Source organism: Cetorhinus maximus, chromosome 1 (genome assembly GCF_964194155.1).
Source record: "Cetorhinus maximus chromosome 1, sCetMax3.hap1.1, whole genome shotgun sequence".
In the NCBI taxonomy this organism is placed as follows: Eukaryota; Metazoa; Chordata; class Chondrichthyes; order Lamniformes; family Cetorhinidae; genus Cetorhinus; species Cetorhinus maximus.
In genome coordinates, this window is record NC_135879.1 from 35,957,336 (window position 1) to 36,245,693 (window position 288,358).

General features: G+C 44.2%; 1 protein-coding gene across 1 annotated transcript; it reads left to right on the forward strand.

Moving 5' to 3' along the window:
* The first annotated feature begins 51,570 nt into the window (after positions 1-51,570).
* On the forward strand, positions 51,571-235,652 carry ankrd50 (ankyrin repeat domain 50). The gene is made up of 4 exons (XM_078539723.1): positions 51,571-53,041; positions 132,350-132,579; positions 221,657-225,225; positions 233,882-235,652. The coding sequence occupies exons 1-3, from the start codon at positions 52,581-52,583 to the stop codon at positions 225,220-225,222; spliced, it is 4,257 nt and encodes a 1,418-aa protein (XP_078395849.1). The 5' UTR covers positions 51,571-52,580; the 3' UTR covers positions 225,223-225,225; positions 233,882-235,652.
* Positions 235,653-288,358: the final 52,706 nt, after the last annotated feature.

Sequence of the window (288,358 nt, forward strand, 5' to 3'; positions counted from 1 at the left end):
CTGGGGGTTACTGGAGTGTGCCCCCTGAGCGGTCCAGGCATCGGAAGCGCATCTTGAGAAGACCAATGGCTCTCTCCACCTCAGCTCTTGTGGAGGCGTGTCTCCTATTGTGCCACTGCTCAGCTCCTGTTCTTGGATGGTAGAGAGGCGTCATGAGCCACCTTCTGAGGGGACAGCCCTTGTCACCCAGCAGGCATCCATCCAGCCGGGCTGGAGTATTGAAGAGCCCCAACACCTGGGAGTGTCTGAAGATGTAGGCTTCGTGGGAGCTGCCTGGGTACCTTGCACCACAGACTTATAGAACCAGTATCCTGTGATCACACACTATCTGGTAAGCGTTCATGGAGTAGAAGCCCTTCCTGTTGATGAAGGCACTGAGCTCACCTGCTGGCATATGTGCAGTCTATTGCACCCTGGACGCGGGGGAAGCCAGCAATTGCCGCGAAGCCTCCAGCTCGCTGTGTCTGGCTTGCCTGGTCCCATTGGTAATGGATGAAAGTCAATACATACCTGAACAGAGCGTCTGTAACCTGCTTGACACAAGTGTGGACAGCTGATTGGGAGACACCGCAAAGATCACCCACCAACCCTTGGAAGGAGCCAGACGTATAGAGGTTGAGGGCAGCTGTGATCTTTAGAGCTACTGGCATGGGGTGTCCATCCACACAGTTTGCAGAGATCTCAAGCCCAATCATCTGACAGATATAGTTGATTGCCTACCTTGAGAGATGGAGCCTCCTTCGCCACTGCACCTCAGAAATATTGAGGTAGTTGCTTCGCCTCCTGTATATTCTGGCAGCAAGATAGTGGCGTCTTCTGCAGCCCCTTCTGCCTTGGACTACCTCTTGGCCCTGCACCCCTTGTACCTGCGCCTGACCTCCCAAAGGTGGCTCCCCTGGTGGCTGAATGTGCACTCTCGGCCTCCTCCTTCTTCTAGCCTTCCCATCCTCCTCAGAGGAGGTGCCTCCAGTGGAGAATTCAGCTCCCATTCCCAGGCTAAGGGAAGGCTTCCTGAAACATGCAGGCCCAAAAAAGATTCCTCACTGCAGAATGCTGACCTGAAAGTTGTGAGTCCAGACCAAGCAGCTGGTATGCGTTTTGAAGTATTGCAGATCACACAGATGAGTATCAGTAACTTTGAAAAATCAATATTTGACAGAGCACACTCATGACCCCAGTGAGCCCTCTTATCCCACCCATGGATGAGGTTCATACAAATGTGTCCTACCCGCCTGCCCATTGCACCCGTGCGCCGACCTGAAGATTGCATGGGTGCTGACAAATTGCCATCGATTGGCGCCTCAAGGGCCTTAAGTGGCCAGTTAATTAAAGGCGGGTGCACATCGGAGATCAGCGCACGCCCGCCCAACGAAATGTCGCAATGGCGCGCAGAGACATCGGGACACTCGCCCGACGTCACCTCGTGTCATTTTACGTGTGTGCATGCGTTGCCGCCTCCGCACACCAATGAGAAAATTCTGCTCCAAGAGTCCAGGTGGCTGGTCACTTGCCGGGTGCCAGGGTTTAAGACATCTGCTCAGGGCTGGAGGGGAACCTACAGTGGGAAGGGGAGGATCCAGTTGTCATGTTCCATGTAGGTATCAATGACATAGGCAGGACAAGGAAGGAGGTTCTGCATAGTCAGTATGAGGAGCTAGGCAGAAAATTAAGAAGCAGTACCTCAAGGATAATAATCTCTGGATTATTACCCGAACCACGTGCACATTGGCACAGGGACAATAAGATTAGAGAAATTAATGCGTGGCTGAAAGCTAGTGTGGGAGAAGTGGGTTCTGGTTCGTGGGGCTCTGACATCAGCACTGGGGAAGGTGAGGGCTGTTCTCTTGGCATGGTCTACACCTGATCCATGCTGGGGCTGTTGTTCTAGCGAGCTACATAACTAGGGAAGTAGAGAGGGTTTTAAACTACATAGCGAGGGCATAGGATCAAATTTGGGAAGATGTGGTAGATCAAAGAATAGAGAGAAGGCAAGAGAGAAAGGTACTGATGTGGGAAATGATAAACACACATGACAGAATGAGGAAGGGACAGAGAATGCAAATCTAAGAGTAAATCAGCAGATAAGGCTAGAGGTTACAAAAATAAGAAAAGGACAAAACTAAAGGTTTGTATCTGAATGCATGTAGTATTCAAAACAAAACAGATGAACTGATAGCGCAAATAGAAATAAACATGATCTGAAAGCCATTACAGAGATGTAGCTGCAGCATGACATAAATTGGGACCTGTGTATTGAAGGGTACATGATATTTAGGAAGGATAGAAAGCTAGGATAAGATAGAGTTCATAGAATGTTTTCGGGATAGTTTCTGAAAACAGCATGTTCTGGAGCCAACCAGAAAACAAATTATACTAGACCTGGTATTGTGCAACGAACTAGGATTAATTGATGACCTCATAGTGAAGGCACCCTTGGTAGCAGCAATCATGATATGATTGGATTTTACATTCACTTTGAGGGAGAGAAGAGTGGGCCCAAGACTAGTATTTTAAACTTAAATAAGGGCAGTTATGAAGGCACGAAAGCAGGGGTAGCTAAAGTGAATTGGCAAAATAGGTTAAGGGATAGGTCAATAAAGATGCAGCAGCAGACATTTAAGGGGATATTTCAGAATACACAGAATAGATACATTCCAACAAGAAAGAAAAATTCCAAGGGGAGGACCTACCATCCATGGTTAATGAGGAAAACTAAAGATAGTGGCTGAGATTTTCTGGCCCTGTCATGACAGGACCTGCCTGGGGAGATTTGGCAGCCCAGCCAAAAGTCCGTTGACTTTTGGTGGGACCAGACAATCCCCAAAGCGGGCAGGGCTGGAAAATCCCGCCTAGTATCAAATTTAAAGCAAAAGCATATAATTGTGCAAAGATAGGTGGCAGGTCAGAAGGTTGGATAGAATATAAAAAGCAGCAAAGAATAATGAAAAGGTTGATAAGGAGGGAAAATTCAGAGTACAAGAGAAAGCGAGATAGAAGTATAAATTCAGTAAGAGTTTCTATAGATATTTAATAAAGAAAAGAGTTAACAAAGTGAGCATTGATCCTATAGAAAGCGAGATGGGGAAATAAGGAGATGGCAGATGAACTGAACAGGTATTTTGCATCGGTCTTCATTATAGAGGATACAAATAACATCCCAGGAATGGCTGTAAATCAGGAAATGGGTGGGAGAGAGGAACTCAAGAAAATGACTATCATCAGAGAAGTGGCACTGAGCAAATTGTTGGAGCTGCGGGCTGACAAGTTCCCAGGTCCTGATGGACTTCATCCTAGGGCCTTAAAAGAAGTGGCTAGTGTGATGAAACTCAAGAGAAAAAAAAACTTAATCGAGCGTTTAGAGTTTGAGAACTCCAGTTCCCAGTGGGCAATGGGAATTCTGCACATGCATGGTCAGGAAGTGAGGAACAGTGCGAGACTGCAGGTCAGGTGACTGCGGGAAGTGGAGTGCCATTGCAGAGAAGGTGTCCCAGGGAGCAGGACATCGGAGGGGGACAGGGAGAAGGTTTCAAACCAAGAAGAAGGTCCCAAACAAGGGAGTGCAACAGAAACAGATCCCAGAAGACAGTCCTAGGTAAAGGACAAGTTCGGAGATCAGAAATAAATCCCGTTAAACAAATTTGAGAGAAAGGAGCAGAGCAATTGACTCTGAATTAAAGAGAGAGTAGCAGGGCACAGACTTGAAGCAAAGAGAAGCTTTGAAGATCCTAGAGGGCAGCTAAAGGTGGTGACTCTGTGCTGCGGGTTGTATGGGCAAAGGTACCCTTTGGAGCAGTGATGTTCCCTGAAGGTCTGAAATTGTGCTTGGAAGGTGAAGCTTGAGGGTACAGGGAAATCAAGGCAAAAGGAATCTCAGAAGGCGAGATTGAAACTCTGTAGGTGGATTTTTATTGGAGCTGTTCGAGTGACATTTGGCAGAGAATTCCAAGGTGAGTTCATAAAACGTGGAGATTAGAAACACTCGTGAAATAGCCAGAGAGCTGAATAATATGTGGGGGTGGACGGCACACCCCCCTGCCCCCGGAAACCACATCGGCATGAAGCCGACCTACTCCACACAGAGCAGCCCTGCAGCACCTGGACGTCAAGATCATGTGGACAATGACGGTGGCCCAAGGTCCCCACGTTAAAATCATGCACAAACTTCTACCAGGGTCCACTTGCCAAATCCTGTAGTAATGGAGAATTAAATTGGTGAAAGGGACAGGGCTGCAAACCTGGGGGCCCCTAATTAAGTATCTGCACAAGGGTGACATATGCATGAAAGTCAGTAGATACCTGTGTTGGGGCAGATGTGCCTTTGGATAGCAGCATCTGTGATTGAGCAGCCATCTTCAAAATACCCTCTGCTCACTAGAAATAGTGGAGGGGGGGCTACAAAATAGGCTGTTCCACTTCCTCCTGGCTGGGGAACCACACCCTGCAGGATCAACAGCTTCATCATCTAAGGAAGAAAACTTTAAATTTTGCAACTTGGAACGTTAGAACACTCATGGATAATCTCAAGAGTGACTGTCCAGAAAGAAGAATTGCAATCGTATCACATGAGCTATCAAGACTCTAAATTGACATTGCTGTCCTCAGTGAGACCTGCCTTCCTGGGGAGGGGCAGCTGAAGGAACAAGAGTGACACTTTCCACTGGAAAGGAAAGACTGACAGTGACCCTCATGTCTGCGGAGTTGGTTTTGGCATCCGGAATAAGATCTTGGATGCGCTGCCAGAACTCCCCAGTTGCAGAAGTGAAAGCTTCATGACACTTCACCTACAGCTCAGCCGTAATCAACACGTTATCACCATCAGTGCTTATGCTGCGACCCTTGACTCCAATGAAGATCTTTAGGAAAAGTTCTATTCTGACCTTGATGAAGTCCTCACTGCCATTCTAAAAGAAGAAAAGATCAATCTTCTGGGGGACTTTAATGCCAGGGTTGACCATGTCTCCAATGTCTGGAAGGGAACCACTGGAAAAAACAGGGTGGGAAAAGCCAAAGCAAATAATTCCCTCCTGCTGACAAAGTGTGCTCAGCATGGCCTCATTATAACAAAACACCCTCTTCCAACAGAAGGACAAATACAAAACCACATCAAAGCACTGGCACACCCTGGATTATGTCATTGTCCTAGTCAGAGATCAAAGTGATATCTGTATTTCATGCGGGGGACTGATGCCTGTTCGACAGATCATCAACATGTTCAGTTGATGATTAACATCCACCTAACACTATGATATCGCAAGACAAAAAAATCCAAGAGGGAGAAGATCACTGTCTCAACCCTAAAGCAACATGATTGAAAGGAGAAATTCCAACTGTAGCTCACAACCATTCTGGAAAATCTTCACACATCTGATGAATACAATGATGAAATATATAACCTTCTGGAACAAAACCAAGCTGCCTTCATTCCCTGGCAGAACAACCTGAGGTCGCAAATCAGAAAGGTAGCATTCCAACAGCTCAAGGCTGACAACCAAATACAAATCCAGAAGATAAAGGCTATGTGGTGGGAAGAGAAAGTCGAAGGGATCCAACAATATGCTGATCATCATGACATGCAAAACTTTTTTGAAGGCCAACTATAGAACAAGGTCACATGGACAAAATCCCCTTTGCTCACAGGATGATGTTTCTCTTCTTAATGGTGACAATGCCAGCTATCAACGTTGGAAAGAACATTTTCAACAAGTCCTCAATAATGAATCCACAGTGGCAGCTGGTACACTCCAGGCTACCCCCCAGTAACCTGTGGTAGAATTCATAGATGAACTACCATTGATGGGAGAGCCGCAACAAGCAATCAAACAGACGAGAAACAACAAAGCCTGGGGCCCCGATGATATTCCAGCTGAGGTCTTCAAAACTGGTGGACCTCTGCTCACAATGAACTCCATGCTCTTATCTTATGGACTTGGGAGGAAAAATAATTTCCCCCATCCATGAACTACAGGAATGCACCGATTGTAACTATCTTCAAGAAGGGAGATAAATCATGTTGTGGAAACTATTGAGGTATCTCCCTCTTGTCCATAGGAGGTAAAAATCTGACATGCATTCTCCTGAATCGCCTACTTCCTTTGGCTGAGGAAATCCTCCTAGAGACAGTGTGGCTTTAGACTTTCCAAAGGAACCTCCAGCATGGTTTCTGTTACCAGACAAAGCCAAGAAAAAGGTTGAGAAGAATACCAGGGGCTCTTCATTGCATTCTTCAACCTGACCAAAGCATCTGGGTGGAATGGCCCCAGATTTGCACTAATTGCGCCAGCAGGCAGGAAAAACAGCGTTTTACTCGCCAGCTGCAATGGTAGCTTCTCACATAGTATTGTCCCAAACCTGCTGCATTAATTATGCATTCCCGGGAAACACACCATTTCGATGGCAGATGGGCTCTCATTTGCCCACCACGCCATCACCTCACCACTTCATCACGCCGGGCGCCACATTTAAAGTGCAGCCACATGCACACCTCTCAGTGTTTCCAGTCCAGGACTGCTGCACTGAAGACAGGACGGCCCCGAAAGGCAAAAAGACTGCAGCCCACCCCACCAGATTATTGGAGTATCCCTCTAGCGTCCTTTGGACGCCATGATGTCCTTCACACCTGCCCTGGCTTGAAGATGGGCAGCAGAATCACCAATCCATTATGGGAGGCAGTGGTCAGTGCCAATGCCCTGCAAAAGAGAACAGCCACCCAGTGCCGCAACAGGATCAATGGTCTCATCCGTTCCGCCAGGGTAAGTCGCTCTTCTCATCACTCAACTCATACACTCACAAACCCATCACACATCCACAGGGATCTCACACATCAAGGGACAACACCACTAACTCTCACACACACCCTCACATCTCCATCAGGCTCATATCGTCTCGAGCTCGCGTCCTCATCCCGTCCAAGTCTCCGCTTGCCACACAAACATTCCATGCAGTGCCATCTGTCCTGTTCACACTCTCTTAATCTGGTTTCATGCAGTAGAAGCCTGCTCACATCAGCAGGGAGATGTCCCAGACCAGGGGTGGAGTGGCCCACATTAGGCCTCTCACTCACATTGAGGAGTGTGCCATCGTGCTAAGCACATGGACTGTGCCTGCAGTGAGGGTGAGGTTGGCGGCAAACGCCCTCGTGAGCTCCTGCACTACACCATTCCTCCCTCAACACAAATCTGTACGTTGTCCCTCTTGCTTTTGACTCTGCTGCCATACACTAATTATCTCTACTTTGGTTCACAGGGAGCACTGCCAGGCGACCGACACCCTCAGCCAGCCAGTCCCTCAGCTCCATCCAGGCCCTCACCTCCTCCATTGAAGAGCTGGAAATAGGCAGCCTGGAAGACCCATCACAGTGCTTACTCACACCCTCCACAGCGCAGAGACACACACTTCAGTGGGACCTAGATCTAGAGCAGGCTCGGGTTCACAATCTGGTGGTTACCACATGAACACATGCCCATAGCAGGAGGAGGCAGTTGCAGCTGAGCTCCTAGCACTCTGAGGACTGCTGGCGAAGAGGCATTTTTGAAGTCCGAGTCAGATGACGAACCTCTGGATTTGGCATTTCAACTCATCCAGGTGAGTCAGCAGAAGGCAGGGGAACATCACTGCAGAGCTGTTGGAAGCCCTCAACAGAGTGGCATGTGAGTTGGAAGAGTGTATCTGCTTTCTGAGCTGACCTGCATCTCCACCCACCCACTGATCACATTCCCATGCAGCCCCTGATCTCACCCACCACGACTCTCGTTTCACTTTTGATTTAGACAGCATGGTGGTGATACAGTATTTCATTCGCTGCCTCGTCCTTCCCCCTTCCCAAGTCAGCCATTTCCTTTCCCCCATCATTGTTGACACCCCTGGCATCACCTTCCACCTCCCCTCCATGACCTACCAGCCACAACCCTTTTCTTCCCAGGGTGTCCAGAAAAACATGCACGTTACCCTTCCTTCCCAAAGCTTCCACCCCAACCCACATTAACCTCTCTGACCTCTTCCTTCCCACCCCCAGGTGGGACCAAACACCCTCGCTGTGCCTTCTATCGAGACTGTCGAACCCTCACCCTCCCACCTTACTGCCTCACTCTGCCCTCGGTCATTCTCACCACTCCCTCACACCACACCCACCTTCAGGTCGCTCCCCAGGAGGCAGTCATGGACTCATCAGAGCCCTCCCTTGCATGTTCACCTGTACATTCCCCCATTGGAACTCCTTCCCCCCTTTGGAATCCCTTCTGCCCCTTGGAACTCCTTCCCCCTCTCTGGAACTCCACCCGCTGGAACTCATTCCTCCCCCCACCCCCAAAACCTCTTTCCTCCCTTGGAACTCCTTCATCCCTTGGAACCCAATTTACCCCTTGGAACTCCTTCCACACCCCCCACCCCCAGAACCCCTTCCCTCCCTGGAACCCCTTTCCCTATTGGAACACCTTATTCTCCCTTGAACCCCATTCTTCCTTGGAACCCCTTACCCCCTTGGAACACCTTCCAACTGTGGAACCCATTTCCCCCTTGGAACCCTTTCCCCCCAGGACCCCATCCCTCCTTTGGAACCCCTTTGCCCCCCGGAACTGCTTCCCCACATGGAACCCCTTCCCCCTTGGAACTGCTTTCCCCCCGGAACTCCTTCCCTCCCTGGAACCCTCTCCGCCCTCTGGAACCTCTTCCCTCCCAGGAATTCCTTCCCCCCCAGACTCCTTCCTGCCTTGGAATCCCTTCCCCCTAGAAGCCCCTTCCCCACTGGAATTCCTTCCTGTCCAGAACTCCTTCTCCCCCAGAACCCCTTCCCCCCTTGGACCCCTTTCCCCCACCTCCCCTTAGTCCTTCCCCCCAACCAAAACCCATCCCCCCGCTTATTCCTTCCCTCTTCCTGACTCCTTCAGACACCCTTACTTCTTCCGCCACCCTTAGTTATTCCCCCCTCCTGACTCCTTCCTCCAGCCTTACTTCTTCCTCCAGCTTTACTCTTCCCCCTTCCTGACTCCTTTCTCCACCCTGACTTCTTGTTCCACCCTTACTCCCTCTCCTCTCTGCACTCCTTCCTCATCCTGGACTCCCTCCCCTGTCTGCACTCCTTCCTCCCCCTGGACTCCCTCCCCTCTCCACATTCCTTCCTCACCCTGGACTCCCTCCCATGTCTGCACTCCTTCCTCACCCGGGACTCCCTCCCCTCTCCGCACTCCTTCCTCCCCTCTGAACTCCTTTCCTTACACTTTACACCCACTTTACACCTACCTCCCCAGTTGCCATCTTCTCCCCCGTTACCCCCTACCCGTCCCATACTCCATACCCTCTCCCAATCTCCTGCCCGACACCTTTGTTCCCCTCCCAACCTTACCCATCCATGACACCTTCGTTCCACCCCCCCCAACCTCACCCCCACCCCCAACGTCACTTCCTCACCCAGACAATCCTAGACCTTCCTCTCCCACCCCCCAGTACATCTTCCGTTCCCAAACACAGCTGGATCCTCCTCTCCTCCCCCTCAACCATCGTCCATTGTGAGCAGACCCTCAACAGTAACTTTCCAACTTTTGTGAGCTGCTTCGCAGCAGAGCCATGTCCAAGAGAATCCATCCAGTATGCCATGTACATTCCTCCTGTGTGCTATTGCTGCCAGGCCCCAGCATCTTCTACTCCTCAGATGATGGTGATGTGAGCAAGAGCCTGGTGGTAAGTCCCAAATTCTGCACATCACACTTGTCAAGGCATGTTCTGCACCTTCGTTGTTTCCTGCCAGTGTGGGCTGATGATCCAGAGAGGGGTGGGGGTGTGGGTGCGGGGGACACAGCTGATTCCGGCGGGCTGGCCTTGTAATGGTATGCAGATGTAGTACTCTGAAGTTCCCGACATCCAATCACATGGAACACAGCCCGGCATCACCGGGCTGAGCGGATGATCAGAAACTGGCTTCACGACATCATGAATCCGATTTTTGGCCTTCTCTCCATATTGTTCGCTCACACTGCTGAACACACCTGACACCAGTGTGCACAGAAAATTCCACCTCTGGTTCAGTAAATTGCGAGGCTCTGTAGATTGTGCTCCAAAGATTTAGATATCGAAGAAACTTCATCACAATCCTACAATTGCTTCATAATGACATGACTGAAGCTGTATTGAGTGGGAGCTCTGAAATAGGCACCTTCAACATCTGGGCTGTGTGACAGTCCCCATACTATTTACAATCTATTTGACAGTGGCTACTCACCTTATCGAAGATCAACTACCCTCTGGTGTGAGGATTAAATACCACCTAGATGGAAAACTCTTCAACCTCAGTCACCTCTGTGCCAAAACTAAACTGACCGCAATAGACACACATGATCTACAGTTTGTGGATAACTGCATGGTTGTTGCCCACTCTGCACCAGATTTGCAAACCACTCTTGCTCTCTTCAATTCAGCATACAAGAGAATTGGCCTGTGCTTAAATAAGGCCAAAACAAAACTCATATATCGACCCACATCGGGCCAGCCAAAAATTCTTTCTCCCATATATGTTGAAGGAGGGACTCTGGAATATGTTGAGCATGTCCCATACCTCGGCAGTTACCTCTCTCAAAAACCCACTGGATCAGCTGCTCCAGCTCAGCGTTTTACAAACTATGGCAGCAAGTATTTGACAACAAAGCCTCCACAATTCAACATATGTCCTACTGTACAGGTCAGTTATCATCACCACATTTCTGTACAGTAGTGAGACCTGAACTGTGTATCAGCGACGCATAAAAGTGCTAGAGAAATTCTACCAGCAATGCCTTCACCACGTTCTCTGGATTCAATGGGAGGACCATCAAATAAACACTAGTGTCCTTCTTAAAGCTCCACAAGCATTCAGGCAAAACCCCTGTAAAATGAATTTCAATGGACCGGATACTGTGTCCGATAGCCAAAAAGCATCTTCCCTGTCAGGTCTTTTTTCTCAACTCTCAAATGGCCAGCGTTCCAGAGGAGGACAAAGAAGGTGCTTCAAGATAATCTAAAGCTCCTCTTGAAGTGTGTCAGCATTGATATCAATGACTGGGAGGAGCTTGCTATCAATTGTTCAAAATGGCAAAAACTTGTCCATCACGCATTGAGTCCAAACAAGTTGATGATGAGGCAGAGCAGTGCCAGAGGAAAGAAAAGGAAGCAAATCCTGCATTCCAGATCCCACTACCTTGTGGCATGTCCTGCCGCATGTGCCCAACGATCTGTGGATTAAGAATTAGCCTGTTCAGTCACATGAAAACCCATGGCAGAAATTTATGACCCTGAGTATGCTTCGTCCTCAAATTGAGGGACAGCCGACCTTGATGAAACATAGGAGGCAACACCAAAGAGGAGAAAAGAATGACCAATAATAAAAACAGAAAATGCTAGAAATACTCATGGGTCACTGACCTGAAACAGTAACTCTGTTTCTCTCCTGTCCTGCTGAGTATTTCCAGCATTTTCTGTTTTTATTTCAGATTTCCAGCATCTGTAGTATTTTGCTTTTGTAAAGGAATTGTCAATTCTCCATTAGGCCAAAAATGATGAGATGCCACTCCACAATGTATAATAAGGGCCTATTTAGCGAAGACAGAAATTTAAAGGGCCACGTAAGGAGAACAAAGGCTCAGTTTATTTTTCTTGCTGCAGTGTATTTTTCCTTTAATTGTATTTTATGGAAATTTTTAAATATAAATTTCACATGGGTGCCATTTTTCCTTTCTATGTCTACGAAAGCTTTTTCCCACTGCTTTTGCATTATTTACCTTTTATTTTTCCTCCTTCCACTTCTCAATGTTTCCTGAACCTTTCCTTGTTCATCCACAAGGGCTGATTTTTTTCTTCAGACATTGAATTAGCAGAGTCCAAAGTTGAACCTGACTTCCATACGTCTTATGGTAAAACACTGAAATCCTGTTGGTTTTCCATCATGAAATATTGTGCTTCATATCAGGACTCACTTCCTTGCTACATAATCACTCTTTGCAGCACTGAAGTACCTAAATTGCAGCCAAGCAGACAATTCTAGATCAATCTGAAATTTACATTGGTCCCTCAGCCAAACAGCAGGCTGATTAAATGGCCCTGTCAATAACATGTGGTTCCTCGAAGCTAAACTAGAAGCTGAAGTCAGTCAACAGCCTCCTGTTGATTTCCTTTGCAGCAATCTCGTTCCTTATGAGTTGCACAAGTAATGACAAAGCATTGTGATTGCAATTGACTCGTCCCATGGAGTCACTAGACATATCAAAATTTAGCTCCAATCACAAACATGATATATTTTGCATATATATTATATATACATATATATACACATACATAAATGACAACAATTTTAAAATTACAAAAGTACAATAAATATTTTAACAAACAGCTGTTGGTTTTTCAATAATCTCTTTAGGATGAGCTTAATAGAGGCCAATGGTTTCTTCCCAGTTCTGTATATTCCCATGTTTCTAATTGTTATTGGCTGAGTTGATTATTTTTTAAAAACATGGTTGACGTGATGCCACCAGAAAATCATGCCTCACAAGCATTTTGTAACATAATGAACAATGCAGACTACAGATAGGAAATAACTTGGGAGTCAACAGTAAATGTGATTACTTATGAAGTGGTTGTACAATTCATGTTGGAGCAAGTATCAGAAGAGTCTCAGGTGTGCTTTTACCCACCACAGTCTAAGAAACCAATTAGATCATCAAAAACATCCAATACAAATTTCTGTCTGGGAGTCTTTTTGTATGAAAACAGCTGAAAGCAGCACTGTGGAAGGAGCTTGAAGGTGAATTCTACAGCCTGTTTTATCTGCAATTTTGCCTGCAATAATCATTTCAATTCAGTCTTTGCATGTTTGTATTTCTTCTGTGTGTGTTTTATGTCCAAGGATTCACTGATTGTTGATTTATGAGCAACCATATGTTAGAGTTTTATTTTTCAAAAGGTTAGTTTTATATTTATCTTTACGTTCAACTTCCCACGCTTTACATTATTCCTTGGTTGAAAAGTTGGCTGGAAACTTATTCCCAGCCTTTGTCAATACTGTTCAATAGGGACGCCAAGTGATACACATCAACCTTTCATGACTCATGATCTTCCAAGACACTGATTCGCATCTTTCCTGATTGATAGATTGATACAACACAGAAGTGGCGGGGTTGGGGGGGGTAACTCGACCTACAGTGCCTGTGGTAGCTCTTTGAAATAACTATACAATTTGTCTCACACCACTGCTCTCTCTCCTTAAAGCCTTGAAAACTTTCCCCCTTCAAGTATGTATCTAACTTCCTTTTGAAAGTTACTACTGAACTAGCTTCCACCGCCTTTTCAGGCAATGAATTCCAGATCAAAACAACTCGCTGCAGAAAAAGAAGTTCCCTCAGATCTCCTTTGGTCCTTTCACCAATCACATTCAATCTGTGTCCTTTGCTTACCAACCCTTCTGCCACGAGAAACAGATTCTCCTTATTTACTCCATCAAAATCCTTCATGATTTTGAATACCTCAGATACATCTGATAAATCTCCCTTTGGCCTTATCTGTTCTAAGAAGAACAATCCTAGTTTTTCTAGTGTCTCCACATAACTGAATTCTTCCATTCTTGGTACCATTCTCTTTTAACACCCTCTCTAAAGTATGTTAAATCCTTCCTAACGTGTTGTGCCCAGAGTTCCAGAGTTGGACACAAAACTCCAACTGGGGTCTAACCAGTATTTTATAATAGTTCAGCATAACTTCCTCGCTTTTGTACTCTATGCTTCAATTCCCTAGCCTTGGACCAGGTATGCCTTTTAAACAGTCTCTCAGCTTGTCTTGTCACCTTCAGAATGAACAAGTCAGCAGGCCATTTTACGTATCTTCCGACATGATTTCCACTGAAGTCACTTTATACTATTACATAAAGTCAAAGTCTGTTCCAGTGAGGCTATCCAAGGTGCAGTGAACATACTGATCAGAAGATCTCAGCTTTAATTCTTGATCTGTGCTAAGTTGGCTGATCTCAGCTGGGATAGTAATAAGTGAACTGCAACTCAGTGCCTGAGCCAGGAAGTGAAAAGTCACTAAGAGTTCGTGATTGTTTCCTGTGTGATTTTCTGGGAAGTCCTGGGGCATTAGGTAAAGAAAAGATCAGGCTTTTATGCCTTCCCAGTCAAATAGTCACTATTAACTGTCAAGTTCATGCTCGAGCTTGGCATGTAAATTGAGCCATACCATAACATGCAAAACTTGAGGATAGATAGATGATTGCAAACCTGTAAGGATAGGAAAGAACAGGAAATTTGAAAATAAATTGATAAGAAATTAAAACTCAGGCACAACAACTCATATAGAACAGCATTTTTTGTCTCACATTTTTCATTGTAACTGGAGTGATAGCAAGATGAAAATAATAAAAACCAACTTTGCATCCAACCTGATTTTCAGGTGAACCCCAATTTAGGCTTTCAGCACTCATGCTGGAAACAGATGGGTTATAATTCAGTGCAATCTGTGGGAACCCATTGTCATTTTCCTCACCAGAGAGATGCCCACTCAGTGGTACAACAATGGACAGTAGAGTAGAAAGTGGCCTTCCCAATGTAAGTTAAAGGGATTTCTTGAAAAATGTGTATCAATACATATAATTTATTGATTTTGCAGTTTTGAACGTTCAAGATTATCTCAATTGCCCTCCATGTCCCTTCAGCCCTTTAAATTATGCCCTCTGTCACCACTTCTCAGGTTCAAATACCCCACAACCTAGCTATGCTATATTCACTAAAATAACATGATGTACCGCAACAATAAAATATTCCATTTAAAGCTTTGTAATCATCTAGTTTAGAAGTGTTAGCATCACAACACAAAACAACTTCACGTATTACATAATATTGTACTAAATTAAAATCACAATGCATGTATTAAAATAATATTTTCTCACCTGATACAATCATCAGGTTATCTTACAATTGAGCCTTTGGGCAGAATCGCCCCAGATTTGCACTAAGTGCGGTAGCGCATGTTAAGACCAATATTTTATTGCTGGCCACAATGGTGGGTTTTCGTGCCGTATCATCCACTTCCCTCCTCCTTAATTATGCAGCCACAGGAAACATGCCATCTCGCTGGCGGGCGGCCTCTGAATTTCTTCACTCCAGGTGCCATATCTAGACTGCAGCCACATACACAATTCTCAATGCTTGCAGCCCAGGACTGCACCAGTGAAGAAATGTCCCTGAAAGCTAAGAAGTTCAGTGACCCATCACTGGAATGCCTTTTGGAGGCCCGACATGATGTGCTCCATCCCGCACTGGCTGCAGGAGGTTCAGCAATCTCAGCATTTCGGCTTGGGAGGTGGTGGCAGTGATGGTCAGTGCCAATGCTGCACAGAAAAGGTTGGCCATCCAGTGCAGAAAGAAGATGAGTGATCTCATTCGTGCTGCCAGGGTAAGGCAACCATTTCATCATTCTAAACAACACACACTCACAAGGTCATCACACATTCATTGGCATCTTACTCACTGCCAGGGACATCACCACTCACTCCCTCACACAAACCCTCACATCTCCATTGGCCTCATCTCCTCTGAGGACTGCCTCTTCAGCCCTCATCATCTTGAGGCCACTTGCACAGATCAACATGTGCCCCAGCATGCTCTGGGATACACCCAGTCCCCAGTATAGCCCTCATCTTGCAACCTCTTCCCTTGCCTGTGGCCTCTTCTCCCCCTTCCCCAAACAAGCCCTAGCCCTGCAGCCATTGAAAAGCCTTACGGCTGGTCTGGTAGGTAGAGGCCTGCCCATGAGCCCCATAAAAGTGGTGCTGCCTGCGAAGCTTGGCGCAGATGAACATGAGTGCTGCCCGAAGCAAGATAGGCAAACAAACCTCAAAGTCCCGAGTGAAGTGCAGTTTGCCAGGTGCATGTTGCTTATGTACAGTTGCGAAATGCTGACATGCCTAGATGATCCAGCATGGGGGGGATGATTCTGCCGAGCAGGGCTTATAATGAGATGCTAAAGTGTTGAAGTTAGGTCCCCAACGTATGGCGGTGGGAAACGAGGTCCGCCATTTACGGATGGAATGGATGATCGTAAGCTGATTTCGTGACAGCCGATTTTTAGTCTTCTCGCCATATTATCCGCTCGCACTGGCGAACATGCCTGATACCAATGGGAGTGGAAAACTCCACCCTTTGACAAATTTCTGTTTATCTGTCTTCCTTAAATGGGACACAGTTTGTAGATTTAACTAAAGCTGAGCTTACAAAATATTAATCTTGGAACCAATGACAATATTGCCCTTTGATCAAATGGGGCTACGCTGTGTCAAATGAAGAGGTAACTATAATGATATCAGCAGTTTTTTGTATCCTTTCATGGGATGTGGGTGTCACTCCTAGGCCAGCATTTATTGCCCATCCCTGCTTGCCCTTGAGGTAGTGATGGTAAGCTGTCTTCTTAAACAGCCTCCAGTTCATATGGTATAGGTACATCCATGGTGTTGTTAGGAAGGGAGTTCCAGGGTTTGACCCAGCAACAGTGAAGGAATGGTGATATAGTTCCAAGCCAGAATGGAATATGGCTTGGAGGGGAACTTCCATGTGCTGGTGTCCCCGTATATCTGCTGCCCTTGTCCTTCCAGGTGGCAGAGAAGGTGCTGTCAAACAACCCTTGGTGATTTGCTGTAGTGCATATTGTATACACACTGTGAGTCAGTAATGAAAGGATTGAATATTTAAGATGGTGGATGGGGTACTATTCAAGGGGGCTGCATTGACCTGTTTGGTGTCGAACTTCTAAAGTGTTGCTGGAACTGCACTTGCGCAGGCAAGTGGAGAATATTTCATCACACACCTAACTTGTGCCTTGTCAATGTACGGCAGGCTTTGGGGAGTCAAGACATCATATGAAGTAGGAGCAGGAGCAGGCCATTCAGCCCCTCAAGCCTGCTCCGCTATTCAATAAGTTCATGGCTGATCCGATTATGGCCTTAACTCCACTTTCCTGTCTGCCCTCATAACCCTTGACTCCCTTTGGTGATCAAAAATCTGTCAAACTCAGTCTTGAGTATATTCAATGACCTAACCTCCAATGTTCTCTGGAGAAGAGAAATTCAAAGTCTAACGATCCTCAGAGAGAAAAATTCCTGCTCATCCCTGTCTTAATTTGGGACACGCTTATTTTTAAATTGTGCCCCCTAGTTCTGAACTTCCTCAGAGGGAAACATCTATTCAGCATTCACCCTGTCAAGTCTCTTTAGGATTTTATATATTTCAATAAGACCACCTTCCATTCTTCTAAACTCCAATGAGTATAGGCCCAACCTGCTCAACCTTTCCTCATAAGACAACTCCTTCAACCCAGGAATCAGCCTAGTGAACCTTCTCTGAATTGCTCCCAATGCATGTATATCCCTCCTTAAGTAAGGAGACTAAACTGTACACAGTATTCCAGATGTTAGTGTCACTAAGCTCTTGTACAGTTGTAGCAATACTTCCCTGCTTTTATACTCTGTTCCCCTGCAATAAAGGTCAACATTCCATTTTGCCTTCCTAATCACTTGCTGTAACTTCACCCTAGTTTTTTGTGAATCATGTACCAGATCACCCAGATCCCTCTGTACCACAGATTTTTGCAGTCTCTCTCCATTTAAATAATATTCCGCTTTTCAATTCTTCCTGACAATATGGATGAGCTCACATTTTCCCATATTATACTCTATTTGCCAAATGTTTGCCCATTCACTTCACTCAACAGGACCTTTCCCAGGTTCCTGTCCTTCCTTTGACTGGAAGGTCTTCTTGGGACTTTCCCCTGTTTCTGTCTCACTACTTAGGCCTTGGGACCTTTTGGCTCTTTTGGCAAATCTGCAGCTCCCTCTCCCAGTGTCCAGTCTCTCTGGGGTCCTGGATTCAAACTGAAACTTAAAACTACTGTTTCTCTTCTTCTGTTCTGTGGGAGGGATCTGCCCCTCTGGTCCCCTGTTGGCAACAGCCCAATTCTTTTATTCTTGTTTGTTTAACCTATCTGCAACAGTCATAAAAAAACCTCATTAGAAATGCAGGCACCTTTTAAAGTAAACTAAAACTCCATTTGACCTTTCTTACCACACAGATACAGAAATACAAATCAAACTTAAACATTAAAGTTAAAACTCATTCTTAACACCTACAAATACCAATATACCTTACTTAAACTATATCTATTTTGTAACGCCCATGGGTGTGACTAATGTCCAGCAGACTCAGCACAGTGTTTTAATTGTAACCACATTGGACACTTCGGAAGGCAATGCAAAGCTAACACAATAGGATGCACTGATGATCCCAAGATGATTAATGAGGCCAAGGTACTGCACCAAGAGAAAACACAAACTTGCTTCTTAGCTGAGGTCAAAGAAAAGGGATTTTCGCTGTGGAATGCAGACATCTTGGTTAATGGTCATCTCATAAACTTTAAATGGGACACGGGAGCCAGTGTTGCAGTCCTCTCAGACAATGAACTGGGGCTGGGAGACCTCTGGCTATGAACGACAGACACACCACTCTACGGGCCCAGAAGAATCTGACTTCCGGTTATAGGCATGATTCTGGAACCATTAAAGTATGGCGATAAACAAGTCTTTGAAGTCATGAATGTCATCCATAACCAGTCTTTTTCTCTTCTGAGCAGAGATGCCTATGTTGCTCTGACCTTCTTGAAATGGCAGAAGATGCCAAATCAAAGTCTGTCATCTATTAAACAGAACTTCAAGTTCTCGAGAGCCCCAACAGAAAAGATACACTGAACCGGGACTTCAGCTCTAAATTATCTTCATTCTGTACAGAGCCAGTTTGTCAATTTTCTTTGCAGGTGCCAGAAGCTCCTCATTGGTCAGACCAGCCAATCACTCAGGTGGTTACCATTATGCCTCGAGTGGAAGACAGCCAAGAAATGAACCAGCAGCAAGAAGAGCTCCAACCTCCAGCTCCAGCAGCTATTAATAGGATACCTCAAGACACCACGACACAGATGCTGCAAACTCCAGCCAGTACAACCATTAATTAGCCAGACGTGCTGGAACAGAGAAGCAGACATCAACCAACCGCAGCACACCTCAGTGAGACAAGGAAGCAAATCAATGAGAAGGTCATTACACAGAAAGCTAAACTGCAAGGTGAGCCTGTTGATATGTCACACCCACACAACAGGAAGAGACATCATCCATCCCAATGTGCATCAAGGCAAATCACATGTAGGAAGAAAAACGGAATGAGCATTATAGGCGAGCTGCGAGTTTGTTCTCCCTGTAAGGAATGGGATAAACCAATGACTATTGATAACACCAGATGAGGAGTTGAGAAGGAGCAGTTCAACTCCAAAGAATGAAAAAAGAGATTTAAGATAAACCAACAAAACACCAGAATGGTCAAATCCAAAACAACCTCCTAAGGTTTACCCAGTGCAAAAGAGCTTACTACTCCTCTAACTGTTGTAAGGACAAGATCTGGAAGAATTATATACCTCCAGGCTGCCTGAACCTGTAAACACAGAGACTTGAGCAGGGGAGAGGGGGTAGTAAAAGTAATATGAATATATTGGGTAAACAGGAATGCATTGTAAATACACTGGATAAAGACTTGGGGGAGATGTAGTATAAGGGTCTGGCATAGAAAGGGTTAATGTGGCAGTGAGTACAATACCGCTCACAGTGTGATGTAAAGGAAGGCATGACCCAAGTCTAGAGGGCAGTCTTGTATTGGACAGAGGTGTGTTTAGAGGCAAGCATAGAGACAGCTCCTAACTTATACTGTATATATGTATATAGTTACAAGTAGATAATAAACACTAACTGTTAAACTATACAAGACTCAGAACCTCTTCATGAGACCTACTCAACTATACACAACATCTTACAACATAAATGTCCTGCTATTACTTCCTTAATAATGGATTCAAGCATTTTACCAAGGAGGTGAGTTACTCACCGCAGGGTTCCCAGCCTCTGACCTTCTCTTGTTGCCACAGTATTTATATGGCTGGTACAGCTAAGTTTCTGGTCAATGGTAACCCTCAGGATGTTGATGGTGGGGGAATTCAAGAATGATAATGCCTTTCAATGTCAAAGGGAGATAGTTAGATTCTCTCTTTTTGGAGATGATCATATTCTGGTACATGCATAGTGCAAATGGTATCGGCAACTTATCAGCCCTAGCCTGAATGTTGTCCAGGTCTTATTACCCGCAGGCACGGAATGCTTCAATATTTAGGAGTCACCAATGGTGTTGAACAGTGTGCAATCATCAGCAATCATCCTCACTTCTGACCTTAAGGCGTAGGGAAGGTCACTGATGAAGCAGCTGAAGATGATTAGGCCTAGGGTCCTACCCTGAGGAACTCCTGCAGCAATGTCCTGGGACTGCGATGATTGACCTCCAACAACCACGACCCTCGTCCTTTGTGCTAGGTATGACTTCAACCAATGGAGTTTCCCCCCGATTCCCATTGACTTCACTTTTGCTCAGGCTCCTTGATGCCACACTCAGTAAAATGCTGCCTTGATATCAAGGGCAGTCACCCTCACCTAACATTGAAACATAAGCAATTTTACTCAGGCATTGGTTTAAACTGAGACCTACTTTGCTAAAACCATTTGCCTTATTCAGGAATAGACTTTTTACCTATCATCAAATTACCTGAAACAACTGCAGCAGTTTCAATTAATAAATGTTCATCTTTTATAGTTTAAAACAGCAGATCATTACAATCATAACAAATCATAGCAGAAAAGCATAAGCAAAAACTGGAAGACTCCCTAACAACATTGTGGGTGTACCTACAGCACATGGATTGTATTAGTTCAAAAAGGTGGCCCACAACCACCTTCTCAAGGGCAATTAGGAATAGGCAATAAATACTGGCCTTGCCAGCAATGCACACATTTGAAGGTCAAATAAAATAAATCTAACCAAGGAGTTCAGAAGACATAAAAAACTGTGTGAGTGAAGCTTGAGACTGAATAATTGTCAGCTAATACATTGACATTTATTTAGGACTATCTGAATTATATGAAGAATAGCAAAATTTGCATATATTTTTCTCCAGTTTCTTCCCTTCTCCTGCCCCTGCCCAATCATACAATGACACATGCTGGGCTACAGTGCCGTGAAACTTCTTGTCCTCTGGTACCTCACTCAACTAATATGTAACTCAACAAAGGTGAGGGATCAAACCTGAGACTTTCCTAGTCTGCAATAAATTACTAGCATATTATACAGTGCAGTTGCACACTTAACCCCTGGGGGAGCTGAATTTGGATTCTTAAAATGCCTTTTCAGTGGTGATAACAGGTATTTTGTTGACTTCAATGGACCTTACAATAACCCACTAAAAATTGGATCATGTACCTAACCTTAACCAAATAATCTGGTACTGCAAATGTATTATTACATTCCCTGCTGCTCTCCATTACCCAAAAAGACTTTCACATTTCCAGGTCAAGTACAGTTTGGATCTATTGCTCAAAACCAAATTTGATCTTACAGCCTGTTTACACTGCAGCACGTCCCTGAAGTAAGGAGATTGTTGGACGGCATCAGGTTGCTGCAAGACACCTGCCCTGTATTGTATATGGAAGTAAAAGAATCTCAGAATGGATTCCAATCAGATTGGATTCAGATCTATGTGATCTGCAGCTGCTTTAAAAACCCTTCCTCCTCGCAACTTCCATTTGGAACATTTTTTTAAAAAGTAAATCATAGAGCAACCTAGACCATTACTAATGGCAACAGTATCATTTGATCTACAGCACTGTGTTTTTCAAAACTTGGCTGATGCATGTGTCCAGAAACTCAGGCAATGCTATCAAAACTCGTAGGTGATGTGATCTCCCTGATGTTTACGAAACCAATCATGCAGATTTATAGTTGGGAACAGAATGACAGGGGCTTAAAACTGATCTCAGGAAGTGTGCATTTTTGGTCTGTAGTGACAGATAATGGATTAACTGATTACAGATAATTCACCATGGAATTTTCTGAATATCATATCTGGCATTCACAAGAGCAGAAAAAAGTAGGAAAGAAAAAGCCCCTTATCCAAACCAGTTCACTCCATTTTAAGCCTCCATACATTCCATTTTTATCTCCTGTCAATTTTGCTGCCATACTCTTATCAAGATTTTGCATATTTCTCTTTTTATTTTTCAAATTTGGAATTGTTGATGAATTTTTACACTGGTCAAACGGTTTGGTACTGGAACAAATTTTAATTGTTGGCACCCAATATCAACATCAAGCATGCCCAAAGCATGATTCTTTGTACAGCTGTGATAAACAAGATCCCCTACTCTGCTGTGTTGAGCCTCAGTATATCACCACTTACCGCACGACTGTATTTTTTTCCACTTATCCTACAACAGTTCTGTGGCTTCCAAGTAAGGTTGCCAGCCTGTACTAAACTATAACCAGTATTTTGATGTTGACTTTTTTTTAATTAATTCATGGAGACTGGGCATCACTGGCTAGGCCAGCATTTATTGCCCATCACTAATTGCCCTTGAGAAGGTGTTGGTGAGCTGCTGTCTTAAACTGCTACAGTCTATGTGATGTAGGCATACTCACAGTGCTGTTAGGGAGGGAGTCCCAGCAACAATGAAGGAACAGCAATACAGTTCCAAGTCAGGATGGTGAGGGGCTTGGAGGGGAACTTCCAGGCAGACAGCAGATGTATGGGATTACCTTGTCCTTCTAGATGGTAGCAGTTGTGGGTTTATGTTGAAGGAGCCTTGCTGAGTTCCTGCAGTGCATCTTGTAGATGGTACACACTGCTGTCACTGTGTGTCGGTGGTGGTAGGAATGAATGTTTGTGGATGGGGTGCCAATCAAGCAGGATGCTTTGTCTTGAATGGTGTCAAGCTTCTTGAGTGCTGCTGGAGTAGCACTCATCCAGGCAAGTGGACAGTATTCCATCACACTCCTAATTTGTAGATGGTAGGCAGGCTTTGTGGAGCCATGAGGTGAGTTACTTGCTGCAGGATTCCTACCCGCTGACCTGTTCTTGTAGCCACAGTATTTATATGACTAGTCCAGTTCAGTTTCCGGTTAACAGTAACCCTCAGGATGTTGATAGTGGGGATTCAGTAATGGTAATGTCATTGAATGTCAAGGGGGCGGGGTGGCTAGATTCTCTCTTGTTGGAAGTGGTCATTGGCTCGCACTTGTGTAGCTCGAATGTTACGTGCCACTTGTCAGCCCAAGCCTGGATATTTAGCAGCAGAAATTGTGGCTGTTCAGCTTTATTTTCATGAAAAGCTCTTATATCTAGCAGAGATTATAGTCAACTGATCAGTTTGGTCTCAATTTAACTCAGGCTATAGAGTCTACAAACTAATATGACAGCTAGTGTTCAGTCTTTTTCTCTTTTAAAGTTTCCCTGAATCTCCACATAATTTTAGGAACTTTTAGTTAATTTCTCCATCTTTTTTTTCAAAAAGATCAGTCTGATTTCCTTCATCAAATGATATGATCTATTACCTGGAACCACTTTAGTTGGCTTTCTTTGAATCTTTTCAAGTGTATCTACATTGTTCAGTTAAAAACTGGATGTGATATCCCATATATTATGTGTATTTAAACTAATGCTTAATGGAGTGCCTGTATACCCAATATACACCATATGATGTAACCATACACCTTTGTATTTTATTTAACTTGACAATTGCATCCATCCAAAATGACAACATTTTCAGTAGCTGTTCTGCTAGCACACCGAATCCCTTTGTCCAACTTATTCAACAACATATCTCCATTGTGCAATCAATGAGCTTTTACAACTAACCTCAACAATAAATAATGCATTCTATTCAACTAACCAGTTATTAAATCTTTGTAGAGCTCTTTGAATTGTGTTTCTTTCCTCAAAACATTGACACTAACAAAGTTAAATAATCTTCTTGCTCTTGTAAAGGTTATTCATAAAAAGTAACAAAATCATGATTGATCCATGGTTATTCCATTGATAAATAATTATAACAGAAAGGGTGTCATATGTAATATTAAAAATGGAAAAAATATCAATATAATATAGGTAACATTCTCAGTTTAAAGACATTATAGATTTAATAATATGTGCATCATGAGAACATAAGAACTAGGAGCAGGAATAGGCAATTCAGCCCCTCAAGCCTGCCCCGCCATTCAATACGATCATGGCTGATCTCATTTCAGCCTCAACTCCAATTTCTCGCCCTCTCCCCATAACCTTTCAACCTGTTACTAATTAAAAACCTGTCTATCTCCTCCTTAAATTTATTCAGCATCCCGCATTCACTGCACTCTGAGGTAGTGAATTCCATAGATTCACGACCCTTTGAGAAAAGTAATTCCTCCTCATCCCTGATTTAAATCTACCGCCCCTTAGCCTAAAACTATGGCCTCTCATTCTAGAATGTCCCACAAGGGGAAACATCTGCTCCACGTCTACTTTTTCTATCCCCTTTAGCATCTTATATATCTCAATTAGATCTCCTCTCATCCTTCTAAACTCCAGCGGAAAGAGGCCTAAACAGCTCAATCTCTCCTCATAAGACAAGCCCCGCATCTCTGGAATCAATTTAGTGAACTTCCTCTGAACCACCTCCAATGCAACTACATCCTTCCTCAAGTAAGGGGATCAAAACTGTGCACAGTGCTCCAGGTTTGGTCTCACCAATGCCTTGTACAGTTGCAACAACACTTCCCTATTTTTATACTCTATTCCTTTAGCAATAAATGCCAAAATTCTATTTGCCTTCCTTATTACCTGCTTTAACTGCATACTAGCTTTCAGCAATTCATGCACGAGGATACCCAGATCCCTCTGCACTGAAGCATTCTGAAGTTTCTCTCCATTTAAATAATAAGTCGCCTTTTTATTCTTCCGGCCAAAATGGATAACCTCACACTTAACCACGTTAAACTCCATCTGCCAAATTCTGGCCCATTCACCTAACCTGTCCATATCCATTTGTAAATTTCTTATTTTTTCATTGCAACTTACTTTCCCACCTATTTTGGTGTCATCTGCAAATTTAGCTATCGTTCCTTCTATCCCTGAATCCAAGTCATTAATATAGATTGTAAATAGTTGGGGCCCAAGGACCGAACCCTGTGGCACCCCACTAGTTACAGCTTGCCATTCAGAAAAATACCCATTTATCCCGACTCTCTGCTTTCTGTTGGTTAGCCAATCATCTATCCAAGCTAATATATTACCCCTAACTCTGTATGATCTTATCTTGTGTATTAATCTTTTGTGCGGCACCTTATCAAAGGCCTTCTGGAAGTCCAGATATACATCTACAGGATCCCCATTATCCAATTTGCTTGTCACATCTTCAAAGAACTCTAGCAAATTAGTCAAACACAACTTACTCTTCATAAAACCATGCTGACTCTGATGGATTGCATTTTGACTTTCCAAGTGCCCCATTACTACTTCCTTAATAATGGATTCCAACAATTTCCCAATGACAGACGTTAAAATAACTGGTCTATAGTTTCCTACTTTCTGCCTCCCCCACTTTTTGAATAAGGGCGTTATATTGGCATTTTTCCAATCCACTGGAACCTTTCCAGAATCCAGGGAATTTTGGAATACTATAGCCAATGCATCCACTATTTCCATTGCCACTTCCTTTAAGACCCTGGGAAGTAGGCCATCAGGTCCTGGGGACTTGTCACCCTTTAGTTTGCTCAGTACTTTTTCTCTGGTGATGGTGATTGTTCTAAGTTCCTCCTTCGCTATACCCTCTGCACTACCTGTTACTATTGGGGTGGTACTAGTGTCCTCCACTGTGAAAACTGAGGCAAAATATTGATTACGCGTCTGCCATTTCTGCGTTCCCCACTATTAACTCCCCAGTCTCATCCTCCAAGGGACCAACATTCACTTTAGCTACTCTCCTTTTATATACTTGTAGAAGATTTTGCTATCAGTTTTTACATTTTGCGCTAGTTTTCTTTCATAATTTACCTTTGCTCTTTTTATTATTTTTTTAGTAACCCTTTGTTGATCTTTAAAAGTCTCCCAATCTTCCAGCCTGCCACTGACCTTTGCAATTTGGTATACCTTAGTTTTTGCCTTTATGTTATCTTTAACTTCCTTGCTTAGCCATGGATGCTTTTCCCCCCTCTTACCATCTTTCTTCCTCTTTGGAATATATTTTGCTTGGGAGGAATTGAATAACTTCTTAAACATTTGCCACTGTTCATCAACTGTTCTACCTTATAGTTTTCCTGCCCAGTCCATTAGGGCCAAATCTGCCCTCATGCCTATGTAGTTGCCTTTGTTTAACTCCAGAACTAGTGTGGGACTCAAGTTTCTCGCTCTCAGACCGAACTTGAAACTCTAGCATGCTCTTCCCTAGAGGATCCTTTACTATGAGATCATTAAGCAATCCCCTCTCATTACACAAAATCAAATCCAGAATAGCCTGCTCCCTGGTTGGTTCCACAACATATTGCTCCAAGAAACAATCTCTAATACACTGTCTGATCTCTCCCTCGAGGCCACCCTTGCCAATTTGATTAGTCCAGTCTATATGCATATTAAAATCACCCAAGATTATTGCTGTGCCTTTCTTACATGCTCCCCATATTTTCTGGTTTATACTGTGCCCTACTGCTGAACGATTGTTTGGGGACCTATAGATTAAACCCACCAGGGACTTCTATCCCTTGCTATTTCTTATTTCTACCCAGGCTGACTCTACGTCTTGCTCTCCGGTGCCTATGGGCAGGAATTTACCGTCGGCGAGCGGGGGCAGGCCCCGCATGCCGACATGTAAAATGACATGACATGAACTCCCGACGTCACCCCGCCCGATTTAAATTTTCAGGGGGGTGGGGGCGCAGCAAAATCAGCTGCGCACCTGCCGACCTGTCAATGGCCAATTGAGGCCATTGACTGGGTCAGTTAAGCAATTAAAGGACCTGCCCGTCCAACCTTAAGGCTGGCGGGTAGGCCAGGAGCCTCGGCGGCAATGAGAAAAAGCATGAAACCTCATCCACTGTTGGGATGAGGTTTCATGTAGCATTTTAAAAATTTTAATAAAGTTGTTATGGAAATTATGAATGTGTCCCAACTCATGTGACATTATCACATGAGGGGACATGTTAGGGAAATTTTATTTTTCTATTTTTAGGTTTTGTACACTTTGAACCGATCTCCCTGAGGCAGCACTTAACCTCAGAGAGATGAGTGTGCTCTTCCGTGCACAGATGCACAAAAGAGCGTACTCTCGATTTTAGGGATTCCCCCCGCCCACACAGGGAGCGCATAGCGCTTCCGTGCGGACGTCATGCTGGGCGGGCCTTAATTGGCCCGCCCACGTAAAATGGCGGCACGGCCCGCGATTGGGTCAGCTCCGCCCGCCCAATGAACGGAAAATTCAGCCCTCTATCATTCTTCACTGATCTCTTCCTTTACTAACAAAGCTACACCACCTCCTTTTCCTTCCTGCCTATCCTTCCGAAACACTGAGTACCCTTGGATATTCGACTCCCAAACCTGTTCTCCCTGTAACCACGTCTCAGTAATCGCCACGAAATCATACCTATTTATCTCTATTTGCGTTGTTAACTCATTAGTTTTATTCCGAATGCTACGCGCATTCAGATACAAAGCCTTTAAGTTTGCCCTACTGTCAATTTTCCCTACTCTTATATGATGCTTTAGTGCAATATGGCATTCACACACTCTGTCCCTTCCTTTCACTTTTTGGTAACAATCAGCCTCATCACTAACCTGCACTCTTACCCTCTCCTTAAACTTTGATTTTTTATATTTCCATGCAACTGAACACTCCCCCCGGCTATTTAGTTTAAAGCTCTACCTACAACCCTAGTTATACGATTCGCAAGGACACTGGTCCCACCATGATTCAAGTAAAGCCCACCTGAATGGAATAGTTCCCTCTTTCCCCAGTACTGGAGCCAATGTCCCATGAATTCAAACCCATTTCTCCCACACCAATCTTTGAGCCACGCATTTACCTCTTTAATCTTATTCACCCTGTGCCAATTAGCTCGTGCCTCAGGTAGTAATCCGGAGATTATTACCTCTTTGGTTCTGCTTTTTAGTTTAGCCCCCAGCTGCTCGTATTCCCTCAGCAGAACCTCTTTCCTCGTTCTACCTATATCATTGGTACTTACATGGACCATGACAACTGGATCTTTCCCCTCCCACACCAAGTTCCTCTGCAGCCCAGATGAGATATCCTTAACCTTGGCACCAGGTAGGCAACACAGCCTTCACAACTCTCGATCCTGGCTACAGAGTATCTATTCCCCTAACTATACTATCCCTGATTACAACTACATTTCTCTTTTCTCTCCCCACTTAAATGGCTCCCTGTACCACGGTGCTATGGTCAGTTTGCTCATCCTGCCTACAGTCCCCGCTCTCATCCACACAGGGAGCAAGAATCTCGAACCTGTTGGATAAGGGCAAGGGCTGAGGCTCCTGCTGTGCTACTTCCTGGATCCCTCTACCTGCCTTACTCATAGTCACACCCTCCTGTCCCTGACCACTGACTGAATTTAAGGTAGTTAATCTAAGGGGTGTGACTGTCTCCTGAAACACAACGTCCAGGTAACTCTCCCCCTCCCTGATGTGTTGCAGTGTCTGAAGCTCAGACTCCAGCTCATCAACTCTGAGCCCAGAGTTCCTCGAGCAACCAACATTTGCTACAGATGCGGTCACGAGGAACCACAATGGAGTCCACCAGCTCCCACATCATGCAGCTGCAACACATCGCCTGGCCCTGCATCTCTATTTTATTTAATTAGTTTTTCAATTTGTTTTTAAATTTCCTACTGGTCTTTAGTTTATCAATCTGTAAAATATTTCTCCTATTTATCTTTAATCTGAAAGCAAGTTAGAATAGAGATTCAAAATACACTTTTTAAAATCAACTGGAACTTACTGTCTCTGCTGAGTTGAAGCTGAAATGTTACACCTCCGATCCTGGGCCCCAGTAGTCACTTTTAATCTGAAATCAACTTCGAATAGGTAGTTCAAACTAGCAGTTACTTACCAACCAATGAACTTATGGTTTTCCTGTGATGTCACTCTTTGTTTTTTTCATTTGACGACAGTGACTGCAGAGGACACTCTTCCCAGACTGCTTCATGGCGACGGTGACTGCAGAGGACACTCTTCCCAGACTGCTTCATGGCGACGGTGACTGCAGAGGACACTCTTCTCAGACTGCTTCCCGGCGACGGTGACTGCAGAGGACAGTCTTCCCAAACTGCTTCCCGGCGACGGTGACTGCAGAGGATACTCTTCCCAGACTGCTTCACGGCGACGGTGATTGCAGAGGACACTCTTCCCAGACTGCTTCACGGCGATGGTGACTGCAGGGGATACTCTTCCCAGACTGCTTCATGGCGACGGTGACTGCTGAGGATACTCTTCCCAGACTGGCATCACAGAATGTATTTCCAGGTTATAACTGCATAATATATACTAGAAAAACTTAGAGTGAGAAATTCTCTCACATATAGGCCTTCCTTGATTTCCTAGGGTAGGCAGTGCCACAGGTTGCTACATGCTCAGCATTCTTAATTGGTATGGGTGCTTTAGTTGTGTCTCCTACATGCGTCCAAACATATTGAATTGATGCTATTCTGACGTCACACAGTCAACCAGCTGGGAACATTGGCATAGCGATAATGTTACCAGACACGAAATCTAGAGACCATGACTAATGCTCTGGAGATACGAGTTCAAATCCTACCGCAGCAGCTGGGGGATGTTTAAATTCATATAAATAATAAATCTGGAATAAAGAGTGAGGGCGGAATCATCCTAGGAAGCGGCAAAGGCTGATATCAGGCAGGGGAAGTGGCATTTGACCCATTGACAGTGATGGCAGCTTTTTCTGCTATGTTGTGTAGCACTTTCTTTCAAAAATGCAGAGGCACAGGTTTCACGTTGGATTGCTGGTGGGACGATCTCTGATTCACCCGCCGTGACCTCAGGCCTTCAGTAGTCTGGGTGCCATATTAAAGGGCGCCCATGCACAGAGCTAGCATTCTTTAAGGGATTGGAAACTGCTCAAAAGTCATCGCTGCAAAAGGGAGGAAACATGCTGCCCAAAATTTAGCGATACCTCCCTTGAGCACCTGCTGGATGTAGTGGAGGCCCGCCATCCTGATGGCTCAAAGGAGATTTACTAGATTGATATCTGGAATGAGTGGGCTATCTTATGAGGAACGGTTGGACAGACTGGGCTTGTTTCCACTGGAGTTTAGAAGAGTGAGGGGCATTTGATTGAAGTATAGAAGATCCTGAACGGCTTTGATAAGGTGGACGTCAAAAGGATGTTTCCTCTTGTGGACGAGTCCAGAACTAGGGGGCACTGTTTTAAAATTATGGATCGCCCTTTTGGGACAGAGATGAGGGGAAATTTTTTCTTTCAGAAGGTTTTGCAACTTTGAATTCTCTGCCTCAGAAGGTGGAGGCAGGGTCATTGAATATTTTTAAGGCAGAGGTAGATAGATTCTTGTTAAGCAAGGGGATCAAAGATTATCAGGGTTAGATGGGAATGTGGAAATAGAAACACAAGAAGATCAGCCATGATCTTATTGAATGGCGGAGCAGGCTTGAGGGGCCGAATGGTCTACTCCTGTTCCTATTTCTTATGTTCTTATGTTCTAAACCCGCTCTGGGCAAAGACCAGCAAGCAAGGTTATCAATCCAGCTTAGGAGGTGTTGGCAGCGCTGGTCAGCGCTAATGACCTGCAAAATAGGACAGCCACCCAGTGTCCAAACAGGATGAATGATCTCCTCTATTCCACCAGAAAAAGTCACTCTTCTCATTGCTCTCAACTCACACACTCACAAACCCATCACACATCCACAGGAATCTCACTCACTGCCAGTTCAAGGGACATCTACATTCACTCTCTCATACACACCTTCATTGCCCTGCGGATCGTATCCTCATCATGTCCATGGCATGACTCAGCACCCACACATGCCAGGCATCCATCTCACCTGGCCTGGCAGGCATCCAGCTTGCGTCCTCTCCAACTGTATTAATGCAGGACAACCTGGCACACAACAAAAGAGAGAGGACGCAGACTGGTGGAGGAATGCCCAACATCAAGGTCCTCACAGACTTTGAAAATAGACTCATCCAGCTGGCTGACAACAATCTGGACCATCCTGTGCTGATGGTGAGGTCAGCAGTGCTCAACCAAGTGAGGATTCAGCAGTGCAACATCCATCAGACAACCATGCTGTGAGCGAGTTCCCCTATTCCATAGTCCCCTGCCATGCACTAATTATCTCTCCTTGCTTTCGCATGCATATCTGAGAAGCAGCCAAGAGAGCCCATGACACATGTCCTTGACTCCAGCCCCGAAGACACCTCGGAAGAGCAATCTGATGACACCCAAATTGAAGACCTGTCACAGCGCTCACCCACACTCTCCACCAGTGTACACTTACTTCAGTGGGATCTAGTTCTAGAGTAGCCTTGGGGTCACAATCTGGTGAGCACATCACACTATCTGAACCACAGCAGGTGGAGGCAGGGACTTCCCAGGTCCCCAGCACTCGGAGAACTGCTCGAGGCCAGAAATATGCTGAGTCCGAGTCAGATGAGCAACCCCTGGGCTTGGTCATACCTCAGTTACTGGAGCTGCAAAGGCAAGCTCGGGAACATCAGGGAGGGAAGTCTGCCACACTCCTCAGATTGCAAGGCACTATGGAAGAGTCCATCCATCTTCAGTCTGAGTGATAACGCCGGCATGTCAATGCATCAAGGTCTGCACTGGTAGGATGGCAGCCGCCATGGAGACCTTGGTCCAGGACATTGGTCCTGCACTGCTGCCGGAGCTGCACTCCATCACTGAGGCACTTGCCGGCATCCATCAGTAATAACGTGAGGAGGCAGGGCATCTCAATCTCAATCTAGCTGCCTCATCCTCTCAAGGAGTCAGCCAGGGGCCCTGAGGCACCCATAGGGAGGAGGATCAGCAGATGCACACCCCAGGACCATCCACCCAGGTGACTCGGGTAGTGTTCATCCCATCCGAATCCCCTCTTCCTGTGACCCAGCATCTCTAGCTTTACATGCCGAGGAGGGTGCCACAGCAGGACCCCAAAAGCAGGCTGGGGCCCTCCAGGTCTTGGCCCTCCAGGGGATGCCCACCAAGTTAATTACAGACAACAGGACATAGCAGTCAACAGACCACCTCCACCTCTGCTGTGGATGTCAGGGGAGAACCAAGACGTAGCAGCAGGGTTAGAAAGGTCAAGAAGATTTAATTGCATAACGTAGGCAAGGGTGGAAATCAATTGTACTTAATGTTGACCATTGTAAATACACTCCCAAGAATGTCTTCTTGTCTATGGCTCCTTGCTATGTTGAGCAGTGCTCGTGTCAATCAGATGTGATACCTTGCTTCCTGCACAAAATGAAGGCTAGTGCCACAATCCAGGGCCTCTCCCCTGTGCAGATTGTAACCTTTTGAGCACAGTGATTGTCTGGCTTCAAAGTCACTGTCCAAATTAGTGATGCATGCACCTCCATGTGGCTTGTGTTTGCTGCAAGAATCTTGTACCCAAGCATCACTGGGTTCTGTGATGTTCTCTGTGTGCTTATTATGACACAGCCAATGGTAAAGGTTGAGTTGTTCAAATCCAAAAGGGAAACTTGAAACAACTGTCATAACCCATTTTTGCAATTTGTATGTTTGGAGATGCAAGCTTTGAATTTAGTAGTAATAAGACCACCAAATCTCAAGAGGTTCTTCCTAAAATTAAATTAAACATTTATTAATACAAGAAAGGTTGTAAGCACACACATATGTCTACAAAACTGCTACTATGATAACTATAAAAATCCCCGAATTAATTTGACTCTCAGTTAGACCCCAGGTAAGGCAACAGTAAAACACAGATTTAAACAGACCCTTGGCAAAGCACACCCTGGACAGTCGCATTCAAAATGAGTTTCTTTCAGCTCTAGTCCTTGCAGACAGACTTGAGGCTTAAAGGCTGGAAGCTTTAGATCTTAGAATCCCTCCTACTTTTTCCAACAGCCTTCTCTTCCATTAAGCATACATTCCTCTTTGAATGCAAATTCTCATTGTCACTAGGTTTTTTTTAACTTTAAATCTTCTAACAATAAAACCCTTTCATAATACCCACTTTTCTAGTAATCTTTAAAAAAAGAAACACATTGGGTAGAATTTTCCCAAATTTGCAATAAGTGCGGTAGCGGGTGGGCAAAGTGGCATCCTACCTACCGACGACGATGGCGGGTTTTCACGCCATATCGTCCCAAGCCCACCACATTATTTATGCATTCCCGGGAAACATGCTATTTTCGTGGCGGGCGAGCTCTCATTCACCCTGCCGCTGTCACCCCGTCGTTGCATCATGCCGGCTGCCATGTTTAAAAGGCAGTCACCAACACACCACTAATCACTATCAGCACACCACCACTGCCTAGGAGACATGGTCAACAAAGGAAAAAAGACAATTCCCCCCCAGTATAATGATGGGTCCTTTGAGCGGCTGCTGGATGCCGTGGTGGACCACTGGGATGTCCTGTACCTCCGACTCTGGCTGCAGGATGGGCAGTAATGTAACCAATCCAGCTTGGGAGGTGGTGGCAGGGTGGTCAGCACCAAGGCCCTTCAGATGAGGACAGCCACCCAGTACTGCAAGAGAATGAATGATCTCCTCTGTTCCGCCAGGGTAAGTCACTCTTTTCATCACTTTCAACTCACACACTCACAAACCCAGCACACATCCACAGAGCCCTCACTCACTGCCAGTTCAAGGGACATCACCATTCACTCTCTCACACACACCTTCACTGTCCTCAACCTGTCCATGGGAACATTCACCACCCACTCAGGCCAGGCACATTCATCATCTGGCCTGTCAGGTGTCCTGCTTACACGTTCTCCATCTCTATCCATGCAGGACAAGCTGGCACACAACAAGAGAGAGAGGTTGCAGACTGGTGGTGAAATGCCCAAAATCAAGGTCCTCAGGGACTTTGAAAATGGAGCCACCCAGCTGGCCGGCAAGAATCTGGACTGGTCCTGTGCTGATGTTGAGGTTAGTGCTGCTCTACCAAGTGAGGACCCAAACGTGCAACATCCATCAGACAACCATGCCATGAGTGATATGTCTTCTTTCACAGGCCACTGCCATGCACTAATTATCTCTCCTTGCTTTCGCATGCACATCTGCCAAACAGCTGACAGAGTCCATGACCCAGGGCCTCCAATCAAGACCCAAAGAAATCTCCGAAAGGGAACCTGAGGGCACCCTCTTTGAGGTTCCATCACTGCGCTCACCCACACCCTTCACCAGCGTAGGGGCACACAGCTCACTGGAACCTAGCTTTAGAATAGACAGGGGATCACAATCTAGTGAGCACATCACACTGTCTGATCCACAGCAGGTGGCGGCAGGGACTTCCCAGGTGTCCAGCATTCGGAGAACTGCTGGAGGCCAGAAATTTGCTGAGTCCAAGTCAGGTGATGAACCTCTGGACTCAGTCACGTTACAGTTGTTGAAGCTGCAAAGGCAAGCTCAGGATCGCCAGGAAGGGATGTCCGCTGCACTCCTCAGATTGCAAGGCACGATGGAGGAGTCTGTCCACCTTCAGGCTGAAGTGATAGCGCCAGCATGCCAACACACTGAGGTCAACACTGGTAGGATGGCAGCCACAATGGAGACCTTGGTCCAGGACGTTGCTCTTGCATTGCTGCGTGGGCTCAACTCCATCGCTGGTGCCATATTTGACCTACAACAGTGTGTATGTGAGAGGGGTGCAGGGTAGCTTGGTCTCACTCCAGATACCCCTTCTCCTCACGGAGTCAGCCAGGAGTCCGCGGGCACCCAAAGGGAGGAGGATCAGCAGGTGCACACTCTGAGCCCATCCACCCAGGTGACTCCAGGAGTGACCAGTCCATCAGAATCCCCTCTTCCTGTGATCTCAGCAGCTCCAGTTTCACAGGCCGAGGAGGGTGTCACTGCCACACAGCAGGACCCCTAAAGCGGGCCGGGGCCCTCCAAGTCTCAGCCTTCCAGAGGATGCCCACCAAAGTCATCACAGGCAGGATGTCACAGTCAGCAGGATGCCTCCACCTCCGCTGTGGATGTCTGGGGAGCACCAAGATGTAGAGGCAGGGTTAGGAAAGTTAAGAAGAATTAGTTGTACAGCCTGTGCACGGGTGTTAATCACTTGTGCATACTGTTCACTATTGTCAATAAACTCTCAAGAATGTCTCCCTGCCTATGGCTCCTTGTTCTGAGAAGCAGTGTTCTTGTCACTCAAATGTGAAACCTTTCTGCACAAGATAAAGGCAGGTGTCTCAATCCAGGGCCTCTTCCCTGTGCTCTGTGCAGCCTTCAGACCAAAGTGATGGTCCGGCCGCACACTCCCTGGAAACATTACTGATGCCTGCACCTCAGCAGAGCTTGTCATTGCTGCCAGAATGTAGTGGGCAGGCGCCACAGAGTTCTCTCATTCTCTCAATGTGCTCTCAGCACTTTTAAAGAGGGGCTGGCCCCCATCCCTTCAGCATCTGTGACTACTGATGCTGTGCTCCAGCTCCTGAAGGGCTCAAACGCTGGAGGCGGACAAAGCAACGGATGCTTCTAAAGTTTCCTGGCTGTGTCTCTATGATGTGACCTTGATCACAGAGCGCAAACGAGCTGCCCTCGGCCAGGCAGGAGTCAGATGTTCTCAGAGGCTATGTGGTGATTTATGGAGTGTCCTCACTGCATGTCATATCATCCTCCTGCAATCGAGCAGCTATTAGGGATTCCACTGCATCACCATGACAGGAGCATTCTCACAGGGGGTAATCACACTGCCATAAGCTAGGCAAGAGTCAAACATTCACAAATGCGCTGTGAGGATCTATGGGGACACCTCATTGCATGTTGTCATCATCCTCCACAAATCTAGCAGCTATGAAGGCCTCCTAAGCACACCTGCCTTGTCTAGCCAGTGTGAGGGCCTCAACCCCGTCATTGTCACCTCTGAGGACCTCTTCACCCTCATCTCCATTGGCGTCCTCCTCATAGGAGGAGACATGCAACTCCATCTCCTCCTCAGCCAGCTCATCTCCCCATTGGAGCACCAGGTTGTAAAGGGCACAGCAGTCGACGACGATACGTGACACCCTCTGCAGACTGTATTGCAGGGCTCCACCAAACCGGTCCAGGCACTGGAACCTCATCTTCAGCATCCCAATGGTCTGCTCCACCAAGTTGCGAGCTGCAGCATGAGCCTGATTATACAGCTGCTCTGCTGCAGTCTGAGGCCGTCGCATGGGTGTCATCAACCACGGCCTTTGCGGGTAGCCCTTGTCCCTGAGGAGCCATTCTTGAAGCTTCTGTGGACCCTAGAAGACTCCAGGGATCTGTGACCGACTGAAGATGTAGGCGTCGTGCACAATCCCTGGAAACCATGTGCACACCTGCAGGATGTATTTCTGGTGGCCGCATACCAGCTGCACATTCAGTGAGTGGAATCCCTTGTGGTTGATGTAGTCCACCGTGTGCAGCGACGGAGGCCTGAGCGCCACACGGGTGCAGTTGATCGCACCCTGCACCTGTGGGAATCCCGAGATCTGGGCAAATCCAATGGCCCTTGCATCCTGGCAGTCCCGGTCCCGGGCGAAATGGGCAAAGCTGTGTGCCCTCAAGAAGATGGCATCTGTGACCTCATGTTTGCAGTCGTGGACGGTAGCTTGTGATATCCCACAGAGGTCACCTGTGGAGCCCTGAAAGGAGCAGCTGAGATTGCAAGGGGCTGTGAGCGCCTCCAGCAGTGACTACTACATGGCCAGCATTGTCAAGAAGATTGTACAATGTGCGCAGTCCAACCGCTTCGCGGTCTAGTAAAGTGGTCACGGACTCGCAGTCTGTGCCGGCGGGGGGGGTGTAGAGGGGCAGAGGGGCGGGGGTGGAAGGGTAAGGTCTGGAGTGCTTGGTTGCACTTTGGTGCCTCCGCATTGCTTGCTTGGGTGGGCAGTCTAAGAGCCTGACCCCAATCACACCTCAGTGGCTGCGCCTGAATTGTCTCAGTTGCAGAGGAGTGGTCAGTTTTTACAGGTGTCCCTACTGCGTGGTCGCTTCCCTTGCACTGCCCCCAACTCAATTTCTTGTGTGCGGGATCCAACGCCAGGGCAGCAGTTGCCCCCCCACCACCAATCCCCCCGCCCCGCCTCCACCCCCCCCCCCCCCCCCACTCCCCCAGCCCCCACCCACCCCCGCCCCACCACCACCGACAATAGCAACAGTCGCATCCAAGGCTGGGCAGCAGTTGCCCCCAGACACCACCCCTGCGAAAACAGTTGCTTCCGAGGCAGGGCCGCACTTCACCCAGGCCCCCCGGTGCCCCTGAAGCCTGCAAAGCAAAAGGTGACCCTGGCAAGCTGTGTAAAACGATGCTGTTCCCTCACCTCAGTTCCCCCAAAGTGAAGGCCACGAAGTGCACATAGCCTATGTGCTGTTGTGCTTTCCCACCGACGTGGACGGACGATCTGGTGGGGGTCCAAGAGCCTGGCGGGATGGCCTTTTAATGATATGCTGATGTATTACAATGAGCTCCCTGACAACCGTTGGCGGGAAATGCAGCCCGCCATTGGCAGGCTGAGCGGAAGAACTTGACCTGCCTTCCTGCCATTGTGAAACTGATCACGCCATATTGTCTGCGCCTGCTACCTATCACGCCCACTGCCAGTGAGCACATAAAATTCCGCCCATTGTTTCTAAGCTTCACCTGGTAAGGTGTAATTTTTCACCCGCTCTTTTGAATGGTCAATTTAAAAATGCAAATTTCCACCTTTACACCTCACCTTCTATTTCCCTATGTTTATCTAATTACCATTTCAAACCTACTTCTCTTCTGCACATCAAAGCCTCTAGACCAGCTGGCTTTAATCCAATTAAGACACACACACATAGACAGACACCACTATACACTATTTTAAAATAATTTCCAATAACATCATCGACATTATTATATCTTCTTGACAGTGCTCTCAGCACTTTAGAGGCAGAGCTGCCCCCATCTCTTCACCATTCCTGACAGGTGAAGGTGTGGTGCTGAAGGGAACAGGTGACGAAGCCTGCCAAAGGATCAAGTTGTCTTAAAGTCCATGTGGCCGCTGTTTCTCAGCAGCATCTCAATGACGAGCCTCTTCACAGAGCATATGTGTGCTGCCCTCAGCCAGACAGGTGTCAGACACTCCCAGATGCAATGTGAAGATCTCAAGAGTGTCCTCACTGCATCTGGTCATCATTTCCTGGAATCTTGTGGTAATGAGGACCTCACGGCAACGCCTGCCTCGTCTGGTAAGTGCAATGGCCTCATCACCTGCACTCTCGCCTCCCAGGACCTCATCACTCTCAACTCTTTTGACTTCCTCCTCATAGGAGGAGACTGCATCTCTATCATCTTCTAATCATCCAGGTCCTCCCCTCTTTGCATCGCCAGATTGACTAGCACGCAGTAAGCCACTATGATGCGCAACACCCTCTGGGGAGTGTACTGCAGTGCTCCATCAGATCTTTTTAGGTACTGGAACCTCATTTTCAGGATCTCTATGGTGTGCTCAGCCAAACTCCGGGTTGCGGCATGAGCCTCGTTGTGCCTTCTCTCATTAGGAGTCTGAGGCCGCTGCACGGGCATCATCAGCTATGTCCTTTGAGGGTGGCCCTTGTCCTAGAGGAGCCAACACTGCATCCTGTGTCATCCCTGGAAGATGTCAGGGATCTGAGACCTGCTGACCTTGCCCAGTCAAGTAATGGTTCCACAGCACCATAACACTCATTCGAGTTCGAAGTGTGCACACGAGGGGTTAACAGTAGAATAGCAATCATTGGTACTGTGAGGAATTAGTGTTGTTTGAGTGGGCACACCTGCTTGACTAGGCTTACTCGTAGCATGTCACTTGAGCTCAAGCTAAACGCTCTAAGCTGCGGTGGAGTGCTCATCTTTGACATATTTTGCCATTAGCCAAGCAGTTTTCTTCCCCTCTCCCCTCCCACCGCATGTGTTTGTGCTTAAACTTCAGTCAGTGCTGCCTTAATCCCCCTTTGTACTGTCGCCCTTGCCCCGAGCTTGCCTTCTCTCCCTTCTCCCTTTGTGCTGTCACCCTTACCCCGAGGTTCCTTTCTTCCCCTTCCCCCTTTGCACTGTCACCCTTGCTCCGGCACCACAAGCCAGCCACGAAGAAGAGGTCCAAACATACACAAAAGAGCTGAATTCAAGAGTGGGGTGAGAATGACTGCCCTTGGTCACATTTGGCTGAGTGTGGCACCAAGGTACCCTAATAAAATTGAAGCCAATGGGAATCAGGAGGAAAACTCACTACTCTCCATTAGTTGAAATCACACCTAGCACAAAGGAAAATAGTTGTGGTTGTAGGAAGCTGATTGTCTCAGCCCCAGGACATCGCTGCAGGAGTTCCTCAGGGTCCTTCACCATTTTCAGCTGCTCCATCAATTACTTTCCTGCCATCATAAGGTTAGAAGTAAGGGTATTTGCACTGTGTTCAGTACTATTTGCAACGGCTCAGATACTGAAGTGGTCCATGCTCGCCTGCAGCAAGATCTGGACAATGTTCAGGCTTGGGCTGTTAAGTAGCAAGTAACATTCGCACCACACAAATGCCAGGCAATTACCATCTTCCCTTGTCGTTCAATGGCATTACCATTGCTGAATTCTCCCACCATCAACATCCTGGGGGTTAGCACTGATCAGAAACTTAAATGGACTGGTATATAAATACTGTGACTACAAGAGCAAGCTGAAATCTGGGAATTCTGCCTTCTTGACTCCTCAAAGCTGATCCACAATCTATAATGCACAGGGATACTCTCCATCTGCTTGGATGTCTGCTCCAACATTGAGGAAACTCAACACCATCCAGGACAAAGCAGCCTGCATGATCTGCTCTCCATCTACCACTTTAAACATTCACACCCCTACTACTGTGGCAGTGGCGCAGGGTGTATAATCTATAAGATGCAATGCAGAAACTCACCAAGTCTCCTTCAAAAGCACATTCCAAGCTTGTGGCCTCAAGAACAAGGGCAGAAGTGCATGGGAACACCACCACCTGCGAGTTCCCCTCAAAGCCACACACTATCCTTACTTCAAAATATATTGCCATTCTTTCACTGTCGCTGGGCCAAAAATCTATAACTCCCTCCCTAACTGTGCTGTGAGTGTACCTACACTGCATGGACTGCAATGGTTCAAGAGCTTAGTTCCCACCAATTTCTCAGAGGCAATTAGGGATGGACAATAAATCACCTCACTAGCAATGCTCACATCCCATGAACAAATATATAAGCAGATTCCGAGTTTGGACAATGTAGGCCCTAATGCAGTGGGTAGATGTCACGTGATGGTGCATTTACTGATGTTGACCACCTGCATGAGGTCATAAGACCACTTGTGGCATGACTACCAGGTCCTTGGGTCCAGACTCCAGGAGCTGAACTTCCTGCGAACCTGCTCCCACTCCCTTCTGAGATTGATCCTTGAGTGTCTCCCTACCAGGCCACTGTCCACCTGCACCATGGATCCAGAGCCACCTCCATCAGTATGGATCCCTCTGTGTGCCATGGTGCTCAGACTGCAAACCTTTCCATTGTGGCAATTTTTTTTTTTTATTTACCTTCCCTTTAAGAGGCAGCCATTCTTTAGAAAAGAATCATGCTGCCTGCACCACATATACCACTGCATGGACAGGAACTTGCACCACAATCATTCAGATGAGGAGGATTATTGAGTTTTGTGTCTTACCCACCTCTTCCAAGTGGGTCTGAACACACTGTGAATTGTGGCCCTTACCCCCCATGCCCAAAAATCGGGACTAATGAACTTTGTGTCCCATGTATTCGTACAAAATCCCCCATATCTATCATGGTATTACAATGTTTTTACAGGGCAGAAGGAGGTCATTTGGCCCATTGAGTCTGCACTGGCTCTCTGAACGAGCATTCCAGCTAGTCCCACTCCCCTGACTTATCCCCAAAACCTTGCACATTCTCTCTTTTCAGGTAACAATTCAATTCCCTTTTGAATACGAAGAACAAAGAAAAGTACAGCACAGGAACAGGCCCTTCGGCCCTCCAAGCCTGCGCCGATCATATTGCCCATCAACTAAAACATTTTGCGCTTCTGGGGTCCGTATCCCTCTATTCCCATCCTATTCATGTATTTGTCAAGCTGCCTCTTAAACACCACTATCGTACCTGCTTCCACCACCTCCTCTGGCAGCAAATTCCAGACACTCACTATCCTCTGCGTAAAAAACTTGCCCCGCACATCTCCTCTAAAGTTTTCTCCTCTCACCTTAAATCTATGTCCCCTAGTAATTGACTCTTCCACCCTGGAAAAAAGCTTCAGACTATCTACTCTGTCCATGCCACTCATAATTTTGTAAACTTCTATCAAGTCGCCACTCAATCTCCGTCGCTCTAGTGAGAACAATCCGAGTTTCTCCAACCTCACCTCATAGCTAATAACCTCCAGACCAGGCAGCATCCTGGTAAACCTCCTCTGCACCCTCTCCAATGCCTCCATATCCTTCTGGTAATGTGGCGACCAGAATTGCATGCAATATTCCAAGTGTGGCCTAACCAAGGTTCTATACAGCTGCAGCATGACTTCCCAGCTTTTATACTCAATACCCCTGCCAATGAAGGCAAGCATGCCATATGCCTTCCTGACTACCTTATCCACCTGCGTTGCCACTTTCAGTGACCTGTGGACCTGTACACCCAGATCCCTCTGCCCGTCGATGTACTTAAAGGTTCTGCCATTTACTGTATAATTCCTGCCTGTATTAGACCTTCCAAAATGCATTATCACGCATTTGTCCGGATTAAACTCCATCTGCCATTTCTCCGCCCAAGTCTCCAACCAATCTATATCCCGTTATATCCTTTGACAATCCTCTTCACTATCTGCAACTCCTCCAACCTTAGTGTCGTCTGCAAACTTACTAATTAGCCCAGTTACATTTTCCTCCAAATCATTTATGTATACTACAAACAGCAAAGGTCCCAGCACTGATCCCTGCGGAACTCCATTAGTCACAACTCTCCATTCAGAAAAGCACCCTTCCACTGCTACCCTCTGTCTTCTATGACCAAGCCAATTCTGTATCCATCTTGCCAACTCACCTCTGATCCCGTGCGACTTTACCTTCTGTACCAGTCTGCCATGAGGGACCTTGTCAAAGGCCTTACTGAAATCCATGTATATAACAGAAGAAATGAGAGAGATACTAAATGAGTCCTTCTCATCAGTATTCACCAAAGAGAAGGACTTAGCGGTCGATTTGTCTAGAGAAGAGGGTATAAATAGCCTGGATCATGTTGAGATAAAAAAAGAGGTGTTAGGCGTCTTGAAGAATATTAAGGTGGATAAGTCCCCAAGGCCAGATGGGATCTACCCCAGAGTACTGAGGGAGGCAAGAGATTGCTGGGGCCTTGACAGAAATCTTTGTATCCTCACTGGCTACGGGTGAGGACCCAGAGGACTGGAGAATGGCCAATGTTGTTCCATTGTTTAAGAAGGGTAGCAGGGATAATCCAGGAAATTACAGGCTGTTGAGCCTTACGTCAATGGTAGGGAAATTATTGGAGAAGATTCTTCGTGACAGGATTTAGTACCATTTGGAAGCAAATGGGCGTATTAGTGAGAGACAGCATGGTTTTGTGGAGGTCGTGTCTCACTAGCTTGATCGAGTTTTTCGAGTAAGTGACAAAGATGATCAACGATGGAAGGGCAGTAGATGTTATCTACATGGATTTCTGTAAGGCCTTTGACAAGGTCTCTCATGGCAGACTGGTACAGAAGGTAAAGTCGCACGGGATCAGAGGTGAGCTGGCAAGATGGATACAGAATTGGCTTGGTCATAGAAGACAGAGGGTAGCAGTGGAAGGGTGCTTTTCTGAATGGAGAGTTGTGACTAGTGGAGTTCCGCAGGCATTAGTGCTGGGACCTTTGCTGTTTGTAGTATACATAAATGATTTGGAGGAAAATGTAACTGGGCTAATTAGTAAGTTTGCAGACGACACTAAGGTTGGAGGAGTTGCAGATAGTGAAGAGGATTGTCAAAGGATATAACGGGATATAGATTGGTTGGAGACTTGGGCGGAGAAATGGCAGATGGAGTTTAATCCGGACAAATGCAAGGTAATGCATTTTGGAAGGTCTAATACAGGTAGGAGTTATACAGTAAATGGCAGAACCCTTAAGTGCATCGATGGGCAGAGGGATCTGGGTGTACAGGTCCATAGGTCACTGAAAGTGGCAACGCAGGTGGATAAGGTAGTCAGGAAGGCATATGGCATGCTTGCCTTCATTGGCAGGGGTATTGAGTATAAAAGCTGGGAAGTCATGCTGCAGCTGTATAGAACCTTGGTTAGGCCACACTTGGAATATTGCATGCAATTCTGGTCGCCACATTACCAGAAGGATATGGAGGCATTGGAGAGGGTGCAGAGGAGGTTTACCAGGATGCTGCCTGGTCTGGAGGTTATTAGCTATGAGGTGAGGTTGGAGAAACTCGGATTGTTCTCACTAGAGCGACGGAGATTGAGTGGCGACTTGATAGAAGTTTACAAAATTATGAGTGGCATGGACAGAGTAGATAGTCTGAAGCTTTTTCCCAGGGTGGAAGAGTCAATTACTAGGGGGCTTAGATTTAAGGTAAGAGGAGAAAACTTTAGAGGAGATGTGCGGGGCAACTTTTTTATGCAGAGGGTAGCGAGTGTCTGGAATTCGCTGCCAGAGGAGGTGGTGGAAGCAGGTACGATAGTGGTGTTTAAGAGGTAGCTTGACATGAATAGGATGGGAATAGAGGGATATGGACCCCGGAAGTTCAAAATGCTTTAGTTTGACAGGCAATATGATCGGCGCAGGCTTGGAGGGCCAGAGGGCCTGTTCCTGTGCTGTACTTTTCTTTGTTCTTTGTTCAGAGTCGGTATGACCCTTCTTCAGAGCATACGGACTCCAAACGTTAACTTTGTTTCTCTCTCCACAGATGCTGCTCGGCCTGCTGAGTTTTCCCAGCATTTTCTGTTTTTGTTTCAGATTTCCAGCATCCACAGTATTTTGCTTTTATCTACAGGAATAACAACCTTCGTCTTCAGGCTTTGTGTCCTTTATATTAACTTCTATTGCTTGATATGAGAACTTTGTGACAGTGACTGTGACAAACATTTTGCAATTTGATCGCTTGAAGCGCAAAATAAATCCAGCCTCACTCAAGAGGGCTGTGAAATCTCGTCATTTTTCAGCTGCGGAAAATCATTGGGAGCCAGGTCAGGATAGGTTTGCTGAAATGCTGTCTGCTGATCGACGATTCAGTTACAGAGTGCAGCCAAGTGCAGCTTTTTTTCACAGAGGTAAGTATCCCACAGGGAAAAGACTAGAAACGTTAAGACAGGAGGGCTGGGGCTCAGCTCAATGGACCAGAGTTTGCTGAAGATTATGAACCGGGAGGAGGAGGGCAGAAGGCTCGTGTGCTTTTTTCTCAGGGCAGCACCTCCAAACTCCAATGCAGTTCTAGCTTCACTTTCAAGAGCTGCGTGTGCAGGCACTGAGCACTGGAACTACAGGCTGGGAGGGAGAGTGTCATCTCTTGCTCACACAAGTGCCCCTGTGACCAGGTGAGATGTTGGAGAAGTTTCAGAAAATCAGCCAGCTGGTAGCCCAGTGGGTGAAGTTTTTTTTTTAACATCTGGACCTATCGAAGCTGCAAGAGGCTGAAGGCCGTCCCCTCTATTAAGGCCCTGAAGTGTTTCCTATGCTTGTTTGCCTTTCTGGTAAGGGGGCTGTGGTGGGGGTGGGGGCTGTGGCGGGGGTAAGCGGTTGCGGTTTAGGGGACTGACCTGGCTACTAGGTCTGGCTGACTGCACTGCACGGGTGGCAGAATTCCAGGCCATGGCCCAACTTGATCTGAAAATGCCTGGGACATGTACAACAGTAGTCATCAGAACCTGCAGAATCAGATGCTTGTCACTGTGATTTACAGCTGAGCAACCACCTAGAGCAGCTCGCCAGAGCCGTAGATCTCAGGAAGTATTGCAATCATCTACTGGACGTGCTGGACTAATCAGATTGCAGTGAAACAAAGAATAAAAATTCAGGAGGGAAAGTTGTCCAAAATATCTCAGCGTTGGAAGATCTGAAGAAAATCTGGAGATTCCTCATTGAATAGCAATTAGCAATAATGATTACACTGATTATTGCAACTGATAACTGAAATCTTTACATTTTTGGGAGGGAGGTAAATATATATAGTGATAGACAAGGTATTGTAATTGTGTGGGACAGACTGGATGGAGCAGAGGGTCGTAGGCCATAATTATTATTCACACGTTTTTATTAACTTAAATGCCACTACCATATTTTAAATAACTCAAACCTGGAGGTGAAAATAATTACTTCTCTGTAGGTAAAGGTGTTTTTAATGTATTAATGCATCAAGCTGGGGCATGTGGTTTAGATTTCATCCTACATAGAAAGCAGCTGTTTCAGTGACCTTGGTGGGAGGGTCAATCCTTGTTTAACACATGTATAATAGGGAGGTTTTTAAAAATAATTTTTTAAGCTATTCTCTCTCTCTTCAGGTATCATGCCCTAAGTGGGCATTGAAGAGCATGGACCTCCATGTTAATCTCGCTCTAGAGGCTTGGAACATATTGGTTGGTGGTACATTCATCCAGTTTATGAGGCTCTTTAAAAAGATCGTTCTTTGCCCACCTCAATCTCTTTTACCATTGATCTTTCCTATCAGCATCAGACTATATAAATCATGATTTCTTATTGCATGTCCAAGAAATTCTAACTGTCCCCTCCAGATCTTGGTCAGCAGAGTTCTTTTGGTCTCTGATTTTACTAGCACCTAATTATTGGTAGTCTGACTTGTCCAGGATATCTTCATTATTCACCTCAAAAACCACAACTGTGCAGCCTCAGTTTTTCCCTGAATTGCTTCACTGATCATCCAACACTCACTTCCATATGCCAAAATTGGTGTGCTGTAGCGTTCCAGGATTCTCAGCTTTGTTTTCATGGCTAATTTTGAGTTGATCGTGATCTTTTTCATTTTTTACAATGAACTTTTAGGCCATTCCAATCCTTTGTCTTATATCTTGGTTGTACTTTCTGTCCAATGTTAACATACTTCCTGGGTAACAAATTTTGTCTATTTGTTTCATCGCTTCATTTGCCGCTGTGATCTTAACAGTCTGGTATGATTTTCTTTTTGAACACTATTAGATATTTAGTTTTCTTACAATTTATGCTCAGCCCTTTCTTCTCACTTTCGCTCACTACTCTATTCAAAATCTTTTGCAGTTTCTCTTCAGGATTGGCCATAAGAATGGTGTCATCGACGTATCTTATATTATTAAGGTTGTAACCTCCAACTAGTAATCCAGGAAGGTCTTCAATGACTCTAAGAATATTTTCACCATACAAGCTGAATAAATCTTTGGAGAAAGCACATCCCTGTCTGACTCCTGTTATAATCTTCACAAAATCACTTAGTTTGTTCTCAACTTTTATGGCTACAGTTTGTTCCCAATAAAGATTTCTGATCATTCAAAAATCTTTGCCATCAGCGTCAAGAGACATTAACATGCTCATCAGTTCTTTGTGTTTCACCTGATCAAACTCCTTACTATAATCTACAAAATGAATACAAATTTTTCATCTCTATGGCTCTTTCTGATAGCATGCATACCATAAAGATAGCTATTAATGAGGCCTATAAATTAACTGTCAATCTATATTGGGTTTATGTTTGAAAAAAAAGATTCATGATATAGAAACCAAATCTTTTGACTTTGAATAGTTTCCCCCATGATTTTTGAGATGGTGAGATTAGCATTAATTGGCATTACTGCTGTGACTTCCTGAATGACTTCTTGACAGTTCTTTTGCGCTACAGTTTAATAGTTCCATAGACCTCACTATCTGCAATACTTAAAAGAGATCACGTTCCTTTTCTGATAAGCATTTGGGAGTTCACAATTCATGTTGAGGAACTCACATTTTACTGTCAAATGCCCATTTAGCAAATCTTATCCGTTACCTGAAGAAAGAAGATTATTTTATTGTGTTTTCCTTAAGTCTGAAAAGATTTTCATGTACTTTTTTGGCAATATCATTATCACACGTATTGGTTAGACAGTCAAACATATTCTGTAATTCCTCCCCACTGTAATGAAAGGATATAATGCTTTATTGCTCATGTATGATCCCAATTACTGCCTCATGAAACCTCTTTTAGCCAATTTTGCATGGAATTACAAGTGAAGACAGATGAGAGCGTGCACCAAATGCAAGCAGGTAAAGTAACAATGTAGTCCTAACAGGCACACAGATCACATATTCAAATAGATTTATTTGCCTCAGCTGTTGTAGCTGCTGTTGCTGTAAGCCACATCACCAATGTTTTGTGCTGTGAATAAAACTGAAAATAAACTCTTTGTGTTGTATGACAATTACTATCTTTGACACCACACACATCACACCAGTGCCAAACTAAAGATAGCATTACCTCATTGACTCACTCCATCTACTGGATACATATTGAATTACATTATTAGTCTTAAATACTGCACCTCAACATCAAAACTCAGCCAGCCTTCCCTGCCTCCTGCAATTTTCAGGTTTTAAATCCCACCTTGGCATAATCATAGCTTTTTTATTGATCACATCTTTTCTCCTACTTGCTCTAATACTTTCCACTTCATCTCTTCTAACCCCTCTATTTCTGCTGTGTTAAATATTTTGAGCTGTTGTACGACATTACAGCTCTATGTAAGTACAAGCTGTTGTATTCTATTGCGTATTGGTGATGTAATCAGTAATGGGCTTTGCCTCAGATGGGTTTCTCAATAAAAAAAGACTGCATTTGGCCTCTGATGAACATTTATTTTCACCAAATACTTTAATAAAAAGTATTGTTGTGATTGTATAACACTGAAATTCATAGCTTACTTTGTTAATGCAGTTAAAAGGTCACCATTGTCATAGTAATATTATGTTGAATAATTCAAGTATAAATAATTCCCACTTTAATCAGTCCTTTGGATTTGTTATTTCTCCTGCGATTGGAGGTTAGGATCTATTTTAGCAAACATTAATAGGCCAGTGAAGTGAAGCATTTGTTCTAAAAATGATTGAACACATTAGCTGAGCAGCAATTTTTTTGCTTGCCAATTTACCTTAGATTTAGTCACACATCTAGAATGTAATGGGTGGTCGATATTCCAACAAGTTGAAATTTCTCATATAGTTTTCTAAACCAGTCTCTGCCTTATATAGGCTGGCCCATCAGCAGTAGCCCTATAACAAAATATGCTGATTGATAAAATTGATATATTTATTCTCACAGTTGAATACTTTTTGAGAATATCTAATTCAATAATTGGTGAGACTAAGAGACAATGACAGAAACAAAAAAGCAAGAAAGGTTGCTTTCCTGACCCTCCATTAACTTGAATTCATCTAAAACACTGTTAGCCCATATCCGAATCTGAACCCACTTATCCATCATCCATATGCTCACTGACCCATATTGGCTACAATCGAAAATATCTCTAATTTAAAATTCAGATTCTAATGTTCCAATCCTTTTACGACCCCACCTCTTCCTATCTCTGCAACCTCCTTCAGCCCAAGAACTCAGTGTTTTTCCAACTCTGATCTATTACACATCATCTATTTCCTTCACCCCAACATTGGAGGCCAGTTCTTCAGCTACCCAGGCTCCAAACTCTGGAATTCTCACTCTAAACCTGTCCACCTCACCACTCCCCTCCCTTAAGGGCCTTCTTAAAACCTACTTCTTTAACAAGGCATTTAGTCACCCATTTTCCTATCTCCTTTTTTGACTGAGTGCCAATCTTTGTCTAATTATGCCTCTGTGGAGAAACATGGTATGTTTTCCTACATTAATGGCACCACATAAATGTAAGTTGTTATTGATAAATTCCACAATAAACATGCCACAAATTAAATTTTAATTACTTTCTTAAATTAAAATTGAGGTAATCTTTATTTACATTCCCAACTTGATCTGATGCTCACTTTATATAACTGAGTGGAAAAGCCAAAATAACCTGCACTCAAACGCATGAAAGTCCCAATGAAAAAAGAAGCCCACATAGGACCCAAATAGTCATGTAAATAGTTCCAATCATATGTATTATGTTTCCATATCCCTTCAATCACATTTCCTTTATCCACCTATCCAATCTAATCCTAAATTCTGACATTGTTTCTACTTCAGCCACTAAAGCTGGAAGTGAAAACCACAGCCTCACAAATATCTATGTGAAAAGATTCATCCTGCTCTCCTAAATCTCTTACATTTAATCTTATACCTGTGGCCCCTCATTCCTGACTCCCTCAACCACTGGAAACAATCTGCTTCTCTTTATCCTGTCGCATCCTTTCATAATTTTTATTGTTATATTGAACTGTGTTATTCCAACTAACACTTGTTTCACAAATAAAAACAAAGCGCTGGAAAAACTCAGCAAATCTGGCAGCATATGTGGAGAAAGGACCAAAGTTAATGTTTCGAGTTACTTTTTTCATGTTTTCTTCACATTTGTTTTACTACATACCTAAATAAAAGCCTTGAACATAGCTATAGATTTGCGCAGGTGCCAGAAAGTGGGGCGGTGCACCCCGGGAGTTGTAGTTTGTTTCAGTGTCGCTTTCGTTCCATCCCCGTAGGAATTGTTCCCTGTCCTGTCGGCGCCGATTGGGTGGTACTGCGACTCCCATAAAACATCGCGCGTCCTATGCCGCCCAGAGCATGAGGGGCGTCGTTGCACTGGGAGGACAGTTGTGCTGAGATGTCCGTCCACCTGGGAAAGGTGTTGGCGGGTAAAGGACTGCAAGTCCCAGAGTGCAGAAGGGTGGGCGGGGTCTGGAGGCGGGGCCACTTGCTCGCGCAGCATTTACAGTTTGAGTGGAACGGCTGCTCTGCGAGGCGAGGCAGATGAGGGGAGCTCGACAGATGGAAGGTAGGAGCGCGAGCTGCAGGCAGAGTGAGCGCGAGCCACTGACTGGAGTTCAGTAACTGTCGCCGGCAGAGAGGGGGAGGGGAGGGTCTCCGGTCACAGACATACACCGATCCCCGGTCAGGGAGACACACGGACACACACCGATCCCCGGTCAGGGAGACACACACCGATCCCCGGTCAGGGAGACACACGGACACACACCGATCCCCGGTCAGGGAGACACACAGACACACACCGATCCCCGGTCAGGGAGACACACACCGATCCCCGGTCAGGGAGACACACGGACATACACCGATCCCCGGTCAGGGAGACACACACCGATCCCCGGTCAGGGAGACACACACCGATCCCCGGTCAGGGAGACACACGGACATACACCGATCCCCGGTCAGGGAGACACACAGACACACACCGATCCCCGGTCAGGGAGACACACACCGATCCCCGGTCAGGGAGACACACGGACACACACCGATCCCCGGTCAGGGAGACACACGGACATACACCGATCCCCGGTCAGGGAGACACACGGACACACACCGATTCCCGGTCAGGGAGACACACGGACATACACCGATTGCCGGTCAGGGAGACACACACCGATCCCCGGTCAGGGAGACACACGGACATACACCGATCCCCGGTCAGGGAGACACACACCGATCCCCGGTCAGGGAGACACACGGACACACACCGATCCCCGGTCAGGGAGACACACACCGATCCCCGGTCAGGGGGACACACGGACACACACCGATCCCCGGTCAGGGAGACACACGGACACACACCGATTCCCGGTCAGGGAGACACACACCGATCCCCGGTCAGGGAGACACACGGACACACACCGATCCCCGGTCAGGGAGACACACGGACACACACCGATCCCCGGTCAGGGAGACACACGGACACACACCGATTCCCGGTCAGGGAGACACACACCGATCCCCGGTCAGGGGGACACACGGACACACACCGATCCCCGGTCAGGGAGACACACACCGATTCCCGGTCAGGGGGACACACGGACACACACCGATCCCCGGTCAGGGAGACACACGGACACACACCGATTCCCGGTCAGGGAGACACACGGACACACACCGATCCCCGGTCAGGGAGACACCGAGCCCCACTCCGCCGATCTTGGGGTTTAAAGTGGACAGTTTGCCCAGGGACCTGTGTTGGTTTCGCTCCTGCGAGGAGAGACCGGGGAGGCGGTTAGAGAAGGAAAGAAACCCCGGGGTGTGAGAGCGGGGCAGGGAAACGGGGACAGCCCGGCTCGGGGACAGCCCGGGGCAGGGGATCGGGGACAGCCCCCGGGGATCGGGGACAGCCCGGGGATCGGAGACAGCCCGGGGATCGGAGACAGCCCGGGGCTGGGGATCGGGGACAGACCGGGGCTGGGGATCGGGGACAGCCCGGGGCAGGGGATCGGGGACAGCCCCCGGGGATCGGGGACAGCCCCCGGGGATCGGGGACAGCCCGGGGCAGGGGATCGGGGACAGCCCCCGGGGATCGGGGACAGCCCGGGGATCGGAGACAGCCCGGGGATCGGAGACAGCCCGGGGCTGGGGATCGGGGACAGACCGGGGCTGGGGATCGGGGACAGCCCGGGGATCGGAGATAGCCCGGGACGGGGGATCGAGGACAGCCCCCGGGGATCGGAGACAGCCCGGGACGGGGGATCGGGGACAGCCCGGGGATCGGGGACAGCCCGAGCGAGGTTAACTCAGGACAAGAGTCTGCCTAGCAGCTTTTATTTTAACTGTTGATGGATTCACTCCCCCGAGTGGTTTAAGTATTTATAGACAGGCTGCACCAAGACAACCCTCATCCCCAAACTCAGGATTTCAACCTGCCTGCCGGGTTGCTCACTGAACTCGTAGTAGGAGGAGATGGAGGGAAGCATTTGGTTTGGGATACTGCAGTTTGTTGCTGGGGTTTACCAATCATGTGAACCCTGAATGTAACACTTGGCGAGAGAGTGGGAAGGATACCAGTCCTGCACCATTGAAACCTCGTTTCTTCCTCTGTTGCGCTGGATTTACGATGTGTAGGGCTCCAGAAGATCATGGACAGCTGCAGTAGGCTTGCAGATTAAATAATCTGGATGGAGCTACGGTGAAGATATGGTAACAAGAAGGATGAGGTCGTTTTTGGATCTATGGAAAAATAACATCAAACGACCAGACAACGAGAAAATATCAAAAAAACAATGGATGGATATTGCATCCAACGATCACTCGGTACTATGCGACTAATATATAACAGTAAAAATACTAGTTAGATTTATCACTGTTTAACCAACAAAGGAGAAACAAAAACCGAAGAAAATGGCTCAGATTTCGCTGCAGGTGTTTTACTGCAGGGAATAGTAACGAGAAATTGTGGACTTTGTCAGCAGAATAGAACATTAATTCTTAGACAAGACTGCTTTTAATTTGACCTTTTTAAAATACATCTGTCAACTCTTCTCCCGTGCATATGCAATATCACGTCGCAGACAAAGAAAATCACTGCTCGCAAAAATGTCTCAGAGTTTATTGCAAGGAAAGAGATTTTTCTGCAGGGAGTGGGTTTTCCATAAACTCCAGCATTGCCTTCAAGAAAAGAACAGTGGTAAAACGTTTGGGATTTCGAATCCCAGTGGGAATGGTGGTCTCATTGGGAAAAACACGGGAGGTATCGGAGGTATCCTGATCGTTGGAGGCCCCGGCAGCGGTAAGACAGCACTGTGCACTGAACTGGTCTGGCCCACTTGCCCGCAGCTGGTGCAGCGGGGTTTACATCGTCAGGCACTTGCCTTTCACTTCTGTAAAGCCCAGGACGCAGACACACTCTGTGTTAGCAACTTCATACGAAACCTCATCTCCCAGATTCGCAATAGCAGCTTGGTCCAGGGATACGAAGAAAAATTGCGAGAACCAGCCGTTCACAGCGTGCTTCAGGCTGGCGAATGTGAGAGGAATCCCGGGGAAGCCTTTAAAAGGTACAGAATAGTCAACAATAAACAGCATCCTTTTGAAGGTGTATGTTTTTTTAAATCTGTGGCCTTTAGTGCTGTATATGTGTGGATGATTATTTTAATCCTGGGTAATAATTATTTACATATACAGTTACAGATACCCACGAGTTATGACATAATGGTTCGCAAGACGCATGTACCTCTGTAACTCTTAAATATTGTGCTGATTCTAAAGAGGTCAATTTAAAAGCAAAAAACTAAATAGATAAAGAGATTCTGGCTCTTTTTTCACTTCCGATACAGATTTAACACCGTTGAAATTCTGGTGTCGGATAGGTACTTACAATGACACACTGGCAGTGGAAGATGTGCTGCCAGCTCCTCATCATTCTCCAATCAGAACATAGGAACAGAAGGAGGCCATTCAACCCCTTGCATCTATTCTACCATTCAGTTAGATTGTGGCAGATCTGTCCCTCAACTCCATTTACCCAATTTTAGCCAATATCCTTTTATACCCTTATCTGACAATAATTTTAGCCGTCAACAAGCAAGTGCCCTGTTATCAATATCAAGATTCAAATTACATTTTAATACCACTGATTGTCAATGCTCTGCTATTCAGTTAAAAATTACATATTAAAAGTTTGATTTGTGTCACTTGTAAGTGTCCTGCAGCTAGTGTAAAGAAAAAGTGATGTCAGACAAAGTTTTTGAGGGTGGGTGGTGCTATATTTTAATATTTGATTTGGTGGACTTTACATGTAAATCTGCCACATTTTGAGCAATTGCAAAGGTGAGGCTGCTTCACATGGAGTCAAAAGGTAAAGTGTATCTGATCTACTGGACCGTGAATTCAGGTAGAATAGACATCCAATGTGATTGTTCTAAAACCAGTGGAAGTTCTTACTTGTTCACCTTGTTTAGCCTTTGGTCTTTTGGTTGGTCCTTTTCTATCAGTGTTGACACCAATGAAGAGGAGCATAGCAAAGGGACTGATTTTATTTCGGTGTTACTTATCAAATCTAGTGGAAGAAAAAGGTAACTTTCTGCTCGTGACATTTTGTTGTTCTTTCATTCTTGTGGAATCATAAGTTGCAGTGCTCATCAGCAGTTGATCCTTCACAAAAGAACAGCATCAGTTCACTGACACATTCTGTTCTATTGGCCTCCCCAGTAAACGTACTGGTAATGTTCTGATGTTGATTATTTAAAGCAATGAAGAGAACATTTACCATTTTTTCTCCCCAACCCTCCCAGAAAACTTGACAATTATTATTTTGTAAAGAACTTTGTGGTCCATATATGTGAAGTAACTAGAAGATTTTGCCGAATTGAGAAGAGGGGTAAGCACAAGTCCAAGACTCTTTTTGCATGGGAGATGACTGCCAAATCCATTACCTCAAAATTGTAGCATTTTGCACAGTTTCCCCCTCACCCTAGGTTTCTCTTTTCCTGTCTGTTATTGCCATTATTCCCGTATTTTAAATGACTATAAAACCATAATGATTTATTTTCATGAATTTAGATGTACTTTGTATAGCAAGTTATTGTAGAGGTTGGCGTTCAAATCTGATTTTATTGAGTGAGAGGACGGAACTAAAATCGATGGCATCCCTGACGTAATGATCCAGCTGGTAGCATTGGGTCATGATTAACCAGTTAAATGTGTTCTGGCAGCTTTAGAAGAATGATCTTCGCACTACCAGAAACATGATCAGGCAAAGTATAATAGAAGTGCAGAAATCAGGAGATTGTTAATTTTGAGTCCTATAAAAGGCTAAGTTACTGTTTCTTGGAAGAAGCCATAATCATTCTATTTACATCGCTTCTCTATCAAAAATGTTTCAAAAAACTTTTCAAATTTGCCACTTTTTAAAATATTTTAAAATTCTATGTTTTGCTAAATTGTAGCATTTGGAGTTTGATCTGCCATACCAGAAGGTGCTGTGCATGGATACTAGCACAGAAGCTGAGCATTATTCTGTCAGAAGTAACTGTCAGAAGGTGTAAGATTTAGCCTGAGTTGAAACAAGCTGTTATTGACTCCCATTTCATGCACTAACTGCAGAAGAAATGTCATTGTTAGAATTTGTTTTACAGAAGGTTCATTAAAGTTTAGCTTCCTTGGATAACATTACCATGTAACCTATAAAGTACTTACAGATAAATGCAGTTAGGATCTTGAATAGTTCCATATATTTTGGAAATATATGTTGACAGTTGGTGGGGCTAGTAAACTGCACGTTTCCCCAACCACTTTGCTGAAAAGAATGATGTAGTGGTGCTCTGGTTAAATGCCTTGTTAATAAGGAAACACTTGTTGAAACATTTTTTGTTTGAAATGGAAATTTTTAGTAGCATGCCAGAAAGCTGAGGCCACCATTATAGTACAATGCCAATGCAAGGTTATCGAAAGCCGTTAAAAAAAATCCCATTGGCAGCAATGTTAAATAGCTCCTGCCAGCAGCATTTGTCATCTGGTCTGGTATTTTGAGACTGGCTGCAGGCAGGGTGGACCAGCAATGCAGTTTCCATATTGCTGATGTGCAAACCTCTGCTCCAATGTCGGGGAAGGTCAGGATCAGATAAATAAGTCATAAGTGCAGCAATATAATTATTGCTGAAAAGAGAGATGTTGTTGAAAGTTTTTGTCTTGCACTCATCAGGACAAATGCAAGAATGCTAAATTTCAAATGATCACAATTTATTCTACAGGAGAAAAGGAGTGCTGATTTGTTGATTTCGTTTGAAATTTAGCAGTCCTGAGTTTGTCCTGATGAGTGCAAGATGAAAAGCTTCCCCAGCGAGCGGTGGAGGCAGGGTCATTAAGTATTTTTAAGGCAGAGGTAAATAGATTCTAGACAGATAGGGAGTTAAAGGTTATCTTGGAAAGGCGGAAAGTGGAGTTGAGGCCACAATCAGATGAGCCATGAACTTATTGAATGGAGGAGCAGGCTTGTGAGGCAAAATGGCCTACTGCTGCTTCTAATTCATATGTTAGCTTCAACAACATGTCTCTTTTTCAGCAATATTCTTGTCCTGTACAGCAATCAACTGCTTATACTTGATTATTTATCCAGAGGCCTAGGCTAATGAACTGAGGACTCAGGTTCAAATCCCACAACGTTAGCTGGTGGAATTTAAATTCATTTAATAAAATCTGGAATTGAAAGCTAGTTTCAGTATTTGGTGACCATGAAATTATCATTGATTGTCGTAAAAAAACAACCTGGTTCACTGATGTCCTTTAGGGAGGGAAATCTGCCAACTTTACCTGGTCTGGCCTAATGTGACTCCAGAACCACAGCAATGTGGTTCACTCGTAACTGCCCTCTGCAATGACCTAGCAAGCCCGCAGTTCAAGGGTAATTAGGGAAGGGCAACAAATGCTGGCCTTGCCAGAGATACCCACATCCCATGAAAGAATAAAAAAATTTATTTGTACATGCAGAATATTGGTCATAGAATCATTACAGAATCAGAATCGCTACACACAGTAGGCAGACACACAGTAGGCAGCCGTTCGGCCCATCATGTCTGTGCTGGCTCTCCTAAGGAACAATTCATGCACAGCCGCTCCCCTGCCTTCTCACCACACCCCTGCATATTCCTCCCCTTTAGTTACTTAGAAAATTCAGAAAATGTAGAATAATTGACAAATGAGCCACCCAGCCTAATCCCATTTTCTAGCACTTGCTTTATAGTCCTGGAGGTTACAGGACTTCAGGTGCATATCCAGACATCTTTTAAATGAGTTGAAGGTCTCTGCCTCTAATACCTTTTCAGGCAGTGAGTTCCAGACCCCTACCACTCTCTGAGTGAAAAATGCTTTCCTCATCTCTCCTCTAATCCTTTTACCAGTCACTTTAAACCTTTGTCCCCTGGTCACTGACCTCTGCTAAGGGAAATAGGTCCTTCCCATCCATTCTATCCTGGCCCCTCAACCTTGTACACCTCAATCAAACCTCCCTTCAGCCTCCTCTGTTCCAAGGAAAAGAACCCCAGCCTATCTACCTTTCCTCAGCTGCAATTTTCCAGTCCTGTCAACATTCTCATAAATCTCCTCTGTGCCTTCTCCAGTGCAATTACATCCTTTCTGCAATGAGGTGAACAGAACTGCACGCAGTGCTCACAGTGTGGTCTAACTAGTATTTTATGTAGCTTCAACATAACCTCCCTGTTCTTTTATTCTGTGCCCCAGCTAATAAATGAAAGTATTCCTTATGCCTTCTTAACCACCTTATCGACCTGCTCTGCTACTTACAGGGATCTGTGAACATACATTCCAAGGTCCCTCACTTCTTCTACACCTCTCAGTATCCTCCCATTTATTGTGTATTCCTATGCCTTGTTTGCTTTTCCCAAATGCGTCATCTCATAATTCTCCAAGTTGAATTCCATTTGCCAATTTTCTGCCCACCTGACCAGTTTATCGATATCTTCCTGCAGTTCTTAGATTCCCCCCTCACTATCAACTGTGCAGCCAATTTTTGTGTCATCTGCAAACTTCTTGATCATGCCTACAACATTTAAGTCAAAATCATTATATATATCACAAAAAGCAGGGGACCTGGTACAGAGCCCTGCAGAACCCCACTGGAAACATCTTTCCTGTTGCAAAAATGCTGGTCAACCAGTATTCCTGCCACTGAGCCAATTTTGAATCCAGCTTGCTACATTCCCCTGGATCCCATGTGTTTTTATTTTTTTAACCAGTCTGCCATGTGGGACTTTCTCAAAAGCCTTGCTAAAATCAACTGCAATACCCTCATCAATCCTCCTCATTACCTCCTCAAAAAATTCAATCAGGTTAGTCAGACATGATCTTCATTTAACAAATCCATGCTGACTGCCCTTGATTACCCTATATTTATTACATCCAATATTCCACACTCCTCCTCCTTAGCTACAATGTCTGCATTGTCCCCCTCTTTTGTGAAGACAGACACAAAGTATTCATTAAAAACTTACCCACATCTACTGTCTCTACACATAGGTTACCTTTTGTGGTCTTTTATAGACCATATTCTTTCCTCAGTTATCTTCTTGCTCTTAATTTTTTGAAAAAACATCTTTGGATCCTCCTGGACTTTACTTGCCCATATTCTTTCATGTCCTCTCTTTGTTTTCCTAATTTCCTTTTTGATTTCACCCCAGTACTTTCTGTATTCTTCTCGGTTTTCTGTAGTATTGAGTTCTTGGTGTCTGACATAAGCTTTCTTTATCTTACCCTGTATGCTCCTTGACATCCGTGGGCTTTAGATTTGGCCGTTCCACCCTTTTTCTTTGTGGGAACGTGTTTACTCTGAACCACTCGAATCTTCACTTTGCTCATCTTAGTAAAATTGGCCATACCCCAATTTAGGACTTTAGCTCCTGTTCTATCTTTGTCCTTTTCCATAATTATGTTAAAACTAACTGAATTATGATTACTACCACCAAAATGCCCTCCCATTGCCACTCCTTCCATCTGCCCAGCTTCATTTCCTAAGACTAAATCCAGAACTGCATTCTGTCTTGTTGGCCTTGCTACACACTGGCCAAAAAAAATTCTGAATGCACCTCAAGAATTCTGCCCCCTCCATTCCTTTCACACTAAAACTACCCTAGTTAATATTGGGGTAGTTTAAATGCCTTACTTTGCTGCCCTATTGTTTTGCACTTCTCAGAGATTTTCCTGGACATTCTATCTCCCTCTGATTGTTTGAAGGTCTATAGTACACTCCCAGTATTGTGATGACCCCTTTTTTGTTCTTTAGCTCAAAGTGTATGGCCTCATTTGATGATCCTTCTAACATATCATTCCCCCTCGCAGCTTTAATTGTTTCTTTGACAAAAATTACCACCATCCCCTCCTTTTTTATCCCCCCATCTCATCCGAAAACCCTATAACCAGGAACAGTGAGTTACCTTTTCTGTCCCCCTTAAAGCTATGTTTCTGTGATAGCTATGATATCATACTGCCCATTTCTATCTGGGCCCTCAACTCATCTGCTTTATTTTCTATACTCCTTGCATTGAAGTATATACCCTTGAGCACTACCAAACTCCATTTTATTTTCTAACCTTTGTTTCCTCTGCCGTCCAGATTCATTCACTAACCTTCCGCTTTCCATTTCTATTTATGATTTTTTTCTCCATTTCTGAATTTCCCCTCAGCTTCCCATTCCCCTGCCAAACTAGTTTAAACCCTACTCAACAGCACTAGCATACGTCCCCACAAGGATATTTGTCCTGGACCCCTTGAGGTGCAAACCACCTGGCTTATACAGGTCTCAACTCCCCCAGAGCCAGTCCCAACGCCCCAGGAATTTAAAGCCCTCCCTGCTGCAACACCTCTCCAGCTATGCATTCATCTGCCCTAACCTCCTATTTCTATGCTTACTGGCACGTGGCACTGGGGGCAGTCTAGAGATTATTACATTTGCTTGCTAATTCCCTATCTTGCTCCCTAAAATCTGATGGCAGGACCACATTCCTCTTTCTACCTGTGTCACTTCTACCAATGTGGACCACAACTGCTGGTTGGTCATCCTTACCCCCTCTGGGTGCTTTGTAGCGATCAGTGACACCTTAACACCTTTTTTTTAATTCATTCACGGGATGTGGGGTTCGCTGGTTGGGCCAGCATTTATTGCCCTTCCCTAGTTGCCCTTGAGAAGGTGGTGGTGAGTTGCCTTCTTGAACTGCTGCAGACCATGTGGTGTAGGTACATCCAATGTGCTGTTAGGAAGGGAGTTCCAGGATTTTGACTTGGACAGTGAAGGAACGGTGATATATTTCCAGATCCGGATGGTGAGCTACTTGGAGGGGAACTTCCAGGTGGTGGTGATCATATCTGTCTGCTGCCCTTGTTCTTCTGGATGGTAGTGGCTGTGGGTTTGAAAGGTCTTGTTGAATTCCCTCAGTGCATCTTGTAGATGGTACACATTGCTGCTAATGTGTGTTGGTGGTGGAGGGAGTGAAATTTTGTGGATGTGGCGCCAGTCAAGCGGGCTGATTTGTCCTGGGCAGTGTCAAGCTTATTGAGTGTTGTGGGAACTGCACTCATCTAGGCAAGTGGGGAGTATTCCATCACACTCCTGACTTGTTCCTTGTAGATGGTGGACAGGCTTTGGGGAGTAAAGAGGTGAGTTACTCGTCGCAGGATTCCTAGCCTCTGACCTGCTCTTGTAGCCACAATATTTATATGGCTAGTCCAGTTCAGTTTCTGGTCAATGATAACCCCCAGGATGTTGGTAGTGGGGGATTCAGTGATGGTGATGCCATTGAATGTCAAGGGGCGATGGTTATATTCTCTTTGTTGGAGATAGTCATTGCCTGGCACTTGTGTGTCATGAATGTTACTTGCCATGTCAGCCCAAGTTGGATATTGTGCAGGTCTTGCTGCATTTGGACATGGACTGCTTCAGTATCTGAGGAGTCACGAATTGTGCTGAACATTGTGCAATTGTTAGTGAACATCCCCACTTCTGACCTTATGATGGAAGTAAAGTTATTGATGAAGCAACTGAAGATGGTTGGGCTGAGGATACTACCTTGAGGAACTCCTGCAGTGATGTCCTGGAACTGAGATGACTGACTTCCAACAATCACAACCAACTTCCTATGTGCTAGGTATGACTCCAACCAGTGGAGAGTTTTCCCCCTGATTCCCATTGACTCCAGTTTTGCTAGGGCTCCTTGATACCACACTCGGTCAAATGCGGCCTTGATGTCAAGGGCAGTCACTCTCACCTCGGGAGTTCAGCTCTTACGTCCATGTTTGAACCAAGGTTGTAATGAGGTCAGGAGCTGAGTGGCCCTGGTGGAACCCAAACTGGGTATCAGTGAGCAGGTTATTGCTAAGCAAGTGCCACTTGACAGCACTGTTGATGACCCTTTCCATTACTTTACTGATGACTGAGAGTAGACTGATGGGGCAGTAATTGGCTGGGTTGCATCTGTCCTGCTTTTTGTGTACAGGATGTACCTGAGCAATTTTCCACATACTGGATAGATGCCAGTGTTGTAGCTGTACTGGAACAGCTTGGCTAGAGGCATGGCAAGTCCTGGAGCACAAGTCTTCAGTACTATTGCTGGGATATTGTCAGGGCCCATAGCCTTTGCAGTATCCATTGCCTTCAGCCGTTACTTGGTGTCGAGTGAATTGAATTGGCTAAAGATTGGCATCTGTGATGCTGGAGACCTTCAGAGGAGGCTGAGATGGAGCATCCACTTGGCACTTCTGGCTGAAGATTTTAGCAAATGCTTCAGCCTTATCTTTTGCCCTGATGTGCTGTGCTCCTCCATCATTGAGGATGGGGATATTTGTGGAGCCTCTTCTGCAGTGAGGTGTTTAATCGTCCACCACCCCACCATTCACGACTGGATGTGGTAGCACTGCAGAGCTTAGATCTGATCCGTGGGATCACTTAGCTCTATCTATCGCTTGCTGCTTATGCTGTTTGGCACGCAAATAGTCCTGTGCTATAGCTTCACCAGGTTGACACCTCATTTTTAGGTATGACTGGTGCTGCTCCTGGCATGCCCTCCTGCACTCTTCATTGAACCAGGGTTGATCCCCTGGCTTGATGGTAATGGTAAAGTTGGGGATATGCCGGGCCACGAGGTACAGATTGTGATCGAGTACAATTCTGCTGCTGCTGATGGCTCACAGCGCCTCATGGATGCCCAGTCTTGAGTTGCTGCATCTGTTCGAAATCTATCCCATTCAGCACGGTGGTAGTGCCACACAGCACAATGGAGGGTATCCTCAATATTAGGGCGGAACTTCATCTCCACGATGACTGTGCGGTGGTCACTCCTACCGATAATATCATGGACAGATGCATCTACGGCAGGCAGGTTGGTGAGGATGAGTCGGTTCCCTCACCATCTGCCACAGACCCAGTCTAGTAGATATGACGTTTAAGACTTGGCCAGCTTGGTCAGTAGTGGTGCTACTGAGCCACTCTTGGTGATGGACATTGAAGTCCTCCACCCAGAGTACATTCTGCACCCTTGCCACCCTCAGTGCTTCCTTCAAGTGGTGTTCAACATGGAGGAGCACTGATTCATCAGCTGAGGGAGGGCGGTATGTGATAATCAGCAGGAGGTTTCTTTGTCCATTTTTGACCTGATGCCATGAGGCTTCATGGGGTCTGGAGTCGATGTTGTGGACTCCCAGGCCAACTCCCTCCTGACTGTATACCACTGTGCCTCCACCTCTGCTGGATCTGTCCTGCCGGTGGGACAGGACATACCCAGGAATGGTGATAATGCTGCCTGGGACATTATCTGTAAGATATTCTGTGAGGATGAATATGTAAGACTGTTACTTGACTAGTCTGTGAGACAGCTCTCCCAATTTTTGCACTAGTCCCCAGATGTTAGTGAGGAGGATTTTGCAGGGACGACAGGGCTGAGTTTGCTGTTGTCATTTCCGGTGCCTAGGTTGATGCCGGGTGGTCCGTCCGGTTTCATTCCTTTTTTGAGACTTTATAGCAGTTGCCAGCAAGAAGGCATCACACCATTCTGTATTCACATCTGCGGCCACAGAAATGCCTATCTATTCCCCTAACTATCAAATCACCTATCACTATGGCTCTTCCATTCTTCCTTGTACTTCCCTGTGCAGCTGAGCCACCTGGCTCTGGCTGTACTCCCCAGATGAACCATCACTCTTATCAGCATTCAGAACTGAATACTAGCTGGAGAGAAGGATGCACTCGGGATTCCTGCACTACCTACCTGTTTCTTTTCAACTGTCTGGTAGTCACTCATTCCCCCTCTCTTTGCATACTGATAAGCTGCAGGGTGACCACATCTATAAACATGTTATCCACATAACTCTCAACCTCACGGATGCACTGCAGTGACGCCAGCTGCTGCTAAAGTCCCGAAACCCAGAGCTCAAGCTGCTGCAACTGATGAAACTTGTGCACAAATTGTTATTCAGGACATGGGAAGCCTCCAGGAGTTCCCACATCAGACAGAATGTGCACTCTCAAGTTTGGAGCAATCCTTCCATTTTTGTATTAAATAACTGCCATAGCAGGCTGTTGAGATTATATGTCGTGAAATAGTTTTGTGCTATTCTAGTTAATGTTTGTCAATTTTCCTTATTTGGCTTATTATTTAGACTGAAAGACTGGAACCTGTAGTAATTATTACAAAAATCAAACAAAGTGGCTTAGGATGAAATATATAACTTTAACAAATGCATGCCAAATTTATGAACAAAGCTTTTGTTACTGACTCAGACACTTAATGATTTTTTTCTGCTGTGCTGAAATGCAGCTTTCAGCAATAATCAATGGTTTTACAATGGTTATTCCAGTTTGAATCCGCTGTCTGAAAAATTTTGACATGTAAACTGGTTTGGAAAATACAAAAAAAAAATTTTAAAAGCAATAATCTCTTTTACAACCATGTTTCATGTGGGGTCATATAATTAATGTTTTCAGGTGAGGCATTAAACAAACACTATTTGCATGCCTGCTTGAATGTAAAGGGTCCTATGGCACTAATCACATAAGATAACCAGAATGCAATAGATGTGTGAAATCTGTTAACAAAATGGAAAGCCCTTAGTGTTCTAGTATGTAATTTTGTTGGTCTTCTAAGGTTAACTTGCAAATCCTGCCTGCCTTTACTCGTGTATTAATTGTGCCAATTAGATATTGACAAAACTTTAGAAAGTCTGTTTAAGGACTCGTCATGAGCTTTTATCCTAAAAGTAGTGAAATTTTTTCAACTCTTTGTACAGAATTGGCACTGAAGATTTTTTTCTTTTCATAATGTTCAGCTTCCTTGTACAGGTTAGCATTGTGATTGTCCTGTTGGTCAGCTTGTGGCAGTTAGAGTTATGGCATTTGTGGGGGTCACATTTGCTTGGCATTGCCGTGAAATCTGTCCTGCATTATAAATGAGGACGACCACAGCAAAAGGAGTTTCTCTTTGTACAACAAATAATGACAACTTGTACTTATATAGTGTCTTTAACATAGTAAAATGTCCCAAGGCACTTCACAGGAGCAACCATAATTTGATACTGAGCTACATAAGATATTAGGACAGATAATGTAAAGCTAGGTCAAAGAGGTAGGTTTTAAAGTGGTGAAAGAGGTGAAGAAATTTAAGGAGATAGTTCGGATTTTAGGGCCTAGGCCACCAGGCCTTGGCATGGCCACCAGTGATACAGCAATTAAAATTGTGAATGTGCTAGAGACCAGAATTTGGAGGAATGCAGCGACTTCAGAGGACTAGGTTACAGAGATTGGGAGCAGTGAGGCCATGGATTGACTTGAAAATAAGACTGATAATTTTAAAATTGAGGTATTGTCAAACCAGGAACCAATGGGTCAGTGGACAGCTGTGTTATGGATGAGCTGAACTTGGTGTGAGTTAGGATATGGACAGCAAAGTTTTCGATGAGCTCATGTTTATGGAGGGTGGGAGCTAAGAGACTGTTCAGGAAAACATTGGAATTAAAGAATGTAATATCTGTTGCAGCTGATGCAATTACCTCTTCCTACTCTGCTTAATATACTAACTGGTAAATTGCCTAGCCAAACAAATGAACAAGCTGCAAACTCTTCATTCAAAACTCTAACATAAAAGTGGATCTAAACCTACTAAATGTAACATTTAAATAATACTAAGTTTTGATCTTCAAGTTAATGTTTCAGAATTGAGTTTTGTATTTTGGTCATTTTTCTTCTTAGGCAATTTGTCAGTAAGTATATTATGCAGAGTACAAACATGTCATCATAGCCTACTACAATTATATTTGATATGATATATTTGATAAATTATATTACATTTTCTAATTGATTCCATAATATTTTCACTTCACTGATTTCACTGAGCTATATTCATTCGCTTAGTAATGCTTTTTCACTGCATGGTTGCATGATTTTTGTATCAAAGATTGGTTTACCTTTTCCCAGTGATTTTTAATAAATAAAAAGAAGTCCGTCATGGTAAGCCAGTGTTAGGATATTTGGGTTGTTAAGTCTGTGCCATAAGTAAGGCATTTTAGCACTTGCTGCAGTTGAGACTTCCTTCGGGTGGTCAAAATGGCATCATATATCGGCTGCATTCTTGGAACGGCTGTGTCTGGTCTGGTCTGAAAACTCATGGAGGCAACACGCCTTCAGTATTTAATTTGTGTTTTGGTGCTGTTTTTAATGATGCTTAAGGAAGTGCAATGTGATCTCTCACCTCCTGTCTACCACAAAAATAGTAAGAATTCAGAACAAAACATAACTTAATAAATAATCACTCAATCTGAGAGAACACCTATCCAGCATTAGAAACATGAAACTGGCCCATGTCTTGACATGTTTAAACTAAAATGCTAACTTGGGGTTCTAGTTAATTTGTGTTTGAATTTAAATGATATTTTGGTTTCTAGCTAATTTGAACTGGGTGCTTGTCTTTATGCCAGGGAAAGGAGTGCAGCTGTGTGCCTTTGGTCATGACACCTGCAAGTAATGTGATGTGTTTGAATTATTATCTCTGAATGTTTGATAAAGAAACAGTTTCCAGATACGTTTGGATCAAGGTTTTGCCCATTTAATAGTATGGTTTCAGTTGTTTCTGCATTTAGCAGGGAAATAGCACTCACTGCATACACTGTCTTGATGGCTTGCTGGCAACTCTACGTTGCTGAATGTTATGAATTGCTGTGTGGCGTGTTTATCCTTTGTCACGCTCTCAATGTATGGCAGATGTTGAATGAAATTACTGTACACTATAATCAGCTTTCATTTTTTGTATTTAATACTTTATCTATCCTTGAGTGATTTGTGCAGACTTGTCTACTAGTGTTACCAGTTCAGTTATGCCAAAAATCAGCTGTTTGGTGTGTTTACTCTCCTTTGATAAACACTCCAAAATGTTATGTATCTTTGTTTAAATGTACATTTTTATCTAATTATGAAAAATGAGTGTATAATTTTTACAGGCCTGCAGAGTGTTGTATTTTTTATTCCAGTTCATTAAAAAAGTATCACCTTATACTATGGTTCAGTTTAGAATATCATTAAATGAGAAAGAAATGTGGCTTGAATTTGTGTTTCCAGTCTAACCTATGAAGGACAATTAGGGTTACTAATTCTTTAACCCTTCCCCAAGAGAACGCATGGGACCCATGCCTTGGCATGTCCTGTAATGTTCAGCACTCGGCATAGGTTTTCCTTAGAACTGATTATATGAAGAAAAAAACAACCTTGTAATAAGTATGTTCTCGTGTTTGAATGTAAGAACATGGAAAGTTCAGCTGCATCATCCTGCTCTCTGGTACTGCCTAGAACCCTTCCATTTTGCTACTCTGTCCCCACCTTTAAAGTCTCTTCAAACCCCTTTTTTTTCAACCATGCATTCGATTATCTCTCCTTTTTTTACTTGACATCTATTTCTCCTGTGTAACATACCTGGCAAGATCATGGTTTGCAGCCCCAAAACTTCACTCATCCGCAATTTAGAAAGTTTAAACTTCTCACTTTTCCCATGTAGAAGGCACATGCACAGAGTGCGCTGTCTCTGCGCATGTGCGTGTTCACCATTCACGATTTCACCTTTTGCGAGATTTCGCGGGAACAGAACCCCTGTGAATAGCAGGACTCTACTTAGAATTACCCACAGATTATTTGTGGACTTTTGCACTGTGACTTGTAATAATTTGAAAGTCAAAACAGCATGACAACCTCTACAGGACATCTGGGACCTGTGTGAACAGGGCAAGCTACGGTGTGTCTGCTTAACCATTCAAATTGAAGAATCCTTACTGAAACATGTGGAATCTAAACCAGGAAGTCTAGGGTTAAATATTTCATTCAGTGCCTAATGTGTGCAAAAAGTAAAGAAAGAGAAAGAAAGATGGAATTAAAAGATGAAAGTGACAAAGTAAAACAGGATATTAATGTTTTAATTTTTAAAAATGTTCAATAGTTAATCTGAATGAAATTCCACTTTTATAGAACTAAATTTTCAGTGCAAGGTGGGTTGTTTGGCAGTAATTAAGACATGCAATGCTGTTGCAGATTCACTGATACTTGAATGGACAAGCTGTAACTTTTTCTGGCATGTTGGCATCTACTGGGTAAGCAATGCAACCTTCACATGTTTGAATACTAATCTTTTTGGCAAGGTACTGTTATCGTGCAATAAACTTCCTAATCGCCCTGTTTAACTCCACATATATGGATGCTGAAAGTCGCCCCTTAATCACGGTGAGCATTGACAGTCTCACTGTTCTTACCACAAAATCCAGTCACTGTGTTTACTGGAGAAACTCAAGGGACTAAAATCTGACAAATCCCCAGGACCTGATGGCCTACATCCTAGGGTTCTAAAAAAGATAGCTGCAGAGATAGTGGATGTGTTGCCAATGATTTTCCAAAATTCCCTAGATTCTGGAACGGTCCTAGCAGATTAGAAATTAGCAAATGTAACATCTGCTGTTCAAGAAAGGAGGGAGAGAGAAAACAGGGAACTACATGCCAGTTAACCTGACATCAGTCATCAGGAAAGTGTTGGAATCTATTATTAAGGAAGTCTTAACAATGCAGTTTGAAAAGCATTGTATGATTAGAATAAGTCAACATGGTTTTATGAAAGGGAAATCCTGTTTGACAAACTCATTAGAGTTGTTTGAGGAACCCATAGATGTAGTATATTTGGATTTCCAAAAGGCATTCAATAAGATGCCACACAAAAAGATTAATACACAAGACAAGGACTCAGAGTTAGAGGTGATATATAAGCATAAAATAGAGGATAAAGGATTGGTTAATGGATAGGGAGCAAAGAGTAGAGATAAATGGGGTATTTTCAAGTTCACTGGCTGCGACTAGTGGAGTGCCACAAGGATCGGTGCTGGGGCATCAGCCATTTCCGATCTATATTGATGACTTAGACAAAGAGACAGAATAATGTATCAAAGTTTTCGAATGATACAAAGCTGGGTGGGAATGCAAGCTGTGAGGAGGACACAAAGAGGCTGCAAACAGATTACAGCTGCAGACAGGTTACATGAGTGGGCGAGGAGGTGGAATATAATATGGGGAAGTGTGAGGTTATTCACTTTGGCCATCTCCTTGATTTCCATTATTAATTCCCCAGACTCACTTTCTATAAGACAAGTGCTCACTCAGTTAACTCTTTTCTTTTTAAAAACTATAGAAATTCTTACTATCTGTTTATATATTTCTAGTTAGTTTTCTCTGGTATTCTAATTTTTCCATCCTTATCAATCTTTTAGTCTTTGCTGTTTTTTATAATCTGTCCAATCTTCTGACCTACCACCCATCCCTGTGGCACATCACCCGTTATATCCTGCCAACCCAGAAAAAGACCCATTTATGCCTATATTCTGTTTCCTGTTAGCTAGCCAATCTTCTGTCCGGGCCAATATGTTACTCTGACACTATGAGCTTTTATTTTCCGCAATAACCTTGGATGTGGCACTTTATCACATGCCTTCTGGAAATCTAAGTACAGTACTTCCATTGACTCCCCTTTATCCACAGCACATGTGACTCCTTCAAAGAACTCCAATACATTGGTTAAACATGATTTCCCTTTCACAAACCCATGTTGACTCTGCCTGACTGCCTTGGATTTTTCAAAGTGCCCTGCCATAACTTCTTTAATAATAGGTTCTAGCATTTTCTCCATGCCAGATGTTAAGCTGTAGTGTTCTGCTTTCTAACTCCCCTTTTTGAATAAAGGAGTTACATTCGCTATTTTCCATCTAATGGAACCTTCCTTGAATCTAGGGTCTGAATTTTTCCCGCATCGGGCGGGCTCGGCTGGTGTGGGTGTAGGCGGTCATGGAGCCGACTGCCGCCCGCGATCGGCTCTGCACCGCCGTTTTTCGCGGGCGGACCAATTAAGGCCCACCCAGCGTAATACACGAACTGTAGAGCGCTACCTGTGTGGGCGGGGGGAGGAGGGAGAGTTGGGGCCAGCACTCTTTTGCGCATGCGCGTAAAAGATCGCTTCAATCTCCCTGAGGCAGCTCCGTGCCTCAGGGAGATTGAAGCGGTTTTTAAAATATTTTTTACGGGTATTAAAAATTTAATGAAAAATGTCCCCTCGTGGCTGTGTGACAAGAGTTTGGACATGTTTTTATTTTTCATATAAACTTTTTATTTAAGTAATAAAAGCTTTAGGAAACCTCATCCCACTCGTGGATGAGGTTTCCTAAAAAACGCAAAGGCCACTTACGGTTGGCGGGCAGCATAAACTTGACATTAATTACTTTGTTAATGTCCTTAATAGGCCTATGAATTATCAGCGGGCATGCAGCCGACTCTGGTGCGCGCCTGCCGAACAAAATAGCGCAATGATGTTGGGACGCACGTCCGATGTCATCACGCGTCATTTTATGTGCTGGCGTGTCGGGCCCGTCCCTGCACGCCGACTGAAAAATCCTGGCCTAGGGAATTCTGAAAAAGAAAACCCAATGCATCAACTATCTCACTAGCCACTTCTTTTAAGACTCTGGGATGAAGTCCATCAGGACCCGGGGACTTGTCAGCCCGCATCTCCAGCAATTTGCTCATACCACTTCCCTTGTGATTGTAATTTTCCCAAGTTCCTCCCTCCCTTCCATTTCCTGATTTGCAGCTATTTCTGGGATGTTACTTGTAACCTCTATCGTGAAGACCAATGCAAAATACCTATTCAATTCATCTGCCATCTCCTTATTTTCCATTATTAATTCCCCTGACACACTTTTATCAGACCAACACTCACTTTGTTCACTCTTTTTATTTTAATATCCATCTTTACATTTCTAGCTAGCTTTCTCTCATGCTGTAATATTTCCCTCCTTATTAGTCTTATTGTCATTCTTTGCTATTCTTTATATTATGTCCAATCTTCTGATCTGCTGTCTATCTTTGCATAATTATATGCTTTTTCTTTTAGTTTGATACTATCTTTAACATTTTTAGTTAGCCACAGATGGTGGGTTCTCCCCTTGGAAGTTTTCTTTCTCGTTAGAATGCATCTATTCTTTGTATTCTGAAATATCCCCTTAAATGTATGTCACTGCATCTCTATTGACCTATCCCTTATTGCCAGTTCAATTTAGCTAGCTCTGCTTTCATTCCCACATAATTGTCCTTATTTAAGTTTAAAATACTAGTCGTTAACCTACTTTTCCCTCTCTCAAACTGAATGTAAAATTCAATCATATTATGATTGCTGCTACCTAGGGGTGTCTTCACTAAGAGGTCTATTAATTCCATCTTGTTGCACAATACCAGATCTAGTATAGCTTGTTTTCTGGTTGGCTCCAGAACATGCTGTTCTAAGAAACTATCCCAGAAACATTCTATGAACTCCTCATCTATGCTACCTTTGCCCATCTGGCTTTTCCAGTCTAAATGTAGATTAAAATCTCCCATGATCATCAGCGTGTCTTTCTGACAAACTCCCTTTATTTCTTCCTTTATGTTCGTTACTCCATGTGGTTACTATTAGGGGGCCTGTACAAGGCTCCCATAAGTGACTTCTTGCCTTCACCACTTCTCCTCTCTACCTAAACAGTTTCCACATCCTGGTTTCCTGAACTTAGATCATTCCTTTCTATTGTGTTAAAAGCATCATTAACTAATAGAGCCACCCTTCCGCTTTTTCTTCGCTTTCTGTCTTTCCTAAATGCCCTATACCCTTTAATATTTGGGTCCCAATCCATAGCCTCCTGCAGCCATATCTCTGTAATGGCTATCAAATTGTACTTATTTATTTCTATGTGCACTCTCAGTTCATCTGTTTTGTTTTGAATGCTTCGGGCATTCAGATACAGAGCCTTTAGTTTAATTATTTTATTCTTTTTATAACCTCTAATCTCATCTGTTTTACTGTTAGATTTGTACTCTTTGATTTACCACATCTTCCCAAATTTTTACCCTTGCCCCACTACTTAGTGTAAAACCCTCTCTACTTCCCTAGTTATGCGACTCACAAGAACACCAGTACCAGCATGGTTCAGGTGTAGACCAATCCAACGGTACAGATCCAACTTTCCCCAGTATTGGTGCCAGTGCCCCATGAACCGAACCCTAGATTCTGCAAGTTTGTGCAAGATACCCAGGCAGCTCCCACGACGCCTACATCCTCAAACACTCCCAGGTGCAGGGGCTCTTCAGTGCTCTGGCTCGGCTGGATGGATGGCTGGTGGGTGACAAGGGCTATCCCCTCAGAAGGTGGCTCATGTCGCCTCTCCGCCGTCCAAGAACAGAAGCTGAGGAGCGCTACAATAGGAGTCATGACTCCACAAGGGCTGTGGTGGAGAGAGCCATCGGTCTTCTCAAGATGCGCTTCCGATGCCTGAACCGCTCAGGGGGCACACTCCAGTACCCCCCAGATCGCGTCTCTGTGATAGCGGTAACATGCTGCGCTCTGCACAATCTTGCGCTGGAAAGAGGGGACGCAGTTGACGATGAAGACCTTGACGCAGTGGATGCGGCTGCACACGATGAATCCAGCAGTGGCTCAGAGGATGAGGAAGCACAGGGCAATGATGAGGGGCAGCACACGGACCCGCAATTACACCAAAGAGGCAGGGACATCCGGGACACTTTAATCCAACAAGCCTTCAGCTAGCTCCACACAAATGAATCTGCAGGACCAGTATTGCCTGGCGCATCCATACGCGGCACTTAAGTGCTATGTCTTCCACTTCATCAGCTGCAACTAAGGGCTTATACATAAACATCAATGTCCACTCAAACACTCATGATATGTCTGTGAAACAGACAAATGCAGCACAAAGGAGACACCCTCAGCCATGGTAACAAATGTGGACTTTATTCCCATCCATCAGATGGTGCCACCAAAAACATAACAAAACGTTGCTCCGACGTTGACAAAAATAAATTCCCTAATCTAGGGGCAACAGGAAAGCACCAGTAAGAACCCGTGGAGTGCCTAATGTGCCTTATGCTTATGTTTGCCGGTGCCTCGTCTTGGTGCCGCCTCATCGCTTGGAGTGGCTTATGAGACAGCCTGCTAACTCTGCTGTCCTGTTGGCCTCGATGACCTTGGCGGACGCCCTCTGGCCCGTGGAGCCTGTGCTGGCCCCGCCTTGGAGGGAGTGGCCAGTTCCAGAACTGGCACCTCCCCAGTTGTCGCAGCCTCAACGGATGCAACAGTCACTGGCAGAGGGGCGGAGGAGCTGCTGCCCTCATCCGGAGCACACTGAGAGGAGTTCGCAGAGACAACAGGCAGCTGCTGCGCCGACTTTGGACCTCCCTGCTCACCGCAGATGGATGGGCACCGAGCTGGGACACTTGGTGCCCAGAACATCTCCCACATTGCCAATGACCACTTGTGGCTATTAGCACTGTGAGGGCTTGCAGGTCCGAGTGTAACCAAATCAGATGCTGATCAATCCGTTGGAAGCCCCTCTCCATGAGAGTCGCCAATCTCTCAATGGAGGAAGCCTGACGCTCTGACATGAGGTTCATGCCATCACTGACACTCTGCCTGGATTCCTCCACCACAGAGACCAAGTGAAGCACACTCTCATGCAACACTGCCAGATGCTCCTGCGCACCCGGCTGCTTGTCCTGCAGCTGCTGCATGGCGGACATCTCCGGAGGCACATCATCATGGCCTGATTCAGCATGTGCCTGGTCCCCTGCAGTCCTCCGGCTGCAGGCGCCATCGGCACACTCTGCCCGTGCCATCTCCTCCAGCAATTGTGAAGTGCCCCCTCCACTGTGCCCCGGGACACTAGCCGATGTTATATTCCACCCCCAATGTGGTAGTCGCTGGCTGGCTCGCTGAAATGATGTGACGTTCGTGCCAATTGATGCCCCTCAGGTGTGGAAGGGGGACTCTGGACGTCCTCCTGGCGGCCATGTGGTGGTGATGCTGAAATTAACAACAAGGACAGTGGATCAGTTAGCGTTCAGTCAGTAACACAATTCATCCCTTTCCACCCCCAGGCTCATAATGCGCTCAACCTTCAAGAACCTAAGGAGGCAAACATTGGTGGGGTGGTAAACAGTCAAGAGGAGGCCCAAACATTACACACGCATATAGACAGGCTGGTCAGATGGCCTAAGGAATGCCACATGGAATGTTATGTGGATAAGTGTGAGGTTATGCACTTGGGCAAGACAAACAAGGTACGGGAATACAGGAGAAATGGTAGGACCGTGGAAAGTAAGGACAATTACAGGGACCTTGCTGGGCAGACCCGTTAAGGTAGCAGAACAGGAACATAAGGCGTTTAACAAGGTAAAGGCCAGACTTGCCTTTATTAGCCGAGGAATAGAATGTAGGAAAAGGGAGGTCATGTTGCAAGTGCAGAAAACGCTGTCGAGGCCACAGCTACACTTCTGCGTTCAGTTGTGACCTGCGCTTCATGGGAGGGGTGGCATTGGAGTGGAGAGAGTGCAGAGGTTCCTGACCAGGACGCATGCTGGCCTGGAGAGTTGGAGTTATGAGGAAACATTACATACACTTGTGACATTTACCGTGGAGCACAGGAGATTGACAGGTCACATTATTGACCTTCATACCGTTATGAGGGGCATAAACCGGGTGGACAGAAGGCAACATTTCCCCTTGGTGGAGGGATGACTAACGTGGTGGCATTTATTTAAGTTGAGTGCCATGAGGTTGACAGGTGAGGTGCTGAGGACCTTTCGGACAGAGTAATGTGGGACGCACTGGCTGAAAGGGTGGTGCAGGTACAAACCCTCCTAAGATGCAATAAGTATTTGGATGTGCAGCAGCAATGCCATGGCATGTTAGGCCACAGGGATAGTGGTCAAAATGAGATAAGACGACTTTGGAAGGTGCTAGAGACGTGCATCCTCAAGGGGCTGAGGGACCTTTGTGTATGACCCACACGTCTGTATCAGTCTGTGAATGAGCAGTGTTGCCTCATTAACAACTGCAGCAATCGTCAGTGCTTTGGATGGTGTGAAGACAGAGTGGATGGGACTGTGGGCCTCAAATACCTGGCCGCTGCACCCCAGCCTCACCGACACCTGTCGACCTGGTCACTTGGCTCCTTTCTAGCTCCATGGCCTGTTTTTCGAAGTGGGTCAGTGTGTGCAGCATGGGCTGGCCACCACCAGTGCACAAACGCTCTTGGGTGTTGTGCTCAGTTTTTGCCTGCAGAACAGAGAACATTATTTATTGGGGCTGATCACTCATGTACCCTGCAAGCGCACGCCGCACCCCAACCACAGTGGCCCATCTGAGGCCTCCAGTGGCTCGTGTCCACACTACTGGTGATCAGTCACCAGAAGATAGTACGGCTGCTCCCAACCCCCTCCCCCAACGGACACCTGGACACATTTGGCGTCCATCACTTTCAATAATACACTGGTCTTAGCGCCCATGGCAAGGAGGCGCAACTAGATGCGGCGCCGAGGCCAGCAGATGGCTCTTGGCCACGACACCTTGAGGCTCCCCTTCCGCCATCTCATCACCATCAATAAGACATGTGTTGGAGTTCTGAGTATGTGCCTAGCTGCCTCTCCTGCAGGTTGCCCCCAAACTACTCAAATGCGACAAACACCAACATATGCTGCGGGGAGAACCCATCTTCTCATCAACCACTAAAGATGATGTAAGCATGGTCACGATCTGTTTGCCCACCCAGCGTGCGCCAAATGCCCAATGCAGTAACGACACTAAGACTGGGGGTGGGGTGCTCAAAGGCTAAGGCTACCTGCTGGGTCAAATGGCCAAGGCCAACATGGTACTCACCCTTCCAGAGCGCAACAAATCATTGAAGCGCTTGGGACACTGGGTCCCTGATCGACAGACAGCATCTAGGGAGCTGACCACCTCTGCCACCTCCTGCCAGGCCCGCTTCGTAACGTGGGGGGCCCTTCTCCCCACACCCTTGGGAAACAGGACTTCTCGTCGTGCGGCCACCTCAACGAGAAGGGCAGCAAGGCAGTCATCAGAGAAGCGAGGGGCACATTGGTGCCCCGCTGGCCTACCCTGCAGCCGGACCTCCTCCTCTGGCCTGCCCTCCTCCTCTGGCCTTCCCTCCACTGGAGCCTGCTGTGTAGACCCCCTGCACCTGTAGCTGGCCATAGTGATCAGCCGAAAGGAGACTGCCTGGCCTTTCTTTATGCATACTGCCGGTTCCCGATTGGAACCGGTGGCCTGTACATGCCCGCTGCAATTTAAAAATTCCCGCTCTCCACGGAAATGTGAAATGCACTGGGCGGGCCTCAATTGGCCCGCCCACGCAAAATGGCGGCGCAGCCTGGATCGCCGGCGACAATCAGCTCCGCGCCCGCCCACGATTGGGTCAGCTCCGCCCGCCCGACAAACGGAAAATTCAGCCCCAGGTACGTCTGGTCAGGCCTTTTCCTGATGGTCTGGAATTTCTGATGTTACGCCTCCTACTCTAATTGGTACGCACTTAAAATAGCCCTTTTTGCTGCCTCTTAGCTTGTTGCACTTTGCTCAGGCAGGAGGGAGTAAACCTTGTGAGCTTTTCCCATCAGCATACTCTGCAACAGCAGGCACCAGTGTTGGGCTGGTCACTTTAATTGCTGTGCTATCCTTTCGAAATAGATAAAGAAGGTGGCCACTTCTTCTTCATTAATCTTAAGGACTAAATGTGCAAACTTGAATACCTCGGCCCTTAAATCTAAGCTAGGGATGTCTTCAATGTACACAGTGGAATTCTCCCTTCTCAGCTTCAGCTTTTTTAATTTAAACCCCCTTTCCATTTCTCTTTCCCTTCCCTGGAATTCTCTCTCCCTTTCCTGGAATTCACTCCTTCTGTTCCTGCCTCTCTCTCTCTCTCTCTTCCTGTTCCTGTCTCTCTTTTTCCTCAAATTCCAGCTTTAATTTCCACTGCTTCAAAGTTAATTTTTCTGCTGCTAACTTATCTGTTTCAGTGTCCTAAATCTCCACCTCTAGATGTTTTGCCACCCATTTTAATATTTCAGTTTTTCTGGCTTTCAGGCAGAACTCAACATCTAGTTGCCGAGCTACGCCTTTTAATTCTTCCAAGGGCAATGCCCCTAACCTCTCACCAGTTATCTCATCCTTTTCTATGCAATAATTGACATCGAATATGGGCATTTTAGCAGTTCAGTATTAAAGTATCAAGAAAACCTTTCGAAGTTTTTAAAATTGCTTTTGAAGGAACAACTTACTTTCCCTGTTCCAATTCTTTTATCAGTCTGTGGGAACAACTCCCAGACAAGATCCAAATTTTGTTACAACCAAGCGAGAAGTGGTGAGTTGGCTCCCTTCTATTCAACCGCCTTGGTTGTTCACAGCAAAGATTAAGGTTTCTTCCTTATGAGGATATGCCTTTTCCAAATCACAATGTATTGAACTATTTAAGTTGTGAGCATTAAGGAGTCAATCAATCAATGTTTTTTTGAGTCAAAGAGCAAATTTATTGACCAATAAACCTGAGAAAAATAATAAAAATGTGACTTCAAGCATTCAGCCCTCATGCAGTCATTAGGGTACACACACACACACACACACATACACCAGAAATAAGGTGTCCAATAGAGAAAAAAATAAAAGAATATACGGTTAAGTGTCCTTTGGTTGTCCTTGAGGTGTAGCATTGCGGTCGATTTAGGTTAGCTGGTTTCTTGGATGCAGTCAGATTTAGAAGATGCTGCAATTATTACGAGATCTCAGTCCATTGGTAGGTTTCTGATAGATTTGTCTCCTCGAACCAGGTGACACGCTTATTCTAAAAGGGAGAGAGAGGGAAAAAGTGAGCAGCCCTCAGCTTGTTTCCTCTGCTAAACGCTTTCTGGACACCACTTGTGTCACTTGCAATCTCTTTCTAGCGTCTGGCAGCTTTGTCTTGAAATACTTTACTCGTTGGGTATTTCCAAGAAGTTTTGGGTGGGTCTGTCTATGGCAGCCATTGTTTCAATATCCACTACTTTGCATTTTTAATGTCTCTTCCTGAGACTGAGTTTGATGGGTGTCTGGGTTATAGGAAATGTCTCTCTCTTCAAACTCCCCTGAGGGTGATTTGTTGGTTTTGCATCTCCACCTTGGAATGTGGCCTTGGAATTTTAAGCAGTTTGCTGTGCCTCGGTTCAAGTTGCAAGTGTTCCAGTCAGTTGAAAGCTGAAAACTCAAATTTTCAAAAGTAAAGGGGCATAGCCTCATATCACAAGGAAAATACCTTTCAAAGCTTAGCTCGTGATTTCATGGCCAGAATTGTCGGGTAGGTGAGTGGGGGCGGGGCCCGCTCGCCGACGCGTAAAATGATGTGCGGTGACGTTGGGCGTGCATCCCGACGTCACCATGCATCATTCAGATTTTGAGTTCGACGGGTGTGCAGCCAACTTGGCTGCGCACCCGCCAAACTGTCAAAGGCCGATTAAGGCAATTTAATTATCAATTAAAATAATAAACTGAGCTGCCAGTCCAACCTTAAGGTTGGCGGGCAAGCGAAGAGCCCAGGCAGCTTTCGCATTTATCATGGAACCTCATCCATGGGCGGGATGAAGTTTCTTGAAGGTATTTAAAGTTTTATTAAAAAAATGTAATAACGTTCTTAGACATGTCCCAGCTCATGTGACACTTTCACATGAGGGGACATGTCTTAAATCTTTTTTCTTTATTAAAATTTTCAGAACTTAAACTAATCTCCCTGAGGCAGCTTTGTGCCTCAGGGAGATTTTTGTGCTCATGCGCGGCAGATTGTATTCCCTGACTCAGGCACCATCCCCCCCAACCCCACAGGTAGCACTCAGCGCTTCTGGGCACGCGTCACGTTGGGCGGGCCTTAATTGGCCCACCCACGTAAAATGACGGCGCCCAGCCAATTGTGGGCGGCGATCGGCTGCGCGCCTACCTGTTCCCGTCTCCCCCACCCAACGGGGAGAAATTTCTCCCCCATATGTTCTACCTTGCTATTTGTATTTTCATTAAATATGTTTTTGCTAATTTTAGATATGTTATTGTCTACTTTTATTAATGAAAATAAATCTTTGACATCCTTTCCCCTTTTCCTTTTCCATTCAGTATTTCAGTTAGCTTCTAAGATGTAAATGACACAGAATTATTCCTGAAGGGCAACCTTAAGCAACCATAAAAATAATATTAACGAGATAGAAAACATTTATCACGCAAAAAAACCTGTCAAAATGTTTCTTTTTGCTGTGTGAAACTAAGGATTTTCTTAAATTTTAATCCAGTAGTCCCCTCATTGGTTAAATTGGCTTGGTCTAGTAGGTAATGATACTATTAGGTGAAGTATTAAGCCAGAGTCTAGGAGACCCTAGGTTTGGGCTCCTGGTGTTAGCTAATTTCAATTGGGTTGCTTTAACCAGGGTATTCCTGGATGTAGGAGCATAAAAAGTAGATAGGATTCCTGTTCTTGGTGGCTGCTTGATGACCATTACAGGAAAATGCAAATACACAAATGTAGGGTGAGATCAGAATTGGAACAAACTATCTATGACTGAGCCATGCACTGACAGAATAATGACCACTTGGATGAGGTCTTGGAGACAGCTCCCAGATTTGATTTGCAGTTTTTACTGTTCATTTCAACTGATTCCCAGAGTCCTTGAGGTAGGGAGGAAGACAAATAAAGCAATATTTCACCTCCTGATTACCTGCCAAAGCTCTGGAATGCATATTTGTGTGGAAATGGTGTTTGGCCTTCTGATGTTCACTGTTTAGACTTACAACTGAAGTATAGTTAGGGTATTCAAGGAATGGTGATGCCTCAAACTTGAGAAGGTAGAAAATTGGCGAGGAACGAGTGATGAATCCTGGAAACAAAGAGAAATGTGCTTTAATGTGCTTTAAATCTCAACAGGTTTCTGAATTGATGGTAAGCATGTGCTGCAGTTTTTAACTAATTTTTGGAAGTACAAGAATACAATAGTAGAACAGTAAAGAGGTTAATTTTAATATGCAAATCAATGCATTTCCACAGTTGTACAGCTGCAACTGCCATTTGTTTTATTCTGTTCTTGGGTTACATTGTATCATTACTGAAACATTCATTAATCAAAAGGTTAATCAGTGCAGTCTGTAGCACACTAGACCATAGTATTTGCTGTGCTGTATGATGAGATAGCCTATTTTTATTTCTCCTAGTTGGGAAATATTGAATACAATTTTATACTCTTAATATATTCAGCAGCTCAATTTCTATTTTTGCAGTTAAGTTTGTTAGCTGCAATTATGACTCAACAGTGAATGCTCAAGATGGTAATCTCCTGGATACATTTCTGAAATTTATTTGTAGATTTTACTAGTAGGGAAATGTAATCCAGATGTATTGGAGCTCGCCCCAGCCCAGTTAAATGAGGAGGATCAGCAGCAGGAAGGTCATCCAGGTCCAAAACCATCCGCAAAATGCAAAAAATAATGGTTGATATGAAGGTATGATATGAACCAACGTTGTGGTGACCCCAGGTAACATAGGAAAAGCCGAAAGACAAACCAATTAACTGGCCAGATAAATTGTTGTTTGTTTTGGTGAAAGATAAAATATCCATATATGCAATTTAACGTTCCTCATGGTTTCTGCATTCATGTTCTACTTTTTCTAAAAAAAAGTTCCTGTGTTCTATATAAGATAACTGTCATAATTCATTATGGCCTTTTTGAAAGATTTAAACAACTCATGTTAACAGTTAAAATGTAGTTATTGACATTCCCTCTTTTTATGTGTTAAGAACAATTTAATTTTGTCCAAAGGTGCTGCTTTCCATGTAGTCTGTTCTAGCTGATATGATTGAGACAGAATCTGTTTCTTACTTCTAAGCTTGAAACTCTATGATTGAATGATGGATACTGCTTAAAATGCTGTGAGGTATCCAATGTTGTTCCACCTTTCAATGGAGTTTCATGCTATGCATAATGCAACTTGCATTTAGACCTGTTAAGATCTTTCATAAATTGATCCCAAATAACAGGTAGTTCTCAAGCATTAACCTGCAACTACCTGCATTTAGTAACCGAGAAATCCCTGAGTAATGAGTTGAAATCTCAACATGACAAGTTGTAAATTGAATTGAATAAATCTGGTAATTTGAGGGTGAGTACCAGAAAAAAAGGACTCTGAAAACTGCAGGGCCAGGATTTTACATTGGTCGGGTGGGCTCGGTGGGAGCGGGTGGGGGCAGCGTGGATTGCGAGCGGTAGCGCTGAGCGCTACCTGTGTGGGCAGGGGGAGGAGGGAGAGTTGGGTCCAGTGCTCTTCCGCACGTGCGTGTGAAAGAGCGCTTCAATCTCCCTGACACACAGGGCCACCTCAGGGGGATTGAAGCGTTTTTCAAAAAAAAATGAAAACATTAAAAATTTAATGAAACATGTCCGCTCATGTGATTGTGTCACATGAGATGGGACATGTTTTTATTTTCCAAAGAAACTTTTTATTTAATTTGCAAAAGCTTTTGGAAACCTCATCCTGCTCGTGGATGAAGTTTCCTAAAAACCGTAAAGGCTGCTTGGTCTTTTCGCCTGCCTGCCAACCGTAAGGTTGGATGGGCAGTGTAAAATTAAGGTTAATTAACTAGTTAATGGCCACAGTCGACTCCGGCACGCGCCTGCCGAACGAAAAATTGCGAGACAGAGCAATGACGTCGGGACACATGCCCGACGTCATTGTGCTTCATTTTACGTTCCGGCGTGTCTGGCCCGCTCCCGCACTCCGAATGTAAAATTCTGCCCCAGATTTTTGTAAAAGCCCAACACTTTTGCTGATGCCTTCCTTGGAACGGAACCTGCTAGGCCTCCCTGTTCTGGCCTATGTGTGGAACCATTTAGAAGAAAGAAAGAGCTTGTATTTATATGACACCTCTAATGACCTTAGGATGACCAAAGCACTTTACAGTCAGGTATGTACTTTCTGGAGTGAAGATCTTAAATGCAACTTGATTTGAGCCAACCTGTGCAAAGCAAGGCCTCATGAGCAGCAACGTGAAAATGACCAGATAATTTGTTTCAGTGATGTTGGTTGTTATCCAAGACATCAGGAAGAACACCCTTGCTCTTCAAAAAAGTGTCATGAAAATATCTACATCCAATTGAGTCAGCAGACAGTGCCTCGAGTCAATGTCTCATTTTCAAGGCAGCACTAATGTCCTTTAGGGAAGGAAATCTGCTCTCCTTATCTGGTCTGGCCTACATGTGACTCCAGACCCACAGCAATGTGGTTGACTCTTAAATACACTCTGAAATGGCCTAGCAAGCCACTCAGTTGTATCAAACCACAACAAAGTCTCAAAAAAGGAATGAAACCGGGCAGATCACCCAGCATTGACCTAGGCACCGGAAATGACAATGGCACACTCAGCCCAGTCAACCCTTTAAAGTCCTCCTTACTAACATCTGGGGGCTAGTGCCAAAATTGGGAGAGCTGTCTCACAGACTAGTCAAGCAATAGCCTGACATAGTCATCCTCACAGAATCATATCTTACAGGTAATATCCCAGACACCACCATCACCATCCCTGGATATATCCTGTCCCATCCGCAGGACCGATCCAGCAGAGGTGGCGGCACAGTGGTATACAGTCGGTGGGGGTAGTTGCCCTGGGAGTCCTCAACATCGATTCCGGACCCCATGAAGTCTCATGGCATCAGGTCAAACATGGACAAGGAAACTTCCTGCTAATTACCACGTTCCTTCCTCTCTCAGCTGATGAATCAGTGTTCCTCCAAGTCCATGTTGAACCCCACTTGGAGGAAGCACTGAAGGTGGCAAGGGCGCAGAATGTACTTCAATGTCCATCACCAAGAGTGGCTCTCTAGCACTACTACTGACCAAGCTGGCTGAGTCCTAATTGACATAGCTGCTAGAATGGGTCTGCGGCAGGTGGTGTGGGAACCACAAGAGGGAAAAACATACTTGACCTTATCCTCAGCAACCTGCTTGCCGCAGATGCATCTGTCCATGACAGTTTTGGTAGGAATGACCACCGTACAGTCATTGTGGAGTTGAAGTCCCATCTTCACATTGAGGATATCCTCCATTGTGTTGTGTGGTTGTACCCCTGTGCTAAATGGGATAGATTTTGAACAGATCTAGCAACTCAAGACATCCATGAGGCGCTGTGAGCCATCAGCAGCAGCAGAATTGAACTCGAACACAATCTGTAACCTCATGGCCCAGCATATCCCCCACTCTACCATTACCATCAAGCCAGGGGATCAACCCTAGTTCAATGAAGAGTGCAGGAGGGCATGCCAGGAGCAGCACCAGGCATACATAAAAATGAGGTGTCAACCTGGTGAAACAATAACACAGAGCTACTTGTGTGCCAAACGGCATAAGCAGCAAGTGATAGACAGAGCTAAGTGATCCCACAACTAACGGCTTAGATCTAAGCTCTGCAATCCTGCCACATCCTGTCGTGAATGGTGGTGGACAATTAAACAACTTACTGGAGGAGGAGGCTCACAAATATCCCCATCCTCAATGATGGAAGAGCCTAGCACATCAGTGCAAAATATAAGGCTGAAGCATTTGCTACAATCTTCAGCCAGAAGTGCTGAGTGGATGATCCATCTCGACCTCCTCCAGAGCCAGTCTTCAGCCAGTTCGAAGCACGCCACGTGATACCAAGAAACAGCTGAAGGCACTGGATAGTACAAAGGCTATGGGTCCTGACAATGTTCCAGCAACAGTACTGAAGGCTTGTGCTCCAGAACTTGCCGTGCCCCGAGCCAAGCTGTTCCAGTACAGCTGCAACACTGGCATGTACCTGGTATGTGGAAAATTGCCCAGATATGTACTCAAAAAGCAGGACAAATCCAACCTGACCAATTACTGCCCTGTCAGTCTACTCTCAAACATCAGTAAGGTAATGGAAGGGGTCATCAACGGTGCTATCAAATGGCACTTGTTTAGCAATAACCTGCTCACTGACGCCCAGTTTGGGTTCTGCTAGGGCCACTCAGCTCCTGAACTCATTATAGGTTTGGTTCAAACATGGACAAAAGAGCTGAACTCCCGAGCTGAGGTGAGAGTAACTGCCCTTGACATCAAGGCTGCAATTGACCGAGTGTGGCACCAAGAAGCCCTGACAATACTAGAGTCAATGGGAATCAGGGGGAAAACTCTCCACTGGTTGGAGCCATACCTAACACAAAGGAAGCCGGTTGTGGTTGTTGGAGATCAGCCATCTCAGCTCCAGGACATCACTGCAAGAGTTTCTCAGGGTAGTGTCCTCAGCCCAACCATCTTCAGCTGCTTCATCAATGAGCTTTCTTCCATCATAAGGTCAGAAGTAGTGATGTTCGCTGATGATTGCACAATGTTCAGCACCATTGGCATCTCTTCAGATACTGAAACAGCCCATTTCCAAATACAGCAAGACCTGGACAATATCCAGGCTTGGGCTGACAAGTGGCAAGTAACATTCGCGCCACAGAAGTGCCAGGCAATGACCATCTCCAACAAGAGAGAATCTAACCATTGCCCCATGACGTTCAATGGCATTACCATCACTGAATCCCCCACTATTAACATCTTGGGGATTACCATTGACCAGAAACTGAACTGGACTAGCCATGTAAATATTGTGGCTGCAAGAGCAGGTCAGAGGCTAGGAATCCTGCAACAAGTAACTCATGTCCTGACTCCCCAAAGCCTGTTGACCATTTACAAGGCAGAAGTCAGGAGTGTGATGGAATACTCCCCATTTGCCTGAATGAGTGCAGCTCTCACAACACTCAAGAAGCTTGACACTATCCAGGACAAAACAGCCTGCTTGATTGGCACCACATCCACAAACATTCACTCCCTCCACCACCAATGCACAGTAGCAGCAGTGTGTACCATCTACAAGATGCACTGCAGGAATTCATCAAGGCTCTTTAGACAGCACCTTCCAAACTCACAACCAATACCATCTAGAAGGATAAGGGCAGCAGATAGATGGGAACACCACCACCTGAAAGTTCTCCTTCAAGTCGTTCACCACCCTGGAATTCTCTTCCTAACAGCACTGTGGGTGTACCTACACCACAACATGGACTACAGCAGTTCAAGAAGGCAGCTCACCACCACCTTCTCAAGGGTAACTAAGGATGGGCAATAAATGCTGGCCCAGCTAGCAAAGCCCACATCCCATGAATGAATAATAAAAAAAACCTGACATGCAACACTCCCTCAGTCATTCACATGAGTGCCAGCTTAGATTTCATTCTTGTAGAGTGGGACTTGAGTCCATGACCTTCTGACTCAGGTGAGAGTGCAAATCACTGACAGTTGCAATGAAATAATGTCCTCCAGACCTTTGGAGCCATTTTGTAAGTGGATGATGATCATGCACACTTTAGAGAGACAAGCAAGTGAAGACACATTGATTCGGAACAAAATATTTTTTAAATTGTAGTGGAAGTTCTACCCTTATCTTAAGGACAGATACCGTTCGGCTTTTTGTATAAAAGGACAGTATTCTAACTTCCTATATGACGAAAGTCTATTGCTGCCTTCTCTTCTTTCAAATGGATTTTGCCTTTTTTGAATAATGATAAATAGAGTAGTTTTTATTTGTTTTATTGGTACCATAACGAACATGGCACAGGGAGGATGAATGCGATAGAAGAATTTTACTTGATTTTGAAAAACACATTTGTTGGGATTGAGGAGGTGATGGTTTTCTTTTCCTGTCTCCTGTGTTGCATAATGTTAGCATAGATGTTTTGCTAAAGAGTTAATGGAAGTTTGTAAAGCTTAGTGGTGCGATTTGATACTGAATGGAAACTGTCTGATTTGCTTTACAAGAGTGCAGTAAAAGAATGGATAATAATGAGACTACTGTAGTAATGCCTATAAATTTTTTAGTCAATGCATAAACTAATAAACAGCACCTGTGATCAATCGGTTTCTGTGTAACAAGAAGCATGTTCAAAAATCTTGGGTTTTAACTTGGTACAGAAATGGACTAAAAGGACATGGCATTGCTCAAATTAATTTAAAACCAATAAATGCACTTTTATATGGACAAAATGTCCCTATATTAATTAAAGGCAACTTAATTTGTTAAGTGGTTGTCATGGCTGGATGCATTGGAGATTCCTTTTTTAAATTTGTACTCAAACAATGTAGCCAAGATCATTGTATTATATTTTCAAAGAATTTAACAACAGAAACTGGCCTTTTGTCCTACTAGTCCTGACTACCTGTTTTTGCTACTCCTCTCACCCTCTTCATCTAACCCTATAAGCATAACCTTCCAATCCTTTCTCCCTCATGTGTTTATCTACATTTCCCTTAAATGCATTTGGTACTACCCTCAACTACCATTAATGGTAATGAGTTTCATATTCCAACTACTCCCTAGGTAAAGAAGGTCCTGCTGAATTTTCCAGTGGCTCTCTTATGATCCCTAGTTTTGGACTCCGCATAATTGGTAGCATTTTCTCTGCATTTACCTACTGAAACCATTTCATAATCTTCATCCTTTATCAGGTTGCACCTCAAGATAGAACCTCAGCCTCTTTGTTTTTGTTCTAGAAGATTTCATTCACCTATTCCCTTTTAAGATTATATGTTTTGGATTAAGAGAACAGTGGTGATGTGATAAACCCATATTGCATTCAAATTTAGAATGGATCTCTAAATTGAGGAAAAATCAAATACATTGTGTTTGGGGGTCGATTAGCTTTGTTGGTTAGATGGCTAGAGTGTGGTGAAGAATAACAGCAACAGCGCAAATTCAACCTTTGTACTGGCTGTGGTAGTTCATGGTGGCCTGCCTCCTTACTTTGCCCAAGCTTGGTGTGGAGTAGTGCTCCTCAAGCTTGCCTCTCTGTAATGGAGAGAGATGCCTGTGGTCCTTTGTGGACTATAGCTAATTATCAAATTACCTATTGCAGTGTGAATCAAGTCTGCTACTTAGACAGTAGTTTGTTTTTTGATGACTGAGAGACCTAATGGTACTTAGTCCCTGTTGGTTGCCATACATGGGAGGTAATTGATAACTGACAAGTGAAGGATCTTGCTTTATTAATTTATGTATGCCCTTGATAGTAAGGGGTTGCTCCAAAGATTTAATATGTGAAGACTCCTTATAATAATATCTATTAACACTATTACCAGTGCAGAACCCATGTCTTGAGTATATAGCCCCAGTCTCCTCAGGTGGCTTGACTGACAGCAATAAGTGACACAGGTATATAAAATAGGGTGTTGGCACACTGGTGATTGGCTTTGCTTAATGCTAAAATAGTCTATTAAAAAATTGTTACGAAAAGCCAAGCTACCTTGCCATTGAATCCTAAGCGGTGTGTCAGTATGATATGTTTGATTTCTTTTTATATGCATATTGATTTTTTTTTCCCCTTTACCCTTCCTTTCTGAAGGTCTTGCATTGCTTTCGACACTGAGAACAAGACAAAAATGAAACAATAAAGCCTAATACTGAGTTCAACTTCCCTTTAGCCAGGGTACAAAGCAATTCTGTAGTCAGTAAGTTTATTATTGGATGTGGCTATTTATGTGTGAGGCACATTAGTTCTAAAAAGCCCTTAGAAACAGACACCTTTTGAGTAGGGTCCTGTCTTCAGAGTAAATGCCCTGGCTAAAATGGGATATAAAAATGACAGACGCCCTCATTGAAGAGGTGCTTGGAATTCAAATTCAGTGAATGTGAAGATAAAGGGTTCTAGTGCTGTGAAAGCCAATCATAGTATTGCTACTGTTTCAATTTTAGGTAACAGCACATATCCACTGCTTATTGAATTCAAACAATTTTTTTGATCCTGGGTAGAAAAAGTAACACATGGTGGAAACGCCATGCACGAGGTATAAATTAGAGCAGACAATGGTAGAGTGTAGAGTGTTTTGATCATCTGACTGCATTGCTGCTGAATGTAAATATAAAGATACTTTGTCTTTAGTAGCGTTTGCCTTTTCTGAGGATACCCTGTACAACTATTGCTAGTGTTTGGCATGTTCCCAGAATGAAGAAGATCACCTCCTCCAGCTGCCCGCGTACAAAGACCGTGTATGTTGGGATGCTGTACATTGGAAAAAGATATAGATCAGTAAAAAGGTTAAGAAGCTTAGAGGCTCATGCAGATTTTCACAGCATTTGTCAAGCATATGACATGCAGCTTCCCAGCACTTGCAGTTTTTACTTTTCATCTGTCACCTAGCTTAACTCGTATTTTTCGGAAAAATAATGGAACACTATTCCTCTAGCAGTTTGCAAGGCTTTGATGTATGCGTAGTCACTGAAAACCATTGATAGCATTTGTGGATGTGCTACTAGTGCTTTACTTTTGACGAAGGGAGTTAAACAAAATTGTCTTCTGCAATTTTTCTGTTTGTGTTCGTGAAATCTTAATTGTTGCTGCTTTTTTTGGAATCTATCAGCAAAGAGCTTTTTAAAAAAGATGGTGGGATCAAAGGCTCAATGTAGCCTTCATCTGGTGCATAGCTGCTGAAGATGCATTCGACGTTTTCTGTCTTTAATTGATATCTCTAGGGAGGAGGAAGTAAAAGGAAAATTAAGAACTGATGTACGGAATGGTGTGGATAGCTGGCTTTTACTACCCCCTCTTTATTTCCCCTTAGTATTTTGTTGTACAGGATCTTTTTTGGGAGAAGGGAGAGGAAGAGAACAAAGTACGTGAGTACAGTGGGCACTGTGGATAAATGGTTGGTAGTGGATGGAAAGAATGGCATTTCACCCGTCAAAGTACACTAGCAAATAAAATGTCAGGAAGAATATTTTTAATCTTTTCTGGAGATGATTTTAAAAGAATGAACCAGAAGCTGCATAATGTTATGACTGCTTTATAACGTTAATGGGGTCTCTTTTAGCATTTAATATTTTATACTGCCGGTTCTGAGAAGCTGGGTGGCTATCTTGCCGTAAGGATAATATTCCATTTCTCGTTGGAGGGGAGGGGTGGTGGGGAGTGTGGTATGGTAAATACTCACCATTTTTAATTTGTGTTCTAAAGCACTCAGAATGGAGGATGTATCAGTTTGCGCACAGTTGTTTAATTGTGTGGTGACAGTTGTTGCACATTCATTTTTGACTTCTCATTGAAAATTGTGCAGCTTCATGGTACAACTTGTTTGGCAAACTCCATATTCCTCCAAGCACTAGTTGCTGTATGATGCTAACATAATTCAAATCATCCAACACACAGGTTTAACTGTAATTGGATAAATTCAATCTCAAGAAAGATAGCTAATTTAGAAATGTATGCTAGTTGAAAGGAAATGAAGTTGAAATAGTCTTGTGAATGAATATATCGGCCCAGGATTTCCTGGAGAAGATCTTTAATCTGCATGTGGTTATTAGTATGTAAATAACAGAGTAATTGGGCAAAAAAGAGATAACCTGGTGAGTTGCCAGTCACAAATTGCTTGAAAATTTGCACCACTCCATCTTTAGCCATGCAAAATCAGGATCTTGTCGGCAACCTGCCTGAGAGTGACAAAAAATTGTTACTCTTGCGCTGTTAAAATTAATTAAACTCACCACAGAAAGCTAGGATTGGTGCTTAACAATGTAGAGACCCTTGTAATGACAAGTTTTATGTTCCTATAATGTCATTCAACCTCCCCAGTCCAGAAAGGGAACAGTTGAAACAGTGGGGTCTTATTGCCATGGGCAGCCAATTACTCTTGGAAGATTTTAAAATTCTTACTTTTCCTTACTGACTCTCGCTCTCTTATTCCGAGTTTTCTTTCCCAACATTTATTTTTCTTTCTGTACTTAATTTGACTCATTTTCATCCTGTTTCCTCCTCTGTTGTTCCTCTGTTTCTTTCTCTATTAGTTAATCTCATTGTTTAAGGAAATAGACTATTGGTCCCACCATTTAATAAGGCTCCAGATGTCTTGTTGCCAATGTCAATTTGCACATCCAGCAATTTGTGGCACAATTAGAGCTGAAGGGTGAAAGGCAGGTTGCAAAATGCCTGTTCCATCAAATTCCGGTCCATTGTTAGTAAAAAGAGTTTATACTTACCATATCAACTTGAATTGAAAGCTGATCCCTGATTTTTTGTTGTGCAGTGACTGTTGTATCACGTGAGTTTGCACCTAATAATTCCCGAAACGTCCAACTCACAATTTCAGCCATACCATGGAAGTTAGATTCATTTGTGTTCCAACTAGGAGCGAAAAATTTACAGGCAAATTTTCCCTAGCATATCTACCATGCAACTAAAGTAGCGCAGGCTTTCAAACAGGTCTCAGGAGGGAGATTAAGCTTCGGTTGTACAGGGCACTAGTGAGAACACATTTGGAGTACAGTGTACAGTATTGGTCACCTTATTTACGGAAGAATGTAAATGCGTTGGAAGCAGTTCAGAGAAAATTTACCAGACTAACACCTGGAATGGGTGGGTTGTCTTATGAGGAAAGGTTGGAAAGGCCAAGCTTGCATACGCTGGAGTTTAGAAGAGTAAGAGGCGACTTGATTTAAACATATAATATCCTGAGGGGCCTTGATAGGGTGGATGTAGAGAGGATATTTCCTCTTGTAGAAAAATCTAGAACTAGGGGTCACTTTAAAAATAAAGGGTCACATATCTAAAACAGATGAGGTGAAATTATTTCACTCAGAGGGTCGTGAGTCTTTGGAACTCTCTCCCTGAAAAGGCGGTGGAAGCAGAGTCTTTGAATATTTTTAAGGCAGAGGTGGATAGATTCTTGGCAAGGGGCTGATAGGTTATCAGGTGTAGATGGGAATCAGATTTCAGGTTACTATTAGATCAGCCATGATCTTGTTAAATGACGGAGCAGGCTCAAGGGGCTGAATGGCCTACTCCTGCTCCTTGTTTGTATGTAGGTCTGTCATTTATAAGGATTAGTATTGTGTAGAACTGAAGGAAGGAGAAAGGAGTAATAGGGAGCAGTAAAATATAAGTAGTGTTTGTATATTGCCTAGGAAAAAATATGTACATTGTGTTTAAGAACTTGAGACTGACCACTCACAAAACACAAGTTTATTTAATGAAGGTAAATGCGAGGTACAGAATTAATGCAGCATGGAGCTGATGGAAGAGACTCAAATTATGTAAAAGAACGCAATGTTTCAAAGAAGAAATTTCTTAAGCATTATGGGTAATGTATTGTCACCAATTGCATTGTTTTTCTGCTAAAGGCACACTGATATTAGGGAGGTAACTTGTCTTCACAATGGCCCTGACTTTTGCAGAGTCATAGAGATTCCACAGACCTTCAAAAACACTGGGTGGGACCCAGATTTGGAAGTCCTACCCCCATTTCTACCAGATCCCATTTTTGATGGTAAGGGAAAAGGGCAGGGTGTGACTCACGCATGAGGGAAACTCAAACTCAGTAGGGCCATTTGAACTTAGTGCTAAGTTCAAACAGATCCCATTTTTGTTGCAGCGAGTGCCTTAACCCGCAGTGTGGGACTCACTAATTTTTAGAGTAGAGATAAATGCTTGTGGAGGGCAGATAAGGTCTGTGAAGTTGTTTAGATCCCTAGCCCTTTTTAAATTTAAAAAAAGCCTGCCTGTGTCAGTGAGGATTGGAAAATTCTGTTCTAGCTGTTACAATAGCTGTTTGTTGACATTTAGCCAAGGGCTATTATTCTCATTATTAATAATTTGCTGCTTTCCACAACCTATAATTTAACTCTGTGGGGGGTCTCCCAAGTTCACAATGTTATGATCCCAGCTGAGGTTACCCCTGGACGAGCCTGATTCCAGAGTGGAACCCAGCTTTATAGATCCGAACTTTTAATTTGTTTGTTTAGATACGTGGAGTGTAGCTACTGAACAGAGTCACAGAAGTCAGCCGATGAACTTTTTAACAAAAGAATAAAATGTTTATTTAACAAGAAAAGATGAACTATATTACAATATCTCTTCACCCACAACTATACCTTAACAGATATATATATATATACAGATTTGTAAGGATAATACAAGTTACAAAGCTATCTTATACTCTAATGTTCACAGTAAGTACACAGTCCATGTAAACCTATGGTGACCTGTGATCAGACATACCACACACTGAAACTAAGTGACAGGTGCCACCTCAACCAGATGTTACGGATCTCTCATCAATTCCCATAGACACTTATTGCACCATGAGCTAATCGGTCTCACTGAACTTTGTCTTTCACACAAGGGTTTCCAATCTCCACTCTCCAAGAACTTGCTTTGGAATCTTCTCCCAAACCGACGCTTTCTCTCAGACTCCTTCTGCAAGGATTCACCTCTAGGGATTCAAGCTCTCCTTCTGATGTTCCTCTCCGCTGGGTCACCACATACATTCAAGCTGTCTTCCACACGCTGTCTCTCACCAACTCAGCAATCAACAGCACCACTGCTTCAAATGTCCATAGCAAAGAGTTACAGACTTTCAGTTGTCTCTTTGGATCTTCTGGCCTCTTGCAAGCTGTTCTTGCTTTAAATCTGCTTCTGCAGCTTTTGCCTCTTTAAATCTGAATCTTGGAGCCTTTCTCTCTGCCCCTCACTCTTAACTTCACTTAACAGGACCTTTTCCAGGTTCTGTCCTTCCTTTGACTAGAAGGTCTGCTTGGGACTTTCTCTTGTTCCATTCCCCTGGATTTTGGGGTCTTTCTTTAGCTTGGGACTGGCTTTCTGTTCCCTTTGCTCCAGTCTCCCCTGGCAACTGCTTCCAAAACCAACTGAACTCGAAAACAGCTACCAAATTAAACTGCTGTTTCTAGCTTCTTCTGTGTGTGTCTGTGGGAGGGACCTGCCTCCTTGGACCCCTGTTGATAGGCAGCAGCCCGGTTTCTCTACTCTTGTTTCTTTTTAACCTAGCTACAACAGTCAAAAACTCTCATTAGAAATGCAGGCACCTTTTAAAGTGAAACTAAAACTCAATTTGATCTTTTCTTAACGTACAGATACAGAAATACAAATCAAACTTAAACATTAAAGCTAAAACTCATACCTAACACCCACAAATACAAATGTAACTTACTTAATCTATCTCCATTTTCCAACAACAGTTTTATTGATAGCTCAAAGAGGTTATTAACAGGTTAGCTGTCTTTGTGAGTTATGAATACAAGTCTGGTATTTTCCAAGGGATAAAGTACTTGAAGGGATTTAAAAGTTTTGAATGGGCTTTCATGAATGGGGATTTTTTTTTACTTTAGTAAAGGCTGTACTAGATATTTAGACCTTTATTGTATTTCATCTCAGCGTGACTCCTGAAGTCTGCCCATGGTGGACACTGGGTGAGTTGGCATGGAAGGTGTAAGAGCAAAGGGTGGTAGCTGGGGACATGGTTTGACTTGAGTTGACATGGGGGCATGGAGGTGACATGGAGAGTGGGTGGGGTTGTGAGGGCTAGAGAGTCTAAAATTTAAGGAAACAACAAGGACAAAATTCCAGAGAACTGAAGTGGGCCTTTTAAACAGCCTGCCTCAGGCACTTCACAGCCCTTGTGACCACCTCTGATCTGCGTCCAGGGGCGGCAGGCCCAACTCCATCCCGCACCCGCCCTTCTGGAGTGAATGTTGTATCTGACGGCGCACTTTCTCCCGAGGTGGGTGTGGCATGCCAGGAAATTTCCTGACTCGTGCTACCTGCCTTGAGAGCGAAGATCCGGTCTTATGTCTTTGTTTCAGTTGGTTTTAAAACATCACATTCGATAACAGCTAAGAAATCTAAAAACAGGCATTTTGGCTTAGGATACAAGGCCTCCACAGAAATTAATATACAAATACTTTGATTGCAGAGTTGCTAAGGGCAAGGTAGGTACTACAAGAATGGCTAGTGTAATCCAATCAAGGTGTCTGCTCTTGTTTTGATCCAGAGGATCAATTGAGTTAAAGGTACTTTGAACAAGATATCAATGGGGCATAAGATCATAAGACGTAGGAGAAGAAGTATGCCATTCGGCCCATCGGGCCTGCTCCACCATTCAATGAGATCATGGCTGATCTGATAATCCTTAACTCCACCTTCCTGCCTTTTCCCCATAACCCTTGATTGCCTTACTGATTAAAAATCTGTTTATTTCAGCCTTGAATATACTTAACCACCCAGCCTCTACAGCCCTCTGTGGTAAAGAATTCTACAGGTTCACTACCCTCTGAGAGAAGAAGTTTCTTCTCATCCCTGGTTTAATTGGGCGACCTCTTACTCTGAGATTATGCCCTCTGGTCCTAGACTCTCCCACAAGGGGAACAACCTCTCAGCATCTACCTGTCAAGCCCCCTAAGAATCTTATATGTTTCAATAAGGTCGCCTCTCATTCACCTAAATTCCAATGAGTACAGGGCCAACCTACTCAATTTTTCCTCATAAGAAAATCCCTCCATACCCGGGATCAACCTAGTGAACCTTCTCTGGACTCCATCCAATGCCAGTATATCTTTCCTTAGTTAAGGGGACCAAAACTGTTCACAGTATTCTAGATATATTCTAACTAGTGCCTTATATAGTTTTAGCAAGACTTCCCTATTTTTATACTCCATTCCCTTTGAAATAAAGGCTAACATTCCATTTTCCTTCCCAATTACCTGTGGAACTTGTATGCTAGCTTTTTGTGATTCATGCACGAGGACTCCCAAATCCCTCTGTGCTATAGCTTTCTGCAGTCTTTCTCCATTTAAATAATATTCAGCTCCTCTATTCTTCCTGCCAAAATGCATAACCTCACATTTTCCCACATTACATTCCTTCTGCCAATTTTTTCCCACTCACTTAACCTGACTATATCCCTCTGTAGATTCTTTGTGTCATCCTCACCACTTGCCTTCCCACCTATTTTTGTGTCATCCGCAAACTTGGCGATAGTACATTTACTCCCCTCATCTAAGTCATTAATATATATTGTAAATAATTGAGGCCCCAGCACTGATCCCTGTGGCACTCTACTAGTTACAGGTTGCCATCCTTAAAATAATGCCCTTATCCCAACTCTGTCTTCTTGTAGTTAGCCAATCCTCTATGCATGCTAATATTCTACCCTCAACACCATGGGCTTTTATCTTATTAAGTTGCCTTATGTGCGGTACCTTATCGAATGCCCTTTGGAAATCCAAATATATTACATCTACTGGCTCCCCTTTATCTATCCTGCTTGTTACCTCCTCAAAGAATTCTAATAAACTTGTCAGGCATAATTTCCCTTTCATGAAGCCATGTTGACTCTGCTTGATTATATTATGCATTTCTAAATGCCCTGCTATTATATCCTTTATAATAGACTCTAACATTTTCCCAATGACAGATGTTAAGCTAACTGGCCTATAGTTACCTGTTTTTGTCTCCCTTTTTGAATAAGGGCGTTACATTGGCAGTTTTCCAATCTTCTGGGACTTTTCCAGAATCTAAGGATTCTTGAAAGATTACTATCAGTGCATCCATTATTTGTGTAGCTACTTCCTTTAATATCCTAGGATGTAACCCATCGGGTCCAGGTGACTTATCAGCCTTTACCCCCATTAGTTCCCTTAGTACTTTTTCTCTATTGATTGTTGTTGTATTTATTTCTACCCCTCCTTTTGCCCCTTGATTATTTAGTATTTTTGGAATGCTATTAGTGTCCTCTACCGCGCAGACTGATGCAAAGTATTTATTCAACTCCTCTGCCAATTCCTGGTTCCCCATTATTATTTCCCCAGCCTCATTCTCTAAGGGGCCCTTGTTCACTTTGGCCTCTCTCTCCTTTTTATGTAATTAAAGAAGCTCTTACTGTCCATTTTTAAGTTACTTGCTAGTTTACCCTCAAAGTTTATTTTCTTCCTCTTTATTTTTGTTTGGTCATCTTTTGTTGGTTTTTAAATCTTTCCCAATTCTCTGGCTTACCACTAATCTTTGCCACATTGTATGTTTTTTCTTTCAATTTGATACTATCCTTAACTTCCTTGATTAACCATGGTTGGTTTATCCCCTTCCTCGAATCTTCCTGACTGGGATATATCTTTATTGAAAGTCATGAACTATTTTCTTAAACGTCTGCCATTGTCATCAATTGTCTTTTCTGCTAAACTCCTTTCCCAATCCACTCCAGCCAAAGCTGCCCTCATTCGTTTGTAATTGCAAAGGCATGCCTCAAACGGTCTCAAACGCTCAGTTTGCATTGATTGCTACAGGTTATCGTAGTCATGCCATTGTGTTTATAGCATGTGAAAATTGTTGACATTGTTCAAGTAGTTTTATTTGAACCTGTGATATCTGCTGCTGTGCAATGGAAAATGGATTTAGCAGTATAAATGTCAGGACTCTTGGCTTATAAATACTGAATTGCAGAATCCAAATGAACAGAACAATATGAGTATAGCTTCTGTCTCGTAAATTTGCCTCCAAAGTAGGGCCTGGTCTTCTAAAGAATTTTATTAATACACAATAAACACACTGGCTGGAAGTTGTATTTTATTTAGATGCGAGAAGAGAGGAGAGTACGCAGCTGCTTTGGCATGTATTGGTGTAAATCTTGAATTTTTTTTTCTCTGACACCAGTGCCTGGAATTCACACTGCACAATAAATGGAACAGCATCTTGAGCACTAAGATCCAACAGAATCATTCTAAGTAGAACCAGTTTGATATAATCCGACAAGAGGTAAAAATAATGAATGTGAAGCTTATATGACTTGTTTTAGCAGAAAACCCCTTCTGTTGTGGTAGACAGAAATTAGAGAATCCTGCTATTAGATACATTTTTCAAAAAAACGTTACGACCTGAATCTTGTGTTCCGAGGTTGGGCGCGTGCCCAACCCGAACACACGTAAAATTGCGTGCAAAGATGTCAGGCATGCGTCCCAATGTCATCGTGCACGTGTGCAATATTGAGGTCGGCGGGCGCGCGCAGGAGTTGGAGCAGCACCCGACGACAATTAAAGGGCCAATTAAGGTCATTAAAAGGTGTACTGACCACTATTTTACATTGCCCATGCGAGTTTTAGCTCGTCGCACGGGCAAAACGGGTGGGTGGAATTCACATTTTAATCATTTCCTCATCCACGGGCGGGATAAAAGGCCCCCGGAGCAGCAGCAGTTTCTCTGTCATTACCAGTTCTTTGCTGTGTGAGTACAGAGTTGTCCCAGAGTTTCTTGGCAACTCGTTTGATCATCAAACCTGCCTTTCAGCATCTCAGGTCCTCATCTTCCCTGGAAGGTTCCTCTGAGTATTGCAGCACAGTGCTCCTTTATTTTCAAGGCACTGCTCCTCTGCATCCCATCTAATGGGGATAGCGTATTCTGCCGGTGGAACCTCCTCTGAAGAGGAAGAGAGGGGCAAGAGGGAGAGGAGGCCAGGTGGGCGCGGGTAGCGTCCCAGGGACAGACCTTTAAGAGGGGAGGCATGGGCTCAGTTGGTGCAGGGCCAATAGGGAGGCCAAGGCGGGAGGGCACACGAAGGCTGCACTACCCAGTGTTTCGAGTGCTCAGGCAGCGCTCCAACTACCTCCAGATGTCCAAGGTCTAGTGCCGCAGTAGACTCCGCCTCTCCAGGGGCACAGTGACAGCAATATGTCACATGATAGGTCTGGAACTCACCTCCAACTGCATGCATACGCCCTATTCTGATGACTTTGAAGTACACAGTGACCCTCAACTTCTATGCCTCCGGTTCTTTTCAGGGTTCAGTGGGGGATCTGTGCGGCATTTCTCAATCAGCTACACGCAGTTGTGTCAAGCTTGTGACTAATGCTATCTTTAGACATGTCTGTTCGTTCATCCTCTTCTGGACAAACAAGGTGAGCCAGGCGGAGAGAGCACGAGGCTTTGTTATGATGGCTGGGTTCCCCCTTGTCCAAGGTGGACTAGATGGCACTCACGTGGCCATCAAGGTACCAGCAGGTGAGCCTAGAGCTTTCGTAAACAGAAAGGGGTTCCACTCAGTGAATGTTCAGATCATCTGTGATCACAGGACACAGATTCTCCAAGTTTGTGTCCATTACCCTGGTTCACATGATGCTTACATCTTGCGGCACTCACAGGTACCAAGGCTGTTTGTGGCTCCTGCATGAGTGGATGGATGGCTCCTGGGTGACAAGGGCTATCCTTTGAAGAGGTGGCTGATGACCCCACTCCGTCACCCAAGAACTGAGGCTGAGGAGAGATGCAGCAGGAGTCATGCCTCCACAAAGGCGGTAGTGGAGAGGACCATTGGGCTGCTGAAGATGCGCTTTAGATGCCTGGACCGGTCAGGGGGAGCATTGCAGTATCCTCCAGAGCGTGTCTCCCTCATAGTTGTCACATGCTGCGCCATGCACAACCTGGCTCTGGCAAGGGGGGAATCCACTGGAGGCTGAGAAAAGCGAGGCAGCTCCAGAGGCCATGCAGGTTGACTCAAGCGTTGGCTCAGAGGAAGAGCCTGGGGAGGTGCAGGGTGAAGACGTTGAGGCAGAGGACAGGAACCCTCATGGAGGCGGGGATGCTTTGATGCAGCGAACCTTCTGCTAGGCATCCAAGGCTTCATTGCCTCATCAAGCCAATGACACTGTCTCTTTTGCTAACAATCAATAAATGAGAACCCAACCCAGTACACCAGCATCACACACGGCATACTTTTACAAGCCTTTGCTGCATCAGGCACCTATTCGTACCATCCAGCCAACTCAGTCTATTTAAGTCAAATAAATGTTTATGTTACTTCACACGAACAAACAAAGAACAAACAAAGTGCCCATCCCTAACACAAGAGTCAAAATAATTAACGCAAAAAATGTCACCCGTGATGCGCCCCTGCTGTGCTCAAGGTGCCTTCAACTTACGTCTGTGGGTGCTGCATCTTGATGCCCCCCCTTGCTGCATTGGAGCTTCAGTGGGCCCTCTGGCTTTGACAGTTCATTTTCTGATGAGAGGAGCCCATTATATTTCCAGTACCCACTTCCGCTTCCGGCCGCACCGACTTTGGGTGCACTCCGAGGGTAAAATTCAGGCCTATATATAGATGATAACTTTATCATGTTAAAATTGCTGTATTTAAAACTAGTTTCCATGATGAATCATCAAAATCTGTGTAAACAAAGATGTTCACTGGATTATCTGAAGTAAACAAATGCCTTGATCAATAATGCCAAAGATGGTTTTATTACACATTGAAATTGAGAAAGGTAGACAGGAGGGGTGTTGTGGGATTTTTCTTTAACTTTTTTATACTCTTCAAGATGAGGGATGTAATCTGTACACCTGGAATAACAGATTACAGAATTGTGCTAGATTTTTAAGTTTCACTTTTCCCATGTCTAATGTCTAATTTCAAATGTCTAATCTGTACCCTACAAGGTCCATATCCTCCTGGAGAAATGCAAATTTGTCCATTTCACGTACCATATAGACAGACAGGTTTGTCTCTCTCTCAGAATGAGACTTGTTAATTTATGTTAAATTATGGGTGGTTTTGTTTTGTGCGTTGAAGATTAACGGGACCAGGATTGACAAAATCAAAATTCACCACATACTTGGTACTATTGGATAATTTGACTTTTTTTCTGGGCAAAAAGAGATTTCAGAATAAGAAGGATAGAGAAAATAGAGAAAGGAAGCTTTCTTCCATTAGCCTAAGCTTCATTTCAGTCACTGGTCTCGGAAGTGAAATATGTTACCCGACCACAGTACTCTTTCTTGTTGGCGATAGATGGTTGTGTTAAATTTTAATTAAGTTCATCCATTCCCACCAGTCATCTCTTTTCCGAAGGCACTGATTCTTTGCCGAACTGTTCAAGAGTCAAAGACCTTCCTCCAGGCCTTGCCAAAATTGTCATTGTTCCCATGTATATCTTGACAGCCATTGTCAGCAAGCTACTTTATGGCAGAGCCATGACAGCTGAGCTACCTGCCCCCTTTTTTTTGTTGGTTCATTGGATGTGGGCACTGCTGGCATAACCAATATTTATTGCCCATCCCTAATTGTCCTTGAACTGCTGCAGTTGTGTCATGTAGATACACCCACAGCGTCATTAGGTACAGAATTTCAGGATTTTGACCAGGTGACCATGAAAAAGTGGTGATATACTTCCAAGCCAGGGTGATGTTTGACTTGGAGGGGAACTTGCCATGGACTTGCTGCCCTTGTTCTTCTAGGTGGTCATGGTTACAGGTTTGAAAGTCGCTTGTAGTATCCACATGCATACTCCCAAAAGGAAAGATAATTAACGAGTATGCATCTGTTAGTTTTCGTCATCCCATCTTTCCTAACATGGGGCACTGTGACCAAGTTTATTGTACTTAGATTTGGCTAGTTTGAGCAAAGTTAGCATGAAGAAGATCAAACCTGGCACTTTACTGCTTGGCTCACTCACTGAATCATCAAGAACTATTAAACGTTTTAAGGGCATATTATCAGTTAATATATTTCACTGACCTGTGTTTAATTCAAAACATAAATCAACGTATGATTAATGCAGTTGATACGGAAAGGATGCAGTACTGAATGGGAATGTTTTGTTAATTTAGATGCTGGTTCATAGAATACTGCTTATATTACAGTGTACTGTTTTTCATTTGGAAAGGATCAAATAAGTCCTTGACAGCTGGATTGCATTGTAACATTGAGCCACTTGAGTGCCAGGCAATGGCCATCTCCAGCAAGAGAGAGAATCCAACCATCTCCCCATGACATTCAATGGCATTACCATTGATAAATTTCCCACTATCATCATCTGGGGGGTTATCATTGGCCAGAAGCATAACTGGGTCAGCTGTATATATACTGTAGCTACAAGAGCATGTCAGAGGCTGGGAATTCTATGGTGAGTAACTCACCTCCTGACTCCCCAAAGCCTGTCTACTATCTACAAGGCACAGGTCAGGAGTGTGATGGAATACCCCCCACTTGCCTGGGTGAGTGTGGATCCAACAACACTCAAGAAGCTCAACACCATCCAGGACAAAGCAGCCTGCTTGATCAGCACCCCATCCACCACCTTTAATATTCACTGCCTCCACCACCAATGCACAGTGGCAGTAGTGCATGTCATATACAAGATGCACTGCAGCAACCCAGCAAGTCTCCTTTGAATGCATCTTCCAAACCCATAATCTCTACCATCTAGAAGGAGAAGGGCAGCAGACACATGGAACACCATTACCTTCGAGCTCCCCTCCAAGCCGTACATCACCCTGACTTGGAACTATATCGATGTTCCTTCGCTGTCACTGGGTTGAAATCCTGGAATTCCCTTCCTAACAGCACCGTTGGTGTATCTACACTCCATGGACTACATGGTTCAAGAAGGTGGCTTACCACCATCATCTCAAGAGCAATTAGGGATGGGCAACAAATGCTGGCCTTGCCAATGATGCCCACATCCCATGAAAGAATAAAAACAATTACTTCAATGTTATCACAGAATCACACAGTGCAGAAGAGGCCCTTCGGCCCATCGAGTCTGTACCGATATATGTTAATTGTTCTGGAACAGAAATGGATTGTAGTGGAAGCCTAAATAAGTTGATCGTTTCATTTTTTAATTCTATGATGACAATGCTTTTATCACTGGAAAAACAAGAAATTAACGTTTCCTGGAATGGAAAAGCTTTTTGTCTCTGTGTAGGTTGGCTTCTTTTACAAAGTATATTTTCCTACACTGTCACCTCTTCTACCTCCCCATGTATTTTTTATAGTGGAATTCGACACACAAAACCATCAGTAATACAAGGCCTAGACATGTAAAGGCCAGAACAAAAACAAAACAGAAATACCTGGAAAAACTCAGCAGGTCTGGCAGCATCGGTGGAGAAGAGCAGTGAAGCTCAACGCAAACTGGAGGAACAGCACCTCATCTTCCAACTAGGCACTTTACAGCCTTCCGGACTGAATATTGAGTTCAACAATTTTAGATCATGAACTCTCTCCTCCATCCCCACCCCCTTTCCGATCCCCCTTTTTTCCAATAATTTAGATAGATTTTTCTTTTCCCACCTATTTCCATTATTTTTAAATGTATTTCCATCCATTGTTTTATCCCTACCTTTTAGCATTTTTAGTATTCCTTCACCCCACCCCACCCCCACTCGAGCTATCTGTACCTTGTTTGTCCTGCTTTCTACCCTTAATTAGCACATTCCTTCAGATAATATCACCACCTTCAACACCTCTTTGTCCTTTTGTCTGTAACATCTTTTGATTATCTCCACCTATCACTGGCCCTTTACCTAGCTCTTCTTGTCCCAACACCCCCCCCCCCCCTCCGCCTTTAAACCAGCTTATATTTCACCCCTTTCCTACTTTTACTTAGTTCTGTTGAAGGGTTATGAGGACTCGAAACGTCAACTGTGCTCTTCTCCACCAATACTGCCAGACCTGCTGAGTTTTTCCAGGGATTTCTGTTTTTGTTTTTGTTTTGGATTTCCAGCATCCACAGTTCTTTGCTTTTATCTCTATGTAAAGGCCAGATTTCTATTGTTTTCTATATAGGAACTTATTAATATTGCTGAAAAAAAAGACATATCAAAGCTTTTCATCTTGCATTCATCAGGACACTTTGCAAGAATACCAATATAAAGGGAAAACAATAATTTATACAATATGTGAAGAGAGTGCTGATTGGTTGGCAAGTGGATTCTGATTAGTAGAGGCATTGCCATGGAGAATGCACCAGTGATGGTGGCTGACAGTCAACTGCCAAGCATTGTTTGAGATTTAAACCAGGCAGCTTGACCCTGATTGTTTAAGACATTGTCCTGAGGAATGAGTCAGCGAATCAGTGCAATGTGTGTACCTGTCTCAGCTAAACAAAATAAGTGACAGCTTTGTAACATTGCCTGCCCAACCCCTTTTCCATTAAAATCTATATCCCACAAATTCAATTTCTGCAGTATCCTTGTTGGTTTCCCATAATCCACCTACCATAATACAATAAATTCCAACATGTCTTAAACTCAATAGCCTGTATCCTTTACTGCATTCACATCTGGTTACCCATCAAATTTGTAAATACCATCACCCATGTAGATTTCTACAATTGGTTTTCAGTTCCCCCATTGCAGTAAATTTAAATTACTTATTTTCTTTAAACCTCTCTATGGTCTAATGCATTCTACCTCCATAACCTCCACCAGTCCTGCAGGGTCTGAAACAAACAGGATGAACGTTGTATACTATTTGGTTCAGCGGAGGATGCAGCCAAAAGAATGAAGTCAGTGATAAGGAAGTGGAACAAGGCAGGGACTGAAAACAATAGATTAAATCTTAGCAATATTCAGGCTGCCAACATAAAGATAATGATGGGATTGAGAAAATAGGAAGCAAGGTGGAATTGGGTGTCATCAGTTAATTTTTCGAAGCTGACCCATGCCAGTGCCTGATATTACCACTGGACAGATGAGAAAAAGGATATATCCTTGTGGGGCTCTGCAGTTGACTGTTCTGTGCGAGGAGAACCATTGTTGGAGATACATAGGTTGCATTTTGAACTAGTAGGAATACAGCCAAATGTGGGCCACCCTAAAGGTTCTAGACCATAGAAGAGAGATGATGAGGTATCGTATTCAATACTGTCCAAGATAGTCAATTTTTTAAATCATAGAATTGTAGAACCTTACAGCACAGAACTCTGCACTCTTTGCCTCACCATTGGTAACAGAGATTTTGAGCCTACTCCCAACCTAAACCCTTCCACCTTTTTTCTACTCCCACTCAAAATGAGGGTTTTGAAAAGGTATTTAGCATTGGTCTTTCAATCACTAATACCTCCTTCCATGTTGCAACATCTGTTCTCGTTCTATCCCTGTTACATTTCCTTACAAAGTGCCTTGGGAAATTTTTTACTCCAGGAATATTCTATAAATGCAGGTTGGTTAAAAGCATCAGCAATGAATCATCCCAGATTTGCATAAAGTGCAATAGTGAGCGGGAAAAAGAACGTTTTACCGTCCGGCAGCTTTTCATGTTGTATCTTCCCAATCCTGCCTCATTAATCATGCATTCCCAGGAAACACGTTGTTTCGCTGGTGGGCGGCCTCCGATTTGCCCACCACGCTGTCACCTCATCGTTTCCTCACACCGGGCACCATATGTAAAGTGCAGCCGCGCGCACACACCTCAGTGCATCCAACCCAGGACCGCTACACAGAAGACATGGCTCCGAAAGGCAAGAAGACTGCAGCCCCCCCAATCCAGTGATGCATCCCTTGGAAGCCTTTTGGACACTGTTGGAGCCAGCCGCGATGTCCTCTACCCCAACTCTGGCTGCAGGAGGCCCATTAGTGTCACCACCCTGGCTTGGGAAGCAGTGGCAGAGGTTGTTAGTGCCAACACTGCACAGAAGAGATTGGCCATCCAGTACAGAAAATGGATGAATGATCTCATCCGTGCTGCCAGGGTAAGGCAACCATCTCATCACCCCAAACTCTCACACTCACAAGCCCATCACACATTCACTGGCATCTCACTTACTGCCAGCTCAAAGGACATCACCGCTCGCTCTCTCTCTCTCTCTTTCACACATCTTCACCTGACCTCGCCTCCTCTGGAGACTGCCTCCTCGGCTCTCCCCCTCTTAAGGCCATTTGCACAGATCAGCATGTGTCCCCACACAGATCTTGGGATACCCCCCTTCCCCAGTAATGCCCTAGCTCTGCATTCTCTCCCATTGCCTGAGGCTAATTCTCCTCCTTCCCCAAGCAAGCCATAGCCCTGCAGCCATTGAAAAGCCACCCTGTCATTACGGCTGGTCTCGTAGGTAGAGACCAGCACATGAGCCCCCCCTAAAAGTGATGTGGTGCTGCCTGCGAAGCCTGGCACTGATGACCGCAAGTGCTGCCCGAAGCAAGGTAGGCAAGCAAACCTGGAAGTCTCGAGTGAAGTGCAGCTCGCCAAGTGCACGTCACTTCTGTTCAATTGTGAAACATGTCAGCGTGGGCTTGGATGATCCATCGTGGGTGATGATTCCTCTAAGCTGTGCTTATAATGATATGCAGATGGATTACAATGAAGTTCCTGACGTGCGGCAGAGGGAAACGTGGCCTGCCATTGGCGGACAGAGCGGATGATTGCAAGTGTGTTTCACAATGGCTTGAAATCGATGTTTGGCCTTACCACCGTATTGTCCACTCGCGCCCACCATGACGCCCGCCACCAATGGGAGCAGACGATTTCGCCCAAAGCAATGAAATTGCTATCAATATTTTCTGAAGTTCATTTTGGCTGTAACCTTAAGTTTCTTGGCATTGTATCTAAAATTGAAATAACACTTAGATTTTATTAATATATGTATAAGAAAATGCTTATACTTATAGTAGTTGCATTTTTTATTTAAATTGTGCTTACAAAGTACTTACAGCACATAAACCAGGCCATTTGACCTAACAGGCCTACGTTGATGTTTATGCTTGACAAAAGCCTCCTTCATCTAATCCCATTGATATATCCTTCTATTCCCTTCTCCTTCATTTGGTTGTCTGGCTTCTCTTAAATGCAGCTGTGTTATTCAGCTCAACTACTCCTTGAAGTAGAGACCCTAACTACTTTCTGAGTAAAGAAGTGTCTCTTTAATCCATGTTGAATTTATTAATGACTTTATGATATTTATGACCATGAGTTCTGGTCTCACCATCAAGTGTAAATATCTTCTCTACATATACTTTATCCAATTATTTCATAAGCTTAAAAGCCTCTATCAGGTAACCCCTCAGTCTTCTCTATAGAGAAAAGAAAATCAGCCTGCTCAATCTTTCCTGATGGGCAAATTTCTCAGTTTTTGGATAATTTGAGTTTTTTTTTTCTCACTTTCTCGAGTGCCAATTGCTTAAAAATAATTTCCACCAGAGATGTGCATCACCCTGAACAACTTAGAGCTTGTCTAAGGTCTTCCAGGTGTAATCATGAACCTTATGAAGAGATTCAACCAGATAACCAACTAACTTTATCTGTGTTAATAACTCCCAGAAGATTTACAGATTGTAGCAGATTTGCTATTCACTGAACGTGCTAAAATGTGTGATTTCCTGAACCCCACCATTTTCTTCCAGCAGTGGAAACACGGTAATAGCACGATGGTCAAGTTGATAATCGTTGGAAAGACAGAAAATAGCCATAACTTAATTTTGTATAAAAGCATCAAAACAAAGGAAAAAGCATGAGCTTTACAACGTTGATGTCTCTCTGCTGAAAAAGCAATGTAAGGAGTTCAGTTAGCATATGGAGCATGCGCGACAAATAAGTCATTGTAATATTTTGTGACAAATGAAACCTTGCAATGTTGTAGCTATTGAATTGTTATATTTTGTAATATACTTTAAATGAATCGGAATAGCTGTTGAATGTAGCATTCAAGTTTGAAGGAGGTTCTGAATAAAACATGTTTCTTCAAGTGGGTGGCTGGAATATGACTAAATGTTATCATAAGACTAAGCACAGATATTTGGTAAAGAAATCAAATTAATTGAGTGTTTTCATAAACTTTAGATTTCAATATGTAATCCATCATGTGAACCTGAAGAAATGTTTGTGAATCAAAAGTCAGAGAGAACCATGGGGGAGAATTTTCTCCCCGTCGTGCGGGCTGGGCGGGAGCGAGCGCAGGCAGGCGTGCGCGATTGGCTGCGCGCTTCCATTTTACGTGGGCGGGCCAATTAAGGCCCGCCCAGCGTGACGCTCACCTGGAAGCACTGAGCACTCCCTGTGCGGGCGGGGGGAGGAGGGAGAATCGGGGCCTGTGCTCTTTTGCGCATGTGCGTGAAAGAGCGCAGAAATCTCCCTGAAGCACGGAGCTGCCTCAGGGAGTTTAATTTCATTGTGAAAACCTGAAAAAAAAATTTGAAAAAATTAATCGGACATGTCCCCTCATGTGACACTGTCACATGAGCTGAGACATGTCTATGAATTTTATTAAAAATTTCTATTAAAGTTATAAAACCTTCATGATACCTCATCCCGCCCATGGATGAGGTTCCATGAAAAATGTGAAGGCCGCCTGGGCTCTTAGCCTGCCTGCCAACCTTAAGGTTGGACGGGCAGCCCGGAGAATCAGTTTAATTAGTTAATTAATGGCCTTAATAGGCCTTTGATAGTTCGGCAGGCATGCAGCCGACTCCGCTGCGCGCCCGCCGAACTGAGGATTGGAATGACACGCGGTAACATCGGGATGCACGCCCGACATCACCGCGCATCATTTTACGTGTCGGTGAGCAGAACCCATCCCCGTATGCCGACCAGAAGATTCAGGTCTTGATATTTTATTGAAAGGTTTACTTAATTTCTCATGGATCAGATTAACAAATGTACCATATTCACTATATTAAAGCTGTGACTTCGGACCTTAACTGGTAGACAAGAGCCTATTGCATTACATTTCAAATGAATTGCACAATGCCTAATTTACGTTCATCTGGAAAATTGCATTCTATCAGCAAAGCTTTGCTTTGAGACAACTTACTGTGTTGTGATGGTATTTTCATCTCTTAAGTTATTAAATTATTCTTGCACTCATCTATTCACTGTGTGATTATGAGTGATTATTAATGTGCACATTGAAATGTAGGGGACAGAATCAGAAATTACTGAATTTTGTTCTGAAAAGGGGAACCACTGAAACAACCTTCTTTCTTCTCTGGATGCTGATTGGTCTGTATATTTGTTTTTCATATCACATCTCCAGCATTCACAGGTTTTTCTTATGTCTCTCATGGAAAATTTCCCATGCTGTTGTTGTTTGGCTATATGAAAGACTTACTTCCAGATTTGGGGAGAATGGCTCACGAGAATTTAATTCTAGAGTTTTGATACAATTCCTTGAGCCTGGGGTAGACTTTGTTACAGCATTACTCATGGATACAATGCACATGTTCATTATCGGGTGAAATTATAAATTTTATGTATTTCAAATTTATTTATTATATGGATTCCTTAAATTCAGCCAATAATTAAGTTAGCACATGAACAGAAATATCTTTGTTAGTAAATTCATTCAGTGACAATTCATTAAATTTAGTCAGCATGATTAATTATGGTTGCTTAATTATAAAATCCAATCAACGGTGCACAGAAAATAATAACCATGAACTGAAGTTTGGTCTGTCCACCGCAACCCACAATGATTCATGTCTCCACACTCCTAATCCACATTCAGTAACAACCACTTACATCCGTATGGTTCTTTTTAACCATTAAAATATCCCATGATGCTTTACAGATGGGTGTTGGGAAGAGACAACAAAGGGGAAATTAGATGACAATGTGGAAGACTTAGTTGAACAGAAGTTTTGAAAAAATAATTACTGGTGTTAAGAGAATTTAAGAAGAGGGGGCAGAATCGTCCCAGATTTACACTAAGTGTGATAGCGGGCGGGTAAAACGATGTTTTACCCGCCGGCCCCAATGGCGGCTTTTCACGCCATATCATCCCAAACCCGCCACGTTAGTTATGCATTCCTGGGAAACACGCTATTTCCATTCAGCTGTCACCCCATCACCTCACCGCTTCATCACGCCGGGTGCCACATTTAAACTGCAGCCGTGCGCGCACATCTCAGTGCTTCAAGGTTTAATGACACGTCACTGGAACGCCTTTTGGACGCCATGGAGGCCCGCCGTGGTTTCCTCTATCCCCGCTCTGTCCGCAGGACAGGTAGCGGCATCACCAATCCAGCATGGCAGATGGTGGCAGCGGTGGTCAGTGCCAATGTCCCGCGAAAGAGGACAGCCACCCAGTGCCACTACAGGATGAATGGTCTCATCCGTTCCTCCAGAGTAACTCACTCATCTCATCACTCTCAACTCTCACACTCACAAACCCATCACACACCCACAGAGATCTCACACTTCAAGGGACAACACCACTAACTCACACACATCCTCACATCTCCATCAGGCTCGTATCCTCTTGAACTCACGTCCTTATCCTGTCCATGGCTTTGCTCACCACACAAACATTCCATGCAGTGCCATGTGTCCTGCTCACACTCTCACCATTTGTTTCCCTGCAGAAGAAGCTGGCTCATATCAGCAGGGAGAGGTCCCAGACTGGGGGTGGAGTGGCCCACATTAGGCCCCTAACTCACTTTGAGGAGTGTGCCATCGGGCTGAATGGTGAGGGCATGGAACCAGCCTGCGCCGACGGTGAGGTCGGTGGTGAACGCCCACCTGAGGATCCTGGACCACATCACCTCTCCCTCAATGCAACTGTGAGTGCTCAGAGTTCTGCTTTTGACTCTGCTGCCATGCCCTATTAACTCTACTTTGGTTCACAGGGAGCTCTGCCAAGGGACTGACAACCTTGGCCAGCCAGTCCCTCAGCTCTATCCAGCACCTCATCTGCAGCCAAGAGGACACCTCCTCCAGTGAAGGAATGGAAATAAGCAGCCCGGCTGACCCGTCACAGTGCTTGCTCACACCCTCCACCAGTGCAGAGACACATGCCTCGGTGGGACCTAGATCTAGAGCAGGCTCGGGTTCACAATCTGGTGGTCACCGCATGGACACGTATCAGCAGCAGGAGGAGGCAGGTGCGACTGACCTCTCCGGCACTTGGAGGCCTGCCGGGGAGGAGGCATCTGCAAGGTTCGAGTCAGATGACGAGCCACTGGATTTGGCCTTCCAACTCATCCTAGAGAGTCAGCAGAAGGCGGGGGAACATCACGCAGAGTTGTTGGAAGCCTTTAACAGAGTGACACATGAGTCAGAGGAGTACATCCGCCTGCTCTCTAATGCAGTGGTGCCCACATGTGCATGTATGGAGGTCTCCATGGGGAGGATGGTGGACACCATGGAGACCCTGGTCCAGCAAAGTGCAAAGACCGTTACATCTTCCTCCAAGCTTTACTCCTTCCCCCTACCCGACTCCTTCCTCCACTCTTACTTCTTCCTCTACCCGTACTCTTGCTCTCCACACTCCTTCCTCCCCCCGGACTCCCTCCCCTCTCCACACTCCTCCCTCACCCTAGACTCCCTCCACTCTCCACACTCCTTCCTCCCCTAGAGCCTCTCCCTTCTCTGCACTCCTTCCTCCCCCTGGGATCCCTCCCCTCTCCGCATTCCATCCTCCCCCTGGGCTCCCTCCCCTCTCCACACTCCTTCCTCTCTCTGCACTCCGTCCATAACAGCTTCCTGCCTCCTTACACCTAGCTCCCCAGTTGCTGTCTTCACTCCTGTTACCCCCTTCTCCACTTGTACTCCCTCCCCCCACTCCCAACCTCACCCCCAACACCTTCATTCCCCAACTCCCAACCTCACCCCTTCTCAACATCTCTTCCTCTCCCAGCCAATCCTAACCTTCCTCACCCACCCCCTCAACCATCATCCGTTGTAAGATCAACGGTGACCATCCAACTTCCGTGAGCTGCTTCGCAGCAAAGCCATGTCCATGAGAACCCACACAGCATGCCATGGACGTTCCTCCAGTGCGTCGTTGCTGTCAGGCTCCAGCATCTTCCGCTCCTTGGAAATCCATGATGTGAGCAAGGCCCTAGCGAGTAAGACACGACTTCTGTACATCACACTTGTCAAGACGTGTTCTGCACCGATGTGTTTTCCTGCAGACGTGGACGGACGATCCAACAAGGTGGGGTCAGGGGAGTGCCGATTCCGGCGGGTTGGCCTTTTAATAATATGCTGTTGTATTACAATGAGGTTCCCAACGTCCGATGGCGGGGAACGTGGCCTACCATTGGTGGGCTGGGCGTATGATCGCAAACTGGTTTCACACCGTCGTGAAACTGATTGCGCCATACTTTCCGCTCAGGCTACCGAACACACCCAATGCTAGCGGATACAGAAAATCCCTATACAACTGAAAAGTGGAAAGAAGAACAAATATAAGACCAAAATTAGAGGACCAGTACAGCTGCAAGAGATTGTAGAACTGCAGGAGCATGAAGAGCAACAATGGTCAAAAGCATAGAGGGATATATGGTAAAAGATCTTAAATGTAATGCACTGGGAGAAAGGATGCGACATTGAGGATGAAGTAATAGAAACATGAGACTTTGTGCAGGACAGGACCTGGGCAGCTGATATTCAAGCCTATTGCTGTTTATAAAAGGTGAATGGGTAACCACTGAGATGGGCAGTGGAATAATTGCGTGGAAGGCATGTAGCAGGCTTTCATTGTGTGACCCTAAGAGCAGGTTTTTTTCCATGGCCTTCGAAACCCTGAAGTCAGGACTAAATGTGGACCCTGAGCCTGCGCTTGGTACCAGGCATAGCAGGGAAGCTAGTTTCTCTGAGGTGGCATCCTAGTTGGCTGGAGTGCGGTGTGGAAACACGGAGGGGTGGGATGGTGGTATATTTGAAATTGAGCCTGAGTGGCCAAACTGGTTGGCTCCTTTAATCAATCATAAGGGAAACCCTGCAGTGTTTAGGTTAAAAATAAGGGGTCTCCCATTTAAGATGGAGATGAGGAGAGATGGAGGGTCGTGAGTCTGTGGAATTCTGTTCTCCAGCAAGCGGTGGAGGCACAATCATTGAATATTTGTAAGGCTGAGTTAGATTCTTGATTGACAGAGGAGTCCAAGGGTATAGAGGGTAGGAAGGAAAGTGGAGTTCAGGCCACAATCAGATCAGCCATGATCTCATTGAATGGCAGAGCAGGCTTGAGGGGCCAAATGGCCCACTGCTACTCCTAATTCGTATGTTCATAAATGCTTTTGTTGCCGGTGGCACCTTTTCTGGGGAGCTTCCAGCTCCGTTGGCCCTGCTCCCATCTCCCCTCTCGCCCCTCATCCTGCTTCAGGGAGACAGCCTCCATCGAGATGATAACCTCCCCATATGGCGGGGGAGGGGGAAGCTGCTCCACTGCTGGCAAAATGCCAGTGAGTGCAAATAATTGACCCTAATTGTGGTCTTGATTACTTCAATTGTCTTCTCGCTTCCATTGAGCAAGCAGCCAACCGTCCCTGGAAGCTTTCGCCTCCAGCAAGAATACATCAGGGAGCTGTCTAGACCCGGCTCCCCACTATTTTTCCTGCTCTATCTCCTGCCTCCTAGCCCACCACTCAAGGGCTTGGAAAATTCTGCCCTAAGACTCATCAGCTGAAGGATCCAAATTCCTGGAGTTGTTGGGTAAGTTTGTACCTAAACTTGGTAGTATTTTTTTCATGCATTAAACAATTTATAGTTATTGTACATAGGGTACACAGGGTGGTTGACCAATATGTTCGCAAAGTCTTTGGAAGATATTAGGGATGTAATTGGATCCTTTTACTGCAAATGGAAATGTTTCACGTTTATGAAGCGCACTGTGTATGACAGTTGAATATTTTAAGTATTTGGCTCAAATTTCACACTCCCGTAACTAACCTTTCATGTTTTGTGGTATATGCACACACAACTCTTCGCCGTAAGCATTTTCTCATCAACTTTACAGATTAAAATGTTTAATATGGGGATATAACGTGGTTGATTTAATCCATACACAATGTTTTGGTTTCAGTCCCCCAAGCCTGAGACACCAAAGTTGGAAGTAACAATTCTGTTTGGCTTCTTTCCCACAGTGGTTTCAGTTTGTATCGTAGGCAGATTTAGAGACATGCAGTGGAGTAATTTTTCATCTGTCTGCCATTTTGGACATGTTTTCATTTGTGGAAATGTGAATACCTGAGATCCACTAATGAAGCACAGATTCCTGAACTATTTCCATAATGCGTGTTGCTGGTGAGCACTGAGTATTTAATCACACACAAGATGCTGCAACTGTTCCTTTTAAATTAGTGGATTTCTGATTTTTCCTAGTTAGGACTGGACAAACTATATGCAATGCGTGGGTTCACTTGAACGTGTAGATATAGAAAGTAAATGAATGTTCATGTTATCCTTAGCATTTAAGCTAGAAACAAGACTGGAGTGAGACTTGGATATATTTAATTTTTTTAAAATTAAATGCTCATTTATGAATAACGGATAGTATACATCTTCTCCTCCTGCAGACTTTGAAACTGACTGCAAGTAATGCTTTAATACACAGATACTCCACTCATACATGAATAAACTAATCGGTTCCTGATAAATAAAGTACATTTATACATGGATGAGATCAATTCATAAATGTATTCATTCAGTAAGTCTATATACTTAAGGAGGTAGCAATATGTCAATTGTATTTAAATGTATTTTTGTTATGGAAAAATGAATAAAACATCCTTGTGATGTTTCAGATACATCAGCAGTAATGTTTGAAAATATTTAGATTTTGCACATAAAATGATGGATGTCAGTGCTGGGGAATGGAGCACATGAATTGCACCCAGTATCAACATTCCACATTCCCATGTTGGATCCATCACCAGCAGATAAAGAGTAAAGCTCCCTCTGCTCTGCTCAAAAGAGGCCCAACCTCCATCTCAGTAAGACATCCTCATACAAATTGGTGACATTTTCATTTCCAACATGGCTTGCATCCGTTTAGAGGGAGGCAGTGGCATAGTGGTATTGTCACTGGACTAGTAATCCAGAGACCCAGGGTAATGATTTGGGGACCCAAGTTTGAATCCCACCATGGCAGATGGTGGAATTTGAATTCAATCAATAAAATTTGGAATTAAAGTCTAAGGATGATCATGAAACCATTGTTGATTGTCGTAACTAATGTCCTTTAGAGAAGGAGATTTGCTGTGTGCCTGCAGATCCACAGCAGTGTGGTTGACTCATAAATGCCCTCTGAAATGGTCTAGCAAGCCGTTCAGTTGTATCAAACCGCAACAAAATCAAACAGGAATGAAACCGGACAGATTACCTGGCATTGACCTAGACACTGGAAATGACATTGGCAAGCTCAACCCTGTTGACCCTGTGGTGCCCTCTTTACTAACATCTGGAGGCTTGTGTCAAAATTTGGAGAGCCATCTCATAGACTAGTCAAGCAACAGCCTGATATAGTTATCCTTACAGAATCATACCTTACAGATAAATTCCCAGACTCCTCCATCACCATCTCTAGTTACATCCTGTCCCACTGGCTGGGCAGACCCACCAGAAGTGCGGCACAATGGTATGCAGTCAGGAGGAAGTTGCCCTGGGAGTCCTTAGCATCGACTCCAGACCCCATGAAGTCTCATGGCATCAGGTCAAACATAGGTAAGGAAACCTCCTGCTAATTACCACATACCGCCCCCTCCCCCTGCCTCTCCTGCCCCATCCCAATCAACTGATGAATCAGTACTCTTCCATGTTGAACAGCATTGAGGGTGGCAAGGGTGCAGAATGGACTCTGGGTGGGGGATTTCAATGCCCCTCACCAAGAGTGGCTGGTTAGTACCACTACAGACCGAGCTGGCTGAATCCTAAAGGACATAGCTGCTAGATTGTGTCTGCGGCAGCTGGTGAGGAAACCAACATACTTGACCTCATCCTCACCAGATGCATCTGTCCATGACAGCATCGGCAAAAATGATCACTGCACAGTCCTTGTGGAGACAAAGTCCTTCCTTCATACTTTTCATCATGTTGTTTGGCACTTCCGCCATGTCCTGTACACAAAAAGCAGGACAAATCCAACCTGACCAATTACCACCCCATCAGTCTACTCTCAATCATCAGTAAAGTGATGGAAGGGGTCATCAACAGTGCTATCAAGCAGCACTTGCTTAATAACTGCTCAATGACGGTCAGTTTGGGTTCCACTGGTGTCACTCAGCTCTTGACCTTATCACAGACTTGGTTCAAAAATGGACAAAAGAGCTGAACTCCAGAGGTGAGGTGAGAGTGACTGCCCTTGACATCAAGGCTGCATTTGACCGAGTGTGGCATCAAGGAGCCCTAGCAAAACTGGTGTCATTGGGAATCAGGGGGAAAATTTTCCGCTAGGTGGAGCCATACTTAGCACAAAGGAAGATGGTCATGGTTGTTGGAGTCAATCATCTGAGTTCCAGGACATCACTGCAGGTGTTCCTCAGGATAGTGTCCTAGGCTCAACCATTTACAGCTGCTTCATCAATGTCCTTCCTTCCATTATAAGGTCAGATGTGGGGATGTTCACTGATCATTGCACAATGTTCAGCACCATTCATGACTTCCCAGATACTGAAGCAGTCTGTGACAAATGCAGCAGGAACTGGACAACATCCACGCGCGGGTTGACTAGTGGCAAGTAACATTCATGCCACACAAGTGCCAGGCAATGACCATCTCCGCCAAGAGAGAATCTAACCATTGCCCCTTGACGTTCAATGGAATTACCATTGTTGAATTCCTCACTATCAATACCCTGAGGATTACCATTGACCAGAAACTGGACTAGCTATATAAACACTGTGGCTACAAGGGCAGGTCAGCGGTTAGGAATCCCGCAGTGAATAATTCATGTCCTGACTTCCCAAAGCCTGTCCACCATCTACAAGGCACAAGTCAGGAGTGTGATGGAATACTCTCCACTTGCTTGGATGAGTGCAGCTCCAACAGCAGCCAAGAAGCTTGACACCATCCTCGACAAAGCAGCCTGCTTGATTGGCACACCATCAACAAACATTTATTCCTACCACCACCAACGCACAGTGGCAGTAGTTTGTACCATCTACAAGATGCACTGTAGGAATTCACCAGGGCTCCTTAGACAGCACCTTCCAAACCCATGACCACTACCATCTAGAAGGACAAGGGCAACAGACACTTGGGAACACCACCACCTGGAAGCCCCCCTCCAAGCCACACACCTTGATTTGGAACAATATCACCATTCCTTCACTGTTGTTGGGTCAAAATCCTGGAACTCCCTCCCTAACAGCACTGTGGGTGTACCTACACCACAGGGACTGCAGTGGTTCAAGAACGCAGCACACCACCGCCTTCTCAAGGGCAATTAGGGATGGTCGATAAATGCTGGCCTAGCCAGCGATGCCCACATCCCATGAATGAATAAAAAAATGTAGTTAAATTGAAAATAGAGAAGATCATTTTTTTTGTAGAACCAATACCAGCAGACTTATTTCGTCCCTTTAGTCTGGACTGAATTTGACACTGGTTCCAAAGACTAAAGCTCACCAACTGCACTGTCCTTTTGTTGTTTTCACATAATGTAACTCTTTCAGTTCAGTGTTCTTAATGGCTTGGGAAATACAGTTGTGCGGACTAATGACATTCTTTGTTCACAATAACTACTAACTACTGCACATACATAAATAGAAAAGCAATCATTTCATGTAAAATCACAATTTCTACTTAGAATTTTGTGTACCACAGGTACTGCTTGTGCAGAAAGAAGTTTCAAAGTAGTTTATAATTGAGGAGGGAATAACGCAGTGAATAAGTAGTAATGTCAATGTTAGAACAGGTATAATAAAGGATTTTAAGCTTTTTGGAAGTCAGGAGGGGATGGCAAAGCACAGTTCCAAAGACGAGCTCAATGAGCAGCCACCAGTGTTGGTACAGAGAAATAATGAGCTTTAAGTTTGCATTAAAGAAAGATTGGGGGCAATTTGCATTGCAACTCCTTTAATTTTATTTTCAGTTCTTCATGCCAACTCCAATTTTGTTACAATTGAATCTATGAATGAAACTCCATTTTTAATGCAGCTGAGTCTGGAATTTTGTGCAACTATTGCACAAAGTCAAATAAAATAATTTGTCTTGCACAAGTGGTTGTTTAAATCAGTTATACACACTTTAATAAAATGCTATTGTCTTGAAGTTGTGCTTGGCTAGTTTTAATGTCAACAGGTGATTTAGTTTGCCAGCTATAGATATGTAAGCCTAGAAAAGTAAAGAAAACTGCCTCACAGCTTGAAGAAAACTGATACAGCTCCCAAATAGCTGAAACCATAAGAACAACCCTAATTCTAAACATATTAGCCAAAAACAAGTAATGGTATTTATTTTCACCTTCAGTGAGGTGCATACAATATTGTTTCACTTGTATTGAAAGAAGATTTTTAAAAATCTGAAGAGGAACACCCAAATGCTGCAATCATAAAATTTCCTGTGCTTTTCTAGAGAAATAAGTTGCCATGCTTCCCCTTAAATGTTGTCTTTATATGAAATATAGCAATCAGTTATGGATGAGGAAGGCCATTTAGCCCATTTCCTTCCGAGCTTAAAAGCCCAAGTCTCTGTCATTTGTCCTCATGGATCAACTCTTTGATACAAGTCATCAGCTTCAAGCTCTTCTCTACACTGTTTCTATTGCTTCAATGTCAGCTTGTCTTTGTGACCAGAACTCGATGCAGTACTCAACTGCTTTATAAAATCAATTCTCTGACCAGGAATTAATCCTACCGCAGTGATGAGAGCACTGAATCCTAACCACTAGACCACCAGTGAACTTGTGGGTACTCCAGTTTGACTAGCACACCATATAGTTTAACCAGAGTTTTCTCTGAATCATATGTTATTTCTCTGGTTATGTAGTTCAGCATTTTATTGGCGTTGTTGATTACGGCTCTGCATTGAGTCGATGGGTTGAGTATCATAGTGCCAAGACTCCTGGATATCTTTTGGTTTTGTGCTTGGCTATTTTAAAACCATTTATAAAGTGCATGCATGACTTATTCATATGCACTACACATTTGTCTACATTGAATTTCATTTGCCACTGTTTTGCCAGCTTGCTTATTGCTTAAATCCAGTGTTTTCTGGGTTGACTCCCTAACGCACTTGCCCTCTTTTTACTCCAGTATCAAATTTGACCACTTTATATTGAATTTCTGAATCTTATCATGTCCGGAAATTGGAAACTGCAGCAGTCCCAACATTGAGACTTGCAGTATCGCCATTCTGACATACTGTTTTGGGATTTCTATCCTTCATCCAGCTTCTTATCCATTCCCAGGGTTCTCCCTGAATAACTATAGCTTTGTTTTTAACAAATAGTCTTTCCTGTTGAATATTGTCACATGCCTTTTAGAAGTCCAGGTACACCATATTGTAGTGATTATCATGACCACTTGGGTTATCGCTACTTTAATGTAAGATGGTTATGCAGGATCATCCCTCTCCTGAATCTATGTTGAGTATTATTTACTAGGTTATCAGTGTACCGATAATCCTCAGATTTACTTATGATAAATTCTATTGTCTTGCACAGAATGGAAGCGAGACTAATGGACTTGTAGTTGTGTATCTGTGTTGTCTCCCTCATTCTTGGTCAATTATAAACACCTCACAGTTAATAGATATTTAATCTTCAAAGATAATTTAAAAACAATGAGGTTTGAATTTTCAACAAACCAGCCAGTCTGTCCTTACAAAATGGCTCATCTACTTTCATCCCATTTAATATTAGTAGGGGCAGAATAGCTGAGTTGGGCTACAGCAGCTAGACTGGGTAAGACTAAGGGGAGCAGGTCACTGATTTTTTTTATGTCAATAAATAATAATGTACTAAGCAACCTCTCCAAAACTTTACATAGCAAGGCATTTGTATAAATAGCCAAGGTATCTCATCTGGCCTAATGGAAATTGTTTTAAGATTCCTGAGAAAAATTAAGGGCAATAATCTGATTGTGGGATCCAGACAACATTGTGACCAAAATGTCAAATGGTTTGCAGCAGTCACCTGAACTCCCTAGTTTAGCTTTTAATCCTGCCCGTAATTTAAAATTTTACTGAGTCACTTGTTTTGCTTTGTGCTAACACAGGCTGTCAGTGTGTTCATTGTCTTGATGCATAGCCATTTATCCAGAAAGAACAATAACAGCAACAGCTTTATATAGCTTCTTAACATAATAAAACATTACATGGTGCTGCACTGAGGCAGTGTAAAACAAAATATGACTCCAGGTCACATAAGGTGATGTTGGATCAGATGAACAAAAACTTGGTCAAAGAAGTAGATTTTAGGGAGTGTCTTAAAGGAGGAAAATGAAGTAGAACAGCAGAAAGGTTTAGGGTAGGAATTGAGATGGAGAAACTAGTTATGGGTGGAGAGCGATACTAAGTGATCAGAGATGACCTTGTCTGACATTATGAAGCATAGAACCATAGAACACCACAGCACAGAAAAACAGGCCATTCGGCCCTTCTAGTCTGGCCGAAATATTATTCCACTAGTCCCATTGACCTGCACCCAGTCCATAACCCTCCAGACCTCTCCCATCCATGTATCTATCCAATTTATTCTTAAAACTTAAGAGCGAGCCCGCATTTACCACGTCAGATGGCAGCTCGTTCTACACTCCCACCACTCTCTGAATGAAGAAGTTCCCCCTAATGTTCCCCCTAAACCTTTCCCCTTTCACCCTAAAGCCATGTCCTCTCGTGTTTATCTCTCCTAATCTAAGTGGAAAGAGCCTACTCTCATTTACTTTGTCTATACCCCTCATAATTTTGTAAACTTCTATCAAATCTCCCCTCATTCTTCTATGCTCCAAGGGATAAAGTCCTAACCTGTTTAATCTTTCCCTGTAACTCAACTCCTGAAGACCCGGCAACATCCTAGTAAATCTTCTCTGCACTCTTTCAATCTTACTGATATCCTTCCTGTAGTTAGGCGACCAGAACTGCACACAATACTCCAAAGTTGGCCTCACCAATGTCTTATACAACCTCACCATAACATCCCAACTCCTATATTCAATACTTTGGTTTATGAAGGCCAGTATGCCAAAAGCTTTCTTTACAACCCTGTCTACCTGTTTTGCCACTTTCAGGGAATTATGTATCTGAACTCCCAGATCCCTTTGTTCCTCCGCACTCCTCAGTGCCCTACCATTTACTGTGTATGTCCTACCTTGGTTTGTCCTTCCAAAATGCAACACCTCACACTTTTCTGCATTAAATTATATCTGCCATTTTCTGGCCCATTTTTCCAGTTGGTCCAGATCCCTCTGCAAGCTTTGAAAGCCTTCCTCGCTGTCCACAATGCCTCCAATCTTATGTCATCAGCAAACTTGCTGATCCAATTTACCACATTATCATCCAGATCATTGATATAGACAACAAACAACAATGGTCCCAGCACAGACACAAAAGCAGTGGGGCTACATGAGATAGCAAAGACAAGTGGGCTGGGGAGAAGCTGTAAATATGAGTTAGGGAGTTTACATGGAAGGAAAGGTTAAGGGAGCATAGGAGGGCAGTGAATCCAGAGAAGGGAGAACATGATGGGCAGAAATTTTCGCTCGGCAAGCAGGCGTGCGCCCAACCCGCTCGAGCGTGAAATGATGCGCGTTGACTTCGGCCAAGCATGCCAACGTCGACGTGCAGTCGTGCGATAGTTCAGTCGGCGGGCGGTGCCGGAGCCGGCAGCGCACCCGCTGACAATTAATAAGCCTGTTAAGGCCATTAAGTTATCAATTAACGTAAAGTTTTCACTGCCCGTCCAACCTAACAGTTGGTGGGCAGGCATTTTTTTTGGAAACCTCATCCGTGGCCGGGTTAAGGTTTCCAAAAGAAAATAAAACTCTTAATTTTTCATCAATAACATGTCCCTGTTTTACTATATTTTTATTTTAAAATATTTTTTATGTCTCTTCATTTCCCTGAGGCAGCTCCTTTGCATGCGCAAAGTTCGCGCTTGGCCGGCTCGCCCTCCCCCTGGCCCTCTCACATAGGCAACGCTTAGCACTGCCAGCGTGAAATTGCGGTGCGGTGCCAATCGCAGGCAGTCGGCTTCCCGATTGCCCCCACCGAACCCCCCAGCCAAGGGCAAAATTCTGCCCGATGACTTGATTGAACTCACCCAGAATCAGAAGTTTGTTGGTGTTGAGAGAGGAAAACGGTGAAGATAACTGTGAGAAAATTTGCATTTTACTTTCGTGGACGACAGAGTATTTTACTGTATAATAGAAAGAATTAAAATAAGAACTATCAACTTAACACTAAACCTTACAGGGAGGCATTGATGTAGTGGCATTGTTGCCAGACTAAAACCTAGCGTAATGTACTGGGGACCTGGGTTTAAATCCCGCCACGGCAGATGGTCGAATTTGAATTCAATAAAAATCTGGAATTAAAAGTTTAACAATGAGCATGAAACCATTGTTTTTTGTTGTAAAAGCCCATCCTTTCGGGAAGGAAATCTTGTCCTTACCTGGCCTACATGTGACTCCAGCAATGTGGTTGACTCTTAAATGCCCTCTGAAATGGCCTAGCAAGCCACTCAGTTGTATCAAACCGATACAAAGTCTCAAAAAAGGAATGAAACTGGACGGACCCCCTGGCATCGAACCAGGCACCAGAAATGGCAATGGCAAACTCAGCCCTGTTGATTCTGCAAAGAACTCTTTACTAACATCTGGGGGCTTGTGCCAAAATTGGGAAAGCTGTCTCACAGACCAGTCAAGCAACAGCCTGACATAGTCATCTTAACAGAATCATATCCTACAGATAATGTCCCAGACACCAGCATTACCATTCCTGGAGTTCCCTGGGAGTCCTCAGCATTGACTCCAGACTCCATGAAGCCTCATGGCATCAGGTCATAATAGGCAAGGAAACTTCCTGCTGATTAACACCTACCACCCTCCCTCAGCTGATGAATCAGTGCCCCTCCATGTTAAAAACCATTTGGAGGAAGCACTGAGGATGGCAAAGGTGCAGAATGTACTCTGATTGGGGGACTTCAGTGTCCATCAAAGGGCGGCTTGGTAGCACCGCTGAGCTGGCCGAGTCCTAAAGAGTCCTAGACTACTTCTGTGGCAGGTGGTGAGGGAACCAACTAGCGGGAAAAACATTCTTGACCTCATCTTCACCAACCTGCCTGCCACAGATGCATCTGTCCATGACAGTATCGGTAGGAGTGACCACCGCACAGTCGTTGCAGAGACAAAGTCCAGCTTTCACATTGAGGATACCCTCCATTGTGTTGTTTGGCACTACCACCGTGCTAAATGAGATAGATTTTGAACAGATCTAACAGGTCAAGACTGAGCATCCATGAGGTGCTGTGGGCCAACAGCAGCAGCAGAATTGTACCCGATCACAACCTGTAACCTAATGGCCCGGCATATCCCCCTCGCTACCATTACCATCAAGCCAGGGGATCACCCCTGGTTCAATGAAGATTGCAGGAGGGCATGCCAGGAGCAGCACCAGCATACCTAACAATGAGGTGTCAACCTGGTGAAGTATAACACAGGACTACTTGCATGCCAAACAGCAATTGGTAGACAGAGCTAAGTCACAACCAACTGATCTCACAGCCAACGGATCAGATCTAAGCTCTGCAGTCCTGCCACATCCAGCCATGAATGGTGGTGGATAGTTAAACAACTCACTGGAGGAGGAGGCTCCACAAATATCCCCATCCTCAATGATGCGGAAGCCCAGCACATCAGTGCAAAAGATAAGGCTGAAGCATTTGCTACAATTTTCAGCTAGAAGTGCTGAGTGGATGATCCATGTCAACCTCCTCCGGAAGTCCCCAGCATCACAGATGTCAGTCTTCAGCCAATTCAATTCACTGCACATGATATCAAGAAACGGAAGACAGTGGATACTGCAAAGGCTATGGGCCCTGACAATATTCTGGTAATGGTACTGAAGACTTGTGCTGCAGATCTTGCCGTGCCCCTAGCCAAGCTGTTCCAGTACAGCTACAACACTGGCTTCTACCCAGCTATGTGGAGAATTGCCCGGGTATGTCCTGTACACAAAAAGCAGGATAAATCCAACCCAACCAATTACCGCCCCATCAGTCTACTCTCAATCATCATTAAAGTAATGGAAGGGGTCATCAACAGTGCTTGCTTAGCAATAACCTACTCACTGACGCCCAGTTTGGGTTCCGCCAGGGTCACTCAGCACCCGATCTCATTACAGCCTTGGTCCAAACATGGACAAAAGAGCTGAACTCCCGAGCTGAGGTGAGGGTGACTGCCCTTGACATCATTCAGCATTTGACCCAGTGTGGCATCAAGGAGCCCTAGCAAAACTGGAGTCAATGGGAATCAGGGGGAAAACTCTTCACTAGTTGGAGTCATATGTAGCGCAAAGGAAGATGGTTGTGGTTCTTGGAGGTTAGTCATCTCAGCTCCAGGACATCACTGCAGGAGTTCCTCAGGGTAGTGTCCTCGGCACAACCATCTTCAGCTGCTTCATCAATGACAACCTTCCTTCCATCATAAGGTCAGAAGTGGGGATGTTCGCTGATGATTGCACAATGTTCAGCACCTTTCGTGACTCCTCAGATATTGAAGCAGTCCATGTCTAAATGCAGCAAGCACTGAACAATACCCAGCCTTGGACTGACAAGTGTCAAATAACATTCATGCCACACAAGTGCCAGGCAATGACCATCTCCAACAAGAGAGAATCTAAACATTGCCCCATGACGTTCAATGGCTTTACCATCACTGAATCCTCCACTATCAACAATGGGGGTTACCATTGACCAGAAACTGACCTGGACTAGCCATATAAATACTGCGGCTACAAGAGCAGGTCAGAGGCTAGGATCCTACGGCGAGTAACTCAACTCCTGACTCCCCAAAGTCTGTCTACCATATTCAAGGCACAAGTGAGGAGTGTGATGAATTACTCCCCATTTGCCTGGATGAGTGCAGCTCCAACAACACTCAAGAAGCTTGACACTGTCCGGGACAAAGCAGCCCGCTTGATTGTCACCCTGTCCACAAATATTCACTCCCTCCATCACCGACGCACAGTATCAGCAGTCTGCACTATTAACAAAATGCACTGCAGGAATTCACCAAGGCTCCTTGGACAGCACCTTCCAAACCCACGACCACTACCATCTAGAAGTACAAGGGCAGCAGATAGATGAGAACACCAGCACCTGGAAGTTCCCCTCCAAGTCACTCACCATCCTGACTTGGAAATATATCGCCATTCCTTCACTATCACTGGGTCAAAATCCTGAAACTCCGTTGCCAACAGTACTGTGGGTGTACCTACACCACATGGACCGCAGCAGTTCAAGAAAGCAGCTCACCACCACCCTCTCAAGGGCAACTAGGGATGGGCAATAAATGTTGGCCCAGCCAGCAATGCCCACGTCCCATGAATGAATAAAAAAAACTCAGTTCTACTTTTTACTTTTCCAACCACCACACCACCCCCCCGCTTCCTTATCTCTTATCTCTTATAGTTCTCTTATCTTATGTAATCTTAAAGGTTCATTCACTTTTCTTGGGAGAAACCCAAAGGTATGCCACAGCCCTCCATATCTCACTTTAATTCGCCCCAGTGTTCCAGCTATCATCCAAGATAAGACTCTATGGGGTCCTTCATTAGCTTTTTGGTGACATGACCCTGTACATTTTCTTTACAGACCTCACAGATATGGATTCTTCAGTTCACTTGTGGGCTTCACTGCCTTCTTGCTTAGAGATTTAAATATCAGGAACGCCCCCTGGTTCCTAATGGCCCTCTATGCTCCCATAGCTTCTGTACAGTTGCTGGTCCCACAGCTGATTATTCAAGCTGACTGCTTTCTGACACATGCTCTGTGAGGACCACTGTAGATTTCTTCCACTAACTGCAAGCTAGAGTAAATCTTATGAAAATGCAAGTTAGGGGCAGGACTCGGCCACTCAGCCCCTCGAGCCTGCTGCGCTATCAATATGCAATAAGATCACAGCTGATCTGATTTTAACCTCAACTCCACATTCTCACCACCCCCGATAACCTTTCACCCCCTCGCTTGCTCTGCTTTAAAAACATTCAAAGAGTCTGCTTCCACTGCTTTTTGAGGATGAGAGCTCCAAAGACTCACAATGCTGAGAGAAAAATTTCTGCTCATCCCTGTCTTAAATGAATGACCCCTTATTTTTAAACAGTGACCCCTAGTTCTGGATTCTCCCACAAGAGGAAACATCCTCTCCCCATCCATTCTGCCAAGACCCCTCAGGATCTTATAGGTTTCAATCAAGTTGCCTTTTACTCTTATAAACTCCAGTAGATACAAGTCTAGCCTGTCCAACCTTTTCTCATAAGACAACCCATCCATTCCTGGTATTAGCCCTGTAAACCTTCTCTGAACTGCTTCTAACGCATTTACATCCTTCCTTAAATAAGGATAACAGTACTGTACACATTATTCTAGATGTGGTCTCACCAGTGCCCTGTACAACTAAAGCATAACTGCTGTACTTTTGTATTCAATTACCCTCGCAATAAATAACATTCTATTAGCTTTCCTAATGACTTGCTATATATGCATACTAACCTTTTGTGATTCATGTATTAGGACACCCAGATCCCTCTGCATCTCAGAGCTCTGCAATATCTCACCATTTAGATAATATGCTTCCTTTTTATTCTTCCTGCCAAAATGGAAAATTTCACATTTGCCCACATTATACTCAATTTGCCAGATCTTTGCTCACTCACTTAACCTATCTGTGTCCTTTCGTAACTTCCTTATGTCCTCTTCACAACTTACTTTTTACATATCTTTGTGTCATCAGCAAATCTAGCAACCATACTTTTGGTCCCTTCATCTAAGTCATTTACGTAAATTGTAAAAAGCTGAGGCCCCTGATCCCTGTGGCACACCACTCATTGCATCCTGCCAACCAGAAAAATTCCCAGTTATGTCTACATTCTGCTTCCATGACAATATGTTACCCCCTACACCATGAACTTTTATTTTCTGCAGTAACCTTTGATGTGGCACCTTATCAAATGCCTTCTGAAAATCTAAGTACAGTACTTCCACCTGCTCTCTTTTATCCACAGTACACTTGTCTTCTTCAAAGTACTCCAATACATTGGTTAAACATGATTTCCCTTTTATAAACCCATGTTGACTCTGTCTGACTGCCCTGAATTTTTCAAAGTGCCCTGCCTCTTTAATAATAGTTCTAGCATTTTCTCTATGACAGATGTTAAGCCAACTGACCTGTAGCTTCCTGCTTTCTATCTCCATCTCTTTTTGAATAAAGGAGTTACATTCGCTATTTTCCATCCAATGTAACCTTCCTTGAATCTAGGGAATTTTGAAGCAGAAAAACCAATGCAGCTACTATCTCACTAGCCACTTCTTTTAAGACCCTAGGATGAAGCCCATCAGGACCTGGGAACTTGTCAGCCCACAGCTCCAACAATTTGCTCATTCCATTTTCCTGGTGATTGTAATTTTCCTGAGTTCCTCCCTTCCATTTCCTGATTTATGGCTTTTTCTGGGAAGTTACTTGTATCCTCTATAGTGAAGACCAATTGTCACGACTCACTGGGGAAAGTGCACTGTAATGTCAAGTCCCACTGCTCCCTGAGCCGTGACAAATGTGAGAAAGTTTAATCAGATCGCCAAATTGCCCCAATTTTATCTAACTGTGTAATTTAATTTAATTTAGATTAACAGCATACGAGCACCAGGTTTGTAAACTTAAGTAAATAACTGTTTATTAAACATATTGTTTTTAACCAATGACAAAAGCAAGAAATATGACTGCTAACTCTTAACTCTACGGCCAGGGTTTTTCAGTCAGCGTGTGGGGGCGGACCCAACACGCCGGTGTGTAAAATGACGTGCATGATGTCGGGCTACGTCCTGACGTCATCGCGCTGTCTTGCGATGTTTCGTTCGGCGGGCGTACACCAGAGTTGGCTGCGCGCCTGCCGATAACTGATAGGCTTATTAAGGTCATTAACAAATTAATTAATGTCATTGTTTACGCTGCCCGTCCAACCTCAAAGTTGGCGGGCAGGCAAAAAGATCAAGCGACCTTCATGTTTTTTTAGGAAACCTCATCCATGAGCAGGATGAGGTTTCCTAAAGCTTTTACTACTGAAATAAAAATCTTATATGAAAAATAAAATCATGCCCCATCTCATGTGACACAGTCACATGAGGGGCACGTCTCATTAAATTTTTAATGTCTGTAAAAATGTTTTTACAAACCACTTCAACCTCCCTGAGGCAGCTCCGTGCCTTAGGGAGATTGAAGTGGTCAGCGCTGGCCCTGACTCTCCCTCCTCCCCCGGCCCACACAGCGCTACCGCACACCTCTTACGCTGGGCGGGCCTTAATTGGCTCACCCACGTAAAATGGCGGTGCGGAGCCGATCGTGGGTGGTGGTTGGCTCTGCAACCGCCTGCTCTCAACGAGCCTGTCCAACGTGGGAAAAATTCTGGCCTATAGCTTACTCTACCCCTTTTTAACCCCTAAACTCAAACACACACACATAAGATACACAGAACAAGAATTTTAAGGGTGAGGTAAAAACAGTTCGATAGCACCAATCTGGGGTACAGGTTTAGATGAGTTGATTTTGCTTGAAGTCTTCCAAGTTCCTCGCAGACTTGTACTGCTAACATGAGGTGATCTTTCAGCACTTCCAGTCTGTAGTTTACTAGTTGAAAACCTGCCTTTAATGTCTCTACTAGTGATTTCTCCTCTTTTCTCTTGACAGGGGTTTCTCAAAAAACAGGATACAGAGATGTGAGGAATAGCTAGCTAATTACTATGGCAGAATTATTGGAGTTTTACCAAAAACACAGGAGAGAGAGGTTTTTGGGTCTTTCCTCTCGGCAGGTTGGGGTCCTTCTCCTGGCTACAGCTAGGTGACCTGGTCACCTGGTCAACAGCCAATCAAATGCTGTCACTAGGCAGTTCTCTCTTAAACCATGTCCTTTCCGGCACCATCGTCCAACCTGGCGCATGCTGTTCCAAGAAGTAGCAACATTGTAGATTTTCTTTTCCTGCTTCAGGGAACATTTTATTTTTAAATTGCAGCCATTCTAGGTTTTTAAAGCTACAGTCCAACCTGAAAGTCACAGTCCAAGAAAAAAAGTAAATAAAACCTGTTCTTTAAACAATGCAAAATACCTGTTCAATTCATCTGCCATCTACTTATTTTCCATTATTAATTCTCCAGGCATAACTTCTTTTCCATTATTACTTCCCCAGACACACTTCCTATGGGACTAACGCTTACTTTGTTCACTCTTATTTAAATATCTATAGAAACCCTTACCATCCATCTTTATATTTCTAGCTAGCTTTCTCTGATGCTCTAATATTTCTCTCCTTATTAGTCTTTTTGTCATTCTTTGCTGTTCTTTATATTCTGTCCAATCTTCTGACCTGCCACCTATCTTTGCACAATTATATGCTTTTTCTTTAAGTTTGATACTATCTTTAATGTTTTTAGTTAATCATGGATGGTGGGCCCTCCCCTTGGAAGTTTTCTTTCTCGTTAGAATGTATCTATTCCTTGTATCCTGAAATATCCCCTTAAATGTATGTCACTGCATCTCTACTGATCTAATCCTTAACCTCATTTGTCAGTTCAATTCAGCTAGCTGTGCTTTACTTCCTGCACAATTGTCCGTATATAAGTTTAAAATACTCATCTTTGACCCACTCTTCTCTCCCTCAAACTGAATGTAAAATTCAATAATATTATGATTGCTGCTACCTAGGAGTACCTTCACTATGAGGTTATCAATTAATCCCATCATGTTACACAATACCAGGTCTAGTATAGCCTGTTCTCTGGTTGGCTCCAGAACATGCTGACCTAAGAAACTATTCCAAAACATTCTATGAACTTATCTATGCTACCTTTGTCTATCTGATTTTTCCAGTCTGTACGTAAATTAAAATCCTGGACGATTATCCCTGTACCTTTCTGACAATTTCCCATTATCTCTTCCTTTATAGGTGTCCTATCATGTAGTTGTAATCCGGGGACCTGTGCACCACTCCCACAAGTAGCTTCTTGCTTTTATCATTTCTCACCTCAACACAAACTGCTTCTTCATTCTGGTTTCCTGAACTTCGGTCATCCCTGTCTAATGAGCTAATACCATCATTAATTAATAGAGCCACCTCTCCACCTTTTCCAAGCTTCCCATCCTTCCTAAATGTCATGTAGCCTTTAATATTCAGGTCCCAATCTATGTCATCCTGTAGCCATATCTGTGTAATGGCTTTCAGATTGCACTTATTTATTTCTATTTGCGATATCAGTTCATCTGTTTAATCTTGAGTGCTACGTGCATTCAGATACAGAGCCTTTAGATTTGTCCTTTTATTATTTTTGTAACATCTTGCCTTACCTGCTGATTTATGCTTCGATTTGTGCTCTCTGTCCCTTCCTGCCACGGTCTGTTTATCATTTCCCATATTAGTACCTTTCTCTCTTACCTTGTTTTTACTCTTTGGTTTACCACACCTTCCCAAATTTGGTCCCTTGCTCCCACTATTTAGCTTAAAACCCTCTCTACTTCCTTAGTTATGTAGCTCATTAGAACACCGGCACTAGCGCAGTTTAGATATTGATCGTTCCAACTTTCCAGCCCCCACTTTCCCCATTCCAGGTACCAGTGCCCCACGAACTGTGGCCCACTTCTCCTACATCAGTCTTTGAGCCACGCATTCATTTCTCTAGTCTTATTTGCCCCGTGCAAATTTGTACACGACTCAGGTAATAATCCAGAGACTATTACCTTTGAGGCTCTGCTTCTTAATTTGGTGCCTAGCTCCTCATATTGACTATGCACAACCTCCTTTCTCATTCTGCCTATGTTGTTGGTACCTACATGAAACACGACAACTGGATCCTCCTCCTCCCATTGTGAGTTCCTGTTCAGCCCTGGGCAAATGTCTTGAACTCTGGCACTAGTCAGGCAACATAGCCATCAAGGCTCTCGCTCTTTGCTGCAGAGAACTGTCAATCCCCTCACAATACTGCCCCCTACCACAACTGCATTCCTTTTTGTGCCCCCTGCACTTGAATGGCTTCCTTTATCACAGTGCCGTGGTCAGTCAGCTCATCCAACCTACAGCCCCCACTCTCATTGAAACAAACTGAAAGAACCTCAAACCAGTTGGACCATTACAGAGGCTGACACTCCTGCACTCCTGCTCTCTGGGTCCCCTTACCTGCCTCAGCTGCAATCACAGCCTTCTGTCCCTGACCACCTTCAAAATCAGAAGATCTTAACCTAAGGGGTGTGACCACCTCCTGATACAAAGCATCCAGGTAACTTTCCCCCTCCCTGATATGTTGCAGTGTCTCCAGCTCAATGACTCTGGGAAGAATTTTCGGGCAGGCGTCCCAATGTCACCGCGCATCATTTAGATTTTCAGGGCAGGTAGCTGCGCCCCCACCAAACTATCAATGGCCTATTAAGGCCATTAAGAAAGTAATTAAAATAGTAAAGAATGCTGCCAGTCCAACCTTAAGGTTGGTGGGCAGGCGAAGAGCCCAGGCGGCCTTCAAATTTTTCATGAAATCTCATCCACAGGCGGGATGAGGTTTCATGAAGTGTTTATTAATTAAATTTTAAAATTTCAAACATTTGATAAACATGTCCCAGCTCATGTGACAGCGTCACATGAGGGGGCATGTCTAAATAATTTTTCTCTGCCTTTAATAAAAATTTTAATTCCAAACTTAATCTCCCTGAGGCAGCTCCGTGCCTCGGGGAGATTTCTGCGTGTGAGACTGCAGGCCCTGGCTCAGAGAATCCCTCCTGCCTGCACAGGGAGCGCTCAGTGCTTCCGGGCACGCATCACGTAAATTGGCCCGCCTGCGTAAAATGGCGGTGTGGCCCCGATCAAGGGTACAGATCGGGTTCGTGCCAACCCTCGCACAACCCCGCCAATGGAGGGAAATTTCTGCCCTCTGAGCCGAAGCTCCTCAAGCCGCGGACACTTATTGAAGATGTGTTTGTCCTGGATCACACTGGTATTCAGGAGCTCTCATGCTACAGCCATGACATATCGCCTGACGCACCATCCTAATGTGTTTTAATTAATTATTTAATTATTTTATTAAATTATTTATTTTATGTATTTATTATCTTACCACGAAGTCTGATACTATTTTAAACATTAGGAATAGAATGGACCTTAACGACTCACCAAACAGCTGGCTTCTTCCCCTGTATTAGAGCAAGAACCAATTCCTACAGGGTGAAAAAGTTAGAAAAAGCAAAGGAGCACCTCCTTCCGCTCCTCACTGAACTCCCTCAACTCACTAAACTCCCAGCATTTCACTGAGGTCGCACTCCTGTGCAATTCCAGCTGTTTTTATTTCACAAACTACACACTGAAGTGTCTCTGTATGTCGTCAAATTGAACTGCCCACTTCGGACAGGATACACATACAGATAAATCAAACTAAAGAACATTTTAACCAAGGCTGCACCCTGAATCACTATGTCTGGCAATATGGCATGCTTTGGGATGATTCAATCAGAAATGCAAATTAATTATTTTTTCCTTCAACATAACTCTTTAGTTCAGTAAACCATATGAATAATTTTTATCTCTAATGGAGTCTTATGACCTTCTTTCCCAGAATTGTCAGCTTTTAGCTTATTTTATGGAGTTAATGATATACACCCTGGCTCTACCCAAGGGTCCAGAAATGGGTCACCCGCTGTTTAAGTTTTTTTTCACTATCAGCTCTGACCTTGTAAAATAAATATAGGTTAGCTTTTAAGTATAATTAACTCCAAGCTTGTTTGAATTGCATTTACTTCAGGGTTGCTTATAAGTTTTTCAGTCAGATTCCCCCATGTATCTACAGTTAAAACTTTAATTCCCAAAGCTAAAAATTATATTCCGAAACATAAACCATGAACTAGATTTTTGCAACAATGTAGTAGAGTGATCCTTTGCAGCCCCTTTGTGCAGTTATTTTGTTATTGGGAAATTTACACAAAGACCATATTTCTGTCACCATTATGTTCAAAAGAGATGATTTGATAAAGGCGCTTGGGTTTAAATTCCTGTACACTGTTCGGGAAAGGATGTTTTGAGGAAATAGTTCCAGAATTTATAGTACGGCATTATGTTCGAAGAATGGCTGCTTGAAATACAATTACCAGGTCCTATGGAATTTGCCCTAGCGTGAATATCATTGCTTTAATGAAAGGAAAATGAGTAACAATTGAAAAAACGACATAGCTTTTTGTCATCTTACTAAATAGAGATAAATAGCTCCACAATTTAGAGTACTGGGAGAGTTAGTACTATTAGAGAGTTAAGATTTTGCACTCAGGAAATCTCATTCTTTATTATAAGTGGAAATAGAACTGAAATGAACACTGTGCTTTTCTTTACAGTCCATTGCCTGTCTTACCTGTCTTGAACGTCTTCATCTTGAGAGAGAACTAACCTGAATAGATTGATAGTAATTTATTTTTCCCCCCCTGTACACCTCAGGTTCTTGACAAAAAAGCTAACAAGAATTATAACCAGAGAAATGGCATTCCACCAACCCCGCCCCTTCTCAGGAAAAGGAAGATTGATTCTGTCAGACCCTCTGCAGTGATCCAATGTGCAGTCAAGTTACTTTGCTGACAATATTCTCAGTGGTGCCTGTAGTACTGAAACTTTGTCCTTTTCTCTTCTGAAGGCATTCTGGTGTATGGTTCCATGGGTGCTAACTGCCTTCCAGTACATTGCTCAAACAGCCATTCTCCAGTTGTGACAATGGGCAAGCAATTAATCTTTTTGATCCTGACCTGTCCTCACTCAACATCCACGCACTTGAACTTTCTAGGAGGGATCATTGGAAGGAAATCAATGGTAGAAACCCTGGTTACTTTTTGCATTCCTCCACAGCTTGGAGAAACTCAGGCCAACCAATGGTAGTACACCTGTCAATCTCCTGACTGAGAAGCTAATTTACTGTTGCTGAAATTTTAAAGATTTACATGATTTGTTCGGACTGTAATGATACAAACTGGTTTTTAGTAAAAATTGACTACTTGGAAAATTCCACTGTACTGGAAGCCATGTTGTAAACTTTTGGTATAGTGCTATTGATAAAAATGTTTAATTATACGTATTAAGATCATTTGAATTTTTACTATACGGCAATGATCCAAACATTGTGGCCACTCCTAAGGCTTTAATTTTGTTTCTAACAAATTCATTAATACCAATTTTCATTTTTCTGTTGCAGGGCTTCTGTTGCAAAATATATGAACCATTTTTAGTGCATTATGGATTTAATAAAAACTATTTAGCCAGGTATAGCTTATAAAATGTGGCATTAAGAAGGCTAACTTCAAATAAATTCAATTTATTTCTTGTGGGGCTGTCCAGTGAGGGAGGTGCAAATCTCTATTTAGTAAGACAGCAAAAAGGTATGTTATATTTCTTAGAAGTGGGTTTCATGCCAGAGTAAATTTCTGATAGTTATAGTTCACGTGGCAATTTTTCAATAGCAAGCTTAGTTTGCTATTAGTGTATCATTTTTGAGTGGAATCACAGCTGAGATTAACCTTGTCCCCATTTTATTTCCATACACATAGCCCCTTTCCAGCTGAGGATAATTACAATAAGTGGGAACACATCCCCTGACTAGCAAGGAGAAAACTCATTTGTTATTTGAGTCAGGAAGATGCGTATGGAAAGAAAAATATGAGGGATGGAGGTATGCTGGAATGCCCATTTTCTCACCAAATCTCATGATTAACATAAGATTTGGAGATGGGGGTGGAAGTGGCCTGGTATTTGTGTTCATGCAAGTGAAAGAGAGGAAGGAAAGTTTATAGAGAAAAAGAGAAGGTGCATGTGTATTTGTGCACAAGATTTGACAGGTGTTGCAATCAGCACTGATTTAAGTCAATTGCTCCTTTCTTTGTAAAGAAAGTGTAATTTTAAAGTTGTGTGAAATTCAAGTAACATCTCCCATGTTTCTTTTTCTCAGGTGTGTACTCTTGCCACTGTTGGGAATAAAACCGCCTTCACAGAATCTCTTCATTGTCGTAGATTCTGTCGATGAAGGCTGCAATTATGTTGAAGGGGAGCAAAGGCAAGCAGGCCTGACACGGACTATAGCAGAGCTACTAGCAAGTCATCATGAGTTCTTCCCACCATGGCTGCTGCTTGTCTGCTCTGCCAGGAAACAGAGTAAAATGGTGACAAAAATGTTCACAGGTGAGAAATTTTCCCCACCTAATCCTGTTTGTTGCACAGACCAATGACCTGGAATTCACTGCCTGAGAGTATGGTGGAGGCAGGTAACTGAGGCATACAAAAGAGAATTGGTCTGTTATCTGAAAAAGAAGAATGTACAGGGTTATGGGGAGAAGGTGAGCGAATGATACTAGGTGAATTGCTCATTCGGAAAGCCAATACAGACATGATGGCCAAATGGCTGCCCTCTTTGCTGTAACAATTCTGTTACCGTAACAGTGCCATATTGTCCACGACACAATTTTATAATGCTAATATAATATGCCATCTGCTTACAATTCCCCAAAGTAGCTTTGTGCTATGGAGCTGCCATAGGCTTTCCTATTTTATCCCTTCCTCTCCTTTGCCCTTTGTTTTCCCTTTGCCTCTTCCAAACTCCTGCCCCTCCTTGTGTCTTTTCACTTCTTGTGAGGTGGATGGGGTAGTCATGCATCATTAAAAACTGATGTTATTGTCATTCTTCAGTGGAGTCCAGGTTCTGGGAGAGCAACACTTAGATTTTGTTCTCATTTTGTATTTGAAATTTACATATTAGTTTGGATCCACAGAGCTGGTAATTCCTGTGGCATATTCAGAGACCCACAAAAATGATAGTGCCAGAAGCAGGTGGGTCAGATTATTTACACTGGGGAAATGCTGTCAATGCACTAAGATTTACACATTGGAAATTGACCTTCCATGGAGATGTGCATATGCGTTGGAGAAAGGAACCAAATTTATCATCTCCTATTTTTCTCTAACGCCCTGAAATACTGGGAAATCAATATGAATGATTGGAATTCAGATATAGCTAATTCAGGTATGCACCTTTTGGATGTTTTCCCTATTACATATTCATTTCTATTATCCTAATCTATTCGTTAGCAATTTTCTACCTTGTAGAAGTTTATTGATGGTTATATAAAGCTGCACTCAGTTGAATAGTTTAAAGTTTTGCTTTTAACAATCCCAGAGCTTTACTTGTAAATTCAGGCACATCCCAAACTCGGGGTACACACTCCTGATATACAAGACTCTGCACCAGGAAATATTTACCTCAATATCTCCTCCAGGTGAAGGAAACCTTACTAGAAAAAAAACATATTGATCCATATTACTTCCATTTTGTTGCCAAGACAAGGCAAAACCTATTCAGTGGAGAAGACACCATACATATGTTTTATTTTCTGCCCTATTTACAATGAGAAACCTCTTGGTGCACTTCAGCCTGAGTGTAGGATTTGAAAGGAAGTATTTGTCATCAAAAATATTTACACTGGAGCCCATGGCTTATTATCAAGTGGGTTTGTGCCCGAAACTAACAGTAACAGTGGTGACACAATGTTGGAAATGATTTGGTATGATAGGAATGGTGAATAGGTATGCTGTGACGTCTGTCCTTTTTAAATCTTGAAATGCAGTAATTAAACATTAGCTCTTGAAAGATGTGTTGTTTGGTCCACCAACAGAGTACGTTATGTAGCATGTAGGTTCTATTGTATTTCAGTCTCTGCTACAGTTTGTATTGCCTTTAAAAGCAGTTGACTCTGGGGTCGGTGGGGGAGTTGGGCGTCTTGCACGCTATGCTGTTTTAACTCCATGGTATGTGTTTTTTTTAAACATGGGGCAGAATTTTTTGCTCGGCTTGCAGGCATGTGCCCGACACGCCCGAGCTTAATATGATGCGCGATGACATGGGGCGTGTGTCCCGAAGTTATTGCACACTCGCGCGATATTTCATTCAGCAGGCACGCACCGGAGTCAGCCGTGCACCCGCTGACAATTGAAAGGCATATTAAGGCCATTAACAAGCTAATTAAAATCAAATTAATGCTGCCCGTCCAACCTTACGGTTGGTAGGCAAGCGAAAAGGCCAAGCGGCCTTTACATTTTTTAGGAAAACTCATCGGGATGAGGTTTCCTAAAGCAAATAAACACTAACTAACAGCTTTATTTTTGAATTAAAAACATGTCCCAGCTCATGTGACAGCCATATGAGGGGACATGTTTTTTAAAATTTTTAATGTCTTAATTAATTTTTTTTAAAAGTGCTTCAATCTCCCTGAGGCACGGAGCTGCTTCAGGGAGATTGAAGCACTGTTTCACGCGCATGCGTGAACTGCGAGCTAGACCCAGCTCTCCCTCCTCTCCCCTCCCGCACAGTCAGTGCATAGCACTGCCGCTCATGATCCACACAGGGCGGACCTTAATTGGCCCGCCCATGTGAAATCGCGGAGCGGAGCCGATTGCGGGCAGCGGTCAGCTTCCCGACTGCTCCCGCCGGGCCGGCCCAATGAGGGAAAATTTCTGGCCATGGTCTCCACCCAGAAGCCAGCTGATTCACATGCTTGCATTTTTAAATGCCTTTGAATGTTGAGCTGGTGAAACTCTCTTGTTGTAAATAGTCACTGCCTGCCACTTCTGTGACGCAAATGTTGCTTGCTACATATCAGCTCAAGCCTGAATGATGCCCAGGTCTTACTACATGTAAGCACAGACTTCTTCATTATCTGAGGATTTACATATGGAACAGAATGCTGCAATCATCACGAGCATTCCTATTTCTGGCCTTATGATGGAGAGAACGTCACGGATGAAGAAGTTGAAGATGGCTGAGCCGAGGACACTGCTGTGGGGAACTCTGAGACAATAGGCAGAATTGTCCCAGATTTGCACTAAATGCGGTAGCGGGTAGGAACAAGGATGTTTTGCCCTCTGGCCACAGTGGCGGGTTTTCACACCGTATCATCCCAATCCCACCTCATTAATCATGCATTTCTGGGAAACACGCCGTTTCGCTGGCAGGCAGCCTCAGATTCACCCGCCACGTCATCACCTCGCCACTTCTTCGCACCTCTCAGTGTTTCCAGTTCAGGACTGCTGCACAGAAGACGTGGCCCTGAAAGGCAAGAAGACTACAGCCCCCCCAATTCAATGATGCACCCATGGGATGCCTTCTGGACACTGGACGATGAACTCTACCCCCTTTCTGGCCACAGAAGGCCCATCAGTTTTACCACTCTGGGCTTAGGAGGCGGTGGAAGAGGTGGTCAGTGCCAACGCTGCACAGAAGAGGTTTGCCATCCAGTGCAAAAAAAGGATGAATGACCTCATCCATGCTGCCAGGGTAAGGCAGCCATCTCATCACTCTGAACTCACACACTCACAAGGCCAATCATCTCACTCACTGCCAGCTCAAGGGACATCACCATTCGCTTTCTCACACACACCCTCACGTCTCCATCTGGCCTCATCTTCTCTGGAGACTGCATCGTCAGCCCTCACCCTCCTGAGGCTACTTGTACAGATCAACTTGTGCCCCGCACACAGCCTGAGATACCCCCCTTCCCCAGTAATGCCCTCGCCCTGCAACCCCTTTCCTTGCCTGAGGCCACTTCTCTTCCTTCCCCAAACAAGCCATAGCCCTAAATCCGTTGAAAAGCCACCCCGCCTTACAGCTGATCTTGTAAGTAGAGACTTGCCCATGAGCCTCCCTAAAAGTGATGTTGTGCTGTCTTCGAAGCCTGGCGCTGATGGCTGTGAGTGTTGCCCAAAGCAAGGTAGGTGAACAGGCCTCAAAGTGCTGAGTGAAGTGCAGCTCGCTAGGTGCACGTGCTTATGTTCAATTGTAAAACACGTCGGCGTGCAATCACACTGATGTGCTTGGATTATACAGCGTTGGGGGATGATTCTGGCAAGCTGGGCTTACAATGATAAGCAGATGTATTACAATGAAGTTCCCGACATTCGGCGGCGGGAAACGTGGCCTGCCATTGACAGGCAGAGCAGATAATTGCAAACTGATTTCACGATGTGAAACCGATTTTTGGCCTTCCCGCCATATTGTCTGTTCTCACCCGCCATGATGCCCGACACCAGCGGGCACGAAAAATTTCACCAGAAGTCTTGGGGCTGAGATCATTGGCCTGCAACAGCCACAACCCTCTTACTTTGGACCTGGTCTGACTCCATACAGTGGAACGTTTTCCCCCTTATTTCCATTGACTTCAATTTTGCTAAGGCTGCTTGATTTCACATTTGGACAGTTATTGCCTTGATGTCAGGGGCAGTTACTTCAGCACTGCAATTAAGTTCTTTTGCCCATCTTTGGACAAAGGCTGTTATAAGGTCCGGAGTTGAGTGGCCAAAGCTGAGCATTAGTGAGCAGGTGGGTTAGTGGCATTTGATAGCATTGATGAGAGCACCTTCCATCACTTTTTTGATGACTGTAATGTGACTGTTAATTGCATATTAATTTTCTTTAATTGTTTGCAGGTGGTGCGCATTAACTAGAGATTCACTTGTGTTACTCTGAATAGAGACAAACTGAAGCTGTGGTTGTTGAATTAGGAGTTGTAGGCTAGAAATGTGTAATTTTGTATTTAAATGCTTATAACCGTGTATAAAGATTGGTTCCAGTTCTATCCTTCGCAAGCTGTCTTTCTGAAGTATAACATAGATTGATGGGTAGCAACTGGCTGGTATGGAATTACCTACTTTTTGGGAGCAGATGACCTGGGAACTTTTCCACTTTTTTGGGTAGATGTAGCTTTACTGGAGCAGCTTGGTCAAGGCACAGCTACACCTGGAGCAGAAGTCTTCAGCACTGTAGCCTGGATCTTATCAGGTCTCGGCCTTAGCTGTATCCAGTGTACTCAGCCATTTTTTAATATCATGTCAAGTGAATCTGGCTGGTTGAAGACTGTCTTCTGTGATGGTGGAGATCTCAGGAGACCAAGATAGATCATTCACTCAGCGCTTCTAGCCGAAAATGGTTGAAAACGCTTCAGCCTTGACTTTTACAGTTGTGCTGGGCTCTGCCAAGGCTGAGGATGGGGATATTTATGGAGTTTTCTCTTCCCATTACTTGTTTAATTATTCACCACCATTCAAGACTCAGTGTGGCAGACTACAAAGCTCTGATCTTATCAATTCCTCGTGGAATCACTTAGCCCTGTCTGTAGCATACAGCTTCCTCTATTTAACCTACATGCCCTGTTTTTAGCTGCACCAGATTGGCTGCTCACCTTGTGTTGCTCCTGGCATGCTCTTCTACACTCTGCATTTAACCAAGGTTGATCTCCTCACTTGATGGCAACAGGAGAATGAAGGATACGCCGGGCCATGAGGTTACAAATTGTGGGGGATTGCAGTTCCACTACTGATAGCTTCTACTGACTTATGGATGTCCAGTTTTGATTTGCCAGATACTTACTTAATCTATCCCATTTAGTACAATGACAGGATGCAAAGTGCCATCAGTGTAAATAGGGAACTTCACCTTCACAAGAACTGTGCGGTGGTCACTCCTACCAAGACTGCCATGGATATATGCAACTGTGACAGGTACATTGGTGAGAACATGGTAAAGTAGATTTTTGGTTCTCACCACCTGCTGCAGAAGCAGTCTGTAAGCCATGTCCTTCAGGACTCAACCAACTCGATCAGTAGTGATGCTACCAAGCCAATCGTAGTGATGGACATTGAAGTCACCCACCCAACGTTCTGTACCTTTTCTACCTTCAATGCTGCTTTCAAGTGGTGTTCAACATGGAGGAATACTGATTAATCAGCTGAGGGAGGGTGGTAAGTAGTAATGAGCAGAAGATTTCCTTACCCATGTTTGACCTGAAGCCATGAGATTTAATGGAATCTAGAGCCAATGTTGAGAATTCCCAGGGCCACTCCCTCCCTCTGGTATACCACTGTGCTGTCACCTCTAGGGATCATGATGGTGGCATATGGGACATTGGCTATAAAGTATGATTCTGTGAGTGTGACTAATTTAGGCCATTGTTTGACTAGTCTCTGAAATAGCTCTCCCAATTTTGACACCAGTCCCCAAATGTTAGTGGATATTGCAGGGTGAACTGGGCTGGGTGTACCTTTGTTATGTCTGGTGCCTAAGTCAATGCTCGGTGGTCCATCCAGTTTTTGTATTTGTGATATTTTCATAACAGTTTGATATAACTGACTGGCTTAGCTGCACTTTCTTGGCGCATTTGATTGTTTGGGAAAGTCAGTAGACGAAGCACTTTGATGCCCTGTTGCACTGTGTATCTGATCCATGAGGAGAGTAATAAGAATGAATCAGCTCTTCAAAAATGCATTTCTTATTTACCAAAACTTAATGTATGTTTAGGTCACAGAACATCCTGATTCCCTGACTAAAGGAGGCAGAGTGGAGACAGGAAATACAGTGGAGTGTTTATTTTGATAATGAATGAATAAGTAATTATGCAGCCAAAGACATGATGACAAACATTACCTGCTCCATATTACTTGAGCAACTTTGCTCCTTTTAATGTGAGTAGAATCCTGAACCCGTGAGAAATGCAAATCTAAGGGTGGAATCGTCCCAGATTTGCAACAAGTGCAGTAGCAGGCGGGAAAAATGATGTTTTTCCTGCCGACCACAGTCTTTTCACGCCGTACCATCCCAACCCGCCGCATTAATTAGGCATTCCTGGGATACATGCCGTTTCAATGGCGGGGGAGCTCCAGTTCGCCACCCACACCGTCACCTCGCCGCTTCATCATGCCAGGCACCACATTTAAAGTACAGCCGCGTTCAGTGCTTCCAGCCTAGGACTGCAGCAAAGAAGACATGGCCCCGATAGGCAAGAAGACTGCAGCCCTCAAGTGCCTTTTGGATGCCATGGAGGCCCACTGTGATGTCCCCTGCCCCCGCTCTGGCCACAGGAGGGGCAGCAACCTTATTGCTCCAGTTTGGTAGGCAATGGCAGTGGTGATCAGTGCCAATGCTGCACAGAAGACGTTGGCCATCCAATGCAGATAGAGGATGAATAAGCTCATCCATGGCACCGGGGTATGGCAACCATCTCATCACTCTAAACTCACATGCTCAAGCCCATCACACATTCATTGGCATCTCACTCATTGCCAGCTCAAGAGACATCACCACCTATTCTCACACACATACCCTCACATGTCCATCTGGCCTCATCTCCTCTGGAGACTGCACCTCAGCTCTCACCATCTTGAGGCCAATTGCACAGATCAACATGTGTCCCCACACACGCCCTGGGATACCCTCCTTCGGCAGTACAGCCCTCGTCCTGCAGCCTCTTACCTTGCCTGAGGCCACTTCTTCCCCTTCCCCAAGCTAGCTCTAGCCCAGCAGGCATTGAAAAGTCTCCCACATTTGGCTGATCTGGAAGGTAGAGACCTATCCGTGAGCCCCCCTAAAAGTGATGTGGTGCTGTCTGTGAAGCCTGGCGTTGATGACTGCGAATGCTGACCCGAAGCAAGGTAGGCAAATAATAATTGAAGTCCCAAACGAAGTGCAGCCCGCCAAGTGCACGCCTTGTATATGTTGTGAAACACGTCGGCATGTTTTCCTGCTGACATGGGCAGACAATACAGCAGGGGGTAGGCCTTATAATAATATGCTGGTGTATTACAATGAGGTTCCTGACGTCCAATGGAAAGGAACGTGGCCTGCCATTGATGGGCTGAGCAGACGATCGCAAACTGCTTTACGACTTTGTGGATCCAATTTTTGACCTTCTCACCATATTGTTTGCTCACACCACTGAACGTGCCCAATGCCAGCGGGCACAGAAAATCTAAGCCTAATCTATGGATATACTAAATCTGAAATGAACTATCTGCAGTCATTATTATTGATATAGAACACATATGAAGTTTAAGGATTATAGACTTGAGATCTGACTCAGGCTGGAAAGAGTCAGTAATAGTACTTGGAGCAGGAGCTAATTCCCATTATTAAATAAACTCTGCTTAATGTATAAACTAGTGTAACAGACTGAAATGTTTTTCTTTGCCAATGTTTGAAGGGAAATTTTGAGAACTTATTTCTCTCTGTTTCACGAAATAAGCTGAATTTAAGCAGGAAAGTGCAATTTAGATTGATTTAAATCAGGACTTCCAGTGGCAGTTGTGTATAAAAAGATATTTAATTGCAATAAAAAGTGTTTAGGCTTAACTGCAGCAGGGTAACAATGGCATCCAAAGCAAAATGCTCCATTTCATTTCCATGGGGTTTGGTCAAGCTTCACATTATTTTTTATGTTAGTATGAACAAAAGAAAATTTCACTTTCTGCTAATCCAACACATTTTCTTTTAAAGAACCCTTTACTCAGATATTTAAGCTGTTGTGTGCTAATTCAAAGCAATAACTGGTCCGGAGATGCAGAGCCAGCTAATCAGCTTGTTCCCATGACTCTCAGATTACTGAAGTCCTGTTTTAACAATGTCAATTTTAATTGATGACCGCCTTTAAATACTAGTATTTATAGAAATCTACAAGGGGAGAAAGCACGTTACAGGGCACTCTCTGAGCACATTGGAGTATTTCTGTTATACCTGGCAGGAATCCCATCTTGGGAAAGGTTGGGGGGAAAGAAAGGGTCCTTGCCAAAAATGCATAGCAACATGTTGCCTCTTTCAAGACTGGAATGTTGATCACTTAAACATCCCACAGTGCTAGCTGAAATATCCCAAAAGTTCTTAAAGTTGATTTTGAGATAATAAATTGCATTTATTTTTCAGTGTTAGTGGATTTCTTTTGGATACTCTGTTCTGGTGTATTAGCAGAGTTGCTTTGCAATCCAATTGCAATGCCAAGTGAATGTATTTGGCAGTAGTTTTCACACATTTCAATGACCTGGCAATGTTGTACATTAAAATTTGGTCACATATCAAAAATAATTTTCTTCAATTTTCTCTTGTCAATTTCTGAGACGCTGGAATACAGTTCCACAGACACGGTAATTGACCAATATATTACTCAAATAGCCATTTTCATGTGTTGAGTGATTTGACCATATGAAGCATCACAAAGGAGTCTTTCTGATATCTGCATATATGCATTTTGCAGCACAAGTCTCCCAGTAGCGATCAGGAGCAAGACCCTAGTTTTTTTTTCTTTTCCCTGGCCCAGGAACATTGAAGCTAAAATCTCACCATTGTGTTATGATTCCCTATGTGAGTTCTTACCTTGTACCAAATGAACGCAATCAGAATGCATCATTTAGGATTGTTTCCAAGGTGTTGCCTGTGGTTTCTCCAACAACAGTGGTCTGTTAGAGAAAGTTAAAAAGCAGATTCCCAGTTGTATCCATTTTTACTGCACAGCTCACCTTGGATTGAATGCAATATAAAGAAAAAGGGAAAAAACCTGTATTGATATAGCACTTTTCACGACCTAGGGATGTCCCAAATTACTTTACTGTCAGTAAAATACTTTTGAAGCGTAGTCACTGTTATAGTGCAGAATTAAAGCCCATTATACTCTGTTTATATGCTGAATGAAAGTAATCCTACAATATGACCAAATACCACATAACTTATCCTATTTATGCTGCAAGACTAATTTAGCCATATATTGGTCAAATTTTTGAGTGTGATTTTGAAGTAATTGTTTGCATGCAGAGTTGCTACAAATTGAAGTTTCCAACTTTCCCATTCTGATTGTGGACCTTCCTGATCCTGGGGAAATGATCCATAAAAGGGCCATTAATATCAAAAGCATTGCTGATCTGTTCGGGTATTGATGAAGGAAGATTTTTTTTTATGACCAGCACTATTTCTCCAGAATCAGAGTTACATTCATGGCCTCATTTATACTAGGTTGACACACCAGCGCAGTACTGAGTGAACGTTGCACTATCAGGCGTGCTATCTTTTGGATGTTGAACTGAAAAATCCCATGGCACTATTCGAAGAAGAGCAAATGCATTTTCCCAGGATTCTGGCCAACGTTTGTCCTCAACCAACTCATAAACCAGATGATCAAGTCATTTAATTCGTTGCTCTTTGCTTTGTCTAATATGGCTGGCAATTATAACTTTTCAACATATTTGATAACAATTCTAAACTACAAATTTTATAATCAAAATTTGGCAGATAACAGATTAAGAGAGGTTTGGCACCAACATTTACACTGTTCAGACTGTTTTCTAGAAATCACAACAGTATAGAGGATCTCTCTCTCTCCCTCCCCAACACGATAAGGTCATTAGAATATGGAATACATGTTACAGATAACTACTGAAGCCAAATCGATCGAATTTAAGAGGGAGTTGGATAAACAACTAAAAGAAAAACAAATATTAAAAGTTACAGGTAAAATGAATTGGAGAGTTCAGGTCAGCAGATGAGTACAAGCAAGCATGATGGACCAGTTTGTACATTACGCCAGTGATTAAATTTCAGAAGTACTTCATTGACTATAAAGCATGTTGGGAGGGCCTGAGGTTGTAAAAGGTGCCATGTAAATGCACGTTACTTGTTTCTCGTGAAGCCCTGTAACAAAAATGGAGTTTAAGAAGGATAACTGATTTCAAGTCCATACAAGAGCAGTTTCCTTGTCACCTTTCCACAGCCCATAGTTACACATTTTATACAACTACACTGTCAGTATTGCTGTCCTGGACATCATAAAAACAATCTGGCATGATAGAAGTTGCTTTCTTATCCTGTGTATTACTTGACAATATGATAGCCTATGAGCCGGTTGTGTTAATTACTTCAGAATTGCATGACTGGGCATCAAAAGTTTGGAAATCTGCAATAGCATGAGCAATTGATGGTTATTGAACCAATACCTAGTACACATGTGCAAGAGATTCTTCAAAAGGTCACTGACCAAATAGAGCAGCAGCAAAATGAAATTTACAACTTATTTCACTTCATAGGGTTTTGTGATTGGTAGCTTAGAAGTTGACCATTTCCCAACGAATTAAATGAAAACAAACCTGTCAGCTCCCATCAAAATATGATGGCATTTCGAATGTATTCTTTCTACAGAATGGGGAACCTGAAAGTCAAAGCAGATATAAGTTAAGCTTACATTGGAACAAAGAAAGAACAAAAATAATGGATCCTGGAAGTAAATTATATGTTTATATTTGAGGGAGTCAAATCACAATTCACTGGAGTAGATATTTCAACTCACAGAGCTGGAAGACTGAACTACTGCCTTCTTTGAAGGTTTTAGAAAAGGTTCAAAGAACTAATACAATTTCATAAAAAATGGTTTAGAAAAATGAAAGATCTCATTAAATTTCATTCACAGTGTCCAATAGATCCAGGCAACAATTGGTTATATTTTTGTAAATAAAGACAATCAGTGCTTGGCAGAGTCAAAGAGAGAGTTGAAGATATAGATTGGTTGTTTTATTGGCAAAATTGCAGAGGTTAATCCTCTAAATGAATTAGAATACTCACTTTCACAACCTAAAGGGAGGAGGATCATGAACTAGAACTATAACCTACAGAATATATTAGAATAGCTAATGTATATAACAAATGTTGATGTTTTGGTAACATACATAATTAAAATTCTGATTAAGATATAATAATGTTGAGAAAAAAAGACCTTTTATGAGCATATATAGCTCAGCTCTGAGACTCTAGCGTGCCTGAAGATGGCAAGAGACTAAAATATTCACAAATAATGTAATTTGAAAATGTGTATGCATATTATTAAAAATAAGATGGTTGACAATATGTTTTGAAGTGGAGGAGAGGGGTAATTCAGACAGTGCTAATTGCTCAAGCTATGCTCTCAGCTTGCCATGTCACTTAACTCCTTGTTCCCGGACAACCATATTGTATAAACTTGGATTTAAATTCCTTAAATGTGCTGCCTTCTGGTTCTCAAAAATCTAATAGAACATGTTTGTTATTTGTAAGAAGTGTTCAAAGTAGTTTCATAAAATATAGATATTCTCTCATGCAAATATACTGGCCCATGGGAAATAAAATTAACTTATGACCAAGATGAAGTATTTCATATTATTCTTATTATGTTCATTAGATTTGAGAGGTTTGTAAAAAGTCTGTTCTGCCTGGTACAGTGTCATTAGTGCCTCAGTCTCTGCCACTATTCTAGTGTTACTAAGACCCCAATTTAAATGTTATTTTTGAACAAGCTTTGAAAAAAATTATAATCTCAGTTGTAGTTAATAGAATAGGGTTACAGGTGCTATGTAGCATGGCTGGTTCAGTGATGCACTTTTGATTTTCTACTATTGAATGAAGTTATTTTACAATTTCCTAAAAATGTTTTCCCTCAATTATTTGTTTATGCTGATTAGGTATGAAGATAATTGGCAGTTGAGTTCTATATATTTATGTAGTGGGAGACAAAAGGAGTGTTAATATGATTTTATCTTCTTATAAAGATGGCTTGATTTTCATTCACCTATCAGTCGTTATTCATTCTGATGAATAGTGTCGCACAGTGGTACAGCTAGAGACTTGAGTGTGATGAGACCAACTGCTTAAGTACAGAATTTGCTAAGGAAGGGAGTTTTAAGGGTTGATCTATTTCTAAAATCTAATTAAGTTTGTATTTAGCATTTAACTTAACTGTAACAGTAAATTGTAGTTTATTTCAGCCTTAGTTAGTGCAAAAGAGTTAGAGGCACCTGCAGGGTAGTTAATTCAGTACCTAGTTAGAACTGGTTCCCTAACCATGAGTGATCGACTCATCTCACTGGAATCTGAACTAGTATAAGTACAGGAGATTTAGCACATGTACAAAGTAAATTGCTTGAAGATGCAGCTGGAGACTGAGTGCAGCGAGACAGAGGGCATAAATCTGGGAATTTGGTGCATTGAGAGAGGAAGCACTGTTCTGACCTTATACAAAAAGGAGTGGTCTAAGAGAGGGAGCTGGAAACAGCAAGACCCAAGAGCTGAAGCCAGAAGCATTAAGTAGGTGTGCAGGCAGGTGAGTTTTAAGTTTTCTCCCACTCTAAACTGGGGCAGTAGTTTAAAACTGTACTGGGGAGATATAACTATTATATTAAATTTATAGCATTACTAGATAAACTCCAGAATATAACTACAGATAATCATTGAATGATATTCTAAACTTGAAACCTAAATTAGTTAGCTAAGCACAAAATAAAAAGGCAGAACGGGTGATGTGTTTCAGCTATAGCATGTGGGAGCTGGTGGATAGATACCTGTGTGATCCATGGCAACCACACCTGCAGTGATGTCTGCGGCTTAAGGAACATCAGCTGTGAGTTGATGAGCCAGAGCCCGAGCTTCAGACATTGCAATGCATCAGGGAGGGGGAAAGTTACCCGAACACATTGGCCAGAATTTTTCGCTCATCGGGCCGACACGCGCTCGACCTGAACGAGCATAAAATAACGTGCGATATTTCGGTCAGTGGGCGCGTGTAGGAGTCGGAGCCGCGTCTGCCATTAATTAAGCAGCCTATTAAGGCCCTTAAGAACCAAATTGACTCGAATTTTTTGCTGCCCATCCAACCGTTCAGTTGCCAAAAGGGCGAAAAGGCCAAGCGGCCATTGCATTTTTGGCGAAACCTCATCCACAGGTTAGATGAGGTTTCAACCAGTGATTGAAAGAAAATTTACAACTTTTAACACTTCTGTTTAACATGTCCCTGCTCATGTGACAGCCACATGAGGGGATATGTTTTCATTATTTTTAATATGTTTGTTTTTATTATTAAAAATCTTCATCTCCCTGAAGCAGCTCTTTGCCTCAGGGAGCTTTTACTGCGCGCACCCCTGCACATGCGCACACTTCCACGCTCGTGCTCCTCCTGCCCCACCCCGGCAGCGCTGCAGCGCGCATTTCATGCTAGCTGGCCATTAATTGGCCAGCCAGCGTGAAATCCATGTCGGGGCCTGATCGCAGGCATTGGCCAGCTTCGTGACCACTCCCAGGGCCACCCACTGCGCCCGCCCGACGAGGGCAAAATCCTGCCCATTGTTCCAGGAGACAGTCACATCCCTTAGGCTAGGTACTTCAGATTTAGTCTGTGGTCAGGGACAGGAGAGTGTGACTGTAAGAAAGACAGCTTTAGGGATCCAAAACGTAGTAATGGAGGAGCCTCAACCTTTGCAATTGTCCAACAGTGTCTATGCTCTTCCAACTTGTATAGACAAGAGCAGGGACTGCAGGGAGGTTGAGCAAACTGACCACAGCACTGCGATGCAGGAGGCCATTCAAGTTGAAAGAGCAAAAGGAATGTAATTGTACTAGGGGACAGTGTAGTTAGGGGGATAGACATTCTTCCCTGTGGCCAGGACTGTGATTCATGATGGCTGTTTCCTGCCCAGTGCCAAGATTAAGCATGTTTCCTCAGGGCTAGAGAGGAACTCAGAGTGGAGGGGGCAAGGATCCAATTGTCATGGTCTATGTGGATACCATCGGCATAGGTAGGACCAAGAAAGAGGTTCTGCTAAGGGAATATGAGCAACTAGAAACTAAATTAAAAAGCAGAACCACAAAAGTAATAATTCTGGATTACTAACTGAGCCATGGGCAAATTGGCATAGGATAACAGTTGAATGTGCAGCTCGGAGATCAGTGCAGGAGAAATGGGCTTCAATTCATGGGACATTGACACAAATACTGGGTAAGAGGGAGCTCTACAGTTGGGAGATCCTTCATCTGATCCGCCCTGAAACCACTGTACTGGCGAATCATATCCTTTGGGCTAAGGAGAGGGCTTTCGACTAAATGGTGGCGAACAAGGGCTCACGTGAGGGAAGATTTGGAAGGTTAAAGAGAAAAGACGAGTCAATAGTGCAGGGTACCAATACATGTACTGATGACCAGAGTATCACAGGAAGGGACCGAGAATACAAAAATAAGAGTGCACCAGCAAATAAGATCAGAGTAAGGAAAAATGATAAAAATACAGAATTAAAGGCTGTATCAAAATGCACGCAACATTCATAACTAATTGAATGAACTGATAAAATAAATAGAAATAAATGAGTATGATATACTAGCCATTACAGAGACCTGGTTGCAAAGTGACCACAGCTGGGACCTGAGTATTCAAGGGCATTTGACATTTTGGAAGGGCAGGAAGAAAGGAAAAGGAGCTGCCAACAACATAAGTAAGACTAAGAAAGAGGTCCTGGACAGGGAGTATGAGGAGCTAGACACTAAATTAGAAAGCATAGAAAGCAGAACCTCAGAGGTGCTAATGTCTGGATTATTACCCTGAACCACGAACAAATTGGCATAGGGTAAGTAAGATTAGAGAGATGAATGCGTGAGTCAAAGACGATGTGGGAGAAGTGGGTTCCAGTTTGTGGGACACTGGCATCAGTACTGGGTAATGTGGGGGCTGTACCATTGGGATGGACTTCACCTGAACCACGCAGGGACCAGTTTTCTAGAGAGTTGTATAACTCGGTAAGTAGAGAGGACTTTAAACTAAATAGACGGGGGTGGGGGGGATCATGTAGAGGAAGATTGAATACAATAAAGGGAAATGACAAGGCAATAAATCAAGGTAATAATAAAGGTAATGATAATCAAAGTATGGCAGGAAGGGGCAGTGATTGTAAACTTAAGAGTGTGCCAGCAGGTAGGGCCAGAGTTTACAAAAACAGTTAATAAACTGAATTAAGGCTCTGCATCCAAATGCCCGCCGCTTCACAATAAATCAGATGAATTGTAACCCCCCACGGAAATTCATAATATGACCTGATAGCCAGTACAGAAACATGGCTACAAGGAAACCAAAGCTGCGACCTGAATATCCAAGGGTATGTAATATTCAGGAAGGACAGGAAGCTTGGAAAAGCTGGTGGGGTCGCTCTGTTAATTAAAGAGGGCATTAGTACTGTAGTTAGAAATGGTCTTAGTTCTAAAGATCAAGAAGTAGAATCAGTTTGGGTGGAACTACGAAACAGCAAGGGGCAGAAAACATTGGTGGGAGTTGTTTATAGGCCATCAAACAGCAGTGATAATGTAAATCACAGTATAAATTGGGAAATTAGAAGTTCGTGTAACAGATACTACAGTAATTTTGGGGGATTTCAATCTACATATAGACTGGGTAATCCTAATTGCTACTAGTGCTGTGGAGGACGAGTTCTTGGAATGTATGCACTATGGTTTTCCAGAGCAGTACATTGAACCAATTAGGGAATGGGCTATTTTAAATCTAGTATTGTGCAATGACAAGGGCTAATTAATAATTTTGTTGTGAAGGAACCTTTAGGAAACAGTTAGCATAATATGGTAGAATTTTACATTTAGTTTGAAAGTGATGTAGTCCAATCAGAAACTAGGGTCTTAAATCTAAGCAAAGGAAACTATGAAGGAACGAGAGGCAAACTGGTTATGGTGGATTGGGAAACTATGTCAAAAGGTATGACAGTAGACAGGCAATGGCTAACATTTAAAGAACTAATACATAGGGCTGAATTTTCCACCCGTTTGGGGGGGGTTGTGCAGGGGCTGATGGGAGCGAGCGCGAAAGAGCGCAGAAATCTCCCTGAGGCGCAGAGGAGCCTCAGGGAGAGTTGTTTAAGTTTAAAATATTTAAATAAAGTATTTGAAAACTTTTAAAACATGCCCCCTTATGTGACAGTGTCACATGAGCTGGGACATATCAATGATTTTTTTTAAAAAATTTATTGAATTTTTAAACACTTCATGAAACCTCATCCCGCCCGTGGATGAGGTTCCATGAAAAATGAGAAGGCCACCTGGGCTCTTCTCCTGCCTGCCAACCTTAAAGTTGGACGGGCAGCTCATTTAATTGTTTAAATTAGTTTTTAACAGGCCTTAATAGGCCTTTGACAGTTCGGCAGGTGCGCAGCCAGTTTGGCTGCGCGCCCACCGAACTGAAAATCTAAATGACGCGTGGTGACGCTGGGACACCCGCCCAACGTCACCGTATGTCATTTTACACATTGGTGAGCGGGCCCCGCCCCCGCTCACCGACCAGAGAATTCAGCCCATAGTTTACAACAAAAATGCATTCCTTTAATGTACAAAAACCCAGCAAAGAAAGTGTTCCAACCAGGGCTAACAAAAGAAATCAAGGATGCCTTTGTATTAGATTAAAGAAAAAGGCATAGAAAGTTGCAAAAAAACCTTGTAAGTCTGAAAATTGGGCGTGTTTTAGAATTTTGCAAAGGAGAACCAAGAAAAAAATTAAGAAAGGGAAAATAGAATATGAGAGTAAACTAGCAAGAAACATAAAAATGGACTCTACAAGCTTCCAAAGGAATGTAAAATGGAAAAGATTAGAAAAACAAATGCGGATTCATTACAAGCAGGGTCAGGAGAATTTATAATGGGGAATAAGGAAATAGTAGAGAAACTAAATAAATACTTTGTGTCTGTCTTCATGGAGGAAAATACTAAAAAATTCTCGCAGAAATAATGGAGCATAAAGGGACCAGTGTAAACAAGGAACCGTAGATATTAATATCATTCTTAAAAAATAGTACTAGAGAAATTAATGGGACTTAAGGTAGAAAAATCCCCTGGACCTGATGATCTACATCCCAGAGTGTTGAAAGCGGTGGCAGGAGTGATAGTAGATGCATTGGTGGTCATCTTGCAAAATTTCCTGGAGTCTGGAATAGTTCCCCCAGATTGGAAGGTGGCAAATGCAACTCCACTATTTAAGAAAGAAGGGAGAGAGAAAATGAGGAACTACAAACCAATTAGCTTGACACTAGTAGCAGGGAAAATGCTAGAATCTATAATAAAGGATGTGATAACAGGACCCCTATAAAATAATGATAGGATTGGGCAGAGTCAACATGGATTTATGAAAGGGAAATCATGTTTAACAAACCTGTTGAAGTTTTTTAAGGATGTAACTAGCAGGACAGATAGAGGGGAAATGGTGGATTTGGTGTATTTAGATTTTCAGAAAGCTTTTGATAAGGTCCCACGCAGGAGGTTAATAAATGAAAATTAGAGCACGTGGGATTGGAGGGAATATGCTGGCATGGATTAAGAACTGGTTAATGGACAGAAAACAGAGAATAGGAATAATTTGGTCATTTTCAGGTGGGAAGGCTGTGACTAGTGGGGTACCGCAAGGATTAGTGCTTGGACCCAGCTATTCACAATGTATATCAATGATTTGGATGTGGGGATTAATTGTAATATTTCCAAGTTTGCAAATGATACAAAACTAGGTGGAAATGTGAGTTGTGAGGAAAATGCAAAGAAGCTTCAAGGGGATTGGGAGTCTTAAGTGAGTGGGCAAAAATTTGGCAGATGGAATGCAATATGGAGAAATGCAAGGTTATCCTCTTTGGTAGAGAAAACTGGAATACAGAGTATTTCTTAAATGGTGAGAGGCTGGGAACTTCACAGGGACTTGGGTGTCCTTGGTCATGAGTCACTGAAAGCTAACATGCAGATACAGCAAGCAATTAAGAAGGCAAATGGTATGTTGGCCTTTATTACAAGAGAATTTCAGTATAGGAATAAAGACGTGTTACTGCAGCTATATGGAGCCTTGGTGAGACTGCACGTGGAGTATCGTATGAAGTTTTGGTCTCCTTACCTAAGAAAGGATATACTTGCCATAGCAGAAGTGCAATGAAGGTTCACCAAACTAATTCCTGGGATGGAGGGATTGTCACATGAGGAAAGATTAAATTTATCTTCTGGCGTTTAGAAGAATGAGAGGTGATCTCATTCAAACATAACATAATTCTTACAGGGTTCAACAGGGTAGATGCCAGAAGGATGTTGTCCCTCCCCTGGCTGGAGGTTCTAGATCCAGGGGACACAGTCTCAAAATAAGGGGCAGGCCATTTAGGACTGAGATGAACAGGAATTTCTTCACTCAGAGGGTGGTGAATCTTTGGAATTCTCTGCCACAGAGAGCTGTGGAGGCTCAGTCATTGAGTATGTTCAAGACTGAGATTGATAGATTTCTACATATTATGATCATCAAGGGATATGGGGTTAATGCAGGAAAATGACATTGAAGATCAGCCATGATCTCATTAAATGGCAGAGTGGGCTCGAAGGACTGAATGGCCTACTCCTGCTCCTATTTTTTTGGGGCAGGATTTTCGGGTCATTGGGTGGGCGCGGCGGGCGGGCCCAGAAGCGGCTGGGACACAGTCCGCTGCCCGCGATCGGCCCCCAACCGCGATTTCACGCTGGCTGGTCAATTAACGGCCAGCCAGCGTGAAAGGCGTGCTGAGAAGCTCAGCACTGCCGGGGTGGGGCGGGAGAAGTGATGAGCACAAAAGCCTGCACATGCATGCAGGAGTGCGCAGTGAAAGTTACCTGGAGTCGGGGCTGCCTCAGGGAGCAGAAGAATTGTATAAACAAAAATTAAGATTCTGAAAATGTGGAAAACATGTCCCCACATAGGACTCACTCACATGAACGTAAACGTAATAAAAATGTCAAAATATGTTGATTTTTATAAAAATTAATGTTGGAAACCTCATCCTTCCCATGGATATATCGCACAAGTGTACAATGTCATCTGGACGCTCACCCGACATCATCGCGCACTATTTTATGCCTCATCGGGTCGGGCACACGCCTGCCCACAGGACGTAAAATCCTGCCCTATGTTCTAATGTAGGAGGTGGGCTAGCTCTGTTAATTAAGAATGAGATCAGTCCAGTTGTGAGAAATTACCTCGGTTCAGAGGATCAAAATATAGAATCAGTTTGGGTGGAGATGAGAAATAGCAAACAAAAGAAGTCACTGGTGGGAGTGCATTATAGAAACCCTTGCAGTAGCTATGCTATAGTTCACAGTATAAATCAAGAAATAATGGGGGCTTGTAAGAAAGGTACTGCAATAATCGTGGGAGATTTTAATCTTCATTTAGATTGGACAAATCAGATTTGCAAAGGTAGTCTGGAGGATAACTTCATAGAGTGTATCTGGAACAATTTATTAGAAAAATATATACTGGAACCAACCAGGGAACAGACTATTTTAGACCTGGAAATGTGTAATGAGACAGGATTAATAAATGATCTCAGAGTAAAGGATCCTCTAGCCAAGAGTGATCGTAACATGATAGAATTTCACATTCAGTTTGAGAGTGAGACATTTGGGTTTGAAACTAGTGACTTAAACTTAAATAAAGGCAATTATAACGATATGTAGATAGTTGGTTAAAGTGGACTGGGGAAATAGGTTAAAAAGTAATATGGTAGAGAAGGGTTGGCAGATATTTTAGGAGATATTTTGTAACTCTCAAACTATATTCCATTGAAAAAGAAAAACCTCTGCAAAGTATGCACCATCCACAGCTAACTAAGGGAGTTAAGGATGGCATCAATTCAGAAAAAAATATATAATGCTGCAAAGGTTAGTGATAGGCCAGAGTATTGTGAAAATTTTAGAAACCAACAAAGGATGTCTAAAACAAGAGGGAGAAATTGGAGTATGAGAGAAAAATAGCAAGAAATATAAAAACAGACAGTAAGTACTTCTACAAGTATGTAATAAGGAAAAGAATAGTAAAAGTGAGAGTTGGTCCCTTAAAGGTGAGACTGGAGAATTAATAATGGGAAACAAGGAAATGACAGAGACTTTGAACAAGTATTTTGTGTCTGTCTTCAGAGTAGAAGACACAAAAAGCACCCAAGAATAGTACAAAAGCAGCGGGAAAAAGGGAGAGAGGAACTTAAAACAAGCATGCCACTAGAGAAAAAGTACAAGGAAAACTAATGGGAGGAAAGGCTGACAAGTCCCCTGGACCTGATGGCCTGCATCCTAGAGTCTTAAAGGAAGTCTTTCCAAAGATAGTGCATGGTTGTAATCTTCCAAAATTCCTTAGATTGTGGAAAAGTCGCAGTGGATTGGAAATCTGAAAATTAAACACTGCTATTCAAAAAAGGAGGGAGACAGAAAGCAGGAAAATATAGGCCAGTTAGATGTTAGGCTATCATTGGAGAAATGCTAGAATCTATTCTCAAGGAGGTAGTAGCAGGACATTTAGAAAATCACAATACAATCAAGCAGCATTAACATGGTTGGGCAAAATAGCCACCTTCCCAACTCTATCCACCCTCCCCTCGTACCCCCTCGATTAAGTCCGTGGCAGGAAGGGCAAGGGCTGCTTTCCTGCTTGGAGGCCAGCTGAGGCCCTTACATGGCCATGTGGGCAAACTGCCAGGTAAACACTGGTGGGTATGCCTGCAACCTAGATGGAACCCCTCCTACTACAGCAACCCATGCACAACAGAGTATCCACCAGCAGCAAGGGCCGCCCATGGGTAATGACCCCCGACTGCCCTTGATCTGCCTGATCTCTTAGGATTTGGCAATTCATCTTGAAACTAATCCCACCCCCTCGCTGGGGCCTCTCTTACTGGCATGGATGATCCTATCTCACCTACTTTCCCTTCAGAGCTCCAATGGCGATCTTCAGTCTGGGCTTGCAGCAGTACCAGCAGTGGCCACTGCTCCCGGTGCCACTCTCTGATGTTCTGGCAACTCCGACAGGAAGGAAATGCCCCCCGTAAACACCAAGGACACTGTCCTCAACCAGATAGCTACCTGATTGCCATTAAATCGGGTCAGGAGTGGGTGGGCTAGAATGGCACGGCAAGGTTTCCACCAGTTGTCTAGCTGGTGAATGGCCCACACTGTCACCATTAAATTCCACCCTACAATTCAGACATTACTTGGACAAACAAAGTTTAATGATGATAGGTGTGATGATAACATTTATTATTTGAGTGAGGCAGCCTACAGAACCTTACAGCACTTGTATCATCCCCTCTACAGAAATACTATATTTGGCACATTTACATGTATTGAAAAAAATAGATTCTATATGCTGTAAATAAGGGACTCTCATCCTTTTTGTTTCTGAGCTCCACCCCGCCGAGTTATGAAAATTCAATAGATTACCTGCAACGCAAGTTAACTGCAGGAGAGATTAGAAATAAATCAAACATCAGTGAATCATGATTCAACATTATATTATTGGATCTAAACAGTGAAAATGTATTAAAAATATTGTTGGCAGTTTAGTTTTAATGTTGAGCTTTAAAAATGAATTGCCAAATCCTAAGAGAGCAGGCAGATCACATGAACGGTATGATGATGGCTGTTGATCCGTCAGTAAGAACTGAATTGATCCAGGGTTAGATTGATGATGTTAAACCTTGGTGGTCATGAACCCCTGCTTGAGAATGCCTGCAATACATGATTCTAGGTACCTCCCTTGGCGTGTGCTGCCTCCTTGATATCTTTCATCTTGCCACATATTTTCACTTTTAGATCAGGATGGTCTATGAGACAGCAATCGGAGCTTCTCTGCCTTTCCCTCCAAACCCTTCTAATTGGGAGAACAACATAATACTGTATGCCATGAGTTAATAATTTGAAACATAAAAGTGGTTTTGCACAGTACATGATGCAAAGTGGTTCTCATTGTTTATGGTGAGGTAAATGGAACAGGATCCCAATAATTTATCCTGGAGACAAAATACACCAGCTGACTGAAAATGTTTTTCAAGCTGAGTATTAATGGATCAAAACAATGTTAAAAAAAAGGCACAAGACTAAATGGTGCAATTGGTTGGCATGCTGCTGTAACTCATTTTGGATCTGGGTTTGAATCTGGCCCAGAATGTTCTTGTGAAAGGCCACTCTCTTCTGGCTGTAAGGGTTCTGTGTAAAATGGGGTTGGACAATCTCAACACAATTCTTTGTGGATATGGCAATATAGAGAAAAACTTTACTTGACCCTAATCGACAGAAATTAGCATTGGTGTGAAAAATTCTAAAATGCAGAAAGTGCATTGTGTTTATTTTGAAGAAGGAGCTTTACCCGGCATCTGCCTGTGCTTTACTTGGCTTATTCATAGAATGAACATTACAGCATTCGGCTCAAACAGTACTTGCGATTTATTCTCCACCCATGCCAACTCAATCCTGTCTTTCCTATTTAACTCTGTCAGCATAACTCTCCTCTTCTCCCTCATACACTTATCTAACCTTGCTTTTAATACATCTATGCTGTCTGCCTCAACCACTCCCTCTGATAGCAGGCTATTCTTACCACTCTGAATTCTGCTTTTGATTTTTGGTGATCATCTTCAATGATGTCTCTAGATTTTCTCTTTCCACATTTCAATTCGTCTAGAAACAAACCCTAATATTTGGCTTGATTTTTTTTGTGGCCTTGTTAACCTGATTGCTACATTTAGCGATGCGTATTTATACTCTGAGATGCCTTTGTTCCTCCACCCCATTTAGATTCTTATTTTCGAAGTAATGTGACCGCTTTACTTTTCTTGACAAATCATATTACCTCGCTCTTACCTGTGATGAAATTTATTAGCCAGTTATTGGCCCATTCTGCAAGCTTACTAATGTTTTCTTGGGCCAGAATTTTCCATGCGTCAGGTGGGCTCAGTGGGAGTGGTCGCGGAGCCGCCCGCAATTGGCTCGGCACCGCGATTTCATGCGGGCAAGCCTATTAAGGCCCGCCCAGCGTGGATCTCGAGCAGTAGCGCGCTACCTGTGCAGACGGGGGGAGGAGGGAGAGTCAGGTCCAGTGCTCTTTTGCGCATGCGCACGAAAGAGCACTTCAGTCTTCCTGAGGCACAGAGCTGCCTCAGGGAGATTGAAGCGCTTTTTAAAGACATTATTAAAAACATTAAAAATTTAATGAAACATGTCCCTCATGTGACTGTGTCACATGAGATGGGACATGTTTTTATTTTCAAAATGAAGTTTTCATATAATCAGTATTAGCTTTAGGAAACCTCATTCCGCTCGTGGATGAGGTTTCCTAAAAAGCATAAAGGCTGCTTGGCCTTTTCGCCTGCCCGCCAACAGTTAGATTGGATGGGCAGCATAAATTTGAAGTTAATTAGTATGTTAACGGTCTTAATAGGCTTTTCAGTTATCGGCAGGCGCACAGCCAACTCCGGCACACCCACCGAACGAAACATCACGACGCACGCCCAGTGTCATCACACGTCATTTTACATTCCAGCGTGTCAGGCCCTCCCCCGCATGCCGAATATAAAATTCTGCCCTTGTAATTTGTTTCAGGCATCCTCATCATTGAATACGCTCCCCTCACCCCCACCCAGTTTGATGTCATCTGCAAATTTAGTAATTGTGTTTTTGATTCTAATGTCTAATTTTTTAATGTTAATTGTGAACAACAGTAATTCCAGCACTGATTCTTGTGGGAATCCACTTGGCACTTTTTGCCAATTCAAATAGTTACCCTTTACTTCTACTCACTGTTTCCTGTCTTACAATCTGCTGCCTATCCATTCTGCTACTTTTCCCCAGACTCCACACACTCATTAATCTATTATGTGCGCTTTATTAAAGGCCTTTTAGAAACCCAGATAAATTACACCTCTGCATCTTTGTTGACACTGGACATTAAATTAAATGCTCTATTCATCAGCACTTGCATCTTTCAACTTGGTGTGAAGTTTTTTAAGTAAAAGGTGTGTTTAGATTTGGCACAGATTGTAGAAGCAATTATAGGTAGTCAATACCCTAGGTTACACATTAATTCAAACTTTCAATGTTATAGAGAACTGGTGTTGTACTACAATACAACTCGGATTCTATTATTTATTATATAAGTATAATGGGCCAGAATTTGCTGAAAAATAAGTCATATGTAAACGATATACACTGCTCTCAATATGCCAATTGTGTCAGCATCTTGTAGTGAGGAAGGGATACCCTGAGAGTTGTGAATCAGCACAAGCTGCTGTTTGACTTACACCATTTCGCCCATTAACTTTGCAAAAACATCATCTTACCCGTAACCTCCTAATGATTTGCATGAATTTCCTGCATTTGCATGTTAATTTCTCATTAAACATGCTACAGAAAGTTTAAGTCTAAAATTCTGAGAATACTGTAAGTACCCTTTTACTGCCATGATTGTTAATGACTGTTGATCAACCTCTCTAACCCAATAAATGAACAATTGAAAATGTGGAGTTTCATTCATTTGGATAGTTATTGTTGGAGATTTTTAAAATATCAAAATTTATATTTTATTTTTTCTTACTTTTCCTTTGCCTTTTTTCTCTCTCCCTCTTAACCAATCTTTATTTCCATCTCTATTTCTCTTTCTGTACTTGATTTGACATTGAATTCACCTACTCTAATTCACTCTCCTTATTAGTCCTCCTTATTCAATTCTTAAATTCCATTGGTTAAGGAAATATACTGTTGATCCTGTCATTCACCAAGGTCCCAGATGCCCATTACCAGCTCACTGCAACTTGCAGGGCATAAAAGCCTCTGAGCTGAAGTGTGCAGGAAATTGTCCAACTAACTGGATACACGCTGATCCACAAAATTCTAGTCTTATACTTATAATTCTGTAGCCAGTACAAATTCTATACACCCTTTAACTTACAATACTTCTAATCCTGGTGAAAGACATTTGTACTAACAAATGAAGGCTTTTCTTTATGTTGTGCCCAGTACCTGTAAAGATTTCCTAACCAGGTGCACCACAGTGAGATGCATTTGTTACACTCCAAAGTGCAGCATTATTAAAGATACATATGGGGCAGAATTTTATATCCCGCGGGCGCGGACCCGAAGCGATCGGGCATAAAATACCATACGATGATATCAGGTGAGCACCCCAACATCATCGTGCACTTGTGTAATATTTAGGTTGGCGAATGTGAGCAGGCGTCAGAGCTGCACCCGCCATTAATTAACAGGCCACCTAAGGCCATTAACAATCCAATTGACGGCGATTTTGCAATGTCCATGCAATTTCGCGCTCGTCGTGCAGGCAAAACTGGCAGACGGCCAGCTGACATTTTCAAAACCTCATCCATGAGTGGGATAAAAGGAGTCAGCAGCATTGCCAGTGTGAGTAGTGAGGAGTTTGGTACATTGTTTGTTGTTGGTGACTGATAGGTACTTGGCAGCTTCATCTCTGTTCGAGGCTTCATTGTTAGCATTTCCAGGCTTCATGTCAGGACACCTTGGTGGCTCCAAGGACCCCAGAGGATTCAGACCGTGTGGAGATAAGACCATAAGACATAGGAGCAGAAATTAGGCCATTCGGCTATCGAATCTGCTCTGCCATTCAATCATGGCTGATAAGTTTCTCAACCCCATTCTCCCGCCTTCTCCCCATAACCTTCGATCCCCTTACCAATCAGGAACCTATCTATCTCGGTCTTAAATACACTCAATGACCTGGCCTCCACAGCCTTCTGTGGCAATGAATTCCATAGATTCACCACTCTCTGGCGAAAGAAGTTTCTCCTCATCTCTGTTCTAAAAGGTCTTCCCTTTACTCTGAGGCTGTGCCCTCGGGTCCTAGTCTCTCCTACTATTGGAAACATCTTCCCTACGTCCACTCTATCCAGGCCTTTTAGTATTCTGTAAGTTTCAATCAGATCCCCCCTCATCCTTCTAAACTCAATCGAGTATAGACCCAGAGTCCTCAAACGTTCCACATATGTTAAGCCTTTCATTCCTGGGATCGTTCTCGTGAACCTCCTCTGGACTCTCTCCAGGGACAGAACATCCTTCCTGAGGTACAGGGTCCAAAATTGCTCACAATATTCTAAATGTGGTCTGACCAGAGCCTTATAAAGCCTCAGCAACATATCCCTGCTTTTATATTCTAGTCATCTCAAAATAAATGCCAACATTGCATTTGCCTTCCTAACTACCAACTCAACCTGCAAGTTTACCTTAAGAGAATCCTGGGCTAGGACTGCCAAGTCTCTTTGCACTCCAGATTTATGAATTCTCTCTCCATTTAGAAAATAGTCTATGCCTCTATTCTTCCTACCAAAGTGCATGATATCACACTTCCCCATGTTGTATTCCATCTGCCACTTCTTTGCCCATTCTCCTAACCTATCCAAATCCTTCTGCAGCCTCCCCGCCTCCTCAATACTACCTGTCCCTCCACCTATCTTTGTATCGTCTGAAGCTGCCAAGAACCAATAAGTCACCAGTAACAAACTATGTATCAAACTCCTCACTACTCACACTGGCAATGCTGCTGATTCCTTTTATCCCACTCATGGATGAGGTTTTGAAAATGTCAGCAAGCCGCCTGCCTGTTTTGCCTGTACGACAAGTGCGAAATTGCATGGGCAATGAAAAATCGCCGTCAATTGGAACGTATGGACCCTTCCAGGTATCAGTGAGCCTTCTGTGACCCTGGTAATGGGGATTGTGGTCTCTGCTGGTGACACCTCCTCTGAGGAGGAAGAGAGGGGCAGAAGGGAGAGGAGGCCAGGCGTCTCTATGCAGCTTCCAGGGGAGAGACCTGTAGGAGGAGATGTGCAGGCACAAGGGGCGCAAGGCCAGCAGGAAGTCAAAGGCGGAAGGGGCCACAGAGATGCCACTATCCTGCTGCCAGGGTTTACAGGCGGCAATGCAGCTACCTCAGTATGCCCAAGGTGCAATGCCGAAGGAGGCTCCACCACTCAAGAGAGTCCGTGACCACCATTTGTCAGATGATTGGGCCTGAGATAAGCTCCGACTGCGTGGGTGGACATCCCAAGCCAGTGGCTCTGAAGGTCACAGTGGTCCTCAACTTCTATGCCTCAGGCTTTTTCCAGGGCTCAGTGGGGGATCTGTGTGAAGTCTCCCAATCAGCTGTCCACAGTTGGGTCAAGCTGGTGACAGAAGCTCTGTTCAGGCTTCAGTTCTGTTCAGAACTAAGCTTTGTTCTTACCGTACGGACAAGGCCAGCCAGGCTGAGCTGGCCAGAGGCTTTGCAACAATTGCTGGGTTCCCCCGTGTTCAGGGTTCCGTCGACTGCACACATGTGGCCATCAAGGCGCCAGCGGGTCAGCCGGGTGCTTTTGTTAACAGGAAGGGATTCCACTCCTTGACGTGCAGATAGTGTGTGACCACAGGATGCAGATTCTGCAAGTCTGTGCAAGGTACCCTGGCAGCTCCCATGACACTTACATCCTGAGACACTTCCAGGTGCCAAGGCTCTTCAGTGCTCCAGCCCGACTGGATGGATGGTTGCTAGATGACAAGGTTGAAGAGGTGGCTCATGATGCCTCTCCACCACCCAAAAAGAGAGGCAGAGAAGCTTTACAATACGAGTCATGCCTCCACAAGGGTGGTGGTAGAGAAGTCCATAAGTCTTCTCAAGATTTGCTTCTGATGCCTGGACCGTTCAGGGTGCACTACAATACCCCCCAGAGCAGGTGTCACTGATAGTGGTTGCATGGTGTGCTCTCCACAATCTGGCACTGGCAAGGGGGGACCCACTGGAGGAAGAGGATCTTGACGCAGCTCCACAGATCAGAGAGGATGAGTCCAGTAGTGAGCCAGAAGAGGAGCACGGTGAGAATGCTGAGGGCGTGGAGGCAGATCTTGGTAGCCTCCAGGGAGACGGGGACACCAGGGATGCCTTGATCCAACGCTCCTTAAGCTAGGCTACCAAAGATCAGCTTCAACTGCCACCTCCATCCCGAATGGCTGAAAAGACCCTTTCATTTGAACCCAAAAAACACTCAGTGCCTGTGCAAAAAAGTTCAGAGCCGCTTACGTCCAGCACTACACACTGGCATACCCTGCACCAGTAAAATAAAAAGGCAAGTATTATCAGGCCATGATGACAGAAACAAAATTCCAAACTATTTACATAACCCCCACTGGTCTTCATTCCCAGACAAGTATAGATAAAGCAAACATAAATAAGCATAAAATCACCTGTGAACTGTCCCACTTGTGCTCATGGTGCCTTTAACTTACACTTGCGAGTGCTACGCCTTGGTGCTACCCCCTCACTGGCACCAGCATTGGAGACAGCCTGCTGACTGCTGTCTTCTTGGCCTTGATGACCTTGGCGGTCGTCGTCTGGCCAGCAGAGCCTGTTCTGGCCCTTCTGGGAGGGAGTGACCAGTTCCACGGTTGGCATCTCCCCAGTCATCGCAGCCTCATCAGATGCGATGTTCACTGGCGAAGGGGCTGCTGCTGTCATCCAGAGCGCCCTGAGAGGAGCCCACAGAGATGATAAGCAGCTCGTGCGCCAATGTGAGGTCGCTGTGGAACACCCTGCTCATCATTGATGGACGGGCACCTAGCTGGGATACTGGGTGCCTCATCCATCTCCCATACTGGCACTGACCACCTGAGGTCATTGCATGTGTGAGAGCTTGCAGGTCCGAGTTGAACCCCAGGAACCTCTGATTGTGTTCCTGGAGCTGCCTCTCTATGAGAGTCGCCATTCTCTCAATGGAGGAGGCAGTGCACTCGGCCATGAGGGTCAACACAGCGCTCACACTCCACATGGACTCCTCCATAACAGAGACCATGGCACGCAGTCCCTCATGGATCTCTGCCAGATTCTCCTGCACATCTTGCTGAAAATCCAGCATCTGCCACCTAATGGACGACTCCAGAGGCTCATCATCTGCGTTCGACTGAGTATCGTCCTGGTCCCCATCAGTCCTCCGAGTGCCAGTGCTCTGGGCACTCTCTGCCTCCACTTGCACCTCAAGCGAGTGTGAAATGCCCTCACCAATGTGCACCGAGATTCTAGCCACCAATCTAATGCACACCGAGGTGCTGGAATCTGTGTTGTTGCTTGCCTCAGAGAGCTGGTGTGACGCCGGTGCAACGGAAGCTCGGTGGCCCTCCAGCGTCAGAGGTGGCCCTTTGGGGCCTGCAGAGCAAATGCCTGCTGGTGAATCTAAGGGAGAACAAGGACATGTCATTAGTTAAAGTCATCACACTGCCTCTGTGCATGCCAGGCACCCTGGTGAGACAATGGAGATCTGCATCATGGTGCCATCATCTTTCAATTAACAAAGAGGACTCCAGGTTTGAGGCTCACATCAATGAAGAGACTACACAAGAATGGTTGCACAATCCGAAAGCCTCATCTTTGTGCAATGCACTCTTACCTTCGCCTGGCCCCCCACCTCTCCATGCCTGGTTGCATGGGGAGGGTGCCGGCTCTCGAGCTCGAGAGCGTCCTGCTCGAACCTTCTGAGCAGCAGGAGGTTGTGAGGCCATCCGCCTGTATGTGCCCTCTCTGCTTGGTTATGGCTTGTCTTCTCCTGAAAGAACAGAGGAGCATTGATTAGTCCATTCTCGACCTGCAGCGCCATTGCAGCCTGGCCAACCCCAGCTGAGGAACACCTCGCATGGCACATCCGAGCCATGGCCCTCAAGCTGCAAGGCACTCAATCCAAGCAGCCAGGGTTCACCCCCTTGGTCTGCTCCGGCATCTCAGACTCTAGCACCCCTGAGATCCATCAGGGGGGACAGCCACACCTTAACACTTATGCATACTGACCCATGCCAACAGGGTAGTCACCTTTCCTGAGCGCAGCAGATCATTGAAGTGCTTTCAGCACTGCACCCATCTGCACCACACCACATCACGGCTGCTCATTAGTGCTGCCACTTCCTCCCATGCCCTTTTTGTGAAGTATGGTGCCCTCCTCCTCCCATCTTTGGAAACAAGGGTGTCCCTCCTGGCAGCCACCTCCGCCAGGAGGGCGGCGAGGCACTCATCAGTAAAGTAGGGGGCCAAGTGCTCACCTGACCTGCCCTCCCGCCTGCCGTGTCCAGCCGCACTCAACTTCATAACTTCAGTTTGGGAACACAGAGGAGATGTCCTTCCATGGCCGCCTTCCAGGGGCTGCCTGGGCCATTTTTCAACTGGCCGCCGTGTCACCACTGGACCCGGCAGCTGACAGGCCTCCGCCCCTGCTTGGCCCTTCCCGACCAGTACAGAGCCGTGTTTCATGCTGGGTGGGCCTTAATTGGCCCGCCAGCGTGAAATTGCGGCCGGGGGCCCATCACAGATGGCAGACTGTTTCCAGCCCACCTGACTACCTCAAAATCCTGCCCATGATGATGGATTCTAATGACTGAAATTAAAATTTACAATAAGGTGCAATTTTCTGCTGAATTACTTAGTTAAACCACTTTCCCGCAATGCTAGTTACATAATAATCAGAGGGGCAAAGCACATTAACAGCTAACCATCACAACCATGCAGCAGACTACCTGCAGATGCGACGAAGGCACAACTATTAGTTTATTTTTAAATAGGCATTGTTGTAGTTGCGGGAAGTGAATACCTGCAAGTCAGTTTCATTGCTGTGATATTAAAATGATGCAGTGACAACATTTGTTGTTTTGGTGTAAATTGACATCAAAGTATTGTCTGACAAATAGAGAAAAGTTTTTGCACTTTTCAATAAAGATAGTACTTTTTCAGGCAGAACTATAATTTTTTTTTTACTATTTTTCTAAAATCACCAAATACGGCGACATCAAATAATAGGCAGGAGCATAACATTATGAAGAGACATTGATCGATTGAGTTTCAAAGCAAGCAAGTCTAAGGTCATCTATTTTGGACCAAAGATAGATCTTAGTATTTAAATAGTGAAAAGCTTGAGTTTCAAAGCAAGCAAGTCTAAGGTCATCTATTTTGGACCAAAGATAGATCTTAGTATTTAAATAGTGAAAAGCTAAGAACAGTGGCAATCCAAAGAAATTCCGGGGGTCTGCGTGCACAAATTGCTAAAATGTAGTAATTAGGTATTTTTTAAAAAATCAGCAAATGGCAAATGGAATGTTAGCCTTATAGCTACGTAGGGCTAGAATATAAAAGGAAGGAAGTTCTGCTACAACTATACAGAGCCCTAGTTAGACCAAATCTGGAATATATATAGTTCTGAGCACCATATCTTATGAAGGGCATATTGGCCTTGGAAAAGTGCAGTGCAGATTCACCAGAACATCACTAGGACTCCAAGGGAAGAATTTTCTCCCCATCGGGGGGGCTGAGCGGGCACGGGCAGGCGTGTAGCCGATCGTCACCCACAATCGGCTGTGCGCTGCCGTTTTATGTCAGCGGGCCAATTAAATCCCACCCAGCATGACGCACACCCAGAAGCGCTGAGCACTCCCTGTGCAGACGGGGGTGGGGGGGCTGAGTCGGGGCCTACGCTCTTTCGTGCATGCACGCAAAAGAGTGCAGAAATCTCCTTGAGGCACGCAGCTGCTTCAGGGAGTTTAATTTCATTATGAAAAATTTAAATAAATGAAAAAAAAAATTTTTTTTCAGACATGTCCCCTCATGTGACAGTGTCCTATGAGCTGGAACATGTCAATGAATTTTAATTTAAAAAATTTATTTGATTTATAAATCCTTCATGAAACCTCATCCCACCTGTGGATGAGGTTTCATGATAAATACGAAGGCCGCCTGGGCTCTTCACCTTCCCGCCAACCTTAAGGTTGGACGGGCAGCCTTGTTAATTGTTTCATTTAGATTTTAAACAGCCTTAATAGGCCTTTGACAGTTCGGCGGGCGCGCAGCCAACTCCGGTGCGCGCCTGCCGAACTGAAGATCGGAATTACGCGCGGTGACGTCGGGATGCACACCCAAAGTCACTGTGCCTCTTTTTACGCGTTGGTGAGTGGGGTCCGCCGCCGCATGCCGACCAGAAGAGTCAGGCCCAAGGGTTAGAGTTTCAGGAGACACAACATAAAACTAGGTTCCTCTTCCCTGGAGTATAGAAGGTTAAGGGGTGATCTGATTTAGGTTTTTAGGATATCGAAAGGAATTTATAGGGTAGATAGAAACTTTTCCACTGGTGTGGATGCCTAGGACAAGGGGGTATAATCTTTAAATTAAAGCCAGGCCTGTCAAGGAGAGGATGCTTAGAATGCAAAGTGTGAGAGAGACAGAATTAGCCTGGTTCCTTGATCCAGTGTCTTGATTCATGGGGACTAACTCCTTGACATAATTTGTTTTAAATGTGTTGTATATTTCTTTTTAAAACAATTCTTCAGTTCTTTCTCTCTCCTTACTTCTTTTCCTTTGCTTTGCTTCTCTGTCTCTCTCTCCTTGATGTAACTTTCCTTGGTATCCTGTCTCTTAACTTAGATCTTCTTTATCTTTATTTCTTCCCCATGCCTAATGGCAAGAGGCAGACAAAGCACATATGTTTCCATGCCTAGTTTTTCCTGGAGCAGGTCGCCAGAGGCTATAGCTTGAGGGGCACCACTCTGCATCAAGCATGGCTGACCAGAAGACACTCCCACTCTTACTGTCTGCCAAAGGTGTACTGGAAGGATTTACAGATTGATAAACAACTGTTTGACCACACTATGAACACATCTTCCATGGCCATCAAGTCCTGAAGTGGGACTCGAATCTGGATCTTTTGGCATAGAGGCAGGGACACTACCCACTGTGCCACAAGACTTCCTCATAACTTGGATACATGTTAAATTATTAATTAGCAGGGAGAGCCCTGTGCTATACTTCATTGTACCTCAGATTAACTTGCAGCTTCTCATTGTTACCATGACTATTGGCTCATTGAGCAGTTTGTTTTCAACATATAGGCCAGAATATTCTGTTTGGTGTGCGGGGGCGGGCCCCACACGCCAATGCATAAAATGGCAAGCGGTGACGTCGGGCGTGCATCCCGATGTCACCATGCATCATTCCAATCTTTCGTTCGATGGGCGCGCACCGGAGTCGGCTACGCGCCTGCCGAACTGTCAAAGGCCTGTTGAGGCAACTAATAAACTAATTAACCTAATTGTCAAGGCTGCCCGTCCAACCTTAAGGTTGGCGGGCAGGCAAAGAGCTCAGGCGACCTTCACATTTTTCATGAAACCTCATCCATGGACGGGATGAGGTTTCATGAAGGGTGTATTAAATTATTAAACATTTTTAAATCATTTGATAAACATTTCCCAGCTCTTGTGACGCTGTCACATGAGGGGACATGTGTAAATGATTTTTAGCTTTTTTTATTTTGATGTTTCAAATTGAATATAATCTCCCTGAGGCAGATCTGTGTCTCAGGGAGATTTCTGCGCTCTTTCGCGAGCATGTGCAGAAGAGCACAGGCCCCGACTCTCCCTCCTCCCCTGCCTGCACAAGTAGCACTGAGCGCTACCGGGCGTGCGTCACACTGGGCGGACCTTAATTGGCCTGCCCACGTAAAATGGCGGCACACAGCCGATCGCAGGTGGCGATCGGCTCCATGCCTGCCCGCACTCATTCCCGACCAGCCTGCCTGAGGCGGAGAAAATTCTCTCCATAATATTTGAAAGATTGTCTTCAGGATGTTTATGAGACTAGTTCGCATGTGTTCTAGACATTAGCCACACTAGTGATAGTATGCACTATACCTGTGTCCAATTTGCAATGTACTCCATTTCATAAAGTCTGTTTGTGCTGGAAATGCATGGGAATGTCCCAATTTTTAAGCAGAATAAGAAGGTACAGTGATACATAAAATATTACTCAGTGAGAAGCCTGTGAATACAGAATTACCTCAAGTAATGATAGAATAGTTCAAATAATTTTTGCATAGATTCGATTCAGGTATGTAATTAAATTCTTAATCAGTGGTTTACTATTGAACATATCATGAGCCTCTTCCTCCACAGATTACTTGTGGTAAATTGTTATAAATGTGAAATCTGCCTTTAATACTTTCTATGTCTTTAGATGTAGTGTCTTTCATTTCTGTTGCAAAGATTTGGTCTTCCAGCTTGAAAGCCTATCATCTTGAAATCCCACTTGCAAGGATTAAATTAAAATAGCCTCAGTTTCAGTAAACATATTCTAAGAACTTTTAGAGCTGGTTTACATTCCTAGCTCCCTGACCTTTCAGCAATATAAACATTAACAAGAATGCAAATAAATGTAATCATTGCTGACATTTAGTCTTAGTATCAACCATAGGTCAAAACCACCCACTCCCCACAGTGGTTCCTTCCAAAATTGAAAGAATTAGAAACATAAAATTTAGGGTCGAACTAAGGCAAATAATTGCATGAATGTTTAGACTGTTCTGGATTTGAAGTAGAAGAGAAAATTAGTCTAAGTTCCCACCCATTAATAAATTCTTGAAATCACTGAGTAATAATAAAGCTATACTCCTGTGGGATCTGTATAAAATGTAATTTTAAACAGCCCTCCATGAATGGAAAAAGACTCCTATCCAAAACATTATAGCACTTGACAACTGAGCTGGCTTACCTAGTTTTCAATCCCCTATTTTTCCTTTCCATTGCATGAAGTATTGACCTGGGTAGTTGTGTTCGCACTGGTGGTTTTACACCTTAATGTGGGTTGATTTGGTATACAGACATATATTTATCAAGTGCCCAATCTTGCCCAAGCATGCAACTCTTGAGGCAAGAGAATTCTTCTTGGATGAAGTTCCATAATGTAGGATTTTCACCCATTCATCTGAATCTGCCCTAACTTTGCCCTATTTTCTGGGTTGGAGTTCACTTTGTATGACTGGTGAACCTCCCCAAGGGATATCTAATGTCACGAAGGAGCACACCATTGCAAGGGTAGAAAACCCCAGTTGAGATGCTGCTGCAGCTTCCAGAAGAGGTGGCAAGGGACTCCAGAGGGACATAAGCGCTGAAAAAATGTCAACAAGGAAGGACAAGACAGAGCCCTTTAGCAAGTATGTACTTGGCCCAACTTGAAAAGTGAGAAAGCTGCAGCAAGGCCTTCTCCATTGGGAAAATGGGAGTTGTAGGGCTTTTAACACCACTTCGCTAGGCCTACCAGCAATTTCCACATGGCGGCTCTGGGAAGTGATAGTGAAGTGAGCAATTGTGAGGATCTTCTGGGGACCTGGACCCTGCCTCTCCCCTCATCTCAATTTGCATGTGGGAGTTAGGGAAGTGATGGTAAGCCTTATCGCCCAATTTTTCCTACACTTCCTACTATGATCCAGCCTGATTTTGGCAGGATTGTGGAGGAGATTTCCCCCTTCTCAAGGCCTCCAGTTTTACTTGGTATTGTCCTAATGCAATATTTCATTCCTGTCATTAGAGGTTGCTAGAGCATTTTTGTAACTCTTGTAACTGTTGGTAGCAACTAAATACGCAAACAAGGCTCAACATCAAAAGTTACTTAAATGCCCAGTGGGAAGATGTATAACTGATAAGAAACTGTAAAATGCTGATATTTTCTTTTGGCAAGTGAGATAGCTGTATTCACAATCAGTTACCGAATAGAAAGCAAAAGGTGAAGACTTTGGTTTTTATCTTTGAAACATGAAATTAGGCTGAAAAACTGAAGGAAAAACAATGAATGGCACATGTTCAGTATAAAAATCAGGAGATAAATTCAGGAGGGCTAGCACTCCTGAATCCATTTGCTCATGTTTGATGCCCATGTGATTTGGGATATTTAGCTGATGGGTGATCAGTTATTTTTTTTAAAAGTTAATTTTAAACCAGAAATCACAAAAATGATAAAACACAGGATATAAATATCATTAATACTGCTATGGCAGATGTCAGTATAAGATAATTAAGCACAGATTGTGATTAATTATTCAGTTCAAAAAATTATTTACTTAAACTTTTTAAAAGCATCAAAAGATAAGAACCCACAATAGATTAAAGAAGGAATTCTACCACTACAATTTGGAAGCAAAAACATGAACCCTAATTGAGTAATTGGCATCTTTACTGCACACCGTAATCCTGAAGAATCGCTATCTTCTCATATCTGAATGTATTATACCGCTGCAAGAATTCTACCAAAATGCAAAGTCTGGAACGTAGCTGCTGACTGAGCCGATACTTGGGACACCACATTTGAACTTTTTTGACAATTGACAAATATGAGTCAATCTACTCACTTACATGATCATGGATACCACAGAATATAACGATCTTCACCCCTCAGTGCCATACACAGCCAAATGTCCATTCGATGTAAGTTCAATATTGCACTTCTAAATATCCTACATATCCATTTTGCTTACATGGGAGATATGCATCAATTTGGTAAGACTAGTGGTCACATTGGCTTTTATTGATACTGTTTGTATGATTGGGCAGCCTTTTGCAAGGCAAGATGAAAATGATCTTTGCTAGTGGCGTTAAATGGCCTCACAGTAAATTGATAGCCAGTTTTGCACCATCTCCAGTTTTCTTTTGAAAAAGAAAAATCGAGGCCAAAATTTTACATCTCGTGGGCGGGCACACGCCCAACCCAAATGGACATGAAATAGCGTGAGATGACATTGGGCAAGTGTCCCGATGTCATCCCGCACACAAGCAATCTTCAGGTCGACAGGTGCGCGTGGGTATCGGAGCTGTGCCTGCCAACAATTAAAGTGCCAGTTAACGCCTTGAAAAAGCCAATTGTACTCAATTTTACATTAGCCGCGCAATTTCGTGTTCATTGCACAGGCAGGCGGGCAGGCCACTTTTAATGAAACCTCATCCAAGAGCAGGATAAAATGGCTCTGCAGCATTGCCATTGTGAGTGGTGAGGAGTTTAGGAGATAGTTTGTTGCTGGTTGCTTATTTGAACTTGACACCTTCATCTCTGTTCTGAACTTCAGTCTTAGCATTTCTAGGCTTCATTTCAGGACTCATTGGTGTCTCCAAGGCCCACGAAGGATCTTGACCGTGTGGACCCTTCCAGGCATCAGACAGCCTTCTGTTACTGTGGCAAAGGCGATTATGCTCTCTGCTGGTGGCACCTCCTTTGAGGAGGAAGAGAGGGGCAGAAGGCAGAGGAGGCCAGGTGTCCTATCCAGCTTCCAGGGAAGGGACCTGTGGGAGGAGAGGCGCAGCCACAAGGGGCGCAGGGCCAGCAGGTAGTCCAAGGTGTAAGAGGCTGCAGAAGACACCATTATCCTGCTGTCAGGGTTTACAGGCAGCAATGCAGCTACCTCAACATGTCATGGTGTAATGCCGAAGGAGGCTCCGCCTCTCCAGAGAGACTGTGGCCTCCATTTGTCAGATGACTGGGCCTGAGATCACCTCCAACTGTGTGGGTGGACACCCCATGCCTGTGGTTCTGAAGGTCACAATGACCCTCAACTTCCATGTCTCTGGCTCTTTCCAGGGCTCAGTAGGGGATCTTCGTGGAGTATCCCAATCAGCTGTCCACAGTTGCATCAAACTGGTGACTGATGCTCTGTTCAGGTGGGTAATGACATTTATTCCTTTCCATATGGACGAGGCCAGCCAGGCTGAGCGAAATAGAGGGCTTGCAGCGATTGCTGGGTTACCCCACATCCAGGATGCAGTCGACTGCACACGGCTAGCGGGTCAGCCGGGTGTCTTTGTCAACAGTAAGGGCTTCCACTTGATGAATGTCCAGATAGTTTGTGACCACAAGTCGCAGATTCTGCAAATCTTTGCAAGCTCCCATGATGCTTACACCCTCAGACATTCACAGGTGCCAAGGTTGTTCGTTGCTCCAGCTCGAGTGGATGAATGGCTGCTGCGTGACAAGGGCTATCCTTTGAAAAGGTGATTTCTGATGCCTCTTCGCTACCCAAGAACAGAGGCAGAGCAGCTTTATAATAGGAGCCGTGCCTCCACAAGGACAGTGATAGAGAGGACCATAGGTCTTCTCAAGATGCGCTTCCGATGCATGTGCCGTTCAGGGAGAGCACTACAATTCCCTCCAAAGCGGGTGTCACTGATAGTGGTTGCATGCTGCGCTCTACACGATCTGGCTCTGACAAAGGGGGACCCACTGGAGGAAGAGGATCTTGAGGCAGCTCCTCAGGCCACAGATGATGAATCCAGTGGTGAGTCAAAAGAGGATCATGGTGAGGACGTGGAGGCAGACCTCTGGATCCTTCATTGAGGTAGGGACATATTGATCCAACGCTCCTTCAACTAGGCTGCCAAAGATCTGCTTCCACCTCATGCCAGGAGTTCCACCTCCATCCCAGATGTTTGAAATGGTCCTTTCCTTTAAACTCAAAGCCCACTCAGTGCTTGTGTAATAAAGTTTAGAGCCACTCACATCCAGCATGAGATACTGGCGTGCCCTCCACCTACAAATCAAGCGAAGCATACTCAGGCCATTAAGACAAAAGCAAAATATATGTCATGTTGGCACTCACATCAAATGAACATAACAATATATGATGTTAATGGTCACACCAGTAAAAAGATTAAAACATGGCAGAACAGAAGCCTTCATGCCTAACAGAAACAGGTGGAACCAAACTCAACATTTTATTCATCCTTAAACTTCATGGGGAAAATATCTTGAGAGTAAAGGCACTTTAGTAAGCTTTGCTTCATTAACCAATGGCTGAATGATTAAACCAAAGATTCAGTTTCACCAGAGTTTAACTTACTACCATAAGTTAACTGAGAAATTATTCAAATTTTCTGTTCTAACAAATAGAAGCAAGCCTGTACAAAAGTGATTTGTAATGTTTTGGTGGAGAATATGGCAACTAAAGAAAAGACATGAAGGAAAAATTATTCAAAAAGAGGAAATAGAATTTCTGCCACACTTCCAGCAAGATGCATGGCAGCAGAGTGAGAGCCACACAGAAAATTCTTCATCTTTGGGATTCACCAAGGGTACAGTAGCATTTTGGCATCTTACTCAAATAGTTATCCAGAAAAGATCAGCTGACGTTTCCAGCTGCTGGTAAGGCCATTGTTCCAGTCTCCTGGACAGACTCCCAAGACTCTCCCTTGCCAGCCTTCAGGGAGCTGCCTCTGCCGATTTTAAAGTACCCACCAGGTCTCCAATGGACCCAGTGCCTGTCAGGCTTCTGCCCCCGCCCAGCCCTTCCTGACCATTGTGAGGGTGGGTTTCACACTGGGCGGACCTTAATTGGCCATCCAGCATGAAATCACGTTTGCAATGTGACCATGGCCGGGAGCGGATTCCACATGCGCTTCCGCTCCCGCTGACTTGGTGCACACGCCAATCATGAAATTCAGGCCCAGGTGTTGTGTAAGACCAATTTCATTCCTCAATCCTAGGCATTTTTTTGTGATTACTTAATCATTATTATACTTCTTATTGTTACCATAAGACCTAATTGTATTTATTGATTTTTCTTTTAGCAACTGTATTATGTTCAAAGAAAAAGAGAAAGACTTGCATTTATAAAAACAAAGAACTGCGGATGCTGGAAATCTGAAACAAAAACAAAAATTGCTGGAAAAACTCAGCAGGTCTGACAGCATCTGTGGAGAGAAAGACAGAGTTAATGTTTCAAGTCCATATGAGACTTCTTCAGAACTAAAGAGAAGTAAAAATGTGGTGAAATATATAAAGGAGGTCTTATTAATGCACCTCCTTTAGCCAGCATCGCCGCTATCCACACCCCTTCGACCTTTTGTTTATGACATCTTTTGCAATCTCTCTTTTGCTTCCACCTATCACTAGCCATCCATCCAGCTTCACTTGTCCCACCCCCCCTTAAGCAGTATATATTTCACCATATTTTTACTTCTCTTTAGTTCTGAAGAAGAGTCATTTGGACTCGAAACATTAATTCTGTCTTTCTCTCCACAGATCCTTGCATTTATAAAGTGCTTTTCATGACCATTGGGCATCTCAAAGTGCTTTAGAGCCAATGAAGTACTTATTGAAGCACAGTCACTGCTGTTATGTAGGAAACACAACAGCCAAGATATGCACAGAAAACTCTCACAGCAATGTGATAATGACCATGGGCAGAATTTTCCCATTGGCGTGCAGCGTCGGACCCTGCACGCCCGTGCGTAAAATGATATGCAGTTCCGACGTCACTGCGTGCCATCGCAATATTTTTTTGGGCGGGCACGCAATGATCTCTGATGCGCACCCGCCTTTAATTCTACTTGAGGTGCTAATCGACGGTGATTTTTTGGCGTCCGTGTAATCTTCGGGTCGGCGCACGGGCACAATGGGCAGGCGGGTAGGACACATTTGTATAAACCTCATCCACGGGCAGGATAAGAGGGCTCAGTTGGGTCGCGAGTGTGCTCTGTCAAATATTGATTTTTCAAAGTTACTGATACTTGCCTGTGTGATCTGCAATACTTCAAAATGCATACCAACTGCTTGGTCTGGACTTCAGGTCAGCACTCTGCAGTGAGGATTTTTTTTTGGGCCTGCATATTTAAGGAAGCCTTCCCTTAGCCTGGGAATGGGAGCTGAACTCATGACACCTCTCCGCCATCCAAGAATAGAAGCTAAGCGGCAGTATAATAGGAGCTACACCTCCACAAGGGCTGTGGCGGAGAGAGCCATCGGTCTTCTCAAGATACGCTTCCAATGCCTGGACCACTCGGGGCGCACTCCAGCACCCCCCGGATTGTGTGTCGCTGATAATGGTTGCATGCTGCGCTCTCCACAATCTTGCGCTGGAAAGGCGGGACGCTGTGGACATTGAAGATGTAGATGCATTGGCTGCGGATGCACACGATGAGTCCAGCAGTGAGTCCAAGGATGAGCACCCACAGGGAAATGCTGAGGGGGTAGACGCTGACCCGGGCATTCCAGGGAGGCAGGGACACCCGGGAGGCTTTAATCCAATGAACCTTCAGTTAGCACACCACATGTGGACCTCCAGGACAAGCCTGGGCTGTATGCTCCATATTCGAGACCTAAGTGCAAAATCTGCCTGGCTAGGAACATCAAATAAGGTCCTTGTTAATAAAGCTGAATGTCCCACAAAACACTCGGAAACCATCCACCTGCAGAACAAAAGAGGCACCCTCAGCCATGGTGACATGTCTGAATTTAATATTACAACCAAAGAAACTTAATGAAACAAAATGAAAAATGTGTTAAATATCACACCAACTCATAAAGACCTCATTGCGGGTCAACACAGAAGCACCAGTGATAAAACCGTGGTGCGCCTAAGGTGACTTATGTTTACGTTTTCAGGTGCTACGTCTTGGTGCTGCCCCCTTGTTGGGAGTGGCATCTGAGACAGCCTGCTGACTCTGCTGTCCTGTTGGCCTCGATAACCTTGGCAGTCGTCCTCCAGCCCGTGGAACCTGTGCTGGCCCTGCCTGGGAGGAAGCAGCCAGTCCCACAGCTGGCATCTCCCCAGTCATCGCAGCCTCACCGGATGCAATGGTCACTGGGAGAGGGGCAGAGGAGCTGCCGCCCTCATCCGGAGTGCCCTGAGAGGAGCCCGCAGAGACGACAGGCAACTGCTGCGGCGACATGAGGTTGCTTCGGACCTCCGTGCTCACCGTGGATGGATGGGTACTGAGCTGGGAAACTTGGTGCCCAGACCATCTCCCACACTGGCACTGACCAGCTGAAGTCAGTGCCGATATGAGGGCTTGATGGTCCGAGCGCATCCCCAGGAAGTCCTGATGGGTCTCTTTGAGAAGCCTCTCCACGAGAGTCGCCACTCTCTCCATGGAGGACGCATGGTGCTCGGACTGAGGCTCATTGCTTCAGCGATAGTCAGGTTAGACTCCTCCACCACAGATACCAAGCCAAGCATAGCCTCATGTATCTCCCCCAGATGCTCCCGCACACCCGGCCGCATTTCCTGCGCTTGCTGCGTCACAGACGATTCCAGAGGCACATTATCAGGCAGCAACTGAGCATGTGCCTGGTCCGCTGCAGTCCTCCGACTGATGGCGCCATCGGCACTCTGCCAGCTCCTCCAGCGACTGTGAAGTGCCCTCACTGATGTGACCCGGGACACTAGCCGATGTTCTAATTCCCATCGAGGTGTTAATATCTGCACTGGTGCCTGCCTGGCAGAGATGGTGTGATGCTGGTGAGACATCAGGGCGCTCAGGTGTGAGAGGGGCCTCTGCTGCTCCTCCTCCCAGCCCTGCTCCGCTGATGCTGAAAGGAAGAACAAGGACATTGGATCAGTTAACGTGGAGACAATGTCAGTGTGTATCCCTGTCCCCCGGATTATTATGCGCTCATTTTTCCATAAGCAATGGTCAAGCCATGTTGCAAACTTCAGTCACTGAACATTCAGCACTGCCATGGCTGCTGGGAGAACAATGGTGACCTCATTGCTGGGCAAACATACCTGCCCGTGGCACCCCAGCCTCACCGATACCGTTAGATCTGGGCACATGGCACCTCTCCAAATCTAGGGCCTCCTGCTCGAATCGGTTGAGAATCGCTAACTCTGCCGGCCCGCCGCCAGTCCTCACCTGCTCAGCGGCATAATGTGCATTCTTCTGCTGAAAAGGAGAGAAGTCCGTTGATTAGTGCTAATTGTACCTGGACTTTTCACAGATGGCCCACCCCAATCAGACTGGTACATTGCAGGACTCCAGTGTCTTCTCACCCTGCTGCTGTCGAACACACACAAAGATGCTAGGCCTGACCCCACCCCCCCCCCCCCCCCACCCCCTTGGCCAAATGCTGCCTACATCACATCAGGCACCACACAGTCTAACCTCCCATAACAAGGAGGCGCAAGCACGTGGAGCGCAGAGGACAGCAGATCGATCGGTGCCATGCCACATTGAAGCTCCCCTCCCAGCATGTCATCACCCTGACTTTGACATGTCCTAGAGTTCCAGCTCTGCAGCTATGTGCAGCTCCTCCAGTTTGCCCCCAAAACAGTAATGTGGGTCACAGTGTACCACTTGCTGCGGGGGCAGAACCCATCTCTTCACCACCCTCTCAGGTTGACCTTGGCATGGGCAATATCTGCTGCCCCATCCAGCAAAGGACACATGCCGTCAATGATTCAATGCAGTCACTACACTCAGAGTTGGTGGGGGAGGGGTGGTGGGGGGGGTGGGGTGGGGGTGGGGAGGCGGAGGTGGGAACCAGGGGGGAAAGCCTACCTGCTGGGTTAAGTGACCAATGCCAACATGGTACTCACCCTTCCCAAGCGCAACATGTCGTTGAAGCGCTTGCGACACTGGACCCAGGTGTGCCGCACCATGTCGCGGGAGCTCACCACCTCCGTCACCTCCTCCCAGGCACGTTTGGTCATGTGGGGGGGCCTCCTCCTCCCGTCCTGGGGTACCAGGACCTCCTGCCATGCTGCCACCACCCCGAGGAGGACAGCGAGGTAATCATTGGAAAAACAAGGGGCACAGTGCCCCTCTGCCCTACCCTCCTGTCTGGCCTGCTCACCAGCAGCGCTCTAGGCAGGCATTCCACTGGCCATAATTTGCAGCCTTGGAAAGGCTGCAGCAACTTTATAAAACAAGCCGTCAAGTCGCAATTGGACCCGGCAGTCATTGCAGACCTGCCACCGCTTGCCCACTCCTGCTGTCCTCAGGAGCCGCGATTCACACTGGGTCGGCCTTAATTGGCCCGCCCGCACAAAATAGCGGCATGAACCTGATTGTAGGCAGCGATTGGGTCTGCGCCCGCTCCTGCTCCGCCTCCCCGCCAGCCAGAAAATTCAGCCCTATATAATTTCCTTTTTATGATGTTATTTGAGGGATAAATATTGGCCAGGATACAACTCCCCTGCTTTTCTTCGAAATCGTCCCATGGGATCTTCTACACCTGAGCAGACATTTGGAGCTTCAGTCTAATGTCTCATCTGAAAGACAACACCTCTGTCAGTGCAGAGTGTTAGCCTTGATTTTTTTTGTGCTCAAGCCCAGGAGTCAGACTTGCACTGGGAACCTTGTGACGCAGAGGCAGGAGTGCTACCAACTGAGCTGAGCCATGGCTGACTACTCTAAAGCTGCTATTTATGAAAAATACATGCCTGTGAGAAACTTTTTCTTAAATGCTTAGCACAGGAGGATTTATTGGAATTCCCATCTTGGCATTTCTGTAGATTCGATGGATAAATGCAAAGCTATGGCATTGAGCTTCACCTACTTTGAACCTTGTAAATTGGGAGTAAAGGGGGAAAGTAAAGAGGAAACCGTTGCAGTTTGATGGCTTATATATTTTTGCTCAGTCTTCAAAAACACGTCTGGACTGGGCAATTCGCATCTCTTAGTTATTTTTCCTTTAGGTCACGTGGGTATATTTGCCAAACAAATATAAGGTCACTGCAGGACTTACTCCTGAAGTATTGAATGCTCAATGTTTTCTCTCAGGTGCTTTATTTTAACAGTGTTATGATTCTCCATTAGCTGTAGATTTTATTTATATATTTGACATAACTTTACTTTTCCACAAACAGGATGATAATTATTCACATTCTGTAGCTGTGCATAAAAGCAATTCTCAGCAGCAGTGTTCCACAGCCGCAGAATGCATTAGCCATTGCTTTAGTTTACTCTCTGGTCTGAACAAGCAGTTGGATTCAGGCCTGGAAATGTTTTAAAGCTGCTGACTGGCATTAACTCCAGTGAAAGAGTCCAAACGTTATTATGTCTGCATAAACTATAGTTATGGTAGAATAACAGCTAATGGCATCATGAAATAGGTGAGAAAAGGCCCAACACCACCCCCCACTATCCCAAGCCCCTCACCCCCCCCACCCATGCAGCTTTTTCTTTAAGGTATAACCGCCTATACTGTCAGAAACCTGAACTCCAGTAGATAGGAATGATATAGGGAGGTTTACATATGCTGCTTTTGGGTTACATGTGATTTGGGCCATTACGGCAAGCATTTACTTTTGCTATATGCAGCTTTCTGATGTCTGTTCCACTTTTCTCATAGAGGGACCATTACTGAAATCTGACACTAGTTTATTTATAGGAGAGCATTACACTTCTTTCTCTTCCAGTCATCATTTGCCTTTTAACTTACTGATGGTGGATATTAATTTGGATAGTGAGTGACTATTCGGGATGGTTGTTGAAGAAGGCAGTTCCCATCTCAATGTCCAGACTCCATGGAAGTGATTTTGAACATTTTTTTCCTATCAAGGTAGGTGTTTTTAAAAGAGTTTCTGCAGAAGAAATTTTATTTTGAGCACATTGATTGTTTTCTTTTAAAAAACTTTGATATTTTAAAAAGGACTTCAGAATAATTCAATACCCAATTAGCTCTTTTTGAGTTAACTTTACAGCCTTCTGGACTTAACATTGAGTTCAACAACTTCAGACCATGAACTCTGTCCTCCATCTCCCTGTTTTTCAAATATTTATTTTTAAATTTTTATTTATATATGCTTTTTCTCAACTATTTATTATTATTATTTTTAAAATTTATTTCCATTTTTTTCATTGTTTTATCCCCACCTTTTAGCCTATTTCAATCTTTTTTCCCACACTGTCCCCTCTCCCCACCACAGCCCCACTAGGGCCATCTGTCACTTGCTTATTCTGCTTTCTACTCTTAATGTCACCATTTGCACCTCCTTTAGCCAATATCACCACCATCAACACCCCTTCGACCTTTTGTTTCTGAAAACTTTTGCAACCTCTCCTTTGCCTCCACCTATCACTGGCCTTCTATCCAGCTTCACCTGTCCCACCCCCCTTAAACAGTATATATTTCACCATATTTTTACTTCTCTTTACTTCTAAAGAAGAGTCATATGGACTCAAAACGTTAACTCTGTCTTTCTCTCCACAGATGCTGTCAGACCTGCTGAGTTTTTCCAGCACTTTTTGTTTTTGTTTCAGATTTCCAGCATCCGCAGTATTTTGCCTTTAACTCTTTTTGAGCTTGTGTAACTTCTTGTATGTAAGCTATTTCATCTGTTCAGTTTGTTGCATAGTAGAGTGACACAGACACAAAATGGTCATTGTAGTAGGGAGTCTATTGAGACCTTGTTTTAAAAAAAATCACACTCTTAAGAGAACCTAGGGGTGGTTGAAAATGGCATTACATTAATTTTACTCCTAAGTTTTGAGAAGCTGTACAGTCACTCAGTCAGTGAAATGGGATACCTTTTGGTTGATTACAGTCCAGTCTTCAAATCAGAGCCATGCAAGCACTGCAAAAACTGGTTCCTTCATTCAGCAATGAAACCATTTTTGAGTCTTTTTCACCCATGAAGAAATAAACAATCTCAAGAAGTTCACTGCAGTGTTTTAATTGTCAGATTGCCAATTCTGTCAAATCCATTGTGAATTGAATGTATGCTAGAAAAAGAAGGGGAGAAAATGAAAATGTCAAGAATGTACTGACTTCTGCCAGGATGCCTGGATTAGATAGGTCCTGGCAACCATCCCAGCGAAGGCCAGATATTGGTTCCGAGTCTGTACATCTAGTTTTGGATCTATCTGTGATATCTGTTTTAGTTTATAGACTGCTCACAGATAGACCAACTTTGTAACATACGGTGATGGAATGGATTCACAGCCGCATACACACTTACAATTGCCTACAGAAGAAATAGCACTGAATTTTGTTGCAAAGTGTAATGCTGTGATACTCAGTTTTTATTGAAGTTTGCCCATAACTTATATAATATATTATCTCCTTTTGTTCAAAAAGTTGAAGGTTTTGTTTTTAATCCACTTAATAATGAATATTTTTGATAATTTCTTACATTTTGTCTTTATGGCAAATATTTTGATTAATGCAGTAAATTACTAAGGATTTTATCTGGAATTTTAATGTTCCATTCTAGAACTACACTGGCAATACCCAGCATTTCAGATAGGATCTGACCATAATTCTGCACAACTAAAGCATACTTTCCTCCCCTTTGTATTCTAGACCTCTTGAATATAAAGGCCAATGTTCCATTAGCCTTTTTGATACTTTTTGTAACTGTACATTAGCTCTTGGTGATTTGCATACTTGAATCCAACTCTCTTTGCTCATCCAGCATTCCTTTCTTTTGCCACAAAAAAACTATCTGCTTCATTGGATCCAAAATTGATAGTCTCCTCCACGTTGAACTCTATCAGCCGCAGCATTTCCCTGTCCTATTTCCTTTAGTACATACTTCTCCCATCTGCACACCTGGATGAACAACTGTCTTCCTTCAACCAAGCCTTTATATATATGTATATGGTGAAAATCTGAGGTCCCAGCACAGATCCTTAGGGAATATCACTTGTTACATCCTGTCAAACAGAGTTAATTCCCATAATATTGCATGGGATTTTTCTAGTCCTATTGCATCAAGCTAGAGTGTGTATATGAGGAATCAGTGCTCCTTACATTACCTTTATTGCAAAGAATCTTTTGTCATCCTCATTCTAATTTGAAAGGAACTGTTGATGTCTCTGCAACATTTGCCCAAACTCCACTGAAACAGACAGCAACTTCAGGAGTCTGCACATATGCAGAATAAACTGGGGTCAGGATTTTGCCCTTGGCGGGCAGGCTTGGCAGGGGTGGGGGCTCCGCACCGCGATTTCATGCGGGCGGGCCAATTAAGGCCCACCCTACGTGGATCGTGAACGGCAGCACTGATCGCTGCCTGTGCGGGAGGAGGGAGAGCCAGGCCTAGTGCGTAGTTTGCGCATGTGTGAGAAAGAGCGCTTCAATCTCCCTGAGGCACGGAACTGCCTCAGGGAGATTGAAGCGCTGTGTAAAAAAAAATGAAGAGAATAAAAGTTTATTAAAACATGTTCCCTCATTTGACTCTGTTACATGAGCTGGGACATGTTTTTAATTGAATAATGAAGGTTTTATTTAATGTTTATTTGCTTTAGGAAACCCCATCCCGCTCGTGGATGAGGTTTCCTAAAAAATGTAAAGACCACTTGGCCTTTACGCCTGCTCGCCAACTGTTAGGTTGGACGGGCAGCGTAAATTTGAATTTAATTAGATTGTTAATGGCCTTAATAGGCCTTTTAACTATCGATAGGCTCACAGCCAACTCCGGCACGCGCCCGCCAAACGAAATATCGCGAAACTGCGCGATGACGTCAGGACGCATGCATGATGACATTGGGACGCATGTGTGATGACGTCGGGATGCATGCCCGACGTCATCCCGCCTAATTTTACGCTCAGGCATGTCAGGCACGCGCCCTCACGCCAAGCATAATATTCTGGCCTGGAAATTCAGAAACTGCTGTTGATAATTCCATGCTTCTCCAGAGGGTGTCCTTTGGAAGTTCACCCCCCCCCCCCCCCCCCCCCCCCCCTCGCCCTCCATCCCCACCCCAGACTACAATGAATGTGAAATATATGAACTGATGAGAACTTTCACTCGTGCACTGTTAGTCTTGCTGTAAAACTCTAGGTGTTACTAATTTTTAATAGTGTACTAACTTCATAGTTATTATTAAGCGCCCTCACCGGCCCTGAAAAACAAATTTGATGTTTGTCTAATGTTAAATTTCTCCATTAGAAAAAAAGATTCTGCACTGCTAAAATATGTTTAAATTTATCTTTATTTTAGCTATCATCGTAATCTAATCATAATCATTTTTTTCACTATGTTAAATTCTTAATTAAAAGTAAATTGATTCAGTACTTTTAACTTCCTGGTTTTCTGTCTGTGAGAATACCTCAGTGTTGCTGGCTGCTTGCCCTGTTTGCTGATATCACTGTTACTGCATGCCTCTAGATCCCCTTCACTTGGCACCAGATTTAAACTGCCACCAGAAAAGGCACCACTGATTATTTGTAAATTGTGTTTGACTAACTTGCTAGAGTTTTTTGATGAGGATGATATGGGATAATGTGGTTGATGAGCTGTACATGGACTTCTAAAAGGCATTGGATAAAGCGCTGCGCAACAGATGTTTGAGCAAAGTTATAGCCCATGGAATAAAAGAGACAGTAGCAACATGGATAAAAAGTGACTGACAGGAAACAGAGTAGTGGTTAATATATGTTTTTCGGACCAGAGGAAGGTTTATAGTGGAGTTCGCCAGGTGTTGGTGTTAGCACCCTAGCTCTTCCTGATATATATTAATGACCTGGACCTTGGTGTACTTGGCACAATTTCAAAATTTGCACATGATATGAAAATTGAAAGTATTGTGAACTGTGTAGAGAAATGTGTTGAACTTTAAAAGGATGTAGACAGGTTGGCGGAATCGGCAGAGAAGCGGCAGATGAAACTCAATGTAGAAAAGTGTGAAGTGCTTCATTTTAGTAGGAAGAAACAACAAAAAATAAAGGGTACGATTGTAAAGGAGGTGCAGGAGCAGAGGAACCTGGGTCTATATGTACATAAGGCATTGAAGGTGGCAAGACAGGTTGAGAAAGTGGTTAATGGACCATGTAACATCCTGGGCTTTATTAATAGGGACATAGAATACAAAAGCAAGGAAGTTATATTAAAGTTTTACGTAGCACTGCTTTGGTCCCAACTGTTCTGTTGAACAGGGCAGCACAGTTTAGGGAAGATATGAAGGCATTAGGGAGAGTGTAGATAAGATTCACGAGAATGGTTCCAGGGACGAGGAACTTCAGTTTAGTAGATAGATCAGAGAAGTTGAAACTTTTACCTGGGAGAAGAGAGTGTTGAGGGGAGATTTGATGGAGGTATTCAAAATAATGAGTAATCTGGACAGAATAGGGAAAACTGTTCCCATTGCTAGCAGGATCGAGAACTAGAGGGCACCCCTTTAAGGTAATTAGCAAAAGAAGCAATGGAGACATGATAAACTTTTTCACACAGCGAGTGATTGGGATCTGGAATGCATGGCCTGGGGGTGTGTTGGAGGCAGATTCAGTCGAGGCATTCAACAGGGAAGTGGATTATTATCTGAAAAGGAATAATGTGCAGGGCTACAGAGAGAGGGCTGGGAAGTGATATTAGATAAATTGCTCCTTTGGAGAGCCAGGGAAGACATGACAGACTGAATGGCGACCTGTGCTGCAACAATTCTATGATTCTGTGATTTAATTGTGCAAGTAAGATTTTAATAGGACAAAAGAAATTATTCTAAATATCAAAGCACTGAAATTTAGATTCAAAAACATTTTAACCCATACTGACTGCTGAATGTAAGAGGGCAATGTGAATTGAGTTTGGGCCAGTTACAAAGGACTTTATGGAATGAGTTTGGACAACCTTAATATACTTTAGCGCACAAGGCCAGAGCACATAACTGCTTCTAATTTGATGTTAAATTGGCAACCTCACTTAGTCTGCAAAACAGCTGGTGTAGGAAATGGAAAATTGCCACGCTATTGCAGTATAGAGTGATACTTTGAAGTACATTTTTAGGATAGAGTATCTAAGATGGTGTCAGCTGGTCAAAATAGAGAAGCGCTTCACTATCTAGCATTAGTGATGTAACAGTTGCAAGTTGCAATTGAAAGACTCCTTGCATAAAAAAATGTCCGAGTAAAAAGAGTGGACAAATCAACCCACACTTCTAGCATGATTTCTTGCTAGAACTGCAACACCTCACATTGGAACAGGAGTAAGCCATTCAGCCCCTTGACCATTCAATTAGATGATGGCTGATCTGTATCTCAACCCCAATCCTTTTCAATAATATTAGCCCTCAGCCTTCTATATCTGAGGAAATACAAGCCAAGTCTGTGCACACGAACAGCTGAATCTTTGCTCCTGCACAGTTCCTATCTCTCGCCCTGAAGAAAATACTCAGATTTGCCTTTCTTGGATTCAAAGTGGATGACCTCACACTTTCCCATATTGAACTCCATTGACCAAATTTTTGCGCACTCATTTACTCTGTCTATGTCCTTTGTAACTCCCTGCTCCCATCTGAACTACTTACTGTGCTTCCCAATTTAATGTCATCTGCAAACTCTTTGTTTATCAGAATCATTCATAAATATAGTGAAAAGCTCAGGCCCTGGTACAGAACGCTACAGAATACACCTTGTCACATCCCACCAGTCAGAGCATATTTCCATTAGCTTACTGTCTTGTACCTCCCAACCAATTTTCAAACCATGTCACAAAGTTGCTTCCCAATTCCATTCTCTTTCACTTTTAATAATCCCTTGTGCAAAACTTTATCAGTCCATATAGATACTTTATCCACCATGCTAATTTACACTCCATTATCCCTACTCTCCATTATTCCTGCTCTCCTCTATTTTCTCCCCCCTCCAAAATATTCAGTCCTAAAATTGTTCTAATGCTACTCCCTGACATCTTAAAACAGATTAAAAGCTACTGTTTAACTTCTACCCTCAATCACATATAAAATTATTTGAATAAATTTAAGGGCACCTTGAATGCCTGCGTTATCTACATATTAATTAGGCTAAGGCTGTTCTTTATTTTTTTGTTGAGGATTATAACCCCAACTAATGTTTTTGAGGGCCACATTTCGAATTGCCCAAACACACAGTACCACAGTGAGATGGCCTATGCTTATAATTTCCCATACTGTGAGCTCCTCATTTAAAATGTGCTCTCTGGGCAGTTGCCAAATGCAGAATTGGTGGCTAAGTCCTGTGGGAACGGCACAGTTCTGAAATTCAGCTTTTGAAAGCGTGCCGCAGCTGAATGTTCCTTTATTCACAATTCAGAAAGATATAGGTTTGCTGAGGGTGTTACGATCCTGTTAGGGACCATTAACATTTAAAGAAGAATCCAAAGACCCAGAAATTAACCGATAGATCTATACCACAAGATTTCATGTTTTTAACAGAAACAAACTTTATTGTATATTAAAAAGAATTAAACAACGTAAGCACTATAACACTATAGCTTTAAAGGCTCATGTTATAAACTCAGTTCTGCTTTTTACTCTCCCACACCCCCAAGAGTTCCCTTATTTACAAAATCCTGAAAGTTCAATCATTTTTCCTGGGACCAACCCAAAAGTGTGCCACAATCCTCCAGAATTTACTCTAATTCTCCTCAGTATACCAGCTTTCTTCTAGGTACAAGATTTATGGAGATCTATCCATTAGCTTATGGCTATATGCGACCCTTCAGTTTTCTTTACAGAGCTTGCCACTGTGGAATCTACAGTTCCTTGTCCTGGCTTTGGACGTACATAGATGGCTTTTTCTCCATAGCTTCTGTACATATCTTTCCAAGCTACCTGTTCAAATTGACTGCTTTCAGCCACAAGGCTCTGTGAGGACATCTGTCGATTTCTTCCTCTAGCTTCAAACTAGGCAAATCTTCCAGCTCCTTTCTCCGTCGTGAATTCCAAATGGACCTTGAGCCCCTGCATTCTACGTGGTAAATGGTAAAGTTAGTCCTTTCTCTGCTCAAATGCAGGCCTCACAAACATTCATTTTTTTTGGCTCTTCCCACTCAGTGAGCTGCAGCCTACTCAAAACCAGATCTGCAATTGCCTCTGTCTGATCCCAAACTGAACTGCTTGCTTCTAACAGCAAATACACACACATGAATCGGATGAAAGTACCTTCCAACCAAGGCTCCACCCTGAACCACTATTTTCATGACAACGTGGCATACTTTGCGATGGTTCAAATGCAACAAATTATTTTATCTTCAACAGAACTCTTTAATTTTGTAACCCATATGTATAATTTATATTTCTAATGGATGTCATTGCCCTCTCTCCTGACTCCCTAGCTCCATTACAAGCTTAGAGATGGATCATTCAGTGTTCAGGCTTTTTTTCATTATCAACTCTGACCTTGTGAGACAAGCACAAGAAGCTTGTTTGAATTGCATTTACTTCAGGGTTGCTTATCTATTTCTCAATCAGATACCTCAATTTTTCTGCTGTTAAAAAAATTTTAACTCCTAAACTTAAAAGTTATATTCTAAAATATATGAATTATGAACTAGCTATTTGCAACAAGGGGAATAAGTAGAAGGAAAACAGACTATAAATGGCCTATGGGTACCACTGCATAGAACAATATGTGGCTCTAAGATCTTTCACCAATTTAGCAAACAACACACATTATAACAATAGAAGATATGTATTAAAAAGTTATTGCATTCTTTTTTGGTATTACATTTTTTGTATGCATATTTTGAGTAACCTAGATTTTTCATTGCCTGCCCAACCTTATGGTTGGCAGACAGGCAAATCGGCCTGGTGGCCTTTTCATTTTTCACCAAACCTCAGTCAAGGGCGGGATGAAATTTCCATGATGAAATAAAATAAAAATAAGTTTCTGTGGACAGCATTTTTATCCGCTATATTTTCAAGTGATTGATTATGATGCATGGACATCTTTTTTTCAGCTTTTAAAACCTTTATTTTTTGGGTCTCCAGCTCCCTGAGACAGCTGCCTGCCTTCAGGGAGCTTTCTCGAAGCACTCACCAGCGCCCGCGGAAACGTCATCGCCCACTCTCTTTCCGCCCCGCCAGCCCTGGGCATTTCAGCACGCATTTCACGCTGGCTGGCCATTAAATCACGGTAGGGGCCTATCACGATCGGCGGTCCATTTCCTGACCACTCCTGGGCCCGCCAATTGGAAGCAACCACCAGAGGTAAAATTCAGGTCCATAAGTTTCTTTCCTTTTGAAAAGATTTTGAAACAAATTGAAGCTGAACTTTGGGGTCATTTTTAAGGTTCTATTTGACAGGGAAACAATTTTCAAATGTGAATATTCAAATCTGGGTGTTGGGGGTAATGGTTTATGGACCCACCCGAGCATATGGTGTGATTGAATTAGGCAGGATGCACAATCTTAATTTCCCATTGGTGGGTTGAAATGCAGAGACTAAGTTAACAGCTTGTTGGGCCTCACACCGTTCTGTGGCAGGTTCGCACTTGTAATACATTTGCATGCCATGAATACTCATTAGCTTTTCATAATTATGCCCTAACTTCAAGATGAAGTCAACGGTGCATGAAAATTACATGGCACCTAGTTCATGTTTGTTTAAAGGTGATATGCGCCAGTCAGCTTTGTGCAGTTGTGTCTGAGGTCAGTACTTTTCCTTGTTGAATTCCGTGGCACAAGGGAGGGGAGCAGGAGAAGGCAGCTTGCATAGAGGCTCGGGACTGGACAGGGTGAGTAAGGGGTAAGGGGGTTGGCGGGGTAGTGATGGGGATTGAAAGGTTGGGGTTCAGGTGCATAGACGAGTGGAAGAGGGATCCAAGGGAAGGAAGAGGGAGGTATTGGGGGCATGAGGGAGTGAAGTGGGAGGGGCCTGGCAACCTAGTTTTGGTGAGGCAGTCAGTCAAGGTAAATAACTCACCTCCTGACTCCCCAAAGCCTGTCCACCATCTACAAGGCACAGGTCAGGAGTGTGATGGAATACTCTCAGCTTGCTTGGATGAGTGCAGCTCCAATAACACTCAAGAAACCTGACACCATCCAGGACAAAGCAGCCCGCTTGTTTGGCACCCCTTCCACAAAATTCACGTCCTCCACCACCGACGAACAGTGGCGGCAGTGTGTAATATCTACAAGGTGCACTGCAGAAACTCACCAAGACTCCTGGGGCAGCACCTTACAAACCCACCACCACTATCATCTAAAAGGACAAGGGCAGCAGATAGATGGGAACACCACCATCTGGAAGTTCCCCTCCAAGCCACTCACCGTCCTGACTTGGAAATATATCACCGTTTCTTCACTGTCACTGGGTCAAAATCCTGGAACTCCCTCCCTAACAGCACTGTGGGTGGACCTACACCACATGGACGGCAGCAGTTCAAAAAGGCATTTCACCACCACCTTCTCAAGGGCAATTAGGAATGGGCAATAAATGCTGACCTAGCCACTGAGGGACCTAAAGGAGAGAGTCAGTACTGTCTGAATGTGGTCCATCTCGGGATGCTGCCTGGCAGATTCCTTACAGGGTTTGAATTAATCTAATACGTTTCAATTACCCCACTGAAAGTGGTCTCGGATAGTTTGTTTACAATGCATAGAAGGGAGGACCAGCTGAGCCTGCAAGTTCAGCCATGCCCCACAGTGTGGCGAGTACAACACTGGACACTAACATAAATATTCAATAAAGAACGAACAAAGACACAACATTGTTTCTTCCATAATAAAGGAAATATCCCTAACTCTCCGGTAACCATCAATGTGTACGAACCATGAGGCGTGCCAGTACATTTAGATCTTTGACTAAGCTTGTCCCAATGAGTAACAATGATGCACACGTGAATAAAGTGACACCAATGTAATGTGAAATAATTACAAGTGAAATTTAAATTTGAAAAGACACCTGTACCACTTTTCTGTTCTCAATTTGTCTTATGTTAATGGGAATAGAGTTATGCGTGAAAGTTTTAGCTGTGATGCAGAACTTCCCTCCTTGACCAGGAGGCTCATTATGGTCGCCCGTAGATCCTTCTTGTCAGCTGATGGTGGATTTCGCCATTGAAAAGCTTCCCCTGCCATGGAATCACATGTGTCTCTCATGCACACCGCTGGCATTTTAAATATCATAACTGCATGACAAATGGGAAAAAGCAGAAGTGGTGCACACTTCTGGTTCTGCTGTTGCGAACAGCACTCTATTGATAAAATTCTGACCATTATTTCAGAGAGAGAGAGGGTGTGATTAATTTACATGACTTTTCTCAGTATAAACTGAGAATATGGTAGGGAAGATTCTATTTCCCATGCCTGGAACAAAAACTGCTTGATTTTTAGTCTCTGAACATAACTCAAGATTCATTGCAAATTCTTTTAGTAGCAATATGCCTCCTCCATTGCAATAATGTAACCTTTGACTCACTGTCATCAATACCAAGAGAGATCTACTAGTGTTAAATGAGCCTTGTGACACACATTACTAAATTTATACACAGACGGGCATGATTTGGTGATTTTATTTAAATTTTAGTTTCTGTTTACGTAATATTTTTAATGAAAAGATAAATGCATTGTAAAAGTTCAAACAGCACTTAGGACATTTGTTACGATACAATTCTGAGTTTTACAATGCAGTCTGTCCCAAGAACTGACTCTGTCTGAAAACTTCCTCATATGGTGTTAACCCCAGATTTAGAGTTGCTATGATTGAACTGGCTCAAGCATAATGCAAAGAGCTTCCCCATTTTACCTCACCTGCCCCTTGCTGGTTTAAGCTCCACCCCTTTAATACAGCCATTGCAAGCCTTGTATACCGGAAAGATTAATTGCTTGCATTAACAAAGATGCTGAATCTCTTAATTTATGAGCAAGCTATGTAATAGTGGCTTCTAGCATTGAAAGCAGAAAAGGAAGATTGTATCACCATTTTATTTTGTGATTAATCTGTCTTTGTGCAAACTGACAGAGTTCCAACTGAACTACTTTCATTGGGCTTCTTCATGCCTTTGTGTTGAAATATTATCAGCACTGTTAATAACATGAATGTGCATTGTGACAGAAGGTGCTACTTTTTTATGATGGTAGGTGTGAATACAGCATAAGCATTGTCAGCATTTCAAAAAGAAAAGCTACTGATTATTGCTTACATATACAACCTTATAACAAAACATCAGTTCAGAAATTGATAATTCAGCTTTTGCTTTGTTCTTTATTGGTGCCTGAAAACATGTGCGTGGCTTCATTCATCCAATCTGAGCTTGGTTATTTTATCATTTGGATGGAGTAGCAGTTGGACATGTGCAGATCATATTACAAACAGTGGAAGTAAATAGAGCATAGTACTGTAAAATACCAACATAAATACCAACATAAAACCACATGTTTCTTATTGTTGGAAGGTTAATTAGTCGAACTTATGTGGAATTTATTTTGTGAGCGTTTATTATATCTCAACACCCTTTGGCTATGTATCAATTCTTGCAGTCCCAGCAGTTGGTTTAAAATGAGGTTCAGCCAGCTTGGACACTTGGGTGCCTGTCTTTCTGATGTGGTTTGGGTGCTTTTTCTGTGGCGAAGTTAAGAACAAGATTGATATACTAAGTTCGTATTATAACCAGCCCTCTTGTGAGTAGGTTGCAATAGACGTGCAGGTTGTTTGTAAACTGAGTGGCATGTAACCGGAGTAATTGTGCTTCAGTCTTTTTGCTGCTGTGTTATTTATTGATTTTCATAGTCGTTAACATTAAGTACTTTACTGTTAAGTTTGTTTTTTTTTGTATAGTAATAGTTACTAGTGAGGCAAGAAGCTGCTACCTTCTAAGCCCTTATATCCTGGGTAGGTAAAGAAAGTACACTCCTGAGGCCGACTTACTGCTGCTTTAACTGATGTAAAATTGTTGTTTACTGCTTTAGCATTTTATACAAAAGATTTTCTTTTCAACAAAATGTCACATTTTTTCTGGGGAGGAAGAAAAACTAATTAGCAAACCAGATGTCTCGTAGAAGATTTTACTGACTTTTCTTCTCAGACTTCAGATATATTATAGGAAATGCTGGTACTTAATCTCGAACTCTGGCCAGAATGAAACTTCGGTGTAAGGTTGTTGATGAGAAAGCAAAAGTGCACACAGTCTTCCTCATGGTTTTAACCAGTTTCTGCAAAACAAAATCTAAACAGAGACTTCAATAATAAACAGGTAGGCACTGCATCACAATCACAGTGTTAGGTTGTACAGAGTTGTGATACTGCAAAAGCTCTTAATCCTCAAAGCACCTCTACCAATGCACACATGCTTATAACACAGCACACATCCTCACTCTACCACCGCCCTCCTCATCCTTGAACAAAGCTAATTCTCTTCCAAATCTTGATCATTTTCTCCCCATTTTAAAAGCTGCCTCATAAGTTAACTCTTTGTGCTTTCAGGCATCTTCCCCATTACCACCCCTGTTCCTGCTCAGCCCTCTACTCCAACATCCCCTCACCCCCACCACCACAATGAGCAAACCTGTTGCAGGGTGCTGTAGAATGTTTCCTCACATGAAATGTGATATAAAAGTGCAAGTTTCCTCTGTAGCTAAAGATGTTAATGCCTGAAATAAATATTTAAATAAAATAAATTCAAAAAATATTTCACAATAATATGACATTTTTATTTTTATTAGCCTAGTTATCTTAATTTAAGGCACATTGGCACAATTCAGTTAAGTATACTGATATATTTTTCTTCAATTTTCTTCTCTTATTCAACGTAGTTTCAAAATCGATAAATTTCAAAAGATTCATTGAGCTAAAATTTCTATTCAATGTCTTTAAGAAAAGAGGTTACATGTGAGAAAAGAGTGTTTTCTCATTAAACACGTGTCTTTTTCTTTGTACTGATTATACACCTGCTGTAGCTTTTTGTATTCTGTAAACTTGAGAAGACATATTAAACTGGAGGCAGGTCGAGAGAGAGTGTGTGATTCTGGGATCAGTGAGGGAGTACGAGAGACAGACTAAGATCATATAGATAGAAATTGTACAAAAGTGAGAGAGTAACTTTGTGAGCAGATCAGTTTTAAAAAAGAGAACTTGGGCCAGGATTTTACAGTTGGCGTGCGGGGGAGGGCCCGACGCGCCAGCACGTAAAATGACATGCGATGATGTTGGGCATGCGTCCTGACGCCTATTGCACTGTCTCGTGATGTTTCGCTTGGCAGGCGCGCGCTGGAGTCGGCCACGTGCCCACCGATAATTAAGAGGCCTATTAAGGCCATTAAGGAACTAAGTAATTTCAAATTTATGCTGCCCGTCCAACCTTACGGTTGGCGGGCAGGCGAAAAGGCCAAACAGCCTTTACGTTTTTTAGGAAACCTCATCTACGAGCGGGGTGAGGTTTCCTAAAGTGTTTACGAATTAACTGAAAAAATTTCTGAAAAATAAAAACATGTCCCCTCTCATGTGACACAGTCACATGAGGGGACATGTTTCATTAAATTTTTATTCCATTTATTAATTTTTTTTAAAAGTGCTTCAATCTCCCTGAGGCACGATTGAAGCACACTTTCGCGCACATGCGCGAAAGAGTGCTGGACCCAACTTTCCCCCCGCCCACACAGCAGCGCTACCACTTGCATATTAGCCTGGGCGGGCCTTAATTGGCCCTCCCACGTAAAATGGCGGTGCGGAGCCAGGAACAGATAGATTTTTTTTTTGTTTAGTTCTCCACTTGAGTCTGGGGTTCCCTCATGGTTTACAGCTCCTCTGAGGCGTCATGAGCTACATCCACTTACAGAAGGGGCCTGCCTCCACAAAAATTGTAGTTGGTGGCTGGGTGGGCGGGGGGGGCGCTTTTGAACTGCCCACCCCCTCAATGGAGCCAGCAAAGACAGGAGTTCTGTGTACAGGCTGACTACCTCGCCCCGGCAAAAATAGCCAGAAACAGGAATGGGGGCAGGAATCCCAGAATCAGGTCAGCCTGACATTCTTAAGACCTCTTGAGTTGGCATGACCCTGCAAATATCCGGGCCATATTATCTGTTTAAGGCACAAGGGATTTTATTTATTTGCTTATTCTTCCATCTTTCCTTTCCAAAACCTTTCTTCTTTTCCTCAGTTAAGTACATTATTTTCCCTTGGTTTCAATCTTGAATTGTAGTTCCTGCTGAAGCTTTCAATGCTGCAGTCACAAGGTGTGCTACACTCCACAAAATTACCAACCTGCTCTTGTAGCCACAATATTTATATGGCTGGTCCAGTTCAGTTCCTGGTGAATAGTAACCCCCAGCATTTTGTTAATGGAAGATTCAGCCATGTTAATGCCTTTGACTGTCAAGGGGCAATGGTTAGATTCTCTCTTGGTGGAGATAGTCATTGCCTGGCACTTGGGTGCTGCGAATATTACTTGCCATTTGTCAGCCCAAGCCTGGATATTGTCCAAGTATTGTGCATTTGGACATGGACTAAATCTGTATTTGAGGATTGACCTTCAACAACCACAACCTTTGTTCTAGGTATGACCCCAACGAAAGGACAGCTTTTCCCCGATTCCCATTGATTTCAGTTTTGCTCAGGCTCCTTGACGCCGCACTCGGTCAAATGCTGCCTTGATGTACAAGGCAGTTACTCTCACCTCACCTCTTGAGTTCAGCACTTTTGCCCATGTTTGGACTAAGGCTGTAATGAGCTCAGGAGCTGAGTGGCCCTGGCAGAATTCAAACTGAGTGTCATTGAGCAGGTTATTGCTGAGTAAGTGCAGCTTGATAACACTGTTGATGACCCTTTCCATCACTTTGCTGGTGATCAAGAGTAGACGGAAGGGGCGGTAATTGGCCGGGTTGGATTTGATCTGCTTTTTGTGGACAGGTCATACCTAGGCAGTTTTCCACATAGCTGGGTAGATGTCAGTGTTGTAGCTGTATTAAAACTCCGGATGAGGGCAGCAGCTGCTCCGCCCATCTCCCAGTGACCGCTTTATCAGGTGAGGCTGCAACAACGGGAGATGCCAGCTGTGGAACTGGCAGATCCCTCCCAGGCAGGCCCAGGACAGGCTCCACGGGCTAGAGGATGATCGCCAAGGTCATCGAGGCCAACAGGACAGCAGAGTCAGCGGGTTGTCTCAGATGCCACTCTGAGCGATGCAGTGGCACCAAGACGTAGCACCCGTAAACGAAAGCATGAGGCACCTTAGGCACACCACAGGTTTCTCACTGGTACTTTTATGTTGGCCCGAGATTAGGTACTTATAATTTTTTTCTGCTTGATTAATGTTTTGTTTTGGATTTGTGAGAACTTCTGATGGTTAAAATAAAAGCTAGATGTGTTACCATGGCTGAGGGTGGCTCCTTTGTTCTGCATTTGTATGTTTAAGATAAATGTCATGAGTGTCTGTTTCGACATTCAAGTTTATGTCCAAAGTCCTTAGTTCAGCTGATGACCTGGCAGATTTAGCACTTAGGTGCTGAGTATGGAAGCACCAGGCAAGGCTGGTCCTGCTGATCCATTTCTGTTGAGCTAGCTGAAGGTTTATTGGTTTAAAGTCTCCCGGGTGTCCCTGCCTCCTTGGCGTAGCCTCGGGTCAGCGTTTAGCCCCTCAGCATTCCCCTGTGCATCCTCATCCTCAGAATCAGCGCTGGACTCATCGTGTGCAACCGCATCCATTGCGTCGACATCTTCATCGTCCACTGCATTCCCTCTTTCCAGCACAAGATTGTGGAGAGTGCAGCGTGCAACCACTATCACCAACACACGATCAGGGGGTTACTGGAGTGCGCCCCCTGAGCGGTCCAGGCATCAGAAGCGCATCTTGAGAAGACCAATGGCTCTCTCCACCACAGCCCTTGTGGAGGCGTGGCTCCTATTGTACCGCTGCTCAGCTTCTGATATTGGATGGCGGAGAGGCGTCATGAGCCACCTTCTGAGGGGATAGCCCTTGTCACCCAGCAGCCATCCATCAAGCCGAGCCGGAGCACTGAAGAGCCCCGGCACCTGGGAGTGCCTGGGGATGTAGGCGTCGTGGGAGCTGCCTGAGTACCTTGCACAGACTTGTAGAATCAGCATCCTGTGACCACACACTATCTGCACGTTCATGGAGTGGAAGCCCTTCCTGTTGACGAAGGCACCGGTTTCACCTGCTGGCGCCTTGATGACCACATGTGTGCAGTTTATTGCACCCTGGACGCGGGGGAAGCCAGCAATGGCCTTGAAGCCTCTGGCTCGCTGTGCCTGGCTTTCCTGGTCCCAGTGGAAGTGGATGAAGGTCAATGCATACCTGAACAGAGTGTCTGTGACCTGCTTGACACAAGTGCGGATAGCTGATTGGGAGACACCACTAAGATCACCCACCGAGCCCTGGAAGGAACCAGAGGCGTAGACGTTGAGGGCAACTGTGACCTTCAGAGCCACTGGCATTGGGTGTCCACCCACACAGTTAGGAGAGATCTCAGGCCAATCACCTGACAGATGTAGTTGACTGTCTCCCTTGACAGTCAGAGCCTCCTTCGGCACAGCACCTCAGTCATATTGAGGTAGCTGTTTCGCCACCTGTATACCCTGGCAGCAGGATGGTGGCGTCTTCTGCGGCCCCTTCCACCTTGGACTACCTCTTAGCCCTGCCCCCCTTGTGCATGCGCCTGTACTCACAAAGGTGGCTCCCCTGGATACCCTGAATGTGCTTTCCTGGCATCCTCCTTATTCTAGCCCTCCCTTCCTCCTCAGAGGAGCTGCCTCCAGTGGACATGTCAGAACCCATACCCAGGCTAAAGGGAGGCCTCCGGAAAGCTGCAGGTCCACTAAAGATTCCTGACTGCATAGTGCTGACCCGGAGGTTCAAAGTACACGGAAAGCTACTGGAATTCGTTCTGAACTGCTGCAGATCACACAGGCAAGTTTAAAAACCTTTCTGCAATAAATACTTCAAGACCAGATTCACGACCCCACTGAGCCCTCTTATCCTGCCCGCGGATGAGGTTCATTAAAAAGTCTCTTACCCGCCTGCCCATTGCGCCCGTGCGCCGACCCGAAGATAGCACGGGTGCTTGAAAATCGCCGTCGATTGACGAATTAAGGGCCTTAACTAGCCCGTTAATTAATGGCGGGTGCGCATCGATCTTCATCGCACGCCCGCCCAGCGAAATATCACAATGGTGCACGGTGACGTCGGGATGCTCACCCGACGTCACTGCACGTCATTTTATGTGCTGATGTGCGGGGCCCACCCCCCGCATGTCAAGCAAAAACTTATGCCTGATTAGTTGTTTTATTCAGGCTTGACTCTGCCTTTATAGCAAGGAGGGCCGAGATAGAAAGTGAAAACGCTGCATGGGGATCCCTGACTGCCATCTCTAGTATGTGCATTCCCGCCTGACATAGGTAAGAATCTACCCTGTGTCTATGCAGCATATTCAAGCACCTGACAGCAGAACCCAAAAAACCTCAGTCACCAGACATAATTTTTTATTACATTTCACCTCAGACATTTCATCCCGCCCTAGATCGAGGTTGTAGCAAAAACATGAAGCCCGTCAGGCTGATTGGCCTAGCTGCCAACCGTAAAAGTGGATAGGCCATATAAAATCGCTTTCAGTTGACTCCTTAATGGGCATAATTGCCTGCTTAATTGTCAATGGGCGTGCTTCCAACTGCCGCCTGCGCCCGTCGAGTGAAATATCGCGCGAGCGCATGATGATGTAGAGACACGCGCCCGACGTCTTCTCACGTGATTTCATGCTGTCGGGTCGGGTGTGTACCCACTCAAACAATGTAAAATTCTGGCTATAATATCTGTAAAACATTGCATTTGATGATTTCTGATTTGTTCCTGGACATTTATCAATTCATCTGTCTCTGTGTTGTTTACTTGAGAGAGATAGCTGAAAATGTAAATATTTGTTATAAACAATATATGGATGATGCTTGTTATTTAAGTTGAAACTTAAAATGGAGTTGAAAACTCAAATTACAATGAGGAAAGAGACTACAATTATACAATTACCTCAGTAAATCTATTGAAGCTTGCCCTCTAGCCTTTCCTCAAAGAATTTTGAAAAACAACTGCGCACAAACTGCTTTAACTAAAAAATAATTTATAACAGATCAGTTCAGTTGACTGGAACCTATGCATTCCAGGAAACTGGATATGTTGCAAATGTTCAGATTGTAGTATCAACTAACTCATGAGAGATATAACTCAAAAGCCCAGGCTTTTGCAAAAGTTTGATGACTTCAAGTGAAGACTTCAATGGATGCATTAAAAGGCAACTCTGAATTAAATCATGTTATTGTACAATTTTTCCAAATTTTCTTTAAAACCTTACTTTGGGCTTTAGAAATTTCAGTTACCAAGAAAAAATGGTCGACAAATTTATTTTCCTAGAAAGCATTCCGACTGATTTCTGGGGAAACATGTTAGAGCACCACCTAGGTTCTAAATTCTATCATAGAATTGTTGCAGCACAGAAGACCATTTGTGCCAGCTCGCTGCAAGAGCGACTCACCTGGTCTCATTCCCCTAATATTTCCCCTTAGCCTTGCAAACTTTTTCTCTTCTGTTTTCTTTTGAAGGCCACAATTGAATTTGCTGTCACCAGATTCTCAGACAGTGCATTCTAGATCCCAACCACTCCCTAAGTAATAATGTTTTTCCTCGTGGGCAGCATTTTCCCCCCCATCGGGGGGTTTGTGCGGGCGCGGGTGGGTTCCCAATTGGCGGCCCATGTTGGCGGCGCGCCACCATTTTACGTGGGTGGACCAATTAAGACCCACCAAGCGTGACATCAACTCGGAAGCGCTGAGCGCTCCCTATGTGGGCGGGGGTGTTCCCTGAGCCGGGAGTGTTCCCTGAGCCGGGAGTACACTCTTTCGCGCATGCGCACAGAAGAGTGCACAGAAGAGCGCACAGATCTCCCTGAGGCAAAGTGCCGCCTCAGGGAGATCGGTTGAAGTTATAAAAAAATTTTTAAAGGTTAGAAAAAATTTTCCTGACATGTCCCCTCATGTGACACTGTCACATGAGCTGGGACATATCAATTACTTCTATTTAAAAATATTCCAAAAATTTTAAATCCCTCATGAAACCTCATTCCGCCCATGGATGAGGTTTCATGCTTTTTGCCTGCCCGCCAACGTTAAGGTTGGACGGGCAGGTCCATTAGTCATTTAAATTACTTTTTTAATGGCCTCAATAGGCCATTGACAGGTCTCGACTGCGCGCCCGCCGCACTGAAAATCTAAATGACGCGGGGAGACGTCGGGACGCACACCCGATGTCACCCCACGTCATTTTACGCGTCGGCAAGCGGGCCTCGTCCCCGCTTGCCGACTGGAAAAAGCTGCCCATAATCTACTTTTGGGGTATTGATTGTGGAATAAATACTGGCCAGGACATCAGGGATCACTCCCTTGCTCTTCTTCAGAGCAATATCATGGAATCCTTTACATTCACCTGAGAGAGCAAGCCAGGACCTTGGTTTAACATCTGATCCAAAATACAGCACCTTCATTGATGCAGCAATCCCTCCATACTTCACTGGAGTATTAGTTTAAATTTTTGTGCTCAAGATTCTGGAGTGGGACTTGAACACACAACCTTCCGACTCAGCAGCGAGAATGCTAAAAATGATCTCGGCTACATAATACCTAGGCTAATAGCAATTTAGCATGCACTATCCAGAGTTAAATCTGAAAATTAGTTGCAGTCAAACACTGTTAGCATCTGTGTACTTGTTTTGCATCATGAGTCACCACTTTAAGAAGGGGGAAGAAAACTGATGTGGTAAGGGAGAATGTAACATGGGTGACATAGAAGCTATTTGCTTTGTTTCAACTTGCTGATATACTTTACTGCAAATTCAGGCTACATTTTTATTTCTTAGCCCAGCAGAACATTTCAATATTTTGTGAATCTTGAGCCGTATGCCTTGCTTGTCCTTCATAACTTACTGAGGTGGTGCTGATAGAAGCTTTACTTTTGTGTTTTTTCCTTTGTGCATGTGGATTGGGGAGGCCTGGGTGCAAGAGGAAGTTGGGAACTTTATAGGATAGTAACTGTATTCATATAATGGGATTTTTTTTGGAGGATGTAGGGGACTGAGTCCCTTGTGGGATGTGCAAGACGCCCTGGAGTATTGTGTGACTGGAAATTTTCCTTTGATAACCAAGGGCTTCAGAGGGAAACCAGGAAATGCATTTGAGTAAGAATTGTTTATGGAAAAGCAAAGGAAATTAATAAATCAAGGAAGTCAGCATGAGTTCCTTTTGAATATAGAAAATGGCGTGTTTAATAAAAAATCTGAACAATTATGTAGGAGGCAAAGTTGCAGGGTCACAGATCTGTAAGTTGTGACTGTGGCATGCAATTGTCTGCTGGTCTGCACAAAACTATGGGAACTCTACTGCAATGAATAGATGTTTATCAAAATAAAACATGTATTTGCCTTGAGGCACTCAGTCAGAGATATTGGTTAAAGAGAAGTTTCCCACTTCCTATAGCAAATATGACTGTCCAGTAATGAAGGAAATACTTTCAACTCAAGAGAAGGAGTCTCATTCCCTCTTCAGACCTATGGTTTGAAGTGAGACAAAGAGCTATAGATATTAAAATTCAGTATGCAAGCCAAGTAAACCTCAAGATGTGACTTATACAATGAAGTAAGCAATGTACCTCAATTGGATAGGAACTTTTTCCCAGTGAAACGCAGCATGTGCATTGGTTTTTCTGACAATGATCACAGGGCTTAGAAATTTCTCATATACCACCTTCAAATGTTTTACGATTCTAAATATGCAGTAATATGTCCAGTACCAGTCTGTTGATATCATGAAGTGTGCTGTTATTTGATAATTCTACTGGCAGCTACTGAATGTATGCGTTTATGAAATGTAAATAAATTGGAGCTGAGGTGACTATTATAAACCACTCACAGGATCTAACATCATCTGAACCCTGGATGAAGTTGATACCGTGACCATTGAGTCCTGAGTTTATTATTACATGCTTCATTGCAGGGAAATGCACATAATGTAAAAAGTAAACCTCCTGGCAAAACACTCCCAAACTATTGTGCAATCTTATACAGCTAATGTTGTCACCGCAATGTAAATGCAGACCTCTAGTGATATTTAACTTGTCATTGGAACTTCATTGCTCATTCTTATACAGGAGGATGCCGGTATTGTGCACATGAAATAAAAACAAAAAATGCTGGAAATACTCAGCAGGTCAGTCAGCATCTGTGGAGAGAAACAGAGTTAACATTTCAGGTCAATGACCTTTCATCAGAACTGAGGGTGAGAGTTTGAGATCCTGACAGTCATGCTTAGAACTGGACCAGTGACCCAGTAAACAGAGATGGGTCATCCACCTCGATTGCTGCCTCCTGCCACCCTGGAACAGAAATATAGCAGGCAAGGTACTCCCTTATTAGAGACAGAAATTTTTCAACTCAACTCCTGATGCCTGTGTCCTTCACAAAAATCCAGCCCTTAGTGTATATTGCCCATTAGGTTTTTTGGCCATTAAAATCTGGAAGTTCGGTGCATGCTGCCCATGATTTATACCAATGTAAACTGCATAACAGTGGAACATTGTTTGTAGCCAAATAAGATTTTTTTAAAAAGCAACAAAGGAAATATTGGGCAGGATTTAATCCAGGGGGTCTCTCCTGCTGGCTGGAGAGCTCACAGTATTAAGCGTCATTGAAATACTGAATTGGCCAGCAGGTAGCCTGCCCCAGGAGAGCGACTGGCCAATCAGAGGCCAGCATGACAGGATGAGGCCCTTAAGTGGGCATTAATGGCTGCCCATGAGCCTTCCCGCCCATGACTTATTTGGAGCAGAGGCAGGAAGGCAGCGGGGTCCCCACCTGGCACCCTCCCAGCCAATTTACTGTCCCCTCGCCTCTAAACTTGCTTCGGCGTAAGGCATTAAACTTCCCCCATTAAGTGCATTTCAGTTGAAATATAGCTGAATGTGGTTAATGGGACTGTTGGGCTTTTATGTTCAGCTTTATAATGTATTTTGTAATTGTAAATCCTGAGGCCTCCCTCTGCTTAATTTGCTGACATTAAGTCTTAAGACACACAATCATTGTAATTTGCTTGAAATTGTAAACAAATTTGACATGGGCATATTCAAGCTTGTACAGATACAATAATTTATGTATGAAAAGCAATAATTTCAGTGGCCAGAATTTTTCAGAGGCAGCATGTGTATTGCCACCGGTGCCAAAAACGGGTTTGGTGGAGAGGGCGTTGGATGGGGGTGCGAACCTGCTTCAGCGGACGGCAGGACATGGGCTGCATTTTACAGGTGGCAGCCAATTAAGTGGCTACCACTGGGGCTGCTGCCCAATTAAGGAAGGCAACCTACCCCCAAGAACTGCGGTCGAGGGCAGGAGGTGTCGCTGAAGGCGGCTAGTGCTGATGCCATGGGGCGGCTATTGCATATGAGAGGCATTATCGTGGGCCAAACAGTGCCAGGATTTACCTGGTGACCTCCCAAAGCAGCGGAGCCGGGAAGAGGCCCTTACTTGGTCCTCACTTTGGCCCTAGGGAGGCCCTGGCAAAATGGCATGGCGGCATGGAGGCAGCAGGCATGGAAAATCTCAATCAGCGTGTTTGACTTTTATTTGCTTAGTCTATAATTTTTTTACCTGAAATAACTTATGCATTTCTTTGCATTGGATGTAATCTTCTGCCTTTCAAATTATGTGCAGCTGTATGCTTTGCACAGGCATAGAGCTATGGAGTAGCTACAAAAATGCTTGTAAAGTTAAAATTCTGAAAGTATACCTCATAATTGGGTTCTTTGAAATGACCTGAAGTGAATTCTACTGCAGAGATTGTTGAATTCTTTTTGTGCATTGTGCCAATCTTAAATCTTGTTTGTTAAACTTAGTATTGGTGTCTTCTACAAAGGGGATAGTGTGTATTTGATAAGATTTAGTAATGCAGGAGGTGGAACTTTTTGCATTTAATTACACAGGTATGTACAGTTTAACTTCAAAGTGCTGCCTTCAACAATGCTGTACAAGTTACTTTGAATGATCAAAGTGCATATATCTGTTGATGAGAGCCATGGGTATTGCATTTAAAAGACTTATACCTAATTTAAGGAAAGAACAAACCTGCATTTATGTAGTGATTTTTCATAACCTCCAGATGTTACAGTCTGGAGGATATGAGGGACCACTGGAGATGGGTGAAGGGGCATGGAGGGTATGAGGAGCAATTGTGGGTGGGTGGAAGGGCTTGAGTTGGCATGAGGGTCATGGCCAAGATGTTTTATCTTTCAAAAGGTTCCTGCTTCCAGACTATTGTTCATAACGTCTCTGAGGGGAGAAGGATGAGTCCTTGAAAAGCTGGCCCAACTCCACAAAAATTGTGGGTGGCCTAGAAAAGGTCGATGAGGGTAATGCTGTTGAGATGGTGTATATGGACTTTCAAAAGGCATTTGATACAGTGCCACACAACAGGCTTGTGAGAAAAGTTCTGAAGAAGAGTCATATGGGCTTGAAACGTTAACTCTGTCTTTCTCTCCACAGATGGTGTCAGACCTGCTGGGCAGGATTTTACCATTGGTGAGCGGGGGCAGGGCCCGCTCCCCGACGCCGTAAAATGATGCGCGATGACATTGGGCGGAACTCCCATTTAAATTTTCAGGAAGGCGGGGGCGCAGCAAAATCAGCTGCGCGTCCGCCGACCTGTCAATGGCCAATTGAGGCCGTTGACAGATCAATTAAAGTAATTAGTGGACCTGCCCGTCCAACCTTAAGGTTGGTGGGCAGGCCAGGAGCCCCGGCAGCAACTAGAAAAAACATGAAACCTCATCCACCGACAGGATGAGGTTTCATGTAGGGTTTAAAAAATTTTAATAAAGTTGTTTTGGAAATTATGAGCATGTCCCAACTCATGTCACATGAGGGGACATGTAAGGGAAATGTTTTTTTTCTATTTTTAATAGTTTTGAAAGTAGAGGCGATCTCCCTGAGGCAGCACTTTACCCCAGGGAGATGAATGCGCTCTTTCGTGCACATGCGCAAAAGAGCGCACTCTCGACTTTAGGCATTTCCCCCCCCCCCCCCCCGCCCGCACAGGAAGCGCATAGCGCTTCCCTGCGGCCGTCACACTGGGCGGGCCTTAATTGGCCCGCCCACGTAAAATGGCGCCGCGCCTCCCATCGTGGGCGCCAATCTGAAGTGCGCCCGCTCATGCCCGCCCATCAACTTCCCCCCCCAACGGGGGAAAATTCTGCCCGCTGAGTTTTTCTAGCAATTTTTGTTTTTGTTGTGAGAAAAGTTATTGCTCATGGAATAAAAGGGATGGTAGCAACTTGGATATAGAATTGGCTGAAAAATAGAGAGCAGAGAGTAATGGTCAATGGATATTTTTTGGGCTGGAGGAAGGTTTGTAGTGGAGTTCCCCAGGGGTCAGTATCGATGCCCTTGCTTTTCCTGATATATATTAATGATCTAGATCTTGGTGTGCAGGGGACAGTTTCAAAGTGTGCGGATGATACAAAGCTTGGGAGAGTTGTAAATTGTGAGGAGGACAGTGTAGAACTTCAAAAGGACATAGACAAGTTGGTGGAGTGGGAAGATAGGTGGCAGATGAAGTTCAATGTGGAGAAGTGTGAAGTGATGTATTTTGGTAGAAAGAACATAGACAGACAATATAACATAAGGGATGAAATTTTGAAGATGGTGCAGGAGCAGAAAGATCATTGAAGGTGGCAGGACAGGTGGAGGGAGCATTTAATAAAGCATGTAGTATCCTGGGCTTTATTAATAGGGACATAGAGTATAAGAGCAAGGAGGTTATGCTGAATTTATATAAGACACTCGTTAGACCTCAGCTAGTATTGTGTACAGTTCTGGATGCCACATTATAGGAAGGATGTGAACAGATTGGAGAGAGTGCAGATGAGTGCAAGAATGGCTCCAGGGTAGAGAAACTTCAGCTACGAAGATAGATTGGAGAGGTTGGGACTGTTCCCCTTGGAGAGAAGATGGCTAAGAGGAGATTTGATAGAGATGTTCAAAATCATGAGGGCTCTGGACAGAGTAGATAGGGAGAAGCTGTTCCCACTCATAAAAGGATCAAGAATGAGAGGGCACAGATTTAAATTGATTTGCAAAAGAAGCAAATGTGGTGTGAGAAAAAACTTTTTCACACAACGAATGTTTCGGGTCTGGAATGCACTGCCTGGAAGTATGGTGGAGGCAGATTTAATCGAGCCATTCAAGAGGGCATTAAATGGTTATTTGAATAGAAACAATGTGCAGGGGTACAGGGAAAAGGCAGGGCAATGGCAGTAGGTCATAATGCTCATTTGGAGAGCTGGTGCAGACACGATGGGCCGAATGGCCTCCTATGCCATTAAAATTCAGTGCTTCTGTGATGCCTACCCCCACAATGGAGCTGGACAGGTCTGGCGAGCCCACACCCTTCTCCCATACTAGCAAAAATTGGGGGACCAGGAATGGGGGTGGGAATCCCAGAATCGGGTCCCATCAGCCATTTTTAAAAGTCTGCGGAGTCTCCCCAACCCAGCGAAAAACCAGCCTTTAGCTACTGTTATAGTGAAGATAATTAGCAGTTATGTCTCTTGGAACAACAACTTCTATTTATATAGCATCTTTAGTGTAATAAAATGTCCCAAGGTGCTTCACATGAGCAACAGAAACAAATCAAAGCTGAAGGCAGTATATTTCAATGTGTGAAGCAGTCACAACAAATTAGAGGAATTAATACTGCATTCATACAAGCCTGGAAGTGTCCTTGAATTTGACCCTTCAGATGAAATTTTCCAGCCCCGTTGGCGTCAGGTGTCATGGCAGGCGGGTGGAGCGGGTACAATATGGCGAGAAGGCCAAAAATCGGTTTCACACCTTCATGAAACCAGTTTGCGATCAGCCGCTCCACCCGCCGATGACGGACCACATTTCCCACCGCCGCACATCAGGAATCTCATTATAAGCCCTGTTCGCCGGAATCATCCCCCACACTGGATCATCTGGGCACAACTGTACATAAGCGACGTGCACCTGGTGAGCTGCACTTCGCTTGGGACTTCGAGCTTTGTTAGCTTACCTTCCTTTGGGCGCACTTGCAGGCATCAGCGCCAGGCTTCACAGGCAGCACCATGCGGTGGTAAAAAGCTGAAACAACTTGAGTTTGTGAGTTTTCTAGTAAACAAAAGTTTATTAAAGCATATGCTGGGAGAGATCATCTTGGTTGCTTTTCCAAGGATCTCGCAATAATACAAGGTCTGTGTAGCATATTTATATCTTTTAGTTATCACTTTTCACTTTACTGGCTAGCACAATCTCCAGTTACATACCTAATGAGCAGATGTCTCGTTATCTCATTGGGAGGCTGGGAAATGCCTTGGTTCTAATGCCTCCCAGTCTATGCTCTTATCACTCAAACATTTGTTTACCCATCCTGTGAAGGTCATTAAGTTTTATGATTTGATTGTTAGTTGGGTTCCCACAATACCATATCCATCATGCCTATGTGTTGACTATATCTCCCATCATGCTTAGAAAGAGGTCTTACAACTACCCTTAAAGCTGTTAATGCTAATGACTTTATTTTTAAGAATATTTTTCTACTTTAAAAGCTGTTAATGCACATCTCAATATGAGATTTTATATCAACTTATTTCATTACCCCATTTCATACCACATCACTTTTGGGGGGGCTCACGGGCAGGTCTCTACCTACCAGACCAGCGGTAAGGCTTTTCAATGGCTGCAGGGTTAGGGCTTGCTTGGGCAAGGGGGAGAAGGGCCGGAGGCAAGGAAAGACGCTGCAGGGCAGGGGCTGTACTGGGGAAGGGGCGGGTATCCCAGAGTGTGTGTGGGGACACATGTTGATCTGTGTAAGTGGCCTCAAGATAGTGAGGGCTGAGGAGGCAGTCTCCAGAGGAGATGAAGCCAGATGGAGATGTGAGGATGTGTGTGAGAGAGTGAGTGATGATGTCCCTTGAGCAGGCAAGTAAGATGCCAGTGAATGTGTGATGGCCTTGAATGTGATACGAGTGATAAGGTGGTTGCCTTACCCTGGCAGCACAGATGAGATCATTCACCTGGTTTCTGCACTGGATGGCTGATCTCTTGTGAGCAGCATTTGCACTGACCACCTCTGCCACCACCTCCCAAGCCAGAATGGTGAGACTGATGGGTCTCCTGCGGTCAGAGTGGAGGTGGAGGACATCACGGCTGGCCTCCATGGCACCCAGAAGGCATCCCAGGGATGCGTCACTGAATCGGGGGACTGCACTCTTCTTGGCTTTTGGAGCCATGTCTTTACCAGAGCAGTCCTGGGCTGCAAGCATTGAGAAGTGTGCATGTGGCTGCAGTTTAAATATGGCGCCCTGTGTGAGGAAGCAACAAGGTAACAGCATGGTTGGCAAATCGGAGGCTGCCCACCAGCAAGACAGCATGCTTCCTGCGAATACACAATTAATGAGGTGGGAATGGGACAATATGGCGCGAAAACCCTCCATTGCAGCTGGCGGGTAAAATGACCTTTTTCCTGCCTGCTACCATACTTTGTGTAAATCTGGGGCAATTCCGCCCTTCATCTTGAAAAATCCTTGAATTTCAATTTTTCAGCCTTGAAGATGCCTCTCAAACATTATAACAGTTCAAACCTTGACAGGATTGAAAAAGAAACATGAACACAGAACAACTTGCGCTAAACTTATATTCTGATTTGATGCTTTGAAAACTTTACTAAGTGGCGGTCGGTGCTCATAGACGTAGCAGTCTTTCGATCATACATTGAACTTTGGTCAATGGTAACTATATGCATATACTATCTACCCACAAAATATTGTCTTTGTGACCACGCAAAATCTCAATAATGCGCACAAGCAGAAGGGGTGTACTCCCTGTGCGCAGGAAGGCAAACACGCAAGGCAAGCCTCACATATGTGCTATATAAAAAATATACATGCAATCCTCGCTCCCCTAGTTTGATCACATGCTCGATCACCTGTTTACTTGTTTTACTCAAACTTGCGATGAATGCTTATTCAGAATTATTAGTTGAAAGATTCATTAGTTTGGTGCCATCAATAGATTGTAATGCTGCAAGCATTGAGAAAATCAAAAGGGACCGGTGAGAGGAAACAATGGCGATAAACAGTGTAGCAAGAGTAACAGGAGTCAGCGAAATTGAATTGAAGCAGCAGGGGTAGAAATAATGACACAAAAAGATGAGAATGAAGAAAGTTTGAACAGAAGGAATGGAAGTCGGACAAATGGGAGCGGAATGGCGAAGCAGTGTTGCAAATTGGATTGGGCAGAGTGACATAAATAGGTAAATTAACAGGGGGGAGTTTGCTTATTAAAATAGGATGGGACTAGGAAGTCATTTGTATGCAGGGCTCTAAGTGGCAGTTTGCTAGAAGAGTTTTCACTATTTTTAAGGCCATTGCGAGCAAATGTGCCAGCATTTAAATGACCAGAATTATGGACATTCCTCTTGTCTGAAGATCTATATACCATGATGAGGGCACTCTTGAGGAGCATTTTGATCACAGATGTACTGAAAAGAGCTCCACCAGTGTAGAAACTAATACAACTTGATATCAATAAAACAGGAAGTCATTTCTCTCTGAATAAGATTGCTCTCTCAGCAAGAAAGCAAATGTCAATGGAAAAAGCTACTTGCAGTGAAAGATAACTCTTGGAATTCGGACTGGAGTGCATAGAGTTCCTCCTTGGTGCCTTGAAGAAGATTGCTGGCAAGAGCCCATTTTCATACTCTATTGTTAGCGATATGGTTTGTTTGGACCCAAGAAAGGTGGCCAACATCCCCTCTTGGTGCAGTGAGAGATTCAGAAGCAAGGCAAACATGCTTGTGCAGAGGCTCAAGGAAAGACATTACAAGGAGGTCCACCAGCAGTTCAGATTTTACATTGACAGAATTCCTGTATTTGGCAAGGTCAAATTTGCAGGAATGGGGTTGCTGGATTCAGAGAGTACATTTCAGATCAGGCATACGCGAAGCTGTTTGTGGTCAATTCACTCCTCGTTGTCATATGGCCAGTCTAATGTGGAAAAAGGATTTTTGGTCAACAAAAAGTTTGAAGCAGAAAACTTGAAGAAAAGAACCATTGTAGCACAACGCATAGTGTGTGATCATGTTAATTTTGTAGGAGATGTGAGCAATGCAAAAATTAGCAAGGAACTACTTCTGTAGCATCTGCAAGAGCATGATATGAAACACATCTGGAGCATCACAGTCAAAAGAAGAGGAGTGAAGGAGAAATGCTGAAAAGAAAATCTCTAGTGAAAGAAGTTGCATAATTTGTAGAAAAGAAGAAACGGATTTCAGGCAATATAAAGGCATTGATTACATCAGCAGACCATCTTAGCGAGAAGGCTGACCGTACGGGCAAGTTAACATTCACCACTCATTTGAATCCCTTAAGGCGAACCTCCAAGGTGAAACAGCAGGACTTAGGCAAGAATTAAATCACAAAATGCAAGAATTGGAAAAAAAATCTCAGGAAGAATTTTATATTCGGCGTGCGGGGGCGGGCCCGACACATCAGAACGTAAAATGAAGCGCGATGACGTCGGGCGTGCATCCCAATGTCATCTCACGATATTTCGTTCGATGGGAGCGCACTGGAGTCGGCTGCACGCCCACCGGTAATTGAAAGGCCTATTAAGACCATTAACATACTAATTAATTCCAATTTTACGCTGCCCATCCAACCTAAAAATTGGCAGGAAGGCGAAAAGGCCAAACAGCCTTTACGTATTTTAGACAAACTCATCCACGAGCAGGATGAGGTGTCCTACCAAATTAAATAAAAAGTTTCTTTGAAAAATAAAAACATGTCCCATCTCATTTAACACAGTCACATGAGTGGACATGTTTAAATTTTTTATGGTTTTATTTAATTTTTTGAAAAACGCTTCAATCTCCCTGAGGCAGCTCCGCGCCTTAGGGAGATTGAAGTGCTCTTTCGCGCTCATGCACGAAAGAGCGCTGGACCGACTCTCCCTCCTCCCCCCGCCCACGTGAAATTGCGGTCAGAGCTGATCGCGGATGGCGGTCGGCTCCGCAACCGCCCGCTCCCGCTAACCTGCCCAACCAATGTAAAACCCTGGCCCTCATTTTATAAGTGTTATGTCAAGTTCTTTGCAAAGAGTGGATCAAGCAAACGAAGCCGAGGTCTTATCTGTTTGCATCATAATTCACTATCCAGCTTAATATATCAAGTATTAGATTAAAATGTTATCATAACCCAAGACATTAATGTGACATTGAAAAATTATATTCTACAGTATATAGGGATAATTAAAATGGCATGATAAATACCAGCTGTGTTAAGTACCAGATGGATGTGCATACATCATTGTTCCATCTGTCTTTGTCTTGCATGTATATCGCTGGGAATAAGCATTTAAACATAGCTTAAATGTCTCTTTTACCATAATTCTTTGAAACTGGGGGCCTTGGCATATGTAATTTATTTTGTTTGAATATTGTACCTTAGGATTGGCATTTTACAAGGAAAATAATATTTTTGTACTTGACCATCCTTCTAATAACAACAGTCTGTACTGTCCAGATCTGTCCTAATTGCATAAGCTGAATTGGCATACTTTGTCCAGTGGTAGTTTCCATGTTTCTAGGAAAAAGTAAAAGCTCTGTGGGTCATCAAAGAAGGAGGTTAGCCAATTCAAGTGCACACATACATTTTCCGGCTGTTCAAAGGACCTTCTTGTCTTTAAAGAGAAATTTTCTACAAGATCACCCCAGGATGGCTGAATATGCACTTTCCATAATATGTAAGCATGTGTGAGCTAAGTGCTTGAAAATAAAAAAAATTACCTTGAAAAATCTTTAAATTTCAACAATTTGAGTTTGTATGAACCCTGTAATAGCACAGATAGAAATTAATAAATTTCATTTAATAGCCATTACAGAGACGTGGTTGCAAATTGATCAAGGTTGGGAACCAAATATTCCAGGATAGTTAACTTTTAGAAATTATAATCAAAATGGAAAAGGAGGATGGGTAACTCTAATAATAAAGGATGGGATAAAGACAATAAAGAGAGAGGATCTCAGCTCAAAGTCAAAAAGCAGAATCAGTTTGATTGTAGCCAAGAAACAACAAAGGGTGGAAAATATTGGTGGGAGTTGTTTACAGTCCTCGCCAACTTCACCCCCTATATTAGTTGCAATATTGGCTAGAGTATAGACAAGGAAATTAGAAGTGCCACAGTGAGGGTAATACAGTAATTATGGGGGACATACTAGGCAAATCAAATTTGCAATAAAAGTATGGAGAATCAAGGAATGGGTCAATTTGAATTCAATATTGTGCAATGCAAAAGGATTAATTCATAACATTATAGCAAAGGGACTTTAAGGGAAGAGTAACCATAATAGGAGAGAATTTTATATTGAGGTTGAAAGTGATTTAGTTAAGTCCACAACTAGGTTCTTAAATCTAAACAAAGCAAACTACGTAGATATGAGGGGCAAGTTGGCTAAGGTAGATTGTGAAATTAGATTACAAGATATGATAGTGGACATGCAATGACTAACATTTAAAGAATTAATAAACCATTTTCAACAAATCCACACTCATTTAAGGCACAAAAATTGGACATAAAAATGGATTTATGGAAGAGAAATCGTGTTTGACAAACCTTTTAGAGCTTTTTGAGGGTGCAACTAGTAAGATGGATAACCAGTAGATGTAGTGTATTTGGATTTGCGAAAAGCATTTGGTAAGGTGCCACACGAGGTTATTACACAAAAATTAGTACTCATGCAGATAGGGGTAATATGTAACATAGATTGTGGATTGGTTAATGGACAAAAAACATAAAGTAGGAATAAGAGGGGCATTTTAAGGTGAGCAGCCTGTAACTAGCAGGCTAATGTAAGGATCAGTACTTGCTTCTCAGCTATTTATAATCTATATTAATGACTTAGAAAGTTTTTAACATCCAGAAAAAAATGTCCACGCATCAGAATCGGTCACCTGAACATATAGATGATGAAAATCCTGTTCAAACATTTTTTAAAATTTAATAACAGAAACATCATCCCGCCCTTGGATGAGGTTCCAACAAAAATTCAAAGTCCACCTGGCAGATTCGCCCATCCGCCAACCGTAAGTTTGGACGGACCACAAAAAATCGGGGACAGTGGAACTTGAATTGGCTTAATTGCTGGCAGGCGTGCTTCTGATGCTTGCCCGACATCATCACATGCTATTCTACGCTCGAGTGGGTCGGGCATGCACCCGCATGCCGAGCTAAAAATTCTGCCCCAAGTTTGGGAGGGTAAGCAGGAAAGAGGATGAAAAAACAGCAGAGAGTTACAGACAGGTTGTGTGTGTGGATAAGAATCTGGCAGATGAAATACAATGTGACAAAAATAAAAAAGCAGAATATTTTTTGAATGTTGATAGACTAGGAAATGTTTGCATCCAGAGGGGCCTTAGTGTCCTTGTGTATAAATCACAGAAAGTTAACATACAATTTCAGCAAGCAATTAAGAAAGTGATTGGCATGTTAGCTTTTGGGATTGGAGAATAAAAGTAAAGCTCTCTTCCTACAGTTACATATGGCATTGGTGAGGCCACACCTGGAGTTGTGTGTGCTGTTTTGGTCTCCTTGCCTAAGAGGACCAACTTGCCCTGGAGGAAGAGCAGTAAAGGTTGACTAGACTGGTTCCTTGGATGAGGGGATTGTCCTATAAGGAAGCAGTAGACTCAGCCAATATTCCCTGGAGGCTAGCAGAATGTGAGGTGATCTAATTGAAAGTTAGAAATTTTTTAAGTGCTAACAGTGTAGATGCTAAGAAAATTTTACCCACCTGGGAATCTAGAACACAGTGTCATGATCTCAGAATAAGAGATTGGCTATTTCGGATTGTTCTGATAAGAAATTGCTCCATTAAAATTGTTGTGAATCTTTGGACTATTGAGTATATTGTTATGGTTAGATGAGCGAGTGGGGTCCTCTCTTTTGGCCTCAAAAAATTTTTGTTTGAAAAGGGTATACTTGCCAATTCAGTGAGTACCTAACTGTTTCCATGCTGTGATCATAAAAGAACCAGTAGGACAGGTTTTCTTGTGTATAACAAAGTAAGAGGTTAGCTTTATTATACTTAAATTGATATAAGTTAAAAAAAATCCTCACTGGCTTTTGCGCATGCACACGCGCACACATACACACACACACACACACACAGAAAAATTACAGAGTAGGGAGGATGTGTCGGTCAAATTAGATTCCGTAAAAGTTAAAAGGTTTTCACACTCTGTAGTTTGGTGACTTGGCTGGCTTCAGGCTGAATTCGGTGGCCTTGCTGCTTTCACTCAGTGGTCTTCTGCTTTCAGTGTCAAGGCAGTTTGCTTTTAATTTAAAACTGCAGATGGATGGCCTATCTGTCCTCCAGGAGAGACACTGTGGGATTGAGCTCTTTCTTTAAAATTTCTACTGCACATGGAGAGAGAGTCAAACAATAGCAGAGAGGACCCAGAAGCTAGCAAGATGAGTGGAGAGAGGGGGAGGAATGATCTCTCCCAGCTTCTCAGTTGCTTGTCCTCAATTCTGATGAAAAAACGTGCTTAAAATATACGAAGTGTTGGCTTGTCATGTGACGGCCCTCTCGAATACACCAATAATTCGAACATGATCATGTATTCTAGTTGTAACTTGATTAGATCAGGACTGGGAATCCCCTCTTAGCTAGGGGCCCATTGTTCAAGTAATTAGATTTGATAGTTTGTCTCCACCCAGTTGAGTATCTGGAAGTTGTGTTAATGGAATAGGAAATAGGTTTCATTCATATGTTTAGGTTTTTGCAGACATGCCATCTCCCTCCCAATGGGACTCGAAACGTCAACTGTATTCTTCTCCGCAATTGCTGTCAGACCTGCTGAGTTTTTCCAGGTATTTTTGTTTTTGTTTCAGATTTCCAGCATCCACAGTATTTTGCTTTTATCCCTCCCAATGGGGTTGGAATGTGGAATGTACAGTAATGTAAATTAGGTAGCCATCTCTTGGCTATGTATTCAAGTCACTTTAGTCTGTTTTTTTTTCAAAGTCTGTTTTTTAAAGTTCTGTTCACGTTTTCAGCTTGTAAATTAAAAATCATAATTTGCCATAAAACACATCTTCGTATGAATATTCAAGACAGGTTGATAGATTTTTAGATGGTCAGGCAATAAGGGATATTATGCGGATAGCATGGGAAGGTGGAGTTGAGATAGAAGATCACCCATTGAATGGTGACGCAGTCTTGAAGGGCCAAATGGCCTACTTCTGCTTCTATTTCTTATGTTCTTATAAAGCTAGATTAGACACGGAGCCACAAAAAGTGATTTTAGGGCAGGTGGTCAATGTTTTGGTCAAAGAATAGGTTCTAAAGAGTGAATTAAAGGAGTAAAGTGAGGCTAAGTTGCAGAGAGTTTTAGGAAGGGAATTCCGGAGCCTAGGGCCTAGGTAGCTGAAGGCCTCACCACCAATAGTGGAGCAACTGAAATCGAGGATGCCCATGATGCCAGAATTAGATAAACAAATATCTCAGAGGGCTGTGGGGCTGGAGTAGGTTACAAAGCTAGGGAGGGATGAAGCCATGGAGATATTTGAAAAAAAAGATGAGAAATTTAAAATCAAGGCATTGCTTGACCAGGAACCAGTGCAGGTCAGTGAACATAGTAGTGATAGCTGAATGGGAGTGATGCGTGTAAAACATGGGCAACAGAGTTTGGATGACCTCAGCTTTACAGAATGTAGAATGTGAGAGAGCAGCCAGGAGTCTATTGAAATAATCAAGTCTAGAGGTAACAAAGGCCCATGTGAGCTTTTCAGCAGATGAGCAGAGGCAGGGTCAAAGTCAGGTGTTGTTACGGAGATGGAAATGGTGTTTTTAATGATGATGCAGACATGCGGCCAGAAGCTCATTTCAGGGTCAAATATGAAACCAAGGTTGCAAACAGCCTGGTTTAGTCTCAGACTGTTGCCAGTGAGAGAGATGGAGACAGTCGTTCAGAACGCTGTTTGGACTGGATACCGAAGACAATGGGCAGAATTTTCTGCCTGTCGGGCAGGCGGGCCTGACCCAATCTCCGGCAGGCGGGGAGATGATCCCCGCCGGAGAAGCAGGCCCCACCGCCATTTTACGTGGGTGGGCCAATTAAGGCCCACCCAGCGTGACGTCCAGCGGGAAGCGCTATGCGCTTCCTGTGCGGGTTGGGGAGATTCCCCAAAAGCAAGAGTGCGCTCTTGCGCGCTTACACACGAAAGAGTGCACATCACCCTGAGGCTAAGTGCTGCCTCAGGGAGATCACTTACACTTTTAAAAATATTAAAAATAGAGAAAAAAAAATTCCTTAACGTCCCCCTCATGTGACAATGTCACATGAGTTGGGACATGTTCATAATGTACATAATAACTCTATTAAAAATTTTAAAACCCTGCATGAAACCTCATCCCGCCCGTGGGTGAGGTTTCATGTTTTATCTGTTTGCCGCCGGGTCTCCTGGCCTGCCCGCCAACCTTAAGGTTAGACAGGCAGGTACACTAAGTACTTTAATTGATCTGTCAGTGGCCCCAATTGGCCATTAACAGATCGGCAGGCCCGCAGCTGATTTTGCTGCGGGCCCGCCTTCCTGAAAATTTAAATGGACCAGAATGACCTCGGGGATTCCGCCCGACGTCATCCCGCGTCATTTTACGTGTCAGCGAGCGGGCCCTGCCCCCTGCTTGCCGACGGTAAAATTCTGCCCATTGCCTTCGGTCTTTCCAGCATTTAATTGGAGGAAATCTTCAGTCTTTCCAGTATTTAATTAGAGGAAACCTCTGCTTATCCAGTATCGGACGTCAGATAAGCAGTTGGATAATTTAGCAAGAGTGGAAGAATCAAGAGATGCGGTGGTGAAGTGGGGCTGGGTGTCGTCACAGTACCTATGTGGACCAACACTGTGCTTCTGGGGGATGATGTCATGGGGCAGCATGTTGATGAGAAATAGGAGTGGCCCTAGGATAAGGGTACGGGGATGGAAAGAGAAACCATTGCAAGAGATATTCTGGCTATGAATAGACCGATGAGCATGGAACGAGTGCAATCTGACCCAGCTGGAGGACAGTGGAGAAGTGTAGGAGGAAACTGTTATAGTCAATCATGTCAAAGCATGTAGACATGTCAAGGGCAAGGATGGATATTTACCTTCGTCACAATCACACAGAATGTCATTTGCGATTTTGATAAGAGCTGTTTCAGTACTGTGTCGAGGCAGAAACCTGATTGGAGGGATTCAAACATGGAACATGCACAGCGGCAGCAGTGTATACCATCTACAAGATGCACTACAGCAACTCATCAAGGCTCCTTCAACAGCATCTTCCAAATCTATAACCTCTACCACCTAGAAGGGCAAGGACAACAGATGAATGGGAACACCATCACCTACAAGTTCCCCTACATGACACACACCATCCTGACTTGGTAACATATCACTGTTCCTTCATCGTCGTTAAGTCAAAATCCTGGAACTCCCTCCCTAACAGCACTGTGGGTGTACCCACAATACATGGATTGCAGTAGTTCAAGGAGGCATCTAACCCCCACCTTCTCAAGGGCAAATGAGGATCGGCAATAAATGCTGTCCTAGCCAGCGACACCCACATCCCATGAACAAATAAATAAAAAGTCCCAGGAAAGATGGGCTCGGATTTGGGAGGCAAAATCAGATTCAAGGACTTTGGAGAGAAATGGAAGGTTGGAGAAGGGGTGGTAGTTTGCAACGGCAGTGGGGTCAAGATTTTTTTTTTGTTGAGGAGCTGATGGCAGATTTAAAGAAGCGAGGGACAGCACCTATAAAGACACTGTTAATGTCAGCTGACAGAGGGCCTGGAGGAGAAATTGGTGATCAGTTTAGTGGGAATAGGATTGAGGGAGCAGCAGCTGGGTTTCATGAGCAAGTTGAATTCAGAAAGGGGATGAGGGAAGATATGAGAGAAAGAAGAGAAATATGCATTTTCAGAGCTAGGGCATCTTTGGAGGAAGTTTGGTTTGATGGGCTAGTGGAATAGTGAATAGTTTCAGCAGGACTCAATAGTGCTTTATCTGGTCCAGCCAGATCTGGCAGTGAGTGGCTAAACCAGTTTTCTGCCATTTCCTCAGGCAAGGTAATATTAGCCAAGATATAAGTCACCCTCTTTACTTGGTGATTTTTGTTAGATCTTTATAGATTAGCAGTGCAGATAATTATTCATCCTCAGTTTGTCTCCTTGCAGTATCCACTTGGGTATAAGCTCAAATAAAACCCAAAAATACTGGAACCAGGCTCTGGCAGCATCTTTGGACAGAGAAATAGACCTAATATTTCAAGTCTGTGATCTTTCACTTTTCTGATGAAAGGTCACAGACCCAAAATGGTCTGGATTTTCATCCTCCATTGTGAGTTGGGCCATTTCCCAATATCGCAATCCCACCTCCTGTCCAACAGTGCCCACCCACGGTATTTTCATTGTGGAGTAGCAGGGACGGGCTGGAGTCAGGGCCGCCATGCAGGTTCAAGGTAGAAACAGAGACGGGTGGCAGATTAGACGGTCCATGTCCATTTATGGGGACAACAGTCCAGTTCTGTCAATGAATGTTAGGCACACCAGTCCTCACCATGCCCCCCACAATCCTTCATTCCACTTCACACCATTCATGCATCCTCCATATTCAGTTACCCAGTATCCACTATGGGCAGGATTCATGAACCATATAATAACACTGGAAAGTCTTTTAAATATTCATGAAACTATAAAAAAAATAAACATCCATTCAAACTCTCCTTTAAAAATGCTTAACCATAAACCTATCAAAACAAACAGGCCATCAAAAACCACTTCAGGGACACAATTCTCCCAACTCATAAAACTGTCAATCAAACAAAGCTCAAAGCCCCCTTCTCAGTTGTGTAAACAACCCTCAGAGAGCTGAATCCATTAGTGAGACTTGGAGCCCAGCCAAGCATTTATAAGGGTAATCCATACACAACTGTTTCAATAAAGACCTTTGCACTTCCAAGCTAGATAGAATTGCATAGAAATGGGCCATTTGGCCCAACTGGTCTATATTTGTTTATGCTTCACATGTGTCTCTTTCTATTCTGTTCCCTTCTCCTTTATATATGCAATAAGCATCCCCTTATTTATGTCAATGCTATGTACTTCAACTATTCCATGTGGCCCTAAGTTCCACATTCTCGCTATTATGTAGACAAATAATTAATCAGGTTTTCTGTTCTTGATTGTTTTGTGGTGGGTAAGTACATAATTGGCCTCTATTATGATTCCTCTACTCTTACGGTTAGACTCATGCGTCAAGATGGCCATATGGTTAAGATCACTGGTGCTTAAAACCCTTGTAACTGTACCTCAGCATAAACCAGTGCTTTTAATAAGAGAAAAAAATTGTAAGGTTTTTTTAAGTGGTAAATTAATTCTCTCATATAGCAACAAGCAGCATATGGTTTATCTTTCAGAGGAGGGTGAAGTATGAGGTAGGAAGAATCTTCAAAGACAGAAAAAGAAGAAAGGAATGCATCATGAAAAGTGCCTAATGAGCAGTTTCCATGCATCCCGACAGTATAAATGAGCCATTCAGACTTGAACCTTCCCATAGAAACCATCTGTCCAAAAAGACAGTGACACTAGTCCCAGGGGTAGTCATTATAGATAGGTTTCACTGTGTATTGATTATTAAATGTGTTCCTGTTGAGGGCTGGAAGTTGCTGTTTGGGACCACCAGAGACTCCGTAGTCCTTCCTTTTGCTTACTCATTTGATTGTGTTTGACTTTATGTTTAAAAGAAAGTGTTCTATTTCCATATATAAGCTTCTTCCCAATAATTAAATAAAGTTTGACACAAAATTCTTTCCAGCAAAGTACAGAATCAGATAATTAATGATTCTTCTTACTGTTACCCCCACCCAAATGCACACACTGTTGCTAGATTTGCAAAATTAATGTTTTTCATAATTGATTGACACACAAAATTTAAAGAAAAAGATATCCTTTGCTTGCTATCTCTGAGCCAGCCGGCTCTCTCTTAATAATTACAGTGCAAAAAACATGTCCAGCATTGCTTTATTTGTATTGCTATTGCAGCACTGTAAATAGCATTAATCCTTTGCAATATTGTTCCCACTTGAGCCCATTACATGACAGTATAGCGTGTTGCACTAGACAGTTTATTGGTACTGATTACTTAAGAATGTAACATCCATGGGAAAGCACATTTACTGTGACAAATCCTTCAGGATATAATTGCTCTTGAGTGCTTTTCACAATACATTTCTCTCTTTGTTGTTCAGCTGCTTTTGGTGTCCAATGCTTGGTGTCTTGCTGTGCTCTTAGATGGTAATCAGTGACTGGAGCAGACTGTGTATGCACTTAATTGTTGATTGGCAAATGGCTAAAGCAATGCACTGACCAGTGAACAATCTGCTCTAAAGCTGATATTTAAATGGTAAGGAAATATTTTCCAGAACAGTCAGCCAGATATTTTTTCTTTTAAAAAGAAATGAAATATATCACAGAAATATATCATGGAAATGTGATACATATCACATTAAGCTTTTATGTCTTATACACCTAGAATGGTGAGTCAAGCATTGATGTGAGGAACCATTTGTTGCTAGCACATGACTTTCATGATTTTAAAATATTTGTGTCAGACAGCGAAATTCCTTTGCAATATCAGTGCATAGAAGAATGTCCTACTCTTGAGTCAATATCCATGCTGATTTGGACAAAACTTTAAATCCTGTTTAGAGAGAAACATTTTAAGCTGTCATATTCTTGCTCAGCCTTGCCATATAAGTCAAAACTGCATTTTTAAAAGTATTTTGGCACATAGTACCTCCTCAAAATCATGGAAGCTCTATAACCTGAAAATTCAAATTGCGCAGGCAGTTTTAAATAGAACCTTACACATGATTTGAAGCAAGCAGAAAAATCAAATTGGCTATGGTTACTAGTTCTAAAGTTGAAATAGTCTAGGGAGCCAAACCTTGGGGCATTACACTGTCAGTGGGTATAAACGTTTTAAACTTATATTTCCTTTGGAAAAATGAAAATGCAGTGCTTCATAATTGTTCAAATTTAGTCATATCCAATGTGAAAATTTCTTTTATTGATTAGGCAGGGAGTGATAGCACAAAAAAGATGATTACAAAGTCTGAGGGATAGCAGTCATGGCAGATTAGTGTAATGTGTGGAATCAGAAAGATCTGTGGAACTGTATGCAACATGAGTTCACCAACTGCAGGAAATAATGTATTGATCATGTATAATTTATTAAAATTATTGGATGGTTCACAGTATTCCACTTCAAAATGCAGGAAAAGCTGTGTGTCAACCGATGATATGGATATGTCCATTGTCAAAAGTGTCTTCATTTACCAACAATACTGGTTACGCCTGTATGATACATAGGACTTTACAGTGTTGTGTTATGTCACATGACATTGGATTTAAAAACAGAAGCTGACACGTAGAAGTGGCGAGTCAGCATCTGTGTGCAAAGAAGCCAGGGGATGTCTATCCTGAAAATTGTCCTGTATGCAAAGCTACTTAAATTAACGAACGGATATTAAGTCAGTATTGGTGGTAGAGGCTGAAACCCTCATGGTGTCTACAAAATATTTGGATGTGCAATTGAGGGGCTGTAACCTGTAGGGCTACAGATCAAGAGCTGGAATGTGGGAACAGGCTGGTTAGCTTATTTTTCAGTTGACATACACATGATGGGCTGAATGGCCTCCTTTGGTACAGTAAATTTTCTGTGTTTCTATTACACGCTGTAGTCAGTATTCAAAGATGGATAATAATGGTGTTAAATTGCCACATAGTTTTGCTAATTTGTTGTCAAATAACTCCTGAATGCACAAATCTTCCTAGATCATTCTCAATTAGAAATCCCACTATTTCTCCTTGCTCCTCCCTGAGAACCTGCAAATTCTACCCTCCCCCCCACCTCTAAGTGAGCTTGCTATGCCCCTTCCTGCCAAAGAAGCTAAACAAGAACCCCTGTCTCGCCTGTTAAGAAAATAAGAATGTTTCCTCCCCTTTCCCCACAACACCCAACTAGGTGAGTTTGACACCCTAGGAGAATTTTGCATTCCTATTTTTGGCCCTGCAAGTATAGTTTTTTTGCACCATCACCGCACCCCCCCCCCCCACCCAACACCATGACCCCCACACCCCCCACCCTCCCAATCCGAACAAAGTTAATATTACCTTTGGCCAGCTTCCAATTTCCCCCCTCCACCACTACCCATCTCCCGTTCCCCCTCCTCTTACTTTTCACTCCTCTAGCCCGTTTCTGCTCCCCAACCCACCACCCCTATCTGCCTCCTTATGTCTGCACTTCTCCCATCATGGTCTATTTATCATTGCCAGTAACCTTTCTGCATTTGGTGATAATTCACTCTGTGCAATGCCATGGAAGATCAACTAGTTATCACAGAACCTTGTCATAGTAATTCAGTGTGTCCCATCATCATAAATTAGCCACGAAAACACACTGCAGATCAACATCTGCAATCACAGGAAAGAAACCTGAGCCAAACTGAATAAAACTACTCAAATATATCAAAATTATGAGCAATTAAATGACTTCAAAGTTGTATTCACTTCCAACTATTACTATATTTCACTATTAAGTGTAGTTTTCTGTATCCTTTTAGAGATGAGGATATTTGTGTAATAAGTTAGTGTGCATGAGAATCAAGTTACTTTGTATTTTATGAAACCATTATTGATTAACTTATTGCAGAGCTCCATTGTAATCCAGGTGATCCAATAATGGAGCACAGGAGGGATATGCATTTTTTCCTCTTCTCATGCCCTCCTTTTGTCTGCTTGCTGTGCATAGACCTACAGGCAACTAGCATCATACACTACTTTGGCTAAGTGGCCGTTATTCATTTGTGAGGCTAGATGGTGAATGTTGCAGGTTACGCAATCATTACTGACTGGGAAGAGTGCTTCACAGATAAGCCTGACATTGTCTTCACCCACACACATACACATTTTCGTACACAGTTACATGCTTTTGCATGTACTGGAAGCTACATGTATTAATACACAGGGCCCTGTTCTTTGTAGACAGAAAGAGCATGTACATACACTGCGCCTGTTTCAGCTAAACAAAATAAGTGACAGCCATGCACTGACTCATTGCTCAGGGCAATGCCTTGACCAATCAGGGTCAAGCTGCTTGGTTTAAATTTCAAACAATGCTTGGCAGTTAACTGCCAGTCACCATCAGTAGTGCATTCTCCATGGCAACGCCACTTGCCTACCAATCAGCACTCTTCACATACAGTATAAATTGTTGTTCTCCCTCTTATATTAGTATTCTTGTGAGTGTCCAGATGAGTGCAAAATGAAAAGCTTAGGCATGTCTCTTTTTTCAGCAACACTCAAGTTCTGTAATACCAAACGACAATTTGAGCTTTAATCTGAATCTTAAAATTGAGGCATTGGTGGACCGGGAGCAAGAACTGGGGTGATGGGTGAATTTCACAGTTGGATATTGGCATTTAGAATTTTGGATAAGTTGAAGTAATGGAAGATAGGAGGCCAGCCAGCAAAGTATTGAAATAGTCAAGCCTGGAGAGAATGAAAGTATAAATGAGTTTTCAGCCGCAGATATGCTGAGGTAGTGGCAGGAATCAGTTATGTTACAGGGATGCGTGAACTTTGTGATTGAGAGGATACAGCTTCAGATGGTCAGATTGAGGCCAAAAAGGGTACAAAGGATTTTGGTTAAGTCTGAGACACTGGCCAGGGCTGGGAATAGAATCCATGCCAAAGGAATTAAAATTGTGGCTGGGGCCTAAGATGATGATTTCAGTCACCCAATGTTTAATTGGAGGAAATCAAAGGTGATCCAGAAATGAATTTTGGACAAGCAGTCTGACAACCCAAGGCAATGGAGGGGTGCAGAAACTGATGGTGAGGATGAGCTGGGTAATATCTGCGTATACATGGATCCTGATGTCATGTCTTTGGGTGTTTGTCTTTGGTAAAGGGGCAGCATGTAGGTGAGAAATGGGAAGTGGCCAAAGATAGATTCTTGGGAGACTTCAGGGTGCGTGAGAAGTCATTGCAGGAACATCTCTGACTACAACTGGATAGGTAAGTTGGAACAAAGCCATCCCACCTAAGTGTACATGGGAGAAGAGAGAAGAGATGTTGGAGGAGGATGGTGTGGTCAATTGTGTCAAAGTCTGCAGTGAGGTCGAGAAGGATGAAGAGGTGTAGTGCAACATGGTCACAATCACAGGATGTTATTTGTAGCTTTTATTAGGGCCATTTCAGTGTTGTTGCAGGATAGAAAACCTGATTGGAGAGGTTTAAAAATGGAGCTGTGAGAAAGATTGCAGATGGGGTGGTAGGTAGTTTGCAAGGACAAAGGGTTCAAGGGTTGGACAGTCAGGATTGTACTTATTAGTTGGGTATCAAGATGTGCAAAAGAGAGTTTTATGAAAGAGGCAGCCAATAGCTCAATAAACCTCTGCCTATATCACATTATTTAATCTTTTTTTTTCTTTCAGGCTTCCGAAAAATTAGCTTGGATGACCTGCGTAAAGCCTACATTGTAAAAGACGTGCAGCAGTATATCCTGTATCGTCTGGACCAGGAAGAAGCATTGAGACAGCACCTGACAAAAGAAACAGCTGAAATGTTGAACCAGCTCCATATTAAAAGCAGTGGCTGTTTTCTTTATCTCGAACGTGTCCTTGATGGAGTGGTGGAAAGTTTTATTATGCTGCGAGAGATTAGGGATATTCCAGGAACTTTGAATGGACTGTACCTTTGGCTTTGTCAGAGGCTTTTTGTGCGAAAACAGTTTGCAAAAGTGCAGCCTATTCTAAATGTAATTTTGGCTGCCTGTAGGCCATTAACTACTTTAGAATTGTATCATGCAGTCTGGACAAAAAACATGACCATGACAATTGAAGAATTTCAACGGAAATTAGATATATTATCAAAGGTTCTTGTAGATGGCTTGGGAAGCACTAAAATTCTGTTTCATTACAGTTTTGCAGAGTGGTTGCTTGATGTGAAGCACTGCACACAGAAATACTTATGTAATGCAGCAGAGGGCCACAGAATGCTTGCTATGAGTTACACATGTCATGCAAAAGAACTTTCCCCTTTGGAGGTACAAGAGTTTGCACTGCACCTGCTTAATTCTAACTTGCAGCTGGAGCCACATCACTTAGCTTTGTGGATGATCTGGAACTGCACACCTGTGAAAGGAGCTTTGTCAACAATGGTTCCGAAAGAGCAGGAAATACTACAGCTTTTAGTAAAAGCAGGAGCTCATGTGAACAGCGATGATGACCGCACATCATGTATTGTACGGCAGGCACTGGAGAGGGAGGACTCCATTCGGACATTACTAGATAATGGTGCTTCTGTTAATCAGAGTGACTCGAATGGAAGAACGCTGTTGGGTAGTGCAGCCTACAGTGGCAATTTGGATGTTGTTAACCTACTGATATCTAGGGATGCTGATCTGGAAATTGAAGATAATCATGGACAGACGGCACTTACACTTGCTGCAAGGCAAGGTCATACCAAGGTTATTAATTGCCTCATTGGACATGGTGCCAACATAAATCATACTGACCAAGATGGCTGGACAGCATTAAGGTCAGCAGCTTGGGGAGGGCATACAGAGGTGGTATCTGCACTTCTCTATGCTGGAGCTAAAGTGGATTGTGCAGATGCAGACAGTCGAACTGCTCTCAGGGCTGCAGCATGGGGAGGACACGAAGACATTGTTTTAAATTTGCTTCAGCATGGAGCGGAGGTTAACAAAGCAGATAATGAAGGAAGGACTGCACTTATTGCAGCAGCATACATGGGGCATAGAGAAATAGTAGAACACCTGGTAGATCATGGTGCAGAGATCAATCATGAAGATGTGGATGGAAGAACAGCCCTATCAGTAGCTGCTCTGTGTGTCCCTGCAAGTAAAGGTCATGCATCAGTAGTTAGCTTGCTGATTGACCGAGGAGCAGAAGTTGATCACTGTGACAAAGATGGCATGACTCCACTGTTAGTAGCTGCCTATGAAGGTCATGTGGACGTTGTCGATTTGCTTCTTGAAGGAGGGGCAGATGTGGATCACACAGATAACAATGGTCGGACCCCTCTTCTGGCTGCTGCATCCATGGGCCATGCATCTGTTGTAAATACCTTGTTGTTTTGGGGCGCAGCTGTAGATACTATTGATAGTGAAGGAAGAACAGTACTGAGTATAGCCTCAGCACAAGGGAATGTAGAAGTGGTGCGTACTCTGCTGGACAGAGGACTAGATGAGAATCATAGGGATGATGCTGGTTGGACTCCATTGCATATGTCAGCATTTGAGGGTCACCGACTAGTATGCGAAGCACTTATTGAACAAGGTGCTAGAACTAATGAGGTGGATAATGATGGTCGAATCCCTTTAATACTAGCAGGTCAGGAGGGCCATTATGACTGTGTGCAGGTTATGCTCGAAAACAAATCAAACGTGGACCAAAGGGGCTACGATGGTAGGAATGCATTACGTGTTGCATCATTAGAAGGACATCGAGATATAGTTGAACTGCTCTTGAGCCATGGGGCCGATGTGAATTACAAGGATGCTGACAGCCGGCCAACACTGTATATCTTGGCACTTGAAAATCAACTAACAATGGCTGAGTATTTGTTAGAAAATGGAGCAAATGTGGAAAGCACAGATGCAGAGGGGAGAACTGCTCTTCATGTCTCTTGCTGGCAGGGACATTTGGAAATGGCCCAACTTTTGATAAATTATCATGCTGATGTCAATTCCGCTGACAATGAGAAGCGGTCAGCTTTGCAATCTTCTGCATGGCAGGGTCACGTGAAAGTTGTCCAGCTGCTGATTGACCATGGAGCATTGGTAGATCACACATGCAATCAGGGTGCTACTGCTCTTTGTATTGCAGCCCAGGAAGGGCATGTGGATGTTGTTCAGACATTGCTGGAACATGGTGCCGATCCAAACCATGCAGACCAATTTGGACGGACTGCAATGAGAGTTGCAGCAAAAGGTGGCCATACGCAGATTATAAAGTTATTGGAAAAATATGGGGCATCGAGTCTAAATGGATGTAGCCCTTCTCCAATTCACACAATGGAACAGACAGCCCCTCAGTCTGTCACTGTGAAAATGCACTCCTTGACAATTAAATCAAATAGCTCTGGTAGCACCGGTGGAGGAGATCTGCAGTCTGCCATGCGTGGTTTTTCTAATGGCCCTCAACACCCTTTCAGTTCACCTTCTGAATCTCCAGATTCAACAGTTGACCGACAGAAGTCCTCATTGTCCAATAATTCACTAAAGAGTTCCAAAAACTCCTCTCTCCGCACAACATCATCCACAGCAACAGCCCAAACTGTACCCATGGACAGTTTCCATGGCATGTCCTTCACAGAGCAGATACAGCAGCATTCTTTGCCACGAAGTCGAAGCAGGCAGTCTATTGTATCTCCATCATCTACTACACGTTCCATAGGACAACATGCTGGTTCCACAACTAGTGAATGTGAATGGGGACAAATGAAGCCCAACATGAGATCTAGTAAAAGTAGCAAAACTGGACACATTGAGCCCAGTGAAGGTTCCACCAAAACTGGTTCATCTGGGAAGAGATCAGCTCAAAACAAGCAAAACAGCTCATCTCAGCCAAAGGTTTTGGAATATGAAATGACACAACTAGACAAACGAACAACCATAAATAAAATGGTGCAAAATAATGCAGTGTCATTAAAAGAAGTACCACCTGAGCCACAATGCAAGATCCTGATTCCACACAGTCCACAGGAAACGTCAAGGGCTCAGCAACAGTTCTCAATTCAACAACACGGGGAGCAAAAGAAAAGAAATGGAATAATGACAAACCCAAATTATTTGCAAGGGAATCCAGTTTTCCTGGGCAGGGTTGCAGTTCCAAGGAGTGGACAGGAGAGAGGACATACTGAATGTTTGGAAGGTTATCCATTAGCAGAGACTGAACTGAGTCTGAAGCAAGCCCTAAAATTACAGATTGAAGGGACAGACCCTAGCTTTAACTACAAGAAGGAGACACCATTGTAGCAGGTACTGTCAAGTTCATTTGTGTGCAACTCTAATGGATGCAAATATGTTGTAATGTCTTTTCAATGTTGTATATTCAACTTTCCTATGTAAGGTTCAACATCTTTAAGTGTGTTTTGATCTATTGCATGAACCAGTATGCGCATAGTAACAGTAATGGCCAATATCTGGGTTCAGATTACTTTGATATTGCTATAACTATCCCTAATAGAAGACCATTTCAATCTAAAGCAGGTCGTATCATGAGAGACTATGTAAAATAATTCCAACATAAGAGGTAGATTTTCAGCTTAATCGCCTGAGGGGTAACCCAATGGAGCAGATCATCGCCCTTTATGTAACCTGACCTATTTTTCATTCTGCAACAGACAAGTAGTCCATTCCAGCAGATTACCACGCAGATGGTGAAGACAAAATTCTATCCTTTAGAAGTCCTGCATTCTCAACCAGGAGGTCCAAACTTCAAACCTCAGCTTCCACTTGTATTGATAGTTGAGCATACCTCAAAGAGCAAGTTTGTCACATCTGTGGGAGGGATGAGAAACTGATACTAGACCTTTCTTTAGCTAATGAAATAAGATTGATTTTATTGGTGCTATATATAAACTCATACAACCATGAACTGGTTTCGCAATTAAAAAGTTTTAAGAAAAAGAAGTATTTTTCCTTTAAATCTTGAGACTAAAAGATTTAAGAGAAATATTGAGTATTGGAATGTAACTCTTAAGAGATTCTGGGAGCATGAGTATGTAGGTTCAATGCAGGTAGTTATTCATCAGCAACTAAAATAGCTAAATTCAGCACTGGTGGATGTCTCACGTTGTTTACAACTGATGCATGATAATTAATCTTTCCATATTAAAGCTGGCACTAAACCTGCCATAGTCAAACCATAGAGCATGAACTAGTTGTTTTGAAATGCTTTGTCTTTAAGTTCCAGATACATTTCAAAAGAGAATTATCCTATTTAGAAAGAATGTTTTGCTCTGTTAGCAGCAAGAGAATAAATTAAATTAGTTGTATGATGGAGGTTTGCAGTTTAAAATGAAGGACAATAGCAGATGCTTTCAAGTAAAGTAATTTATCATGGACACTTTTATGTGACCCCTCACCGTGTTCTCCAGAAAGACAGTGGATAGAGTGAGACCCTTAACTGCCCAATGAACTTCATCAAAGGCCGAACCTGTTTTAGTGGTTGGACCTCATTTGAATGATATCAGCAAATCTTGGAGTCAGGGATGCGAGGAGAAACTTGATGGCTTCTCCACAGAACTGAACAAGCAGAATGGTATTAAAGAGAAGGGTCAGGCACTGGCAGGGAAGGGGGAAGTGGGCAGGAAGATGTTTGTGGGGCCAGGAATCATATCCCTGAATCCATAAGCATCCTATAGAAAACTTGCCGACTGCATTGCCAAAAGAGCTTTATACTGATTTAGCTACTTTGCATTCTGTCCCTCAGGGCATGACTTAATGCACGCTGGATAATGTAAATTTTCTGTAAATCCTATGTATGTCACGGGGTCCCCAGTGTCTTTTGGGCAGAAGTACTGGATACCTATCTCTCAACTCTTTTAGAATGATGGCACGCCGAATGTTGACAGGATCAGGTAGCTTAGTCCTACCCTGTGATTTTGTTCCTGCCAAAAAACTGGCCCTATAGACAGCAGCATAACAAAATTATTAATGTCATCAAGATTTGGACAGGTTAGGAGAATGGGCAAAGAAGTGGCAGATGGAATACAATGTGGGGAAGTGTGAGGTCATGCACTTTGGTAGGAAGAATAGAGGCATAGACTATTTTCTAAATGGGGAGAGAATTCTGAAATCTGGAATGCAAAGGGACTTGGGAGTCCTAGTCCAGGATTCTCTTAAGGTTAACTTGCAGGTTGAGTCAGTAGTTGGGAAGGCAAATGCAATGTTGGCATTTATTTCAAGAGGACTAGAATATAAAAGCAGGGGTGTGCTGCTGAGGCTTTATAAGGCTCTGGTCAGACCACATTTAGAATATTGTGAGCAATTTTGGGCCCCGTATCTCAGGAAGGATGTTCTGGCCCTGGAGAGGGTCCAGAGGAAGTTGACGAGAACGATCCCAGGAATGAAAGGCTTAACGTATGAGGAACGTTTGAGGAGTCTGGGTCTATACTCGATGGAGTTTAGAAGGATGAGGGGGGATCTGATTGAAACTTACAGAATACTGAAAGGCCTGGATAGAGTGGACGTGGGGAAGATGTTTCCATTACCAGGAGAGACTAGGACCCGAGAGCCTCAGAGTAAATGGAAGACCTTTTAGAACAGAGATGAGGAGAAACTTCTTTAGCCAGAGAGTGGTGAATCTATGGTATTCATTGCCACAGAAGGCTGTGGAGGCCAGGTCATTGAGTATATTTAAGACCGAGATAGATAGGTTCTTGATTGGTATGGGGATCAAAGGTTATGGGGAGAAGGCGGGAGAATGGGGTTGAGAAACTTATCAGCCATGATTGAATGGCAGAGCAGACTCGATGGGCCGAATGGCCTAATTTCTGCTCCTATGTCTTATGGTCTTATGGTCTAAGTACAATGTTGTAGGATCTGAAATAGTTTGCCTTGAAGTTATAATATTAGCCCAGATTTTTCTCTAAGTGGGGAAGAATCTACACTTGCCATTCACCTTGCCGAGAGCTGCCTACAAACTTTTTATGGGCTACTCAGTGGAGATTTCCTTTAGTTTGCCATCACAGCACCCTCTACAGGATTTCTGGTGGCTGTGAGCAGGGCCAAGCAACAGCAAGATTTTCAACCAATCAAATTGAATAATCCTCATTGTTACACACAAAATCCAAACCATGAAGCAAGAAATGTAAATTAATTTTAAATGTAAAGAAAACAAAATAAAGATTGACTGAGGGAGAGAGATAAAAGAGACAGTCGTAAAAGGTTAACATTTAAAAAAAAATCTCCCTATAACTTTCTAGTGAGGGAATAAGCCTCCACACTTGTAATATTATTTTTTCCACAGCCATGTAGGTTGTTCAGCAGTAATTACCACAAGAATAGAAGTAGGCCATTCAGCCCATCGAGCATGTTCCACCATTCAATTAGATCATGGCTGATTATCTTCTTCAATGCCACTTTCCCACGCTATCTCCATATCCCTTGATGTCATTAATCTCCAAAAATCTATCGATTTCTGCCTTGAACATGCCCAAAGATTCAGCTTCCACAGCCCTCTGGAGTAGAGACTTCCAAAGATTCACCACCCTCTGAGTTAAGAAATTCTTCCTCATCTCGGTCTCAAATGGCCTACCCCTTATTCTGAGATCATGTCCCCTGGTTCTAGATTCAGCAGCCAGGGGAAACATCCTATCTACCTCCACCCTGTCACATCCTGTAAGAATTTTATAAATCTCAATGAGATCACCTCTCATTCTTCAAAACTCTTGAGAATACAGGCCCAGTTTCCTCAATCTCTCCTGATAAGGCAGTCCCACTATCCCAGGAATTAGTCTGGTGATCCTCCGTTGCACTCTCTCTATAGCAAGTATATCCTCCCTTAGATAAGGAGACCAAAACTGTATATAATATTCCAGCTGCGGTCTCACCGAGGCTCTATATAATTGCAGCAAGACATTTTTACTTATGTACTCAAATCCCCTTGTGATGAAGGCTAACATACCATTTGTCTTCCTTTTTGTTTGCTGCAGCTGCATGTAACTCATGAATAAGGACACCCAGGTCCCTTTGGATACCTACACTTCCCAACCTCTCACCATTTAAGAAATATTCTGCCTTTCTGTTTTTTCTACCAAAGTGAATAACTTAACAATTATTCACATTACGTTCCATCTGCCATGTTCTTGCCCATTCACTTAGCCTGTCCAAGTCCGCTTGAAGCCTCCTTATGTCCTCCTCACAACTTACATTCCCACCTAGTTTTGTGTCAACAAATCAGCAAATTTGGAAATATTACATTTGGCCCCCGCATCCAAATCATTTATATAGATTGTGAACAGCTGTGGCCCTAGCACTGATCCTTGTGGTACCCCACTAGTAACAGCCTGCATCATGAGTATGACCTGGTTATTCCTACGCTCTGCTTTCTTTCTCTTAACCAACTCTCAGTCCATGCTAGCATATTAGCCCCAATCCCATACACTCTAATTTTGTTTACTAACCTCCTGTGAGGACCTTACCAGAAGCCTCTGAAACCCCAAATACACCACATTCACTGGTTATCCTTTATCTATGCTATAAGTAACGTCCTCAAAAAACTCCAATAGGTTTGTCAAACATGATTTCCCTTTCAGAAATCCATGTTGACTCTGCCCAATTTTACTATTACTTTCTAAGTGTCCAATTATCACATCCCTTACAATAGATTCTAACATTTTCCTTACTACTGATGTCAAACTAACAGGTCTATAGTTCTCCATTCTCCCTCTCCCTCCCTTCTTAAATGGTGGAGTTACATTTGCCACTTTCCAGTCTGCAGGAACTTTTCCAGAATCTATAGAATTTTGAAAGATAACCACAAATGAATCCACTATCTCTATAGCCGCCTCTTCAGCACTCTGGGATGTAGCTCATCCGGCCCAGGGAATTTATCAACCTTCAATCCAGTTAATTTTTCAAGTACCACCTCTTTATTAATATTAATTTCTTTCAGTGCCTCGGCTTCACAAGTCCCTTGGTTGCCTAGTGTTTCTGGGAAATTTTCTGTATCTTCTTCCGTGAAGATGGACACAAAATAATTGTTTAGTTCCTCCACCATTTCCCTGATTTTCCCTATAAATTTTCCTGTCTCCACCTGTAATGGGCCTACATTTGCCCTAGATAATATTTTCCTTTTCACATACCTAAAGAAGTTTTTACAGCCAGCCTTTATGTTTCTCACTAGATTCTTTTAATATTCTGTTTTCCTTTTTTTTAATCAGTTTCTTGGCCATCCTTTGCTGGGTTCTAAATAGCGCCTAATCCTCAGGGTTACCACTTTTTCTGGCATCTTTATAAGCCATTTCCTCTGATCTAAAGCAATCTTTAACTTCTTTTGTTAGCCACGGTTGATTCATCTTTCCCATTGGGTTTTTAAGCCATACAGGAATGTATATATATTGCAGACTATGTAATATTTTAAATACTAGCCATTGCCTGTCTACCATCAAATCTCTTAGGGCAGAATTTTGCCCTCAGCGGGGCGATTGGCTTATCGGTATCGCACCACAATTTCATGCTGGCAGACCAATTAAGGCCCTCCCAGTGTGGAACGTGAGCAGCAGCGCTCAGCGCTGCCTGTGCAAGCGGGGGGAGGAGGGTGAGCGGGCCTAGCACAAACTTCATGCATGTGCGCGAAAGAGTGCTTCAATCTCCCTGAGGCACGGAGCTGCCTCAGGGAGATGAAACGCTGTTTAAAAAAAGGAAGAAAATAAACATGTCATAAAACATGTCCCCTCATGTAACAGAGTCACATGAGCAGGGATATGTTTGTAATTCAAGTGTGAAATTTTTATTTTATTTTATTTTTATTTGATTTAGGAAACGTCATCCCGCCCGTGGATGAGGCTTCCTAAAAAGTGCAACGGCCGCTTGGCGTTTTCGCCTGCTCGCCAAACATTAAGTTGGATGGGCAGCATAAATTTGAGATTAATTACCTTGTTAATGGCCTTAATAGGCCTTTTAATTGTCGGAGGGCGTGCTGCCAACTCAGGTGCGCGCCTGCCGAATGAAATATCGCGGGTCTACATCGCATGTCATTTTACGCTCGGCTGGGTTTTGCGTACGCCTGCCCGCCAATCTCAACATTCTGCCCTTAGTATATTTTCTCAATCCACCATTGCCAACTCGTCCCCGCACCTTCATAGTTTCCCACGTTCAAATTTAAGACCCTAGTTTCAGAATAAACTATATCACATTCAAACTTAATGTGAAATTCTATCATATATGGTCACCATTACCCAAAGGCTCCTTTACAGCAAGGCTATTAATTAGCCCTTTCTCATTATATATTAGTAAATCTAAAATAGCACAATCTCTCATTGGCTCTTCAACATACTGTTCCAGAAACCCATTTCGTACCCACTCAGGAATTCATCCTCCACAGCATTAGTGCTAATTAGGTTTACCCAGTCTATATATAAATTGAAGTCACCCATTATTACCACATTAAATGTATCTCTAATTTCCTGATTTATATCATGCCCAACATTACTACTGCTGTTTGGTAGCCTACCAACAACTTCTGCCAATGTTTGAGCCCCTTTCTGTTCCTTAGCTCTACCCAAACTGATTCTACATTTTGATCCTTTGATCTAAGATCCTCTCTTACTGAAGCATTGAACTCATTCCTCATTAAGAGTGTTACCCCACCTCTTTTTCCTTTTTGCCTATCCTTCCACTTAATCAGGCTGTTAACAACTCAATTTACTCCTGAATGCACCAGCCCTAACTTTTTGAGCCATTTTAGTTCAGAAATAACAGACAAGTACAGCAAGTTCAGACCATTGCAGTCATTTTCAATGCTGATTCTGTCAGACTGGACTGCAATAGCTCACCCTGTGGAGGAACAGGGTATCTCTGATAGCAACACCTGGGGCAGAATATTGTCATCGGCGTGCAGGGGTGGGCCCAACACGCTGACACGTAAAATAACGCGCGATGATGTTGGGTGTGCATCCCGACATCATCACACGCTATTTCACTCAGCGGACGTGTGCTGGAGGCAGTTGCGCACCCGCCAAACTGTCAACGGCCTATTGAGGCCATTAAAAAAGTAATTAAAGTTGTTAAGAACGCTGCCCGTCCAACCTTAAGGTTGGTGGGCAGGCTAGCCCAAACGTTTTTCAGGAAACCTCATCCATGGGCGGGACCAGGTTTCCTGAAGGTTTTATAAGTTAATTAAATAAATTTTCCAAACTTCACAAACATGTCCCAGCTCATGACACTGTCACATGAGGGGACATGTTTAAATAAATTTTTATTTTATTTATTGAAAACTTGTATAATCCATTCAATCTCCCTGAGGCAGCTCTGTGCCTCAGGGAGATTGCTGTGCTCTTTCGCGCACATATGCGAGAGAGCACAGGCCCCGACTCTCACTCCTCCCCCCACCCCCACAGGTAGCGCTGAGGGCTACCGGCTACGCGTTACACTGGGCAGGCCTTAATGGGCTCGCCCAAGTAAAATGGCAGCGCACAGCCGATCGCAGGCGGCGATCGGCTCTGCACCCACCCCCACCCAGCCCGCCCACCATAGGAAAAATTCTCCCCCTGGATTTCTGCATTTAACTGTGTATGTGCACGCTTCAAAAGTTGCTGTCAGGTTTCCTTCATTATAAAGGTGAGCACTAATATCCTTACCGTTATTCTCATCACAAATTCTGATCCATTATTGTGTAAAAATCACCTAATATCAAATATATTTTGAATAAAATCATTTGTTCCCTCTTTTCTGAAAGACAGAAATGTGTATCCAGCATTAACCGTAGACAGGTGGAGTAAGACTGCAGTTTTAGTGCTTTGCTTTATATTGAGAATCACAGATATAATTGCTGTCTTCAATTTGTGTTGAAGGAAAGTAATGTGGGCTTATTTTGAGTAAGTATTCAGTTCAAATTCTTGAGGGTGTAATGATGCATTGGAGAAAATGAATGTATTGCCATAAATTTTAAATGGGTAGATGTGTAATGATTAGCATGTATCTGTTGAACAAAGTTCTTTATTCAATGCATTGCACAAATGACAAAACAAAGTTGGGTTAATATTCTAAAATTCTCTATCATTGTGAAGCATCATACCCAAAAGAAGTATATCAGTTCAAAGAGATAGTCTGCACCAACTTCTCGTGCAACTAGGAACGGACAATGAGTACAGCCTTGCCAATATTATGCACAACTCAAGAGGCAGTTTTTTAAAAGGGCAATAAATCTATCCAACTGAAAGAGTTCACTAAGGAAAACAATTACTGTCATTATATTCTGACTGATTAAATTCATGAGCGATTTTAAGTGAACAGTGCTATTAAAAGCCCTACTTTCTTAAGTCTTCAGATTCCATTGACAAGATGGTCCCTGATTTATTTTTGTTGAGAATATATTTGGCTTATATATATATATATATATATATATGATTAGAAATGGGGGTCAATTTATGGTTTAAAATCTAATTTCTGTTAGTGAGTTCCATTTTTGAGTTAGATTTGGTGTAATTGCATTTGACCCATCAACTCTCATGGGAGAAGATGAAACATTGGAGCTGATGTAGAAAAGACTAATTGGATTTTCTTAAGTGGTTAGATGAATAAACACTGCCTCCATAGACTAGTTTATTACAAATCTGCATCTGTCACATGACTATCAAAACACCAATATGTTGTATTAATAAATGTTAAGTCTACTTCCTGGTGATTGAATTAGTTAATTTGCTGCCACCTTAGAACTGGGCCATACAGACCAAGTAGATATCCAGACCAATGAATTAGCTCATTTTAATTGCTGCAGCAAAAGGGGTGCTATTGTCGTGACCTTGGGCTAGAGAGAGAAAAATACGCCAGGATTTTACTTCTGGACACTGAAATTAATTATTGCTGTTTCGTTTAACTGCAAGAACTACATGGTAACGTTCACAAATTCAAGAAAATCCTGGTAGTTTATTAATATATTTAAATCTAAGCATCCATTTTTTTCCAGACTGAATCAAATGGATTTCAATGAACTGCAGCATTTAATTCCCATCATACTTTGCTGTCGGAACCCCAAAGGCACTGAACCAACTGCAGCCTCAGTGGAACACCAGCCTGATTTTGAAGAAGTCACCCGATATCAGCCTTGAAAGCACATTCACTTTGTGAAAACAGCAGTGGAGAAGTCTTACTACTGTCTAAATGTTTCATACAAAACAACTCTGTACTGCGCCTATGTTTAAGTCTGTCTTTAAGTATAGTACCTATATGCTTTATATATTTGTTTGTGTACTTTGTAGCTTCATAACAACAAAACAGTATGTTACACCCTAAAAATTATTGTTATTTTATGATGTGTTGAGAGGAATTCAGCATGCAGAATGTCAATATAGAATTTGATCAAGGTCAACAGAAGATTGTGATTCTGAACAAGCAAGGCATTGTTGATGTCCTAGGGCTAAAGATGTGATCTGAAGATTATAGCAAAATATACTCTGCCTATTGCTATGGACTCAGATCTGTATTTGTAGAATAAGTATGCATGGAGCTTTTTTCCCTGGCCTCCCATTAAATTATTTTGATGAGATGATATTACAGCATCATCCACATAAAACTGAAAATGAATTTGGAACTGTGCTGGCCTAATATTTTGTTTTCTGTTATACAGTGTTGCATTCATAAACTCATACAAAAAAGGGTGACTTCAAAGTTGAGTACGATTTTTGAAGGGAGATTTTTTTTCCTATGTTAATGAAAGTTGGATGTACAAATTATAATGGAATACAAGAACATATATTGAATTCTGTGTGTGTGGTTTCCTTTCCTGTTAGAAGAAAGGGACAGAATGCACCCAGCTACATAACATGTTACAGAAAAGTTGATTACTGGCTGTATGTTTGTGACTTTCTGTGTAAAACAAAGGTGTCACGTGTAAGGTGTTGAAGGTATAGATGGCAGGACAACTGTGGTGTAGTGCATGTTCATATTAGACAAGGAGCTGATTCCAAGGCCAAATCAGTTTATGTTCTGTATATGATTATTAATTTTGTGGGAAAAATTAGAGAAGCTTGTATTCCAATGCAGTATTTTTGTCCCTGTGGGACTATTGTCTGATAGACAGACTGCAGTTTCAGATTTTGAAAATGTTGACTTTGACTCTGCAGGCTTGATCATGTGTCATTGCATTCCAGAATTCAAAATGGAGCCCCAAGTACTGTGCAGCAGTAATAAACATGCAGAGCTTCATTGTGGACAGAGTTTGTGTTTTATTACTCAAGGAGTGTATTTAAAGTTTCAAATAATCCCTGCGGCCTTTCTTGTTAATTAGGTTTTACAAATGCCTTCTTTATTATTGTACTGGTTAGACAATAGTCAGCTTGATTCATAAGGTGCTAAGATTTTCAGAATGTCTCTATTTGGAGTTTTGGGAGTTAATATTTTGATTTTAAACTCATTAGAAATATCATTTGTTTAATGTCCCTGCAATGTAAATATTGTAAAGAGAAAATTCCCAGAACTGCATCATGAGTAAGTATTACTTTGAGTCTATATTTCAACTCCCCAGGCACTGGGGGTTAGTTGGGGGAGGTGGGGTTGGGGTTGGGGTTGGGGAGGATTGAATCGTTTGAAGCATGAAAACTTGAGGAGTCAAAAAATGACATCTGTTCTTGTCTTGGGCCTATTCAATGGAGCTTGACCCTGAATCTCTGGTTTAGCTGTATACTCACCAATTTGATTCTACTAAACAGAAAATGTCCAAAGTAATTCATTCATTCAATTGAAAGAAAAGCAGCTGAAGAGGAGTACAGGTGGCTTTGTGCCCTCCAAACATACTCTCCTATCTTTAACTCCAGGCAGTATTTGAATTCTGTATGTTTCTATTTTTTCTAATTAGTTTTGTTTTGCTATGCAAATCTATTTTGTTTATTCAAATAGTCACTTAACTGCATTTCAGTTAGTTAGATTTACACTTAAGTCATTTGTTTTTGTATTTGGTTGTAAATAGCTTTAATGTACATTGAATTTTGCATTGTAAGATTTTATTTTATTTCTTGTATTATATTGAGCAAAAAGTCCTTATGTATAGTAAAGTACTTAATAAATATATTTGCTTTTCAGCAGATTGACTTTAATTTAACAACTACATTGTTGTGGCCTAAACAGTTGGATGGATTTGTTTAAAAATGAAGTGAAAAAAAATTGTTGGGCAATGACTCATAATCATTAATTGTCTGATTGAAGAGTGAGACTTGCCCTTTTAAGATGAAACTGTTAGAATGAGTAGTGATGTTCTAACCTATCTTCTGGTGTTAAATGGAGAGAGTGGCATACTAGTCAAAGAATGGCTGAATCCAACATTGTGTGGGGGTTTGAGTTAACATACAGTCGATTCAGAACTTTTTGTGTGAATCATCATATCCACTAATACTACTTCTCTTTGACAGCCAGCCTCCATTTTTATAAAAAATTATTAAAGACAAAAAAACTTTAAAGTTGATAATTATTTGAAACTGATGATACTCATATGCTGCTCACTCAGCTCCGTGCCACAGGGAGATTGCTGCGCTCTTTCGTGTGCATGCACGAAAGAGTGCTGGCCCCAACTCTCCCTCCTCCCCCCGCCCTCACAGGTAGCTCTGAGCGCTACCGGCCATGTATTGCACTTAATTGCCGCCCCCGCGTAAAACGGCAGTGTGCAGCAATCGCGGGCAGCAATTGGCTCCACTCCTGCCCACCACACCCACCATAGGAAAATTCCTGGCCAATGAGTAATGGTCAACAGGTGGTTTTGTGACTGGAAGGCTTTCCAATGGAGTTTCACATGGCTCAGTATTAGGTCCCTCAGTATAAGATACTTTGCTTTTCATGGTATATATCAATGTGTTACCGACAAGGTGAGAGGGAACTGCTGAAATCTTTGTCCCCTTTCCCTGCTGTCCATAATCAGTGAATTTCTGAGAAGAAGATGTGTGTTTTTTAACCCTTGAATGCGAGGCCAATTGAATAACCAGCAGCAAGCTTTTTTGTGGGTTTAAGTAAAGAAAATTTATAGTTTATTTAAGCACTCACCCTGAAATCTAATGCTATGGCATCCACTCACACAAGAACGCGCACACAAACACGCTCAAAGAAAGAGAATAGTGCACTTTTAAAACAAAAGGGACAAGTCATAATTCATATGATTGTCTTGTTCTGGAAAACACATGTTGCAGGCCTGATGAAAAAACATCTTCACTCCTAAAGGGTAGTTTGGGTGAATTCAATAGCCAAAGTCTTATGCCACAGCCATTTTCAGGATTCTCTCAAAGAGATAGACTTTCTGCAGGTCATAAAGCTAATTGCTTGTAGTCTTGGTACCAGGAGGTCAGTTTGCTATATTGGTGGACCCGAAAAGGAACAAGTTTGGTGACCTTACTATGTTATAGCCTTTGGTTCTTAAGGCTTATTGCCTTTTCTGCCTTGTCTCTAGCACTTAAAAGATTAAAAGGGACAAACGTGGTTGTCTCACCTTGTGACTCCTCACACCGTAGTCCCATTACTGAATATGGTGGTGGTCTTAGGTTGATGAGCCACATCCTGGTTTGTTGTTTAACGGGTTAAATCACCTTCTTTGTTTCAAAATAGGAACCATTGAATTCGGGAAAGTCCCCTGATGGTCTCACGATATGTGTAGTTGACACCTTTTCATCTTTTGTCTCTGTTAGACAATGAGTCAGTTTTTGAATACTCAAGCCAGGTCAGCTGACCTTCAGTGGCCATCTTTGCAATAGCACATTGTTCATTTTAGAAAGAAAAGGTTTATTTCAGAGTCCACATTGAATAAAGTTCATGTCTTAAAAGTTATGACATGCCTTCACTGAGCATGACAAATGATTTGGACTTAAATGTATGGGACCATGATAAGTTTGCAGGTGATTCAAAAATTTGTTGCATAATTTGTAGTAAGGAGAAAGGATATAGATTGCAGGAAGTTTTAAATTTACCCATCAGATGGGCAAAAAAGTGGAAACTGGAATTTCATCCAGAGATTTGTGAGGTCATGCATTTGAGCACAAACAGGGCAAGGGAATATATGGTAGGATACTAAGAAGTTTAGAGGTTCCATGTCCACAGATTCCTGAAGGATGCAAAACAGGTCAAATAAGTTGCTTAAATAAGTATATAGGATACTTTTTTTAATTAGTCAAGGCATAGAATATAAGAACTGGGGGGATATGCTGGAACTGAATAAAGTATAATTTAAGCAGCAGCAAATGTACTGCATACAATTGTGGCCACCACATTACAAGGATATAAACACACTAGAGAGGGGAATACAGGAAATTTACAAGGATGTTGTCAGGACTGGATAATTTTAGCTGTGAAGAATGATTAGGTAGGCTGGGGTTGTTTTCTTCGGGGCAGAGGAAGCTGAGGGGAGATTTAATTGAGTTGTATAAAATTATGAGGGACTAGATAGAATGGATAGGAAGGACCTATTTCCCTTAGCAGAGAGGCAATAACCAAAGGGCATAAAGTAGTTCGCAGAAGGATTAGAAAGGAGTTGAGGAAAAATTATTTCACCCAGAGGGTGGTGAGGATCTGGAAATCACTGCCTAAAAAGGTGGCAGAGGCAGAAACCCACATCACACCTAAAATGTACTTGGACATGCACTTGAAGAACTGTAAGGTGATACAAAAATTGGATGCGTGCAAGACCATGGCTCAAGACCTGGAAAGTGGGATTAGGCTGGATTAGTATTTTATAACCAGCACAGACATGATGAGCTAAGTGGCCTCCTACTGCATTGTAAAATTCTATGATGTCCACCAATGTTTGGAATGTATCAGAACCAAGGGCCTGTACTTGCTAAGTAGATTGATCAAAGATGTTTACTTTTATTCAAACTAATATTTAATGAAATGATTTGTGAAACATGTAGTTCCTCATTCGAAAATTGTACATTTTAAAGTGCTATAAATACACAATTTTCACAGGTAAATCCTCTGTCTGCTAGTCAGTTGCCTGACTGAATCTGTGGCAATTTGTCCTGCAATTATTATTGCTCTCTTGCATAGGCCAGTATTGTGTGCATATATGTTTTATCTTCATCTATCTTTAATCAGTGCATGGTTCGCACCAGGATTCCTGAGCCACATCTTTTGATTGTCCAGTGACAATACCACTATGCCACTGCAGTGGTATAGCGGTATTGTCACTGGACTGGTAATCCAGAAACCCAGGGTAATGCTCTGGGGACCTGGGTTTGAATCCCACCATGCAGATGGTGGAATGTGAATTCAATAAATATCTGGAATTAAAAGCCTAATGATGACCCTGAAACCATTGTCGATTGTCATAAAAACCCATCTGGTTCACTGTCCTTTAGGGAAGGAAATCCGTTGTCCTCACCTGGTCTGGCCTACATGTGACTCCAGACCCACAGAAATGTGGTTGACTCTTAAAAAAAAATGCCCTCTGAACAAGGGCAATTTGGGATGGGCAATAAATGCTGGCTTGGCCACATCCCATGAACGAATAAAAAAATACATTTTTGATTTTATTATATATATTTTATACTTACATTCATTTCTAGGTTATTTTAATTAAATGAAAGTTATTCCATAAAAGATTATAGCCCCACTCATACACTGTTGCTCCATGTGTGCCCCTTTGTCCCACTGAAAATCATTTTTTTAATAAAAGATGTGGCTCAGGAATCCTGGCGCAAACCATGCACTGTCCATCACTAGCCAACCCAACTCTCATTTAGCCTCTGTGACTGTAAATTATTTGCTCCTAGCACCCATTAACCCACCAAGATCTGCAGTCTTTTGTATATGCATCTGTTGTCCTATGCATATGTGTTCAATTAATGAAAAAGCAGTACTCCATTTAAAAGTAGTAGAACAAGCTTTATTGGATAAAATAGCTTCAGACACTCAACCAGATGTGCTTTTCCTAGGATTTCATACACATGCTTTCTTTTTTATATACACAAATGCTGCTTGATCAAAATTACATCATCTTGTATATTATTTAACATGGATGATAGAATTCTTTCTCCCCCATATCCTCTAACCCTGTTACAATCTTCATGTGCTGCACATAGAATTATGGAGGGATGAGAGAATAATAAGGCCGTAATTTATTCCATGGGTTTGATTTGCATTGTAAGTCATGGCAGCAAAGATAAAAATGTTTTTAAAATGTTACATGAACCTTAAGAAAAATTATAGCTCTTTATTCATACTCTCTGCCACCGCACTTTTTTTTACAAAATTTACTTTAGCTTCAATAAAATGGAAACAATATTAATACTAGTTAAACCTAAAATTGACATACCCTGAGGACTTGAGATATTGGAATGTAATTACTATGAAATACTCATGAGTTGACTAACAGAAAATAGCATTAAAGGCATTATTTTGCATTTCTGAAACAGAATTCTGAGACAATGAATAGTAAGGTATATTAATATTGTTATGTTCTACAGTACACAATGCTGTCTTGGTTGTTATGCTGCTAATGGTTAGGTTATTTTTGATTTTCTGAAACATGTCTGGTATTGGAAGATCAAGAGAAGCAGTGGGGAATCTGAGCAGCAATAATGGATGTAAGAAACAGCATTAAAAAATTGTTTTCAACTAAAATATTGCAACCAATTGGGTAAGAAGCTGACAGATCACCCTTTCTCCATCTAAGTATCTCGGCATTCCTAACTTTTTAAAACAAATCATTTCTTCAGCAATGATTTGTTTTCTTCCTGCCTACTTTTCAAAAAAACTGAGGGCTAAAATGTCAGGCACCTCCCCCATCACCCAACAACGGCAGGAATGTTGAGGCTGGGGGGACCTTGCCCGAAAATTCTGGTATCAGCCAGCATATCAGTTTTAAAATGGTATTCCCGGCGCTAGCAATGTTCACCAGGATGAGGCAGGGCAGGACAGCGATCCCATTCCCCCTCCTAATTGAGGCTAATTAAAGCACTTAAACAGATCATTAAGAGCTTGTTAGAGGTGGAGGGCTAGAATTTTGACGGCACACTTAGGTTACAGGGACTGTCGTTGACCAGCTGGAGGAACGCGGGTACTGAGTGGGGAGCAATCGTGGATGCTCCAGGGAATCACCCTAGCCCCATAAGAGGGTCAGAAAGGCACAGAGAGTGTTCGGCCTTTGGAGGGTGTTGTGTTTATGCCTCAGATACATGCAGAAATGATACACTTTTTTATTCTATACTTTAAAATATCTGCTCTCTCCTGCATACAACTGCTTGCCTACAGTCTAGTTTCTTTTTCTCAGTCACCACAAACTGGCTTAACTAATCACACACACAAAGAACAGACACACTGAGCAGCAGGAGGATACAGGAGAGGAAAGGGGCAGGAATGACACAGAGATCACATCCTCAACACAGATCTACTGCCAACGATAGAGTGACCTGGAGATGACCAAGACCCCGTGCCACAGGAGACTGTGTCTCTCTAGATCTGTGCTTTTGCTGCCAAAGTTCTTGCACCTCACAGTACTGCTCACTATGGCCTTCCAAGGATCAGCTTTAGAAGCATCTCAAAAACACCACTGCCTCTCACTGGTTACTTATGACGTCTTTGCCAGAGATGGATAGTACATTCATTTCATAACAGTCAGAGCCTCACAGCGACAGAGGGAAGTGGGTTTCAGCAGCATCGCTGGGATTACTTCAAATGCAGTGCACCATCGAATGCACTATGAGGCCTTCAAGGCACCCAATGAATATCCAATCGGATTCATCAACAGAAAATGCTTCCAAAGCTTCGGCATTCAGCTGGTCTGCGACCGTACAAGATCTTCCTCCATGTGTGTGTTCACTTTCCAGGCAGATACCATAGGCAGAATTTTCTGCCTGTCGGGCAGGCGGTGCTGGAGCAGGCGCGGGCGGGCGCAGACCAGATCACCACCCACGATCAGGTCCGTGCCGCTATTTTACACAGGAGGGCCAATTAAGGCCCGCCCAGCGTGAATCGCGGCCCTCGAGGACAGCGGAAGTGGGCGGGTGGCAGCGGGACTGCAATGACCACTGGGTCCAATGGCGACCCGGCGGCCTGTTTTAAAAAGCTCCTGCAGCCTTTCAAATGCTGCGAATCATGGCCAGTGGAAGGGCCCCCCAGAGCGCTGCTGGTGAGCAGGTCAGGCAGGAGGGTAGGGCAGAGGGGCACTGTGCCCCTCATTTTTCTGACGATTGTCTAGCTGCCCTCCTTGAGGAGGTGGCAGCATGGCGGGAGGTGCTCGTACCCCAGGATGGGAGGAAGAGGCACCCCCCCACATGATAAAATGTGCCTGGGAGGGGGTGATGGAAATCGTGACCTCCCACGACATGGTGCAATGCACGTGGATCCAGTGTCACAAGCGCTTCAACAACGTCTTGCGCTCAGGAAGGGTGAGTACCATGTTAGCATTGGTCACTTAACCCAGCAGGTAGGGATCCCCCCTGGTTCACTCCCCCCAGCAAGTCTGAGTGTAGTGACTGCATTGAATCATTGACAGCATGTGTCCTTCGCTGGGTGGGTGGGCTGGCAGATATTGCCCATGCCGAGGTCACCCTGAGAGGGTGGTGAGAGATGGGTTCTGCCCCCGTAGCAAGTGGTACACTGAGACCCACATTACTGTTTTGGGGGCAACCTGGAGGAGCTGCACCTAGGCGCAGTGCTGGAACTCCAGGACATGTCAAAGTCAGGGTGATGACATGTTGGGAGGGGAGCTTCAGGATGGTGTGGCACCGATCGATCTGCTGTCCTCTGCGCTCCATGTGCTTGCACCTCCTTGCTATGGAAGGTTAGACCATGTGATGCCTAATGTGATGTAGGCAGCATTTGGCCAAGGGGGTGGGGGAGGGGGACAGGCCTAGCATGTTTGTGTGAGTGTTCGGCAGCAGTTGGGTGAGGAGGCACTGGAGCCCTGCAATGTCCCACTCTGGTTGGGGTGGGCCGTCCACAAAGAGAATCCAGGTAGAATTAGCACTAATCAATGCTCCTCTCTCCTTTTCGGGAGCAGAATGCACATAATGCCGCCAAGCAGGTGAGGACTGGCAGCAGGCCGGGCCAGATGGCGTTTCTCAGCCACTTTGAGCAGGCGCCCTAGATTTGGAGAGGCGCCATGCGCCCAGGTCCACCGGTGTTGGTAAGGCTGGGGTGCCACAGGCAGGTATGTGTTCCCAGCATTGTTCTCCCAATTGCCATGGCAGTGCTGAATGTTTAGTGATTGAAGTTTGCAACATGGCTTGACCATTGCTTATGGAAGGATGAGTGCATAATGATCCGGGGGACAGGAATGCAGATTGACATTGTCTCCACGTTAACTGATCCAATGTCCTTGTTCTTCCTTTCAGCATCATTGGAGCAGAGCCAGGAGGAGGAGCAGCAGAGGCCCCCTCTCACACCTGAGGGGCCTGATGACTCATCAGCGTCACACCATCTCTGCCAGGCAGGTACCAGCACAGATACTAGCACATCGGTGGGAATTAGAACATCGACTAGTATCCCGGGGTACAGCAGTGAGGGCACTTCACAGTCATTGGAGGAGCTGGCAGAGACAGAGAGTGCCCATGGTGCCAACAGGCGGAGGACTGCAGGGGACCAGGCACATGCTCAGTCGGTGGCTGATGATGTACCTCTGGAGTCGTTTGCGATGCAGCAAATGCAGGAAATGTGGCTAGGTATGCGGGAACATCTGGGGTGGATACATGAAACATAGAAACATAGAAAATAGGAGCAGGAGTAGGCCATTCGGCCCTTTGAGCCTGCAATGCCATTCATTATGATCATTCCCCTCTCTCAATTTATAGCCATTCAGATAATAATCTGCCTTCCTGTTTTTGCTACCAAAGTGGATAACCTCACATTTATCCACATTATACTGCATCTGCCATGGATTTGCCCACTCACTCAGCTTGTCCAAATCACACTGAAGCATCTCTGCATCCTCCTCACAGCTCACCCTCCCACCCAGCTTTGTGTCATCTGCAAATTTGGAGATATTACATTTAGTTCCCCCATCTAAACCATTAATATATATTGTGAATAGCTGGGGTCCCAGCACCGATCCCTGTGGTACCCCACTAGTCACTGCCTGCCATTCGGAAAAAGACCCATTTATTTCGACTCTTTGTTTCCTGTCTGCCAATCAGTTTTATATCCATCTCAATACATTACCTCCAATCCCATGCGCTTTAATTTTACACGCTAATCTCTTTTGTGGGACTTTGTCGAAAGCCTTCTGAAAGTCCAAATAAACCACATCCACTGGCTCCCCCTCATCAACTCTACTGGTTACATCCTCGAAAATTTGCAGTAGATTTGTCAAGCATGATTTCCCTTTCTTAAATCCATGCTGACTCTGTCCGATTCTGCCACTGTTTTCCAAGTGCTCAGCTATTAAACCTTTTATAATGGACTCAATAGAACTGACGTCAGGCTGACTGGTCTATTCTAGTCTATCTATGAGGCTATGCTTGGCTTGGTGTCCATGGTGGAGGAGTCAATGCAGACTGTCGCCGATGCAATGAGCCTCATAGCCGAGCACCGTGTGTCCTCCATGGAAAGAGTGGCGACTCTTGTGGAGAGGCTCCTCCAGGAGACCAATGAGGGCTTCCTAGGGATGCACTCGGACCAGCCAGCCCTCACATTGGCATTGACCTCAGCTGGTCAGTGCCAGTGTGGGAGATGGTCTGGGCACCAAGTTTCCCAGCTCGGTGCCCATCCATCCACGGTGAGCAGGGAGGTCCGAAGCAACCTCACATCGGCGCAGCAGCTGCCTGTCATCTCTGCGGGCCCCTATCAGGGTGCTCTGGATGAGGGCGGCAGCTCCTCCACCCCTCTGCCAGTGGCCGTTGCATCCGATGAGGCTGCAATGACTGGGGAGATGCCAGCTGTGGAACTGGCAGCTCCCTCACAGGTGGGGCCAGCACAGGCTCCATGGGACAGAGGACGGCCATCAAGTTCATCAAGGCCAACAGGACAGCTGAGTCAGCAGGCTGTCTGAGATGCCACTCCCAATGAGGGGGCAGCACCAAGACATAGCACCCAAAAACATAAACATAAGGCACCTTAGGCACACCACGGCCTCTCCTCACCGTCCAAGGGCCCAAACACTCCTTTCAAGTGAAGCAGCATTTCACTTGCCCTTCCCTCAATTTAGTCTACTGCATTTGCTGCTCCCAATGCGGTTTCCTCTACATTGGAGAGACCAAACGCAGACTGGGTGACTGCTTTGCGGAACACCTTCGGTCTGTCTGCAAGCATGACCCAGACCTCCCTGTCGCTTGCCATTTCAACACTCCACCCTGCTCTCATGCCCACATGTCCGTCCTTGGCCTGCTGCAATGTTCCAGTGAAGCTCAACGTAAACTGGAGGAACAGCACCTCATCTTCCGACTAGGCACTTTACAGCCTTCCAGACTGAATATTGAGTTCAACAACTTTAGATCATGAACTCTCTCCTCCATCCCCACCCCCTTTCCGATCCCCCTTTTTTCCAATAATTTATATAGATTTTTCTTTTCCCACCTATTTCCATTATTTTTAAATGTATTTCCATCCATTGTTTTATCTCTACCTTTTAGACTATTTCGATCCCTTCCCCCCACCCCACCCCCACTAGGGCTATCTGTACCTTGCTCGTCCTGCTTTCTACCTTTAATGTCACCTATTAGCACATTTCTTAGCTAATGTCACCACCATCAACATCTCTTTGTCCTTTTGTCTATGACATCTTTGGCAATCTCTTTTTTGCCTGTACCTATCACTGGCCCTCTATCCAGCTCTACTTGACCCCCACCCCCCAACCCTTAAACCAGCTTATATTTCAGCTCTCTATTTTTCTTTAGTTCTGTGGAAGAGTCATACGGACTCGAAACGTTAACTGTATTCCTCTCCGCAGATGCTGTCAGACCTGCTCAGTTTTTCCAGGTATTTTTATTTTTGTTTTTATTACGGGTTTATCACTGGTGCTTTTGTGTTGGCCCGCAATGAGGTTTTTATGAGTTGGTGTGATTTTTAGCACCTTTGTCATTTTGTTTTCTTAAGTTCCTTTGGTGGTAATATTAAATTCAGACATGTCATCATGGCTGAGGGTGCCTCTTATCTTCTGCAGGTGGATGGTTACCAATAATGTTATGAGTGATTTGTGGGGCATTCAGCTTTATTAATAAGGCTCTTAGTTAATGTTCCTATCCAGGCAGATTTTGCACTTCGGTATCAAGTGTGGAGCCTACAGCCCAGGCTTGTCCTGGAGGTCCATATGTGGTGTGCTAGCTGAAGGTTCATTGGATTAAAGCCTCCCAGGTGTCCCTGCCTCCCTGGAGTATGCCCGGGTCAGTGTCTACCCCCTCAGTATTTCCCTGTGCGTGCTTATCCTCGGACTCACTGCTGGACTCATCTTGTGCAGCTGCAGCCACTGTGTTTACGTCTTCATCGTCCACAGCATCCCCCCCTTTCCAGTGCAAGATTATGGAGAGCGCAGCATGTAACCACTATCACCGACACACGATCTGGGGAGTACTGGAGTGCGTCCCCTGAGAGGTCCAGGCATCGGAAGTGCATCTTGAGAAGGCCGATGGCCCTCTCCACCACAGACCTTGTGGAGGCGTGGTTCCTATTGTACCGCTGTTCAGCTTCTGTTCTTGGACGGTGGAGAGGTATCATGAACCACCTTCTGAGAGGATATCCCTTGTCACCCAGCAGCCATCTATCCAGCCGGGCTGGAACACTGAAGAGCCCCGGCACCTGGGAGTGTCCGAGGATGTATGCGTCGTGTGAGCTGCCTGGGTACCTGGGTACCACAGACTTGTAGAATCTGCATCCTGTGATCACACACTATCTGCACGTTCATGGAGTGGAAGCCCTTCCTGTTGACGAAGGCACCGGGCTCACCTGCTGGCGCCTTGATGGCCACACGCATCCAGTCTATTACACCCTGGACACGGGGGATGCCAGCAATGGCCGCGAAGCCTCTGGCTCGCTGTGCCTGGCTTGCCTGGTCCCAACGGTAGTGGATGAAGTTCAATGCACACCTGAACAGAGCGTCTGTAACCTGTTTGACACAAGTATGGTCAGCTGATTGGGAGACACCGCAAAGATCACCCACTGACCCCTGGAAGGAGCCAGAGGCATAGAGGTTGAGGGCAGCTGTGACCTTTAGAGCCACTGGCATGGGGTGTCCACCCACACAGTTCGCAGAGATCTCAGGCCCAATCATCTGACAGATATATTTGACTGCCTCCCTTAAGAGATGGAGCCTCATTCAGCACTGCACCCCAGACATATTGAGGTAGCTGCTTCGCCGCCTGTATATTCTGGCAGCAGGATAGTGGGGCCTTCTGCAGCCTCTTCCGCCTTGGACTACCTCTTGTGCCTGCGCCTGTCCTCCTAAAGGCGGCTCTCCTGGAAGCTGAATTTGCACTCCTGGCCTCCTCCCGCTTCTAGCCCTTCCTTCCTCCTCAAAGGAGGTGCCTCCAGTTCAGCTCCCATTCCCATGCCAAAGGAAGGCTTCCTGAAACTTGCAGGCCCAAAAAAGATTCCTCACTACAGAGTGCTGACCTGAAGGTTGTGAGTCCAGACCAAGCAGCTGGTATGAATTTTGAAGTATTGCAGATCATACAGGCAAGTATCAGTAACTTTGAAATATCAATATTTGACAGAGCACACCCACGACCCCACTGAGCCCTCTTATCCCGCCCGTGGATGAGATTTATACAAATGTCTCCTACCCGCCTGCCCGTTGCGCCCGTGTGCCGACCTGAAGATCGCACAGGCGCTGAAAAATTGCCGTCGATTGGCGCCTCAAGGGCCCTAAGTGGCCCGTTAATTAATGGCGGGTGTGCATCGGATATCATCGCTCGCCCGCCCAATGAAATATTGCGATGGCGTGTGGTGACATCGGGACGCTCGCCCAACGTCACCGTGCGTCATTTTACACATCGGCGTGCGGGTCCCGCCCCGCACACCAACAGGAAAATTCTGGCCCATGTCTCCTTCATCCTCTGCCACTCCAGATTGCCTCAGATCTTCACTCAAACCTCTAAAGTGCAGACACAGATCCTCAAGGATAAGGGATATCCCTTGAACATATAGCTACTCACCCCTCTATCATCCCTGGACGGAGGCACACAGGCAATACAACCAAACCTATTTGCTCACTACGATCACCATCGAGCAGACCATTGGTTTTCTGAAGATGTGTTTCCTGACGCTGGACCAGCCATGTGGTGCCTGAAATAGCCTCCTGCAAGGGTCTCAGTCACTGTGGTGATCTGTTATATTCTCCATGACATTACTCTCCAGAGAGATGTGGAGCTTAAGGATGGCAAGTCCCTGGAATCAGAGAGTTCATCGGGAGAAAAGTAGGAGCAAGTGGTGAGAGAGGAGGAATTGGAGGTGGAGGAAGAGGTCTCTGAACAGAGATCTACCCCAGGTGCACGACAAGCTGGCTTGGGGTGCGAAGGGTTTGTGAGGATGTCATGAATGCCAGGGATCTCCAGATGCGACATTGTTTCAACTGAGCCCCTCTGAGCCACCTTGAGGGGTATGACATAGAAGGGATTCCAGGCTATCTGTGCTAACACACCCATGGAAGACACAGCCTGGACTATCTAATCACTTACCGCCAATGAAGGAAGCACATCTGCCCAAAGGCTTTGTCCTCATTGTGGAGAATCCCGCCTTCTCTTTCACCATCTCATAACTCTTTTCCTGTCAAGGCAATAATAAAAGGAGATCCAGATGTGTGGCTTAAAATTTCATAATTTATACAGTGTAAAGAGAGGAAAACAATAGAAACATTAAGAAGACCCCCACCCATTAACTCACTAGTCCTCTACACAATGTGATGGTCTCAGGGCTTGGCTATTCCCATGCTGCACTCCCCTTGTGGCCTCAGTGGAGAAGGAGTCAGCCTGCTCACTTGCCATCAATAGCTAGAGATGTATGTGGCTATTGTCTTCATCATGGAGGTGCCCATGAGGACATCTCCTGAGGCCGCTGCATCATTACAGGGGCAGCCTTCATCACTTAGCCCTGCTGCGCAGATGATCCCACAGTCAGAAGGCTAAGGAGGCCAGGAAACATGTTGTTCCCTATGAGCGGTGGCATAATTATCTTGCTCATTGTCATCCTTAGCCCTCGCCAGGTACTCTAGATGCCTGACAGAGGACACTAGCTAAGCACAGCTGGCATCCCCTCCAAAGATCTCTGCTCTACCAGCACTATTGACCACTCTCTCTATGGAGGAGCTCGTATGCTTATTGTCTTCAGCCATTTGGTCCACATGAACTGAATGGCCTCCTCCTTTCTCTGACAAAAAGCCCGCACTGCCTCAAAGATCTCTGACATGCAGGAACACATCTCCTGCTTCTGAAAGAAGGAGAGCCTCCTTTCCAGTGACACCTGAGGCCCTGCATCTCTGCTCAGCTGAGCAGGGCTGACTCTGTCCTCCCTTCCTTGAGAGGCACTAACCACAACTCCCTCAGCCTCCAATTCCTCTTCCTGTACACTAGTGTCGTGATCATTACCCTGTGCTACCCCATCTAACCACATGCAAGGACTCACCAAGCTGTGAGTATCTGGGGTGATGGACCGTGCACACATAAGGTGTGATGGTGCTTTTTCTTCTCCTTCTTGTTGTTCTAGGCCTCAGAGGGACAGGGAAAGGTTGCAATGGGTTAAACGTTTGCACCTGTGGGAGACCCAAGAAGAGATGATAATCTAATCTAGGAGAGTAGAAGCCACTGCAGTACAGAGGATACCCAGTGTTACTCAGTATGCAACATGCTATCAGATGGGGTGAAGTGCACTATGCTCTCTTAGGGACCACATTGCCCTATATAATCACTAGATCCCATTTTTGCCAGGCCCAACTGCCTCCTATTCTGCCATCTTGGCTATCTCAATTGCCATATGCTCCATTGGGGTGGTGCAGTAGAAGGACGGCACCTCTTCTTTCTACTGGGCCCTCTCCCTCACAATAAAGCCTCCCATGTTCAGGAGCAGCATGCACCCTGAGGCTCCTTAGATTGCACATCTGCTGGAGGGTGATGGTCCTGAGACTTGTCCAGACGGTTGGGGTTGCATTCACCTTGCCAGAACCTATGAAATCATTGAACCTTTACTGGCATTGGTTCCAGATTCTTCTCATCTCACTTCTGCTACTGAAAGTGACAGTTATCTGAATGTAGAACCCTCTGGTTTCACCTGCTGGCCCCCTCCTGCTATCCTCCAAGACAAGGACCTCCCTCAAGGTCTCCAACATTAGGTCAAGTTTGGTATTAATGAACCAAAGAACAGTCATGGCCCAGGTGACAGGCCTTTGACTCTCCTGTGACATCTCACTCCCCTCTGGTGAAGTGGAAGGCTTTGGCACAATTAGGATATCTCTCCCTCAGGACAACCAACAGGCTCGGTGATAGCTACTGTGGGGAGTCTAAATGAGTCCTACACTTAATCTGACCAAATTCTGTTACTGCTTTCACTGCCCGTAATTGGACAGGGAACCTGTCTCCACATCTATTAAGGACTCATCCATGCAAAAATTTAATCAGTTTCTCACCAGATTTGGATTTTTGACCCAAAAACAAACCCAACTCCAATCCCCCACCTCTGTGGCAAAAATTCAGCCCCAGTCTGCAGCAGCTGTTGATACTTTTCCTTGAGTTTAAGGAAATCAAAACTTTAATTTATAATCAACTGATAATTTTCTGAGCCAGAGCAGCTGGCAAGACTGAACCAAGAATGTGCTGGATTGTGCCAGGGCTTTTAGTTGGTGCAAATGAAGGCAGGGTAAAGAGAACGGAGGTATCTCTTGCTATATAATGTAGCTAAATGTTACATTATGCCTTTTCAACGTTAACAAACTGCAAAGAACAACAGAAACCAGTCTGACCAACAATAACAATTTGCCATTATATTGTGCTTTTAACATCGGAAAACATCCCAAGTACTTCACAGAAGCATAATCAGACAAAAATTGACACTGAACTAGAGAGGAAGCTATTAGCGGTGACTGAAAACTTGGTCAAAGAGGTCGGATTTGAGAAGGGTCTTTATGGAGGAAAGAGAGGTGGAGATGCAGAGAAGATTAGAAATGGAATTCTAGAATTTATGGCCTAGACAGCTGAAGGCACGGCCATCAATGGTGAGGTGAGGGAGTGGAGAAACCAGCGCTATAACAATGTAAATATGAACCAATACAAGGTTGGCAATCACGTGCATCTCTTCTGACGTAACATTGTAGATGTCTTTGCTGGCTCTCATTACAGTGTTTCTGACATTTACTTGAACTCAAGTCAAATTATCACTCCAGATATCCTGGAGTTCAATTTTCAGTGATGTAATAAGTGTTTTTTTCTCAGGGGGAGGATAAAATAAAAGAAAACTGGTATTTCTGGTCTCTTCAATGTTTCTTACTTTTTATAGATCCTATGGTCCTGAAATTAGGCAGGAAGGGTACAGAAAGTATGGTAAACCTGGTAAGCCAAGGGTGTTGGGAATCCACCAATTTAATTAACGTGCCTCACTTAAATAGCTTGCTGCAGCGACCTATAAGGGCAGTCCCTGGCAATTAGTGGGCCAAAATTCTTAGGGCCTGATCAGGAAAGGGGGAGGGAATGTTTCAGGGCTTGGGACCATAATTATGAGGGGGGTGGAGGGGATGTTGGAGGCTGAGAGGTCATGATGGCCAATGGGAGGAAAGGTGTGGGTTGGGGGCAGCCTGGTTCAAAGGAGGCTTACAACAGAGGCCTGAAAAAGGACCTCCTATCCTCCTGGACCACGAGAAAACCTGAAAAATAAGCTTTATATTTATCTTTTTGATTTAATCTGGCCCAAGATCTGATCCCAGGAGGAGAAGGAGCCAACACTGCCCCTCTATCCCTGGGCATCCTGCTCAAAAGAATAGGTTTATATGGGAATGTAATAGGAAGGAAGCAGGAGCAGTGGATGTCAGTGACTTCCCCATTATATTAACTGCCCCAATGCTCAGTTTTCACCATTGCATAATTTAATCTCGTTGTAACCAATTTAATTTTAATTTCTCACCTCACTAGCTATGGATAGTTCAATTCATACGCTCACTTTGGGCTGCTTCCTTCACGACTGTCTTGTTGGCCTAGGTCATGAAAGTGTTGTCCTTCAGGATCCCACAGGCATGTGAGTCTCAGTCTAGAAACTGTTTGACATCAAGCACAAGTTCTCCCAATAACTAAATTCATCTTGTTATGACAACCTTAAAAGCCAGGCATGAAGAACAGTCCATTACCTGTGGGGAAAATTGCTTTAAAAATTATTTTATTCCTGTTTAAAATCAGAAATAAAAATTACCTCAGGAAAGTAAATAATTCTGCATTTACATGTTACTTCCCAGCACACACGTTTTGGGGAAAGTCTGTCTAATAATCTTTTGTTGCTGTAGCAACAGTCAACTACTATCAATTCATGATTGCTTGAGAGATTGGGTGATCCTTATTATTGGGAAAAAAATGCATAAATTTGTTTTAAATCGTAAACTTATAACAATTCTGTATATACCCATACATAACTTCAAACAAAGCTTAGGCTTTAATTTATATAGTGCCTTACTATATATTCAGAAATGACATCTCGCATTTCACTTACAATTAACTGTTCTTTGAAATACAATAACTACTATGCATCTATGTGGAGTGGGCTTCTTGCAAAGAGAATAAGATCCACAAATGGTGGTGAGAATAAGAGCCAATTGTTATCTTTTGGTGGTACTGGTTGAGAAAGGAAGGGCGATCAGCACAGAACAAAGAATGATGGCCTGCTCACCTTTGAATACTGCAATGGAATCCTCACTGGAACACGCATTCAGATCTGCAGCTTAACTTTCATTTGAAGGATTACCTCTTTGCCAATGCAGCACTCCTTCAGTATTGTACTTGAGTGTCAACTTAGGTTAAGTTCAGACACCTGGCAAGGGGCTTAAATCCACAACCCCATACCCTAGGCATTACACTACTACCAACTGAGCCATGCTGACACTTGCTCAAATGAAAACTCCCAAATTTTTGGCAAGGAAAGTTAGCTGTATAAAGCAGCTATAGTTGAAGCTTCTCAAGGGAGTGCATCATGAACCACTCATGGAAAAAATTGTAAGTGATCAATAGTACCAGGCAGAGTACGTAAAATGTTTATGCATACACAGTAACAATAACTAAAACTCGCTTAATTCCTTCCTCCCACCAACCACTGCCACAACCCCCCACCCCCAGCTCCCATCTCTCAAGAACAGAAATACATAAATCTATACATTCAAGCTGCTCTGGTTTTAATGCATTGGTTATTCAAGAACAATTTGCCCACAGCAGAGAAACAGAATTGATGGAAATTTTCACTTCAGCATGCACATGCAAAGTGAGGGCTTTTAATGAATTAAGTCTTGAATGTCCTAAAGTGTTATCCAGTTGTTTATTAACACATCTTACCAATAAATTAAAGTCCTCCCAAACTCTTTACATTGAAGATAATGATGACTTTTTAAATCTGACCAAAAGTCAATACTCCATTAAACCAATGTATAATAGACCCAACAATTTTAAGTGTTGCTTCATGACCCACACAAAACTGCGCAACCAAAGATCTTATAAGATGAATACTCCTGTACTGCCTTGTACAATTTAGGCTCTGAAGTAGCAACAGATGACTACCATTAATATTTTGCATTATTCTCTCATCTTTAACCTCCCATTGAAAGTTCCTCAGCACCATACATCTTTTCCTAATAAGAGACACTTAAAAGCTTGATTATCCAGCTTCTCCAATGACATCCATAATTTCTATAACCAGATGATGTTGAAATAAGTGACCTGGACAATTCATTCTCGCAGCTTGGCTGAGGAACTGAAGATGCTAAGGATTGCAGCAGGCAAAAGTGAGGGTCAGAGCTCTGGGACTTGAGCCTAGATGTGGTGATTAAGGAACAGATGTTTTGTGCCGCTGGTTTATGCCAGATGTCTGTAAATGCTAATTCTTTTTGCCAGTTTGGCACAGCTTATGGGTCACAATAAGCAACCTTTAAAGTGTCCTTTAGCAGAATTATACACACCATGGAAAGAAAGCTTACTGTGTATTTAGTTCACTCATTTTACAAGGAATGCATTCCTGGTCGTTAATCAACATGAAAAGGCATCCAACTTCAAGATTTTTCTATTTTCATTATCTCTCTCAACACTAAAATTGGCATCAAGGGCTTTGTAAAGAAGAATGAGAATATTAAGATTGAATTGTGTGCACAGAGCCAATGGGCGGAATCATCCCAGATTTCCACTAAGTGTGGTAGCAGGCGGGAAAAAGAATGTTTTACCTGGCAGCTGCAATGGCGGCTTTTCAGGCCGTATAGTCCCAAACCCACCGCATTAATTATGCATTCCCAGGAAACAGGCCATTTCCATGGCGGCCAGGCTCTCACTCGCCTGCCACGCCATCACCTCACCGCCTCAGCACGCCGGACGCCATATTTAAAGTCCGGCCATGTGCACACCTCTCAGTGCTTCCAGTCCACTGCTGCCCAAAGAATACATGACCCTGAAAGGCAAAAAGACTGCAGCCCCCCAAGTTCAATGATGTATCCCTCGAGTGCCTTTTGGACGCAGTGGAGGCTCACCGTGATGTCATCTACCCCCGCTCTGGCTGCAGGATGGGCAATAGCCTCACTAATCTGGCTTGGGAGTTGGTGGCAGTGGTGGTCAACGCCAACTCCCTTCAAAAGAGGACAGCCACCCAGTGCCGCAAGAGGATGAATGATCTTCTCTGTTCCACCAGGGTAAGTCACGTTTCTCACCATTCTCAACTCACACACTCACAAACCTATCACACATCCACAGGGCCCTCACTCATTGCCGGTTCAAGAGACATCACCATTCACTCTCTCACACACACCTTCATTGTCCTCATCCCATCCATGCAACCACTCGCCACCCACACATGCCAGGCATACTTAGCATCTGGCCTGGCAGGCGTCCTGCTTACACTTACACTTTCTCCATCTCTATTCATGCAGGACAAGCTGGCACACAACAAGAGGGAGAGGTCACAGGCCAGTGGCGGAATCCCTGAAATCAAGGACTTCACAGACTTTAAAAACAGAGCCATCCAGCTGGCTTAAAACGATCTGGACCAGTCCTGTGCTTACGGTGAGGTGGGCACTGCTCTACCAAGTGAGGATCCAGCAGTGCAATATCCATCAGACAACCATGCTGTGAGTGTTGTGCCCTGTTTCACAGGCCACAGCCATGCACTAATTATCTCCCCTTGCTTCTGCAGGCACTTCTGGGAAACAGCCAATGGAATCCACAACCCAGGGCCTCCAATCAAGCCTCGAAGAAACCCTTGAAGAGGAATCTGAAGGCACCCTCCCTGAAGTCCCATCACAGTGCTCACCTACACCCTCCACCAGCGCAGAGACCCACACCTAGCTTTGCAGTAGCCTTGGGATTTGGTGAGCACATTGCACTGTCTGATCACCGTTACAGGTGTCCAGCCCTCGAAGAACTGCTGGAGGCCAGAAGTTCACTGAGTCTGATTCAGATGACGAGCCTCTGGACTCGGTAATGTTACAGTTACTGGAGTTGCAAAGGCAAGCTCGGGAACATCAGGAAGAGATGTCTGCTGCACTCCTCGGATTGCAAGGCTGGCATGCCAACACATCAAGGTCAACACTGGTAGGATGGCAGCCGCCATGTAGAAATTGGTCCAGGACATTGCTCCTGCATTGCTGCACTGGTTCAACTCCATCGCTGATGCCATAGTTGGCCTCCAACAGTGTGTACACGAGAGGGATGTGAGGCAACTTGATCTCACTCCAGCTACCCCTTCTCCTCAAGGAATCAGCCAGAAGCCCTTGGAAACCCATAGGGAGGAGGATCAGCACGTGTATCCATCCATCCAGGTGACCAGCCTATCTGAATCCCCTTTTCCTGTGACCTCAGCAGCTCCAGCTCCACAGACCAAGGATGGTGCCACTGCCACACAGCAGGACCCCGAAAGCAGGGTGGAGCCCTCCATGTCTCGGCCATCAAGAGGACACCTGCCAAGATCATCACAGACAGAGCGTAGCAGTCAGCAGGTTGCCTCCGCCTCTGTTGTGGATGTCCAGGGAGCACCAAGATGTAGTGGCAGGGGTAAGAAGGTTAAGAAGATGTAATTGCACACCCTGGGCACCTTGGGTGTTAATCTCTTGTACATGCTGTTCACTATTGTCAATAAACTCCCAAGAATGTCTCCCTGCCTATGGCTCCTTGTTCTGATGAGCAGTGTACGTGTCACTCAGATGTGAAACCTTTCAGCACAAGATAAAGGCAGGTGTCTCAGTCCAGGGCCTCTTCCCTATGCTTTGTGCAGCCTCCAGACCAAAGCGATGGTCCAGACTCACACTCCCTGGGCACATTACTGATGCCTGCACCTTGACTTTCATCAATGTAGTGGGCAGGCGTCACAGAGTACCATCATTCTCCCTGTGTGCTGTCAGCACCTTTAAGGTGGGCAGGCCCCCATCTCTTCAGCATCTGTGACCAGTGACGCTGTGCTCCTGAAGGGCTCAGGTGCTGAAGGCGGACAAAGGATCAGATGCTTTTAATGTTTCATGACTGCGTCTCTGAAATGACTGATCACAGAGCACAAGCGGGCTGCCCTCGGCCAGACAGGAGTCAGACATTCTCAGAAGCTAGGTAATGGTTTATGGAGTGTCCTCACTGCATGTTGTCATCATCCTCCTGCAATTGATTGGCTATTAGGGCCCCCACTGTATTTCCATGACAGGAGCATTCTCACAGAGGGTATGTGCATTTCAATAAGCAAGACTGGAGTCAAACATTCATAGATGCAATGTGAGGATCTATGGTGTCTCCTCACTACATGTTGTCATCATCATCCTCCACAAATCTAGCAGCTATGAGGGCCTCCTGAGCGCGCCTGCCCATCAGGTCAGTGCGAGAGCCTCATCCCCATTATCATCGCCATCGAGGACCTCCTCACCGTTGATGTCCTCGGAGGAGGAGACCTCCAGCTCCCCCATTGCCTCCTCAGTAAGCTCCTCTCTCCATTGCAGCACCAGGTTGTAAAAGATGAAGCAGGTTCCATGGATAATATTGCAGATCTACACCAGACCGATCCAGGCACTGGAATCTCATTTTCAGCATCCTGATGGTTTGCTCCACAAAGTAGTGAGCTGCAGCATGAGTATCATTATACCGTCGCTCTGCTGCAGTCTGAGGCCGTTGCACAGGCGTCATCAGCCACATCCTCGTCGAGTAGCCCTTGTCCCAAAGAGACATCCCTACAGCTTCTGTGGACCCTGGAAGATGTCAGGGATCTGTGACCAACTGAGGATGTAGGAGTCATGCACAGTCCCTGGAAACCATGCACAGACCTGCAGGATGCGTTTGTGGTGGTCGCACACCAGCTGCACATTCAGCGAGTGGAATCCCTTGCAATTGACATAGTTGACCACGTGTTGTAATGGAGATCTGAGCGCCACTTATGTGCAGTCGATCGTACCCTGCACCTGTGGGAAACCCGAGATCTGGGCATTCTAATCGCTATTCCATCTTGGCTGTCCTGGTCCCGGGTGAAATACACAAAGTTGTGTGCCTTCGTGAAGATGGCATCGGTGACATCATGGATGCATTTGTGGGTGCAGCCTTGTGATATCCGGAGGTCACCTGTAGAGCCCTGAAAGGAGCCACTGGTGTAGATATTTCCACTGGCAGTGGATGCCCTCCATGTCCCCGTGGTGCCAAATCCTGCAGTAGCTGGCAGATATGACTGACCAGTTCCCCAGACATGTGCAGTCTTCGGCGACACTAGTTCTCTTGCAACCCAACCCGACCCCCAGTGCGCTTCAACCTTCAAGTCCAACAGGTGGCCCGGGTGACATTACCGTGCACTCACCTCCGAGTTCCCCTCAAAGTACAGCCTGCCAAGTGCACACCTTTTATATGCTGTTGTGAAACATGTCAGCGTGATTTGTGAGTGGATGATCCAGCGAGGGGGTACAATTCGGCGGGCTGGGCTTATATTGATAAGCAGATGTTTTACAATGATGTTCACGACATCCGATGGTGGGTAACGGGGCCCACCATCGGCGGGCAGAGCAGACAGTCACAAACTGGTTTCACAACGTCATGAAACCGATTTTTGGCCTTCTCGCAATATTGTCTGGTCACGACACCAAACACGCCCGAAGCCCGTGGGCATGGACGATTCGTCCCATAATTGTCAACAATCTGCAATCCTTACCTGGTCTGGCATGAGGCTCCGGACCCACAGCAATGGGGTTGACTCTTAAGTGCCCTCTGATCAAGGGTATTTAGGGATGGGCAATAAATGCTGGCTGAGCCAGCGATGCCCACATCCCATGAATAAAAAAAACTCTGGCGTGGGAGGCAGTAGCAGCAGTGGTCAGTGCCAAAGCTACAAACAAGAGGTCAGCCAACCAGTGCAAAAAAAAAGAATGAATGATCTCATCTGTGCCGTCAGGGTAAGTCAACCATCTCATCACTCTCAACTCACACACTCACAAGCCCATCACACATTCACTGGCAACTCACTAACCGCCAGCTCAAGGGACACCACCACTCACTCTCTCACACACACCCTCACATCCCCATCTGGCCTCATCTCCTCTGGAGATCGCCTCCTCTTCTGATCCATGGTTTCACCCAGCACACACACACACCTGGCATCCTTCTCATTTGGCCGGGCATGTGGCTTGCTCACATTCCATCTGTCTTTATGCAGGATAAGATTGAGCACAACAAACAGGAGAGGTCCCAGACTTGGGGTGGAGGATTGGATATCAAGGTCCTCACTCCGTTCGAGAGTTGCGCATTGGAGCTGGCCAGAGAGGACATGGACTGTTCCTGTGGTGACGGTGAGGTCAGCAGCAGCATTCACGTGAAGATCCTGCACCAGGTCACCCATCTGTCAATGCTACTCTGAGTCCACTGTTCTGTGTGTAACGTGACTGCCAAGCGCTGATAATCTCCACGTTCTCTCCCAGGCACATCTGCCATGTCGCCCTCAGGTAACCTTGACCCCGACACCAGGGCTGAGAGCACCTTGGATGAGGACCCTGAGGGCAATACCGATGAAGGGCAGGCACACCACAGCGCTCACCCACACCCTCCACCAGCTCAACGACACACACCTTGGTGGGACCTAGATGTAGAGCAGCCTCGGGATCACAATCCGGTGAGCACAGCACACTATCTGTTCCACAGCAGATGAAGGCAGGAACATCCCAAGTTCGCCAGCACTCGGTGGACTACTGGAGGCAAAGAATCTGCTGAGTCTGCATCCGATGATGAGTCTCTGGACTCGGTTCTCAATCAGTTGTTGGAGCTTCAAAGGCAATCATGGGAACATCAGGAAAGGATGTCTGATGCACTCCTCAGATTGCAAGGGACGATTGAGCTGTCTGTCCACTTTCAGTCTGAGATGTTAGTGCCAGCATGCCGATGCACCAAGTTCAACCCTTGCTGGATGGCAGTTGCGATGCAGACCTTGGTCCAGGGCATCGCTCCTGCAATGCTGCCTGGGCTGAACTCCATCGCTGATGCCCTAGTTAGCCACCAACAGTGTCAATGCGAGAGGGCTGAGGGGCAGCTCTATCTCACTCTGTCTTCCCCTTCTCCCCAAGGAGTCAGCCAGGGGCCATCGGGCACCCAAGGGAGGAGACCAGCAGCTCGACACCCTGGGGCCATCCACCCAGATGACTCTGGGAATGTCTGGCCAATCCAAATCCCCTCTTCCTGTGATCCCCCATCATCTCCAGCTTCACAGGCCAAGGACGATGCACCTGGCCTGCAGCAAAATACCCAAAGCAGGCCAGGGCCCTCGAGGTCTCGGCCCTCCAGCAGATGCCCACCAAGGCCATCACAGACAGGGCGTAACAGTCAGCTGGCTGCATCAACCTCCGCTGTGGATGTCGGGGAAGCACCAAAACGTAGCAGCAGGGTGAGGAAGGTAAGGAAGGTGTAACTCTTTTGAGTTATCAACAGTCACAGATTGTAACTCTTTCGAGTACATTCACAGTTCTTGGTTTCCGGGAGTGGGACATGAACCCACAACCTTCTGATTCAAAGGTGAGGGTGCTATGAACTGAGCCACAGCAAGGTGTAGTTGCACAGCCTAGGCACGGGCGTTAATCATTGGTTCACTAATGTAAATAAACTCCCAAGAATGTGTTCTAGCCTATGGCTCCTTGTTATGATGAGCAGTGCTGGTGTCATTCAGATGTGTAACCTTGGTTCCTGCACAAGATAAAGGCAAATGTCTCAATCCAGGGTCTCTTCCATGTGCAGTGTGTACCCTTAAGAGCAAAGTGATGGCCTGGCTTCACAGTCACTGGACACATTAGTGATGCCTGCTCCTTGATGGTGCTTGTCATTGTTACCAGAATGTCGTGGGCAGGCATCACAGAGTTCCGTCATTCTCTCTGTGTGCTCTCAGCACCTTTGAGGTGGGCCGGCTCCATACCCTCTGCCCCCTCCCCTCCCCATCTCTTCAGCATCTGTGTCTGGTGACAGTGTGGTCCTGAAGGGGACAAGTGATGAAGGCTGCCAAAAGATCAGGTGCCCTTAAAGTTTCACGGCTGCATTTCCATGATTTGACCCTGAACACAGAGCGCAAGTGAGCTTCGGTCAACCAGGAGACAGACATTCACAGAGGCAATGTGAAGATCTATGGAGTGTCCTCAATGCATGTCATTAACATCCTCCTGGAATCTAGCAACTATTAGGGCCTCTGCTGTATCTCCATGACTGAGCCTGAGCACTGAGGGTATGTGCGCTGGCATCAGCCACACAGGAGTCAAATGTTCACAGATGCAAGGTAAGGATTGTCCTCACTGCATCTCATCATCATCCTCCATGACTCTTGCTGCTATTAGGTCCTCATGAGTGTGCCTGCCTCGTCTGGCCAGTGCAATGGCCTCATCACCGGCATCCTCACCTTCGATGTCCTCATCATCGTCATCCCCTTCAACATCCTCCTCATTGGAGGAGACGTGTAGCTCTTCCATCTCCTCCTCAGTCAAGTCCTCCCCCCGTTGCAGTGCCAGGTTGTTTAGCGCACAGCAAGCAATGATGATGTGCGACACCCTCTGGGGACAGTATTGCAGTGCCCCACTTGTTCTGTCGAGACACCGGAACCTCATTTTCAATATGCCAATTGTTTGCTCCACTAAAGTCTGGGGTACAGCATGAGCCTCGTTATACAATCGCTCTGCTGCAGTCTGAGGCCGCCGCACAGGCGTCATCAGCCACTTCATCTGTGGGTAGCCCTCATCCCCGAGGAGCCAACCCTGCAGCCTCTGTGGACCCTGGAAGATGTCAGGAATCTGGGACCTGCTCAGGATGTAGGAATCATGGGTGCTTCCTGGGAATGGTGCGCAGACCTGCAGGATGCATTTGTGGTGGTCACAGACTAGATGAACATTCAGTGAGTGGAAGCCCTTGTGGTTCACATACTGGACTGCTTGTTGCATGGAGATCTAGGCGTGTCACGAGCACATTCAATGGCACCCTGTACTTATGGAAAACAAGAGATCTGAGCAAATCCCAGCGCTCTTGCTTCCTGGCTTTCCTGATCTCAGTTGAAATGGACAAAGTCATGTGTCTTCGCGAAGATGGCGTCCGTGACCTACTTGTGGGTAGAGGCTTGCATAGGTCACCCATGAAGCCCTCGAAGGAGCCACTGGCATGAAAATTGAGTGCCGCAGTCACTTTCACAGGCACTGGCAGTGGATGCCCTCCATGTCCCTGTGGCGTCAAATCCTGCAGCAGCTGGCAGATGTGACCGACCAGTTCTCTAGACATGCGCAGTCTTCAGCGACAACTGGTTCTCAGTGATCTGCAGGAATGACAGGCACTGTCTATAGGCCCTGGGTCCAGGGAGGGGCCTATGAGCTCACTGTGGATCTTCAGTTTTGTGCGCAGGATGCCAACACCTTCATCTTGAGGGTAGTGTTCTTCCCTTTGGTGAGGCAGGTGCCTCCAACGCAATCTTCTCCGTCTTCACTGCTCCCTGTAAGCTATGAGGCATGCCACTAGATCACCAGGCTCCATGATCCTGGTGTTCTCTTCCTGCAGGATCAAAGAGAGACGCATGGGTTAGCATATGTCTCCTAAAGACCTCTCTTGGTTAAGTTTCCGGCTCCGGCTTGACTCAAGGCCCCTTCATACATGCAGGAGGTTGCTGGCCAGTGTGTAATGCACTTCATGGCTGCCTGAAACCCCAACCACCTCCGCCCCACTCCACTGGACTGATTGGCAGCAGCTTTCGCCACTGGACTGCATGCTGTGCTCTCAGCTCAAGCGCAAGCATTCTCCTAAGCTGCATTGCAAGGCTGTGCTGTTAGCTTGAACCATGGATGATACTGGCCAAAAACCTGAATAAAGACATAGCAAGGGGCTGTGAGCACCCCCACCAGTGACTGTACCATGGCCAGCTTTCACAAGGGGATTCTACAACCTGCCCAGTCGGCCAATTGCTCTGCTACCCCCTAAAACACACATTAATTTGCTGTCTGCACCTGAGGGGTGAAAAGTTCAGGAACATTTGGTGGCACTTTCATGCTTTTGTATTGCTTGAGTGGGCAGAAAAGCTTCAGAGGCCCGACTCCAACCATGTCAATGGAGCTGCAGCTGAATGGTCTCAGCTGCGGAAGAATGCTCACTTTTGACAAGCTTTTCCAAGTGAGTGGCCGCTTCCCTCACCCTCCCACCTGCACCCCCATTTCCCCGGCCCCAGCATATGCTTGTGTACTTTCATCAATCTGTGCTGTCTTGACGCCCGCTCCCGGGCCCACCCACACTGGAATCCTTGCCCTGGCACCACACCGAAAGCCAGCTGGAAAAAGGCAACTTCCCTGTGGCCGCCCGCACCACCCCCCAACACACCGCCCCCCCCCACAAATCCCCCAGCCCCTGAATGCATAGCACCTCTTCCTTGATGCCCTACAGGAGATCCTCACAAACGCTGCACAAGGTTGCGTGTACTCACCTCTGAGATCCCCTCGAAGTTCAGCTCGCAAGGCGCATGCTTTTTAAAGGCAGCCGTGAAGCAGACTGAGAGGTTTGTGGATGTGGTCACCCCGCAGCTTAAGGAAGTGCAAGCAGAGGGGGAATGGATGGCCGCCAGACAGAAGAAGGAGACCAGGTAGGTAGTGAGGGAATCCCCCGAGTGCATCACGCTTGCAAACCATTTTTAAGCCTTGGAAAACGGTGAGAGTGATGGTTCCTCCGTGGGGGCCAACCAGAGCCAAGGCCTTGTCACTGTGGGTGGTCCAGATGCTCAGGGCGGGAGGAAGAAATGTAGAAGGGCAATAGTGGTAGGGGATTCGTTAGTGAGGGGAGTAGACAGGCACTTCTGCGGCTGTAGACATGACTCCAGGATGATATATTGCCTCCACGGTGCCAGGGTCAAGGATATTATGGAATAGCTGCAGGACATTCTGAAGCGGGAGGGTGAACAGCCAGAGGCTGTGTTCCATGTTGGGACCAATGACATAGAAAGAAAGAGAAACGAGGTCCTGCAAGCAGACTTTAGGGAGTTAGGTAGGAAATTGAAAAGCAGGACTTCAAAGGTAGTAATCTCCAGATTACTTCCGGTGCCACAAAGTAGTGAGTATAGGGACAGAAGGATAAAGCAGATGAATGTGTGGCTGGAGAGATGGTGAAGGAGGGAGGGCTTTAGATTCCTGGGGCATTGGGACCGTTTCTGGTGGAGGTGGGACCTCTACAAGTTGGATGGGTTACATCTGAACAGGAATGGGACCAACGTCCTCGCGGGGAGGTTTGCTAATGCTGTTGGGGCAGATTTAAACTAAATTGGCAGGGGGATGGGATCCTGGAAAGTAGTTCAGAGAGGAGAGAAGTTGAGATGGAATTGGAAGTTAAAACACTAGTAAGTGAGTCTGGAAGGCAGAGGAAACATAGGCTAGACAAAAAAGAAGTGAGTTTAGCAAAGCTAAATGGAATATATTTTGATGCAAGCAGCCTGAGGAATAAGACAGTTGAGCTGAAGGCACAGGTAGGCACATGGGAGTATGATATAATAGTTATGTATTAATATGTATAATATAATAGTTATGACGGAAACTTGGCTAAAAGGGTAGGATTGGCAGCTCAACATCCCTGGTTATAGGTTTTTCAGATGAGATAGAGAGGGGGATAGAAGAGGAGGGGGTTGCAATATTGATCAAGGAACCAATTAATGACACTGTCACATGAGGGGATATGTCTTAAAAATTTAATTTTTCCTTTATTAAAATTGTTAAAAATCAAAACTAATCTCCCTGGGGCAGCTCTGTGCCTCAGGGAGATTTCTGTGCTCTTTCGCACATGCACGAAAGAGCACAGGCCCTGACTCAGCCTCCTCCCCCCGCCCGCACAGGGAGCGCTCAGCACTTCCGGGTGCGCGTCATGCTGAGCGGGCTTTAATTGGTCCACCCACGTAAAATGGCGGCGTGCAGCTGATCACAGGCAGCGATCAGCTGTGCGCCCGCCCGCGCCCGCTCCCGCCCAACCCCCCCGACAGGGAGAAAATTCTACCCTAAGAATGAAAGGGCAGTAATACTAGGGGACTTTAACTATCCAAATATTAACTGGCATAGTTTTAGTGTGCAAGGTAGGGAGGGAGCAACATTCTTAAATTGCATCCAAGAGAGCTTTTTTAGCCAGTACGTAGAAAGCCCAACAAGGGAGGGGGCAGCTCTGGGCCTAATATTTGGAAATGAACCTGGGTGGGTGGAAGGCATATCGATAGGGGAACATTTTGGAGATAATGACCATAACTCGGTTAGATTTAGGATAGTTATGGAAAAGGATAAGGTTGGGTTGGGAATAAAAGTTCTAAACTGGGGAAAGGCTAACTTTACTAAGATGAGATGCGATTTGGCCCAAGTGGACTGGGAGCAGTTAAAACTGTGTCCAAGCAGTGGGAGGTATTCAAGGAGGAAATAACAAGAGTTCAGGGCAAATATGGTCCTGTAAAGGCAAAGTGGGGGACCAAGTCTGGAGAACCCTGGATGTAAAGGGACATAAAGGTCAGGATTAAGAAAAAAAAGAGAAGCTTATGGCATATACCAAGGTCTCAATACGGCAGAGTCCTTAGAGGAGTACAACAAGTGCAGAGGGGAACTTAAAAAGGAAATTAGGAAAGCTAAGAGAGTGAATGAGAAAAGATTGTGGATAGAATAAAGGAAAACCCAAAGGGGATTTTTGAATATATAAAGAGCAAGAGAATAACTAGGGAAAGAGTAGGGCCAATTAGAGACCATAGAAGTAATCTGTGTGTGAACCTGGAAGATGTGGGTGCAGTCCTCAATGTATACTTTGCGTTGGTCTTCACAATGGAAAAGGACAACGCAGACATAGACATCAGGGTGGAGGACTGTGAAATATTAGAAGAAATTAACATAGAGAGAGAGGAGGTACTAGAGGGATTAGTGGCCTTAAAAGTGGATAAATCCGCAGGTCCGGATGAGATGTATCCCAGGCTATTGAGGGAGGCAACAAATCATCTCAGGCCACAGGTGAGGTGTCAGAGGACCGGAGAACTGCTAATGTTGTCCCATTATTAAAAAAGGGAGGAAGGGATAGACCAGGAAATTACAGGCCAGTCAGCCTAACCTCGGTGATGGGAATTCACTAGAAAAAATTCTGAGGGACAGAATATATCTGCACTTAGAGAGACACGGATTAATCAGGCATAGTCAGCATGGCTTTGTTAGGGGAAGGTCATGTTTGACAAATTTGATGGAAATTTTTGAGGAGGAGTAGCCAGGAGTGTTGATGAAGGTAATGCATTTGATGTGGTCTACATGGACTTTAGCAAGGCTTTTGATAAGATCACTCATGGCAGACTCGTCAAGAAAGAAAGAGCCCATGGGATCAAGGCAAAGTGGCGCGTTGGATCCAAAATTGACTGAAAGGCAGGAAGCAGATGGTAGAGGGATGTTTTTGTGACTGGAAGTCTGTTTCCAGTGGGGTTCTGCACTGCTCGGTGCTCGGGCCCTTACTGTTTGTAGTGTACATAAATGATTTGGACTTAAATGTAGGGGGTGTGATCAAGAAGTTTGCGGATGACACGAAAGTTGGTAGGGTGGTAAATAGTGAGGAGGATAGCCCTAAGCTGCAGAAGGAAGCCAATGGACTGGTCAGGTGGGCAGAGCAGTGACAAATGGAACTCAACCCGGAAAAGTGTTAAGTAATGCACTTGGGTAGGGCTAACAAGGCAAGGGATTAAACTATGAATGGTAGGACCTTGGAAAGCACTGAAGATCAGAGGGACCTTGGTGTGCATATCCATAGATCCCTGAAGGTAGCAGGGCAGGTAGATAAGGTAGTTAAGAAGGCATATTAGCCGAGGCATAGAATACAAGAGCGGGGAGGTTATGCTGTATGCTGTACAAAACGCTGGTTAGGCCACAACTGGAGTACTGCATACAGTTCTGGTCACCACATTATAGGAAGGATGTGATTGCACTGGAGAGGGTGCAGGAGAGATTTACCAGGATGTTGCCTGGGCAGGAGGGTTTGAGCTATGAGGAAAGATTGGATAGGCTGGGGTTGTTTTCCTTGGAGCAACGAAGGTTGAGAGGGGACCTGATAGAGGTGTATAAGATTATGAGGGGCATAGATAGGGCAGATAGGAAGGCACTTTTTTCATTAGTAGATGTGTCAATAACCAGGGGGCAAAGATTTAAGTTAAGAGGTAGAAGGCTAAAAGGGGAGTTGAGGAGAAATGTTTTCACCCAGAGGCTGGTGGGAGTCTGGAACTCAGTGCCTGAAAGGGTGGTTGAGTCAGAAACTCTTGTAACATTTAAGAAGTGTTTAGATATTCACTTGCATTGCAATAGCCTCCAGGGCTATGAGTCAAGCACTGAAAAATGGGATTAGTATAGTCAGATCTTTGTTAACCAGCAAGGACATGATGGGCCGAATGGCCTCCTTCTGTACTGTAGACATCTATGAATCTATGAGCACACCATTCTGAAGTCACACCAACATGGGAGGTAAATTTGACATCGGGGGGATGATTCCGGCGTGAGGGCACAATATTGAGGTGCAAATGCATTAAGATTAATTTCCCGACGTTGGATGGCGGTAAACGTGGCCCACCATTGATGGGCGGAGCGGATGATAACAAACTGGCTCCACAATGGCATAAAACTGATTTTTGGCCTTCTTTCCATATTGCCTGCTCACACTGCCAAACATGCCCGCTGCCAATGGAAGTTTGGTCTTCAAGTGGAATAAAATGCAAGCGGCAATGCTTATGGAAGAAAAAGGTTGGGATAACTCCAAGTGGGTCATTGGAAAGCCTAGACTATACATGATGAAATATTGTATAAAAGCTTCAGAGTTGTTTTATCCCTTCTCTGAGCATTCAATATTTGGCAGCAAATGCAAAATATGTGGATGTTAGAAATCTGAATTAAAAACAAAATACAGGTAAAGTTCAGCAGGTCAGTGGAGAGTTAAACATTGAATGTTTCGAGATGGAGCTGAATTTTCAAAACGTGGTCCTGATCCCAACACATGGACGGATTCCAAGTCTTGACCTGCAACTCAACAGGATTGCTTTTGCGACGCCATTTTAAATTTCAAATGGTCAGGAGGCGAGCTTGGTGCCCAATTAGAGGTACTTCGCACCTCCAGGAGTCAGGAGTTGCCTGCTTGGCACAGGTGGCAAGGGCAGGTGGCAGCCATGTTGGAGGCTGCCGCTGCCTTGCTGAAGGGAGAAGGCAGCTCCTCAGAATGCCAGCAGCATCCTTCGGGTTGGAAGAGTCATAAAGGAAAAATGATGGTATAATGCTTGCACCAGCACATGCAGATCTCAGGAAAAAAAAATAGGTATAAGATAGATAAACATTAATTGGCTCTGTGGTGTGTCACATGAGTTGGGACATGGATATAATGTTAATTAAAAGTGTTTCTGAATTTTTTAATTCAACAATGAAACCTCATCCTGCCCGTGGATAAGGTTTCATGCTTTTTCATGCAGCCGCCAGCGCTCCCGACCTGCCCGCCAACCTTAAGGTTGGACGGGCAGATCCACTGATGAGATTAATTGTTTTTTGAATGGCCCAAATAGGCTGTTGACAGGTCGGTGGGCGCACAGCCGACTCGGTTGCGCCCCTGCCTACCTGAAAATGCAAATGACGTGGCATGACGTCAGGAGTTCCGCCTGATGTCATTCCGCATCATTTTACACATCAGCGAACAGGCCCCGCCCCCTGCTCGCCAACAGGAAATTTCTTGCCCGGGTATTTGAAAATTGCAAACTGTCCCAGTGGCATCGGGGTCCTGAGATGACTTCTAGGACTATGATTTTCAAATCCTGCCTGTATTGGATCCTGACCCATGTGCCTTTGAAAGTCCAGCCCATGGTTTCACAGGCAAGTGTGGCACTTCAGGAGTATGTGCTGGTGACTTCAGGTAGAGCAAGATTTTGACAAAGTGAGTGATAAGGTTTATTTTCTCCATTGAGAGTGGTGTGGTCTGGAAGTTAATCAACTTTAAGTATTGAGGTCCTCTTTTGGAAGTTTACTTGTTTGTCTTTTACCTTCTATGTAGAGCTTTCAGAGGTAAGAAGCCTTGTCACTATTAAATTTCTTAAGGAGTTGGAAGAATTGAACTATTTGTTCAATTTTAATGCTTTCCATGCTAGGTCTGTCACTATTTCTTTGTCACCACCACCCGCACAGCACCCACCCCATCCTGCCCAAACCCACTGCCCCTCTCCACAGTGCAGCTACTTTATGTGACAATACAGTTACCAATAACTACATTTTTGTTTTGAATACCAGATGCTGAACATCTCTTCTACCTTGTTGGACTCCACTGTGAGCCATATCAATAATATGTGGTGTGGAAGAAAGTTGTTCAATAAAACAGTTGTCTGTTTTCCAGGATCTAAGGTTAAATACATAGATAATACGATAGATGGATTGTTGAATGGTATACTGGTTAGAAACCTCAGCCACTTAAAAGGACAGTTATTATAGAATGATCAGTATATTTAAGTATAACGTAGCTATGGTTGTGGTCTCAGGTTTCCTGCTGGTTGTTGGAGCTTGTGAGAAAGGAAAAGCAGGGTCATTGGTTTGGATGAATAGTTCTCAACGTTGAGTAGAAAAAGTAAATCTTATAACTGCTGATAACAAGAGGATATTTTCTCTGGTGGATAAATTATTCCAGGAACATGGGATTCATTTGAATTCACAGGGCAAAAAGACTAAGTGGGAATGTAACAAGTATCATTGGAAGTGTTTAAACCGCTTATGGAGAGAGAAAAACTCAGGTCATTGATCTGAGGCATTAACTGATTCCCTGTCTGGAGATGCTGCTTGACCTGCGAAGCCTTTCCCAACATTTTGTGTTTGTATTTCTGATTTCCAGCATCCACAGTATTTTGGGTTTGCTTAACTAGTTATGGTAGGTTAGTCTGTAGCTCATATTGTGTGCAGTTCCACTTGGACTGGGACAAATGGAGCAGTTGATGGCAGGAGTAAAAATGAAATTAACTTCAGTTAGTTTGGTGGTTTGCATAGGCTGAACCACATAAGATATGCATGTGAGACATTGCTAAATGTTTATATTAATAATAGAAAGAAAATTATGTCATATGCTTCCATGGTGAATTTTAAGTGTAATTGGTATCTCTGTGACCTGGCTGAATAATAGTGGTGGATCTAAAGTATAGTTGACAGGTTACATGGGTTTCCAAAAAGCTATGATATGCCACACAGGAGGGGGTGCAACTTCAATAGTTAAAAGAGGTAGATAATTGCACTTGAGAGGGGGAATCATGGATTTGTCAAAAGTTGATACTTGTAACTGATGCAAAGTAGCTAATTAGCTCATCACCCCATTGTTATCTTCATACCTGTGCTGCACTTTTAAATCATTTAAAGTTTTTCAATTCTTTTTTAGATTGATTTCTTTTCGCAAGGTGCTTTTATTATTTTGCTTAAGCCATTTTAAAAAATGTTTTTAAAGGATACTATCAATGGAGTCCCTGGGTCAATAGGTAGGCCAAGATTGTGATCAAACAACAGATTGGTATTATTTTAGTATAATGGGTTTTAGTTATTGTTCAAAAAGTGTCCTGATATGAGTCATTGAATTGCAGAGAGAGATAAAACTGAGGTTGTTAACACCATTAATGATTGCTTTCTCATTCAGCATGTAAGCAGGAGTGATGGATAGGACAAAATATTAGATTTAGTACTTTGTGGTAATTTGGAGGCAATATCCAATCTCTGTAGGGGACCATCTGAACAATAACAGGGCTTGTATTGTTAGATTTCAGACAAAGGGGCGACTTAATATGCTGATAGTTTACTATTCAATTTCAGGAGACTAACTTTTCACTCCTGAGGAAAGATTTTCAGTGGCACATTAAGCTATGCTATTGGATAAAAATATCAGTGACATAGAACAGGAAAATGAGTATTTTTAAATTTATACTGATGAACAAAGAAATCTTGCATAAAGAAGTATTCAAGGGGGAGAATTCTGCCCCCGGCGGGAGGGGGATTGCGTGGGGGCAGATGGGAGCGGGCGCGAGCCTGATCGGCGCCCCCGGTCGGGTCTGCGCCACCATTTTACGTGGGCGGGGCAATTAAAGCCCGCCCAGCGTGACGTGCGTCTGGAAGCGCTGTGCGCTCCCTGTCCGGGCGGTGGGGAGGTGGGATGTCCCTGAGTTGGGGCCTGCGTTCTTTCACGCATGCGTGCGAAAGAGCGCAGAAATCTCCCTGAGGCACAGGGGTGCCCCAGGGAGATTAGTTTAAGGTTTAAAATTTTAAATAAAGAAAAGAAAATATTTTAAGACATGTCCCCTCATATGTCACATGAGCTGGGACATGTCAAGGAACATGAATGAAAAAATATATTTAATTTATAAAACCTTCATGAAACCTCATCCCGCCCACGGATGAGGTTTCATGAAAAATGCAAAGACTGCCTGGGGTCTTCGCCTGCCCGCCAACCTTAAGGGCAGCTCAGTTTATTACTTTAATTGATATTTAAATGGCCTTAATAGATCTTTGACAGTTCGGCGGGCGCACTGCTGACTCACCTGCCGCACTGAAAATCTAAATGACGCACGGTGACTTCAGGACGCACGCCTGACGTCACCGCGCGTCATTTTACGCCTCAGCGAGCGAGGCCCATCCCCGCTCACCAAGCCGAAAATTCTGGCCAAGGTGAAGTAATAGGTATTGATAGAGGATCATAGAGCAACTAATCTAAAAAAAAATTCCACCATGTGTAGAACTTCAACAGTCAGGAAAGTGTGGAAAAGTATAAAAACAGCTGAGGATTAGTAAAGCTGGTATTAAGAATTCTAAAACAGCATCAAACAAAGGAGAGTAGACAACTGCAATTGCGATGGAAAGGTTTTTTTTTTAATTATGGGAGATCAAAAAGCAAGACTGCATTGGTTCTTTGAGGAATTTAATAGTGAGGTATGCTAATGTGCTAATTATGATGTTTTTCACCAGCATTCATTTTTGAAGGTATTATCCCCATTCCAGTGTTACAGGGTAGGGGTGCAGCCAATACTGCTTCAATGAAAGCAACTGCAGAAATAATTTTAGATAAGAATAAAGTACTTGATGTTGCAAGAAATGTTGTTATTTATCCTAGAATGCTAAGGGAAAAGTGGAAGGTCATGGGATGAGTTTTCATGTCCCAGACAGGTCAGGAATGGGTGAGGAAATTGGAGGCTGCAGGACCAGAGATTTGAATTTTCCCCTCAAAAGGAACTCCACACAAACTCCCCAAAGGTGGGAAAAGGTTTGAGTTAGGTTTGGGTTGTGATCCCACATCAGAGTCGCCATTGACTGACCTAGGGGAAATTTATATTTTATGTCCCATGGTATTTTCGTCAGGTCAGGAAGGTTTTGGAAACCTTTGAAAAATAATAACTATGACCAGATAAGAGAGTTTAGGAACTTTGGGGGATGTCTGCTGAGGAGTCAGGGACATTCTCACAGGTAAGAGCTAAATGATTTGACAACTTCAAAAGTCATTGTTCGATGCTATCCTAAGTTAAGTTGACCATTGCAGTAAACAACCTTGTGTAAGTGTTGAGATGCCTTGGAGTACTTTTCCCATTTCAAAAGGTGCAATTATGCATTCAAAACTGATACAAGCAGTGCCTGGGAACCACCCTGTCATGTTCTAAGCAGTGATTTAAATGTCCAGAGTGTTTTGACTTAGAAAGAAAATGGCCTGCTGCTTAAACTTAGAAAAAAAAAATCTGCTCCACTCCTTTAATTGACAGGTCATCTAGTTTGAAATACAAAAAAACCATCTGATCTATCAGTTTCAATAGGTTCCATTTTCTGGTGCTGTAATGGTTTATTTTCAAAGCTGAGCCCATTATGAATGCTTGGTTGAGTTTTAAAAGCTGAAGAAGCACTTAGCTCTGTAGGAGGGGTTGCTTACAGAGTTGTTCAGGAGGCTAAGAGCATGGTTTGATTGACAGTTTAAAGAGGCTTTAATAGGATTGTTGGTCTTGAAATGGGCCTGAATCTTCAGGTTGGCAGGCTGATGCAACCGGCGGGCCCAGGATCGGCCGAGAGACGGGCCTCCAATTGGCACAGGTCACCTGGGAAGGAAGCACCACACCTCCACTTTCACTGATCAGCAGACTGCAGCGTTAAACCTGCCTGGCTACACATTGGGTGCAGGCCTCTCCTGCTGGCCATTAAATCAGAGTAGCAGTGGGATGAGGTTCATAATTGGGGATCAATTGCCCACTTAAGTGTCTCAATTGGGCCACAGGCAGGTGGCCCACCTGATTTCCCCCCCCCCACCCCCCCCACCCCCCAAAAACGCGCAGGCCAGCTGTGAGTGTGCCACTGATGGCACAGAGCCTTAATTTACGGGTCCATCCCCCCATTTTCTCGCCTGTGGGTAGCCCTTAAAATTCAGACATGGAGTCATTTATGGCAAGAAAGGAGGACATTTGGCCCATCAAGTCTATGCCAGCTCTCCGTGGAGCAATCCAATCAGACCCACTCGCCGCTTGATCCCTGTAGACCTACAGGTTTATACAGGTTCTCTCTCCTCAGGTTCTGTCCCTCTCTCCCTCAAATCTGCCATCATCATCCCTCTCCTCAAAAATTCAACCTTTGACCACTAAGTCCTTGCAAACTACTGTCCCATTTCTTTCCCTCACTAAAGTCCTTGAAAATGTTGTCACCTTCCACATTTGTGTATACCTTTCCTGGAACTCCATATTTGAAACCCCCCAATCAGGTTTCCACCCCTGTCATAGTACTGAAACTGCTCTTATCAAAGTCACAATTGACATACTATGTGACTGAGACAAAGACAAACTATCCATCCTGCCCTTCTCTACCTGTCTGCCACCTTTAACACAATTGACCACACCACTCCTCCAATACCTTCCCACTGCCCTCAGCTGGGTGGGACTGCACTCGCCTGGTTCTGTTTTTTATCTATATAATCAGAGATAGAGAACTGCCATCAATTGTTTCTGTTCCTGCTCCTGCACTGTTAAATCGAGTGTCTCCCAAGGATCTATATTTGGCACCTCCTATTTCTTATCTACATGCTGCCTCTCAGCAACATCATCTGAAAACACAACATCAGTTTTCCTATGTAAGATGGTGGCACCCAGCTCTACTTTACAAAATTATCAGGCTGCTTAACCGACTTTCAGGGCTGGACAAGCAGAACGTCCTCCAATTAAATATTGGAAAGACTGAAGCCAATGTCTTCATTCTCACCATAAATTCTGCTCCCTTGCCATTGATTCCAACTCTCTCCCCACTGTCTGGGGCTGAACCACACACTTCATAACCTTGGTGTCAGAATTGACCCCACAATGATCTTTTAACCACATATTCATGCCTTCACAAAGACTGCCTATTTCTACCTCCATAACATCAGCTGACTCTGTCCCTGTCTCAGATATGCTGCCACTGAAACCCTCAATCATGCTTTTGTTATCTCCAGACTTGACTATTCTAACACAACCCTGGTCTCTCACATTGAACCATGCATAAACATGAGGTCATCCAAAATTCATGTTCATGTCTTAAACCCGCACCACTGGTTTCCAATTAAGCAATGCCTTGATTTTAAAATTCTCATTCTTATTTTTAAATCCCTCCATGGACTGGACCCTCTCTATCACTGTAACCACTTCAACCCTAAAACCCTCTGAGATATCTGCACTCCTCTAATTTTGTCCTTTTGAGCATCCCCAGATTTATTTGTTCCAAGATTGGTGACCATGCCTTCAGTTTTTTTTTATTATTTATTTTCAGGTTGTGGGCTTCGTTGGCTGGGCCAACATTTATTGCCCACCCCTAGTTGTCCTTGAGAAGGTGATGGTGAGCTGCCTTCTTGAACCACTGCAGTCCACATGGTGTAGGTACACCCACAGTGATGTTAGGAAGGGAGATCCAGGATTTTGACCCAGTGACAGTGAAGGAACTGCGATATATTTCCAAGTCAGGACGGTGAGTGACTTGGAGGGGAACTTCCAGGTGGTGGTGTTCCCATCTATCTGCTGCCCTTGTCCTTCTAAATGGTAGTGGTCATGGGTTTGGAAGGTGCTGTTGAAGGAGCCTTGGTGAATTCCTGCAGTGCATCTTGCAGATGGTACACATTGCTGCTAATGTGTGTCGGTGGTGGAGGGAGTAAATGTTTGTGGATGTGGTGCCAATCAAATGGGCTGCTTTGTCTTGGATGGTGTCAAGCTTCTTGAGTGTTGTGGGAGCTGCACTCATCCAAGCAAATGGGGAGTATTCCATCACACTCCTGACTTGTGCCTTGTAGATGGTGGACAGGCTTTGGGGAGTCAGGAGGTGAGTTACTCGTTGCACAATTCCTAATATCTGACCAGTTCTTGTAGCCACAGTATTTATATGGCTAGTCCAGTTCAGTTTCTCCCAGGAAGTTGATAGTGGGGGATTCAGTGATGGTAATGCCATTGAACATCAAGGGATGATGGTTGGATTCTCTTTTGTTGGAGATAGTCATTGCCTGACATTTGCGTGGCATGAATGTTACTTGCCACTTGTCAGCCCAAGCCTGGATACTGTCAGGTCTTGCTGCATTTGGACATGACTGCTTCAGTATCTGAGGAGTCATGAGCAGTGCTGAATATTGTGCAATCATCAGCGAACGTCCCCGCTTCTGACCTTATGATGGAAGTCATTGATGAAGCAGCTGAAGATAGTTGGGCTTTGGACACTACCCTGAGCAACTCCTGCAGTAATGGCCTGGAGCTGAGATGACTGACCTCCAACAACCACAACCATTTTCCTTTGTGCTAGGCATGACTCCAACCAGCGGACCCCATGCAGTCTCATGGCATCAGGTCAAACATGGGCAAGGAAACCTGCTGAATACCACGTACCACCCTCCCTCAGCTGATGAATCAGTGTTCCTCCATGTTGAACACAACTTGGAGGAAGCACTGAGGGTGGAAAGGGTGCAGAATGTACTCTAGGTGGGGACTTCAATATCCATCACCAAGAATGGCTCAGTAGCACCACTACTGACCAAGTTGGCTGAGTCCTAAATTACACAGCTGCTAGACTGGGTCTGCGGCAGGTTGTGAGAGAACCAACAAGAGGGAAAAACATACTTGACCTCATCCTCACCAACCTGCCTGCCCCAGATGTATCTGCCCATGACAGTATCAGTAGGAGTGACAAGCGCACAGTTGTTGTGGAGACAAAGTCCTGCCTTCACATTGGGGATACCCTCCATCGTGTTGTGTGGCATTACTACTGTGCTAAATGGGATAGATTTTGAACAGATCTAGCAACTCAAGACCATCCATGAGGCACTGTGGGCCATCAGCAGCTGCAGAATTGTACTCAAATACAATCTGTTTTCCTCCTGACTCCCATTGACTCCAGTTTTGCTAGGGCTCCTTGATGCCATACTCTGTCAAATGCTGTCAAGGGCAGTCACTTTACCTCACCTCACCTCGGGAGTTCAGCTCTTTTGTCCATGTTTGAACCAAGGCTGTAATGAGGTCAGGAGCTGAGTGGCCCTGGTAGAACCCAAACTGGGTGCCAGTGAGGAGGTTATTGCTAAGCAAGTGCCGCTTGATAGCACTGTTGATGACCCCTTCCATTGCTTTACTGATGATGGAGAGTAGACTGATGGGACGATAATTGGCCTGGTTGGATTTGTCCTGCTTTTTGTGTACAGGACATACCTGGGCAATTTTCCATATAGCTGGGTAGATGCCAGTGTTATAGCTGTACTGGAACAGCTTGGCTAGGGGCACGGCAAGTTCTGGAGCACAAGTCTTCAGTACTATTGCCGGAATATTGTTAGGGCCCATAGCCTTTGCAGTAACCAGTGCCTTTAGCCGTTTCTTGATATCACGTGGAGAGAATCGAATTGGCTGAAGACTGGCATCTGTGATGCTGGGGACTTCTGGAGAAGGCAGAGATGGATCATCCACTTGGCACTTCTGGCTGAAGATTGTTGTGAATGCTTCAGTCTTATCTATTGCACTGCTGTGCTGGGCTCCTCCATCATAGAGGATGGGGATATTTGTGGAGCCTCCTCCTCCAGTGAGTTGTTTAATTGTCCACCACCATTCGCGACTGGATGTAGCTTAGATCTGATCTGTTGGTTGTGGGATCGCTTAGCTCTGTCTATCACTTGCTGCTTATGCTTTTTGGCATGCAAGTATTGACACCTCATTTTTAGGTATGCCTGGTGCTGCTCCTGGCATGCCCTCCTGGACTCTACATTGAACCAGGGTTGGCCATCTGGCTTGCTGGTAATGGTAGAGTGGGGGATATGCCAGGCCATGAGGTTACAGATTGTGTTCAGGTACAATTCTGCTGCTGCTGATGGCCCACAGCACCTCATGGATGCCCAGTTTTGAGTTGCTAGATCTGTTCAAAATCTATCCCATTTAGCATGGTGGTAATGCTACACAATACGATGGAGGGTATCCCCAATGTGAAGGTGGGAATTTGTCTCCATGACAACTGTGCGGTGGTCATTCCTACTGATACTGTCATGGGCAGATACATCTGCGGCAGGCAGGTTGGTGAGGATGAGGTCAAGTATGTTTTTCCTTCTTGTTGGTTCCCTCACAACCTGCCACAGACCCAGCCTAGCAGCTATGTCATTCAGGACTCAGCGAGCTCAGTCAGTAGTGGTACTACCGAGTCACTCTTGGTGATTGTCACTTAAGTCCCCAGCCAGAGTACATTCTGCACCCTTGCCACGCATAGTACTTCCTCCAAGTTGTGTGGAGGAACACTGATTCATCAGCTGAGGGAGGGTGGTATGTAGTAAACAGCAGGTTTCCTTGCCCATGTTTGACCTGATGCAATGACACTTCATGGGGTCCGGAGTCGATGTTGAGGACTCCCAGAGCAACTCCCTCCTGGACTGTGCCACCGCCTCTGCTGGGTCTGCCCTGCTGGTGGGACAGGACATACCCAGGGATGGTGATGGTGGAGTCTGGGACATTATCTGTAAGGTATGATTCTTTGAGGATGACTATATCAGGCTGTTGCTTGACTAGTCTGTGAGACAGATCTCCCAGCTTCTGCACTAGCCCCCAGATGTTAGTAAGAGGACTTTGCAGGGTTGACAGGTCGCCATTGTTGTTTCGGGTGCCTAGGTCAATGCCGCGTGGTCCGTCCAGTTTCATTCCTTTTTTGTGACTTTGTAGCAGTTTGGTACAGCTGAGTGGCTGACTTGCTCAGCAATTTCAGAGGACATTTAAGAGTCAACCACATTGCTGTGGGTGTGGAGATCACATGTAGGCCAAACCAGGTAAGGATGAAAGATTTTCTTCCCTGAAGTCCATTAGTGAACAGATGGGTTTTTACAACAATCGACAATGGTTCCATGGTCATCATTAGACTTTTAATTCCAGATTTTTCTTGAATTCAAATTCCACCATCCGCTGTGACGGGATTCAAACCCGGGTCTCCAGAGCATTACCCTGGGTCTCTGGGCAACTAGTCCAGTGACAATACCACTGCACCATTAACTCCCCCGTTACCTCCATCCTAAGCTCTGAAATTCCCTCCCAACCTTTCTTTCATCATTTAAGATACTTATCAAAACTTGCCTCTTTGACCAAGTATTTGGTCATCTTCCCTAATATCTTCTCATATGGATTGATATCTTAATTTAGTAATACCTCTGTGAAACACCTTGAGGCATTTATTATGTTAAAGGCATTATATCTTGTCTAACTTATCTTAATGTTGGGAGTGGAGATTGGGAACTTCAATTCCCGATGGACCTCAGAGCTTTTGTGCATGCGCAGACCAGGAGCAGGCTGCAGCTGCACAGTTTCATGTTCTGTGGGCCTAGTGCATCTGTACAAGAAGAAAAACAGAGCAAAAACTCAGGTCAGGTGACTGGGAGCAGAGGGCCATGGAAGACTAATGCCCGAGGCAGGGGACAGGGACAGGAAAAGGTTCCAGTTCAGTTAAAAAGTGGGGAGCAGAGAAACAAGCTCCAAACAGGAAAAGTGCTGTGGGGAGCAGACTTTAAGGGAAGAAGGCAGCTGAGGTTGGTGACTCTGTGCTGTGTGCCATTGGGGTAAATGTACCCCTTTGGAACAGTAGTGTTCTGCTTGGTACAGCTGAAGGTCTGAAGTTGTCCTTGCGAGTTGGTTCTTGAGTGTATACTTAGGAATCCAGGCAAAGGGAATCGTGGGAGACATGACTGAAACCCTGGGAGGTGGACCATTGTTGATGCTGACCAAGTTGGAGCAACTTTTGGAGAGAATTCCCAGATTAAGATCTTCGAAGGTGAAGACTGGAATCCCTCTTGAGAGAGATAGGGTTTCAGTGAGATTGGTTGACTCATAGTGTTACTGATGTCTGGGTGGGTTGTTAGAAATCCATGGACTCTGTCTTGGTTGCATCTGCGGTGTGGTGTGTCCAACCACAGTTGCCTGTTAATTCATATATACCTCATACTTACCCTAAATGTTAGATACTGTAAATTGTTTTATCTTTCTGACCTTGTATAGTAAAGTTTATTTTGTTTGTTCAAAGCCTGCAGAATCTTGTGTCTTTATTCTATTAACAAGTATCTTGAATCTCAAACTTTGTCTACTTTAAACAAAATGTTATTGGTTCCTAACCAAATCTTACCAAAAACCTGGGGCCCTAGTCAAGGATCATAACAATATAAATACAAGTTGTTGTTGTTACATTTAGGCTTGATATGTTCACATTTAGAAGTGTGTCTAGTTTGGTTACCTGTAAATGTTAAAGGATGAACAAGGTTTTGGAAGAGGTGCAGTGGCAGATAATAGGGATGCCAGCCTTCGAGCTCTCAGTTGTGAGGGCAAGGTCCAAGCATTCGGGTCACTTACTCTGGAGAAATACAGTCTGCTAGAGTTTTGATTTGATTGAGATTTTTAAGTGGTGAAAAGATTAAGTTCAGTTAGACATTATATGTTTGATGATTAGGAGTAGCAGGACTCACTAGAGATCTTGCATACAAATTCCAGGGGCAAAGTGTTAGGCTAGTTGCCAGGAAACGTTTCTTTTCACAGAGACTCATTACCCTGTGAAACAAACTGAAATGAAACGGTGGATAAAGAGTTGCTGCTGTCCTTTGAAAGGGAAGTTACAAATTCCTGAGAGAATAGGTCATTTAGTTATAAAGGGTAACTTTCCAGTTAGCTGTGATTATGAGAAATTAAGGGGTACCACAATTTCCTGAGCCTTACTTGATTGATTTAGAAAGTCAATTTCCCAGAGATTTGACTGAATTGAATGTGTGTTTTGTCCTTTCTCAGGAAGTTGTGTGGTTAAGGGGTCAGTGAATAATGTATCAGATTTTGCCGACTTGATAAGCCTGATGGCTTTTTTTGCACTTTTGTTCATATGTTTGTCCAAGAGGCTATTTTTCATGTGTAAGTCTGGACTATATGCCTATTTGACCATGGGATCCTTTGCAACTTATCTGAATTATACATTTGTGCAGGACCCAACTTTGGAGAAATGGTCATTAGTGATCAGGAGTAGGAATTTGACCCAGTTGTTTTCCTCTCCTTAGTCTAGGGGCACTGAGGCCAGCTGTTGTGCCTTCGCACTGTGTCCCAGTTGAAAATATCCTAACAGCAGAACAGAGATTTGAGGGATCTCCTTAGTTTTTACAGTAAGGAACCAAGATAGCTAATTTACCATTAATAATTTTTTATGTACTATTTTTCCCTCTTGGTAGCAAGGACAGTTGATCAGCAGTACGAAAGGTGGTAAGTACTGGGGAAAACATTATTTATGTGTGTTGAAGTATATACTTTTGATAATATTTACAAATTATCATGTGATTCTGACAAGACAGAAGAATGGATTGGGAACAAACTATGAACAAAATAAGCAAGGCAGTTTCTAAAAGATGTTAGTCATTGTAGAAGACAGCAAGGGATTCCTACAAAAAGACAGCTAAAAGACAGCTATCCATGCAGATCAGCATGGAGGTTATTTGAAGATCATTCAAAAACATTCTCCACCAAAGTTGAAAATTCAGAGCGCCACTTCCTCATATAGATCCTAACAGTGACTCAGTAGCTGAAGGAAAGAAAGATCAATTTATATTCAAACACATCAGTCAGTCTCCAGGTCAGAACTATTTCTAAGACACACAGACAGTTTTATGTTATACTCACAGACAGAAAAAGTCAAGCACCACCTTTGTCTTAGTCATAATGCATCAGTTTTAAGAATGAGTTGTTGATGTTCACCTGCGTAGCAACAGCAATGGTAGCTCAAGGTCATTCATTTTATGTGAATGTCTTCAGGAATACTGAATGATGTGTTCGTCACTAAAAAAAATTACTTTTTTTCTGTCACTTTCTCCATTTCATTCATTTTCTTTGAACAATACTTAAATCACGCGACTCTAACATATTGACCAGCCAGAAGCTGTTTTTGACAACATAAAGGTTTTACAGAGTTATACATTCATTTTGAAATGTCTCAGGCATGCCCTACCTCACTTCAGCTTAACTACTGCCAAAATCCTCACTGATGCCTCTATCACCTCCAAACTTGACCTTTTCAATGCTTTCTTGGTCTGCCTCCAACCTCCATCAACATTAGCTCATCCAAATCTCTGCTGCCTGTATCTTATCCCACACCAAGTTCTATTCATTCAAAGCTCATTGACCTACATTCACCCTCATTTCCACAATCCTCCAATTTAAAAACTCTCATTCTTTTGTTTCAATTCCTTTGAAATTGCCTCAACCCTTCCTACTGTTGTAACCTTCTACAGCCTGGCAACCCTCCAAGAACTCTGCATTCTTCCAGCTCTGACCTCCTGTCTATTCCACATTCCCTTCACCCACTATTGGCACTTGTGCCTTCAGCAGTCTAGGCCACATGCTTTGAATTCCCTCCTTGAAGCTTGCCACCTCTCCAATTAATGCTGTTTCTTTATTACCTTCTTAAAACCTGCCTCTTTTACTAAACTTTTGGTCACCCCTTGTAACATCTCCTTCTTTGGTTTGGAGTTAATTATTGTCTGATTCCACTTTCGTGATGTGCCTTGAGATGCTTATTCCACATTATAGCACTTTTTGCTTATTTCTATGCAATACCTTGCTACCACAATCTTTACTTTTTCAGATTAAATGATAATTAGGTGGGATGTCATCTCCAAATGTTCTAATGGTATCAGGAACCATAGTTCTTACATTATCTCCAGAACATGTACAGCTTTTAAATATGACATATTACAAGATATAAATGTACCACAGTGTGTTTCTTATTCTGGCTATGAGGCAGGAGGAGTTATGACTTTGTGATTCACATTGAACAGTCAGAAAATTGTGGGCTGTACTTTCTTGAATTTTCAATATGTCCTGTTAACATGTGAGGCTCTGCTTTGGAAATATGCACTAACAAAATGGCCCCTGGGTGTCAAATTAATTATAACTCTGATTCTTGCTAGCCCCAAAGTCGATTAACTGCCTCATATTTGTACAATTGTTAACGGGGTGTGATACTATTGTGATTAATATTGTGAGTAAATATTAGACGCTTTTCACTGTAATCTGCTAATGGAGCCCCTAAAGGGGACATGTTTTATTACATTTTTCATACCTTTTTTTTCTGACAAAAATTTTTATCCCAGCGGGTGCGCGCCCAACCTGCTCGAGCTTAAAATGACGTGCATTGAAGTAGGGCAAGCGTCCTGATATCAACACGCAGTCACGCAATATTTTGGTCAGTGGGCGTGCACGGGAATTGGCAGTGCGCCCACCAACCCTGTGCCTCTGGGAGATAAGCGCCCACTCATGTGCATGTGTGAAGTTCGCGGTCCCCTCCTCTCCCCGCCTGCACAGACAGCCCTGAGCACTGCCGCTCGTGTTTCATGCTGGGCAGACCTTAACTGGCCTGCCAGCATGAAATCGCGGTCCAGCCCTGACTGCGGGCAGTGGTCGGCTTCCCAACCGTCCCTACCCGGCCCCGCCAAGCCCGCCCAACAAGAGCTAAATTCTGCCCTATATGTTTCAATGAGATCTCCTCTCATTATTCTAAACTCCAATGAACACAGGAGTATATATAATAATAAATATTATATACCATGATCAAACGCCCCCTATCCACTACTAAACCTAGGACTTTTTCTGTGTGTATGGCTCAATACCCAAACCTATTTGAGTTGTATCTTTTATTAACATTTGCGCATCAGAAAATGTGTTTTGGCTCTCGTATTCAAAGGGCTAATAAATCCGCTCTGCCTGGAATAGGTTAAAGGGAAGCAGGAAGCTGGGGAAATAAAACTTTATTAATTAATCGACAATTACTTGAATTTATGTAGCACATCCCAAGACACTTCACAGACTCCGAATGCCTTCTGGCTCCGGCTGAAAATTTGACATAATGTTCTACAGAGCAATAGAAATAGATTTTGTTAGTCTCACAGAGTCAAATTTGGGCCATATATTCAGTTATAAACTATTGCTAATGCAACTTTGGGCACATTTTTTGGCACTATATCAACTATCAATATTTCAACTGGTTGTTAATATATTTGAGTAGAACTAATCATGTTCCTGGGTTGTACAGCATAACTTGCCCTTGATTTCAATGTTAATTAGGAATAATTTCAGTCTGAAATGACAATGATGGAGAGATTGGGTGTTAACACTGGTGTAAAGTGGAAAAGTGTCCATTTCATATTTATCAAATTAATGAATTCATTCGTGTGTGCTCTATCTGAAGGGAGGTCCTTAGCTCATGGTCTGTTGATGCTTCATCCTGAACTGTTTTCTTAGCAGATTTTTGTCAGTGGTGGTTTCCTATTGCTTTCCACTCTCAGGGAGCAGGATGATAGGGCAGCCCCCACGTCTACCTCAGCTGGACCAGGAAAACGCTTTTAACATTAATCTGATTCAGATACTGTCTAGCCAACTGAGCAAACAACTCCTCCCCCACCACAATCAAATTAATAAGGCATCGTAAAGAAAGAAAATTCCTGTACTCGGAACCTTGAGATATTACTGAGTGATGAACTAGCTGGAGTCAATTATAGGGTTTTGGTATCAAACAAATAAGACCAGTGTTCTTAATGTATAGTAGAAAAGTATTAAAAAATTATTCTAAAATCTCAGTTAGGTCAGAGAGATTTCAGTCCTGATGTTATAAGAAGGCTAATTTAACATTGTGAAGTCTTGTGGTGCAGTGCTAGTGTCCAAAGCTCTGGGTTCAAGTCACACTTCAGGACTTGATGTCCATGGAAGGTATGTTTATAATGTGGCCAAGCATGTTGATTATCAGCCTGTAAATCCTTCCAATGCAACTGATGGCAGGTGGTAAAGAGTGGGAAAGTTTCCTGGTCATACATACTGCAGAAGGCAATGCCAAGCCACAGCAGTACTTTGCCAAGCTTATTTATGGACCAATCCAATGGAAGCCCATGACTGCCAATGCCCTCTTAGGCATGGTATTTGGTGGAGAAATGTAACATCTTTTGAAATAACTTCTAGCACTTTTTGCTTATTTCTATGCAATACCTTGCTACCACAATCTTTACTTTTTCAGATTAAATGATAATTAGGTGGGATGTCATCTCCAAATGTTCTAATGGTATCAGGAACCATAGTTCTTACATTATCTCCAGAACATGTACAGTTTTTAAATATGACATATTATAACATATAAATGCACCACAGTGTGTTTCTTACTCTGGCTATGAGGCAGGAGGAGTTATGACTTTGTGATTCACATTGAACAGTCAGAAAATTGTGGGCTGCAGTTTCTTGAATTTTCAATATGTCCTGTTAACACGTGAGGCTCTGCTTTGGAAACATGCACTAACAAAATGGCCCTGGGTGTCAAATTAATTATAACTCTGATTATTGCTAGCCACAAAGTCGATTAAGTGCCTCATATTTGTACAATTGTTAACGGGGTGTGATACTATTGAGATTAATATTGTGAGTAAATATTAGACGCTTTTCACTGTAATCTGCTAATGGAGTTTAGCCTGGTAGCCTTTGTTCTTGAAAACTATGTTACAGTAACTAGGGTTGCCAACTTTCCCAAAGTGTCCTTGGGTCTCTAGCAATTAAGGATTAATCTCTTAAACAACACTCCGAGAAGCCCGGGAGAAACATCATAGGGATATGAAGAAATAGGATAGATGAGAACAAAGGCAAAAAACATCTGACTGGGTGTCAAAGAGTCAGTTCAATGGTCAATTAGCATGGGAAGTCAGTGCGCCATGAAGGTTGGTGTGTCAGGTGACTAATGGAGATGGGCTGGAGAGTTGGAAAAATCCAATTGTCCAGACACTGTAAGAAGCAATCAGATGCAAGTACAGAGCTCTGATTTCAAAACCCCATGCCCAACTAGAATGGGGCACACCAGATGTTAATGGGGGACAGAGTACTTGCCACCACATTTATGCCACTCTCTTGCCTGCCGCCAATTTAACTGCAAGGTTTTCAGAGGAGTGAAAGGCGCTTACCACAGGCAGATGAGGTCTTCATAAATATAAAAAGTTAGTCTATCACAAGAATTAAAACACAGTCACACAATACTTGCTGATGGGCAGCTCCCAGAAAAAGCTGGGGAGAGCAGGTTTAGAGCAAGAAAATGGCCAGGTAGCTCATATTTAATGGCTTCATGATTTATTTATGGGACAGATGGAAAAGACTGCTCCTCTGAACCCACAAGGCAACCTTGGGCCTCCACTACCTAAGGCTTTGCTCTCCTTCAATCACACTCATTTCCTGATACCCCTCTGACTCAACTGCTGGAACATGCTCCCTCAGGTCAGGAGAGGCTGCAAGTTGGAGGGTCAAGCAGAAGAGGCACCGCAAGGCAGAGTGTCGCCAGCAAGAGAATGGGCCAGGGAGTGGGAGAGGCCACTCTAAAACAGTGCTCATTAAGTTACACAACCCAACGGGAAACAATATTAGAACAAATCTTGTGACGCTAAATGAGAACACATTGGCAGTACAGTAAGTCCCCATTTAATGTTGCCCCATTTAACATTGTTTTTCTTTAATGTCAGTCAGTTAATGGGGCTTGTGCTCTCATTTAGCCACACGAGGTTCATTCTATAGTCCTTTCCTGCCAGTCTGACATTGGGCCGTGTAACCTGATCAGCACCATTTTGGAGCAGCCTCTCCTGCTCCTTAACCCTTTCTCTTGCTGTCAACCCTCTGACTTGTGGCCTATCCCACTCTCTGACCCTCTGACCTACGGCCTTTCCTGCTCCCTGACCCTTCAACTTGCAGCCTCTCCCACTCCCTGACCTTCTAGCTTGCCCTGACTCACTATCTCACTAATTCTTAATCTCGCCAAATCTCCTGTTAGACTTCCCCTCATTGACACATTTATATAATTAATAAGACTTAAATTATCAAATTGTACTCTACATAAGCTTAGTGACGAAAAACCTTAATTTGTATGTATTATTGGAATGTTGTTGAGAAGTTTTTAGATTGGCATCTCTTTAAGTGCCAAAATATTGTAATGTGGCTTTAAGAAAGAACATGTGGAGTTATAGCTGGGACACATTTGCACATTTGGGCTCCAGTAAGTCAAGCAGCAAACAGAAACCAAAGTTGGGGTGCTGATTGGCTAAAAGGATGGCCTGAGGGCTCAAATTGTAAGTAACGGGTACAAGCTAAGTTTAGTTTGTTGTAGGGAAGCCAGGAGCACTCTTCCCATTGGTCAAGAATTATAAATATTTGGGTATAAGTTATGAGTTGTTGACACAGGTGCACAACTTGGATTGAATGTTGCAAAAGCTAACTGCAAAAAAGGTATAGAAATAGAACACTTGCCAGGGGTCTTTGCACCTGTCAGGGAATAGCATTTGTCTCAGGATACTTGCTAAGGGGGCTCTTTCCAGGAGAGAAAGTTTAGGAGTTAGTAATAAGGCACTGGCTAGGAAGTTAGCATCTGCATAAGACATTGCCAGTCGATGGATAATTGCCATAGGCTGGGGATTGCTATAAGAATCCGGGAATGACTAATTTACATAGGAGGATTGCGGTAAGAATCAAGGAACAACTAAGGTAATTGTCATGGGTTTGGGGATTGCCGTAAGAGTCCAAATCAGTATTAGAATCCAGAATTAGGGCTGGAAAAGTGAACAGTCTTTAGTAGGAAGCTTTTTTCAGCTAGAGAGAGAGAGAAGCACTCAGCAAGTAGGTATGAAACATGCAGCTACAGCAGTTAAGGTAGAGTGGGAAATTAGAGATGAGTCTTAAACCTGCAAAGAGGTTTTTGCCTGTATGTTAGAGTTAAGTTGACTAAGTTAAAATCTCGAAGGACATCGTGAGTCAAGAGACCAGGTTCAAGGAGCCAAGAAGAGAAGCTGGGTGGCTCATGTTTTGGCTGGTACAGACACAATGGGCAAAGTGACTTTCTGTGCTGTAAACTTTCTGTGATTCTACAATCCTAAGACCCCAGAAGTCCCAGATACATGAACAGGACCGGAAATTCTTGCCCAAAGTCAACAGGCCTTTGGTTGGTCCAACGATTCCTGCTGCAGGCGTGACTAGACAATCCAGCCCAGTGAATTGGACCATGTCTCGACGAGTGGGATGTGAAGTATTAGGGTGGAATTATCCCAAATTTGCACTGTGCGGCCGCAATGGCGGGTTTTCATGCTATATCATCTCAAACCCACCACATTATTTATGCATTCCTGGGAAACACACCGCTTCATGGCTGGTGGGCTCTCATTCTCCCGCCTGCCATCACCTCGCCACTTCATCACGCCAGGCGCCATATTTAAAGTTCGAACACCTTTCAGTGCTTCCAGCCCACGACTGGTGCACGGAAGATGTCCACAAAAGGCAAAAAGACTGTAGACCCGAGGTGCGGCGACATGTCACTGGAGAGCCATGGAGGCCTGCTGGGATGTCCTCTACCCAGGCTCTGGCCGCAGGATGGGCAGCTATGTGACCAGCCAGGCTTGGGGGGGTGGTGGCAGCAGTGGTCAGTGACAACCCCCTTCAAAAGAGGGCAGCCACCCACTGCCACAAGAGGATGAATAATCTCCTCTGTTCCGCCAGGTGGAGAAATGCCTGAAATCAAGGTCCTCACGGACTTTGAAAACTGACTCATCCAGCTGGCCAGTGAGGATCTGCACCTGCCCTGTGCTGATGGTGAGGTCGGCGGTGCTCTACCAAGTGAGGGTCCAGCAGTGCAACATCCATCAGACAACCATGCTGTGAGTGATGTGCCCTGTTTCACAGGCCACTGCCATGCACTAATTATCTCTTTTTGCTTCTGCAGACACATCTGGGAAACAGCCAACAGAGTCCTTGACCCAGGAACCGCCAATCAAGCCCCAAAGAAACCTCTCGCACCCTCCTTGATGTCCCGTCACAGTGCTCACCCACACCCTCCACCAGAGCAGAGACACACTCCTCAGTGGGACCTAGCTTTAGAATAGCCTCAGGATCACAATCAGGTGAGCACATCGCACTGTCTGATCTACAGCAGGTGGTGGTAGCATCTCCCCTGGTGTCCGACACTCGGAGGACTGCTGGAGGCCAGAAATTTGCTGAGTCCGAGTCAGATGAGGAGTCTCTGGACTCGCTCATGTCACAGTTGTTGGAGCTGCAAGGGCAAGCTCGGGGACATCAGGAAGGAAGGGAAGACTCCTTAGATTGCAAGGCACGATGGAGGAGTCAGTCTGCCTTCCCTCTGAGGTGAGATAGCCTGCATGCTAATGCACCGAGTTTGACACTGTAGGATGGCGGCTGCCATGGAGGCCTTGGTTTAGGACATCGGTCCTGCAATGCCGCATGGGCTCAATTCCATCGCTGATGCCATAGTTGGCCTCCAACATTGTGTACGCGAGAGGGTAGCCAGGCAGCTCAATCTTACTTCAACTTCTCCTTCTCCTCAAGGAGTCAGCCTGCAGCCTTCAGGCACCCATAGGGAGGAGGATCAGCAGGTGCACACCCT

Excerpts from the sequence above, each read along its gene's own strand:
- ankrd50 (XM_078539723.1), top strand. The coding sequence starts at position 52,581 with ATGTCTCAGAGTTTATTGCAAGGAAAGAGATTTTTCTGCAGGGAGTGG. Across the intron at positions 53,042-132,349 it reads CCCGGGGAAGCCTTTAAAAG|GTGTGTACTCTTGCCACTGT; the intron begins GTACAGAATAGT and ends TCTTTTTCTCAG. Across the intron at positions 132,580-221,656 it reads GGTGACAAAAATGTTCACAG|GCTTCCGAAAAATTAGCTTG; the intron begins GTGAGAAATTTT and ends TTTTTCTTTCAG.